Genomic DNA, 288,358 nt, shown 5'->3' with positions numbered 1-288,358 from the left:
CATCACCAACAATGCCTGCCCAAACGTTCACAGAAAATCTGTGTTGATGATGTGATTGCACAGTTGCGTGCGGATTCTCGTCAGCCCACACATGTTGATTGTGAAAATTTACAATTTGATCACGTTGGATTGAAGAATCATCCGTAAAGAGAACATTTGCACTGAAATGAGGATTGACACACTGTTGGATGAACCATTCGCAGAAGTGTACCTGTGGAGGCCAATCAGCTGCTCATAGTGCCTGCACACGCTGTACATGGTACGGAAACAACTGGTTCTCCCGTAGCACTCTCAATACAGTGACGTGGTCAAAGTTACCTTGTACAGCAGCAACTTCTCTGACGCTGACATTAGGGTTATCGTCATCTGCACGAAGAACTGTCTCGTCCATTGCAGGTGTCCTCGTCGTTCTAGGTCTTCCCCAGTCGTGAGTCATAGGCTGGAATGTTCCGTGCTCCCTAAGACGCCGATCAATTGCTTCGAACGTCTTCCTGTCGGGACACCTTCGTTCTGGAAATCTGTCTCGATACAAACGTACCGCGCCACGGCTATTGCCCCGTGCTAATCCGTACTCTGGGTTCCTGTTTGTTAAACTGCCCAGTTGGTTCTTTGCTTAACAATTGACGTTGAGTATACTGGTGACACACACGTGGCTTCTAATTTTGTTGTTGCTTAGAGGGCAATTTAAAGACGTTTGTCTTAAGGTTAATTAAATCCTGCTGCACACTTTTACATACAAATGCTGCTTGGCGTCACTGATACATACGGTACCATATGGCGAGAAACTGTTTGCTAAACAAAGTGAAACAAATGTGAGTGTATGCTTTCCCGGCGTATACAGCTGGCGAAGAGTTCTCGGGCTTCCAGCCGGGTGGCGGTGTCTTCAAACAGCGACGTTTCGACGAGTGACATACTCATCATCTTCTGGCGAAGTGCCGAGACCTTGCGGATGCCGGTCCCTTTATACCTGCTGTGTGCCCCCCACCACCTGGCCGCGGGAGGCTGGGTCCAGAGGAGCCGGCGGGCGAGGTGGAGGGGGAAGCGGGTGCGCCGTTCGTGTCTCCGTCAGAGCATTCTGATTGCGTCTCGTGAGCTGGACGGTTCTTGTTGCGTTCCTGGCGTATTGCGGCTAATGCTGGATTCCAGGCCGCGCTCAGTTGATAGCCTTCGTCCCTGTTCACAAGGTTCTCGTGGACCCGTATTTCTATTGATTCTTTAATGACGCTATCCCAATAGCTCCCGGCTCGGCATAGCACCCTGGTGTTTTCGAAGTCAAAGGTGTGGTTTTCTTTGATGCTATGTTCAGCTATAGCAGATTTCTCTATCTGTCCAAGTCGAACATGCCTGATGTGTTCCTCGCACCTTTTTGAGATGCAGCGCTGCGTTTGACCAATGTACTGCACACCACATTCGCAGGCAATGTTGTATATACCAGGTGTGTTTAGTTTTAGTGGGTCTTTAGCTGAGCCCAGCAGCTCTTTCGTCTTCGGCGGTGGTCGGAAGACGGTATTTATGTTAGATTTTCTTAATAGCCTCCCGATTTTGGCTGATGTGGGCCCCAAATATGGAAGAAAGGCGAGTCTCTTGTTAACTTCCTCTTCCTGAACTTTGTCAGCCTGTCTCCTCTTGAAGGCCCTGCCAATCTGTGTTTCACTGTACCCGTTTTTCCGAAATACCTCTCTTAGGTGGTGTAATTCGTCTGAGAGGCTTTCTTTGTCACAAATGACGTGCGCCCTATGCACCGAGGTGGTCAGTACTGACTGGCGTTGCGCCGGATGGTGGCAGCTGGTTGCATGGAGGTACGGTCTGTGTGTGTCTTTTTTCTATATACTGAATGGCCCAGCGTGCCATCCGCTTTCTTCCTGATCAGTATGTCCAGGAATGGAATACAGCCATTCTCTTCTACTTCCATCGTGAAGGTTATATTCTCATGTATGCCGTTTAGGTGGTCCATAAACTCCTCCAGTGCCTGCCTGCCATGCTGCCAAATCACGAAAGTGTCGTCCACATAGCGGAAGAAGTGCCTGGGTTTACGGTGAGCAGTTTGTAGTGCCACCTCCTCAAAGTGTTCCATATAAAGATTCGCGATCCCTGGAGCAAGGGGAGATCCCATGGCCACTCCATCGAGTTGATAGTGTCCAGAATCGGCCGTAGAGGCACCCCATCTTTGTGAATCTTGGGCAACCCGTGCAGGCGCGGTGTCGTTGGCGCTCTGGGATACTCGCACAGTTATGGACTGGCCAAATACCTGGCGACACTATTGAAACCACTGGTGGGACACTGCAGTCATCACGTGAAAAACTCCGCGGATTTCGTTAGAATACTGAAGGACATCCGAATACAGAGTGATGACCTACTCGTGAGCTTCGACGTCACCTCCTTGTTCCCAAAAGTACCGCTACAAGACGCCTTGGCGCTCCTTAATCGGCACTTCGAGCCTGAAACAGTGAAGCTCTTTGAATATGCACTTACGACCACCTACTTCAAGTGCAATGGAGAGCATTATGAACAAGTGGATGGAGTGGCCATGGGATCTCCCCTTGCTCCAGGGATCGCGAATCTTTATATGGAACACTTTGAGGAGGTGGCACTACAAACTGCTCACCGTAAACCCAGGCACTTCTTCCGCTATGTGGACGACACTTTCGTGATTTGGCAGCATGGCAGGCAGGCACTGGAGGAGTTTATGGACCACCTAAACGGCATACATGAGAATATAACCTTCACGATGGAAGTAGAAGAGAATGGCTGTATTCCATTCCTGGAAATACTGATCAGGAAGAAAGCGGATGGCACGCTGGGCCATTCAGTATATAGAAAAAAGACGCACGCAGACCTGTACCTCCATGCAACCAGCTGCCACCATCCGGCGCAACGCCAGTCAGTACTGACCACCTCGGTGCATAGGGCGCACGTCATTTGTGACAAAGAAAGCCTCTCAGACGAATTACACCACCTAAGAGAGGTATTTCGGAAAAACGGGTACAGTGAAACACAGATTGGCAGGGCCTTCAAGAGGAGACAGGCTGACAAAGTTCAGGAAGAGGAAGTTAACAAGAGACTCGCCTTTCTTCCATATTTGGGGCCCACATCAGCCAAAATCGGGAGGCTATTAAGAAAATCTAACATAAATACCGTCTTCCGACCACCGCCGAAGACGAAAGAGCTGCTGGGCTCAGCTAAAGACCCACTAAAACTAAACACACCTGGTATATACAACATTGCCTGCGAATGTGGTGTGCAGTACATTGGTCAAACGCAGCGCTGCATCTCAAAAAGGTGCGAGGAACACATCAGGCATGTTCGACTTGGACAGATAGAGAAATCTGCTATAGCTGAACATAGCATCAAAGAAAACCACACCTTTGACTTCGAAAACACCAGGGTGCTATGCCGAGCCGGGAGCTATTGGGATAGCGTCATTAAAGAATCAATAGAAATACGGGTCCACGAGAACCTTGTGAACAGGGACGAAGGCTATCAACTGAGCGCGGCCTGGAATCCAGCATTAGCCGCAATACGCCAGGAACGCAACAAGAACCGTCCAGCTCACGAGACGCAATCAGAATGCTCTGACGGAGACACGAACGGCGCACCCGCTTCCCCCTCCACCTCGCCCGCCGGCTCCTCTGGACCCAGCCTCCCGCGGCCAGGTGGTGGGGGGCACACCGCAGGTATAAAGGGACCAGCATCCGCAAAGTCTCGGCACTTCGCCAGAAGATGATGAGTATGTCACTCGTCGAAACGTCGCTGTTTGAAGACACCGCCACCCGGCTGGAAGCCCGAGAACTCTTCGCCAAAGTGAAACAAGTATTTACTTTAGAGTTAAATATCAAAGTATTAATTTTATCGCAATTAATTTTATACCGACTTACTACCAGGCACTTAAATGTGATTTGCAGAGTATCCATGGGGATGAAGATGTAGACTTAATGGGATCAAAATTGACAGAATAAAACTTTGCAGCTTCCAACCATCTGGTAAGGACGGGCTGAAGGAGTAGCAGTAGCTCACGTAGACTCTTTTTGTAAGCAGCTACACGTGCAGGGACTTTCGAAAACATCTGTATAAAAAAAATTCAATTTAAAATGACTGATTTATTTTCTTCAGCTTTGGGATCATTGAACCTGATTTAAACCTAAATTTTGCACATTCCTTTTTAGTCGAGGTTATCAGATTATTGACATGTTGTAACCTCCCCACAAAATTTAATAAATAATAATATGAATAATGAATGTGATTCTAATTTTAGCGTAACCTCCCCACAAAAAATTGAAATAAATAAATATTATTTGGTTAATGATTCTAATTTTTGTGTAACCTCAGAACAAAATCGGTTCCCATTTATAACCTCCCTACAGAAATTCATTCACATTTAGCCTCCACACAAATTTTGTTTCCCACTTAATGTACCCACAAAAATTTTTTTCTCATTTAGTGTAAGCTCGAAACAGAAAAATTCCTATACCTCGTAATAAAAATAAATAAATTCAGTAACCTGGTAAATTTTGGACGACAGCAGTGCTGCGTCATGACCCTGTAAGATCATTCTGAATAAAAAGCAAAAATTCTTACCTCAATAAAGTCGCCAACTACTGCTCTTACAATAGCTTTTTCCGGCACAGCTCTGTGCAATGCTGGCCTATAGATTTGTCATTTATGAAAGGAAGCAACTGATTTTTCTTTTGCAACAATCGGAATGATCATGGATTGGAGAAATTAGTAAATTCTTTAAATTGAAATGAATGATTGTTAGAAATTACTTTATATGACAAAGATTATTATTAGGACATTTTTAAAAGATTTACATGGGAGTTCACATAACATTACTAGATATGTGCAAGGCTGCTTTTACCTTATACTATAACGCTCAGGCTCCGCCATCGCTGCACCACGACCGGCCCAGCCAACACGATACACCAGACTGCTCGCTAGCAACAACCCACTGCTACAGTTACACAGTTCCTACTGCAGTCAACACTGCTCTTTGGTCTCAGATTCTCTTATAGCTTACATATTGCAGGCAGCGCATACCTCTTACATAACCCTCCACTGGTGGGGGGCAAAAATTTGGCAGCGATGGGGAGTCAATTAGACTTGGCATGAGCAACAAATTTTTCTATAATCTACTTAATTAACTAAGTCTACAGTCACAGAGTATATACATTGTTGATAAATGCAGAACATATTAAGAAAGACAAAATGTATGTGCAATGAATACAAAATATATTAACAAATGACATCAAGTGCACACGCACAGTAAAATTCTTTTCCATTTTTACAACTAATAAGCATATCAAGGAGTGAAATAAGTGCACACGCACTGTAGAAGTCTTTAGCATTTTTAGGACAACTGATCTTGCTGACAAATGAAATGAAGTGCACACGCACTGTATTAGGTCAGAAGGTGAACGACATTAAGTCTTATGCTAGTCATCATTGAGAATTACACTAGTCTATCAACCGATTTGAGTAATTGGTGGCACTCATCGCCTACTTACTAAACATTTCTGTACTCTGTATGAAGTATTACAGAATATTGTTCATAAGTCATCTGATTACAGTGAACATTGGCACTCATTGGCCAGTTACAAACCATTTTTATGCATTATTCAAAAGTGATCATTCAAAACAAGAGTTAATTAATGGCGTACCATTTACATAATTCATCTAGTTATAGTAATCATTAGCACTCATTGGCCAGTTACAAACCATCAGAAGTCATCATTCAAAACAGGAGCTAATGAGTGTAGCATCAAGCTACTGGTATTCATATATAGTAGCATGTAAGTGACATAATACAAATTTAAAATATAAGAAAAAGTGGCATTCATTGGCCAGTTACTAAAGATATAGCAAGTATTGAATATTACAAAACATTTCTCATCATTCAAGTGACATATGACATATTTATAATAATTATTGGCACTAATTGGCCAGTTACAAACCATCAGAAGTCATCATTCAAAATGAGAGTTAATTATTAGCATAGCATTTATAGAGTATAACAAAAATATTATTTACAGAAATTATTGGCATAGCATGTACGCATTATTACAAAATATCATTCACTATTACTCAGGACTCATCATTCAAGTGACATAGGACATATTTAAAATGTAACACACTGTAACTATAACTCAAGGTCTGTGGTTAGAAAACATCATTCAGTATTACTCAGAACTCTCTTAAACTGGTAGCATTATTTGGGACTGGTAATACATTTTTTTTTGGTGCTAGCAATGCATTGCGTTGGGATCGATAATTAATTGCCGGGGCATGAAAATATTTGCTTTTGACTTATTGCTGCAAATAACGATTAGTAACGTCATTCGTCATGAGTCAGCTGTAGCAAGGTTATGAAACAAGTGGAGTATATGTGATCACATTAATGAATGACACACACAAATGGGTAAATAAAAAAAAAAGCAAGTACTAGAACAGATTTAATGACTAACTGCTTATAGCACATTAATTTCATGAATAGCTTCTCCTGGAAAAAATACAAAATGGATTATTCAGATGAAAGAAGAAACGCATATTATGCTGAAAAGTAGAGAACTTCGAATTAACAGGTAATGAAACATGTACTCAATATGTATGTACTCTAGCTGTCCTTTCCAAAACATTCAGTCATTATACCATGCGACATAAGACATATTGTCAAAACGAACTGCAACAAATACTTAAATAACTACATAGCATTTCTTAACTAACAGTAAATATATAAACTTCATCATTATCCTCATCTGCAAAGAAAAACTTCATTATTCATATTACCATAACTTCATTACTATCATCACATGCAAAGAAAAACTTCATTATTCATATTAGCATATTCTTCATATAAGAATTCATCACCATTCATTATCATCTGCAAAAAAGACACTTCATTATTCATATTACCATTTACTTCATACAACTATTCATAGTATAGGGTTTCTTATTACTAGCATATTTCATCAGTAAGACTAAGATATATAGTTCTTGTCTGACAGCCTGCATCAATCGCCTCGTTTCTGAAAGAAAAAATTAGTTAAGACTGCTATCATACGATGTGTATAGTATATTCTTGTTAGTGTTTGTTAATTCTGATCCATTTACTCTTCGTGACGAGGTATTGCATCTTCTTTCGTTCATTCCGAAGGTGAAATTCCCATTTCATAGTAATCCACTGTGGTTTGTTTAATTTATTTCTTTTACACGTTATTGCTTTCTGAAAATATTGAATAAGGATTAAAATCTTGCATTTAAATCTTATACCCATTAAATAAAAACTGGTTTCTAGTGATATAATTAAGCATACAGCATAGCATGACAGAAAACGTATTATGTCAAAAACATAGACAGTTTTCAAGTGCAAAAAATGTACACACAGTATCATAATGTAGTAGTAAAAAAATGTAAAATAGTCACGATGTTAAGATATCATAAGGCAAAATGTCAAAGTCAACTGGTGTTTGTTACATCTTAAACATTTCATAGTGCATACAAACAAAACAGGAAAACAATCATACATACACGAAAAATGTAAAATGTGCACGGTCTGATATATAATGACAAGAAATGACTTTCTTTGTGTTCAGCTTGTATGTTGTGTAGTTGATAGAGGCGAGAGTTGAAGTCTTTAATGGAGAAAGAATTTGATAAAATAGTAATGGAGAAAGAATTTGATAAAATAGTAGGAACTGTGTAGCAGTAAGTTGTTGCTAGCGAGCAGTCTGGTGTATCGTGTTGGCTGGGCCGGTCGTGGTGCAGCGATGGCGGAGCCTGAGCGTTATAGTATAAGGTAAAAGCAGCCTTGTGCATATCTAGTAATGTTATGTGAACTCCCATGTAAATCTTTTAAAAATGTCCTAATAATAATCTTTGTCATATAAAGTAATTTCTAACAATCATTCATTTCAATTTAAAGAATTTATTAATTTCTCCAATCCATGATCATTCCGATTGTTGCAAAAGAAAAATCAGTTGCTTCCTTTCATAAATGACAAATCTATAGGCCAGCATTGCACAGAGCTGTGCCGGAAAAAGCTATTGTAAGAGCAGATAGTTGGCGACTTTATTGAGGTAAGAATTTTCGCTTTTTATTCAGAACGATCTTACAGGGCCATGACGCAGCACTGCTGTCGTCCAAAATTTACCAGGTTACTGAATTTTTTTTTTATTGCGAGGTTTAGGAATTTTTCTGTTTCGAGCTTACATTAAATGAGAAAAGAATTTTTGTGGGTACATTAAATGGACAACAAATTTCGTGTGGAGGTTAAATGTGAATGAATTTCTGTAGGGAGGTTATAAATGGGAACCGATTTTGTTCTGAGGTTACACAAAAATTAGAATCATTAACCAAATAATATTTATTTATTTTAATTTTTTTGTGGGGAGGTTACACTTGGCGACAACCGGCCAGGATCGTATTTCTTGGTGAATCTCTGAGAAGTAGTCATATATCTGCTCTTATTTACTTAAATGTAGTTTGCATCTGGAGCAACGCATTTACTAATTTGTCACCCTTTCTTTCACAGATCATCGGCAACTTATTGCTCTTTGTTGTAATTGTGTTTGTTCCATTTTTGCTTTGCCTTTGTTTCATTTTTGTGCTTAACTTTGATTTGTGAAAAATGCCGTGAAAAACTCTTAACAGTACATCGCGATGTGCAATGAGTGAAATAGCCGACTCAAATAATTTGACCGATAATAATGGCGACACACAGTGTAATAGTGATAGTCCTCTAATTACAGATAATCAGTGCCTACCGATCACTAGTATTGAGTCAAATCCTAATGATGAGCGAACAAATGCAATTATGTCCAGAGTAAATGCAACAATTGATGACATGGCACGTTCCGATACAATGAACGCTGCCCGGTTTGTCACACCCGGTTTGCAAAATTTGAATTGTGAACAGATAAATTTTTCTCACGAAGATGAACAATTTAGTCAAAATACGTCAGATTTATTTGGTTCCGAGGTAGTGACCGACAGTGCACACCCAATTGGCAAACCTTTTCGAGAACCACAGAATGACCAAATGATTACACAAAACGTGACAATTGCAGGTACGCCTTCAAACAGCACAGAGAATAGAGTAGGTAATATTGGCATGGATCAAGTTATGGCATTATTGCTACAACTTAATGAAAAACTAGACAACCATTCCAAACAGTCGAATGATAAGCAAGATAACAATTTCAAACAACTTAATGAACAGAACAAACAACTTAGTAAATAGATTACAGCCGTTGCCGCGCAGTGTCATGATACTAAAGAACAATTACGTGAGGAAATTAAGGCTTGTGCTAGGAACAGTAGTGAAGAAATTAGATCTGTGGCTCAAGAATTTAGTAATACACATACAACCACAGCTAAACTACTTAGAGATGAAATTAGTGCAGTCGCTAAACAATGCTCTGAAAACGCAACACAGTTACGCGACGAGTTTAAATTAATGTCAGCAGAACTTTCACGTACACTGGACGCGAAAGTAGATGCGAAATTTGACCAACAGAACAGCCAAATTGACGAACGTTTTAATCACCACCTACAAAAAAGTGAAACGCGTTACCGTAAATTTATACAGGAACAGAATAAAGTAAAGCGACAAGTCATGGAAACAATTTCTGCACAGAGACAGGAAGATAAGCGTAAATTGTTTACGAAAGCAAAATCATACGTAGACAACAATATTGCTACAGTATCAGACGAAATTAATACTATCAAACAGTTGAACACCGAATTACATGATGAAATCTTTGATCTTAAAACAAAAACAGACACACACACACACACAGTAGACTTTCAGACAGTGACCGACAAACTTGAACAATTAGAACTAATACAGGATCCCGATGTCATCAAAGCAGATGTTAAAAAATTGAACAAAACCACACGTAAAATACAAAAACAAATTAATGCTCGTGATAATAAAAACGATGATCAGGTAAAACCACTGACTGACAAAAATGATGAATTGGCCAGTCGTATTGACGTTATTGAAAGTAATAATGACACCAAATCAGACGATACGTCACCTGTTTTGTTTAATCAAACACCCGAATTCCAAAATTTACAGTAGACGATCAGTGAGATAGGTTCGTCCAATAATACATTACGTAGAAAATTCTCAACTTTACATCAAGAAGTGACACAGATGAAAAATGTTTCAGCCTTTAACACATCACAGCATACGCCACTTTGCGAACATTTGTCAGACTCACACAGCCAGTATAATTTAGGTAATTTACAGAGAGCACGTGACTTTGATTCCGAACAGTCACAGACAAATAGATTATCATACAATCCTGAACCTGTTCAGACGTACAGAGACGATAATTTTGATTTCAAGCACTTTCAATCCGTGAGAAAATTTAAAGTATTTAAAAATGACAGAACACAGATTCACCCCGTGAGTGAGCGGGCGCGGACCGCAGGGGGAAAGCTTGGTATCCCAGACCATAGATGAAACACCCAGGAACGGACGGAAAACGGAGCAGCAACGCTCCAGCAGGTCGCAGGGAATGGGCGCGGACCACAGAGGAAGCACCTGCAGCCGTTGGTGGAGGGGGAAGGCCATAGGCATAAATACTGGACCAGGTCCACTCGAGGAGCAGTCTCAGGTCGCACCTGATGAAGGTTACGAGCTACGTGACCGAAATATCGTGCAAGTATGACACTGATATCCGGCAGAACACCCGACAACCCAAGATGTCATTAGATCGCCGGGAAAGCCTGAAGAGTTACACTCTCTATGTTTTTGACATAATACGTTTTCTGTCATGCTATGCTGTATGCTTAATTATATCACTAGAAACCAGTTTTTATTTAATGGGTATAAGATTTAAATGCAAGATTTTAATCCTTATTCAATATTTTCAGAAAGCAATAACGTGTAAAAGAAATAAATTAAACAAACCACAGTGGATTACTATGAAATGGGAATTTCACCTTTGGAATGAACGAAAGAAGATGCAATACCTCGTCACGAAGAGTAAATGGATCAGAATTAACAAACACTAACAAGAATATACTATACACATCGTATGATAGCAGTCTTAACTAATTTTTTCTTTCAGAAACGAGGCGATTGATGCAGGCTGTCAGACAAGAACTACACATCTTAGTCTTACTGATGAAATATGCTAGTAATAAGAAACTCTATACTATGAATAGTTGTATGAAGTAAATGGTAATATGAATAATGAAGTGTCTTTTTTGCAGATGATAATAAATGATGATGAATACTTATATGAAGAATATGCTAATATGAATAATGAAGTCTTTCTGTACAGGTGATGATAGTAATGAAGTTATGGTAATATGAATAATGAAGTTTTTCTTTGAAGATGAGGATAATGATGAAGTTTATATATTTACTGTTAGTTAAGAAATGCTATGTAGTTATTTAAGTATTTGTTGCAGTTCGTTTTGACAATATGTCTTATGTCGCATGGTATAATGACTGAATGTTTTGGAAAGGACAGCTAGAGTACATACATATTGAGTACCTGTTTCATTACCTGTTAATTCGAAGTTCACTACTTTTCAGCATAATATGCATTTCTTCTTTCATCTGAATAATCCATTTTGTATTTTTTCCAGGAGAAGCTATTCATGAAATTAATGTGCTATAAGTAGTTAGTCATTAAATCTGTTCTAGTACTTGCTTTTTTTTATTTACCCATTTGTGTGTGTCATTCATTAATGTGATCACATATACTCCACTTGTTTCATAACCTTGCTACAACTGACTCATGACGAATGACGTTACTAATCGTTATTTGCAGCAATAAGTCAAAAGCAAATATTTTCATGCCCCGGCAATTAATTATCGATCCCAACGCAATGCATTGCTAGCACCAAAAAAAAATGTATTACCAGTCCCAAGTAATGCTACCAGTTTAAGAGAGTTCTGAGTAATACTGAATGATGTTTTCTAACCACAGACCTTGAGTTATAGTTACAGTGTGTTACATTTTAAATATGTCCTATGTCACTTGAATGATGAGTCCTGAGTAATAGTGAATGATATTTTGTAATAATGCGTACATGCTATGCCAATAATTTCTGTAAATAATATTTTTGTTATACTCTATAAATGCTATGCTAATAATTAACTCTCATTTTGATTGATGACTTCTGATGGTTTGTAACTGGCCAATTAGTGCCAATAATTATTATAAATATGTCATATGTCACTTGAATGATGAGAAATGTTTTGTAATATTCAATACTTGCTATATCTTTAGTAACTGGCCAATGAATGCCACTTTTTCTTATATTTTAAATTTGTATTATGTCACTTACATGCTACTATATATGAATACCAGTAGCTTGATGCTACACTCATTAGCTCCTGTTTTGAATGATGACTTCTGATGGTTTGTAACTGGCCAATGAGTGCTAATGATTACTATAACTAGATGAATTATGTAAATGGTACGCCATTAATTAACTCTTGTTTTGAATGATCACTTTTGAATAATGCATAAAAATGGTTTGTAACTGGCCAATGAGTGCCAATGTTCACTGTAATCAGATGACTTATGAACAGTATTCTGTAATACTTCATACAGAGTACAGAAATGTTTAGTAACTAGGCGATGAGTGCCACCAATTACTCAAATCGGTTGATAGACTAGTGTAATTCTCAATGATGACTAGCATAAGACTTAATGTCGTTCACCTTCTGACCTAATACAGTGCGTGTGCACTTCATTTCATTTGTCAGCAAGATCAGTTGTCCTAAAAATGCTAAAGACTTCTACAGTGCGTGTGCACTTATTTCACTCCTTGATATGTTTATTAGTTGTAAAAATGGAAAAGAATTTTACCGTGCGTGTGCACTTTATGTCATTTGTTAATATATTTTGTATTCATTGCACATACATTTTGTCTTTCTTAATATGTTCTGCATTTATCAACAATGTATATACTCTGTGACTGTAGACTTAGTTAATTAAGTAGATTATAGAAAAATTTGTTGCTCATGGCAAGTCTAATTGACTCACCATCGCTGCCAAATTTTTGCCCCCGCCAGTGGAGGGTTATGTAAGAGGTATGCGCTGCCTGCAATATGTAAGCTATAAGAGAATCTGAGACCAAAGAGCAGTGTTGACTGCAGTAGGAACTGTGTAGCTGTAGCAGTGAGTTGTTGCTAGCGAGCAGTCTGGTGTATCGTGTTGGCTGGGCCGGTCGTGGTGCAGCGATGGCGGAGCCTGAGCGTTATAGTATAAGGTAAAAGCAGCCTTGTGCATATCTAGTAATGTTATGTGAACTCCCATGTAAATCTTTTAAAAATGTCCTAATAATAATCTTTGTCATATAAAGTAATTTCTAACAATCATTCATTTCAATTTAAAGAATTTACTAATTTCTCCAATCCATGATCATTCCGATTGTTGCAAAAGAAAAATCAGTTGCTTCCTTTCATAAATGACAAATCTATAGGCCAGCATTGCACAGAGCTGTGCCGGAAAAAGCTACTGTAAGAGCAGATAGTTGACGACTTTATTGAGGTAAGAATTTTTGCTTTTTATTCAGAATGATCGTACAGGGCCATGACGCAGCACTGCTGTCGTCCAAAATTAGAATCATTACTGAATTTATTTTTTTTTATTACGAGGTATAGGAATTTTTCTGTTTCGAGCTTACATTAAATGAGAAAAGAATTTTGTGGGTACATTAAACAGGAAACAAATTTTGTGTGGAGGTTAAATGTGAATGAATTTCTGTAGCGAGGTTTTAAATGGGAACCAATTTTGTTCTGAGGTTACACTAAAATTAGAATCATTAACCAAATAATATTTATATATTTTAATTTTTTGTGGGGGGGTTACACGGTGCCTTAGGTGCGCAAGTAATGCTGCAAATTTCTTTTGGTTTTTCGCATTCTTGCAATATGTGACGCAGGATCAACATGCTGTTTGAGTTTTATGAAATGGATAGTACTAAGTTTGAGCTATGTCCACTTGTGAGTCAATCTACGCGTGGTGGTGGGGGGGGGGGGGGGAGGGGCAGAGAATCCGAACACCGTGTAGATACGAAGATACGAGTACGGATTTCAAAACAAAACGCGACCAGCGCAAACGACAGAACACCAGCACTTGGGAACAGAACACGGTGCGAGGCAAGGGCCAAGTCCGAGGTAATTGATGTTAGCGTATTATAAGAACTGAAGGCCCCTTTCCTTTTGCGAGGTAAACACGTAGGTCAATGGCCCTGCTCGAACGATGGTCGCGCGCTCCGTGTGTGACGGTTTCCAGCACTACTTTGCCGTGGTGAAGCTCGCGCCGGTTCAACTGTGTCCATATCGATATCCGCTGGCGGGATACTAAAACAATAAATGGTGTACTATTAAAGAAATAAATTGGTGGACAATAATGATGATTTCATGTTACAGTTAAAATATAATCACTGATGATAAAGTGAATGATGCTACGGTGTAATGGGTGATCATGAAAATGAACTGGTCGTGACGGATATGGAAAGAAGAGTATTGCTGTATGGTCCTGTGGAACTGCATGGGGCGACTAAAAGTCAGGACGGTGGAGAGCAGGTTGAAATTCCAGCGGTAAAGGATGAATAAGATGCATAAGTTCAAAAATGGTTCAAATGGCTCTGAGCACTATGCGACTTAACTTCTCGGGTCATCAGTCGCCTAGAACTTAGAACTACTTAAACCTAACTAACCTAAGGACATCACCCACATCCATCCCGAGGCAGGATTCGAACCTGCGAACGTAGCGGTCGCTCGGTTCCAGACTGTAGCGCCTAGAACCGCACGGTCTCTCCCGCCGGCGATGCATAACTATTCGGTCAGATGTTGGCAGAAGATTGACAAGTTGCTTGAAATGTTCAGAAATGTAAAATCGTGCATTTCACAAAACGAAATAACGTAGTAACGTATGACCCTAGTATCAAAGAGTCACAAATGGAGCCCGTCAACTTACAGAAGTACCTGGGTGTAACACTTTGTATTTCAGTGAAAAGTGACGCTCTCATGGACCCAATCGTAGGTAAAGCATTTGGCAGACTTCGATTCACTGGCATAACACAACATTGAGGCACGTATACACATGGCGTTAGTACCGCGTACACAAGGTATAAATGGACAGTGCATTGGCGGAGCTGTCATATGTACTGAGGTGATTCATGTAAAAAGCTTCCGACGTGTTTACGGGCGCACAACGAGAATCAACAGACTTTGAACGCGGAATGGTAGTTGGAGCTACACTACTGGCCATTAAAATTGCTGCACCACGAAGATGACGTGCTACCGACGCGAAATTTAACCGACAGGAAGAAGATGCTGTGGAATGCAAATGATTAACTTTTCAGAGCATTCACACAAGGTTGGCGCCGGTGGCGACACCTACGACGTGCTGACATGAGGAAAGTTTCCAACCGATTTCTCATACACAAACAGCAGTTGACCGGCGTTGCCTGGTGAAACGTTATTGTGATGCCTCGTGTAAGGAGGAGAAATGCGTACCATAACGTTTCCGACTTTGATAAAGGTCGGATTGTAGCCTATCACGATTGCGGTTTATCGTATCGCGACTTTTGCTGCTCGCGTTGGTCGAAATCCAATGACTGTAAGCAGAATATGGTATCGGTGGGTTCGGGAGGGTAATACGGAACGCCGTGCTGGATCCCAACGGCCTCGTACCACTAGCAGTCGAGATGACAGGCATCTTATCCGCATGGCTGTAACGGATCGTGCAGCCACGTTTCGATCCCTGAGTCAACAGATGGGGACGTTTGCAAGACAACAACCATCTGCACGAACGGTTCGACGACGTTTGCAGCAGCATGGACTATCAACTCGGAGACCATGGCTGCGGTTATCCTTGACGCTGCATCACAGACAAGAGCGCCTGCGACGGTGTACTCAACGACGAACCTGGGTGCACGAATGGCAAAACGTCATTTTTTCTGATGAATCCAGGTTCTGTTTACAGCATCATGATGGTCACATCCGTGTTTGGCGACATCGTGGTGAACGCATATTGGAAGTGTGTATTCGTCATCGCCATACTGGCGTATCACCCGGCGTGATGGTATGGAGTGCCGTTGGTTACACGTCTCGGTCACCTCTTGTTCGCATTGACGGCACTTTGAACAGTGGCCGTTACATTTCAGAGGTGTTACGACCCGTGGCTCTTCCCCTCATTCCATCCCTGCGAAACCCTACATTTCAGCAGGATAATGCACGACAGCATGTTGCAGGTTCTGTACGGGCCTTTCTGGATACAGAAAATGTTCGACTGCTGCCCTGGCCAGCATATTCTCCAGATTTCTCACCAATTGAAAACGTCTGGTCAATGGTGGCCGAGCAATTGGTTCGTCACAATGCGCCAGTCACTACTCTTGATGAACTGTGGTATCATATTGAAGCTGCGTGGGCAGCTGTACTTGTACACGCCATCCAAGCTGTGTTTGACTCAATGCCCAGGCGTAACAAGGCCGTTATTGCGGCCAGAGGTGGATGTTCTGGGTACTCATTTATCATGATCTATGCACCCAAATTGCGTGAAAATGTAATCACATGTCAGTTCGAGTATAATATATTTGTCCAATGAATACCCGTTTATCATTTGCATTTCTTCTTGGTGTAGCAATTTTAATTGCCAGTAGTGTAGATGCATGGGACATTCCCTTCCGAAAGTCGTTAGAGAATGAAGTATTCCGATATCGAAGGTCTCAATAGTGTGCCGAGAATAGCAAATGTCTGGTATACTCTCACCACGGACAACGCAGTGGCCGACGGCCTTCACGTAATGACTGAGAGCAGCGGCGTTAACATAGAGTTGTCAGTGCTAACAGACAAGCAACACTGTGTGAAGCAATCGCAGAAATCAATATGGGACGTGCGACGAATGTACCCGTTAGAACAGTGTGGCGAAATCTGGCGTTGTGGGATTTGGCAGCAGGCGACCGGCTCGATTGGGTTTTTAACAGCACATCAGCTATAGCGCCTCTCCTGGGCTCGTGACCATGTCGGTTGCACCCCTGACGAATGGTCAGATGAGTCCCGATTTGAGCTGATACGAGCTGATGCTAGAGTTCGAGAGCCGGCCGGTGTGGCCGTGCGGTTCTTGGCGCTTAAGTCTGGAACCGCGTGACCGCTATGGTCGCAGGTTCAAATCCTGCCTCGGGCATGGATGTGTGTGATGTCCTTAGATTAGTTAGGTATAAGTAGTTCTAAGTTCTAGGGGACTGATGACCGCAGATGTTAAGTTCCATAGTGCTCAGAGCCATTTGAACCATTTTTAGAGTTCGAGTGTGGCACATACCCTACGAAGCCTTGGACACAAGTTGTCAACAAGGCACAATGCAAACCGGCGATGGCTCCATAATGGTGTGGGCTGTGTTTACATGGATTGCACAGCATCCTCTGATCCAACTGAATCGACCATTGACTGGAAATGGTTACGTTCCGCTACTTTGACCATTTTCGGCCATTCATTGACTTCATGTTCCGAAACAACGACGTGGCGTGTCACTGGGCCACAACTTTAGAAGAACATTCTGGACAATTCGAACGATTGATTTGGTCACTCAAGTCGCCTGGCGTGGTTCCCATCGAACATTTATGGGACATAACCAAGAGGCCAGTTAGTGCACAACATCCTGCACCGGCAACACTTTTGCAATTATGGACGGCTATAAAGAGAGCATAGCTCACTACTTCTTCTGTGGACTTCCAACGACTTGTTGAATCCATGCATTAAGCCGGGGAAAGGGAAGTCCGACACGATATTAGGAGGTATCCCCTGACTCTTGTCACCTCAGTGAACTGAGGAAACGCAATCAGTCTACAAAGGAGATTGTTTACAAATCACTAGAAATCACTCGTGCGACCCATTCTGGAGTATTGCTTAAGAGAGTGGGACCCTTTCCAAGTAAGACTAAAAGGGGATATCGAGCGTACACAAAGAAGGATAGCATGAATGGTCACAGCTCTGTCTGACCTGTGGTAGAGTATCCCGGAAATGCTACAGAAACCGAACTGCCAAACACTTGAAGAGAGACGAAAAATAACCACAGAAAGCCTACTTATAAAGTTTCCGGGAGCAACCTTAAATGACGAGTCTAGGAACATATTGCAACTCCCTAAGTATCGCTCCCGTAGAGATCCGATGAAAACATTAATTACAGCACTCATAGAGTCATTTAAACAGTCATTCTTCCTGCGTTCCATAGGTGAATGGAACAGGAAGAAGCACTTATAATTGGTACTATGGGAATTACGTCGGCAACGCACTTCGAAGTGGTTTTCACAGTATGGACGTAGATGTAAGCAGCATCCACAAGTCACAGCAAAATAGACTTACTTTAAGCCTCGAAGGCTCTCTGCAAGTTTTGGGTAAATCTTACAGGTGTTCAATGTGGTAGTCCTTCATGACGCGACAAATTGCAGTTCTAATCTTTGCCACTTGCCTCTCAACTTCCTATAATCGCCACCAGTGACTACCGATCTGTTTACACAGCAGTTCCAGATAACGTAACACTGGAGGTACAACATACACTTTCTTTTGTGTGAGTCAACATAGAAAAAAAAAAATCAGATGGTTTTTGATGAGGTGCCACAGAGTTTATGCGAAAAAACTGACGCCTCTTCTAGCATCTGTATATCGCAGAGAACTGCACCAAAGAAGGGTACCATGGAATAGGTTTATCAAGAAGGTTCGTCGGACAAATGCGCGTAAGTATAGGCCATATCACTGGCGTCAGTCTATCGTAGAATAACGGAATATGTTTTATGCTTACATACAGGATGATTCCTGGACGATGTTACAGTCTGCGTGGGCTGATAGAGCTGGGTTGTATCAACTTGAGGTAAGGGATCCTAGTCCTGAAACAACCGAGTCGATAGGTATAACGAAAATCTACTCGAGTTTAGCCTCAGCCTGGTGCAGCGCTCAAACTAAGGGCCCCAATTTCCGAATACTTATCACGACGTACAGAAAATGGCTCTGAGCACTATGGGACTTAACATCTATGGTCATCAGTCCCCTAGAACTTAGAACTACTTAAATCTAACTAACCTAAGGACATCACATAACACCCAGTGATCACGAGGCAGAGAAAATCCCTGAACGACGTACAGAATTCCCACTGAATACTCCCCAGTAACCTAAGATAACTTCCTCTGTCGATGCACTAGTAATGTAGGTGTCAGCATACAGAAAATTCTCTAGTGTCTAGGGTAAAGTAGTGATGAATTACGTTCACCTGCACAAGCTTCACAAGCTGCTACATTTACAACAGTTGATCAAGTTGGCGCCCAGCAGCGTTCAATGGAGGCATGGCGTCATCGCACGAACTTCTGTGGTACCCGTTCTAATATGCCTGATACGGTTTGAACAGCGTCGCAGGCAGCGATATTTCTCGCCAGGAGATCTTCAGTCTCGACAGGAGTCTCATATGGAAGACTGTTCACATGGCCCCACAATAAGAAGCCAACTGGGGTGAGATCAGGCGAACGCACCGGTCATGAAACTGCCTATCCACTTTTCAGGGAATGTCTGATCCAGGCGTTCACGAATCCTCAGTCCAAAGTAAGTTATTATCCCAACCTCTACACCTAAGTGATCGTTGGGATTGCCTTCTCTGAAATATTAGCAACGATAGTACCTGCACAGGTGTTACACTGTCAGGGGTTGTTGTCGTCGTTGTTGTGGTCTTCAGTCCGATGACTACACTGTGCAAGCTCCTACATCTCCGAATAATTACTGAATCTGCTTACTGTATTCATTTCTTGGTCTCTCTCTACCATTGACCCCCCCCCCCTATTTTCTCCAATACTAAATCAGTGATCCCTTGATGTCTCAGAATGCGTTCTATCAACAGACCCCTCCTTTTAGTCAAGTTGTGCCACAAATTTCACGTCCCTCAATTATATTTAGTACTCTCGCATTAGTTAGGTGATCTACCTATCTAATCTTTAGCATTCCTCCATGGCACGACATTTCCAAAGTTTCTCAGCAATAAACTTTTTTTAATGTGAGGTTACCTGTTTGTAAACCTAGACCATAGTGGTAGATGGTGGCTGTGAACAAAGCAGGCGCTACACCTCCACGAACGCTAGCTGCAGTTTATTGGGGTTGTGACTGATGATATTCATTCTTAAAAATATACCGCTGTACTCCAGAGAAACTTGTTGTCAATAATTACTTTTTATTTTGGTGGCACGATAGCAAAACTCATCTACTACTTTAAGTCAAATTAGAGTAAATAAAGAATAAGTTGCTGACAATCTAGCCAAGAAAGCATCCAGTGCTGTACACGGATGGGTACCTAAGGTTAATGCATCGGATTAGCAGTACTATTTCTATTCTACTGACTAAAATTTTATTTCTTGTAACTGGCGGTCAACAGCTCACAGAAATCATTCCGAGATATTCACCGCCAGTCACAGTCGGTAATGGTACTGACAGAGCGCTCCTCCATCCCATAAACTGTTTATCATCCAAGTTTCACTTCCATACATGACTATACTCCAGAAAATCACTTTCAGAAAGGACTTCCTACCACTTAAATCTATATTCGATGTTAACAAATTTCTCTTCTTCAGAAACGCTTTCCTTGCCACGTCCTGTCTACATTTTACATCATCTCTACTTTAGCCATAATCAGTTATTTTGCTTAAAAATGAATATGAACAGTCACAACAGCAATAAACTTTTTTTAATGTGAGGTTACCTGTTTGTAGACCTAGACCATAATGGTAGATGGTGGCTGTGAACAAAGCAGGCGCTACACCTCCACGAACGCTAGCTGCAGTTTATTGGGGTTGTGACTGATGATATTCATTCTTAAGTAATAAATGTACCGCTGTACTCCAGAGAAACTTGTTGTCAAAAATTACTTTTTATTTTGGTGGCACGATAGCAAAACTCATCTACTACTTTAAGTCAAATTAGAGTAAATAAAGAATAAGTTGCTGACAATCTAGCCAAGAAATCATCCAGTGTTGTACACGGATGAGTACCTAAGCTTAATGCATAGGATTAGCAGTACTATTTCTATTCTACTGACAAAATTTTTTTTTCTTGCAACTGGCGGTCAACAGCTCAGAGAAATCATCCCGAGATATTCACCGCCAGTCACAGTCGGTAATGGCACTAACAGAACTCTCCTCCATCCCACCATCCTTTTACTTTCTTCTTAAAACAACAAAATTTTATTTATACTTCAACAGTATTGGGGCTACGGGGGCATCACCTCAAAGTACCATTATCAAAGATGGCGGCGATAACGTCATTCAATATGGTGGCCGTGACGTCATCCAAGATGGTGGTTGTGACGTCCTCAGAGAAGGCAACTGTGACGTCATCCAAGATGGCGGCTTGGGGCGGGAAGTTAGAATTTTGGCAGGAAGATAGGTCAATTGGGCTCCCTCTACTAACCTCCCGCCCCCTCCTCACCCCGAGAAAAATGGCGGTAAGTTCAAATTCCAACAAGATTATGCATCACAACATTGTTACCTCTACTAACCTAAGAAAATCGCGGGTTGATAGGTCACTTGGGCTACCCCCACTAACCTAAGTCACACGACCGCCACCTCTTCCTAGGAACTGGCGCTAAGGTTGAATTTTAGTGGTAAAGATAGGTCAATTGGGCTATCTCTACTAACCTAACAAAATCGTGGAAAGATAGGTCACTTAGGCTGCCTCCACAAACCTAAGTCTCGCGACCGCCACCTCCTCCTAGGAACTGGCGCCAAGTTGGAATTTTGCTTGTAGAGAAAGGTCAGTTGGGCTATCTCTACTAACCTAAGAAAAACGCAGGAAGATAGGTCACTTGGGCTGCCACCACTAACCTAGGTCACTCGACTGCCACCTCCTCCTAGGAACTGGTGCCAAGTTTGAATTTTGGCAGTAAAGAAAGGTCACTTGGAGTTTCTCTACCAACCTATAAAAAATGCCAGAAATAAAGCTCACCTCCAGTAACCCAAGTCAACCGGCTGCCACCTCTTCCTAGGGATTGTTGGTAAAAGGATTCAGCCTGCACTGGGCTGGTGGAGAGAGGAAGAAGTGTACTTTATTTATTTTGGAACAGTTTATTGTCACATACAGACCTGCAAACTACTCCTAAATAACGTATGTATAATGCTCTGCACATGCCCTTGCTAATTGTAAACTGTCGAAATAACGCATTGCACAGCCTACAGACCTACAAACCACTCGTAAATGATGCAATACATTTACGTCCAGTTAGCCAAACAACTCATAGAATATTAAAATAATAATCCACCTAAAAGACTACACAAGCAAGCTCGCTAATTGTCAACTGTCGAAATCATGCACCAGTCTTTATTTAAACAGTTAGAGACAGCACCACCATCAGGTGTGTTCGTAAGATCAGCACTCCAACTGACCTAGTACACAGTACCACCACCAGAGGGCACTGTCATCCATTCTGTGACGTAATCCAAGATGGCAGCCATGACGTCAGTGGATGACACAAGTACCGATATCCAAGATGGCGGCAAACAGTGTGTTCATCATGAGGTGTAGACCAATTACACAATACCACCACCAGAGAGCTCTGTTGTTCATTCCGTGACATAATCCAAGATGGTGGGGTGAAATGGCTGGAAAAGGACTCTGCCTGTGATAGACATTAGTCATTATTTTGCAGGCAGCCTCACCACCACGAGATTTAGAGTCCAACCGACCTAGTACACAGTACTGCCACCAGAGGGTACTGTCATCCCCCCTGTAACATAATCCAAGATGGTGGTCCGAAGGGGAAAAATGGCGTGAAAATGACTCAGCCTCCACTGGGCTGCTGGGGAGAGTAAGGAAGAAGTGTGCTCTATTTATTTTGGAACATTTTATTTATGGATGGAGATGCTGCTGCAGGGCAGGTTGGTCAATGACAGTGTGAGGAGGGTCTTTCACACTCTAATTTTACCCCAAGATAGCGAGAATGCTCTGTGACTCTCCTACACAGAGAGGTAGATTGTAAATTAAGCACTCTGCTTGAGGTGTTAGAAATGTATAGACCGCTGTCTGGTATACTTTGATGATTTATGTGTTCGAGTATTAACACTGAATGGATGTACTGAGCAGTCATCTATCTACATTCGCAATGATACTCTCAAAGTAGAGAAGGGGCGGTTTAGCTATGATACTGAAGCTGGCGAACCATGCTGTCACATCATTACTGTAAAATTGTAAAATTGTTTGCACTATTAATGTTTTGCTTATTATTACAGTAGATTGGTAGTGTCTTTTCCATCCCATCCGTGCACTGGTGCGCTGTTGGTTACCATATAATGACTGACTGACAATGCTTGTTTGGTTGGGGAATGAGTTTTGTGGATGGGTGATAACTTCTGGGCATTGCTAGCAGTGAAACAGTGATCGCATACATGGGTGTAATATGAGGAAGCAGTTGAAAGGGAATGAAGAGCCATCATCTATTCCCATCACTGTGACAGATGAGTTTAAATGTAGAGGTCATCAATAACTTTTGGACATTGGTTTGGAAACTCTCTACAATGCAGCCAAACTCTTCTAGTTTCCTTATGTTGTAACTGTCTAACTGAACTCTGTAATGGATCAAAAGCTGTATTTTTAATAGGATTGTCTGCATAGGCAGCAGCAGCAGTTTGACAGGTAAATTCGATGAGGGGTGTGGTGACCTGTTGGGAATGCTATTCTGGGGAGCATTGCGAAATCTCTTTCTCTTCACTGGATCGCACCGCAGCTATGCGTCATTGCGCCAGCATTGCTGCCTAGGTGACTTCCGTAGCGGATGAAGTTAGTGGAGCTTTTATAGTTCGTAATTTTTTTCTGTTGGGGGGTAGAGAATAACTATGATAGCATGTTGAGCTGATTGATTTGAATGGACATGGATCTGCTTTGGACTGTAGTATCTGTATCTAATTTGGAGACATACCGCATTGCTCGCATTTCCATCAAATGGTCAAAACACGGTCCTGTTGCACTAACTGAGAACGTTCTGTTTCTAAACAGGTTGCAGAAGGTCGTGGATATGTCTTTCTCCGACATCTGCTCAGTTCTGACCTAAACTGGAATGACCACATGCGGAAAGCTGTAGAAATTGGATCAGTTGCAATATGCGTAGGGGGTGACTAAAACCATGTTGGAATTTTACTGTAGCAGCTAGGTTCGGGGAAGGTGACTCGTTTCGAGATATGTGAGTGCCAGAAATATGATTGTGTAGTGGTTGAAATCATTAAAGGAATTGTCAATAGGATTCAATGCAGGTATGTGCTTGAGTGGAAAGACCTGTATCCAAATCCCAGACATCATTTCTAGCGGATAGCATAACACTAGAGATCTGAGAAGCTAGTGTACATTTTCTTACGATATCAATCAACACACTATCTACTACTGTTTGTGATCCTTCTCAACCAAACAATCGCCTATAGCTCAGTGGCTATATCACCGAACCTCTGACAAGGGATTGAGAGAGAATGCGCTACAAATACTGTAGAAATATCTAGCTGTGGTGGCGTGATGGATTAGCAAATACCGATTTCATACCATATTCCATAGCAGAATCACTTTCTAAATGGGGTAATTTTATTACGAGGTTGCACTTTCGGCGACGTGTTGGTCTGATAATTTATACTCTTGCGGTCGCTGTCATGGTGTTTGTCTGGGCAAAAAAAAAAAAAAAAAAAAAAAAAAAAAAAAAAAAAAAAAAAAAAAAAAAAAAAAAAAACACCTCATTTAGAGGTAATGTTGTACCCTGATTTGTGAAGTGGGTATAGCTTTTAACATTGATACTTGTATGCATCTGTAGAACCATGACTGCTTGTGATAGCAAAGGGAAGAGTATGTCAAATCATAAGAATGGTTAAAAAAAAAGTTCAAATGCGTGTGAAATCTTATGGGACTTAACTGCTAAGGTCACCAGTCCCTAAGCTTACACACTACTTAACCTAAATTATCCTAAGGACAAACACACACACACACCCATTCCCGAGGGAGGACTTGAACCTCTGCCGGGACCAGCTGCACAGTCCATGACTGCAGCACCTTAGACTCCTCGGCTAATCCCTCGCGGCCATAAGAATGGTACTGATATTTCTATTTCCAGAGCCATAGCCATCAACAGGCTGTATTTTCGATTCTTCGCTCATTTTCGAATGTCATTCAACTGAGACTGTGATTGTAACATTTAGTTGTAAGTACAGGGATGAAATATATATGTGACTGATTTCTTAGGATGATTGATTCTACCTGTGCATGCTCAGCCTGCGGCGCCAATGACCTGTGAGGGGGTGGTTCACGTTTCTCTTTAACGATAGGAGCTGTCAGAATGGAGAGGCCTGCTGGAGTGTAGGAATGTAGATGAATTAACGTGTTGTCCTCTAGACTACCAAATAGCGAACTAATACTTAGTATGTATTGGATAGCTTTCGTGAGTGTGTGGGAATTTGAGAATGAATATGGAGGTGTGTTTGTGCTGGACCATTATTCCCTCTCATGTAAATTGTTCTGTTGACTGCTTCTGCACATTTCGCGCCTTTATTTAGTTGAGAGAAGATCGATTATGGGGTGTGCATCTAGCATGTGGAAGACACGTTTGCCAGTTCTCTAGACTTGAGAAACACCTTAGTTGACCTTGTAAATTATAGGGATGATTTCGAACTGGTTACATCACCAAGATCGGTATTCATGGGTGGAAATTTCATTTTTCGTCTGTTTGTTTCTAGTTACTCAGTGGTCTAGAGCACGCTCCACCTAGCTAAACTTTCGGGTTTGTGTAGAAATAATTCTCATTCTATATCTTCAGAATTATGTTGTGTGAGCGATTGGTAGGATACTGCTGTGTGCAAACCATGTGAAATTAGACATGTTCTTGTAATCCCAGAGTCTGTAAATGGGTGTAGAAATGCGAGCAAGCAGGCACATCTGGACCAGAAACAGTATAGCGTTTGTACCGAGGGTAAGGGGGGGGGGGGGGAACGAGTAAGTCTTTGCATAACAGTTCTGAGTGACTTCGATCCACTGACGGCTTTCTTATGTAAAAGGGATGAATTTGTATGGTGGAGGATGTGAATTGTTTGTTTACTACATCGACACGGTATGCGGTGATATATTGCTGGGTTGGAGATCAGTTTCACGCTTTAATATTCTAGCTCCTGTCCTCAGTGGGAGAGCAGTGTAATTGAGTAAGAGTCTTTCTGTATTTGACGATATGTATGGCACTTTGCGAGGTTTAGTTGTCGATGCAATATGGTGATCAGTGTAAAATAGTTTATTGCTGCTGAATGTTACATCTGTAGAAAGAAAGAAAAGGTAGACTGTTCTTTCCTAGGGCTGAGGAGCATCATGGCATATAGCTGGTGTGAGTGTGAGCATACCATAATTTTTTCAGGTGCTATACAGATATAAAAGATAACTGCACTGTTTGTGTAAAATATGTATATATTGTATTGTAAAGTTACTGTGGCTTATGTTGTGTAAAATGTGTATATATTGCATTGTAAAGTTACTATGCTTTATGTTAAGGCATGACTAGAGAGGATGACTGTGTTTCCTATTTTGAGGGACATATAGATTCAGCACATCGATAACTGCGATGTATGAGAGAGATTTTTTACGTGGAAAATTATGTCTGCTATAGATACTGAAATTTGTTCCAGAAGCACAGTCGTTAAGAGAAGACGTTACCTGTACTTCGATCGGTGTCAGACTGTAGCAGCAATCGTAATATTTAATTGTAGTTACACTGGTAAATATATTCCTGGCTTCCAATATTCTTGTGAGTATTGTATGTATTTGATGATCTGTAGACAACTTTGCAGGTTTAACTGTCAGTGCAATTTAGCTATCTGTGCAAAATAATTTTACTGCTGAAAGTCCCATCTGCAGAAAGAAAGAAAAGGTGGATGGTGCTTCGACACTGGCGGCATCAGTAATTCGGCGGGTAAATTCGATAAGAGCCAATCATAATGCTCGGTTCATTCACATCCTTTGTGCTGGGATATAGGAGCCTCTACATAGCGGTGGGAATGTTTGTGGGTGTGGTAACACAGGAAGGGTAACACGTGATGGACTGGGTACCACGTTAGGTCCGCGAGGAAGACTGCATTCGACGTTATTCTGCGCTATTTTCGTAAACAGGTTACGTTATGGCAGGAATTTCCGTGCATACAAGCTGAGACATCAAGAAAGCGAGCGTTAACTATTTCTGGGACACTATACAATTTCCGCAAGGTCGACTCTGTTATTATTTTAGATAGCCATGTGAGTTCAGTATAACATTGGGAACGTTGCTAGATGCGCATGCGATGGTATGTAGCTACGTATGGCATTGCATCAGTCTTGCTGGGAAGTTAAGTATGGTTAGACGCATCTCTCATGTCACGCTAGGAACAATGCGCCCTGTGCTACTCTGTCATCAATGGTAAAGACACATGCTGCCTGGAGGTGTCTCGCATATGGTAGCTACGTGAGTGATCCTTGGAGTTATGTGATGTCAGTATAACATTGAGTGTATACCCGAAAATGGAGACAACTTTCACCTGCGTCTGGCGGTGGCTCGTGGCTGTGATTGCGCGTGCGCCCCTGGAGCGTCTGCGCCCCCATCTGGTCGCGTCAGCAACGGTGCCTAGGTGAATTTCTCAGGTATCCAGTATGAAAGGGACATCGCCGCCTCATGCTTGGGGGCACCTGTGTGTAGTTTGACAGCTAACGGCTACGTCACTTTGTTTGGGGCTGCCAATAGCCTCCTGTGCGGTCTAATCTACAGGGGGTGGCGGAGGGTACTTCCACACGTTGATTATGTGTCTGTTGGATTATTTTGCAACCAGGTCTGTAGTCTGTCCTGTGCGTTATTTGGACGTTTTACGAGTTGACTTCGTGTCTGCACGTCAGTGTACTGCATTATTTAGGAGGAGTTTGCATGTCTGTGCTGAAATTATTTCGGTAAATTAGGAGTTGTTTACGTGTCTGGAGAGTGTTATTTATAAGTAGTTTATAGGTCTGCAGACTGCGTTTTGTGCCCCCAAGGACATCAGGGCGAGTGTTTTGTTGATGTTTGGTTTGTGGGGCACTCAACTGTGCAGTTATCAGAGCCTGGGCAAATTCCCAACCTTTGCTCAGTCCAGACTCGCAACTTTTCAGGAATGATGATGAAATGATGAGGACAACACAAACACTCAGTCATGTTGAGGCAGGTGAAAATCCCTGACCCAACCAGGAATCGAACCTGGGACCCTGTGCCTGGGAAGCGAGAATGCGAATGTGAGACCATGAGCTGCGGACGCAAGTGTTTTGTGTCATTGTGATAAATATACTCCATCCCTAAATAAAATGTTCCAAAATTAATAGAGCACACTCCTTCCTTACTCTCCCCAGCAGCCCAGCGGAGGCTGAGTCATTTTCACGCTCTTTTTCCCCTCCGGACCACCATCTTGGATTATGTTACAGGAGGGATGACAGTACTCTCTGGTGGCAGTACTGTGTACTAGGTCAGTTGGACTCTAGATCTCGTGGTGGAGAGGCTGCCTGCAAAATAATGACTCATGTCCATCACAGGCAGAGTCCTTTTCCTGCCATTTCACCCCATCAGCTTGGATTATGTCACGGATTGGACGACAGTGCCCTCTGGTGGTGGTACTGTGTACTACGTCAGTTGAAGTGCGAACCTCCTTGCGAACACACCTGATGGTGGTGTTGTCTCTAACTGTTTAAATAAAGACTGGTGCATGATCTCGACAGTTGACAATTAGCAAGCATGTTTGCAGAGTCTTTTAGGTAGATTATTATTTTAATAATCTACGAGTTGTTTGGCTCTCTGGACGTAAATGTATTGCATTATTTATGAGTGGTTTGCAGGTCTGTAGGCTGTGCAATGCGTTATTTTGACAGTTTACAATTAGCAAGGGCATGTGCAGAGCATTATATGTGAGTTATTTAGTAGTAATTTGTAGGTCTGTATGCTGTGTGGCATGTCAGAGCGTGTGTTCTGCATCACTGTGATAATAAATTGTTCCAAAATAAATAAAGTACACTCCTTCCTCTCTTCACCAGCCCAGTGCAGCCTGAGTCCTTTTACCAGCAATCCCTAGGAAGAGGTGGCAGCCGGTTGACTTGGGTTACTGGAGGTGAGCTTTATTTCTGGCATTTTTTATAGGTTGGTAGAGAAACCCCAAGTGACCTTTCTTTACTGCCAAAATTCAAACTTGGCGCCAGTTCCTAGGAGGAGGTGATGATCGGGTGACATAGGTTAGTGGAGGCAGCCCAAGTGACCTATCTTCCTGCGATTTTCTTAGGTTAGTAGAGATAGCCCAATTGACCTTTCTTCACCATCAAAATTCAAACTTGGCACCAGTTCCTAGGAGGAGGTGGCGGTCGGCTGACTTCGGTTAGTGGAGGCAGCCCATGTGACCTATCTTCCCGCGATACTCATAGGTTAGTAGAGGTAACCGTGGTGTGATGCATTATCCTGTTGGAATTTTTCTGGAGGTGGGCAGTGGAGGGGGGTGTTAGGTTAGTGGAGGTAGCCCAATTGACCTACCTTCCCGCCAAAATTCAAACTTCCCGCTAAAACCCGCCATCTTGGATGACGGTACGTCCACCATCTTGGAAGACGTCATGGCCACCATCTTGAATGACGTCACTGCAGCCATTTTGGATAACGGTACTTTGGGGTGATGTCCCCTTGCCCCAATACTTTCAACCTCAAGTTATTGTTATTTTTTTGAAAAAGTGTTATTCCTTGTCAAATGTTGCAGATAAAAACAAATCAAAAAAATAACTTGAAAAAAGATTAGAAATGGAAACTGTTAAGATGTATGAGTTGTTTAAAACATCAGGTAATAAGTCTCTAAATGTGCAATAAATAACTAAACAATAATACCATGGAGGGTCCCTCCCATTGTGACTTGTTCTACTGGGTACACATCTATCCAGTAAATGGTCAATTATTTTTTTAAACTTGAGCCACAATTCCTCTACATGCTCCAGCCCAGTGCCGAAAGTTTCACGTTCTTCGTTGAGGTATTACACTACTGATTTTTTATATGGTTTGCTGAACATATATATCTTTCTGCTTGTTTTAGTTGTACTTTGGTAATCATTGTTGCCACAACGTCATCATGGTCACTGATATGCACGTCCTCAAGAGGTCAGATCTCTTTGTTGCCATTCGATCCAATGTATTTCCATCATGATTGCGGTTTCGAACTATCTGTTCTAGGTTGCTTTCAGAGAAGGCATTATACTTCACAGGATGTCTTATCACACCCACCACTAACGGAACTGTGATTTTCCCAATTGATTGTTGGAGGATTAAAGTCTCCACTGATGATTACAGTATTATTAGGGAACTTACGTACAAGTATACCACAACAGGATAGTACCACATGATGGCAGCAAATGCAATCAGGCGACGTTCGCTCTTCTTGGAGTCTTCTCACAACGATGTATCCATTTTACATGCTGCATGCAGAACCAGAACTTACACTACTGGCCATTGAAATTGCTACACCACGAAGAAGACGTGCTACAGACACGAAATTTAACCGACAGGAAGAAGATGCTGTGATATGCAAATGATTAACTTTTCAGAGCATTCACACAAGGTTGGCGCCGGTGGCGTCACCTACAACGTGCTGACATGAGGAAAGTTTCCAACCAATTTCTCATACACAAACAGCAGTTGACCGGCGTTGAATCACCCATCTGCACGAACAGTTCGACAACGTTTGCAGCAGCATGGAATATCAGCTCGGAACCACTTCTGCGGTTACCCTTGACGCTGCATCACAGACAGGAGCGCGTGCGATGGTGTACTCAACGACGAACTTGGGTGCACGAATGGCAAAATGTCATTTTTTCGGATGAATCTAGGTTCTGTTTACAGCTTCATGATGGTCGCATCCGTGTTTGGTGACATCGCGATGAACGCACATTGGAAGCGATGGTATGGGGTGCCATTGGTTACACATCACCGTCACCTCTTGTTCACATTGACGGCACTTTGAACTGTGGATGTTACTTTTCAGATGTGTTACGATCCGTAGCTCTACCCTTCATTCGATCCCTGCAAAACCCTACATTTTAGCAGGATAACGCCCGACCGCATGTTGCAGGTCTGTAAGGTGTCAGGCAAATCCAACACCTTCCATGAAAACCCTGACATGATAAGCAAATCCAGTAGTATGTCACATAGCTCCGAATAAATCGTGGCATTAAATTAACCAAAGTAATACGAGTGACGAGTGAGCAAATGGAATACCACAGACTAACACAAGAATGCCTAAATGCATGTCATACCTTCCCATCGTGAGGCAGACGCAGTTCCGAGGGGAGAAACGAGAACAGAAGCCGAGAGCAGAACGGTGTTAAGCTGAAGGCCCTACGTTAAGGGACGGACACTCACGTCTCCAGCTAACCGCTAGGACCACCCCCCAGCCCGTGTTAAAAGCTAGAGCCTCCAGAAGCACAGTATAGATCTTACGATAACACTAAAAGGACCACACCAGCTGCAAGTTTTAGCGTGAGACTTTTTCGCGTCTCTGTTACGTTGTAAACTCTAAAAACATTGCCCCACCACGAAAAGTATAACGTTTCTCATTGGATAGACAGAATTTTTGTAGGCGGAGCTTAAGGTTAACATTGAGACCCTGATTGGTCAGATGAAAACACAGCCAGATAGTTTTTTTAAACCAACTTCGGTAATTTGTAGTAAGGAGAAGTTGGGAGAGAGTTGCTTCCGAGACGGCGAGGTGAGCGGAGCTGTTCTGCCTGCCGCCCCCTGACGAACACCGACAAGGTAATGAACGCACGCGATGCCGCATAACAGAGCATAAAGCTTCACTCAGAACTGCAGAAGTCTCATCTGTTACACCCCCTTTTTGCGTAATACTAGTGTCGATCGTCAATTAAAGCTCATGGTGTTCACATTTGCCACTTGAAGTAAAAATCTGAAACGCGATGATTTTTCTGTTATATAGTTATTGAGAAGCCACATCAGCCACTGTAATTTACGACAAGTTAGATAAGTAGTTAAAGGTAATTGAGGGTCACTGTAGACCATTTTGATAGTTTTCTCTTTTGTGAAACTTAATTTAAATCTAGATTATAGATGTGATATGGCATAGGTCATCCTTCGATCCATTGTAGAACTTGGAAACCCACTCAGGGAATATTCGTTCACATTTTTGTTGAACGCAGTTGGTTTTTATCATCCTGTATTAAAATATTTCCTTTTATCAATAGTGCAATTTATAAACAATGTTTTGTGAGTAGAATAAAATTTCCAGTGGTAAACTTAACTGCTTTTTCGACGTTATTTTACCAGCTAACTTAAAATAGGAAAGCCTTGAACCCCTTACACTAAATTTAGTTAGTATTAAGATTCTCTTACAGGGAATGCAGTGGAGCTGACGCTGAAATCATTAAGTATTTGGTTATATCATCGCTAGTCTCACTGAACTCTTCTGAACTCTACATGTCATGTGTGGTCCCAGGTTCAAACTAGTCAATTCCCTAAAACACACGCTCAGAGCGTCGTTGCGCGAAAGTGGTAGGGAGACACGATATAGAACAAACAGACACCACGCAGAATGTTAGAGGTCCTGTACGGGCCTTTCTGGCTCTAAATGGTTCAAATGGCTCTGAGCACTATGGGACTTAACGTCTATGGTCATCAGTCCCCTAGAACTTAGAACTACTTAAACCTAACTAACCTAAGGACATCACACAACACCCAGTCATCACGAGGCAGAGAAAATCCCTGATCCCGCCGGGAATCGAACCCGGTAACCCGGGCGTGGGAAGCGAGAACGCTACCGCACAACCACGAGCTGCGGACGGGGCCTCTCTGGATACAGAAAATGTTCGACTGCTGCCCTGGCCAGCACACTCTCCAGATCTCTCATCAATTGGAAACGTCTGGTCAATGGTGGCCGAGCACCTGGCTCGTCACAATACGCCAGTCACTACTCTTGGTGAACTGTTGTATCGTATTGAAGTTGTATGGGCAGCTGTACCTGTACACGCCATCCAAGCTCTGTTTGACTCAATGCCCAGGCCTATCAAGGCCGTCATTACGGCCAGAGGTGGTTGTTCTGGGTACTGATTTCTCAGGATCTATGCACCCAAATTGCGTGAAAATGTAATCACATGTCAGTTCTAGTATAATATATTTGTCCAATGAATACCCGTTTATCATCTGCATTTCTTCTTGGTGTAGCAATTTTAATGGCCGGTTGTGTAATAGTGGATACAGTATGATCCTCCGTACCCAATGAGGTACAAAAAACACAGTAGGTAGGCTCCCCCAGAGTGCGCATTAATTCCAGTCTGTACGTTTGAAGCCCAGGTTTGTCTTAACAGAGCCGGTACGTAGGGGAGACAAGGACACATTGGCCACTGGGGCACCAGAGCCAATTGTAATTATTCCGTTAAAGTGCCGTTAGAACACGCCACCGACCAAAGACGATGCTGGTAACAATACCTTCGTGTTTTCACAAACGCGTCAGTGAAGTTAGATTCTCGATAGAGGATGGGCACGCATTTTACGTTTTCTTGTTAGTGGAGGAAACCTCTGCCTGCTTAAGATATATTGTCGTGTACCCAAAGGCAACGCTATTACGAAACGAATAAGTACAACGATTAACGTCCATAGATTAAGGATTATTGTTACACTGTATACGGCAATAATGTCTAAGACGTTTTAGCAAACGAACTAAAATAATTCCAATATGGCGATGGGGCACAATGCCCACTTAAAAAGTGGCATGTCGGCCCAAACGGTAAACCTGGGCCGCTGTCTTCTTGTAAGTAAGTACGCTTATTAAATTTAACAGGTCCAACGTAGTCAGAGTCCAGATCTTGTCCTCCCAAGCACTGTCAAAGCTGCTGTACCAAACGCAGTAACGCCCAGAGATTTGTGTAATGGTTGGATTCAAAGTGACAGGCATCTCCCCCTTAAAAGGCAACATTTTCGCCGACAGCGAATTTCTGCCTTCGCAGATAACAGGCAAACACGATCGTAATGCTGAAGGTTGTGGAATAATTGCTGAAGCTCACTGTTCACCTGCTCAAGAAAAGAGTGGTAGGCATGTATTGTCATATCAGTAACAACGCCTGTTAAGTTAAAAGTCACATCACTTGATTTAGCGTGCTTCCTAACACCTGAAGAAGTCACGTCACTTGAGAAATCGCAAAAGAAGCAAACAAACGGAAAAGTACGTCAGCAATGCTAATAGACACTCGAGTGAAAGATACTTTACAAACCAAACAACAAACTTATATAGAAGGATAAGAACACTTTTCAAACTTGGTTGGTAGGTACTCAGAGAGCGCACAGGATAAAGTGACGATTGTGGATGGGGCCGTAAACAGTTCCTGTGAGTTGCACTAGCAAACACACAACTTTATTTGTCTAAGAACCACTTATTTACACATTTCTTTAAAAGATCACAATTAGACAATACGGCTGAAGGCCTAGTTAAACTTGAGATACTTTCTGGGCTGAAGGCCCAAAACCACACCAAAAACAAGAACGGCTGAAGGCCTGGCTTAGAAATCAAAAGCAAATAAAAATAGAAGCTAAATTATAAAAAAAAACATGCAATTGAAAACAATTAGCGGATGAAGGCCTACACTACACGTCTGAAGGACAACTATAAATAAAACACATTAATAAACAGTTTTCCTAACCAAGAAATTTCTTTTTAAACTTACAGCAGAACAGCCGAAAGCCCAATTAACTTATTGCATGGCAGAAGGCCACAAACAAATTTGAAAGAACGGCTGACTGCCTGAACAACAAATCAGACAAGCAAACCCCTTCCTTCTTATAAAAAAAAATTCCTTTAAATAATACACACAGGTGAAGGCCTTATTAAAAGGGCTTCACGTAGCTCCTCGGCTGAAGGCTGCACATAACACATCGAACAACTAACGGCTTAGAGCCTGGATTACAAACAATTTCAGACAGAACAAATTTTAAGGAATTTTTTCTTAAATAAATCAATCATCAAAATTTTAATTTAACACGGCTGAAGGCCTTTACATAAAATTTAAAAAAGAACTGAAGTAATACATGGCCGAAGGCCTCACACAATACTTCAAAGTAAAATGAAAATCACAATCTAAAACAAACAGAACAAGTGGTGCTCAGAAATGTTCCAAGGGTCGGCCTGAGAAGGTAGATCAAAAGTAAGGTGAGGTGAGACAGGCAGCCAAGAGTTGAAGTTAAATAATCAGACGGCAACCCAAACTAGGGACAGCCCAAGGACCGACCAACAATTTAACCAATTCCCTTCCGTCCGACCAACGGCACAACGAAGGAAAATATTGGCCGGGGACGAGGATACGAACAGTGCTAGGTCTTCAGAAATTGGCGTTTAAAAACAGCCAAGGGAACAATAACCACTCTAAGCAAATATGAGCCAAACAACTTAAAAGGCTGTTGAGCTACACGCCGTGCCGGACAGCATTAACACGATGAGGAAAGGCACACTGCCGGAAAAGTACGCCAACAACCAGGGAAGGTAACTGGGGCGTTAACGGCCACAGGGCAGAACATATCGCTGGTGCACTTCACTGGTAAGTAACAATCAATTTACTAATTAATCACAATGTAGGAAGATGGCTGCAAGATTTCGCCAACTCCAACACATCATACGTTGCTGTTAGCCCGAATGTCCCAGGGAGCAGCAACCCGCAAATGAACGAAGAGATGTCACAATAGTTGAGGCTTCATAACAGGTTAACTGATCACTCATCTTCAGCGTCCAGGTTCGGGGGGCAACGAACTTTGTTGCTCTCGCAGCTAGTGCCTCACGATCCGACAGTGCGTGCCCAACGCCAGCGGTCCCGGCCTGGCCTCGCACTATGGAGAGTTCCTTGCTGCTCCGTCCCAACCGACTGACTACATGCAGCATGCAGACAGCAATAAAATACACTCCTGGAAATGGAAAAAAGAACACATTGACACCGGTGTGTCAGACCCACCATACTTGCTCCGGACACTGCGAGAGGGCTGTACAAGCAATGATCACACGCACGGCACAGCGGACACACCAGGAACCGCGGTGTTGGCCGTCGAATGGCGCTAGCTGCGCAGCATTTGTGCACCGCCGCCGTCAGTGTCAGCCAGTTTGCCGTGGCATACGGAGCTCCATCGCAGCCTTTAACACTGGTAGCATGCCGCGACAGCGTGGACGTGAACCGTGTGTGCAGTTGACGGACTTTGAGCGAGGGCGTATAGTGGGCATGCGGGAGGCCGGGTGGACGTACCGCCGAATTGCTCAACACGTGGGGCGTGAGGTCTCCACAGTACATCGATGTTGTCGCCAGTGGTCGGCGGAAGGTGCACGTGCCTGTCGACCTGGGACCGGACCGCAGCGACGCACGGATGCACGCCAAGACCGTAGGATCCTACGCAGTGCCGTAGGGGACCGCACCGCCACTTTCCAGCAAATTAGGGACACTGTTGCTCCTGGGGTATCGGCGAGGACCATTCGCAACCGTCTCCATGAAGCTGGGCTACGGTCCCGCACACCGTTAGGCCGTCTTCCGCTCACGCCCCAACATCGTGCAGCCCGCCTCCAGTGGTGTCGCGACAGTCGTGAATGGAGGGACGAATGGAGACGTGTCGTCTTCAGCGATGAGAGTCGCTTCTGCCTTGGTGCCAATGATGGTCGTATGCGTGTTTGGCGCCGTGCAGGTGAGCGCCACAATCAGGACTGCATACGACCGAGGCACACAGGGCCAACACCCGGCATCATGGTGTGGGGAGCGATCTCCTACACTGGCCGTACACCTCTGGTGATCGTCGAGGGGACACTGAATAGTGCACGGTACATCCAAACCGTCATCGAACCCATCGTTCTACCATTCCTAGACCGGCAAGGGAACTTGCTGTTCCAACAGTACAGTGCACGTCCGCATGTATCCCGTGCCACCCAACGTGCTCTAGAAGGTGTAAGTCAACTACCCTGGCCAGCAAGATCTCCGGATCTGTCCCCCATTGAGCATGTTTGGGACTGGATGAAGCGTCGTCTCACGCGGTCTGCACGTCCAGCACGAACGCTGGTCCAACTGAGGCGCCAGGTGGAAATGGCATGGCAAGCCGTTCCACAGGACTACATCCAGCATCTCTACGATCGTCTCCATGGGAGAATAGCAGCCTGCATTGCTGCGAAAGGTGGATATACACTGTACTAGTGCCGACGTTGTGCATGCTCTGTTGCCTGTGTCTATGTGCCTGTGGTTCTGTCAGTGTAATCATGTGATGTATCTGACCCCAGGAATGTGTCAATAAAGTTTCCCCTTCCTGGGACAATGAACTCACGGTGTTCTTATTTCAATTTCCAGGAGTGTAGCTGCTCAGTCAAAACCACACAAGCTACACACAGTTCCACGAAAACACTTCCTCAAAGAACTAAAGCCAGTGACTGTGGAACGACAAGGACGAATCACAAGTCGACACACACCGAGAACCCAGAAACGGTCGGCGACCAAATACACGTCGTCCGATGAGATGACCGACCGAACGACCAACCAAGGTCGTCCCCACTCCAGTCATGTGTGTCAGCAACGATCGGGCGAGTCATGACTGTCTGGACCTCACTGCTGCTCCGTCCCGACTCAACTCTCGACATATGACGACCTGGAAATACTAGCAGTCGCTCCAAAGATCGTACGACAGTGCTCTTATCGATAAGCGCTGCTGCTGCCTCTCACGGGCAGGCAAGCCAGCAACTTAGTGACGCCAGTAAATCGAATAAGAAACGGGACGGCAGTACCGCAGAGACAAGATGTGAAGCAATAAAAGGCATGAACACTACCCGTGTACGGCTCACGACTCACGGTCAACAGACATATGGATGTTCTGCGTAAAAAACCTATTTTACATTAAAAAAGTGACCGTGCTCAAGCTAAATCGCATGACAAAACTCCTCAAACAAAGCGCAGAAAGAAAATAGGCATTCCTAAGGAGATCCATTTAGGTGAAGAAGATAAGGATGCCCTATGTTTTAGGCGACTTAAACCGTTTTCTCACAGCAGCCCAAGTGATGAATGGATTCAATGTTGGGGTGGACACGTCTGTCATGTGTTAAAAATTATATGAAAGGTACTTTTTTATGAATGTTTGAACTGTGAATATCCTATCAGCCAAACATTCAGTGGATGAAGATCGGGGGAGTGTGGAGGCCAGAACAATGCACCTACACGACAAATTCATTTTCCAGGAAACGCTTCATTAGAACAGTAACGCACTTCATTCCAAAATGTGGAGGTACACCGTTATGCTGAAACCATAGCTGTCGCTGAACACTAAGTGGAACGTTTTTTAATGCGTCAGGCAAAGTATTGCAATGAAACACGCGATACGGGGGCGCATTCAACTTGTTCGGCAATAGGTAACGAGCCCAAAAGCATTCCTCCCGCGATTCCAGCCCACAGGTCAATGCCAAGGCGTGCCTGAAAGACACGGCTGACAAGTGGGTTGTGTTCCAACCAATAAAAGCTGTTGTGGAGATTGAAAATACCTTCACGAGCGAAGCTAGATCCGTCAGTCCATACCAGGTTACTTAGAAAACGTTCTTTATCTTACATACGGTGAAAAAGCCATTCACAAAACTGTAGTGGTTGGTGAAAGATTTCAGGAGACGTGTCCACTGTTTGTGGTGTACGTCTAGTCCATGGACGACCTCTGTCCATTACTTTTGGGCGAAGATTACCGGTTTCCCGAAGGCTTTGCTTCAGGCGACAAAAAACATTCTTATCGGGACGGTGCAGCGTACGCACAAGCAGCAGCTTCGTTACAGCACCTAAAGCGTATCAAGGTATTCATAGTATAGTTTCCACAATGAAACCTTGTCTCAAAATATGGTAGATAACCCAAAAATATTCTGGTCGTATGTATAGTATGCCAGTGGCAAAATACAGTCGATACCGTCACTGCGTGATAGCGATGGAAATGTTACCGATTATGGTGCCACTAAAGCGGAGTTACTAAATACAGTTTTCCGTAATTCCTTCACGAAAGAAGACGAAGTTAATATTCCACAATTCGAAGCCAGAACAGCTGTTAGCATGAGTGACATAAAAATAGATATCTTAGGTGTTGCGAAACAGCTCACATCACTTAAGAAAGGCAAGCATTCCGGTCCAGATGGTATACCAATCAGGTTCCGTGCAGAGTATGCAGACACAATACCGCCTTTATTAGCAATCATATACAACCCCTCACTTGACGAAAGTTCTGTTCCTAAACACTGGAAAGTAGCACAGGCCACACCAATATTCAAGAAATGAAATAAGAGTAACCCATTGAATTACAGACCCATATGACTGACCTCAATTTGCAGTAGGATTTTGGAGCATATACTGTACTCGAGCATTACGAATCACCTAGGAGAAAATGACCTATTGATAATCAGAAAATATCGTTCTTGTGCAACACAGCTAGCTCTTTATTCCCATAAAGTAATGAGTGCTGTCGACAAGGGATCTCAGATCGATTCCATATTCCTAGATTTCCAGAAGGCTTTTGATACCGTTCCTCACAAGCGACTATTAATCAAATTGCGTGCATATGGAGTATCGTCTCAATTGTGTGACTGGATTCGTGATTTCCTCTCAGAGAGGTCACAGTTCGTAGTGATAAACGGTAAATCATCGAGTAGAACACAAGTGATATCTGGCGTTCTGCAAGGTAGTATCATAGGCCCTCTGCTGTTGCTGATTTATATAAATGATCTAGGTAATAATCTGAGCAGCCCCTTAGATTGTTTGCAGATGACGCTGTAATTTACCGTCTAGTAAAATCATCAGACGATCAGTTCCAATTACAAAATGATCTAGGGAGAATTTCTGTATGGTGCGAAAAGTGGCATTTGGCACTTAACAAAGAAAAGTGCCAGGTCATCCACATGTGTACTAAAAGAAATCCGATAATTTTTGGGGCCGCGTGGGATTAGCCGAGCGGTCTAAAGGCGCTGCAGTCATGGGCTGTGCGGCTAGTCCCGGCGGAGGTTCGAGTCCTCCCTCGTGCATGGGTGTGTGTGTTTGTCCTTAGGATAATTTAGGTTAAGTAGCGTGTAACCTTAGGGACTGATGACCTTAGCAGTTAAGTCCCATAAGGTTACACACATGTGAACATTTTTGATAAATTTTGGGTATACGATAAATCGCACAAATCTAAGGGCTATCAATTCGACTAGATACCGAGGAATTACAATTACGAGCAACTTAAATTGGAAAGATCACATAGATAATATCGTGGGAGAGGCGAAACAAAGACTGCGCTTTGTTGGCAGACCACTTAGAAGATGCGACAAACCCACTAAAGAGACAGCCTACATTACACTTGTCCGTTATCTGCTGGAACATTGCTGCGCGGTATGGGATCCTTACCAGGTAGGATTGACGGAGGACATCGAAAAAGTGCAAAGAAGGGCAGATCGTTCCGTGTTATCGCGCAATAGGAGTGAAAGTGTCACTGATATGATACGAGAGTTGGGGTGGCAGTCACTGAAACAAAGGCAATTTTCTTTGCGGCGAAATCTATTTACGAAATTTCAGTCGCCAACTTTCTCTTCCGAATGCCAAAATATTTTGTTGACACCCACCTACGCAGATTTAGGTGTTCCTTTTTCCCACGCGCCATTCGAGAGTAGAATGGTAGAGAAGTAGTATGAAAATGGTTCGATGAACCCTCTGCCAGGATCTTAAGTGTGAATTGCAGAGTAACGATGTAGATGTAGATCGTTTGTGTACACCATCGGGAAGCCGCCTTACATGAACTTGACAGGAGCAGTTATGGTTGTGCACTGTCCGGTTAGTAGACTCATGCATGCGGTTTAATAGATCATGTGATCGGCTATTGTAATCCAGAACGAAATTTTCACTCTGCAGCGGAGTATGTACTGATATGAAACTTCTACATCTACATTTATACTCCGCAAGCCACCCAACGGTGTGTGGCGGAGGGCACTTTACGTGCCACTGTCATTACCTCCCTTTCCTGTTCCAGTCGCGTATGGTTCGCGGGAAGAACGACTGTCTGAAAGCCTCCGTGCGCGCTCTAATCTCTCTAATTTTACATTCGTGATCTCCTCTGGAGGTATAAGTAGGGGGAAGCAATATATTCGATACCTCATCCAGAAACGCACCCTCTCGAAACCTGGCGAGAAAGCTACACCGCGATGCAGAGCGCCTCTCTTGCAGAGTCTGCCACTTGAGTTTGTTAAACATCTCCGTAACGCTATCACGGTTACCAAATAACCCTGTGACGAAACGCGCCGCTCTTCTTTGGATCTTCTCTATCTCCTCCGTCAACCCGATCTGGTACGGATCCCACACTGATGAGCAATACTCAAGTATAGGTCGAACGAGTGTTTTGTAAGCCACCTCCTTTGTTGATGGACTAGATTTTCTAAGGACTCTCCCAATGAATCTCAACCTGGTACCCGCCTTACCAACAATTCATTTTATATGATCATTCCACTTCAAATCGTTCCGCACGCATACTCCCAGATATTTTACAGAAGTAACTGCTACCAGTGTTTGTTCTGCTATCATATAATCATACAATAAAGGATCCTTCTTTCTATGTATTCGCAATACATTACATTTGTCTGTGTTAAGAGTCAGTTGCCACTCCCTGCACCAAGTGCCTATCCGCTGCAGATCTTCCTGCATTTCGCTACAATTTTCTAATGCTGCAACTTGTCTGTGTACTACAGCATCATCCGCGAAAAGCCGCATGGGACTTCCGACACTATCTGGCAGATTAAAACTGTGAGCAGAACCGAGACTCGACCTCAAGACCTTTGCTTTTCGCGGGTAAGTGCTCTACCACCTGAGCTACCTAAGCACGACTAACGACCCCTCCTCACAGGCAACTAAAGGCAAAGGTCCCGAGTTCGAGTCTCGGTCCGATCCCCCGGGCTGTGGCTAAGACATGTCTCCGCAATATCCTTTCTTCAAGAGGTGCTAGACTTGCAAGGTTCGCAGGAGAGCTTATGTGAAGTTTGGGAGGTAGGAGACGAGGTTCTGACGGAAGTACAGCTGTGAGGACGGGTTGTCAGCCGTGCTTGGATAGCTCAGTTGGCAGAGCACTTGCCTGCGAAAGGCAAAGGTCTCGAGCCGGCAAACAGTTTTACTCTGCCAGGAAGCTTCGGCTGTTGTCAAGTGTCAAAACTATGTTCCGCTGATAAACGAAGAGAGCTAGTGAACCGACGTCGAAATTGAAAAAAAAAAAAAGGTGACAAGTGTCGGTACCATAGCTCTATGGTCGATATGAGTTTTTATGTCCCAGCAGTCTACTCGGCGAGCTACGATGACTGGTGTGGTAGAGCAGGCTGAATCTCTATACATTCAGATGCGGTAGTGTTAACCAACTCCTCGTTTTCATATATGCGTTTTCAAAATGCAGCCAATCAGATTTTGCTAGATAAACTTTTGGCTTGTATCTGGATGAGGAATCGCATGTCGACCAGCAAATGTGGCAATTTTTCTTCTCCTTGTATACGAAGCTCCATCAGGCTGTTCGCAGATGATACTGTTGTCTATTGGAAGGCTCCAACACCAGGAGACTGTAGCGAAACGCGGTAAGACTTGTGGGGCTTGGATGATTGGTGTAGAGACTGACACTTGGCCATGAACTTAAATGAGTGTAACGTCTAGTTCATAGACAGGAAAAGAGATCTATTACTGTTCGATTACGCTATTGGCGAAAAATCACTCGAAACAACTGTAAAACGTCTAGGAGTAACCGTCCAGTACTGTCCTAAACTAGAATAACCACTTGAAACTAATAGTAGGAACAGCAGATGCCACACTATAATACAAAGGAAGAATCTTATGGAAACGTAAATCTTCTATGAAAGAAGTGGCTTATAAAACATTTACTCAACCAATTCCTGAGTATTGTTCACCAGTCGAATGGAGCGATACCATTTTGCAAAATTTACTCGTTCTGTCTTCCTTTAACCATGACCTGAGCTATGGTTGCAGCATGTCTATACCATGGTCGGCCGGAGTGGCCGAGCGGTTCTAGGCGCTACAGTCTGGAACCGAGCATCCACTACGGTCGCAGGTTCGAATCCTGCCTCGGGCATGGATGTGTGTGATGTCCTCAGGTTGGTTAGGTTTAAGTAGTTCTGAGTTCTAGGGGACTGATGACCTCAGCAGTTTAAGTCCCATACTGCTCAGAGCCATTTGAACCATTTTTTTGTCAATACCATGTGCGACATCAGAACCATGAAAGTTAAGTCATTTTCTTACAATTCCTTGTAAGTGGCCTCTGATCTTTACATTTTTGTAAAAGAAATTCTGTAGCTTTGGTTGTACATTAGAATAATGTTTCCACAGTTAAATAAAATATTTTAATACAGTGACTGTGCCTTATATTTATGATGGTCAGCCTTTTTCTTGTGCTCTATTTGGTATTTCTACGGTGTACGGTCATGGGATACCGAGAAATTATTCCAAGAGGGAGCAAGATTCAAAACTTGCCATTTTTGTATAACTCATTCGGTGATTTGGAAAATGCCTTGTGCCTCAAAAACTAAATTTGACAAGAAGTACACAAAATGTAGTGTATCTCAAAAGATTGATAGTTACCTACTTAGTATTTTAAAGGCAGAACCGTAATGGAAATTTCTGGATGGAGCAATGGTAAAATAAGGGAAAGGCAGGTCGATGCGTGGAGCACAGTGTCAGGTAACAGAAAACAACATTCACACTATCTTTAGAATACTAGCTCTTTTACCAGCAATAGCACACCTATTCAGACTCACAACCGCACAGACACCCAAACACTCAGTGCCATGGCCATGGCAAGGCTGTTTAGTCTGGGCAGTACAAGCGACTATATGCTGAGACCGCCACTCAGGCTGTCCTTGGTGTTTCTGTTGACTGTTTTGCCTTCGTGCCATTTCGACAACCGACTACAGGGGTACGCAGTACATCTAAAGTGCTGAGGCTACGACAGAAGTCCAGAGCCACGTTTTCCTGCGGAGACGCACGGCTACCGCACCCTCCCACGGGCCGCGTCATTGACCACGGCAATGCCAGCGCCTGCGCTCAGCAATTCCATCGCCGGGCACTGACGTGACACCTCACGCTCTTAAGCAACGGGGACAGCACGGTCGCTGCTAGGCAGCCTCGGGAAGAAGTCGGAGAGATTATGAAACTCTCGCCATTAAATGACTGTTAATTGAGCCTCCTGGCGCTCACAGGATCTCTCACCCCCCCTCTTCGATCGAGCCCCTGATAACAGCGTGACTCCACTCAGGTCGTAACAGATGCAACTGAAAATACAAATTTATTATCGATACAGAAACGTAGAGTCCAAGTGAACCTACGAAAGATGATTTAGATGCTATTCTAACAAGGGAAACTCCCCATCGCAACCCCCCCCCCCCTCTCAGATTTAGTAGTAAGGTGACCCAGTGGATAGCCCGTCCAAAACTGAACACAGATCAAGCATGAAAACAGGGAAAAGGTGTACTGAACTGTGAAAAAAAAAGCAAAATAGAAGCAATGGACGGCCCAAAACCAGGAACTGCAATAAAGAGCATGCTAAACCAGCAATGGCGTCGTGGGTAAGTAAGTGGTCATGGTGTTGGACAGCCGTGTTCAAAACTCCCTCGTACCATTTACTTGTATCCTTCCTCACAGCATTATGAACTGTCCGTCCGGTCATTGAAATACACACATCAAAAAAAAGTTTCGCATCACCTCGGTTCCGAGAGTTCCGGAACCTGTGCAGAAAACTGGAAGAGATCAACATAAAAATCATTTCCACCCTTTTTATTGCTCATAAAAGCCACACATTGCATGTTATACCACCATACAGCGAGACCTTCATTGGTGGTGGTCCAGATTTCTGTACACACCGCTACCTCTAATACCCAGCAGCACGTCCTCCTGCAATAATGCATGCCTGTATTCGTCGTGGCATACTATCCACAAGTTCATCAAGGCACTGTTGGACCAGGTTGTCCCACTCCTCAACGGCGTAGATCCCTCAGAGTGGTTGGTGGGTCACGTCGTCCAAAAACAGCCCTTTTCAATCTATCCCGGGCATGTTCGATATGGTTCATGTCTGGAGAACGTGCTGGCCACTCTAGTCGAGCGATGTCGTTATCCTGAAGGAAGCTGTTCACAAGATGTGTACGATGGGGGCGCGAATTGTCGTCCATGAAGACGAATGACTCGCCAATATGCTGCCGATATGGTTGCACTATCGGTCGGAGGATGGCATTCACGTATCGTACAGCCGTTACGGCGCCTTACATGACCACCAGCAGCGTACATCGGCTCCACATAACGCCACTCCAAAACAGTAGGGAACCTCCACCTTGCTGCACTCGCTCGACAGTGTGTCCAAGGCGTTCAGCCTGGCCGGGTTGCCTCCAAACACGTCTCCGACGATTGTCTGGTTGAAGGCATATGCGACATTCATCGGTGAAGAGAACGTGATGCCAATCCTGAGCGGTCCATTCGGCATGTTGTTGGACCTAACTGTACCGCACTGCGTGGTGTCGTGGTCGTCCTCGCCATGGACGTCGGGAGTGAAGTTGCGCATCATGCAGCCTATTGCGCACAGTTTGAGTCGTGACACGACGTCCTGTGGCTGCACGAAAAGCATTATTCAACACGGTGCTGTCAGGGTTCCTCCGAGCCATAATCCTAGGTAGCGGTCATCCACTGCAGTAGTAGCCCATGGGCGGATTGAGCGAGGCACGTCATCGACGGTTCCTGTCTCTCTCTATCTCCTCCGTGTCCGAACAACATCACTTCGGTTCACTCCGAGACGCCTGGACACTTCCCTTGTTGAGCGCTCTTCCTGGCACAAAGTAACAATGCGTACGCGATCGAACCGCGGTAATGATCGTCTAGGCATGGTTGAACTACAGACAACACGAGCCGTGTACCTCCTTCCTGGTGGAATGACTGGAACTGATCGGCTGTCGGTCCCCCTCGGTCTAATAGGCGCTGCTCATGCATGAAGGTTTACATCTTTGGGAGGGTTTAGTTACATCTCTGAACAGTCAAAGGGACTGTGTTTATGATAAATATCCACAGTCGACGTCTATCTTCAGGAGTTCTGGGAACCGGAGTGATGCAAAACCTTTTTTGATGTGCCGATTTGTTATCTTTCGTAGTCTTTGCAGTTGTCATACTCTGCATTGGTTTCAGAATATGAGTCATGAGGTAAGACTACATTACCATTGCAAGTAAATGTGATGAATAGTGAGAGCAGGCGAGATAAAACATAGACGTCGCAGAAATGAAAACAACAAATAAACGGGTGCGAACAATGTTGCAACAAAGGAATGCAGTGCACCGAGCTAGGTGGCGCAGTGGTTAGCACACTGGACTCGCATTCGGGAGGACGACGGTTCAATCCCGTCTCCAGCCATCCTGATTTAGGTTTTCCGTGATTTCCCTAAATCGTTTCAGGCAAATGCCGGGATGGTTCCTTTGAAAGGGCACGGCCGATTTCCTTCCCAATCCTTCCCAAACCCGAGCTTGCGCTCCGTCTCTAATGACCTCGTTGTCGACGGGACGTTAAACACTAACCACCACCACCAACGGAATGCAAGAGTCAAGACTTCCAAAACGGGATGCAACTTCAGAAACTTTAAAAACATATGTTTTGACATGGTGCAGAGAAACTGTGTGATTGCGAAATTGTTGCGTTCAATCGTTGCAGCTTATGCGACAAACTATTATATTTTCGTCGTTTCCTTGAGAGTGACCACATCCACATTCATACGAACTCCTACATCGGGCAAGGTGGCATATCTCACTCACTTACCAGTCGTACATATTAGGTCCGTCGATAAGAGATTGATATCATGTGACACACACTGTCAATAATGCCGTGTATGACACACCAGACGTGTTTTCTGGTGGAGAATTCGGTTGACTTATCGCCTTGTCATCAAAGGTTTGCGGTGCCCATTCGATAGCCGCTTGCTTTCGTCTGATAATAGAGTAGTTCTACATGGATACTCTGCAAATCACATTTAAGTGCCTGGCAGAGGATTCATCGAATCGCCTTCACAACAATTCTCTATTACTCCAATCTCGTACAGCGCGCGGTAAAACACGAACACCATCTTACAGTGTGAGCTCTGGTTTCCCTTATTTTATTATTATGTGCAGAATCAACTGCCATTATAGGTCCCTACCGTACACCTCGCTGTAGCAATGGACGTTACACCATGACACAGGCACAAATTTGAATAAAGCGAACAGCAAAACTAAAAAAAATAAAAATTGGCAGAGGGAGGTTTGAACACAGCTAAAAATTGGCGCGGGGGAGGTTTAAACACGGCTCGCCTGCTTCATATTCCTACGCTGTAACCACTTACGCATGACGCCATCTCTCTTCCGCTGCTGCTCTCTATTACACTTCTTGTTCTGGGATCGTTCACTGTTTCTGTTTTCCCCTTTTTTTTTCATGGTCCAGTACACCTTCTTCCAGTTTTCATGCTTGATCAGAGTTTAGTTTTTGAAGAGGTGTCCACTGTATCCTATTACCACTAAATCTGAGGGGGTCCGATGGAGAATTTCCCTGATATGCAAACATTGCATCTTTTCAACTCTAATTTACAAGTTTTGCTGCAAACTTTATGGGATTGTAGGTTTTCAAATTAGAATAGGATTCACTCCTTCAAAAGCTCGACGTCACGAATCTTGATCGAATAAACATAATTTTCTAGTATTCTTTCGACTGAAGAATCCATGGATGTGATATCTGGAGATCGTTGAGGTCATTCGTTACTACCCTGCCTGCCAAACAATTAATCGAAGTTTTTTGTTTAAGAAGCGCCTCAAAATGACTCCATAATATGCAGGTGTTGCATCTTGTTGCCATATCAACTTTTCCTGAACCAAATGAAGATATTCAAAAAGTGGACTATTTTCCAGTTCTAGCCACCCTTTTTGAAGCGCATCTAGGTACTTTTCTTAATTGTCAGTACCGTTAAAAAGTAAGGTCTGATTAGCCAACCTTGGAAAATTCATGCCCATACACCCACACCATGTGAGCTGAACTCTTGTCTCCATCACTGTAGAACCCCAACAGACACAGCTGTCTCTGTCCGCTCTGCCATGCATCTTAAAAGCCGCTCCAAAGAATGTCTTTGTTAAACTTGGGCTCGGCTTCTTTTCATATTATGTACAACTCGCGGAATTCCATATACCTGTCCGGACCATCTTCTTTTAAGCCTTAAAGCAAAGTAGGCCCATATAGTCCCAATTTCATCCTTTTCTAACTCCTTCGTAGGCTTCCCTTGCTGTCCCATACTCCTTGAACGCTTTTCTTTGGGTGTTAGACTGTATAAACCATTGCGTCGCAACATTAAAATTCTCTTCTGCAGTAACAGACTTCGGCCTACCTGAATGAGGAAACTCCGCTGCCGACACAGTCTCTTCAAATCTTAATTTCGATTTGCGAATACGACTTCCAGATAGAGGTGGTATGTTTGGAAAACGTCCCACAAACAAATCACAAACATCACTGTAAAGACAGCCATGTTTCACAAAACAAATACCTGTTGTTCTGTAATTAACTTTCTATTCATTGTTTCTCAGGTAACAACAAAAACATACCCTCAAACTGCTAGTGTAAACTGACATATGGGTACCATGCACAAGTTCACATTTAACTACCACTATGCTACGCGAATCAAAGTCTAAGAATGTGGGGGTTGGGCAGCTTTGAACGGAGTTTCCCCTTGCGGCGTCCAACATAAACCTGTTTGACGATACAGAAGTGTCCTGGAGACAGGCATTTCGGGTAGAGTATGCTGTTGGTGGTAACAACACAGCATGCACGTGCACCCCAAACCTGTTTGTGTTTCTTGAGCGTGCAGTGAGAGGCGAGAAGTGTCCTTCAAAGAAATTATCCTAGCCGTACAAGAAAGGCCAGAAATTTGGTAATATAATCATTCTCAGTATAGAAATGGCAATGTAGAAATAGCAGTGGAGCTTAATATTGATGGTAAGTAAGAATTTTTACTGTGTCATTCTGTTCTGACAAATCTAATTCACAAACATGTCGCTTACATTTCATTCCACTAGGGCTGAACTATTATTCATTCTACTGAGATCACTGTTTTTACAGTTTCTGTGCTATTTTCAATCATATTGTAAATGGGTCTCTATTTCCATCACATTCTCTTATGATTTTGTGTGAAAGACATGCTGTTTTGGTTATAAAACATACATGTTATACATTCGTCTGTAAAGGTTTTCATACACTACTGGCCATTAAAATTTGCTACACCACGAAGATGACGTGCTACAGACGCGAAATTTAATCCACAGGAAGAAGATGCTGTGATATGCAAATGATTAGCTTTTCAGAGCATTCACACAAGGTTGGCGCCGGTGGCGACACCTACAACGTGGCCGGCCTCGGTGGCCGCGCGGCTCTAGGCGCTACAGTCCGGAACCGTGGGACTGCTACGGTCGCAGGTTCGAATCCTGCCTCGGGCATGGATGTGTGTGATGTCTTTAGGTTAGTTAGGTTTAAGTAGTTCTAAGTTCTAGGGGACTGATGACCTAAGATGTTAAGTCCCATAGTGCTCAGAGCCATTTGAACCACTTTGAACCTACAACGTGCTGACATGAGGAAAGTTTCCAACCGATTTCTCATACACAAACAGCAGTTGACCGCCGTTGCCTGGTGAAACGTTGTTGTGATGCCTCGTTTATGGAGGAGAAATGTCGGATTGTAGCCCATCGCGATTGCGGTTTATCGTATTGCGACATTGCTGCTAACGTTGGTCGAGATCCAATTACTGTGAGCAGAATATGGAATCGGTGGGTACAGGAGGGTAATACGGAACGCCGTGCTGGATCCCAACGGCCTCGTATCACTAGCAGTGGAGGTGACAGGCATCTTATCCTCATGGCTCGACCCCTGAGTCAACAGCTGGGGACGTTTGCAAGACAACAACCATCTGCACGAACAGTTCGACGACGTTTGCAGCATCATGGACTATGAGCTCGCAGACCGTGTCTGCAGTTACCCTTGACGCTGCATCTCAGACAGGAGCGCCTGCGATGGTGTACTCAACGACGAACCTGGGTGCACGAATGGCAAAACGTCATTTTTGCGGATGAATCTAGATTCTTTTTACAGCATCATGATGGTCGCATCCGTGTTTGGCGGCATCGCGGTGAACGCACATTGTAAGCGTGTATTCGTCATCGCCATACTGGCGTATCACCCGGTGTGATGGTATGGGGTGCCATTGGTTACACGTCTCGGTCATCTCTTGTTCGCATTGACGGCAGTTTGAACAGTGGACGTTACATTTCAGATGTGTTACGACCAATGGCAAAATGGTTCAAATGGCTCTGAGCACTATGGGACTTAACTTCTAAGGTCATCAGTCCCCTAGAACTTAGAACTACTTAAACCTAACTAACCTAAGGACATCACACACATCGATGCCCCAGGCAGGATTCGAACCTGCGACCGTAGCGGTGCGCGGCTTAAGACTGTAGCGCCTAGAACCGCTCCGCCACCCTGGCCGGCGACCAGTGGCTCTACCCTTCATTCGATCCCTGCGAAACCCTACATTTCAGCAGGATAATGCACGACCGCATGTTGCAGGTCCTGTAGGGCCTTTCTGGATACAGAAAATGTTCGACTGCTGCCATGGCCAGCACATTCTCCAGATCTCTCACCAATTGAAATGTCTGGTCAATGGTGGCCGAGCAACTGGCTCGTCACAATACGCCAGTCACTACTCTTGATGAACTGTGGTATCGTGTTGAAGTTGCATGGGCAGCTGTACCTGTACACGCCATCCAAGCTCTGTTTGACTAAATGCCCAGGCGTATCAAGGCCGTTATTACGGCCAGGAGTGGTTGTTCGGGGTACTGATTTCTCAGGATCTATGCACCCAAATTGCGTGAAAATGTAATCACATATCAGTTCTAGTATAATATATTTGTCCAATGAATACCCGTTTATCATCTGCATTTCTTCTTGGTGTAGCAGTTTTAATGGCCAGTAGTGTAGTATGTGCCATTTTGCACAAACATTCCAAATGCACATACAGTGCACTTTTGACTATGAGAAAGGTGTTGACTGAAATACCTTCTTTCGTCATTCAGAGTTCTTTCTGGGAATTAAATCATTAAGTTTGGCTTCAATGGTTATGCCGCATTTGCTGGAAGATCATTTATTTTGATACTTGACTTGTGGTTAGACGCATTATTTCTGGCGGTGGTATACTGAGATATCCACTTCCAGTTAATTTATTTAGCAGTAAGTGATCGAAAGTTCCTGCATCACTATGCCTCTTCAACTTTTTATTCACATTGACGATAGCTTGTGAAACAACAGAGAAGCAATTCTTATAATCACAAAATGCTATTCCTGATTGGTCCAGACTAATGATTTCCCAGTGACTTCCTGCAAGTGCTCCCAATGCAATGGGTAAACTGCCATAGCCTAGAATAATCATCTGCAATTTTCTTCATTTCGTCCCGAGAGGCACGTGCCATGTGTGAGTTAACAAGTTCGGACCATATTGGTGCACACATGTCATTCACTATTGTTGCTTTTTTTTCACACGGAAGTTAAAGGCCATAGCTCCGAACGCTACTCCTGTCGCAAGATTTCTGAAACAAGAGAGAACACAGCAGTGTATATTTTCGTTTATTTTTAAATTTTTCTTTTCTTTCAGATGTGACACTGGAAGGATCTGAAAGATCAGTGCAGAAAAGAAGGTACGAAACGATCAGTGTATAGGTTTGGATCAGGGGCCCCTTCAACAATGCATCGTCACGACAGTACTTTCCTTTAATATACCATCGAGACAACGGGCAATATAAATGCAGAAATGGGTACACAGGACGCCGAAAGTTCCCTGTCAGACTTCACAGGAACATCTGAACACAAAGAGATTGGAGAGCTGTCTCAATGCACAACTCACCCATTAACTTCCACAAAAAGGAAACGATATACTAATGCTTCGAGTGAAAACATGCTGGCACTGTAAAAACAGAAAAGAGAAAATATTAAGTGAAAATGAAAAATTATGTTTCTCATGAGCGTTTTGCCTTCTATGAAGTTGTCTACCATTCAGAAAGTGAGTTTTCGGAGAAAAATCAATTAGTCGTTGAGTGAAGCTGTGACTGAGAATTCGACTGGTTATTCTTCTCTCTAGAACAATATCAATATCAAGCAAATGATTATTTGTAATTTACACATCACACATTTCTCGAATCACCTCCATTGTGCTCGACTTTAAAGCAGTAGATATTAATGCAACTGTTGAAATTGTGTAATACTATTTTACTTTAAAATAAAATAAAAAAAATGTTCTTGAGTTTAGTTTTGTTTACTTCAAGGTAACTAGAAATTTTCTTATGTCGATATCGTAAAATAGAAATTGGTGCAGGGTTGGCCTTACTCTCAGGCATGCATCAATCTTTATCAAAATATAATAAAATGTAGACACAGACCTTCTCATGTATTCACGGAATTTGTCAGGATCTAATCGTAAACACTCATACAAAGTATTAAACTCTCGAAACAATTCTCTCTGTTTCACTGGAATACTTGATCTTTCTTTAAACTGAATAAATCGACTTTCGGAAAAGCATTTTCAGCCAGCATCAAATCGGTCAGCAATGCGTCCGACTCCATTGTTTGTTTAATCTCTGGAGAGCTCTTATACACGCCGCTGAACGCCACTGGAACCTAGAGTTGCGACTCGCCTTCTGACGTCATCAAGAGTTCTGCCCGTTCCCCACCGCGCTCCACACGCACTGCGCCGTATCCTGTGGATTGTGACAATTGACTTACAGCTCATCCTATATAGCGTGGTTTTGTTCGTCCGAGAGTACTACAACAGTTCTGTCTTGTGAGACGGAATACAGATTTAGCAGTCCATTTTGGGTTTTCTTTTTCCACAGGTGAATGGTAGCAACTAATGAGATTTCACTGTGCACCAAGGGGATGGAATATCCTTACGGGAATAGGGGACGGATGACTGGCACTGTACCATCGAGTTAGACACACATCTTTCTGTAGCTCGGTTAGAGCTGAACGAAAACGCGACAGAAAAAGATTAAAGTCACTATTTCTGCACGGTTCTGTAAAGGTCCATACAAGTAAGGCCCCACGCCACGGCAGTCACCTCACAGAACGTCAGAAGCTACCGCAATGCAGCACCCACACTGGCCGCACGTCACATCGGCACCGCCAGAGTTTCTTGGTTACAAAGTATTGACGGATGACGTCATCATCCGTTGTTGATCACGTCATACCCAGACTCATATTCTCTGGAAACACAGTCATGTTCTCATTCCCCCCCCCCCCCCTCCCCCCCCACACACACACACTTCCTTTCGTCTTGCTTTCGTTGGGTCATGTTTGGTAGCACTTGTTATTCTACGTGTGTTTTTTTCTTGTTTTACAGTGAAAACAGTTGAAAGCCAGGCAAGTTACGATCACGCGACTTCAATTGACGTGACATGACGGACAGTGGAAATACAGCCTGACGTGATGGTGGCGTGACGTGAGGCTGCCATAACGGCGAGTATGAATTGGCTTTAAGACTTCGTATCCACCCAAGCACGCCCGTAGTTTGTAAGGGGGGGGGGGGGTACGACCTAGGTGTATTGACTATTTTTAATATTTTGGAAGACGAATGACGAACTGTAAAGTAGTCATAAAAAAGTTATAGTTCCAACCCTGTTAAAAATATGCGTAATACCGACTTTTAGATAATTTTCTCAAGGAAAAGCGCCTGACTTCACAATATTTTTTCCTTTCACTGAGAGCTAGGGGTGGCGGGGCCACCACCTTGCTCCCCTCCCCCCCCCCCCCCCCCCCCGACGGGTTTGCCCTGGGTATGTGCACTCTTGTATCCATTTAGATTAGACTGCAGATTAGCACCGGAACCACGGCCTCACCAAGCAATCAGCATAATTTTCCGTGAACGGAGTGCTAAGGCTGCAGTATTTTTCGTCACTGTCGACAATGTTAAATCTGCGTTTTAGTGGAGTCGCAGACAATGACTGCTAGAAATTCTAGAGAATTCTGTGATGAATAAAAAGACTTTACCCAAATTCCAGGCGGCGCCAAGTGTCCGCTCTATATGTATGACAAAGAGTAAGTTAGAAATGCATCCACCAAGTTTTCTACATTTCTATGTCTTACTACTACTATTAGTATTACCAGTTGTTATTACAAGTTCTGCGTCACTGATGTGTTACGACTTGGCGGACTACATAAGAATTGCGTTACTGTAAGATAATAATACACTAAAATGAACAATATAATTACATTAAAAGCACACTATCAGTGCAGTTACTAGTCTCATAGCGTTGGGTTGCTAAAATGAATTTAGTTCGTCTCGGAATGGAAAAATTTAAACCTCTTGCAAAATTAAAGAGGAATAATGCTCTTATTACTGTCTTTCGAAGAGCTGTAAAAGGTAGCATTAGTTTCTATTTGATTTCAGATGGAAACTGTAAATATTAAACGGATTTTTAGTTATTTTAGCATTATATGTTTCTTATATTTCTATCATTTCTGTTTCAGCGCAAGAGAGCAGACTGCAATATTCGACTATCGAGAGAATATCGAAACAGCTTATCGAGAATCGTAACTATAAACTCTATGCAGCGTTAGCAATCGTTTAGTGTAGCGCAAGCGATCTGCAGAGAATGGTGTGCTAGCTCTGAGTATGGAAGTGCGTATCTTTGTGCACGTATTAGAGCGCAGTCCAGCCTTTATTGGCGAAAAACCACTCTGTTGTCAACGTAAGTGCAAGCTACGATTCTTTTTGTGTGTTTAAATGGAAGTTTGTTGTTAATTTTTATAATCGTAAAGTGTCTTTTTTTCCATTTGTGTTAATTTTGATTTAGAGTTGGATTATTTCAGTGGCACTTAATTTCTAATAGCCGAGCCTTTCAATTATCTAGGGGGAAAAAATTATTGTTTATTTTCATATTATTGCTGTAAATATATTGAAGTATACTTTCAGTGTGTTAATTTATGATAACAAGTATACTTTACATTAACATTCGTAATTACGAATTTGAGCTGCAATCATAAATTATGCCTTTGCTTATCTTTGTTTTTTTTGCTAAGGCCGCCAACTGTAATGTTGGCAATACCTGTTGTTTTGAAGTGTTCGCCAAAGATCTTTGCTGTTCATGATGCAATGGCGAGTATGAAAGCATTTGTAAATGTTTTGAATGTTAGTGCTCACTAAAGTTAATACCCTAATAAGAAACTAGGTACCGGTAGGAAAAATGATGGCTAGTGCTGCAGCGAGAACTGGAGAAAGCAGCAGTACTAGCTCGGTTATGAATATTAAAGAGAAAGAAAAATACATTGAAGAATTTGATTTTCCATACTGTGATGAGGCAACGAAATACGAAAAGGTCGCCAAAATAGGCCAGGGAACATTCGGGTATGTTTTGTGTTGTGAATCTAGACCTAGTTCAAGATTTTCGTACTTATCAACAATCCAGTAAGATAGGCCTTACATGCACCATTTTTGGTTAAATACTTTCGCACACGTTATTAAACGTTGATTTGTTTGTTTCCCAGGGAAGTGTTTAAGGCACGTGATAAGAAAAACTCGAAGAAGTTTGTCGCGATGAAGAAAGTTTTGATGGACAACGAAAAAGAGGGAGTATGTTTAATCCGATTTCATAACAATACATTTTTGCACACTTGTGATTACTGCATATTTCTAACGAAATTTTTGTTTCAGTTTCCAATTACGGCATTGAGGGAAATAAGAATATTGCAACTTCTCAAACATGAAAACGTCGTGAATCTGATAGAAATTTGCCGGACCAAAGGTAGTGTTTCGCAAAGGCGAATAATTTTAACCTATGGAGATTGCAGAATTGTTCTATGCGTAGTGTTTTACATGTAGCGCCGGATAGTTTATTTCATTGACCCCTGGTAAAAGTGTCAACAATGCAATGTGATCAGAATGCGGGAGTATTCTCAGAGCGCTGGGGAGTATTGAAAAACAAGAAAAAATTGTGTTCGTTGATATTTTATTTATTAAATGTAGTGAAAGTGTATTTTGCAACGGAAAAAAATCGTGAAAACAGTGCTTGCTTTTAATTTGCCTTACAGTAGGTGTTTCATTTTCCATGGAAATTTATGACCTAGACATGAAAACTGTAGCGGAATGAGTACACCATCAACCCGGTTATTATGATGGTGAAAGGTAGTACAGCAGTGTAAAAGCAACATTGTGACACCTTGTTAAATTGGTAGTTTACTTAAGTTTGTAGTGCATATATTTGTATCTTGCTATCCTACATGGATAAACTGATCCAAATGCTAAGGTTGCTTGAAACAGTGCAGTGCTTTCCTAAGTGTGGTTCTGTTGGAGATGGTATGCTGTTACTATTCTCTCCTCTGACCTTTGAATCTGCTTACCAGCAAGCTATATGACGACTACATTTTAACTTGGACTCTGGACCTCAGTTCTGCTTGGCACATTTCAGATTCACAAATAATTGTCAGGAGTGAGAAATGTCAGAAAAACGAAGTGGTTAGTGACTGAACTGGGACTATGTTTAATCTGACACTTACTGAGCAATTTAGAAATATTGTGGTTTCTGACAGTTGTAGCTCATTTATTTTAGTAGCTGTAGGATGTGATTCATATTATATGAAATTACTTGTATGGAGTATTACCAATAGTGCCATGTTGTATAATATGTTTGAGCTACTGAGAACCGTAAGAGCTCAAGGCACAGAACAGTGTCCATATGAAGTGAATATCAGCGAAACCGGTGAAAAAGCTTTCCCTGTATGCCCGTATACACGATGTGGGCCTACATAAAACACAGATAAAGCTGGTTCACAATAAGATGAACATATGTGAGGAGCATGCATAAATGCTACAATCTCAAAATTGATGGTGCTATGCTTTAGGTCCTTAAGGTTCTCATTTACATTAAGTGAAGTTTTTGAACATTTTCAAGAGGAGCTTTGGCTCTTTTAATGTTGTTGAAAGTTTAACCCTTTCATACCTGGCGGCCACAATTGTGTACATAAAGTTTGTTCACTAGTATTTCGCTGACAAGAAATGTCAGGTGCATCCAAACCCACAGTGCACATTCATATGTGTTTCTTTTAGCCATGCTCCAGCAGCTGCTGCTCTCTTGTGTGCAGTCTGTGAACCACATAGTAACATATACCCTCTGGTGTTGTCTCTCTGTGGGAAGCCATTACTCGTTGACTTTATTGCTGTAACAGTCACGTTCTGGGTTTTGTTTATGAATGTTTCGTGTGGTTTCCTTCTTTTGGAAACATTAGACATTCTTTCAGTGGAGTTTTCACCAGGTTCATTCAGTTCATATTTGTGTTATGTATCAGGTAATTTTAATGTACACATTTGTGTACAACAGGTACTTCATGGTGTAAAATAGGAACAATAGCCTAAAATGTCTCAGCTGTATTTGCATGGCTATGGTAGCTGTGTGTAGTAATTTTTCTATTAATTTCAGTATCGGCAGCAAGGAAGAGAATAATTAACCTGTACATATAATTTTATTTTATATTGCTGGCTTTTGACTTACAAATATAGATAAGGCATATCTTTCTGTGGAGAAGGATTGGTACTAGATTATGGATATAATTGAAAATGGTGACATTTCTGGCATTAGTTTGAATGGAGATACCAACTATTGAAAGGCAAGCTCCACAAATAGTGAAACGTGTTGGAGCAGATAAAGTGGGCGTGAAAGATCTGTGGAGAGACAGACACCATATCTGAAGATGAGGATGATGGAGAGGTGGTGGATGCTGAAATGAACTTTTTATGCAATGAAAACAACCCCTAATTGAATAACCTGTGTGACAACATAATGGTGGCACCTAAAGAATCCATAAAATGGAAACACAAGCCTCTAAGTACCATTGCAAAAACATACAAAGCTCGAAATTTTGAAAAATATGTCTCGTGTTTTCCAATACAATACTTTAAAATATACGTACTAGATGATTTGTTCACTAGCATCGCAGCACATACTAATACTTATGCATTACAAGAAGGCAAATCCTCATTCAAGCAGACAACTCCTCAAGAACTAGCGGTGCTATATGGTTTGCATATGCTGACTGGAACCTTGAAATTTCCCAGATTACGAATGTATTGGGATACAAGTCTGAAGGTAAATGTGTTTTGGGAAAACATGTCACGAATCAGATTTTTAGAATTATGAACAAATTTACACTTGGTGAACAATCTGGAGAAGCCACTTGAAAATAAAGATAAATTTTACAAAGTTAGGCCAATTTACTCAGCCATTCGAAAACGCTGCAGTGAACTTCCTACTGAAGAAAATGTTTGTGTCAATGAAGGAAATATTCCTTTCACTGGAAAGTTTTCTGCAAAGCAGTATGTCAAGGGGAAACCAAGTCCATGGAGAATCAGACTTAATGTTGTGTGGAAAGAGTGGAATGGTGCATGATTTCCTTTTATATCTAGGTGCTGCAACTGAACTAAATACTGCATACTGTAAAAAATCTGGATTAGGTACTGCTGTTGTTTTAGGATTTTCTGTTCCACTCTCAAAAGGTAAAGGTTATAAATTATACTTTGACAGCTTCTTATCATCTTTTCAAGTTTTGAAATCTCAAGGCATCAATGCAGCAGGCACTGTCAATCAAAACAGATTTGGAAAGAACTTGCCTTTTTCAGATGATAAAAAATAATGAAACAATCCAGAGGTTTTTGTGAATAAATCCTTAGTGCTGAGTACATTACCATGTGTTAGTGGTTAGACAATAGGCCAGTTGTATTGTGTTCGAACTTCGTTGGTGAAGGCTCTGTGGATGAAGTTGAATATTGGGACAAAAACACCATAAATATATGAAAGTAGAAAGTCCTGAAATAGTGAAAAGATATAATCTTGCAATGGGTTGTGTTGATCTATTTGATCAATTGATAAGCTACTACAGAGTTTTCATCAGATCTCAAAAATGGCCTTTGCGTATGATTTTACATGCAGTAGACTTTGCCATTGTGCAAAGTTGGTTGGAATACAGACGAGATGCAGACAACCTGTCTATCCCAAAGAAGAAGCAAATGGACCTTCTTTCCTTTCGTATCAGGGTAGCAGATGGATTGATACTGTGCCAGAAGAAAGTGACTGAAAAGAAGAGGGGGCGTCAGTCTGATGAAGGACTAGCTTCAGACATGAGTCATACCAAGAAAAAGAGGAGAATTACGACCAGCTACAGAGATACAGTTTGATTCCATTGACCATTTGCCTTTGCATGAGGTAGGAGCTCCAAGTCGCTGCAAATTTCCGAAATGTAAAGGGCGTTCTAGAATTCAGTGCAGAAAATGTAAAGTACATTTGTGTCTTCAAAAGGACAGACATTGTTATTGCAGTTTCATACGAAACCTTAAAATCAGTGTGTTGACCATTGTTGTTTAAATAAGAACTGTAATTTGGAATTATTTTTATTGTTTCTTCTGTTTTAAAGTAAAATAAAGAGTGGCATGCTTGATCCATAGTGTTAACCTCCTTAATGTATGACATGAAGCTCAAGACCTGATGAACACAATTGTGTACATTAAGCACCTAGAAAACTAGAGATCATATGGAATTTTTTCTTACAAAAATGTTGTCAGGAGATTAACCTGAATGTACAAATGTCAGATATTTTTTTAATAAGTAAATAAAAAAATCAGGTCTGAAAGGGTTATCTGCTCTGATCATATGTTAAGTTGATTGATAATGTGGAGGTAATGTTTTCTACACAGATGTGTGTAATAGGTGCTCCATCTGTATTGTGTTCTCGACTGTTTACAATGTGTGTTCCATGGAAGTATGTTCCAGGATCTTTTAAACTGCAGTAGAAGTGATTTCATATGTTCTGTACAAGTGTTCAGTTTGCTAGTTTATTTCTGAGGAATCAGCTGTTGATTTTTTCATGAATTTGTAGGTGACTCAGCTTGTAGGCCTAGAAGAGGAGCACTAAATACCGTTATTATTCTTTAAATTCTGCAAAATTGAGGTAGGCCTACTTGGGTTTAGTTTTCCCGGTTATTATGCCTAAAAATAACAGTTCCTGAAAGGGGTTTGAAACTTACGCCATGGCAGCTTTTTGCCTTATTTGGCAGAAGAGAGCAATTTCTTTTTCCTTTGGTTTCTGTTAGCAGATGGTTATAAAAAAGTTTAACTTTGTGTATTACAACAGATCTGTGATACATTATAAGATACGACGATGATGATGATGATGTGGCCAATTTACACAAGGCAGTGCTTTGTCTGAGCAGCAGTTTCCATTCACACTATGAATGTGGCATTTATGTGACTGTTTTGATACTAAGATTAAGGTAAACATTTCAAAACTGGTGATACAAATCGGAGGAGATTGTTAAAAGTACGGCTATAATTCTTTGTGTACCGCTGTGTAGTTCTCGTGACCAAAAAAAAAAAAAAAAAAAATTTTGATTGTATTTTGTTATCACTGGGGTAGGCCAAGATTGCCATGCTGGATGATGAAGACATTATTTTTGTCTGAAAGCCAAATAAATTTAAAATGTGAAAATAAGTCTTTTGCAGAACATGGCATCTTTATTTCGCCCATACGTACAGTTAAGGTCCTATGTGGGAGGGGGGGGGGGGGGGGGAGGGGAATCTGCAGATGCTAAGTTACAAAGGTTTAGTTCACTTGCACAATGTCTGGATCATGAACTAACACAAAAGAAACAAACAAAAAGGTTATATTTATGTGAGGTGTGTATGGCTCTCACTGCAGAATGTGTGCCTTAGGCTTCCTATGAGTATCCAGAGAGATGGTGCAGGGTAAAAAACTCATTCTAGAAGGCTTTTGTGATATCTACAGAAAATTGCTTTTGGCCATTCAGCTTGACATTGCCACTAGATCTGTGTTGTATAAAGACCTTACAGTTAAGGAGTTCGCGATGAAATGAGGGGGAAAAACAAGGAAGACCATAAAAATTGTTCAGTATGAGAATGTTTTATATTTTGTGGTAATGTATATATGCCCAGAATGTGCTAAACACCACAAGAAATTTTGTTCCATCCATTAACTGGTAGTACTTCTTGGGCAATGATATGTCTGTATTGTTGAGATTTCAGATGAATTACTTTACAAACTCTAAAGGTCTTTCAGTGTGTTGGTTTATTTAACCTGGGAAACAATTGTCAGGATAGGAAACTAATATAAATAGCAATTTGTGAGGGAAAATTGAATAGGCCATCAGATATGTCCACTTTCTGGTAGAGGTTTCAATTGTACAGCAGTGAAGCAAAAGTACCAACAGCGTTAGACGATATGATGGCCAAAGAAACTGACCACCGAGGACTGAAATGTTACAGTATAATAATACAATAATGGAGACTGCTGAGGGGTATGGAAACATTGATCTGAAAGATTACCATTCAGTATACGGAGGAAAAAAATTTGTAAGACTTGGATTATCAGGTGTGGGAGAAACAGCTAGCTGTATTACTTATAAATTTTAATGGTCTTCATGGCAGTGTACTATAATTAAAACTATGTGATAATGGTTTCACTTTATTGGCAACGAACCTTGGACCACTATAGTTGCTACTCAGGTACAAAGTTAACCACATAACCAATTGTAACTAATATATAGCTTAAACTCTTCACAAAAAGGTGGGGTTTTATGCTGGAATTTTTCCATTAAATTTAAATCCCGTACTGGAGAAAGAGGGGGGGGGGGGTGGTTTCAGTCTTAGTCCTGTTAAAAACTGAATGCTGTGCAGTTAATAAATGTGCCTATTATTTAGTGTCATTACAATACATGTAACTGTGTAACATATACAGAAATTAGCAAATGTTTACCTGCTTACTGAAAAATATATATTTGACATTGTGTTCTCTTAACTTATGACATGAAAACACTTTTAAGTTGCTGGTTTTTTCCTCCCCATGTGCAGCGTCCCAGCACAACCGTTACCGGTCCACATTTTATCTGGTGTTCGACTTCTGTGAACATGATTTAGCTGGCTTGCTGTCTAATGTTAATGTGAAATTTAGCTTGGGAGAGATTAAAAAAGTAATGCAGCAACTGCTAAATGGCTTGTATTATATCCACAGCAACAAGGTATGTTCTTATTTCACAAAGAAACAAACAAACAAGTAATAGTGGGATGTTACAAATATGAATGTTTATTTTGAAATTAAGTTTGCAGCCGAACTCTACATACATTAACTAAATTTTGTTCATACTTTCAGATACTACATAGAGATATGAAGGCTGCTAATGTCCTTATTACAAAAAATGGCATCTTAAAGTTAGCTGACTTTGGTCTGGCAAGAGCATTTAGTGCAAATAAAAATGGTCAAGGGAACAGGTAATTCTAATTTAAGTTCCCTTTAAAGTTTTTGCTTGTTCTTTGGCCTCTCATTGTATCATGGACAAAAGACAGGTGAGAGTAAGTTAAAAATTTATGATTAGTTTATAGTGACAGTAATATCTGAAACATATACTCTTGTGACAGGCTGTCTTACTTTCATCTCTTGGATTATACATTTTGCATCTGAAATGCATACATAGACTCAATCTTCATAAACAGAACGGTCTATAACTTAGATGTGGAATGGTTTTAATGATATTTTTAACAGCACCAAATTTACTAATTAAACAGTCCAAATAAAACAATCATTATGCATGAATCTTTAGTGGGTGTCTGTATAAATTATATGAAATGCCTGCTACCTTACCTGTGGTAATAAGCACACAACTTTTTGAATTATTTTATTGTGAGGCTCTTATCTCTGTTTTTAACACATTTACTTCATTGACCATCGACCATTTCTCTAATAACCACAACCGTTTTCCACCTTAATGTTGCCTATGTTAGGTTCAAACAAGTGAAGGCTACTGTAGCCATTGTGATGTCAGTTAGACTCTGTACTAGTTATTGAGATTTTTGACCTTTCTATCAGAATTTTTATTTGCCTTTAGCAGTCCCATGGAATTAGTAAAAGTTCCATGACATTGGAACCGAACAATTTCTCTGTAAGAATGAAAGTGGATACCGCAAGTGCATGTCGTGTGAAACATATCTTGCTCTTTCCATTCATGATACCCAGAAATTTCTCTGTTAGTACAGTCATACTATGATGCTTGTTTTCAGTGCATTTTCACAATATCGCCTGATAAACTATAGGTTTATGGGATGTCAAACCAGATATGGATTGGATTCAAGACTTATTGTGGAGGGACAGTCATTAGTCATATATATAATCTGTTAGATAACATTGTCATTTCTTGTGGTCTTTTCATGGATAACAAATTTGAATACGAGGCATCAAACATCGATAATGTAGGAAAAGATTGCTACTTACCGTAAAGAAGATGGGTCAAGTTGCAGACAGGCACAATTAAAACACTCGTGTATATAGCGAGCGCGCGCGCACACACACACACACACACACACACACACACACACACACACACACACACACACACACACACACACAGGTGTGTGTTTGATACCAGTAGACTTCTCTTGGCCATAATTGTCATCTTTGCCTGTGCTAGTATGTTTTTTATGTCCTCTTGATCATGTTGAGTATGACAGATGACACTAATATTAATCCCCCAGGGGGGTCCACAACTCTTTTTGTGGATATATGTGTGGCAAACACACGACTTCGAGCTTGCAAAAAAGAGCCTACTCGCGAAGATTCTTTACGTACCCCGACTTCACAACCCTCAATTCCTCCCTCATCTCATCGTCCTGTTTCCAAGAAGGCTCATAAGAAACGAAGTTCCTCCCCACTGCCATGGCATGTCTCACCTACAGTGCCACTTGGTGGTGACCGCCCTCGGCCGTCTTCCGTGTCGCCAAGGACCACTACTGGCGACCGATCCACCAGCCGATTGTTGGTGGCATTAGCTGCCACCGAACAACACATGGATCAGGATCTTTCTGCCTTTGGCTGAATGCCGTTCCACGCTGTCTGCTGCCGGCTCTCAACAGTCATTGAGTTGAGAGCAACTGTGGTAAGATTCTTCCCTTTCCTGTCCACCCTATGTCAATTATCCATTGGAATATCCGTGGCATTAGAGCCAATCGGGATGAATTGTTGATCCTTTTATGATGCTACTCGTCGGTCATCTTCTGTCTTCAGGAAACAAAGCTCCGTCCCCACGATTGCTTTGTTTTCCCTCATTTTCAGTCGGTCCGGTTTGATTTCCCCTCTATTGATGGCACTCCAGCACATGGGGGACTTAAGATTCTTCTCCATGATACTGTCCATTATCACCCAATCCCCTTAAACAGTTCGTTCCAAACTGTTGCTGTCCGTCTTTCCCTTTCTGGATACACCTTCTCTCTTTGTACCGTATACATTCCATCATCCACACTGATGGCGCAAGCAGATCTCCTTGGTCAGCTCCCGCCCCCCTATTTGCTTGTAGGGGACTTCAGTGCCCACCACCCGCTTTAGGGATCTCCACGTCCTTGTCCGCTAGGCTCCTTATGTATTGATTCATGTCCTCCATCAATCGGATCTTGTTTGCCTCAACACTGGGGAACCTACATTTTTGTCTGCCTCCATGATGAATTTCTCTCATTTGGACCTTTTGGTTGGTACTGTTCAGCTATCTCGGCACTTTGAATGGTTCACTCTTGCTGATACACACTCGAGTGACCATTTTCCATGTGTCCTTAGATTGCAGCCACAACCGCCGTCTATGTGCCCGAGACACTGGAAGTTTGCCCAAGCCGATTGGACACTTTTTACGTCTCTATCTACATTCGATGATCGTCACTTTCCTAGTGTCGACAATCAGGTCACTCCTGTTATGGAAGTTATTCCTACAGCTGCGGAGCGTTCAGTACCTTGCACCTCCGATTTGCCCAGGCGCCCCCCAGTTCCTTGGTGGAAAGAGGCGTGCTGTGACGCAATACATGAGTGGCGACATGCTCTTCGCGTTTTCCGCCACCATCCTACTTTGGCCAACTGTCTCCGCTATAAGCAGTTATGTGCGCGATGCCGTTGCATCATCCACGATAGCAAGAAGGCGAGCTGGGACTTCTTTACTAGATCTTTCAACACCTTCACTCCATTCTCAGAAGTTTGGAGTCTAATGCGACGGTTATCTGGCGTGCCTAGTTTCTCCCTGATCTCTGGGTTCACTGTCGCGCATGATACCTTAGTGGACCCTGTCGCAATTTCTAACTTGTTGGGTCAACAATTTGCTGAGATTTTGAGCTATTCAAATTACCCACCAGCCTTTCTCCCTAAGAAACGTGCAGCAGAAGTGCAACCTCTTGCTTTGTCCTCTCAAAATAGCGAGAGCTATAATACTGTTTTCTCCATGCGGGAACTCCAACACATACTCTCTTCTTCTCGCTCTTCCGCCTGATGGTATCCACATTCAATTGTTGCTGCATTTACCATAACATAGTCTGCGTTATCCTTCTTCGCCTTTATAATCGTATTTGGACCGACAGTGCTTTTCCCAGAAGATGGCAGGACGCTATCGTCGTTCATGTTCCAAAACCTGGAAAGGACAAACATATCCCCTCTAGCTATCGCCACATTTCTCTCACGAGTAGTGTATGTAAGGTTTTGGAGCGTATGGTGAATTGCCGTTTAGCCTGGTGGCTCGAGTCCCGAAGTCTTTTAACACCTACCCAATGCGGTTTCGGAAAGCATCGTTCTGCAGTTGACCATCTTGTTGCTCTCTCCACTTATATCATGAACAATTGTCTCAGGAAATGCTAAACTGTAGCAATATTTTTTGGTCTGGAGAGAGCATACGATGCCTGTTGGAGGACAGGCATTCTCCGCACACTGTTCTCTTGGGACTTCCGAGGTCGGCTGCCCCTTTTTATTTGTGAATTTATGGCAGAGCGCTCATTAAAGTGCGGGTGAACACTATTCTCTCCCGTACTTTCTCCCAAGAAAATGGGGTACCCCAGGGCTCCGTGCTAAGTGTTGTACTGTTTGCCATCGCCATAAATCCAATTATGGATTTTCTCCTTCCCGATATCTCGGGCTCCCTTTTTGTGGACGATTTTGCTATCTACTACAGCTCTCAATGGACCAGCCTTCTTGAACATTGTCTTAAAGGATGTCTCGATTGCCTCCAATCTTGGAGCATCGAAACCGGTTTCCGCTTTTCTCCCAGTAAGACCGTTTGTGTCCATTTTTTAGCGTCATATGGAGTTTCTTCCGCCTTGCCTACATCTAGGCCCTGTCAACCTTCCCTTTGCAGACATCATTAAATTCTTGGGTCTTATGTTTGACAGAAAACTGTGCTGGTCCTCCCACGCTTACTATCTTTCAGCTCGCTGTCTGCAATCCCTCAACACCCTCCATGTTCTCAATGGTACCTCCTGGGGAGTGGACCAAGTGGTCCTTCTGTGTCTATTGCACCTTAGTGCGCTCTAAATTGGGCTATGGAAGCATAGTTTACTCCTGTGCTCGGCCGTCTATTCTTTGGCATCTCGACTCTGTCCACCACCATGGATTGCGTTTAGCGTCTGGAGCTCTTTACACCAGCCCTGTGGAGAGCCTTTATGCAGAGACTGCTGACCCTCCGCTGTCCAATAGGTGAGCTGTCCTTCTGAGTCGTTATGCTAGCCATCTGTCTTCCATGCTTGCTAATCCAACCCATTACCTTTTTTCGATGCCTCCTTGGATTTAGGGTGTGCAGGCCGCCCTTCCTCTCTACTACCACCGGGAGTCAGCGTCCATCAACTGCTATGTTCTCTTTCCTTCCACTTTCTTGACAACTGGGGGTACAGCACCGCCTTGGCTTCGGCCCCGGACATGCCTGCTCCTTGACCTTTGTCAGCTTCCCAAGGATGGTACCCCTTCTTTCGTTTGTCGGGCATTTGCTGCTCTATGCACACAAATGAAGGATGCCACATTTATTTACACTGACGGCTCAAAACATCATTTGGCGTTGGGAGTGCCTATATTGTTGGTGACACCCCTAATTGATTTCGGCTTCCCGATCAGTGTTCGGTTTTTACTGCGGGGCTTTATGCTGTTATCCAGGCTATCAAATACATCCGTCGCCATCAGCGGCTACAGTATATTATATGCTCAGATTTGCTCAGCTCTCTCCCCAGTCTCCAAGCTCTTTACCCTGTCCACCCTCTGGTCCACCGGATTCAGGACTGCCTCCACTTGCTCGGCATCTCTGTGGCGTTCCTCTGGATCCCAGGACACGTTGGTATCCGTGGAAATGAGGCGGCCGATATAGCGGCCAAGGCCGCAGTCTCTCTTCAGCCTGCTGTTCGCATGGTTCCCTTCGCCGATCGACAGAATGCTTTGTCATTGTGTTACTCTTTTATGGCACGCACATTGGTCTACATTTCCCAATAATAAATTGCGGAACGTGAAAGCCCTTCCCTGGGCTTGGACTTCTTCCTCCCGAACTCGTTGACGGGAGAAGTTAATTTTAACTAGACTCCTAATAGGGCACTGTCGTTTTAGCAACTAACATCTTTTAAGTGGCGATCCTACCCCACTTTGTCCCCACTGCTCTCAACTGTGGACGGTGAGACACCTTTTACTCGAGTGCCCATATTTTACTCCACTACGTGCCCGTCTACAGCTGTCGCCTGATATATCTTCCATTTTAGCTGATGACACACTCAGTCGATCACGTCCTCAAGTTTATTAGTGTCAGTGAGAGGGCGACGGTCACTTGAAGCTCTTTTTGGGAAAACAACCCCCCCCTCCCCCTCCTTCTATAGTAGTTTTATATATATATAAAATAGAGGGAGACATTCCACGTGGGAAAAATATATATAAAAAACCAAGATGCTGTGACTTACCAAACAAGAAAGCGCTGGTAGTTAGACAAAATAAAAAATACACACAAACATATTTCAAGCTTTAGCAACCCAAGGTTGCTTCATAAGGAAAGAGGGAAGGAAAGGGAAAGACGAAAGGATGTGGGTTTTAAGGGAGAGGGTAAGGAGTCATTTCAGTCCCGGGAGCAAAAAGTCACAGACCGGGCGCTAATGACTGTAGCAGTTCTGTGCCCTAAAACCATGTTGTTGTTGTCTTCAGTCCAGAAACTGGTTTGCTGCAGCTCTCCATGCCACTCTATCCTGTGCAAGCTTCTTCATCTCCCAGTACGTACTGCAGCCTACATCCGTCTGAATCTGCTTAGTGTATTCATCTCTTGGTCTCCCTCTTCGATTTTTACCCTCCATGCTGTCCTCCAATACTAAATTGGTGATCCCTTGATGCCTCAGAACATTTCCTGCCAACCGATCCCTTCTAGTCAAGTTGTGCCATGAACTTTTCTTCTCCCCAATCCTATTCAATACCTCCTCATTAGTTACATGATCTACCCATCTAATCTTCAGCATTCTTCTGTTGCACCACATTTCGAAAGCTTCTATTCTCTTCCTGTCCAAACTATTTATCGTCCATGTTTCACTTCCATACATGGCTACACTCCATACAAATACTTTCAGAAACGACTTCCTGACACTTAAATCTATACTCAGTGTTAACAAATTTCTCTTCTTCAGAAACGCTTTCCTTGCCATTGCCAGTCTACTTTTTATGTCCTCTCTACTTTGACCATCATTTGTTATTTTGCTCCCCAAATAGCAAAACTCCTGTACTACTTTAAGTGTCTCATTTCCTAATCTAATTCCCTTAGCATCACCCAAGTTAACTTGACTACACTCCGTTATCCTCATTTTGCTTTTGTTGATGTTCATCTTATATCCTCCTTTCAAGACACTGTCCATTCCGTTCAGCTGCTCTTCCAGGTCCTTTGCCATCTCTGACAGTATTGCAATGTCATCGGCGAACCTCAAAGTTTTTATTTCTTCTCCATGGATTTTAATACCTGCTCCTAATTTTTCTTTTGTTTCCTTTCGTGCTTGCTCGATATACAGATTGAATAACATCGGGGAGAGGCTACAACCCTGTCTTACTCCCTTCCCAACCACTGCTTCCCTTTCATGCCCCTCGACTCTTATAACTACCATCTGGTTTCTGTACAAATTGTAAATAGCCTTTCGCTCCCTGTATTTTACCCCTGCCACCTTAAGAATTTGAAAGGGAGTATTCCAGTCATCATTGTCAAAAGCTTTCTCTAAGTCTACAAATGCTAGAAACGTATGTTTCCCTTTCCTTACGTTATCTTCTAAGATAAGTCGTAGGGTCAGTATTGCCTCGCGTGTTCCAATAATTCTACGGAATCCAAACTGATCTTCCCCGAGGTTGGTTTGTACCAGTTTTTCCATTCGTCTGTAAAGAACTTGCGTTAGTACTTGTCAGCTGTGACTTATTAAACTGATAGTTAGGTGATTTTCACATCTGTCAACACCTGCTTTCTTTGGGATTGGAATTATTATATTCTTCTTGAACTCTGATGGTATTTCGCCTGTCTCGTACATCTTGCTCACCGGATGGTAGAGTTTTGTCAGGACTGGCTCTCCCAAAGCTGTCAGCAGTTATAATTGAATGTTGTCTACTCCCGGGGTCTTGTTTCTACTCAGGTCTTTCAGTGCTCTATCAAACTCTTCACGCAGTATCATCTCTCCCATTTCATCTTCATCTACATCCCCTTCCATTTCGATAATATTGTCCTCAAGTACATCGCCCTTGTATAAACCCTCTATATACTCCTTCCACCTTTCTGCCTTCCCTTCTTTGCTTAGAACTGGGTTTCCATCTGAGCTCTTGATATTCATACAAGTGGTTCTCTTTTCTCCAAAGGTCTCTTTAATTTTCCTGTAGGCAGTATCTATCTTACCCCTAGTGATATGCGCCTCTACATCCTTAAATTTGTGCTCTAGCCATCCCTGCTTAGCCATTTTGCAGTTCCTGTCGATCTCATTTTTGAGACTTTTGTATTCCTTTTTGCCTGCTTCATTTACTGCATTTTCATATTTTCGTCAATTAAATTCAATATTTCTTTTGTTACCCAAGGATTTCTACTAGGTCCCGTCTCTTTAAATTCCCACCTTTTTGCAGTTCATAAGCAATAGATTGTGGTCAGAATCCACATCTGCCCCTGGAAATGTCTTACAATTTAAAACCTGGTTCCTAAATCTCTGTCTTACCATTATATAATCTGTCTGATACCTTTTAGTATCTCCAGGCTTCTTCCGTGTATACAACCTTCTTTCATGATTCTTGAACCAAGTGTTAGCTATGATTAAGTTATGCTCTGTGCAAAATTCTACCAGGTGGCTTCCTCTTTCATTTCTTACCCGCAGTCCATATTCACCTACTACATTTCCTTCTCTTCCTTTTCCTACTATAGAGTTAGTCACCCATGACAATTAAGTTTTCGTCTCCCTGCACTATCTGAATAATTTCTTTATCTCGTCAGTCATTTCATCAATCTCTTCATCATCTGTGGAGGTAGTTGGCGTATAAACTTGTACTACTGTGGCAGGCGTGGTCTTTGTATCTATCTTGGCCACAAAATGTGTTCACTATGCTGTTGGTAGTAGCTTACCCGCACTCCTATTTTTTTATTCAGTATTAAACCTACTCCTGCATTACCCCTATTTGATTTTGTATTTATAACCCTGTATTCACCTGACCAGAAGTCTTGTTCCTCCTGCCACCGAACTTCACTAATTCCCACTATATCTAACTTTAACCTATCCATTTAACTTTTTAAATTTTCTAACCTACCTGCCCGATTAAGGGATCTGACATTTCACGATCAGATCCGTAGAACGCCAATTTTCTTTCTCCTGATAATGACGTCCTCTTGAGTAGTCCCCGCCCGGAGATCTGAATGGGGGACTATTTTACCTCCAGAATATTTTACCCAAGAGGATGCCATCATCATTTAACCATACAGTAAAGCTGAATGCCCTCGGGAAAAATTACGGCTGTAGTTTCCCCTTGCTTTCAGCCGTTCGCAGTACCAGCACAGCAAGGCCGTTTTGGTTAGTGTTACAAGGCCAGGTCAGTCAATCATCCAGACTGTTGCCCCTACAACTACTGAAAAGGCGCCTAAAACCATAAAAAAAATTAATATTAATGATTAATGAAAACCATCTCAGCTGTATAATTACAAATATATTTTTTATTTTTTAAGACTGCTTTCATTCTTTAAACATCCTCAGGCTGCTGTTTGTCCACTAAACTGCTGGGTTGCACATTTTACGTTGTCGGGCAGGCAGGAAATAATGTCGATTGTATCCTTCTTGCTTTGTGCATCAGGAGTTATTTTGATTCCAAGGCAGCAGAATTCCTTAACTCTTTTCGGCCTGGCCTCCAGCATGGAATACATAATAATCTGACATTTTATGATGAACTATTCCAGGAAAGCTACAAATAGCTCAATTAGTAGTGCTTACTCCTTACTACAGGTTTGTTTCAGCTATAGCATCTTTGTCAAGTGAACCTGTAGATGTTAAAGTTAGTGAGTCTACTTATGGGTTAGTTGGAATAAGTGGCCATATTGCATCAGTGAGTAAACTGTTGGCTGTCTATTTATTGCTAGATTTTTATAAGTTGTGTAATTTTCATTTTTGTAGAAATTTTCTGTGATGTGCTTTTGAAGGCTAGGTTGACAATTTATTCTTGTTGATGCTTTATGTTTACAGCATTTCATTGCTGTTGTAATGTTATCTATAATATAATTATTATAAGCTTTCTCAATCTAAAAATCAACATCATTAACAATTATCAGTTGTTTGGAACCTACAGGCAACATAATTGATGGAAGTCCTTGTCACCTAAAATCCTCAAAAATACTCCTACTTTAACTTGATGATCAATTGAATAATCAGTTTACCACTTGAATATGAGCTTACAGTACTCCAATATAGCTCAACAAAATAATTTCAACCCAGATATAGTGCACGAACTGTGTGGAAAACACATGAAACCTAAAAACAAAACCATACATAAGGACATAAAAATTAACAAAAGAAAACCAAACAGAACAAAAAGCAACTTATGTACAGACAATATATGCAGGACAAATATTGACTAAAATTGTCCAAATCTTAAACAAAAGAAACATAAAACTAGCATTCCAAATAATGTCAATCCAAAGACAAAAATTTGATCTGGAAAAGCCAAAATTAATGATTTTTACCTACCCAGACATACACAAAATTGTGTGCAACAAATGCGCTAAATTTTGTATCGGTCAAATGGCATGAACCTTCAGCATTAAAGTACGTGCAAGAAATTATGGCAGCAATCAGTTCAGCTTTCACCTACACCTAAAAACCCAAAATCTTATTAAAATTTCTACACAAAACAAAAAGACACACTATGAACATTCTGGCAGAGTTAGAAATATATATGCACAAGAAAAATCATCTAGAAAATTTTGTTTCCATTTGGAAATTGGGGTGGATAAAAATACACAGTAAATGAAAACAAAACTTAACTAAAGATAGATTCATAACAAAATTATAATAGCAGTGAAACACAACTAACATCTCTGACTAGCGAAGGTTACTTTGTAAAGATAAAGCATCAGTGAGAATAAACTGTCAGTTTAGCTGTCTATATATATACATATTGTCCAAGCACTTTGTTCTTAGTGTTTCCGTGTTATTGATGGAAAGTCATCAAGCATTATAGGCCCTTTGCTGTTACTTATCTAAGTAAACGATTTGAGGGACAATCTGAGCAGCCGTCTTAGGTTGTTTGCAGATGATGCTGTCGTCTGTCGACTAATAAAATCATCAGAATATCAAAACAAATTCCAAAAAGATTTAGAAAAGATATCTGGATGGTGCAAAAATTGGCAGTTGACCCTAAATAACAGAAAGTGTGAAGTCATCCACATGAGTGCTAAAAGGAATCCGTTAAACTTCGGTTACATGATAAATCAGTCAAATATAAAGGCCATAAATTCAATTACATACCGAGGAATTACAATTACGAACAACTTAAATTGGAAGGAACACACAAAAAATGTTGTGGGGAAGGCTAACAAGACTGTTTTATTGGCAGGACACTTAGAAAACGTAATTGATCTACTAATGAGACTGCCTACACTACGCTTGTCCACCCTCTTTTAGAATACTGCTGCGTGGTGTGGGATCCTTACCAGATAAAACACATCGAAAAAGTTCAAAGAAGGGCAGCACGTTTTGTATTATCGTGAAATATGGGAGAGGGTGTCACTGAAATGAGATAGGATTTGGGCTGGACATCATTAAAAGAAAGGTGTTTATCATTGCGACAGAATCTTCTCAAGAGATTCCAATCTCCAACTTTCTCCTCTGAATGTGAAAATATTTTGTTGACACCGGCGTACATAAGGAGAAACGATCACCATGAAAAATATGGGAAATCAGAGCTCGTACGGAAATATATAGATGTTCGTTCTTTCTGCGCGCTATACGAGATTGGAATAATAGAGAATTGTCAAGGTGGTTCAATGAACCCTCTGCCAGGCACTTAAATGTGATTTGCATAGTACCCATGTAGATGTTATTGTTCCCAACTGCTTCTTTTAGATATTGTGTGTCACCCACCCTTCTGTATAGCTTACCCCTATTTTGTTGATGATTTTGAAGTATTTGAATGATTTTACATCTACAGGTGTAGTTGAAAATGGCATTATGGCTGAAACAATCTCATAAGAGTAAGCACTACTAATTAAACTATTTGCAGCTTGGCTGGAATGTCGTTTTCAGGTTTATTCTCAATTTGTATTCTGCACTTGTTAAGACTGTTCCCATTCAACAGGTCCTGTAATTCTTCTTCACCTTGACTGATGGTACCAGTGTCATAACAAAGTGGTATCGTTGATATTCCTTCATCCTGTATTTTAATTTACTCTTGAAATATTCTTTTATTTTCGGCATTGCTTATTCGGTGTGTAGAACAAACAGTAGGGGCAAAAGACTGCATCTTACACTATTTTTAATTGGACTACTTTGTTCTTGGTGTTCTGTCTTTGTGTTCCCTACTGCTTCTTGTATGTATTGTCGCCCATTTTTCCATATAGCTTTCTCCAGATTTATTGATAATTTTGAACTATTTGAACAATTGTACATTGTCGACAAGTCCCATGAGCGTGACTTCTTATGCCGTAAGTCTTCAGCCGCCTTTGTTGATGATTTTTATTCAAAATTTAAGCAGTGGTTTTGTTTGAACCCAGGATGTTTTTGTTACTAGTCAAAGGTGCTACTCCTAGACCATGGGCATACCTTTGATTCACACAAAGTAGAGAGACTCTGGCATACAGTGAAATGTGCCAGAAATAATATTTCACTTGTACCATCCTTGAATGAAATGGAAGAGAATAAAATTCAGTTGGAACACTGTGTACCTTTAGCCGAATGATGTATAGTGATTTACAAATTACAAAAGTATATCTAAATCACCTACTGTTCTCTCTCTCTCTCTCTCTCTCTCTCTCTCTCTCTCTCTCTCTCTCTCTCTCTCTCTCTTCCCCCCCCCCTCCCCCCCTCTCTCTCTCTCTCTCTCCCCCTCTCCCTCTCCTATTTAACAGGATTTGATTTTCATTGGACAGGTACACAAATAGAGTAGTGACGTTGTGGTACCGTCCACCAGAGCTTCTGCTTGGTGACCGCAACTATGGTCCTCCTGTTGACCTCTGGGGTGCTGGTTGCATTATGGCTGAGATGTGGACACGAAGCCCTATTATGCAAGGCAACACTGAGCAGCAACAGCTGACGCTTATCTCACAGCTGTGCGGTTCCATCACTCCTGAAGTTTGGCCTGGTGTAGAATCACTGGAGTTATACACCAGGATGGAGCTGCCTCGTGGACAGAAACGCAAGGTGAGTGCTCCAAATTGCGTGTTTCTGTGACTACTGCACATTGCAAGCTGACTCCCTCACTTCTTTTCTATGATCAGTCCAGTGATGTCTGCACTGTCAACAAAATTGTCGTGAGACAATCAAATTATGTCTTTAGATATGGGAAATGAGAACACATGTTAAGATAGTTGAGAATGTAAGCATGTTTATGACAGTGCTCGGAGAGTCTTTAAAATAACAATTTGACTCTTATTGAATGGGCAGGATACAGTGATGATCAGTAAATTGTCAGAATATATTAACTGGAATACTAGAATATCATCAGCTGTTTCAGAGTGCAAGATGACCAAAGTGGAACCACAAACATGCAAATAATGATTCCCAGGTAGTACAGTACAGTAACCACTTTAGTCAGATACTGCACAATTAATAATTAATTGCCCTCTGCAGACCCAAGTCCAAGCAAGTCTGGATGATATACAATAAATAGTTTTTGAATAAATTCCACAAAATTGCTAGTCACTGGTGAAGAAAAGCCTACAGGTGGAGATGAAGAATTTCAAAGCCCTGCAGGGTGTTAGTCACCGACTAATGGCAATCTGTTCGTGCAGATTCCAAGTTCAACCAGTGGTATATGTCCCTGAATGGCCAAGTCTAAACGATACTGTGGTTGTTGGAGAGTGATGTCATCCTTGGTGACTGCTCGGCGGCTTGTAATTGGTGCTTCAGTGTCGAACATCTGGAACTGGTGCTGCGGCTGGAAATGCCTTCTCTGGTGAAGGGTGGTTACATAAGAACAGGCCTGCCAGATTTACACCTGCCTTATGTTAGGTAAAGTAGCACCTGCTGCAAGCCCCACAGGTGGTGATTCTGGTGCCACAAATTCCAGTGGATTCCAACGTAGGCCATCTTGTAAACATATTGGCTTATATCTGTTGGCCAACATATTTATTGTCAAGCTGTCCCTTGTGTGAAGTTATGTGGTGGACCTGTAGTACTGCAACCCATCAGTTGCAGCTGCATTACAGGTAGTGATAGTCACAGGTAATATCAGAATGTTGTACAGAAACCACATAATAGTATTTGTGGCAGTACCTGTATCCTTAGTAACTATCTTCTGTTGGAACATAACGGCTTTTCATTTATGCCTGTACTCCATGAGCAAGCATACAGTGTGTGGCAGAGGGTACTTCATGTACCTCTGTTTCCAGTCCTCGTGTGTGCTATTAGTATATAAATGTGTCATGTGCCCATTGTTTTTTCAATGAAACTACATTCAATTCGGGTGCAATTTATTATTCACCTCCAGACAAGCACTGACTCGTCTTCAGGCTTTGTGGTGGGATTTACTGTATATGTATGGGCTGCATCTCCTTATGAGATAGGTGTAAAGTTAAATACATAATGATTATTGATGAACTAATAATATATTTTATAGATTAAAATATTTGTTTTAATTAAGAATTCCATAAATTATTAATGACATTAAATATTTTCACATTTTCTGCTGCATAAGGATTTTATTAACTCGTTATTTTCCTAAACAACCAGTCTTATTATGCCAGTTTGCTATTTTCAGTTAAGATGGCTTACATCTGTTTCTTGTAGGTATTTACATTTTTTAGTGTCACTATACAGTGTTTTGGAGTGTGTATTGATATTGACTCTGTTTCCATGCCATTGAGACTTGTTAAAATTTTAGGATTGTGTGCACTATTTTTGTTAGCCCACAGCATAATCCACTCTGTATTTTCACAATGAATATCATCCCACATCCATGGAATAAATAATAAATGGTAGGATTCTTAGGACAAACAATATTTGCACATTACGTGAAAGCATAGAACAATATGATCTTTGTATGTCACTATCTCTGAAATTCTGCAAATGTGAAATGAAAATTCATTATAAACATATGTCAGTGGAGTAAACTGTGCATCAAAGTAACATAAGTGCAATTTTTTTAAGAAAATGCACATGGTTCTAACAAGCTTAAACAGCTGGGGTCTGAACTGCCGAAGTTGGCAGTCATTTTTGCGTGACGTGTGCTTACTTGTGTGGCACTTCATACTTCGCCTTAGTGGGTAAATGTCTAAAAAAGGGTTCCTATCTCTCCTAGAAATTCTAAATAGAATAATAATTCATACAGTGGAGATTTTTCAGTGATGAATAAATGTCAGAATGATTCTTAAAATATTATTTATTTAATTAAATGTTCTTCAGTACAAAAATTCACTTGCACAATGGAAAAATTGTGCTGTACTTTGTGGGTCGCAAATTAAATGTATTTAATAATCATCTAAATATAGTTTGTTGGTAATGTCATTGTAAACAGGCAAAATAGTGATATGATAGTCAATTTTGCAATACTGTTGATCCTAAATAAATTTCGAACTGAAGAGAAAAAAGGAGAAACTTCACACCTTAGATCAATATTGTCCAAGATTTGGGGGAAGCAAAGTGCAAAAATTCTGAAATATTAGTTCTCTTGTCCATTCATAGTTTTTTTAAAAACTCCACAACTGCCCCCATGTGTTTTGCCTGCTCATTTGCTCTCTCAGAAGTTGTAAGAATATGTTTCTGTTGCTTATCAGTCTCTTTCTGCTGAACTGATCTTTATAAAAATTTTACAATTTCATCAGGATCTGTATAATGTCATAGAGTAAATTGTTCAGATTATTTAAAGAAATTCATTGACTCGTTCAATCAGCTCTGCGAGTGATGCAATCAATTAGTCGAAAATTTTCAAAAACTCGTGTGATTTCCTGGAAAGGTAGGTGTTTTGTATTTGACATTTTTCTTACACCCTTGACTGAGACGTTTTGAATTTTTCATGCTGACATGAAAGTTTAGGTTTGTCAAGATCAAGGTCAGCAGCAGTTTGAACACATTTATACCAAATTTCTTCACCTTTGAAATTATAAGAAGCACTCTCAAATAATAAGTAACTGGTTCTGTTTTTCTATATTTTTCAATTAGACTTCTGTAATTCTACGTTTAGAATTTCTGCTCGATGAAGAAGTGCTGTAAGTATTATTAAATTAAAATAGTGCTTGAGCCTTTGCAAATATTTTAGTGCTTAGCTCGATACCAAACTACCAGTTCTCTTGCCAACAGAATCATCATCCAAATTTGCGTCAGTTGTTTATAATATGCCCTGATAGCCTTTAGAGATTTTATTCATACTAGTCATCTGCAAAATTGAAATATGTATAAATATAAAACATCCACCATAGGTTAATAAAAATTTTAAACGTTATATATGCTAGTCCCTCATAATGTTTAATAAATCTTTCATTCCAACAAATTATCTTGCTGACAGCTTTTTCAGTTCCATCCTGCACATCGAGATTAAGATTGTAATACAATGTAGAAACAATGCTAGAGACTCTTCTTTGCATATTTGTGACTGCAGACCTGAAACTTCATCACATAACATTTGATGCCCCATCCACTAGCCTTTGCATTTTCCGTCGATGGCAGACAGATGTGTTCAGTTTGGGACATGTCACAATTTTCATCAAGTTTTCATGTTGTCCATAATTCTTTAATGAGTGTAGTTGCTGTCAGCACTAGAATTTCATTTTGATTAACGTGGTGAAGCCATTTATAAACATCTTTTTGTAACAATATTTGATGGTGCCACATCTTCTGCACAAGGCTTTAAGTGGCATAAAGTTGGAATTTTCATCATTGTCAGGAAAACATGTCTTACCACTGTCTTTTAATGTGCTGAATAGTTTCTATACCATGTTACGGTTTGCTGTCATTCGTTTAAACTAAAATGATGTTGATTGAATGACATTCAGAGTTTACATGTTTTTTAATACTAGATACAATTAAAATGAAAGGTATTCGTCAGGTGAGACCTTATCCCCTTTTGTCCATGGTTCCAGTTCGAAAATCCATCGCCAGCTCGAGCTTCTTTCAATTCTATGGGCTGTGTGTCGGAAGTGACTATTAACGTTAGCTCACATACTTCAGTACAGGGTTGACAGGTTCCCATTTTTGTCTTTCTTGCACTGAACTCGTGGATTATGCTGCATCCAGTTTTTAAAAACTGAAGGCAGTGATAAGTTCTCTGTAACTGAATCTAAAAACCAAAATATATATTTATGTTGTGCACACAAATGTAAATAAATACATAAAAATAGTACGAATGCTGCGGATGTTCTGTCTTACTATGCCTTTTCTCATTTGTATTTCAGATACATAATATATTTCGAAAGTTCAACGTCGTGTATATAGAAGAGAACAAACTGTTTATTAAAATGCCTGAAATGATTTTTGTAAACTATGGAAATTTAAATTACATGCTTTGGAGTGTAAATTTGCAACATTAAACACTTGGAATTATAGGCGAGTTCATAATTTTGTGTGTATAAGAATAATATTTACACGATTATTTGAAATGCAAAAGAAACTTGATTTTGTAGTACATTTACGACTTTCACTGTCAACTGCCGCAAGAAAAAAGCTCATGACCATTAGGTCCAAAACACATTGTTTACTGCTTTCAAGGATGGAACAGGGGTCTCTTCCATTTTCTGCAGCCTAACTGTTGTCTTCGTTTTACTGTTGCTTGTTACCAAAAATATGTCAATATTTAAAACAAATTTCCACATAGTGACTTTTTACTAGTTACAGCACTGTTCTGTGCTTTTGCCTATTATAGACACTCACTTAGTTTCTTATTATATTACTATGTATTTGGGTGTGTTTCACTTGGCTTTACAACTTGAGTATTGAAAGAAAGATGCATGTTTGCTGCTATTTGTATGCTATAATCACACCGGAAAGTCAGCTAATGGGGGTTAAACAAAAAACTGCCTGACAAAAAATAATTGTAATATATTTTTATAAATGAATGTGTTAGTGTACTGAGAGAACAGTGGCATAACTGCTGTCCTACTGATTGCTATACCTCGCTATGATTGGGCAGCAATTACATTGCTTGAGTAAGCTATCCTCTTATTTAGGACTGCAACTACACCAGTTTCTTGGAGCAATAACGTCGCCACATGTTGTTCATGATGCTGCTGCCTCACTTTGGAATGGCTGCACTACCTTGTGGGAGAGCATGTCACCCAAAGGAGATATTGCTGCTGTCCAGTGTATTGGTGGAGCAGACAGGCTGTTATCTGGGAAGGCAGATCTCCTAAAAGGAGGACAAACTTGTGCTAAGATGTCAGTACATCATTTTAATTGCAGTTAGCACAGCTGCTCTGCAAACGTTCTAGGCACAACAAAAAGACTCAAATAATAGCTTTCGGCCAGTAAGGCCTTCATCAGAATTAGACGGCAAAACACACACACACACACACACACACACACACACACACACACACACACACGTGCAGAGTCGGTGCAACTACCCACTACACCCATACCAACCACAGATCCTGCTGGTGACTGTTTTGTGTGCATGACAACCTCTTGAAGAGGCAGAGACAGTGACAGCTAGTTGATATGTGGCGTAATCCAATACTGGCACTCATAGAAAGTCGTTTCTGCAATAACAGCACATTGATTTGCATATCTGATCAAGGGGAGACATCACAATTCAATCCTTGTTGAATTGCTTTGAGATTTAAGATATTTTTTGGAACACTGCTTCAGGCTTTCTCCACGTTTGGGATTCCTACTGCCACCAAGGAATATAGATCTGATGATGAACTCTGTAGTAGATTGAAACCAGTCATCCACAAATTAAAGTAACAAGTTTTATGTGACCATGACTGTATTTACTAAATAATTATAACTTAAGATTCTTGAGAATCTGCCTATTTTGCTCAAGACTCGTTAAGGGACACAGATTCCCATCCGTTTGACAGTGTTTAGAGGGACCAATTTTGGGAAACCGGTTTCAGATGCCCTGAGGAAGGATCATGTGAGTTGGCAAAACAACTAGTTTTGTTTTAGAATTCTGATTTTGCAATGTAGTGTGAACTGGCATCTGAAATGATATTACTCAAAAAATAACAAATTAAATTTTATTGTAATCAAAATAAATTATAAAGTAATTGTATAAAATTAAGAAACTCATTTCATTTAGCATGAGGGTTATTTCATCTCACATCATACAGGTCATGTTAACTAGTGGTCATGAATTTCTCTGGGAAAAATATATATTAGACCTCTGTATCATAAGTGTTAAGAAATAAAAGTATTTTTGTTTTATATTAATTTTTATAAATGATAAGACCCTTTGAAAAAGGTATATTTTGTAAATAACTTTTAGAACAGTAGAAAACAAAAACACCAAAAGTACTGGAGACCTGGCAGATATTTTGTGTTAAAGCTCCCTCCTAGGGTGTTGAAATTTTGTTGGCACCCTCATGCTTACGAGCTTTCTTTAAGTTAGTAATTTAAGACGAAAATACAAAATTAACTTAAATTTTTCCACTTTTTTGTAATTTGGAAAATCACAGAACGTTATCTTTTTTTCCTCATATTACCAAATACTACTGATGTGATTATAAAAAGTATATTCTGTGTCCCAGCTGTCTGCATTATGTAAATATTTATTACTAAAAATGTAAAATACTATGAATTGTTTACTCGAAAACACCCAACTGAAAACTTTCGAGAATTAAACAAAATATTGTTTGGTTAATATATTAGCAGCCAGTGCAAACACAGTGGGGAGTATTTTTCTGTATTAAAATTTCTTCAACATTCTACATATTTCACATCACTGAATTTCCAGTGTAAAATATGCATGTTGGCAACACTGTTTCCAGCACTCTTCTGTTTATAACAAAGGAATGAGAACTTGCACATAAACCATTCTGCATCAAGATTTGTGTTTGGCTTGAACTTTTTGTTAGATATGATGTGAGTGAGGAAATACTGTAGTGAAAGAGTGAGGTATGTACACTATGGAAAAAGACTCAGGCAGGTGGTTTTTAAGAAAAGTGGAAAAACCCTTCACAGTTGTTTGACATCTGTCAGATGTATTGCAGAAATATCTTGGTCCTCAAGTAACAGTATTAGCACCACATCCATTGTGCAGAAATTGATACTCACTACAAGAAGAAATTCAGTGACAACCCACCTGAACATTCACCATCACATGAATGTGAGACTGAAGAAGACAGTGTAGATGTTTATATTCTTGAGTGTGAAGTTGTTGATGGAGTGAATGTTACTTTTGCTGTAGCCCCTACTGTGTCCCCCCTTAAACGTCCAGGAATGGTAAGAAGCACACAAAGAAGTAAACAGAATTTGGGAACAAGTTTTACACAAGCAACATCTTCAAAACTTTTTGAAGTGTAAACGCAGATGTACTTGGCGCAGAACCTGTGGATAATGATGTATGCAGGAAATGTTATGTGGTTTCAAAACCTAAATACTGCTCTCTCAACAGCCACCTATACTGAGAAGGTACAGTTACTGACATTGATACCATGTAGTTACTGTAAGCAGCAGATACAGAAGTACATACCCGCTTCCTCGCATTGTTGTTTCAAAAACTTGTAAAATAAAGAATGAGAAAGGTATTTGGGCATGCCCAGATTCTTACTGTGGGTGTCCATTGCAAGATGATACACTTACTGTTGCTCTGGAATATTACCTAAGTGATGACAAAGATTGCAGCAGGAAAAGTCCTAACCTGGCTGGTGTTATGTCTGTTAGTGAAAATGGTGAAAACGCTAAAAATGTAAAAAGATAAAACGCCAATAAGACACACACACACCTCCTACTGAAAATGGAGAACCCGAATTTAAAAATTGTTCTCACAAAATTCTACCCTTACAACCAAAATGGATAAAATGCCAGTCAATGAAGGATATATGCTCATGTATTTCCTGCACTAATTTAAAACTTGTTTGTTTTGCCGTAAGCAGTGTCACAGGAAAGGAGTAAGCAGAGATGGACATGATGCTTTTGTGTATATGTCATGAGCAGCAAGATAAATGTTGGTTGTGGGAGTGTGCAATGTGTCGTGGTGCTGAAGTCATGTCAAAGCATTACACCCTCAGGATATCGATAATGATGTAACCTATGCATTGTGGGAGGGAGAAGAGTTAGTGAAGAACACATTGGAGTTGGAGAAGTTTGTTACAGAGGTTAGGGAGGCATTGGGTCATGAAAGGAATAGCTCACAATCATATCTGTAGGATTCACAGACAGGCCATAGCAGAAGTAAAATCAGCCACATCCCAAAACACTTACACATTAGTTCATTTCAACTCTGCTGAGAACTGGTTAGTTGCTTTGCAGAATGAAATTCAAAGTTACCACTGGCACACATCACCAGTTCAATATTCACAGTTGTTGCTCACTTCCTTGGAAGATCACGCTATTTTGCTATTGTCAGTGTTGATCTCATTCATGTCAGTGCGTGTGCATGCTACACTGTCAGCAGTGTAATTGATGACATAGAATCTGGAGGCCATGCATTTCCTAAATATGTGTATGTGACTGATGGTGCAGCATCTCATTTTAAAAACCGCTTTCAGCTTTGAGCTTGGTCAACACTGTAGTACAGGAATTCTAATACTGGGTTGTATCGCGGAGTGGCACATACATTGCAAAAATGGTTCTCCATGAAATGCAGCCGGTTACTGTGTGTGAGATGCAGAGACCACAGTATACATTAGAATAATTTGTATTGAGCCACTTCATTTCTTGTGTGTATGTCAATCTGTGCTGGGTGGGAAAGATGATATAAGTCTCTCTTAATGAGCTGCAAGGTATAACCGTCTCCCTTATGACACCTCATGGTCCTGCTAATGCTTTAAAGTGGCCATTGTCAACATATCAGTGTGCAGTTCCCATCTCCCAAGTGCTGCTGTTGTTGGATCATCCTTGTCTGTGTGTAAATTCAGCTTGACTATACAACTTCAATGAGAAGCAGATGAGGAAAAAAAGTGAAATCTTTTCAACAGTGCAGTGTTGATTGTTGCATTGTAGGCAATTTTAAATTGTGGGAAGTCATGAGGAATTAAAATCATGACGGAAGACAATAATAATTTGTGAATAATATCATGAAAAGAAAAATTAGTATAAATATTCTGTATCCTATTTTTGTTAAAAGATGCTTTTGAACAAAATTATGAATTGTGTTTAAACTCACATATAATATTGTAAAGTAATTATTTTGATTCAGAAAGGCCCATTTTGCATGACATTTACCTAAAATCAGCGATCAAATTAAGTATTTAAGTGTCCATGATTTTTTTTTGACCTTGAAAGGAGAGCTAAGTCTACCTAAAAAATTTCTGACGTTTTGTATAGGCAAGTATTGCCCACTCTGATTGTATGTTCTGTAAGTAAAATGGCCAACTAAAGTACCATGAAATTTTTGGAATATTTAGGATGAGGTTTTGGAGAAAATAATTTCTAAATAATCAAAAAAATTCAGATTCTTTCATCTTTATGTGCAAATATTTTGGCAGTTTGAATTTCATGCAGTAATGTCATAGCTGACAGTTAGCAGTCTTGCCACTTTATCATTTTTGAAGACATTTGACATCCTGTGACTATTCATATTTTGAAATTCACAAAAGAGTTTATTTTTGAAAAAACAGAGAGAGAGAGAGAGCGCACGCTAGCTCAGAAATGTGTACATATTAATCATGTCTCATATCGGGGAACAAAGTGTTTATTGAAAATAAATTCATCTCTCTATCAGTTTTGGCTTCTTTATTACAATTTTCCCTTTTGTTAAGACATTTTCACAAATACTCTCATTTAGAGAGGTCTGTAGCATTTTAACAAATCAGGAAATCAAAATATTGCAGTTTTGGAGAAGTATCATATGGAACTTCAACATATATTTTTTTCGGCAAACTTTGAAATAGTGATGTGACACATTCACTCTTGACCTGTATGATTTGAGATGAAATCGCCCATAAGGTAAAACTAGGGAAAATGTAAATTGTGTAAAACAGAAAATCGGATACAGAACAAACACATGAAAATATTAACAAATAATTAGAAAACTATAGTAGCAATGGACATTTATTAGACCATCCGTGTTCAGGGAGTGTAACCAAGCAATAGCCTTGGGAGAGGCTTTCATGAAGTCTTCCAGTATCCTTCAAATTATTTTATTGCAGAGTCACAAATATTGTGGTGTACTGTTTGCCCACATTCAGGCCCATGCATGTTCTGTTCTGATGCTGTTGAGGCTGCTCTAGATTTTTTATGCTAGTCAGTCTGATTCACCAGACATTGTCCAGCAAACAATATGCTGTCAGATCACTGGCTTTCTTCTAAATGACAAGGAGCAGGTTGCTGAAGACTGGCAACTAAGCTTTGTAAATTTAAGGCTGGTATCTGTAAGGTGACAAACTTCGTTAATTTAAGACTTTCTTTGGTATATTGTATACATTGCTCCAGGCTGTTCAAATGCTACCTCATAGGGAATGTGTTCCTGTGAGCGAATTTGCTCATTCTTGGGAGTTGCAAATAGTGTGTGGCTACCTACCACGTGGCCCAAGTGCATGCTTTCTGCATACGTTTGACCTGCTTGGACACCCCTGTCAGCATCTGTGCATTAAGTGTAGCACAATTACATATGCTACGGCCCAGCTGCAAGACTGCGCACATTTCAGCCGTTTGCCTGCCCTAGCTCACTTATGCCCGCCTTGCTGCACTTGGGCAGCCACACGAGGTGGAACAGCCTTTTGTACTCCATCGTTGGTCCACTGCCTGTTGTCTGAGATCTGATGGTGGTAAAGCAGAAAGAAGCCAGGAAACTGGTGTTGATTTTTGTCTCCTGGTGACCATTTTTATTGTGTCGTTAAGCTGGACATTGATCTGACTCGACTGTTTCAAACCCACACAGGAGTGTAGTATTTAGGAACAGAAAACTGAGTTGATTGTGCGACTTTATGTAAAGTATCTGTATGGGCTTCTCTTCCTGTTCCATCCAGGTTACTAGTAATATTTCTCATTTCAACTTCCTTATCCAGACATCTCAAGATGTTTCAGAAATGTCAGAGGTTAATATTATGAAAAAGATAGATTGCTGCCATTTATCATACAGTGGAGATGTTGAGTTGCAGACAGGCACAACAAAAATACTGATAAAAAGTAAGCTTTCCGCCTAAAGGCCTTTTTGTGAATTGGACAACAGACACACACACACACACACACACACACACACACACACACACACACAGTCACTGCCAGTCTGGCCACATCAGCCAGAGACAGTAGTTATAGGTATGCGAGTTGCTTTTGCTTGGAAAAATACCGGGTGATCAAAAAGTCAGTATAAATTTGAAAACTTAATAAACCACGGAATAATGTAGATGCAGGGGTAAAAATTGACACACATGCCTGGAATGACATGGGGTTTTATTAGAACAAAAAAAACTCATATTGCTAGATGCGTGAAAGATCTATTACGCACGTCGTTTGGTGATGACCGTGTGCTCCGCCACCACTTTCGTCATGCTTGGCCTCCCAGGTCCCCAGACCTCAGTCCGTGCGATTATTGGCTTTGGGGTTACCTGAAGTCGCAAGTGTATCGTGATCGACCGACATCTCTAGGGATGCTGAAAGACAACATCCGACATCAATGCCTCACCATAACTCCGGACACGCTTTACAGTGTTGTTCACAACATTATTCCTCGACTACAGCTGTTGTTGAGGAATGATGGTGGACATATTGAGAATTTCCTGTAAATGCTTTCTTATGCTAATTATTGCTATTCTGATCAGATGAAGCGCCATCTGTCGGACATTTTTTGAAAGTTTGTACTTTTTTTTGTTCTAATAAAACCCCATGTCATTCCAAGCATGTGTGTCAATTTGTACCCCTCTATCTACATTATTCTGTGATTTATTCAGTTTTCATCTCCCTGTTTCTAGTTCACAAACAGTTCCTTTCACCTATTAAACAACCATTTCGGCTGGTTCTAATAACTTATCGCTTTATTTCCATTTCCGTTTTTCCCACATCACCGATCATTTTTAGCTGCTTCCCACAGGTTTTAACGTCATTATTTCTTCGTCAGACAATTGTTAGCCTCATTTTCATAATCTGCCGCCACAAAACCACTCCTTTTAATACATTTACACGCAGTTTTTTCGAAATTTTCCTGAATTTCTCCACCCTTTAATGTGTTTTGGTGCAACACAACCACCTAACCTTTGTGCACATCGTTGTCTACCAACCCAAGTTCCAAAGGTGTGTGTGTGTGTGTGTGTGTGTGTGTGTGTGTGTGTGTGTGTGTGTGTCAGTAACATCATCTGGTGTGTGGTGAATAGCAATCTGTCCTTTTAATAATATTGTTGTTATTCTATCCTGAATATTCCATTGATACATTTAGGGTATGTAGGTCCTTTTGAGACAGTTTCTTCTTCTTACTGTATTTACTCGAATCTAAGCCGCACTTTTTTCCAGTTTTTGTAATCCATAAAACCGCCTGCAGCTTAGAATCGAGTGCAAAGTAATCAGAAGTTCTGAAAAATGTTGGTAGGTGCTGCCACAACTAACTTCTGTCTTCGAATATATATAGCGCTACGCAGGCATACTTTGCAGGCACAAAGATAAATACTGGCACCAAAACCTCTGCGTCAATAAATAAATTAAAAAAAAAAAGGTGGAAGACGAGTTTTTTTCTCCGCCTCGAGTTTCGACCACTGCATTTTCATACATAATCCAACGAAGTAAATACAAATTCCGTATTGTTCATCTTTGAATGTAGCAGCATTGCAATGTACTACGAAAATCCGACTGGCGAGACTGTTTGGGATGTTTGTCAATATGGCCAACTCTGCGTTCTGAATTTTTTTCTACCTGTGAGAAGAGATGGTTGCTATTAGGAACTTTTATGAATTGTGAATCACATGCAGTATTCTCTTCACCGTAAGAATAATACGAATATAAACATTTTGCCATGTGTTCTTTCGTGTTTGCTGCTATCTCATTTAAATCCTGTCTGCCTAATAAACTACGAAACTAGAGTGAGACAACAGCAAACATGGAAGAATATACATATCATGTCATGTTTATATTCGTATTATTCTTATGCCTAATAGTGATACAGTCAGAAATGAAGCACGGCAATTGACTAGATTTTTAAATCTAAGATGACTCTAATTTCTGTGCAGAATGTAATGTACTAAAGAGGCGTCTGCAAAGATTTTCAAACGGAGAAAATTTTTCGCTAAACTCTCGTTCACATCTTCTATCATACGCAGTCTATTATTTGCTTCTTGTTGATCATTATAAAAAAAGCAGCAGTGCCATGCCGTGAACGGCGACAGGCCGTAAACACTCATTATCAGACTGCGACAAACATTGCATAACACAGTACAGTAATGCATTTTCAGCTTTGAGTGACGCAAATATCTATAACAAAGAGAACGGCACTTATCAGATCGAAGAAAAATAAGCAATCAATTCAAACAGACGAAGCACGTGAAAAAGGAAGGGTACCCGTATAAATACGAATGGAGCGCCTGACGCATAGCAATGGCTACCTGGTAAGGCTTAACTGCTAAGCTTACGACTCGAACCAAACTACTGTAGCTGTGTTGTCATTCATTCGACCTAAATTGTGTCTCATATTACAGTGGACCAACTTTGTTTTGATTTGGAGGCGTGGCCTAAAACTTTTCTCTCCCCTTGAATTTCGAGTCTCAAATTTCAGGTGCGGCTTAGATTTGGGAAATTATTTTTTTTTCCTCGATTTTGCGTCTCATTTTTCAGGTGCGGCTTAGATTCGAGGGCGGCTTAGATTCGAGTAAATACGTTATTCAAAATGTTTACTTTGTGTTCGTAGAGAGACATCATCTGCATAGCAAAACTTTTTATATGCTATTTTCAGCGTGTCGCTTGTATATGTTAATAAAGGAACAGCTAACACTACTTTGTCTTACCATCTTAAATGATTTATTTGAACATTTTCCTACAGTGTTTTTGAATGGGCGATTTTATTTATTTACTTTTTAAACACAGCATAGTTTCCAGTTGTTGGGTGAGCTTAGCACATCTTATGGTTCATTTCAGCTAAAGCAGTAGTCTCTTTAGCCATGCAGTATCATAGGTTGCATTTAAATCAGCAAAAGCAGTACATGTTTCCTGGTGTCTTTTGAAGCCAATTTCAATAAACAAAGTTCGAGCAAAGAAATGCTCACAACTACTTCAGTTTGTTGGAATAGTCTGCTCTGGGGTTCCTGTGACATCAGTAAATGTATGTACTCTGTTGTAAGTTAACCTTTTTTATAGTTCATAACATATACTGAGCAGAGTGAAACGGAAATAATGTGCTGTGTTGGTGGTAGGTTTTCTAGTTTGAGCTGTTAGTGGTTGAACTATTTTAAATTGCTGTGGGATTCTTGTGGCATTAAAAAGATGAAACTAGATTTTGTGAGCCCCCTTCTAGCTCGCAGGCCCAGATTAGTAATAAATTCGGGACAAATTTCATCATTTCCTACAGCCTTTTTCAGTTGGAGTGTTTTTATTTCTATATTCATCTCATCTCTAGCGAAGGAACAGTGAAGATCTTGGTCTTCGTTTAGCTCTTTGTCAACATCCTCCATTCTTCATGATACTCTGTTGGGTCTGCAGCCAGATGGTACAACATCTAGACACATTTCTGTGGTCCATCTGGCCACCATCTTCACATGAAAGTGTTGTTTGCTAATTTTGCCAGAACTTATTCATACTGTGAATGGTGACCTTTGTAAATGTTGCAGAAGTCCAACATGCATGCATTGGAAATTGCTGCTGCTGCACTGGAACACAAGCAAAAGTACAATGCTCCAGTGCTGAAAACTGGAAAAACCAAGGAATCAGTATAGAGTGCCTCTGTCGGGAATTTTTAATACCAGATAAAGTGGGGTTCCAAATTTTATGATGGTCATCCAGAAACTAAAGGAACACCCAGCCCTGATCCCCAACCACTGTCATCGCAAGTGTGCCAGTTAGCTCCTACCCCCATCTCAAGCCGGCCAGAGTGGCCGTGCAGTTCTAGGCGCTACAATCTGGAACTGAGCGACCGCTACGGTCGCAGGTTCGAATCCTGGCTCGGGCATGGCTGTGTGTGATGTTTTTAGGTTAGTTAGGTTTAATTAGTTCTAAGTTCTAGGTGACTGATGGCCTCAGAAGTTGAGTCGCATAGTGCTCAGAGCCATTTGAACTCCATCTCAGTGTGAGCCAAGCTTTGTTTCCGAGCATTCAGGCCCCTTTTTTCTCCCTAACCTTTCGAAATAATGGCGCCCATTAAACAGCTTGCCAGATGTGGGAAGTATATGATGTCATTACTCTTCTGAATGCACAAAATGTTTGGCCTTTCAAAATTTATAGGCAAGTAAAGATGATTTATGGTGACAGTGCAATGACTGGGTCTTCAGTGATGTGGAATGTTGGCAAAAGTGTTTCTTGATTCATGACAATGCAGGATCTTGTGCATCAGCTCAAACACAGCAAGAACTTAAATTTCTTAGCGGGAAATTTCCGGGCATCCTCCTTGCAGCCCTGATTTGGTACTACTGATTTTCACTTACTCCTGAAACTAAAGGAATTTTTGGGTGGGAAACAGTTAACAAATGATCAAGACCTCAAGCAAGCAGTGGCATTCTGGATCGAATCTTTGCAGCTTGAGTAGTACAGCATGAGAATTGAAAAATTGGTGCCTTGTTACAATAAATGCCGTTACAGTTACGATGACGACACTGAAAAATGGCGAGGTATTCTAACTTTGTAAATAAAGTTTTGTATTGATATGTCTTTAATTTAATTCTTTATTTTATGGATGACTCTCATACTTGAACAGGTAACCAGTGTCTGTTTTAATGTCCGCCAGTCTAATTTAATTTGTTTCCTTTTAAAACACAATCTTAAGAGCGAGGCACATTGGCAACTATTTGTCTCATCATTCAACATTGTTTGTTCCTCAGAAAGGCAGTTCTTTGCCATCACAGATTTCTCAGACTGCAACAGTCACATGTCATTACAGTGCTCAACACTTCTGTTGTGAATGGTGTGCATGGTTTGGTTAGTTTCCCACAATGGCAAGGGATTTTGTAAATGCTGGGCTTCCTCATTCCTAGATAATCTTTTAACAAGCCATGGGGTGCTCTAATATTGGCTAGCAGCCAAAATAACATTTTTGATTTTATCTTTCTAAAATCCTTTCTATCTTTCAAGGTACTCTCCCAGCATACGGCAAAAAGCCACCAATGTACATGCAGTGTTTATTTGTTCTGGCAAAGGTCCAAACTCAGACATACCTTTTTGTCGGAATAGTTGTTCAGCTCAAGATGTTCCAGCTCTTGTCACGCTTTCTGTGTGCGATTAGCATAAATGCTCTTTGTCAATGCCCACAGGATTCCCTTGCTTTTGTATTGACAAGTTGTAGCATGTAGGTACCAGTCTGAGTGTGTCTTTCAATTAACGTTGTGTCCAAGATTCCCATTGTCCTTTATGTGAGCCATACTTTTGGAAATGGAAGCTTTCCGTCCTTCAGACTTCCATTGTGAACTTGCTACAGTGATGAAGGCAATTACAGTGATCCACTTAACGGTTCAGAGCAGTTATTCCATGTGGCCACACCATAAACATATCATCAGCATACCTCTAAAAAAACAGGTAAGATTTAAAAATACCACCCTCATCTCCCTGTCTCCAGAATCTTACATAAACAAATTGGTAATGGGTGGGGGGAGGGGGTAGTGGACTTCTCATAGCCACTCTGTCAGTTTGTTTAAAATATTTGTCATTGAATAAAAAATATCTTGATGTCAGCATAAGGTGGCAAAATTTTGTCATTTCCGTGTTTAGTTTTTCACTAATTAACATAAAGGGTTTTTAAAGAGAAACCCAGGTAAAAGGAGACACCACATCAAAGCTCGCAAGCAAATCCGAGGGACCAAGAGACAAAGACTTCAACAGTTGGATAAAAATTGCAGAATTAGAAATATGGTGCTCACATGCACCTGCACTTGGAGGTTTCTTCATGTATGTCAGCATTATATTGGGAATGGATAGATTGTTGCTCTTGGACACTGTCAGACTTGGCACACAGGAGTGCAGTCACTAGGTACTCTTCAGAAATTCAACTTCTTTGCCACTGACCTACAATATTCGATGAAGATACCTGTGATGGATCATGATTAACCTCGTGAGTAAAGAATAGGATGACATCATGCCGTCAGTTTTGCTCTATGCCTAGGAGTCTTCCCACCACTGAATTTATTTGCTCAGTGGAGCTAGTAGTGTTCAGCTTTCCTGAGGACTGAGCAGAAATTGAGATCAGGCAAGAGGTTTTGCTTACACCAAATTGGGCTTTGTCCCTGTGGCGTAATCTCCCCTCTGTTGAAACATTGCTGAATGAATTAAACAGAAGACAGTTTCACCCTCAAAGAAGAGTTTGTTGTCAAGTGATGGGTTTAAAAAAAAATCTTTGCCCTGATGCTGTTGTTCCACTGAGTTATACTGTTTGCTGATAGTTCATAAAGGAGGGGTTCGACTACATCCCATTGTAACTTGATGCACCCACTTGAACCCACATGCAAAAAAGTGATGGTAGGCAATGAAATTTGGTGGAAATGTGTAGGATGCTGAAGAGAAATAACAAATAAACCACTGGAAGAAACATTTTAATTTCAGTGTGAGAGGATAACTGTTGCTAATTCCGTATGCTGTTTACAATCCAGCTATCAAATATCACACGCTGTCTTGAGCAACCGCATCTGCAACAGCCTGGAACTGCACTAGAGACACAATTCCATAATTGTTCAAGCACTTGTTGAAAAATGGATCACGGAATGTTCTGTTGTGATGACAAAGCTCGTGCACTGCTTGAAGATCATACATTGTATCCAACATTCTCAGCTAAGGCAACAGTAACTTCAACAATTTGTGGTGAGATTGCCTGTTGGTCTTTCCCAGCAGCAGTTCTGAATTGTGTTCTTCAGCCCCAAGCTCTCTGTATTCGTTTTATGCGTCAATACTTGCGAAGATGAGCAGGACTATTGCTGTTGTTTTGATAAAACAGCTTTTCGAGTAAAGCCCTGTCAGCTTGCCCAGACCCATATTGACTGACTGCAACTGTAATGCATACTGATGCTTGTTTCAACCCTACGTCACTGTACCAATGCCGGCGCATAGCTCAGTCATACACTAACACTACTAACAACACAGTCCAGCAGTGCACAGCCTGAACATCATTCCTGTGAAGTTTTATAACTGTACAGTAAATAGTTTTCTGTCTGCACTGGGTGAAGTAGGGAAAGTTTAATTATACCACCCCATATTTTTGTCGTTTGACATGAAAAACCAAATGGAATTCTTATTGTATCCAGTTCACTAGATTTTCCCATTTTTCATTATTTATTGCAAATCCCAAGATACTGTGCTGACTGTTGAAATCTCCAATATAAGTCCTGGACAGTTAAGAGCTAGTAGGAGAGGGCTCTGGAGTGTTATAGTTCGTGGTTTGTGTACGGACATTATTGCAACTTACCTATTTCAATTCTGACAATTTCAGTAGTTAGTTACTTTATATTCCTCTTTTGTGACTAGCATAAATTAGAGGGCCATGTATACAGGGTTATTCATAATAATTCCAGGGCCTTAGAAGACAGGTATGCAAAAACTAAGACATACAGAATAATGACAAACATCAATGGATAGGTTATCTCTCCGAGTTTAAATTTGTAGGGTGCACTGTGATGTAGTTGCAGAGCAGACCACTAGCGGCAGGCACTTCAGAGCATAGCCTATAATGGAGCAGTGTGTGGAAGGGACGATCTAATACCAGATGATTGGGTAAAAGCTTTGACAGACAGAAGAATCCATTCCATGAGACTGGCTCCTCATTTGGTGTGAAGGAAACACGTGAACTGGGACAGTGGGGCAGTCAGTGCTCTCTCTCTCTCTCTCTCTCTCTCTCTGTGTGTGTGTCTGTGTGTGTGTGTGTGTGTGTGTGAGAGAGAGAGAGAGAGAGGTGGAGAGAGAGAGAGATATCATGTGCCCAAAGAAATTGACAACGACCATACCAGCGTACTGACAACTTGGGACAGTGTGCTTTGTTCTGATTTTTGTAATGACTTGCAGCAGCAGCTGTTGCTGGTGAATATGGTTTTGTACAGAGGTTGGTTTTGATGTTTCTACATTTCATGTGTACTCTGAAAATGTAAATCATTATAATGTGCATGTTTGGGGCACAGAACATCCATAAGAGACTGTGGAACATATTTGTGATACATCTGAAGTTAACATTTTCTCTCTCTTCCATGTCCTCTGCAAAAAGTTTATAGACCAAATTTCTTTTTGGAGAAAATGACTGGTTGTGTGTACATGGACGTTCTACAGCAGCGGCTTGTGCCACAATTACAGCAAGATAGTAGAGACTTCATTTTGCAAGAAGATGGTACTCCAGCACACTTTCAAATGTTTGTGAGTTTGTGATTACCTCAATGTTGAACTGCCTGTATTGGATTGGACATGCTTCTCATCATGACTCTCCTCCTCTGCAGTGGCTCCCATAGTCACTGTGTGCCCTGCCTCAACTGTCACTTAATTTGTAAGAGTTACAAAGAAGAATAATCAATGCGATCTTTGACATGGCATGTTGAGATGTTTATGGCAAGAGTATTAATGTTTGCCATGTTACAGATTGTATCCACATAGAGCACCTGCAACATGAGCTAAAAACTTGGAGAGAAGCTCTGTCCTGTAATGTGGTGTATTTTCTGTATGACTTGTAGTTTTTGTGCAATTTTCCTCTGAAATCTCGGAGGTACTCATGAGTAACCCTGTATTGGATACAATGTAAGCTGTGAGATTGTATTGTGCAGGGTGTATACGGCCTGAGACAACTGGGAAAGACCTGGAAATTTTTTAAATTGTCATAGTTTTGAGTTAAATTTTTGTAATTTTGACTGGTAAAAAATGATACTCTAACAAAGAATTTTACTTTAGACTACTACTCCAGAATAATAATGGAGCAGTGAAACATAAACGAGAGAATAACACCAAAAGGAAACTTCAGTCGCAAAGAAAATGCACCGTTCACAACAGCAACAGACAGTGCCTACACAAGTGTCTGCCAACAGCAAAATATGTCAGACAGTGAAATACTTCATTACAACAAACTGCTTTCAATGTTCATGTCGCCATAGCAGTTTACATTTCTAACAGGTCGTGGGAAAATGTTGTGAATAGTGATTTGAGAAGCACTACTTTGAAAGTAAATTTACGTTTACACAAGAGGAATTACATTACACGTGAGAATGTGCAATGAATTTCTTAAATCAAAACTTAACACTTCAAGGACGAGCCACTTAGAAAAATTTAGAGCCCAGAAGACCAGCCATTTATGCCATTATTTAAAAGCTTACTGGCGCACTTGTGTTTGATATATCTCAAAGGATAACAAATGCTAAAAAAGAGAGTTCCAAGGTTAGCTGTCCATATTTATTTTAGTTCTTTCATAGATACAAATTATGTAAAAACGACGACAAAAAGTATAATTATCCTTCAAAAAACAGTGCGAAGTAAGTTCTTGAGTAGTTTCACCCATAATTGGCTTTTCTATGGAAAACGAAACGTATATTCAGCCATGTAACCCATGATTTTTCCGTGCAGGGTAGTGAAATTTATAATTGTGCTTGTCAGAAATATTCAGCTGCTGCAGTTCAAACTGTTTTCCTAGGATCCTGCCTAACCACACAAAAAAAAGCAAAAAATTGTTTATAGTGTAGGAAGTTCTATGCTGGTGTATAAAACCTTCACCAGTCAAGGAATTGGCTAGTTTTACAGTTCCAATGGAACATATATTGTCATTTAATTCGGAAAAAGCACTTTTTTCCTGTCTGCATGTACACCCTTTCATGGAACTTTTGCTTTGACAGTGAGTTGTTATAGTGCTACATGTGATTCTGTGATAAATTCTGTGCTGTGATCCATGGGTAACTGCTCAAATGTTAACTCTTGCTTTTGTTCATTCCTTCAATGTTCAATTGTACAAGACTATTTTCTTTGTGGGGAGCACCAAATATTAGTGTAATGGTGGCTGCTATTCTCATGTCTCCCCCCTCCCCCAGCTCTCAGGCTAAGGGGAAAATATAGTGTAGTCTGATGTTTTTCTTTCAAGAAAATGATTTAAAAGTCTAATAGCATAGGCACATAGGGAACACACACGACACAGATCTGTAAGTCCATGGTATTGGTGATCAGTTGAGAAAACTGTCCTGAAACACGTGCTACAAAACGCCACTGTTTCCTGCGCATGTACCCTGACGTCAATACGGGATATGAATGATCACCATGCACATGTACACAGGTTGCACAACGGGTTGACATATTCCGGATCAGGTGGTCGAGCAGCTGCTGGGGTATAGCCTCCCATTCTTGCACCAGTGCCTGTCGGAGCTCCTGAAGTGTCCTAAGAGGTGTGAAGATGTGCAGCGATACGTTGACCAACAGCATCCCAGACGTGCTTGATGGGGTTTAGGTCTGGAGAACAGGCAGGCCACTCCATTTGCCTGGTATCTTCTGTTTCAAGGTACACCTCCTCAATGGCAGCTCGGTGGGGCAGTGTGCTATCATCCATCAGGAGGAAGATGGGACACACTGCACCCCTGAAAAGGCGGACATACTGGTGCAAAATGACGTCCTGATACACCCGACCTGTTACAGTTCCTCTGTCAAAGACATGCAGGGGTGTACGTGCACCAATCATAATCCCACACCACACCATCAAACCATGACCTCCATACAGGTCCCTTTCAAGGACATTAAGGGGTTGGTATCTGGTTCATGCCAGATCTAACACGGTGAGAATCACTGTTCAGACTCTACTTGGACTCATCTGTGAGCATAACCTGGGACCACTGTTCCAATGACCGTGCACTGTGTTCTTGACACCAGGCTTTACGGGCTCTCCTGTGACCAGGGGTAAGTGTAATGTACCTTGCAGGTCTCCAGGGCGAATAAACCATGTCTGTTTAGTTGTCTGTTAACTGTGTGTCTGGAGACAGCTGTTCCAGTGGCTGCGGTAAGGTCCCAAGCAAGGCTACCTGCAGTACTCCATGACCGTATGCGGGCACTGAAAGTGAGAAATCGGTCTTCTTGTGGTGTTGTACACTGTGGACATCCCTTACTGTAGTGCCTGGACACGTTTCCTGTCTGCTGGAATTGTTGCCATAATCTTAAGATCACACTTTGTGGCACACGGAGGGCCTGTGCTATGACCTGCTGTGTTTGACCAGCCTCCAGTCGCCCTATTATTCTACCCTTCATAACATCATCAATATGTGTTCTTTGAGTCATTTTCAACACACAGTCAGCATTAGCACGTCTGAAAACATCTGCACACTTACTCAATGCACCGTACTCTGACATGCACCAACACACCTCTGCGTAAGTGAACTGCTGCCAGTGCCACTGTGTGATGATGACCGGAGGTCAAATACACCACATGGTCATATCTTGAGGTGATTTAAACCCGCAAACCGCCCATTAGAGCATTGTTTCACCATGTATCAGCATTATTATTAATTTATAAGCATGAATGTATATATTTTGCGTGCAGGCTGTAGCTGTTTTAAATGTACCATGTGTGTTACAGGTGAAGGAACGACTAAGGCCGTATGTAAAGGACCCATATGCGTGTGACCTCCTGGATAAACTGTTAGTGCTTGATCCATCTAAGAGGTACGATTCAGACTCGGCCCTCAACCACGATTTCTTCTGGACTGATCCAATGCCGTGTGATCTTTCCAAAATGTTGGCACAACATACACAGAGCATGTTTGAGTACTTGGCACCACCACGACGGCAGGGGCACATGCGGCCGCACCATCATCATCAAGGTGTCACGGGAGCAGCAGGAATGGCTGCAAAGTCTTCGGCATCTATGGACAGTGGATATCAAGATCGTGTGTTTTGAAGGACACATTTTCACTGTGCTGTAGTCCTCAATTTGTTTTCCATTATAATGGCAATTTTGTTGCGCTGTATAAACTGTGTACAGTGCTTCTTGTGTTCAGTTGTATAGAATTTCTATATGGCTATGCCATTACTGTATGTGATGTGACAGTGTCTCAAAAACATTAGACTCAACTATTCAGACTTTGTTAAGTTGCATCGTTCCAGCTTAAGGCCATATGCCTTTTCGGAAACAACTAAAATGCAATTTAACTAGAATGCTCTTGTAGATATAATCAAAGGTGCTCTGTGGTATCACAGTTGTACATAAAATTCCTATAATTTTTGTAGGTTAGGTACAGTGTAGCAAGGATACAATAATACATTCCTTGTAAGTTGCATTCTTTGACTATCCATTCATTGGATTGATAAACGAGCTTTTTCACTCTGTGACTGAAGTTAGTTTGTAATTTATGCTATCACGGACTATATTCCCTATTAATCAGTGATATCACAGTGATGTCGTTACTGAGTGGTATTGGTGATGAAGGGGTCAGGTGAGGCAAATTACACATCAGAAGTACAAGAATTGTAATTTTTGTATCAACAAAAAGCAGTGAGATCTCAGAGATCCTTGTGTAGTAGACTATTTATTCAAATGTACATAACTGACAAAAACTATGTAAGAGGTTCTAATCATTTGCCACTACACATATTCTTAAATGTGTATGATTACTGTTATGCAGGTGACATATGCAAGGAATATTGAAGGGGGGAAAAAACCACATTGGAAGTCCACCAATTTCAGGGAATGGAGAAATATTGTAAATACATAGAACAACATTTTCTTCATATCATTGGATAACCTCATCTTGTGTGCCTTTTCTTATTTGTTATTGTTTATCTGTTTTGTTACTGAAATTGCTCATGAGTGAGATACGGCACTTGCCATTAATTGGTAAGAATTTACTGAGTTCCATGAACTTAACTGCCATGAAGTTTATAAATATGTATGAAATGATATTAAATGAATGTTTAAAAAATTGTATTTTGTTCTAATGTTCTTTCTCCCTTTTTAGTATGTAAGTAAACCATAAATCTCCATGACCCCACCATTGCAGTAGAAATGTGTGGAGTATGCATTTTGTGTTACTGAATACATAACTGTGAGTTGCAACTTCACTGCTGGAAATAGGAGAAATGCTGGTTATGCAGTATCAGTATTATCTCCCCCCCTTCCCCAATGATTTACTGATTTCAATGAATGTCATCTGCTCCAGGGGTTTTGTTTGACTTGAGTCTTTCAGTACTCCATCCAATTCTTCTTGTATTATCACATATCCCACCTCACCTCTTTCTATAATATAGCATTAAAGTTTTTTCACTTGCATAGCTCTCAGATCTATTCCACCCATCTTTGTCTTCTCTGCACTTTGTTTATTAGTGGGTTGCTATCTGAGGTCTTCTCTATAAAGATTTCTTTAATACATGCATACATTCATATATATATATATATATATATATATATATATATATATATATATGCAGATAGCATCAATCTTTTCTAGAGTCGTGCATGCTTCTAAAGCTTTGCATTTCATCTGTAGCCATTTGTGATTAGCTATTTTCTGTCAGTCTCATTTTTTATACATCTGCATCTCCTATAGCCTCCTTAACTGCTACATTCTTATATTTTCTTCTTTATGTATCTACCATGTTATCCAAGGATTTGAACTGGGCTGTTTTTCAGCCTATTCATTTCTTTGCTGCCTTCTCCTTCTCTTGTACATGGTCCAGGCATATTGTGACCACTGCCTATGTTCGATGTCAATGTACAATGACCATTCAGATGGTAGGTGGCAGTGGAGGATACGTAAAGTGTGTTGGGGGACACGGAAAACAATGCAGTTGCTATAATGTGGAAACAGAGCACTTTATCTTAAATACAAAGGGATGTGATCTAGGGCTTTAGGGCCAAGGGTAGAAGCATTTCCAGAACAGATAAGTTTCTAAACTGTTCCTGTGTTGTCATGCATGGCAAAATGATGCTATCCAAAAGTGGCGCCAAGGCAACTATGATGTGCTATGGGCCATAGATGACAGGCAAAATACAGCTGTGGAGATGTGTAAAAGTGAATAGACTTGCGACTATTGAGCAACTAACCAGAGATGAACCAAGGGGTTACTAACAAGGTCTCCTCAACAACTGTTCAGCTAATATTGCCACAGGTATAATGTTGCACGTTCATCGTCAATAAAGGCGGGACTGTGCTTACTAATACTGCACTTAGTGGAAGCAGGTGGCCTTTTCAGGTGAATCACGTTTTTTGGGTGCTCTAGTCATTCTGGAAGGCACAATGGATCAACACAAGTATGCACCTATCCTTGGCGACCATGTCTGTCCCTACAAGCAGTTTTTCGTTGGCATGATGGTATCTACCAGCAGGACAATGAAGTGTGTTGCACAGCTCGCAGTTTGCGTATATGGTTCGAAGAACAAGATGATGAGTTTACTGTACTCCCCTGGCCACCACATTCTTCAGATCTGTACCAAATTGAGAATCTGGGACTACCTCAATTGGGCTGTTCACATTGTGGATCCACTACTGAGAAACCTACCACAGCTGGTCATGGCATTAGAGTTGGAATGGCTCCTCCACATCTCTGTTGGTACCTTCCTGAACCTCATTGACACTCTTCCTGCACATCCTGCAAAATGTGAAGATTTTGGCTTTTGACAGGAGGTCACAGTAATGTGACAGGACAGTGTGTTTCTTTTCCCTCCTCCAGTCAATCCAAAACTTCCAGCATCATTTAGTTCTTTAAAGATATTCAGATCTCATCTTCTTAATTTCCTACCTTTTTTGCCATTTCTTCAGTTTTAATCTGCTGATTGTAACCAATAAATCGTGGTCGGTCCACATCTACCATTGGAAATGTTTGCATTTTGGAATCTGGTTTTAAAATCAATGTAATCCACCTGAAACTTCCTGTGTTTTTAGGTCTTTTCAACATATACACTCTACATTAATCAAGACATATTACTTCCTGCCACATACATAACCCTAATGATTACAACTGTATAAAATTATCAAAATCATTATTAAACGTAAATCTGTCAAAAGACAAATTTCAGCTGAACAGTTGTCCACCAGTGCCTGTTCTATTATTCCTTTAGTTTTTTGTAGGATATTCTTTCCCTTGAATTGGTTATCATGTCACATATTCTACTTTATCACAAGTTCTGGGAATATCAGGGAATTTCAGACTTGTCAGGGAAATTTGAAAGAGACACTGGAAAAATTTCGTTCTTGTCTCAGCACATGAAATGGTTTGTTTACTGTCTTGCATCGTTGCTGGCTGGGTGCAGCTGAGTACATGCGCCACTTCCCTACTCTTTCATTCTTACTGCTTCTCCCATTTCTACCACTCCCCTCAGCTTGCAGTTAGTGCTGCCACCACTTCTTGCCGCTAGCCCAGCAGCTGCCGACGAGAGGCAGGGAGGTGTGAGTAGTGGTTTGTTTGAATCTGATTCTCAGAGACCGTAGATGCAGTGGCCGGAGACGGTGGTCATGTGTGTGCGAGTTGTCTGAATGATTGTGTGAATGTGATGTGCTCTTGTTTCCTGACAAAGGCTATGGCCAAAAATTTAGTCGTGAGAGTACAATTGTCTTTTCTATATGCCTGTCTGTGGCTCAGTGATTACCTTTATGGTGAGTTGCTACCTGTCCTCATTAGTGATTCTCAGAGTTTCGCGCAAGTTATCTGTTGCATGGATTGATCACCGTGGCCTCATTTCATCAACATTGGTGTCTGTGACCTGTGAATAGCTGGCCACACTAGGGACTTCCATGACGGGCCAAAACCGCAGGCCATTTCTGTGGCTATCTCTAACAGATCAGGCCTTTGCTCCGAAGCCCATAGTTTCCCACTAATGTGCAGGCCCTGCTTGTCAGATCTAGTCTCACCAATTCACCAACTATTATGTTTACACAATGATGTCTTTCCATGTTTCGTGTAGGCTGTCATGAGTGTTGAAACAGGTGCTCTTGAAACATTCAGTAAGTTGACTGTTTTGGTTACTGATGCTCCAGCTAATTGGTCCCCCACAATCTGCCCTTTTTGGAACTCAGATCTTTCATTGCATGTCAACCTTATCCTCAGAATACAAATACGAAGTGTGCACTACTTGTAAACAACCTGCCCTGATGCCTAGTTTGTACTGAACACGCACAGTCCAGCACATGTGCCTCACCTGCGTTGTTGACCATCAAATACAACCATCCCATTACTACCATTGTTCACATTATTTTGCCTATCCCCTATATGTATACCCCTCTAATCTTTCCATTACGCGAATTCACTTGATATAAAGTTAGAAAATGTAATTTTTATCACAATTATTGGTCTAGCTAAAAAAAAAAAAAAAAAAAAGCACTGCACTGACCTTCAAGCTACACAAATTATAAATATGAAGTAATGTAATACACATTCTTTATAAGTTTTTTATGAAATAAATAACCATAACTACTCATTTACAAGATGATGTGTAGCAAACTGGTCATAATTTTAACCTGGGATGGTCTGGAGCATACACCACTAGTGGGTTATCTCTTGTGGTAAGTTTTTTAACAGTTTCTCTAATAATAATAATTTGTTGTTGTTGTCTCAGTAATCTGGTGCAAATCTTTCAAATGGATGCTGCTTCAGCTACTTCCAACTTATAGTTTACTGTGAAAACTGATGTTGAGAGGTGAAGGCTAGGTTAAAATGAAGACTAAGACTGAAAAAATCTGTGGTCCAACCAGGATTTGATTCTGCACCCTTTCAGTTTGCAGGCAGAGACTATGTCTCATGAGACATAAATGAACACGGCTTTCTGTGCAGTAAGCAATTTTATGCACTCTTGCACCAAGGCATTCTGCAGTATCACAAAGTCTCTGGCAAAGGCAATGCTACAGTCTTCCTTTCTGATTGGCTTGGATGTGGTGATAGGTGGTGTTTTTTGTTGGGTGTCAGGATACTGCATATACAAAGTCTTCACTCTATTCTCTTCCCCCCAGAGGTACTTTGCTTCTGCTGACGAAGAGTAGACTACTGGCGTCTTGTTATACCATTGACAACAGAAATCTGCACATCTCATTGTGCGAACTGACCTGTTCAGCTCCACCGTGACATGTTTCTCATTTCATTGTCAGATTGGTACTTACTCTCATTAGGAATTCTGATCAGTTGAACTGTTCCACTTTCCTGAGAATCTCACTCAGCTCCAGTTCAGTGTAAGTCCAATATCTATGCATGTAAATAATACAGGGTTATTACAAATGATTGAAGCGATTTCATAAATTCACTGTAGCTCCATTCATTGACATATGGTCACGACACACTACAGATACGTAGAAAAACTCAAAGTTTTGTTCGGCTGAAGCCGCACTTCAGGTTTCTGCCGCCAGAGCGCTCGAGAGCGCAGTGAGACAAAATGGCGACAGGAGCCGAGAAAGCGTATGTCGTGCTTGAAAGGCACTCACATCAGTCAGTCATAACAGTGCACTGACACTTCAGGACGAAGTTCAACAAAGATCCACCAACAGCTAACTCCATTCGGCGATGGTATGCGCAGTTTACAGCTTCTGGATGCCTCTGTAAGGGGAAATCAACGGGTCGGCCTGCAGTGAGCAAAGAAACGGTTGAACGCGTGCGGGCAAGTTTCATGCGTAGCCCGCGGAAGTCGACGAATAAAGCAAGCAGGGAGCTAAACGTACCACAGCCGACGGTTTGGAAAATCTTACGGAAAAGGCTAAAGCAGAAGCATTTCTTAAACAGGAGATTGGAAAACCGATGGATCGGTCGTGGTGGAGATCATGATCAACAATTCATGTCATGGCCTCCACGCTCTCCCGACTTAACCCCATGCGATTTCTTTCTGTGGGGTTATGTGAAAGATTCATTGTTTAAACCTCCTCTACCACGAAACGTGCCACAACTGCAAGCTCGCATCAACGATGCTTTCGAACTCATTGATGGGGACATACTGCGCCGAGTGTGGGAGGAACTTGATTATCGGCTTGATGTCTGCCGAATCACTAAAGGGGCACATATCGAACATTTGTGAATGCCTAAAAAAACTTTTTGAGTTTTTGTATGTGTGTGCAAAGCACTGTGAAAATATCTCAAATAATAAAGTTATTGTAGAGCTGTGAAATCGCTTCAATCATTTGTAATAACCCTGTATAGCCGCTAATAATGTACTCACTAATTTCAGTACAACTTTTCATCTAATATTTAGAAAGTTGGAACCTTTGAGTGTGATGAAGCCTGTTCCCAAATACACACACAGATCCTATGGGAGTCCATCTAGTAAGTCAAATGGATTTGGTTTGCCACAGATACAGTGCTTCATCATAATTTCTGACAGGAATGGAACAATCTGTTCATCTATGGATACTATGTAAGTTCTTAGATTCTGACTCTTGTACCAGAACATGCATTAGGTGCATTAATATCCAATAATTTTTTTCCTACGTGTTTTCGCTGATATACCATGGCAGCCAGAGCCCGGTACAGAGTTTAACGACTTGACAGTTCACCATAAATGACATTTGCTTCATACATATGACATCAGCTCAAAAATCTCTGGTGTGAAGTATTTGATAAAGTACTGATGTAGTGGATTGTCTTCCTTCTTCAAGAGCTGGGGCAGTTGGCAAGAGCTCAAACATGTTTGACACTAAGAAGAATTAGTTCCATTAGTTCAGCATTGTTGCAGAGGTAACTGGGGATCTATTATGTTTAACTCATCATTAAATGACAAATATAGTTACTGCACCTGTAGATGGAAAAAAGGGGTCACATCACCCTCCTGATGCCTCCTGGAAATGGTATGATCTCTTACTTTTTTTCGGCACGACTGATTAACACGCTGACTGCCGTGTGTCCGACGACGGCAAAAGCAGAACCTGACGCAGTATGCATGGCCTGGCCAGCAGTGAAACATCCATCGCCAAGTGTGTGGCAGTCAGTGTGTTAATAGTGTGCTTCCAGGTGTTCTGCTGAGTTTTTGTTTTTCCATTTTATGCACAATATTTTAACAACTGACTCGGCCATTTTCTCAAAGTTCTGCAAGTTTTGCTGTTATGTGTAGTCATTGCCTGGACTCGAACCAGATTGTGAACATTGTTTGTCTAACTCCACTATTTATAGGAGAATTAGACTCCTGACCCTAGTTGGGTACATTGCTGGTGTTCCTTGCATCTCTCCTCGACTGTTCTGATTGTCTGTCCCCAAGTAAGATGTTGTATTCACATGGAATGCGGTACACACCCAACTTTCTGAGATCTAAATCATCTTTTGACATTACGAATAATACTTATTTCAGCTGAAGGTAGCAAAAAATGCTGGATGTCATGTTTCTGTAGGAGGCTACCAATCTTTCGGAATATTGGGCCAGCATAAGGTAAATGAGTGATTTTTGGCTTTTCTTCCTTGGTCTCTGTGTCAACCTCTTTCTCAGGCGTTCTTGATTTTGATTACACCACCCATTCAGTTTGATGGTCTGAGTACCCATTCCTTCAGAACACTATTCATAGGTGATGTAATTCTTTGACAAAGCACTCCTCCTCTGAAAGGATTCGAGCTCTATGGACCAGAGTCTTTAGCACCAAATTTCTTTGTGATGGCTAAGTTTTAGAGGTCAGTGTGCATATGTTTCCTATATATTCCGTGACACAGGGATCTGTCCATTGATCTTTTAACCAACATGTGTAGGAAAGGTAGTTTGCAACCTTTTTCAAGTTCCATCATGGATTCTTCCGCTCACTGAGGATATCAGCTTCTGTCATTAAGGAAAGAGAGATTTATCTATTTCACTTTTAGCAAAAATCATCACCACCACCACCACTATCTGTTTTCACTTAAGATCACACGGCAGTGGAATGTGCCAAAACTGATATCAAATCACACAAAAATTTTTGAATACATAATAGTTTTTATAAGGTAAAAATCCACTGCCATATGATAAATTTACCCTACAAAACAGTGGTAAGAGCCGCCCAAATGCTACAAGTGTCTAATATTCTAGTAACGATCTGCAGTCAATATGGTTTAACAAGCATTTAGTCTCTCAGCACTGTTTAATGGTGCTTCCACTGGATTCATTTGGGAAAGAATGGTCTACTGTGGCAACCGACAATACAGAATACTCTGATTTCCTGCAGTAATAGGCATTGGAGGACAAAGTTCAGCTGAAACCTGTCTATTTACATAGGATGATTTTCCCAATTTTAAAGCCGTCATCATTATGGCATATATGAGGAAGTAATTATGTTTCTTGATTTATCCTGCAGCATTTCCCACTTAATTTTGTAGTGAATGCAACATTTGCGTCCACTGAGTAAACCAGTGACACATCAAGCAGTAGTTATGTTTCATTTCTCAACATGGTAAAGATTCTGCACTGGTCAACACCACTCAAGGATTAGTCGAGTTCTGTAGGTGACTATCTTTTGAGTATGAATTACTCACTTAGGCTTTTTCCAATGACTGACTCTAGCAGCAACATTCATGACAAATTTAAGTGATTCTTTGACTTTAAATAGTTCTAACTAGATTTCCCGGGGTATTTGAAAGTAGTAGTTGATTGATTCCTATTACAGAATGTGTTGCAAGATCATTAGAGCTTAACTGCAATGAAGACAGTGAAAACAGCAAAATGTTTGTTGAGTCATCAATGTTTGACACACATTCCTGACAAATGGAGTCGCTGTTTCACAACATAGCAGAATAAAGTTTTCTTATCAAGTCACTGAAATTTACTAAGGAGAAATGAGGAAATTTCAACATAAAAACTATTCAGTTCAAAACTATCTTTTATTTTGTAGTGTAAAACAGACACAACATATGTTACAAACAAATCAGAAGGCACGGAAAAAACATTATTTTTTATATATATATAAATAACACCTCTATAACAACTGTTGTGATTATTAAAATAAATTATTTACGTCCAGCTAGAACATATGGAGCTTATATTTCCGGTCAGTCACATGAAAAATACAAATAAATATTCCTTCTATTATAAAATATTACTTTTCTGATGCACAGGATCATCCATAAAAGAAAATATTCACCACAGTACTGGGGGTGGGGGGTTAATCTGTTACCTTTCAAAAGTCAACCTGAAAATTACACTTGTGACAGAAGAGCATTTACTTACTGGAAAAAGGAACAACTGATTTAGGTCCCCCCTCCATACGCACGCACGCACGCGCACACACACACACACACACACACAAGTTGTTGAGTCTCTAGTTTCCTACCTCAACTGTTCATTTCATTTGAAGGAATTAAAAAGAAAAGTCTTAGCTCGATTAGAAAACACACACACACACACACATAAAAAACCGTTAATGGTAAGATGATGCTGACCATCATCAGAGAGGGAGAAAAACAAACCACCATGAAAGGTGAAAATATTTACAGAAAAAATTACAGTGATGGCACCTAAAATTTAACATTCCCTGTCTGCCCCTTCTGACAAAGGAAACATTTGAAAGAAGATAATTCATCACTTATGTAGTGGTAGTGTGTGTAGGGGGGGGGGGGGGGGGGAGAGGGAGAGAGAGCGCACAATTTTAACATTCCCTGTCTGCCCCTTCTGACAAAGGAAACATTTGAAAGAAGATAATTCATCACTTATGTAGTGGTAGTGTGTGTAGGGGGGGGGGGGGGGGGGGAGGGAGAGGGAGAGAGAGCGCACACAGGGGGGTTGGGGGGAATATATATTATCCGGTTTAATTGATTTCAAATACTGGGACCTTTGTGCTCCAGTGCTGATACCATTCATTTAATATAATAATTTTCTTTCTTTGGAAACATTATCTTGAAAAACAGCAACTTACATTATCACAGCTATTAACAGAATAATATACATAGAGGTTGGTTCCCCTTGCACACTGAAATGTCCTTATTTCGCACATTTCCAATGTATTATGCAACAAAATACCGTCCTGTTTTGTGCTGAAGCTTTCCTAGACTGTGCAGCACAGATGCTTAGGTTTTTTCCTTATACGTCCACTAGTTTTATTCTGCTTACACACATTGGTATCAGTTTTTTGTACAACAACAACTGGTTTGCATAAATACAGATTATTTACCAGGTTCAAAACTTCGACAGCTGCTTCGCTAGTTTCCATTTTCATATTTACATGCTCTGGAGTTTTTTGATTGTCGAAAGGAACATAATTCCCCAATTCTGTCCGCTCAAAAAGCTCACCACAATTGAGGCATAATTCTACAGTAGTATCCAAACCACAATAGCTGCATTTACATTTCTGCAACGGTAAGTTTACATAAAATGATATACTATGCTTGTGTCCCGGTAACCATATGTCGCGCAGAAGTATCTCAATGCTTCTTGATGAGGTATATTGATGGCTGTGAAATTTAGAAAGAGCTGAGCAGTATTTTTCTACTGTTGAGTAAAACCCTTCAACTGATTCTTCTTCATCAACATGAAAATAAAAGCAGTGCTGTCTGTCACAAATATTGCTTCTATCCTTTACATCTGATTTAATGTTATGAATTATGTCAATTAACTGTCTACGAGGAGTTATTCTTTTTGCTTGAGAGCTCATCACAGTATAGGAAGCAGATACACCCTGGAATTTAACCGAAGGAGGGCACTTACAGTGAGAAAACGCAGATGAAATGGATTCTGTTGTTTCTGGGGAAAGACATGTACATTTTAAAAAGTTGTATGCATGAGAAAGTGTCATTTTATTTGAATTAACAACACATTCACTAGGGGAAGTTGCATGCAGTTTGTCTCTTTCAGAAATTTTGAATCTCAGAGACTGATTTGCCATACTAGGTTGATTGCTGAAACTTGGGCAGGCTTTCTGAGCTGCATTAAATGCCATTAATTGAAGGAAAGATTTAATCAAATCACCTTCTCCATTTGATGATGCCTGTGAGTTTGGTGACATATTGTGTAATTTACAGTCAGTTAATCTTGGCAGACAATCAGCATTAACATAAAGTTCTGTTGTGAAGAATACTTGTATTTTGGAACACGATAACAATTTCCCAACATTCACTCTCACAGGATTAGCAATTACATATGTCTTACTGTGAACTGATGGTACAACAGGGTCTGGAGGCACGATCTTTTCAGATGACATTTTCCAGTGAAAATTTTGAGGTCTACAGTTCTGAGACCTGTTTACATTGTTACAGTCATTCTTACCTAAACCTTCAAATACTGATGAATAACTTTCTGTCAAAGATCCAGCAGTGCTTGTATTAGAACAATTTTCAAATCTGTCTAATGTGTTGCAGCTATCTGAAGTAGTTGTGACTGTTCTTGATATCGATTTTAGTGGGATTTCATGTAAAGAAAAATCCTGTGAGCAAGTAGAAATATAACACTCAGGATACACTGAAGATGACAATTTTGTTTGCTCTATGGCCTTGTCAACTCCTTGCTGTATCAAAGTTGTACGAAGTGCACGGATTGAAGGAATGGTTTGAAGTTCTTTCAAAGATGCCAATTTCATGGCAGCATTCAACAAGACCTCTTTCGGTGATACATCAGCAGTCTTGCTGGTAATGGGTTTTGCTAAAGAATGCTGAGCAACTTTCAATTCACTGTTAATTTGTAAATGACTGCGACAACCAGAGGCAGTATCTAGTGCATTATCCCTCTCAAACAGACCAGGGCCACTGCTGCAACCAATATTGTCCTTTTGCTTTACTGAATTCGTAGCACTAAAATGTGGTGATCTATAATACGAAACACTGGGTATACAAATTTCATCATAGTGAACTTGGACAGGTCTCTTTACCCTTCCTAAATGCATTTCTTCTTCCATAGAAGAGCACCTTGGTTTGACAATGCCAGAAAAATCATCTCCAAAACTTAATATGTGTACTACACCATTAGTTTCTACTTCGTATTTGTCCTTGTCTTTTAGTAAGTTTTCACTTGTTGCTGTGCATTTGTACATGCCATTATCTCCTTTCACCATATATCTTAATTTTTCAGCATTTTCTGCATCCAAAGGTTGATAATTTCTGTTATCAATCGATCCAACCTGTTGGGAAAAGAAGCAGTGTGTTACACATATCTAAATAAAATGTCTATATATAACTTCTGTATACTACTTCCACATAAAACTTATAATTATATGGCTTGAAGATACAGTGTGTTGTTACAAAATACAATGTACAATTCTACATCTACATCTACATTTATACTCTGCAAGCCACCCAACGGTGTGTAGCGGAGGGCACTTTATGTGCCACTGTCATTACCTCCCTTTCCTGTTCCAGTCGCGTACGGTTCGCGGGAAGAACGACTGCCGGAAAGCTTCCGTGCGCGCTCGAATCCCTCTAATTCTACATTTGTGATCTCCTCGGGAGGTATAAGTAGGGGGAAGCAATATATTCGATACCTCATCCAGAAACGCACCCTCTCGAAACCTGGCGAGCAAGCTACACCGCGATGCAGAGTGCCTCTCTTGCAGAGTCTGCCACTTGAGTTTGCTAAACATCTCCGTAACGCTATCCGGTTAACAAATAACCCTGTGACGAAACGCGCCGCTCTTCTTTGGATCTTCTCTATCTCCTCCGTCAACCCGATCTGGTACGGATCCCACACTGATGAGCAATACTCAAGTATAGGTCGAACGAGTGTTTTATAAGCCACCTCCTTTGTTGATGGACTACATTTTCTAAGGACTCTCCCAATGAATCTCAACCTGGTACCCGCCTTACCAACAATTAATTTTATATGATCATTCTACTTCAAATCGTTCCGCACGCATACTCCCAGATATTTTACAGAAGTAACTGCTGCCAGTGTTTGTTCCGCTATCATATAATCATACAATAAAGGATCCTTCTTTCTATGTATTCGCAATACATTACATTTGTCTATGTTAAGAGTCAGTTGCCACTCCCTGCACCAAGTGCCTATCCGCTGCAGATCTTCCTGCATTTCGCTACAATTTTCTAATGCTGCAACTCCTCTGTATACTACAGCATCATCCGCGAAAAGCCGCATGGAACTTCCGACACTATCTACTAGGTCATTTATATATATTGTGAAAAGTAATGGTCCCATAACACTCCCCTGTGGCACGCCAGAGGTTACTTTAACATCTGTAGATGTCTCTCCATTGATAACAACATGCTGTGTTCTGTTTGCTAAAAATTCTTCAATCCAGCCACACAGCTGGTCTGATATTCAGTAGGTTCTTACTTTGTTTATCAGGCGACAGTGCGGAACTGTATCGAACGCCTTCTGGAAGTCAAGGAAAATAGCATCTACCTGGGAGCCTGTATCTAATATTTTCTGGGTCTCATGAACAAATAAAGCGAGTTGGGTCTCACATGATCGCTGTTTCCAGAACCCATGTTGATTCCTACAGAGTAGATTCTGGCTTTCCAAAAACGACATGATTCTCGAGCAAAAAACATGTTCTAAAATTCTACACCAGATCGATGTCAGAGATATAGGTCTATAGTTTTGCGCATCTGCTCGACGACCCTTCTTGAAGACTGGGACTACCTGTGCTCTTTTCCAATCATATGGAACCTTCCGCTCCTCTAGAGACTTGTGGTACACGGCTGTTAGAAGGGGGGCAAGTTCTTTCGCGTACTCTGTGTAGAATCGAATTGGTATCCCGTCAGGTCCAGTGGACTTTCCTCTGTTGAGTGATTCCAGTTGCTTTTCTATTCCTTGGACACTTATTTCGATGTCAGCCATTTTTCCGTTTGTGCGAGGATTTAGAGAAGGAACTGCAGTGCGGTCTTCCTCTGTGAAACAGCTTTAGAAAAAGGTGTTTAGTATTTCAGCTTTACGCGTGTCATCCTCTGTTTCAATGCCATCATCATCCCGGAGTGTCTGGATATGCTGTTTCGAGGCACTTACTGATTTAACGTAAGACCAGAACTTCCTAGGATTTTCTGTCAAGTCGGTACATAGAATTTTACTTTCGAATTCACTGAACACTTCACGCATAGTCCTCCTTACACTAACTTTGACATCGTTTAGCTTCTGTTTGTCTGAGAGGTTTTGGCTACGTTTAAACTTGCAGTGAAGCTCTCTTTGCTTTCGCAGTAGTTTCCTAACTTTGTTGTTGAACCACTGTGGGTTTTTCCCATCCCTCACACTTTTACTCGGCACGTACCTGTCTAAAAAGCATTTTACGATTGCCTTGAACTTTTTCCATAAACACTTAACATTGTCAGTGTCGGAACAGAAATTTTCGTTTTGATCTGTTAGGTAGTTTGAAATCTGCCTTCTATTACTCTTGCTAAACAGATAAACCTTCCTCCCTTTTTTTTATATTCCTATTAACTTCCATATTCAGAGATGCTGCAACGGCCTTGTGATCACTGATTCCCTGTTCTGCACTTACAGAGTCGAAAAGTTCGGGTCTGTTTGTTATCAGTAGGTCCAAGATGTTATCTCCACGAGTCGGTTCTCTGTTTAATTGCACGAGGTAATTTTCGGATAGTGCACTCAGTACAATGTCACTCAATGCTCTGTCCCTACCATCCGTCCTAAACATCTGAGTTTCCCAGTCTATATCTGGTAAATTGAAATCTCCACCTACGACTACAACATGCTGAGAAAATTTATGTGAAATGTATTCCAAATTTTCTCTCAGTTGTTCTGCCACTAATGCTGCTGAGTCGGGAGATCGGTAAAAGGAGCCAATTATTAACCTAGCTCGGTTGTTGAGTATAACTTCCATCCATAATAATTCACAGGAACTATCCACTTCTACTTCACTACAGGATAAACTACTACTAACAGCGACAAACATGCCACCACTGGTCGCATGCAATCTATCCTTTCTAAACACCGCCTGTGCCTTTGTAAAAATTTCGGCAGAATGTATCCTCTGGCTTCAGCCAGCTTTCTGTACCTATAACAATTTCAGATTCGGTGCTTTCTATCAGCACTTGAAGTTCCGGTACTTTACCAATGCAGCTTCGACAGTTTACAATTACAATAACGATTGCTGCTTGGTCCCAGCATTTCCTGACTTTGTCCCGCACCCTTTGAGGCTGTTACCCTTTCTGTACTTGCCCGAGGCCATCTAACCTAAAAAACCGCCCAGTCCACGCCACACAACCCCTGCTACCTGTGTAGCCGCTTGCTGCATGTAGTGGACTCCTGACCTATCCAGCGGAACCCGACACCCCACCACCCTATGGCGCAAGTCGAGGAATCTGCAGCCCACACGGTCGCAGAACCGTCTCAGTCTCTGATTCAGACACTCCACTCGGCACCAAAGGTCCGCAGTCAGTCCTGTCAACGATGCTGCAGATGGTGAGCTCTGCTTTCATCCCGCTAGCGAGACTGGCAGTCTTCACCAAATCAGACAGCTGCTGGAAGCCAGAGAGGATTTCTTCTGATCCATAGCGACACACATCATTGGTGCCGACATGAGCGACCACCTGCAGATGGGTGCACCCTGTACCCTTCATGGCATCCGGAAGGACCCTTCCCACATCTGGAATGACTCCCCCCGGTATGTACACGGAGTGCACATTGGTTTTCTTCCCCTCTCTTGTTGCCATATTCCTAAGGGGCCCCATTACGCGCCTGACGTTGGAGCTCCCAACTACCAGTAAGCACACCCTCTGCGACCGCCCGGATCTTTGCATATTTACAAACATATACAGGTTTAGACCTCAATCTATGAGTAACATCAGTATTATTACAGGTGTATGTCCAGTGTACTTAACCACTCCACAGATTCCTCACTGGCCTGATCGATATCCTCCAATGAACCACTGAACCTTTGAAGTGGTCAGTCCATAACAATGTGGCTGATGGTCTGAGGCACGTCTGCACAGTTGCAGAAAGGGCTATCAGCAATCTTCCACTTGAGCTTCCAAAACTGACATCTGCCATGTTGGGTTCTTATTCAGTTAAGTGAAGTCCAGATTTTCCTGGGTTGGTTGAAACCCGTAGGTTGCTTGGTTCGGAGATTTCAGCCTAAGATCTTCATGTACACAGTCTTCATGTATTGGCAAGACAGAGTTGTCACAGTGCTTATGATTCTTTCTTCAGTGCTAATGCTCTTCGGAGATGAGGAAGTGGAATGTTAGGAAGTACTGGTAGCCACTTTAGAGCAGTAAACTGGATATACGAGGTGCAACTAGAAATAAACCGGACTGATGCTGGAAAAAACATTTATTTACAATTATTTACAATTTCATGTTATCTCCTTCAATGTACTCTCCTCCTCGGTCTCTACACCGCTCCATACGAATTTTCCACTGTTCATAGCAATGCTGCAGATCATTTTCGGTAAGTCCATACATTACTTCCGTCGCTTTTTCTTTTACTGCTTCAACAGTCTCAAATCTAGTTCCTTTCAAAGCTGACTTGACTTTAGGGAAAAGAAAAAAGTCACAGGGGGCCAAATCAGGTGAGTAGGGTGGATGATCTAAGATGGGAATGTTGTGTTTTGCCAAAAACGTCTTCACTGACAACGCACTGTGGGCTGGGGCATTGTCTTGGTGAAGGATTCATGACTTTTTTCTCCACAAATCGTTCCGTTTTCTCCGTACTCGCTCACGTAGGGTAGCCAGGACGCTAATGTAGTAATGCTGATTCACTGTTTGTCCCTCTGGTACCCAATCAATGTGCACAATCCCTTTGATGTCAAAAAAAAAACAATCATCATTGCCTTGAATTTCGATTTTGACATTCGTGCTTTTTTTTGTCGTGGAGAACCAGGAGTTTTCCAATGCATCGATTGGCGTTTAGTTTCGGGATCGTAAGTAAAAAACAACGATTCATCGCAAGTAATAACATTTTGTAAGAAGGTGGGATCACTTTCAATGTTTTTCAGGCTGTCAGAACAAATCATTCTTCGGCGTTCCTTCTGTTCAATTGTGAGACACTTTGGAACCATTTTTGAACACACTTTGTTGATGTTGAAACTTTCATGAAGAATCTGCCTAACACTTTCCTTGTCAACTCCTGTTAACTCAGACACTGCTCCGATTGTTAAACGGCGATCTTGTCGAACAAGTTTACTGATTTTTTCAATGTTTGCATCAGTTTTTGTTGACAATGGTCTGCCAGTGCGAGTGTCATCACTGGTGTCTTCGCGGCCATCTTTAAATCGTTTAAACCACTCAAACACTTGTGTTCGCGATAAACAATCATCGACGTTCACTTGTTGTAACATTACAAACGTTTCACTTGCAGATTTTCCTAGTTTGAAACAAAATTTGATGTTAACACGCTGTTCTTTCTGTACACTCAACATTTTCCGACGCACAGACAAAACGTCAACTACTTAAAACAGACGCCACGGGCAGACTGAGTGCAGGAGGCAGATGAAACTCGAGCAGTAGGCGGAGCGAGAGTCACGTGACAGGCCACGCGACTTTCAGCCTTATTGCATTCGTTTTATTGTTTCACCAGTACTAGTCCGGTTTTTTTCTAGCCACACCTCGTAATCCTCATAGTGTCATTCAGCTGGACATCTACCTTCTTTATACCGGTACTGTTAAGCCATACTGGACTGCAGTATTCAGCTACTACCACTAGGCCAAGTGCTATAGTTCTGAGAGTAGATGCAGAGGGACCCCAGCCTGTTCCTGTTAGTTTGTGTAGGATATTGTTACGGCTTTTGATTTTAGCAGATGTTTTGCTTAGATGTGCACTGTAGGTCAAGGATTAATGCAAGATGACTCCTAGATATTTAGGGTGAGGATTGAACTTCAGCAGGTGGCCACGATATTGAACTTCAGGAATATAGTTGGCTTGTCTGTTGCTCAGATGGAAGCTGCTGACCTCTGTTTTCGTTGTGTTTGGTTTCAGTCTCCAAGTTTTGAAGAACTTGTCGAGTCTTTAAATATCTTCTGTGAGCGTAGTTTCTGATGCTGCGAAGTCACTGGATTGGGCTGTCAATGCAAGATTTTTTTTTTCTGTTTAGGGCGCTCAACTACTAAGGTCATTAGCACCCAGTCACAAATGTAAGTCTAATAGCGTAGAAAAAAACGCAATGGGGCAACACCAGAAAGTAATTACAAAGACGCAGATAAACAAAATAAAAGAGTTAGATTGTTTTGGACAAGCCCGTCAATGTAATAAAATGAAGGATACAAGCAGCTGCTCGAGCGTCATCAGCTAAAAGTTCCTGTAAGGTAGACGGCAGACACAGGACAACAAGAGAGTGGATAAAACGGGGACAGGGCAATAAAATATGGCGCACCGTCAATGGATGACCACAGGGGCACTGCGGGGCGGGGTCACCGGACAACAGGTAGCGGTGGCAAAATCGGCAATGCCCAATCTGCAACTCGGCCAAAACGACCTCCTCTCGCCGGGAAGGCCGTGAGGAGGTCGTCCAAGCCGTCAGGATCGGTTTGATGGCCCTAAGCTTATTTTCATGGAGAGAGGACCAAGCCTCATGCCACAATGATGAAACACACTGAAAAAGAACCCAACCAACATCACTGGATGGGACACAAAAGGAAGCTGCCCGAGGCAGGAGGACAGCAGCCTTGGCCGCAGCATCAGCAGCTTCATTCCCAGACACACTAACGTGGCCAGGAATCCACAAAAAAGGACACGAGTGCCGGTATCAGCTAGCGACTCAAGGGACCGTTGAATTCGTTGCACGAGAGGGTGGGTCGAATATGGGTCACGGAGACTCTGAATGGTGCTCAAAGAATCAGAGCAGATGGAATAGGGAGAATGGCGGCGGATATACTGAACAGCCTGATAGAGAGCAAAAAGCTCAGCTATAAAGCTTGAACACTGGTCAAGGAGCCGGTACTGAAAGGTATCATCCCTGACGACAAAGGCACACCCGACGCCAGCAGTAAACTTGGAGCAATCTGTGTAAATAAAGACTTTATTAGCGAGCCTCGAACGAAGTTCGACAAACCTTGAGCGGTATATTGAATCCGCGGTCCTCTCCTTTGGGAGCAACTGAGTTCAAGGTGAACGCGTACCTGAGCCTGGAGCCCAGGTGGTGTCATGCTCTCACCAACTCGAAAAGTCATAGGGAGGGTAAAATCAAGTTGCTGAAGCAGGCAACGAAAACGAACTCCAGGAGGTAACAGAGCAGAGACATACAGCGCGTATTGGTGGTTGAGAGAGTCATCAAAGAAGGAGAAATATGACGGGTGGTTGGGCATTGACATCAGCCGACAGGCGTACCGAAAAAGCAACAAATCGCGCCGCTAGTTTAGCGGTAATTCGGCAGCTTCGGCATACAGACTCTCAACAGGGCTGGTGCAGAATGCTCCAGTCACCAGACGTAACCTCCGATGGTGGATAGAGTTTAGACGATGTAAGATGGACGGCCGGGCAGAAGAGTAGACGAAGCTCCCATAGTCCAGCTTTGATCTGACAATGGACCGATATAAGTGAAGCAGGACCAATCAATCTGCTCCCCATGACGTACCGCTGAGAACGCGGAGGACATTTACGGAATGGGTACAACGAGCATCCAAGTAAGACACATGTGGAAACCAGCAAAGTTTCCTGTCAAATGTAAGACCTAAAAATTTTTTTGTCTCCATGAATGGGAGAGCAACGGGACCAAGATGTAAGGATGGTGGAAGAAACTGTTTGTAATGCCAGAAGATCATACAGATCGTTTTCTCACCAGAAAAACGGAAACCGTTAGCGACACTCCAGGAATATAGACGGTCGAGACAACGCTGAAGACAGCGCTCCAAGAGACACGTTCTCTGAGTGCTGCAGTAGATCGTAAAGTCGTCCACGAAAAGGGAGCCTGAAACGTCAGCTGGAAGGCAATCCATTATTGGATTGATAGCTATGGCAGAAAGGGCCATGCTCAAAACGGAGCCCTGGGGCACCCCATTCTCCTGGCGAAAGGCATCTGACAAAACAGAACCCACACGTATCCGGAACATTCGATCCATTAAAAATGCATTAATAAAAAGAGGGAGGTGACCACGAAGGCCCCAAGTATGCATGGTGCGGAGAATGACCGCCCTCCAACAGGTGTCTAAGCCTTCTCCAGATCGAAGAACACAGCCACCGTCTGGCGCTTACGCAAAAAGTTGTTCATAATGAAAGTCGACAAGGTAACTATGTGGTCAACAGCAGTGCAGCGCCTACGAAAGCCACATTGGACATCGTTAAGGAGGCATCAAGATTAAAGGAGCCAAACCAATCGAGAATTTACCATGCGCTCCATCACCTTGCAGATGCAGCTGGTAAGGGAGATGGGGCGATAACTGGAAGGAAGGTGTTTGTCATTTCCTGGTTTGGGTATGGGAACAACAATTGCTTCACACTAGCGTGTGCGAACGTGACCTTCAGTCTAGATGCAATTATAGGCGCGAAGAAGTAAGCCTTTACCTGCAGGAGAGAGGTTCTTCAGCATCTGACTATGGATACCACTGGGCCCCGGAGCAGAAGGGATTCGGACCGGGCGAGTGCATTTTCGAGTTCCCGCACGGTGAAGGCGGCATTGTAACTTTCACGATGCAAAGACCGGAAAGAAGATGGCCGTGCCTCCTCTGCTTGTTTTCGGGGGAGGAAGGCAGGGTGGTAATGGGCAGAGCTCGAAACCACTGCGAAAAAGCGGCCGAAGGCATTCGAGACATCCTCAGGATCCACAAGGACTTCATTCTCTACAGTCAAGCCAGAAATCGGGTAGTGGACCTTGGTGCCAGATAGCCGGCACAGGCCACCCCAGACAACTGAAGAAGGAGTAAAACTGTTGAATGACCTGGTGAAAGCCACCCAGCCAGCCTTTTTGCTTTCTTTGATAACCCGACGACATTGTGCACGGAGTCGTTTGTAACTGGTACAGTTCGCCATCATAGGGTGGCGTTGGAAGGTGCGTAGAGCACGTCGCCGAGCACGAATACGTTGCTTCATGCTGTAGTCCACCAGGGGACTGGGACTCGACGTCGAGAAGAGGAAGTACGAGGGATGGAATATTCAGCAGCACTGAGAATAATGTCCGTGAGGTATGCGACCTGACTATCGCAGCTGGAGAAGTTTTGATCATGGACAGCCACCAGGGAGGTGAAAAGCCCCCAGTCGGCTTTGGAGATGTTCCAGCTAGTGGAACATGGAGAAGGGGTGTGATGCAGGAGATGGATTACGCAGAGGAAATGGTCGCTCGAGTATGTGTCAGACAGAGCATACCACTTGAACCGACGTGCAAGTTGGATAGTGGATATTGAGAGGTCCAAGTGGGAATAGGTATGCATTGTGTCAAAAGAAAGGTAGGTGCACCAGTATTTAAGCAGACTAGATTGAAGTGGTTGAAAAGGTCTGCCAAGAGGGAGCCTCTCGCGCAGGATGCTGGAGAGCCCCAAAGGGGATGGTGGTCATTAAAGTCTCCAATCAACAAAAATTGTGTAGGAAGCTGAGCAATCAGTTGTATCATGTCTGCCCTAGTAAAGGCAGATGATGATGGAGTGTAAACAGTACAAATGGAAAATGTGAAAGTGGGAGAGTAATTTGGATGGTAACTGCCTGCAGATCTGTGTGCAATGTGATTGGATCGTAGTAGACATCATTCCGAACCAGCAACATGACCCCTCCATGAGCCGGAATACCTGCCACAGGGGGTAGGTCAAAAGGCATGGAGGTATAGTGTGCCAGGTCAATACGATCGCATGGGCGTCACTTCGTTTCTTGGAGACCTACGACAAGCGGGCAGTGCATTCGAAGGAGCAATTTTAGTTCCTCTCAATTGGACTGAATGCTGCAAATATTACATTGAAGAAGTGCCACTAAAAAAGAAGAAACAAGAAAGGGTCACCTCAATGGCCGCTGAGGGCCTGGCTTCAAGGGAGCACTGCTGCTGTAATCGAGAGGTGGTGAGTTATGGTCCATCAACTCAACAGTTGCATCTTCCACCTTTCTGAGCTGGTCAGGAGGGGCTGCTTCCTCCTCCGGTGAAAGGCCAGTGATCAGCTACCAGCGGTGCGGCCTGGCGAAACTGAAGATGGCCGGGGACGACAACCGCCGGGTGGCACAGGAGAAGAAACGTGCCTCGGCGGAGATGGAGAACTCTTTTTTTCTATGAGCCTTCTTTGAAGAATTACGTTTTGTCAAAAGAACAGTTGATGGCTGTGAAGTTTGTGTACACAAGAAATCTTCGCGTGTCGGTTCTTTTTTGAAGGTCCAAGCATCTGATTTAGAGGTCCTCGTCTTAGCAGTAGCAGATGATGAGGTTTGTGCCTTAGGGTTGGCGGGAGGAAGAGGAGACGTTGATCGGGCTATCTTAGCACTGGCTGATCTGATGACCGAATCGCTAAATGTTAGATCACATGTCTGTGTAGCTACCTCCCTGGTAGGCTGAGGAGAGGCGAGAACAGTACTGTATTGACCTGCCGGAAGCACAGTGGGCTTTCTGCTATTGAATAACTTGCGAGCAGCCGAGGTCGACACCTTCTGTTTCACTCAAATTTCCTGTATACTTTTCTCATCTTTGTAGACGGGGCAGTCGCGAGAGGAGGCAGCATGGTCGCCCATACAGTTAATGCAACAAGGGGACGGATGTGGACAGTCACCCTCATGGGCGTCCCTGCCACAGGTAACGCATTTAGCCGCACTTGAACAAGACTGCCGTTTATGGTTAAACAGCTGACATTGGTAACACTTTGTAGGGCTGGGTAAATACAGCCGAACAGAAATGATCTCATAACCCGCTTTAATTCGTGAAGGCAATTGCACATTGTCGAATGTCAGGGTTCGGGTCGGTATGAGCTCCTTGTTGACCCTTTTCATGACCCGATGGACGGCTGGTCACTTCCTGATCAGAGAGGAAAGACAGAATCTCCTCATCAGTTAGTCCGTCGAGTGACATAGTATACACCACGCCACATGACGAATTCAAGGTGCGGTGGGCCTCCACCTGTACAGGAAATGTGTGTAAGAGAGTGGCTTGAAGTAATTTTTGGGCCTGGAAGGTGCTTTCTGTCTCCAACAGCAAGGTACCGTTGCGCAATTTATCGAGTACAAGATTTCACTGGTCCTGCAATCGCATCTACGCCCTTCTGAATGACGAATGGGTTGACTGTTGAGAAATTGTGACCTTCAGTTCTGGTGACAACAAGAAACTTCGGTGCTGGTGGTAGGATTTTTGGAACAGGAGTTTCATTTTGGGCAGAAGACAGGGAAGAAGAAGAAGAAGAAGAAGAAGAAGAAGAAGAAAAATCCATTGCAGATGAATCCTCCACGATTGCCAGCGTCTCCGATGGCGTGCTCCTTTCTTGTGGGGCCCTCTCAGAGGGCACTCCCTCCTCAGGTGATTGTCCACACCTCAGGTCACACCTCCCGAGAAACGGACGGAGGGACCAATCGGCACGTTCGGTAGGTAACAGCTCAGGCAATCACCCCTCCCTGGGCCTGCTCTTTACCAGGAGGTATATGCGTGCCTTACTTGTCTACCCAGGGCGGGGAATTATGCGTTACCCCATCACTGGCTACGCATGCGAACGCGTGGGTCGGCCTTCAGACACGCACAGGGAGGAAAGAAGAGAGGAAAGAGAGAGAGGGATAGAAGAAAGAATCTCAAACGCCAAAGTGGAGGATAAGACACGGAAAAGAAGACAAGGAGAACAGGGCAAGGAGAATGAGGCAGAGACAGAAGTAAGGGAATGAAAGCAAGGAGAAGAGTGAACGTAGGGAAAGACCAATAGAGGAAGAAAGCGTGAGGATGGAAAAAAACAAAGGAAACGGATCCAGGAGTTTTCAAATGTCCGTCTCCGGATGAAGGCTCGATACATTACTCCCAAGAAGAGGGAGTGTGAAGGGGTGGTAAGGGGGGGGGATTGGGGACGAGGAGGGATAGGGAAGGGGGTAGGGCAGCCCAGAAAGGGAGAACTGCACTAGCTCGGGGCCCCATGCTCGCCAAGCACATATCCACAAAAGAGTTGTGGACCCCCTGGGGGTAATGCAAGATCGTCAGTGTACATAAACTTTCTAGCAGTAGTAGCTGGTAAATCCGCAGTGTATATGTTGAACAGCAATGGGGCAAGGACCGATCCTTGTGGTAGTCCATCATTCAGTTTGTAAGGTCTGCTTACGTTGCCATTTAGGTGCACTTCAACTACTCTGCTGGCCAACATGTTGTTCAACAAGTGTTTTGCAGGGGATTATTTTAAGGAATTTTATGATCATCGCTTTTTGCTAAATTGTGTCGTATGCTGATGTCAGGTCCACAAACACAGCTACAGTCTTCTTGCAGTCCTGAAACACTCTATGTGACTTGTTAGGGCCAGCACCTGGTCAGTACAACTGCGCTTTGGTCTAAAGCCAGCTTGCTCTATTGGTATGTTATCTACGGTTGTAGCCGAGATTCTATTATATATTATTCTTTCCAGCAGCTTATAGCAGACACTCAGGAGGGCAATAGGCCTACAATCTTCTGCATTATCTACATTTTTTCCAGGTTTCAGTATTGCGACAATTATAGCTCTTTTGAGTATTGGTGGTAGCTGTCCATTGCGTAAGATGTTGATGTAAAATTTAGCAAAGCCATTCAGTTGTTCTAGGACCACAGAGTGATAGGAATTCTGGTTAAATATCATCTAGTCCAGCTGCTTTTCCTGATTTTACTTCCTTTAGTGCAGATGAAACCTCAACAGCCGTGATATCAAGTGAAAACTGAGAAACTGCTGCAGTCTGGGACATTTTTGATTTTAATTCTGAACGAATTCTTTTTGCCTCTTTCTCGTCACTGTCGGCACGTTTTTTTGTCAGACTAACTAATCTGTTTGCTATTGCATCTGGTTGTATCTTGGAGTGCTTAGCACTGAATTTAGGAGTACTGCTACCAAGTTTCTGTAAAAGAGACCACACTTTTTGGCTGGAGTGCTGAAAATTTGTATTTTCCATGGGGTTGATCCATTTTTCTCTTCTAGCTGAGTCTTGAGAATTTAGTAACTCATCTGCGATTTCAGGGTCACCGCTAATTTTATATTCTTCACATAGCTCGTTACATTTAAGATTCCAACCAGGGACATAAGCCTTCCTGTATCCTCTTGGGATATGTTTCTTTGCGATGGCACATACTAATCCTGTAAAGCACTTATAATTTTCCTATTGTAGATGGGATTCACTGTATATTATGTTCTAGTTCGCTAGTGAATTTTGACCAGTTGGCTTCTAACAATGTACACAATATATAATTACACAATATGGCAGTCTGGCCTTGGCAGCCAGAAAAACTGTTGTCACGTGTATATGAATTTTTATTTGCACGTGTGTGTGTGTGTGTGTGTGTGTGTGTGTGTGTGTGTGTTGTCCAATTATGATGATGGCCTTTTGTGTTATATTTAAATTAGAAGAAATATATAGACAGTTGTGGAGAAAAATTAAGCACAGTACTATAAAGTTATGAAAGTGTTACCTTGACATTTTGGACATTTGAACTCTCAGTTTCACCAATGTGTTCTACTGCAGGCTCACACATTTTTGACTTATGAAGGTTGTCTTGTAATGAATTATTTTCTTCTACAGTTTGTTGCTTAATGCTAACAGTTGAGTTGAATGCTCTCAGCTCTTGACTCTGACTTGATACACATGTTTGTTGACTACCACTAGAGCACACGTGTGACTCAGACTGTGAATTGAGAGAGAAAAATAATTAATTTTAGCCTTAATTTCAGCTTATACAGGAAAAACTGTAATTACCAATAGAAGTATAACACAAAATTATACAGAAAAAACTTAATCAAACAATGGAAAATAAGTGATGTGGAAAGTCTTTTTGTTCTGCCTGTCTGTGACTCAACATCTCCACTATATAGGAAGCAGCAATCTATCCTCAAAGAAAAATTTAATAAATTTCAGAGTTCTAGAAGTTTGTTCTCCTCAATCATATTTTGGATGAAGTAACACATTGAAAACATACAGCTAAAAGCAAATGCAGGCTTTCTAAGTTAACTGTACTGGTGAATCTCACAAAATCAGGTGAATAATATGTTTGTTTTGGAGCAACGTTTCAACAAGTTTCTTACTGCTCACCTTCTGGTGAAGTACCTGGGTGCTACTGGATGCTGTTATTTATCAACTCTATGTAATTTTTATCTTCTGGACTCACACCAGTAGCTAGGAACTGAGAATCCCAAGCAGTGGGGGTAAAGGTGGCGGATGGGTGTCTGCGTGCAACCACCAGCATGTTCCACTCATACAGATGGAAGCCACTGTCTCTGTTCATTAGATTTGCACTCTTATTTCTACTGCTTCCTTGAATATAGAATCCCAGAAATGCCTGGTACAACAGGCACTTGTGTGTCTTCAAAGCTACATGAGTCCCTGGATGATACAGTGCCCTGCTATCAATGACTTGTCTGTGTAGCCAAGGTGGATGCTCCTCATACATTCTACATAGATCTGTGGAACACAGAGTTGTGTTTAGCTGACATATTGATGGCCACTCCCACACAGGTTGCCCTACAAGCCAGCATGTTCCTAATTCTTCATGCACAGCGGAAAACAGTATTCACGTTGTCCTTGACCAGGATCTTTGCAATATTGGCTGCCACAATATGACAAGAAATAAAGAAACTTGTCATCAAAACATATTATTCAGCTGATTTCCTGAGAAGAATTCATTAAGTGTAGCTAACACACAAAGAGCCAAGAGTCACAAGAAACAAAAAAGTGTAAGGAAGGACAGAGTTTAACGCCCAATAATGTTTAGGTAAGAGTTTGGAAAGAGTGTAATATGGATCCACAGCCTTTAAATTTTTTTGTAAGTGATGTCCTCTTGCTTTTAGTGTTTTATTTACCAACACATGAGTTTTTGACGTGTAGGTTTACATTAGGAAGGTATAACAGTGCAACAGTAATATTACTTCATTTACAAAAAAATGACTATAACATTCAAAGAGTTACCTCAGTATCAACTACACCAAGATTTAAGAAAACTATAGAAATCTTAACTCCCTTGAATACTGCCAGGTAGGCATTTGAGACATTTGGAGATGTGTTTATGGAATTACGGAGCAAGATGGAAGGAGAAGACTTGCTGAAGGAAATGAGCAGTGAGTAAGGTAAGTTGCACCAGTCATATGAACAATTGCGAGGGCAAATGCAGCAGATAGTGGAAGTAGTGCCACACACGGTGCTGGTGACATCCAGAAACTGAATGGTGTGATAGAGACAGAGTGCATGATATTCCTCATTGCTACAAGGCCATCATGGGATAGCACGCTACACAGTTAACCAGTCTGGAAAATTATGCAAATGAATGTTATACTTGTTTTGAAGTATTATTATGTATTATTTACACTACTGGCATAGTATTCTGCATATGTTGTTTCCAAAGTTGATGCTACAATTTTAGAGAATACTGCTATGCAAAGGAATTTTATACTTGTTTTGAAGGTGACATTGTAATTTACATACTAGACAGTGCACAACTTATTTTTGAACCAAATTTACTGATGCTTACACCTAAATGTTATGTAACAAAGTTGTATTATGTTGCTCATTACAAGATTAATGAAACATGAATATTGAATGTTACTTTCACAAAACACATGTGTATTACTCTACAGTTTATGTAATTATAACATGACTAAAGCTAAAATGTTACATAAGAATACAGTATATAATATCTGCTTACTGATGCAGATAGCTTTACAGGGTTTTGAAACAAGTATAGAGACAGACGGAAGAGCATGTGTGTGTGTGTGTGTGTGTGTGTGTGTGTGAGAGAGAGAGAGAGACACACACACACACACACACACACACACACACACACACAAGCCACTAATACACTTTACAAACACCCTCGTCCAGCTTTCTGTGCTTACTTTCAGAAGGCCAAGTTCTGGTGTAGCTGCTATACATGTTTTAAAGTATAACCTGGCTTTGTGAACTATTAGTTTCTCCATTGGGTAGCAAGGGAGGATTTAGGAGGACAGTTAGAGAGGAGTGACAGGTCACTCAGGCCCTAGGATACGAGGGACCCACCTGTTTTGAACATGAAGGAAAACAAACATCCTGTCCCACATCTTGTACATGTGAACTGTGTTATCATCTATGAAAAACTTTACTGTCCAGTCGCATCAGGATCCTCTTTGATAAAACTGTAGGCAGAGTAGTATGTCAACAGAGTAAATAACATGAAAAAGAAAGTTGATTGCAATCTCTTACGCAAAGAATCATCAATAAACACAGCTTCATGATTACATTTAAAATACTGCAAAATTATTTTGGCACTTCTTCACTGAATATTCAGTAAGACCTCCAAAAGATAACTGTTTTGCGTTACATTGATAAAACAAAGCTTTAGTTCTTAAGATGAAGCTGTGTTTTGAAAGGTTAACCTGTAATAAAACAAGCTACGGTTAAGACAATCGGCAGACTTTATTATTAATCTTTGGGATGCCATACCTCAGTCGGTAAAAGCAGAACCCTTATAGGATCACTTTGTTGTCTGCCTGTCTGTTAAAAATCCCTTTTCTCAGGAGTGAATCAAACAATGGAAAATCCAGGATGGAATGTAACAATACGAGAGAAGGAAAGCTGCTGCTCACCCTATAGCGGAGATGTTGAGTCGTGATAGGCACAACTGTGTGAATCTTTTTATTGTGCCTATCACGACTCAGCATCTCCACTATTTTCTAAGGAATGGATAGGCATATCAAGTTGTAATTTATGTCACATATTAAGGGTATTTTCCCAGATAGACTGAAGTATGCCATTGTTAAACTACTGCATAAAAAAGGGGACATGTCTGATGTCAACAACTACCGCCCAATCTCTCTTCTGACTGCCTTATCCAAAATTCTTGAAAAAGTAATGTATTCTAGAGTAGCTTCACACCTTTGTAAAAATAAAGTTTTAACAAAATGTCAGTTTGGTTTCCAGAAAGGTTTTTCAATGGAAAATGCTATATACACTTTCACTAATGAAACATTAAATGCTCTGAGTAACCGGAAGTCACCCGCTGGGATTTTTTGTGGTCTCTCAAAGGCTTTTGTCTGTGTAAATCATGGATTACTTCTAGATAAGCTCAAGTACTGTGGTATGAATGGGACAGCACTCAAATGGTTTAACTGGAAAAGTGCAGAAAGTTGAAATAAGTAGTTCACATAATATGCAAAAAACTGGTGATTTCTCGAACTGGGGAACAATCAAGAATAGGGTGCCGCAAAGTTTGGTCTTGGGTCCTCTGCTGTTCTTAATATATATTAATGACTTGCCATTCTATATTCATGATGATGCAAAGCTGGTACTTTTTGCTGATGATACAACTATAGCTATCACACCCAACAGACAAGAATTAACTGGTGAAATCGTAAACGATGTTTTTCAGAAAATCATTAAGTGGTTCTCTGCAAATGGGCTCTTATTGAACTTAGACAAAACACAGTACATACAGATCCACACAGTAAATGGAATGACACCATTAATAAATATAGACTTTGATCAGAAATCGGTAGCTAAGGTAGAATATTCAAAATTTCTAGGTGTATGCATTGATGAGGGGTTGAACCGGAAATAACGCATTGAAGATCTGCTGAAACGTTTGAGTTCAGCTACTTATGCTATTGGGGTCATTGCAAATTTTGGTGATATACATCTCAGTAAATTAGCTTACCAAGCCTATTTTCATTCTCTGCTTTCGTACGGCATCATATTCTGGGGTAACTCATCATTGAGTAAAAGAGTGTTCATTGCACAAAAGCGTGTAATCAGAATAATTGCTGGAGCTCATACAAGATCATCCTCCAGACACTTATTTAAAGACCTAGAGATCTTCACTGTAGCCTCACAATATATATATTCACTTATGAAATTTGTTATTAACAATCCAAACGAACTCAAAAATAATAGCAGTGTACATGGCTACAACATTAGAGAAAGGATGACCTTCACTACTCAAGGTTAAATCTAACTTTGGTTCAGAAGGGGGTAAATTATGCGGCCACAAGAGTCTTTGGTCACTTACCTAATAGCATCATTAATAGTCTGAAAGATAGCCATATAGCATTTAAAAGGAAATTAAAAGAACTTCTTAATGGAAACTCCTTCTACTCATTAGATGAATTTTTGGATATAGAAAGTGGGTAATTTCCCTACCCCCCCCCCCCCCCCCCCCTCCAAAAAAAAGTGTCGTGAAATATTTTGTGTAATGTAATATCTTGTATAGACACCTTTTATTAAACTGACACATTCCACATCATTACGAAGTGTCGTATTCATGATCTATGGAACAAGTACTAATCTAATCTAATAGGTCTACGGTCACTTGATGGTGCAAAAATGTGAAGTGTGTAAGTCAATGCAATCAAAAGATATGGCTATTTACATCACATATTTTGATCTCAAGTAGTAAATTGCACAGCAGTCAGTCACAAATGATGTTTATTGCATATGTAAATTTCAGTCACTGTGTGGCTAGGGTCAGTGCTAGAGAACATGTGAAGAACCAGTTACAATAAAGTAACATGTGTGCCTTATTAACTGTACAATATAATGGAAGGAAACATTCCACGTGGGAAAAATTATATATAAAAACAAAGATGAGGTGACTTACCGAACAAAAGCGCTGGCAGGTCGATAGACACACAAACAAACACAAACATACACACAAAATTCAAGCTTTCGCAACAAACTGTTGCCTCATCAGGAAAGAGGGAAGGAGAGGGGGAGACGAAAGGAAGTGGGTTTTAAGGGAGAGGGTAAGGAGTCATTCCAATCCCGGGAGCGGAAAGACTTACCTTAGGGGGAAAAAAGGACAGGTATACACTCGCACACACGCACATATCCATCCACACATACAGACACAAGCAGACATATTTAAATATGTCTGCTTGTGTCTGTATGTGTGGATGGATATGTGTGTGTGTGCGAGTGTATACCTGTCCTTTTTTCCCCCTAAGGTAAGTCTTTCCGCTCCCGGGATTGGAATGACTCCTTACCCTCTCCCTTAAAACCCACTTCCTTTCGTCTCCCCCTCTCCTTCCCTCTTTCCTGATGAGGCAACAGTTTGTTGCGAAAGCTTGAATTTTGTGTGTATGTTTGTGTTTGTTTGTGTGTCTATCGACCTGCCAGCGCTTTTGTTCGGTAAGTCACCTCATCTTTGTTTTTATATATTATTAACTGTACAGTTGCATAAGCTTTTAAATGTTAGTCAGTCCCCTATGGAATCAAACGTTATCAAACATATTTCGACTCTTGCAAACTCACCCATCAAGGCCTATATGGGGCTTCTGACTGACTTAGAATCATGAAATTTGTCAAGGAGTAATGTTTCACAGTACACCTAAAGGAAAAAATCTGAATATTGTTAATTTGCAATTATTACACATGGAAAAAAAAATCCAAATGTTTGGTCACTTGTTAGCTGGCTGGCTGCCTGTCTGTCTGTGCCCACCCACTTGTCTGTTAAGACCATTTTTCTAACAAGTACACTATACATATCAAGTTCAACTTTATGTCATATTTGGGTGTATATCAAATGGGAAATGGAGGTGGAATTTTTGTGACAGTACACAAGAAACTCAAATCCACCGAGATAGAAATTGAAGCTGCATGTGAGATTGTTTGGGTAAGACTCAAGATTAGGGGTGGCAAAATATGATAATTGGATCCTTCTATTGTCCACCACACACATCTCCTGTGTAACTGAAAACTTAAGAAAAAACCTCTGTTCACTTGCACATAAGTTCCCCAGTCGTACTGTAATCATCGGTGGAGACTTTTTTCATCCAGCAGTTAATTGGGAAAATTACAGTTTTGTTAGTGGTGGGCACGATAAGATACCCTGTGAAACCATACTAAATGCTTCTCTGAAAACTACCTAGTATAGGTAGTTAGGAACACCACCCATGATAAGAATATATTGGATCTAATGGTAGCAAATACCTGACCTCTTTGAGGATGTCCATATCGAAAACGATATCAGTAACCATGATGCAGTTGTAGCAACAATGATTAACACAGTACAAAGGAAACTAAAATAACCAGAAAGATATATATGTTCAGTTAAAAAAAAAAAAAAAAAAAAAAGAGCACTAGTGCCGTATCTCAGTGAGGGACTTTCAGCTCAGGACAGGAGCATGTAGAGGAACTAAGGCTCAAGTTTAAAAGAATAGTTGGCTATGTTTTGGATAGATAGAGAATAGTCCACAATGGGGGGACCCTCCTTGGTATACAGTCACTGTAAAGAAACTTCTGAAGAAATGGAGATTACTGCATAATAGGTGTGAAACAGAGCTAAAGATGCAGAAAAGCTGAATGAAACATATTTTGCTTTCAAGAGAACAGTGCATTGATGCCTTCAGACAGAATATTGTCAAATGATATTTCACAAAACCCAAACAAATTCTGGTCATATATAAAGACTATTAGTGGCATCAAAGTTGGCGTCCAGTCCCTAGTGATTGAGACAGGAACTGAAATTTAGGGTAGCAAAGCAAAGGCTGAAATGCTTAATTCTGTTTTCAAATGCTCCTTTACAAGTGAAAACCCAGGAGAAGTGCCCCAATTTAATCCTTGTACAGTTGAAAAGAAGAATGAAATAAGTACTAGTGTCACTGGTTTTGAGAAACAGCTGAAATCGTTAAAATTGACAAAGCTTCAGGGTGCAATGGAATCCCTATCATATTCTCTACCGAATTTCCAGCTGAGTTACCAACTTTTCTAACTGTAATCTAGCGTAGATTCTGTGAACAAGAAACTGTGCCCAGTCCTTAGAAAAAAGCACAGGTCACACCCATCTACAAGAAGGGTAGTGGGTAGTAGAAATGACCCTCAAAATGACCATCCAGTATCCTTGACATCAGTGTGTTGTGGAGTCTTAGTACTTATTCTGAGCTCAACATAATGATGTACCTTGAGAGGGAAGGAAGATTGGGTTTAACATCCTGTCAACATTGAGGTCACTAGAGAATGAGGTATCTTGAACAGAATGACCTCCTCAGTGCCAACCTGTGGATTCCGATAACATCAATCATGTGAAATCCTATTCTCATTTATTTCACATGACATACAGAAAGGTTTGGATCAAGGCAGTCAGGTAGGTGCAGGATTTCTTGATTTCTGAAAAGCATTTGACTCAGTACCACACCTACACATATTGTCAAAAGTATTATCATATGGAGTACCAAGTGAAATTTGTGACTGGATTGAGGACTTTTTGATAGGGAGGATGGAGCATGTTATCTTGGATGGAGAGTCATTGTCAGATGTAGAAATATCTTCAGATGTGTTCTACGAATGTGTGTTGGGAGCCTTGCTGTTCCTGTTATATATTAATGACCATGCAGAAAATATTAATAGTAACCTCAGACTTTTTGCGGATCACGTAGTTATCTACTATGAAGTACTGTCTGTAAGAAACTGCATAATATTCAGTCAGAGCTTGGTAGATTACAAAGTGGTGCCAAGATTGACAACTTGCTTTAAATGTTCAGAAATGTAAAATCATACACTTCACAAAATGAACAAATGTAGTATCCTGTGACTACAATATCAGTGAGTTACTGCTGGAATCAACCAACTCTTACAAATAAGTGGGTATAACACTTTATAGGGATATGAAATGGAAGGATCATAAAGGCCCAGTTGTGGGTAAAGCAGGTGGTAGACTTCAGTTTATTGGTAGAATACTGGGCAAGTGCAGTTGGTCTGCGAAGCAGATTGCTTAGAAATCACTTGTGTGACTGATTGTAGAATATTGTTCAATTGTGTGGGATCCATACCAAATAGGGCTGACAGGGGATATTGAACGTATATGGAGAAGGGCAACACAAATGTTCACAAGCTTGATTGATCCATGGGAGAGTGTCACACAGATGCTGAAGGAACTAAACTGGCAGCCTTTTGAAGAGATTCTTGTTTCCTGGGATGGATGAACTATCTGCACACATAATTAAGTTTGTACAGAACCCTTAGTGTGCAAGCTTTAATCACACTTATAAGGATTTATTCTAAAACACAACTGTTTGTTATTGTGATCTTTAGTCCAAATACTAGTTTAGTGCAGCTGTCCACATTATAGTGTATCCTGTGCGGCCTCTTCAGCTCTGCATAACTACTGCAACCTACATCCATTTGAACCTGCTTACTGTTGTCAAGTCTTGGTCTTCCTCTACAATTTTCATCCCCAAACTTTCCTTCCATTACCAAACTGATGATTCTGTGATGCTTCAGAATGTGTTTTATCAACCAAACTCCACCTTTAATGAAGTTGTACCCTATATTTCTTCTTTCCCCAATTTGATTCAGTACCACCTCACCCATTATCTGATTTACCTATCTAATCTTCAACATTCACCTATAGCACCATATTTTAAAAGCTTCTGTTCTCTTCTTCCCTTTCATGTACTTCAACTCTTACAACTGCAGTCTAGTTTCTGCACAAATTGTGAATAACCATTTGCTTCAGAATTTCAAAGATTGTAGTATTATGCTCAAAATAACGTTGTCAAATGCCTTCTCTAAAGCCACAAATGCTGAAAACAAAGGTTTGCCGTTGCTTCAGAACCACAACTGAGCTTCCCTGAGGTGAGCTGCTATAGGTCTTTTTTTTTACATTTTTTTGTCAGCATTATTTTGCAACCATGAGTTATCAGACTGATAGTTGGGTAATATACGCACCTGTCAACAACTATCTTCTTTGGAAGAATTTATAATAAACTGTAGAATTTTAGAAAATGTAAAATAATACTTCAGAATACTTTCAAGAGATGAAACAATATGAATAGTGGCAAAAGAAAAGAAAATAGTAGACCAGAGAATAAAATTTCAGACAAAGTAATGTAAATTGCAATGGGAGACAAGTAAATTTTATGAAATGTGGCAGAGAATGATATGTATGTGATTCTGAACATAACCAATAAAGTTGCTATATTTTTGCTTGGTTTCAGAGCTCTCTCTCAACAAGTGCCTGGTTTGACATTTACATTCATGTTAAGAAAGCTTCAGACTTGAAGTTTTTTAATTGCCTTAATCGCATGTAGGTACGCTGGATTACTAGTTTCAACGGGACTAAGCCTTTGTCTTGAGATCCACAGTGAACAGGCTACGAAATCATGTTGTGTGATAAACTGCACATTTGTTTTCTACCATCATAATGGACTCATAATAAAGAGAGTAGAACATTAAAAAATATAACTGTGTTATACATGTTTGCAAAATATTGTTGAAAAATAAATAAATAAAAAAATAGACGCTGACCTCAAGGAAGCTCAGTTTTGTCATAAGTCCACTGCGATGGTAATAAAACAAATGTGCAGTTTATTGCATAGTATGATTTCATAATCTGTATGCTGTTGATCCAAAGATGGCAACTTAGTCCTGTTGAAGCTTATAATCCAGTGTACCTATATGCGATCAAGCCAATAACAAACTTCACAAATTATAGGAAGCGTCCTTGCATTGAATTCACTGATCACTCAAAATCCAAAAATGTCAGGTATTTAGTTATATCTGCAGTCTGCAAACCACTGTGAATTGCATGGCAGAGGGTACTTCCAATTGCACCACATATTAAAATTTCTTCTCCATAGAATCAAGTACGGTGTATGTAAGAAAGACAGCTTAAATCCATCTGTACGTGCTATAATGAGTAAATTTTCATCTCGGTTCATATGGGAGCAGTACACAAAGGATTGTAATATAATCCTAAATTCTTCAGTTAATGGTGGTTCTTGAAACTTTGTAAGTAGGCTGTCACAAAGTAATTAGCGCATCTATTTTCAATCATATGTTGATTCAAGTCTTTCAGCATCTCCGTGGTGCTACCCCTGGATCGAACAAACCTATAATCATTCATGCTGCCCTTCTTTGTCACATGAGTGTTTTATAAGCAATCTCCTTTGTAGACTGATTGCACTTACCCAATGAACTGAAGTCTGCCACCTGTTCCTAAGAGTCTGAGGCTACATGAACTACTAGGGCCCAGTATGCTTCCCTGGAACACGGGTGAAGCTACTTTTACATCTGAACTCTCCATCCATGCTGTGTCCTCCGTACGAAGAAATCCTCAATACAGTTACAAATTTTATTTGATATTACTTATGGCTGTAATTTTGTTAATATGCTTTGATGTGATACCGAGTGAAATGCTTTTTGTAAGTCAAGAAATTCTGTATCTACTGGCTGCCTTGTTCCATGGTTTCAGGATGTAATGTGAGAAAAGTAAGAGTTTGGTTACGCATGACCAGTGTTACTGGTGCATGCTGACTGGTAGGGAGAAGGTCATTACTTTCAAGGCACCTCATTATGTCTGGGCTAAGGATATGTTTTAAGGCCCCTCACAAGGTCTAACACCTCAATCCATAGAACTTCTCACTCCACTCAAACCATGCACCCCATCTTTTACCTTCTTCCTAAGACCCACAAACCCCATCATCCTGGCTGTCCTATAGTTGCTGGCTTCAAAGCACCCACCGAACGTATATCTGCCTTAGTTGATCAACACCTGGAACCCATAGTACAAAGACTCCCCTCCTACATCAAAGATAGCAACCATTTCCTAGATCCAGAATGAGATTTTCACTCTGCAGTGGAGTGTGCGCTGATATGAAACTTCCTGGCAGATTAAAACTATGTGCTGGACCGAGACTCGAACTTTGAACCTTTGCCTTTTGCAGGCAAGTGATCTCATCCGACCTGTCCTCACAGCTTCAGTTCTGTCAGTAGCTCATCTCCTACCTTCCAAACTTCACAGAAGCTCTTCTGTGAACCTTGCAGAACTAGCACTCCTGGAAGAAAGCATATTGCGGAGACATAGCTTAGCCACAGGTTTGCAGAAGAGCATCTGTGAAGTTTGGAAGGTAGGAGATGAGGTATTGGCACAACTGAAGCTGTGAGGACAGGTCGTGAGTCGTGCTTGGGTAGCTCAGATGGTAGAGCACTTACCTGCGAAAGGCAAAGGTCCCGAGTTCGAGTCTCAGTCTGGCACACAGTTTTAATCTGCCAGGAAATTTCATTTCCTAGATATCGTCTGAAATCTGTGCCCATCCCACTTCCATCACACACCTTGCTTGTCACCAGTGATGCCACCTCCTTCTATACCAACATCCCCCACGTACATGGTCGGTCTGCTGCTGAACATTTCCTCAGTCAGCACATACCTGACTCCAAATCTATGATATCCTTCCTACTCACCTTAATTAACTTTACATTTGCTAACAACTACTTCACCTTTGAGGGGCAGACATACAAACAGATCAGGGGTACAGCCATGGGAACCAGGACGGCTCCTTCCTACGCCAAACTTTTCATGTGTCGCTGGCAAACTTTCCAAGGGTGGCGTGGAGGGGGCTTTCCTGGGATCCATACATCTTCAGGCTCTGGTTTGATTTTGGTACATTGATGACATCTTTACCATATGGACTCTTGGTGAGGCTGAGCTGCTAAAATTCTTGGAATCTTTGAATACCTTACCAAAATTAAATTTCACAGGGTCCTATTCTGAATCCCATACCACTTTCCTTGATGTTGATCTTGTCCTCACCGAAGGCCAGCTACACACTTCCGTCCACATTAAACCTACCAACAAACCACAGTACTTACATTTTGATAGTTGCCATCTTTTCCATGTCAAACGTTCCCTCCCGTACAGCCTTGGTATCTGAGGCAAATGCATTTGCTTGGATGCAGACTCTTTGCAGCAATACACCACCACACTCACTTCAGCCAATACACCACTACTCTCACTTCAGCCTTCACTGCTCATAATTACCCCATCAGCCTAATTAAAAAGCAGATTTCCTGGGCCATCACATCCAACCCTGGTACTGCTAATCCCTCCAGCTTTGGAGCACACCAGGTGGTGACTCAGTATTATCCTGGTCTGGAGTGTGTCAATCAACTACTTCGACAGGGCCATGACTTCCTAAATACCCTGAAATGAGATCCGTTCTGTCTGAAATTTTGCCCACCACACCTAGAATAGCTATCCATCACCTTCCCAATCACCGCAATATTCTTGTCAGACCCTATTCTCCTTCTGCACCCATCTGCGTACCCTATGGCTCCTATCCCTGTGATCATGCCCACTGCAAGACTTGCTCTATACATCCTCCTACCACCTATAATAGCCTTGTAACTGTCAAAACATATACTATCAAAGGTATAGCCATCTGCAAAATAACACGTCATATACCAGCTATTCTCTAAACATTGTTCAGCCTTCTACATCAGCACGACTACCACCAAAGGTGAATGAGCAGAGGCAGAGGGTGTATACCGGCAACTTGCAATATCTTGTTGCAGAGTGTGCCCTACAACATGGCATTTGTGACCTCGGCGCCTGTTTTATCACACACACCACCTGGATTTTTCCCCTGGACACCAGTTTCTCAGAACTCTGTAGGTGGGAACTAGCACTACAATGTGTCCTTGGTTCTCACCCCCCACCTGGCCTAAATTTACATTAATTTCTTAAGTCTCATCTTTTCTTCACTGTAACTACTCTTTGCTTCACTCTGTTTTAGTTTTCTACATATTTAATTGTCTTTACCATCTAATTTTCACCGGCCCCCTCCCACCTCTGTTATGTAAAATGCGCCTAGATTCCCACTCTTATTAACTTGTGCAAGATGTTTCAGTAGTAATCTCTGTCTTGCTATTACCCTATCTTCCAACTTTTTTTAAGCTCTCAGGTTTTCAAATCTTGTCCAATGCAGTCCCCAACAATCAGACATTCCTTCTCATACTGTACAGTAAGTCTCCCTTGACCCGCAGTTCTGGGTGACTTTCCCAAAATCTACCCCTTTCCTAGACCTCTCCAGTCCTTTTCCTTCACCCTTCTTCCTTTCCCTTCAACCTTTCTGCCTGAAGAAATAGCCACTGGCTCCGAAAGCTTGCCAGTCACAACAGTCTTTTATGTGTGTGTTCTGCAGCCGCTTGGTGAGTAGATTTTCTGTCTATCCAATTCAATGATTACGTACTTTTTATTCATTTGGCCTTCACTTCTAAGATGTGCTTCATTTATCTCCCAACTTTGAATTCACACAAATATTCCCTAACTATAGCTTTGCAGTGAAGTGCAATAGTTACAGCAGGTGACATTTTACAAAAGTTGTGATGCAAAATTGTCAATAGCACATTTTTTTCCCCATGCAATCCACTCTTCTCTGTGTCCCCCAACTCTGGAGGGATTTTATCTCTATCACTGTATGTTTTCTATGACATTTGTCTTGTTATATTTTTGATATATTTTCTTCATTTACTTGCTACTTATATATATATATATATATATATATATATATATATATATATATATATATATATATATAAGTAGCAAGTAAATGAAGAAAATATATATACACCTAAAAACAAAGATTATGTGACTTACCAAACGAAAGCGCTGGCACATCGATAGACACACAAACACAAACATACACACAAAATTCAAGCTCTCGCAACAAACTGTTGCCTCATCAGGAAAGAGGGAAGGAGAGGGAAAAACGAAAGGATGTGGGTTTTAAGGGAGAGGGTAAGGAGTCATTCCAATCCCGGGAGCGGAAAGAGTTACCTTAGGGGGAAAAAAGGACAGGTATACACTCGCACACACACTCATATCCATCCGCACATACACAGACACAAGCAGAGAAAATGTTTGCTTGTGTCTGTGTATGTGCGGATGGATATGAGTGTGTGTGCGAGTGTATACCTGTCCTTTTTTCCCCCTAAGGTAAGTCTTTCCGCTCCCGGGATTGGAATGACTCCTTACCCTCTCCCTTAAAACCCACATCCTTTCGTCTTTCCCTCTCCTTCCCTCTTTCCTGATGAGGCAACAGTTTGTTGCGAAAGCTTGAATTTTGTGTGTATGTTTGTGTTTCTATCGACCTGCCAGTGCTTTCGTATGGTAAGTCACATCATCTTTGTTTATATATATATAAAAGCCTTTCCTCAGCCTCTAAATTAATAACATAGGCCTATGTGAATTAACCAATGGTATGGGTAGCAGTCATCACTAACACATGTATGTCGGATCAAAACACATCATTTCAATAACATTAGGGTGAAGCTGTGAACAATGCATTTTCCAAGGCAATAATTCCAGTACATGTAGAGTAAGCACTATTCTGTCCATCATTGTTCACAAAACCATTACTGTGTTTTTCCCACAAATTGTGGCAACTAAATTTAAGAACATAGACATTCATAAATTTTGCCTAGAACAGCATATGGAAGCATGTGCAACAGAATTAGATTTTCACAAAAAATCTTTCATAATATTAAGTGTATATCGAGCACCTGCAGGTAACTTTAATCTGTTTGTAAACCACCTTGAAGCTGTACTGGCCCATTTAACAACCAAAAACAAAGAAATAGTGGTTGCTGGTGATTTCAATGTAGATTTCCTTAAAGACTCTCCCAATAAGAACCTATTTGAGTTAGTAACACTATCATTCAACTTAATTCCCACAGTAAAGTTCCCCACTAGGATAACCACTTGCTCACAAACAGCCATTGATAATATCTTTATAGAAAAGTCAAATGAACAAAATTATATTACAAAACCAATAGTCAATGGCCTCTCAGACCATGACATGCAGTTCCTTCTGTTAAATGTTAATACTGAACAGGATATAAAATCTGTTAAATCTGAGCTCAAGAGGGTAATCAGTAAGCCAAAAATTGATTATTTTAGGACACTCCTCAGAGACATTCACTGGACTGATGTTTACAGTGCTCATGGCATGAATGAAAAATATAACATTTTTGCTAATAAAGTGCTTACCTTATTTGAACACTGCTTTCCCCCAAAACTTACCAAGGTTAGAGCAAAATCTACAAAGAAGCCATGGATCACTCGAGGAATAGGGGTATCTTGTAAAACAAAAAGAAAACTGTATCTGTCAATCCGAAACATTTCCAATGTTGATGCTATAGCACATTATAAGAAATACTGCAAAATATTAAAGACTGTAATACGGATGTCAAAGCAAATATATTACAAGGAAAAGATAGTCATATCAGATAACAAAATAAAGACAATATGGGATATAGTGAAGGAGGAGACCGGTAGAACCAGACATGAAGAGGAACAAATAGCATTAAGAGTAAATGATGCATTGGTGACAGATGTGTATAGTGTTGCAGAACTTTTTAACAAACATTTTATAACTGTTACTGAGAAGATGGGGTTGTCAGGTTCGGTAGATGCTGCTATGGATTACCTTAGACCAGACATTTCAAGTAACTTCCATAATATGAATTTGACCCTCACTACCCCAACAGAAATAATGTCCATCATAAAATCTTTAAAATCAAAAACATCTAGTGGGTATGATGAAATATCAACAAAGTTAATTAAAGAATGTGATTCTGAGCTAAGTAACATATTAAGCTATCTGTGTAACCAGTCGTTTATCAGTGGAATATTTCCCGAATGGCTGAAATATGCTGAAGTTAAGCCACTGTTTAAGAAGGGAGATAAAGAAATAGCATCAAATTTCCGTCCAATTTCACTGTTGCCAGCATTCTCAAAAATTTTCGAAAAAGTAATGTACAGTCGTCTTTATAACCATCTTATCTCAAATAACATACTGTCAAAGTCACAGTTTGGATTTCTAAAAGGTTCTGATATTGAGAAGGCTATCTACACTTACAGTGAAAATGTACTTAATTCATTAGACAAAAAATTGCAGGCAACTGGTATATTTTGTGATCTGTCAAAGGCATTTGACTGTGTAAATCACAATATCCTTTTAAGTAAACTAGAATATTATAGTGTAACAGGAAATGCTGCAAAATGGTTCAAATCTTATATCTCTGGCAGGAAACAAAGGGTGTTATTAGGAAAGAGACATGTATCAAGCTATCAGGCATCATCCAACTGGGAACTAATTACATGTGGGGTCCCACAAGGTTCCATTTTGGGGCCCTTACTTTTTCTTGTGTATATCAATGACCTTTCATCAGTAACATTACCAGATGCCAAGTTTGTTTTGTTTGCTGATGATACAAACATTGCAATAAATAGCAAATCAAGTGTAGTCTTAGAAAGATCAGCCAATAAAATATTTGTAGACATTAATCACTGGTTCCTAGCCAATTCTTTGTCACTAAACTTTGAAAAAACACACTACATGCAGTTCAGAACTTGTAAGGGGTGTCCCAAGAGTATATGTCTAACATATGATGACAAGAAGATAGAAGAAGTGGACGGTGTTAAATTCTTGGGATTACAGCTTGATAATAAATTCAACTGGGAGGAGCACACCACAGAACTGCTGAAGCGTCTTAACAAATCTCTGTTTGCAATGCGAATTTTGTCAGACATAGGGGATATAAAAATGAAAAAGCTGGCATACTATGCTTACTTTCATTCCATAATGTCATATGGGATTATTTTCTGGGGTAATTCATCAAGCCAAGCTAAAGTTTTCCGGGCACAAAAACGTGCAGTAAGAATTATATGTGGTGTGAACTCAAGAACATCCTGCAGAAGCCTGTTTAGGGAACTAGGGATACTAACTACAGCTTCCCAATATATTTATTCCTTAATGAAATTTGTCATTAAAAATATATCACTTTTTCAAACCAACAGCTCAATTCATGGAATCAATACTAGAAATAAGAATAATCTTCACAAGGATTTAAAGTCACTTAGTCTTGTACAAAAAGGTGTGCATTATTCAGGAACACACATTTTCAATAACTTGCCAGCAGCCATAAAAAGCTTAACAACCAATGAAATTCAGTTTAAGAGAAGCCTAAAGGATTTATTGGTGGCCAACTCCTTCTACTCCATTGATGAATTTCTGAGGAAAACCAACTGATTTGTATATAAGTACAACATAACTTCTGCACAATTTCAGTGCAGTAATGTGTTCACTGAAAATTTGTGTGTGTGTGTGTGTGTGTGTGTGTGTGTGTGTGTGTGTGTGTGTGTGTGTAAGTATAATCTAACTTCTGCACCATTTCAGTGCAGTAATGTGTTCATTGTAAATAAGTATTACAGGAGTTGTATTACATGTTTCTTACCTTATAAATAAATATAAAACTTTTTTATTTTAAATTCAGTGCAATAGTATTTGTAAAATGACTCTTAGTGTTCATTAAAAAATGACGATCATTCCACTTGGGACCTGTGGAATGGTACATTAGCTTATTTGTTTTAGTTTAAATATTTGTCATGTATTGTTGTTTTTCTGACATGTTCCACATCCTGGAGGACCTCCTCACTACGGATCAATTGGAATGAAAGTAAATCTAATCTAATCTAATCTAATACTGTGCTCCTTGTTTTTTCTATTTACATGATTACAAGAACCATAGTTTAATACATACCACAACAAATAGTTTCATTATATTGGTTTTTGTTTCCAGAACGTGTATACCTTAAAATATTGAAAAAACTGAATAATTTGCAGATGATTTAATCACACTACAACTTACCTTTAATCTAATTGCCTAGCACAGATGTACCACAAATATCTACAGGGGCAAGAAGAATGATTTCACACCCTGGATGTTGATAACAATGAAATATTATTTTTGTAAACTTTTTGAAATTCACACATATCAGTGGAATAGTATTGTTTTTAAGGCTTTTTAATGCAGTTGTGTTGTGTGTTTTATTTGTTCAAATGGATTAACTGGAATATCATGCTCTTACATAAAAGTCCTTGTTTCTGAAAATTTGTTGCCAATGGATATTCATCCAAAGTTGGCTAAAGTTTAAAAAGGTTTACTTAATTAAAATGTGTACATATTTGTCTTGATGATCCACAGGGATGTGCTATAACAGCAGTCACAAATGAAACTATCACAAGAGTGCACAATATGGTATAGAAGATCAATTATTAGAGTTTTAGAAAATCACTGATCTCACAGGCATAAGAAGAAAGAATCTGGTATCTTTTACATTAATAATTAAGTATGAGAAAACTTTATGGAAGAGGAGTGCTGCTAAGTGCTTCTGCGAATGCCAAAAGTCTCTCAAAAATGTACAGGTCATTTTACGAAGAATCCAACTAATCTTTTGCCCTTATTTGTTACTGTTCAAGATCAGAAACAAAAACCCAACCAAAGCTGCATATGTTAGTTCATCATGCTGTCCCAAAAAGGAATGTTGGGTAGATGGGTATTTTGAAGACCTTGTAGAATCACAAGTCAAAGATATCTATTTACTGGAAACATACGGGATAAAGAGCACTGAGCTAAAATGGATTATGTCGAAAAACAAGAATATCTTTTACCTAAAAAAGAATTATTTCTCTGCCAGGTTGAGAAGGTTTTTTCTTGCCCCTGTATGTTAATGTTACATGTAGGATAAAGCTTTATGTTTTATACCTTCATTTGTACTGCTGATGAATTTTTGTAGCATCTTCCTCCAATTTTACCAAGAGTGCTCCGCCAAGATTCTTTGGATAAATCTTGCATTATAATTTCATTTTCTTCAGACCTCATAATAAGGGCTCTTTTAGTGTGACGGTCAGAATGTGTATCACAAATCCGCAAATCCGGAGAAGAACATGAAAGTTTTTCATTTTGTTGGGAAAATGCCATATTTGCATTTCTGTTTCTTAAATATCGTATTATATATCTACGTATCTCTCTCAATTTTTTGTCACTATTAACCCCAGGCACAGCCCTTAATCTTGAAAGACTACTTTGATACGTAAGCCAATTCTCCAAATTTTCACCAAGATCTGTAAGATTTGATTCTACTTTGTTTCTGCCTTCAGCTCCACCAAGAATATTTTGAAATGTTTTCAAGGCATTGAATACTGACATCACACCTTCATGATAAGGGCTGAATTCTTGGAAACTTGGAGGTCCCAAAATTACTGGGGCTATACCTGCACTTGTCACTCTTCTCTTCTTTGGTAACTCACAAATTTCGCTTTCATTTTGATTGTGCCGCCTTTTACGTTTGATCGCAACATTTGCAGTTACTTTACTACACACACTCATTTTATCAGGCAACTTGTAATTCTGTCTTACGGTGCAAGTATCATGAGTGAGTGCACTGTAAGAGCTAACTGTCAATGGTAACTCACATGCCTGAGGTTTTGCCACAGCATTTTTTTCCTTGTAGTCTACAGGCACCTTATGTGCATGGATATTACAAGCTGAACACTGCCTGTGGATTGCAGCTTTACTTATATCAAATGTGTCTAAGTTTCTGTTCGTAGAAACTTTGATGTTACCAAATTTCCAGTGAGTAGTGACAACCTGCAGATGAGCTGCAGCCAGTTTGTTAGTTGAAGATGGATGTTTAACATATCTGTCATATGTTAATATGGTTTCATTTTGGCAGTGTGTTCCTGCATCTATAATTGGAAAGGAGGAGTTTTTCCTAGCATTAACAGAGCTCCCAATCTCTTTGGGTTCATATTCTAAATCATGATGTAACTTTATTGTGGGACTAGTTGCCCCACTGTTATTTATAATTTCTGTTTTCATGCTGGCTGCTGCTACTCCTGAGGCATCTTGTTCTTTGTTATAACCAACAATCATAGCTTGATTCTGAAACAGAATAAAGCATAATTTATCAAATATTAGTAGAGACTATGAAAATAGAGTCATCAGTTTGTTGTTTCTAAAGGTAACTTGGTAGAATGGATGTGCTTGCTCACATTAAATGTATGCTAATGAAAGTACTGGTCATTAAGTGTACAGGAGCTCAGAATTACAATCTTTAGTTGTAGTCACTGAATAAAGACACATCTGCATCGATACTCTGCAAAACATTTAAGTGCCTGGCGGAGGGTTCATTGAACTATGTTCACAATAATTCCCCATTATTCCAATCTCGAATAGAGCGCACAAAAAACAAACACATATATCTTTCCGTGCAACCTCTGATTTCCCTTATTTTATTATGATGATCATTTCTCCCTATGTAGGTCAGCATCAACAAAATATTTTCGCATTCAGAGGAGAAAGTTGACGATGACAATTTTGTGAGAAGATTCTGCCGCAGTGAGAAACACCTGTGTTTTAATGATGTCTACCCCAAATCCTTTATCATGCCTGTGACACTATCTCCCCTTTTCACGATAATACAAAACGTGCTGCTCCTTGTTGAACTTTCTCAATGTATTCTGTTAATCCTACCTGGTATGGATCCCAGACCGTGCAGCAGTGCTCTAAAAGAGGATGGACAAGCATAATGTCTGTCTCTGCAGTAGATCTGTTACATTTTCTACATGTTCTACCAATAAAATACAGTCTTTGATTTGCCATCCACACATTTTCTGTGTGTTCTTTCCAATTTAAGTTGTTCATGATTCTAGCTATTTAGTTGAATTTATGGCCTTTAGATTTGACTGATTTATTGTGTAACCAAAGATTAATGGATTCCTTTTAGCACTCATCTGGATGACCTTACACTTTTCATTATTTGGGGTCGATTGCCAATTTTTGCACCATACACATATCTTTTCAAAATCTTTTGCAATTTGATTTGATCTTCTGATGAGTTTACTAGACGATGAACGACAGCACTGCAAACAACCCAAGACATCTGGACAGATTGTCTCCTAAATTGCTTATATAGATACGAAACAGCAGATGGCCTATAATACTACCATGGGGAACACCAGAAATAACTTCTGTTTTACTCTAGGACTTTCTGTCAGCTACTACGAACTGTGACCTCTCTGACAGCAAATCATGATTCCAGTCACATAACCGAGATGACATTCCATAAACACACAATTTCACTACAATCTGCTTGTATTGTATAGTGTCAAAAACTTTCTGGAACTCGAGAAATACAGAATCAATTTGAAACCCCTTGCCAATATCACACAATACTTCATGACTTTAAAGAGCTAATTGTGCACCACAAGAATGACGTTTTCTAAATCCATATTGACTGTGTGTCAATAGACCATTCTCTTTGAAGAAATTCATAATGTTTGGACACAATACATATTCCAAAATCCTGCTGCATATCAACGCCAATGATATGGGCATGTAATTTAGTGGATTGCTCTTACTACCTTTCTTGAATATTGATGTGACACACAACTTTCCAGTCTTTGGGTACTGACCTTTCGTCGAGTGAGTGATTGTATATGATTATTAAGTGTGGAGCTATTGCATCAGCATACCTAACTGGTATACATTCTGGACCCAAAGACTTGCTTTTATTAAGTGATTTAAGTGGCTTCACTACTCCGAGGCTATCTCTTTCTAAGTCACTCATGTTGGCAATAGTTCTTGATTCAAATTCTGAAATATTTACTTTGTCTTCTTTGATGAAGCAACTTGGAAGGGTGTATTCAGTAACTCTGCTTTGACAGACAGCATTGCTGCCGATAGTATTTCTTTGATTGTGTTTTGCCGCTAGCATACTTTACATATGACCAGAATTTGTCTAGATTTTCTGCCAGGTTTTGAGACAAAGTTTCACTATGTAAACTATTATAACATGCATTGAAGTCCGCACTGAATTTCAAGCTTCTGTAAATAATTGCCAATCTTGGAGATTTTGCATTTGTTTAAATTTGGCGTGCTTTTTTCATTGTCTCTGCAACACTGTTCTGACCCGTTTTGTGTCCCAATGGGGATCAGATCCATCATTTGTTAATTTATTTGGTACAAATCTCTCAATTGCTTTAGATACTATTTCTCTGATGAATTTCTATCTGCTTTTCTGAAAAAGTATATTTTTGTATACCTAAAAACAAAGATGATGTGACTTACCAAACGAAAGCACTGGCACGTCGATAGACACACAAACAAACACAAACATACACACAAAATTCAAGCTTTTGCAACAAACTGTTGCCTCATCAGGAAAGAGGGAAGGAGAGGGAAAGACGAAAGGATGTGGGTTTTAAGGGAGAGGGTAAGGAGTCATTCCACACTCATATGAGTGTGTGTGGGAGTGTATACCTGTCCTTTTTCCCCCCTAAGGTAAGTCTTTCCGCTCCCGGGATTGGAATGACTCCTTACCCTCTCCCTTAAAACCCACATCCTTTCGTCTTTCCCTCTCCTTCCCTCTTTCCTGATGAGGCAACAGTTTGTTGCGAAAGCTTGAATTTTGTGTGTATGTTTGTGTTTGTTTGTGTGTCTATCGACGTGCCAGCGCTTTCGTTTGGTAAGTCACATCATCTTTGTTTTTAGGTATATTTTTCCCATGTGGAATGTTTCCCTCTATTAATTCAAAGTATATTTTTGTTTATTTTTGGAGGATTTGGGTGTCATTCTATGACAAATTTGTATTCACTAATCCCTGTATCCATTTTGATGCTTGTTGTTAGCTCAGGATTATTTGTTGCTAAGAGCTCAAGTGTGTTTTCACAACCATTTACTATTTGTGTCGGCTCATGAACTAACTACTCGAAATAATTTTCAGAGATTGTGGTTAGCACAATTTCGGATGATTTTTTATGCATTCCTCTGGATTTAAATATGTATTTTTGCCAATATATAAAGGGTAAATTAAAGTCATCTGTGTTGGGAGGTCGGTAAAAGGATCCAACTATTATTTTATTCTGGTTGCCAAGAATGACTTCTGCCCATACCAACTCATTGGCGCTATCTATTTCAATTTTGCTACGAAATAAACTACTTCCAACGACAACAAATGTGCCACCGCTAACTGCGTTTAGCCTATCCTTTCTGAACACTGTTAAGTTCTTCACAAAAATTTGGCTGAACTTATCTCCAGCTTTAGCCAGCTTCCAGTGCCTATAATGATTTGAGCATCAGTGCATTATATCAGCACTTGCAGCTCTGTTACATTCCCAACACACCTATGACAATTTACAACTGTGATACCAATGGTTCCTGGATCTATGTTCTTCCTGTGCTCAACCTGCACCCTTTGAAACTGAAGCTCTTTCTGTGTTTAGCCGAGACCCTCCTACCTAAAAAAAACTGCCCAGTCCATGCCACACAGCCTCTGCTACTTGCAAAACAAAGATATGCTAGCATAAATGATGATGTTGAGGTATCTACCCAGTTTTTGACATTGGATTAATCAAAAAATAGATGATGGTTTTAGTGCTTCAGTTGTTCTTCATAGTCTCCCCTCAATTGCATGCAGCACATAGAAGATTCATACATCCCAATGAAACGGTTGAAAAAGGCTTTCTTCAGGATGTACTCCAAACTGCATGTTACAATGTCTTGAATGTTGGTTTTGTCATCAAAACATTGACCATTCATGTGAACTTTTGCACTCTGACGTTTTATGGTAGGATTGTATTCATAACAGTTGCCTCATCCCTGTGATTACTTTTTTCTGAAAAATACTGACTGCATTTTGCATTTCTATCAAGTCACGGCAGGCGTCCATGCATTGTTATTGTTCAGGACTTTAGGTGTGCGAGACAAACTTTGCGCACACTTTTCTTTTCTTAAAAACATTCCAGAGAATGTCTTTAACATTTGATTTAGAGATGATGCTCTGTTACAATTTGTGACACAACACAGAGACACTATGGCCACATGACCATTACTTAACACTGTCTGCTCATAAATGACTGGTCAAATCACATCTGTTGCTTAGTTGTAAGTTCATAAGTTCACACTGCCACTATAGTTACTGTGCTGACGTGGGTTATACCCTAGGAATAAAATCAGTGTCAAAACCTTTTGGACAGATGGTGTTTGTAGAAATCCAAAAGAAAGGTATCACAAAATTCATGATGATACACAGTTGTGATGCCAGCTGATAGATAAGAATTAGCAATGAATATCAATGAGGATGGATTGCAGCTAAAAATGTAGATGACCTTCAGTAGGAGCTCATTTTTACCACCAAGTTGTAAGTCTCCTGTGGGACATCCAAATCCCCTTACGAGCCAAGAAAAACCATTATCAGCCATATTTTTTACGTCTAGAGAATCTGCAACCACATTTAGCACTAATAAATTGCTAGTCTTGGTTACCAATATTCCTTTTAATTTTTTACTCTTTATGACGCGTTTTGCCCCCAGCATCATCAGATCTTTGGTACAAAATATAGCATGAGCAATGTGGGAAAACAATTATGGGTACAATGATGCAATACGGCAAATGTAATAAAAGGCTAGGTGAAGAAGTAATTGTACATGACACAATGAGTTGAGTTCATACCTTAATGGATACATAGTATCTAGTCAAATGTTAACATTCTTCCTTAATGTCAGTGGCCAAAACTGCTCATTACATTCAGCACAACACAGTAAACAGCTTAGAGGCAACATTTATACCAGATCACAAAATATCTGACACACATGAATGCTTAATTACAATTAATTTATAAGCTGTTATGTTGTATTCTATGCTTAAATAATGGATCACGTTTTTCAAAGATGGCGACAGACATGTACATATGAATCAATACAAATTATGTAGCTAACATTAAGTGTAATTAAGCATTCATGTGCAACAGATATTTTGTGATCTGGTATAGATAGTGCTTATTACAGCAGTTCATGGTAAAAGATGTTTACTTGGTAATATGCATAATTGCAGGAGTGAGTTTGACAACTCCTGTTAAGAAAGAACATTTACAACTGACTAGATACTATATATTCACAAAAAGATATGTATCTCAACTCATTGCGTTATGTACAGATATTTGTTTCTCCACTTCATCTTATGTTACTTTTTGTATTTTGTGTCACTGTACAGAAAACTGTTTTCCACTTTTCTCATGTTATATTTTCTAGCACAGAAGTTATGATCCTAAGAATAAAACACATCATAAAATATAAAAAGAAAAAGAAATTTTGGCAACCAAGACAGGAGTAATTTATTGCAACTATTTATGCCCCTGAAAACCGAACTATCAGTAATAGCAAACACAGTGGTACTCTCCAGGCTGTAGAAGTGAAGTTCTTGAGGTCGATGTTCTATAACACCAGAAAATATCCGTCAAGATGCAAAGCAGTCACTACAAAGGATAGATGAAACTAGAACACGGAGCAAATGACTTGAAAAGGAATGTGAAAGTGAGACCTAGAGGCTGTCCCGGGAGACAGTTGATCACTCAAACAAAATAGGATCTGGAAGGAAGATGAAAGTAATGGCACAATGTTGGGAAAAGTGCTCTTATATGACACCTGGGCAGCTGGAGATGGTTAATCAATGACTACACTGAGATGTCCCTGAGAAGAAAGAGGCATTAAAGCACAGGACAGATTAAGGTCATCATGAAGAGTGTAAGGAAGTGGATGTAGTCCGCAACAATCCTTTGCTTCGCAATTTGACGTTAACTGTACATTAGTCGAAAGGGATAAGTAATTCCAGTTACAGCAACTACATTGCAAAACCAATCTACATGAAAAGGAAAACAAGTAGGTAAAGGACATAAATAGAAGATTTGGTTTGCTAAGCACATAAATTGCAGATGAGCCAGCCACCCTGCATCACACCAAGCTTCTAGTCTAAAAGCTTGGGCTGGAAGCCAGAAAGTAAACAAACATTTTAAAGTTTTACCACACTTGTTCCTGTCAGCTAAAACAGTAAGTAGGTCCCCCACTTCAAACTGCTTCTGCCCTCTAATCAAAATATAAAATGCTGTTAATATGCAGTGACACATACATCACAGATGGATGGAGCAGGAGGACATGGAGTACGATCTGTGCGTAAAAGGAAAGTAACCGATTTGAAGGCAGATGAAAAAGTAATTCAACTGGTCATAATGATCGATCTGTATGCTATTGCCAGACTGCTATCTTCTGTCCTCTACTGCCTGCCAGTCTCCCTCCTACTGTCAAATGACTCTCCATCTCTGAAGTGATGCTGCAGCCTGTTAGGGAACTGGCACATTGTGTCATATGATGACCTCTGCAGAGGCCTTGTAGCCACAAGAGTGATATAGATTTTTCCTGTTGTTAAAGCTGCTGAGGAATACCTTGTGTTTTTGTCACTTCCTCTGCAAGTTACATGTGTTGTATTGCTTGTATACACTAAGAGAATCAGTTTAGATGATAAATTTTTCACTACGATGATAACTCATCTATATCAATCTTTTCAGGAACAAATATAGTTCTGGACTATACACAATAAGAGTTGTTGGGGGGCAAATCCTAAATATACAGTTGATAAAATTGACTGAAAAACCAAGGGAGTTCCTTCACTTCGAAACATCAGTGTATATTAAAATACAGTTATGCTAACTGAGCCTTCCATTAGTAATTGGTAGAACAACTTTAAATTTATAAATGAAAATGTACAGCAGAACAGCCACAATTTTGGGCTTTTCATTTTTTTAAAATGTACATTTGTGATGCCTGCATAAAATGCTGCAAAATGAATACTTCAAAATTACATGAAGACAGCATTTTGTTTTGAAATTTGCAGATTTCAAATAATTTAGCTCCCCTTAAGAAGTCAAGGCAATGATCAGCCAAAATGCTTCTGTAAAATATTGATAGAAGCTATAAGCATAAAGTAATCTCATCTTCTACAATATTTGAACATTTAAGCTGCATGCCATTGCTTGTAATTTGATTTGAGACATTGTCGCCAGAGGTGGTCATTGTCACCAGCATGAACAAGAGGCAGTCAGTGTGTGTCGGGAACCACATGAACAACTAGACAGTGCCATACTGTAATATAAATCACGTTGTGCAGAAAGTGGTAATATTCCTATTTTATTCCAATGTGGTTTGAATTATTCTGAACAAACTTGTAAAATTGTGAACAATTGCGAATTAGTTACGGCCACATAAGTGGTTATTTTCAATGAAGGATTTCCAGAATATAGGTGAGTGTTTTCCTAGTTTGTGGTACAGAGCTCTGAACTAGCCTTACTACCTATGTAGCTAACACTGTCAGGTATCATCTGTTGCAGTGTGGACAATGAATAGTTTCAGACTATGTACCATCGGAAGATGGCTGATTAATATAAACTTTGTTGTGCTCTGCTTGAATGTGAGTGTACATACACACTACGTACATTTCATTTCATAATGCTCCCTGTACAGATATATGAAACTCTGTCAAATACAGTATCAATATACCAGTCAATTTTGAGAGGGCACTTTCAAAACTACATTCATATCTGAAAGGCAATTTCGGTGGTTTCTAAAGTGATTTTTAAAGTCATTCCACTTACGAATGACATAGAGAGGGAGTTTTAAACCAGTTGTGCCTTATGGAGTGCTGTTTCTAGATGTATTTCTCATAGGTTTGTTCAACATGTGACTATTATGGAAATGTTCCATGAGCTCAAATGAGAATCCCCAGAGAGAAGACATTATTTTTGTAAAACACTACTGAGAAAGTTCAGAGAACTGGCATTTATGACTGACTGCAGAATGATTCTACTGTCACCAATGTACATATTGCATAAAGACTGAAAAGATAAAGTAAGAGAAATTAGGGCTCATAGAGAGGCATATAGACAGTTGTTTTTCCCTCACTCCATTAGCAAGTGGAACACGAAAGGGAATGAATAGCAGTGGTACAAGGTACCCTCTGCTATGCACAGCATGATGGCTTGTGGAGTATGTATGTGGATGTGGATGTAGACATATATGTAGAGTTGCCATTTGTTGTTAAGCTGTGTCTCATGAGTCTTAATGCAGTGGCTGAAAACAGGGGTGGTTTTAGAAGCTGCAGAGGCCATCCTAATTATCTCATGATGCACCACATCTAACATTTTTATATAGAACGGACTAGCAAGTATGCAGGCCATTCATCTGAGGTTGCACAAAAATTCTGAGAAACTGGAGTACATGGATTCCATTTGACATTCATTACATATTGTGAAGTCACAGGAGTAAGAAGTGCTTGGAGTGAAAACTCCACGTGACTATAAGATGAGAATTACAAACATGATATTTAATCAGTTAGTAATTTGAGTGAAAGCACAAAAGAGAGAGAAACCTTCACAAGAAAATGACTCAAAAGAGCAACAAGAAAGGCAACTTGCACTAAGGAATGGGTGGGGGCTCTGGATGAAGAGTTCAGTGAAAGCCTTTCTGTCTAAACCTTCATGAGGGGGCACGTAGAAAACTTAAGCAAATGCTTTGATACAGTGACTGCTTGTAAGCTGTTTGGGAGAAGGAGAAGCAATAGGGGAAGTATTCTTTTCTTGCAAAGATACCTATACCTGTCTTCTCTCTCTCACTAGAGTTATACTTTTTCTGAGCTTTTAAATGCTTAGCATAGATGTGTGAGAAAGCTATGACAATTGCACAACATTTAGATATGACTTAAGTTCAAAAGTGTGTGACTGCAATGATTCTATATGAATATTTGGGATGGAGGGTGATTAATGAGCTGAATTCTACACATTCAGTACCAGCAAAAAAGAAAAGCATTCTTGCAAAATAATGCTGTACATCATCTCTGGTACCTACCGATATGAAAGAGCACATGAAATAGAAGTCTTTTAAATACCCTGACCAGAAATGGAACTTTAAGGGACAGATTTAACAATCACAATGCTTACCTTGATAATGGTTACTAAAGACAAAAATTTTTGTGTTGGTATAGTTACTAAAATCTACTTAAAAGACAAATGAATATACTTTGCTCAAATATAAAATATAAATTTCTTGATCTACATAAAGTTGTTAAACAGATAAAAAGAAAAGCATTCTTGCAAAATAATACTGTACATCAGCTCATCATTACGTAGATCAAGAAAATAAATTTCTTAATTTACATAATGTTGTTAAACAGACATAAAGTCATCCCTATGACAGTAGCTGAAATGTAAGTGAAGGTTTCCTTGTCTTATTGGTGCAATAAAACCTTCTCAGCTTAATACCTTTACCAGAAGGTGGGAAGATAGAATACAGTTGCAAAATGTCACAGATGCCTGCGAATCGCCATGGTCAGTATGTAGAAACTCCTGATAGAAACATTAGCAGGTAGCTGTGTAAAGCAAGTAAATGCTATTAATGTTCACTTTATTGGAAACATCAACATACATAGAAAACATGTATGCTATACGATGGTAAGCATGAACTGACAGAGTCAAAGATATTCTCCCTGTGAAAGTCTCAACTCACTGCCAAAGAGTTTTGTATTCACCTGCTTACATTATTGTTGATGAGGTCCTGGCATTGTAAGCTCCACTGGTTGGTTCTCCCTGGGTCTGAGATGGTGTCGATCAGGAAGTATTGATTTGCTTAGTGCCCTAACACATACAGCCTACTGCTGACACTCAGAAACGGGCCAAAACCAATTTGGTTTACATGCCTGAGCTGTAGGCAGCTTTGCTGAGTGCTGCAATCCAAATTGCGACATGTGTGTGGTGGTTTCCTAGCATAGGGCATTTGTGCGCTTGGTCACATAAGAGAGTGCGAAACTAACACAGCCATGGTCACATTGTCTCACCTATGTGAGGAACATTAATGATGGCCATGGGTATGGTTGGTGATGCTGGCCATATATCAGCATCCTCATGGCAGAGGCTAGCGACATCATTATCGTGAGTGCATGGAATTGCTCAGATCATGTTGGCTGCTAGCAACTGTGGGCAGGGTGTTGCACTAGAAACGTATAGGTACCAGTGATCGTTGTTTGGTACATCCATGCAAAGTCATTGCTGCAAGATTGCAAAAAGTTTCTCAGCCAGGACTAACATGCATTCCATTGCTTTGTTTTTGTGCAATATCATTGACACCAGTACCCATGGTGGCAGTTTGATGGGCCAAAGCATTCAAAGCAAGATGACTGGCATGAGAGACAACTGAAGTATGTAGATACCTCCAGAGCTGAGAGAGTGTTCTGTTGCCCTCTAGGTCCTCTTAAATCACGTGTCCCAACCATTGCTCTGGTGTTCTTGCGAGTCAGTGGAGCAATGCCCCTTTCTTGGTGGTGAATTTGCTATCTGTCAGAGGTGCTAGTAAGATGTCACTGATAATGTGGTATGCTCCTATGTTGAGTAATAGGATGACAAATTTGGAAGTGTCATCAAAGATACCCTGGTTCTAGAGGACGAAATCAATGGTCACAAGCCAAGTTGCCATGACTACCCCAGTTGGAATGGGTGTATTCTTTTGTTTCTGCAGTGGGTTGTGTGGTCTGAGGGAGGTGGCAGTGGTGGATAGTGGACGAGATCCCTGGGACCATAAGTGGTGCAGATGGCAAATCAATAATCTTCTCACATGTTCCAGCCAGCTGGACCCAGTATGAGGTTATGAGTGGATTTGGCTGGGTTGTAACCGACACTGACGGACCAACTGAATCAAATGATGTGCTGTTCTGTATTCTTGAAATAGTCTGTGGAACACTGTCTTGTAGGCGGGAAGACAGACTGAGCTCAAGGTCAAAAGTCATTATACGTTGTTTGTGCATGTGAGAATCATTGTTGCCGACATGGTAGAACGTCACTTTTACATTCCACACATAATTTAGGCTGATCTGGATGGTGAAAAATATTAGCGAGTCTCTGCAGGAGACATCGTTTTGCTTAAATTGTTCATAAAGGCAGCAATTGTGCGACAGTTCCTCTGTCAAAGGAAACACAATCTGGTGAAGTGCACTTATGTATTATGTTGAACTACTGTTGCTTGTTGCGGGGTCACCAATCCAGGAATTCCTAGTGGGAATGCTTGCAAGTAGTTGCAGAAAGCAGATAAATGCTATTAACAAGAGTTTATTGCTAACAAGGACATACGTAGAAAACACTTGTACATGATACAATGGCAAACACTGAATTAGTCTCGTTTTCTTGTGCTTGCATTATTATTGTGGGGTCTTCTAAGTAATCCTAGAAGACTATCGCATCAACATTCTGCAGACCCTTCAAGTGGAAAAATGATCAAATGTTTTTATTAAATTGCAATTGCACACCCATCTGCACTAATTAATTCGCTCATTGCATTCTGAAGAGCCCAGGATGAAGGTGAACCTTCAGGGAATTGGAATGAGTCAAATAACGTATTAATAAAGAGAAGTAGCTCCTCAAAAAACATTAACAATTACCTATAATTAAACTGCTGTGCACAATTAGCACTAACAAAAGCAAATTTAATGCAATAGCAAAACTATTATGAGTGCTGCTATTTTCTAATATTTATCTTGAATTAATACGTATTTCAGCTTTATGTAGTTTGTCGGGAGATTATAATTCATTTTTACAGAAGAACGAGAAATTACTCCCTGAGACCTAGACGGGAAGTGAACATGCATTGTGGAGATTTAAATCAGAGGTCAAGCGGAATTATGTATGCATACACCATGCTGTACTGGTCTGCTCTGATAAAAAATGAAAGTTCAAAGTAGAGTTACAGTGTTCAACATCAAGTTTGTGTGTTTACCCACTGCTTAATAACTCCCCTATCTTGGATGTTTATCTTTTTATATCAACAGTCATCCTTTCTTTGCTTTCCATTTCAGTCATTCTAAATAACAATTCTGCATTTGATTAGTGTAAAAAATGAGATTAACGATTATGGAAAGGTTAGACTGTTGCTAATCATAAAGATGACATGAGGAGTTGCAAAGAGGCACAATGAAAAGACTATTACACATTACGCTTATGGCCAAAGCCACCTCACACACATGACCACTACCTCTGGCTGCTCAGGCCTGACTGAAACTGAAAAGCATCAAATTGGAGCAACAATCTGTAGTGGAGTGGGGAAGGGAGGCTAGCAGAGTACAGGTGGGGCAGAGGGGGGGGGGGGGGGGGGGGGGGGGGGGGGGGAGGAGATGAGGCAACAGTGCTGCTTGATGGAACATGCAGAGATTAGAGGTGGCAGACAACGCTATCTGGTGCTGTGTTGCAAGGTTTGGGGATGGAGGGAGGGGGGAAAACAGGGAGTGGAAAAGAGAAGAGCAGAGGAGGGAAAACAATTGGTGGTTGCACTGGCAGAGAGCAGTGCCCAGTGAGGGTGAGGGGACATGAGTTGGGAGAGGAGGCAGAAATTGTTGGGTGGAGGTTGTGGGGACAGTTGGTTACCATAGGTTGAGGGCGGGATGATTCTGGGTACAGAGAATGAGTTTTACAGATAACTCCCAGCTGTATAGTTTAAAAAAGCTGGTGTTGGAGGGGTGGTTCCCAATTGTATCGGTTGTGAAGCAGCCATTCATTCAAATCAAGCATGTCCTATTCAGCTGCATGTTGTGCAACAGGGTGGTCCACTTTGGTCCACTTTCCTCTTGGCCACCCCTTAGTGGTGGCCATTTGTCCTGGTTGACAGCTGTTTGGTAGGTATATCAGTATGAAAAGCTGTGCAATGATTGCAGCAGAGCTGGTACACGACACGGCTGCTTTCACAGGTGGCCCGACCTCTGATTGGGTAGGATAAACCTGTGACAGGAATGGAATATGAAGGGATGGGTGGAATGATTGCTCAGGTCTTGCAGCTGGGTCTTCCAAGGGATATGATGTCTGTGGCAAGGGCTTGGGATTGGGACTGGCATAGGGATGGACTAGGATATTGTAGAGGTTGGGTGGGTTACGGAAGACCACTTTATGGAGGGTGAAAAGGATCTTGGGCAGGATGTCCCTCATATCACAATATGACAATAATCAGAGCTGGGATGAAGAATGTGGAGCAGTTGGAACAGTCCAAGAGATGGTAGTGAGTGACGAAAGGGGCACTCCTTTGTAGCTGGTTCTAGGGGAGGGGGGTTGGTGGAAGGATTTTGGGTATATGGCATGGGATATCTGTTTGCAGACTAGGTCTCGGGGTTAGTGCCTGTCTCTGAAGACCTCTGTGAGTCCTTCAGCATACTGGGCAATGCAACTGCTGTCAGTGCAGCTATGCCATTCCTGGTTGGCTAGGCTGTTTAGGAGGGAATTTTTGGTGTGGAACAGATGGCAGCTGTCCAAATGCAGGTGCTGTTGGTGGCTAGGGGTTTGATGTGTACAGAGGTGTGGCTGGAGCACTCAGAGGAATAGGTCAACATCCAGGATGGTGGCATGCTGGGTTGAGGAGAACCAAGTGAAGTGGATGGGAGAGAAGGTATTGGAAGTTGTGAAGGAATGACAGGGGGTCCCTGGCCCTGAGTCCAGATCATGAAGATATCATCACTAAACCTGAACCAGTTCAGGGATTTGGGGTTTTGCGAGGCTAGGAAGGTTTCCTCTAGATGGCGTAGGAGGGAGCCAATTGGGTGCTCATGGCTGTACCATGGGTTTGTTTCTATACCTTCTTTTCAAAGGAGAAGTAGTTGTGTGTTAAGGATGTAGTTAGTAAGGTGTATGAGAAATGAGGTAGTAAGGTGTATGAGACATGACGTAGTAGGTTTGGAGTCTGAAGGACGTTGCAAGAGAGAGTGTTCAATAATGTCAAGACCATGGACTTAAGGGATGTTGGTGCACAGGGAAATGGCATCAACAGTGATGAGCAGGGATTCAGGAGATAAAGGGGTGAGGATGGTGGAGAACCGGTGAAGGGAATGGTTGTATCTTTGAAGTGGGAGGGCTAGATATTGTGCAACAGGTTGGAGGTGTTGGTCAATGAGAGCCAAAATTCTTTCAGTGGGAGCACAATAACCAGTTACAATGGGGCATCCAGATAGTTGGGTTTGTGGATTTTAGGGATCATGTAGGAGGTGGCAGAAGGTCACAGTGCAAGTGTCATAGGAGTGAGGAAGGAAATGGGTTCAGGAGAGAGCCAGGAAGGGCCTAAAGCTGTAAGCAGGGACTAGAGGTTATGTTGGACATCAGGGATGGGATCACTCTGGCACAGTTTACAGGCGGAGGAGTCAGTAGCCGTACCATGTACCAGCTCTGTTGCTATCATTGCACAGATTTTTATATTGGCATGACTACAAACCAGCTATCTACCAGGATGAATGGCCACTGCCAAACTGTGAGCAAGAGCAAGTGGACCACCCTGTTGCTCAACATGCAGCTGAACATGCTTTCTTTGAAAGGCTGCTTCACAAGCTGGGCCATATGGATCTTTCCCTCCACCACCAGCTTTTCTGAACTGCGCAGATGGGAGTTATCCTTACAACACATTCTCCGTTCCCGAAATCGTCTCGGCCTCAACCTATTGTAACCTACTTTCCCCCATACCTTCCACTCAACAGTTTCCGTCCCCTCTGCCCTATCACCTCCTCCCAAATCATGTCTCCTCACCACCACTGCACACTGCTCTCTACCAATTCAAACAGTGATCTTTTACTCTTCTCTGCTTTCTGTTCCCTTTTTTCTCTCCTTCACTTACAACCCCATCCTCCCAACACTGCACCAGGTAGCCTTGTCTGCCACCTCTAATCACAGCATGCCCTGCTAGCCAGCACTGTTTCCTATTCCCCCATCTGTATCCTACCACCCTCCCCCTTCCACAATGGATTGTTGCTTCCATTTGATATGTTTCAGTTTCAGTCTGGCCTGAGAAGGCAATGATTGCAGTTATATGTGTGTGTGTGTGAGGTGTGCTTGCTTGTGTGAATGCGGGTGTGTTTTTCTTTTCTGATGAAAGCTTTGGCTGGAAGCTTAATGTGTAACAGTCTTTTCATTGTGCCTGTCTGTAACTCAACATATCATCTTTAGGGTGAGTAGCAATCTATTCTTTCCATAACTGTTGATATGCCAACCTGTACTTACCCATCGTTTGGAAGATTTGGATTAGCTATACTTACCTGTAAAAACTATGACTATTTTAGAGGATAAGGAACAGTAGCAGACATGCATGCACCTTATCCTCACACACGTGGACTGAATAATTCAGAAATTTCTTGGCTAGAACAATCTGAAAATATTATTTTTACCTGATGGACTTTGGCAGCCATACAAGCTCTCTCCACCAGTTTTTCCAATTTTTCAATTCTTGAAACAAAATCTTGTTCGGTTTCATTGGTTCTTGCAAAATGTTGTTCTCCATCATATCTGTCTGCTATTACTTCAACTGAATCTTTTGTATTTGCTTGATTCTGACACATATGTTTACCATCATGCATCATAGCACCTAGTGGAACAGAAGAAACTAGATTTACATGTAAGCAACAAAGTAGTAATAAACAGAAAACAGATTGAACACTAACTCAAGTGACAAAAGTTTGAAGGAATATCTTCCGACTATTTTGGTATAAGCAGCTCATGGCGTCCAGTGGATCTTTACAGTGTAATACTGCAATTATAATTTATTCACTGAGGTGTCAGCGGGTATATTGATAGTCCACAGTGTCCAATGGGCACAATATTTCAGTGATCAGACATGTTGCCATCGTCAGGTGTGTTGATGAACTGAGCTCTGACAGCAATCAGTTCGTCAACTTGCCTGACGATGGCGACATGTCTGCTTGCGAAAATATTATGACTGCTGGACACTGTGGACTGGCAGTACACCCATGGACTGTTCGATCAACATACACGATAGGAGAAACTGAATAATCACATGATTTATTCAGTTTATTAACCCAACTATTTTTGTTTCTGTAAAAATACTTTCACATTAAAATGTACAACACAAAATGCAGAGTAATATAACAGCCCAACAACAAAAAACATACACTTTTATCACCGTGTGTATAATCTGTTCTCTCTATATACAGTGCAGAATTTAACACATGCAGAACTGTTCCTGTAAAGCTACTGTTTGAACTGTCCACAACCGTGATCACAGTAGAGTCACGCATCATCGACTTTCCTTACAAGCTCAAGAATCCCAGGAGTTTGGTGTACTACTTCTGTGGCTGCCACAGTTCTACCAGCCAGTTCCATGTATGTATTGACCAAACGTGCATACAGGCCAACTCTCCTTCAGAAAAACTATTCATACTGCTATATATCAATGTTAATATGCAACTAACATGTCTGGAAACACAAATCTGAGACATAACTGAGCAGTACTGAATGCAAGCTTGAGGGTGAAACTGAAGAGAGTATTACTGTTGGTGACAGCAAGTAATGAGAGTGAATGGAACATGCATGTTCATAAAAAAGACACAGTCCACATATTGCTGACATTTGAATTATTGTGCAAGGTACTTTCATTGCAATACAGATACACAGATAACTAGTGATAAGAAATCAAATTAATCTAATCTGTAATGAGCCACTGGAGGCCATGGGTCCCCAATACCACAATACTCAAAAAATATCTCTTAACAAACTCTGAAATTTTGTTGGAGGAGATCGGGTTTACCCTGTAGATGCAGAAAGTATTAAAAATCAGTACATAAAAACAATTTTAAATATTCAACATTGAACAGCACTGCAAGTGAACATAATCACTTCTGAGGTGAAAAAGCACTGTAGATTAAAACCAAAACTGTCTTAATATCCCAAAGGTCACAAAATATTTCAAAAATATACGTACTCCGAAAATACCAAGTTTGTATAGTGCTTATGTATTTGGCTTCTAAATAATATGAAAGTTTTACTGAAAAATTAAAGGGCTTACACAAGACTGAGAGCTAATTTACATTGATTTTATTTTATACCCAGGTGGAGATGCTGTAACTGCTTGGAAAGATGTTAGAGGTCTTGACTGTTCTATAGTATGTACAAAAAAATATGGAAGTTGATATCATTTCCATAACCAAACAAAAGTACTGTTCTGACACTTCAAGCTTTCCCGGTGGATATGTTGTAAATAGTCTTCAAATATTTGCCGCTAGATCACGTTGTGTGAATTCCACAGTATTTCCTTGGAGCAACTGTCCGACATCTTCAGGTCGTTCAACCTTGTTGGTGGCTGGGTACCCAGCTACCAGCACGGCTGAACTACCTGAAGTTGTCAGACAGTTGCTCCGAGCAGATATTGTGGAATTTGCACAACGTAATCCGGTGGCAAACCCATGAAGAGTATTTACAAAAAGTACTGTTATCTGATGGTTAATGTCTACTTATTTTTTATTTACTCCTGTTTTCCCTTTATTTTTCTTCCTTGCTGGAGAAATAGGTGTGTACCTGGATGAGGACAGGGTAGTTTTCTATGTAGTTTCTAGCATGAAGCTGTGCTGTGAGACAAACTTGTTCGTTCTCACACACCCTCGTAACTGAGTATGTTAATGCGCCACTTGCAGGATATCGGGAAGTGAGCCTGATGCAGATCAAATCTGACTCATAAATAAATGAGAAGGGCAAGTTAGCCAGCCAGCCTGGACTTGGTTTTCAGATAGTCTCCCACATCCCACAGGTAAATATCGGGCTGGTTGGTACCCACGTCCCACTTCAGATACATGTTATGCAAATCTTAGAAAATGTTCTCACACTTGCACATGAGATTTACTTTAGACACACACAAATGGTTCACACAGATTACATCCTAGGGAGTGAATTAGTGACTGATAACCTTAGATGTTTAGTCCCTACAACTCATAAATCATCATCACTATAGTTCTCACTAGTCATGGCTTTTGAATCATGCAATTGGTAAAAATTGGCACTCTTACAGGGGTGTCAATTTTTGAACTTTTTCTTTCTGTAATACAGTGTAAGAAGATGCAAAAAGTAACAGGCTCAATTATTTGTAATTTTTTTTAAGTCTCAGAATAAAACAGAAGATCTCAAAAATTTTTTGAGCATTCTGGAAAGCTAGATAGTCTATACTCCAAGCTGGATGACTTTTGAACCACTTTTCCATTAGCTCAAGTGGAGAACAATGGAGGAAGGATTCAACCAGTGATGTGGAGGGTAACCTAAAATCTGCTTGAAGTGATTTAAGAAAACCATGAAAAACCTACATCAGAATAGTCAAAAGAGGATCTGAAACTGACTCTCTACAGTGCTTCTTTGCTTAATCAGACCTATAAAGATGAGTGCAGAGCCCTTGATCAATTGCAGTCATCCAAATATTCCCCAAACATGTGCAATATACGCTGAGATGACAAAAGTCATGGGTACCTCCTAATATCATGTCAGACCTCCTTTTGCTCGGCGTAGTGCAGCAACTTAACGTGGCACGGACTCAACAAGTTGTTGGAAGTCCCCTGCAGAAATATTGAGCCGTCAATAATGGTGGAAGTATTGCCAGTGCAGGAATTGGGGCACAAACTACTGACCTCTCGATTATGTCCCTTAAATGTTCAATGGGATTTATGTCAGGCAATCAAGTGGCCGATTCATTTGCTTGAACTGTCCTGAACGTTCTTCAAACCAATTGCGAACAATTGTGTGGCCCAGTGACGTGGCGCATGGTCATATATAAAAATTGCATTGTTGTTTGGCAACATGGAGTCCATGAATGGTTGCAAATGATCTCCAAGTAGCTGAGCATAACCATTTCCAGTCAAGGGATAGTTTATACTACATCACACCATTTTGGAGCCACCACCAGCTTGCACAGCGCCTTCTTGACAACTTGGGTCCATGGCCTCATGGGGTGTGTGCCACACTTTAATGGCATCTGTGCCATGCTTTAACCCTACTATAAACCTTACCAACTGAAATTGGGACTCATCTGACCAGGCCATGGTATTTCTGTCATCTAGGATCCAACAGATAAGGTTACGAGTCCAGGAGAAGTGCTGCAGGCAATGTTGTGCTTCTGCTGCCATAGTTCATTAACGCCAAATTTTGCCACAATGTCCTAAAGGATACGTTCATCATAAGTCCCACCATGATCTCTATGGTTATTTCTCACAGTGTTGCTCGTCTGTCAGCACTGTCAACTGTATACAAATGCTGTTGCTCTCAAACATTAAGTGAAGGCTGTCGGCCACTGCTTTGTCCATGGTGAGAGGTAATGTCTGAAACTGGGTATACTCAGCACACACTGACACTATGGATCTCAGAATATTGAATTCCCTAACGATTTCTGAAATGGAATGTCCCATGCACCTAGCTCCAACTACCATTCTGCATTCAAAGCCAGTTAATTCCTGTCATGCATCCATAGACATGTCGGAAAGCTTTTCACGTGTATCACGTGAACACAAATTATTGCTCCACCAATGCACTGTCCTTTTATACCTTGTGTACGTGACACTGCTGTCATCTGTATATGTGCATATCGCTATCCCATGACTTATGTCACCTCACTGTAAATACCAATGTTACCAGGCTGTGTTTTTGATACTTAAAACAATCATTATGTATTTTTTGAACTAATGATTAATTTTGCATTTCACACACTACACCATCCTCCCACTATCTTCTGTGCTCTTGAAAACATGACAATACCCCCACCAAAGTTCATATTATTGAACTACCACAAAAACCGTGAATAATTCAATCTTCATAAGGTTGCTTGCCTGGATAAAAAAAGCTTATGAGTATTCAATTACAAAGACTTAGCCTCCTTTTTAGACATGCCAGCTTCTTGGGTACGGCTGCGAGCAGTGCTTGTGGTTGAGGAATTCTCCATTCTCAGAAGACTGTTACAGCTGTAGGACAGGATGTCTAAGAATCAATTACCCCTCAAGTAGTGTGGAACAGTGTGTAAAGTTTACACACAATCCATCAATACATGTTTGTTGCATCTGTATTAGTAATATATTACTTTTAATAATTAACATCTGTATTCCATGTATTGTTAATGTACTTAAGATGAAAAGAAACACCGCTGCGTGTGTCTATGTATTGCATCATCCATAATTCATAAGGTAAACTGTGGAAGGGTGAGTATAACTTTGTGAAATACCCTGTAGTTCTTGAGCAAAATAGAGTGCAGCAGGCTCGTAAGAACAACTTTAAGGTTAAGTTGATAGGAAATTCAAACTGAAAGAAAAGAGTTCTGCTGCTAGGTACCTGTCATGGGAGGGGCGTTGGCCAAATGCTACCGGAAAAGCTACGAGGTGCATTCAAGTTCTAAGGCCTCCGATTTTTTTTCTCCGGACTGGAAAGAGATAGAAACATGTGCATTGTTTTAAAATGAGGCCGTGTTCATTGTCAATACGTCCCAGAGATGGCAGCACCGTACGGCAGATGGAATTTTAACACCAGCGGTGAGAATGAGAACTGTTTTAAATACTTAAAATGGCGACATTTTCCTTACTTGAACAGCGTGCAATAATTCGTTTTCTGAATTTACGTGGTGTGAAACCAATTGAAATTCATCGACAGTTGAAGGAGACATGTGGTGATGGAGTTATGGATGTGTCGAAAGTGCGTTCGTGGGTGCGACAGTTTAATGAAGGCAGAACATCATGTGACAACAAACCGAAACAACCTTGGGCTCGCACAAGCCGGTCTGACGACATGATCGAGAAAGTGGAGAGAATTGTTTTGGGGGATCGCCGAATGACTGTTGAACAGATCGCCTCCAGAGTTGGCATTTCTGTGGGTTCTGTGCACACAATCCTCCATGACGACCTGAAAATGCGAAAAGTGTCATCCAGGTGGGTACCACGAATGCTGACGGACAAACACATGGCTGCCCGTGTGGCATGTTGCCAAGCAATGTTGACGCGCAACGACAGCACGAATGGGACTTTCTTTTCGTTGGTTGTGACAATGGATGAGACGTGGATGCCATTTTTCAATCCAGAAACAACGCGCCAATCAGCTCAATGGAAGCACACAGATTCACCGCCACCAAAAAAATTTCGGGTAACCGCCAGTGCTGAAAAAATTGATGGTGTCCATGTTCTGGGACAGCAAGGGCGTAATCCTTACCCATTGCGTTCCAAAGGGCACTACGGTAACAGGTGCATCCTACGAAAATGTTTTGAAGAACAAATTCCTTCCTGCACTGCAACAAAAACGTCCAGGAAGGGCTGCGCGTGTGCTGTTTCACCAAGACAACGCACCCGCACATCAAGCTAACGTTACGCAACAGTTTCTTTGTGATAGCAACTTTGAAGTGATTCCTCATGCTCCCTACTCACCTGACCTGGCTCCTAGTGACTTTTGGCTTTTTCCAACAATGAAAGACACACTCTGTGGCCGCACATTCACCAGCCGTGCTGCTATTGCCTCAGCGATTCTCCAGTGGTCAAGACAGACTCCTAAAGAAGCCTTCGCCGCTGCCATGGAATCATGGCGTCAGCGTTGTGAAAAATGTGTACGTCTGCAGGGCGATTACGTCGAGAAGTAACGCCAGTTTCATCGATTTCGGGTGAGTAGTTAATTAGAAAAAAAATCGGAGGCCTTAGAACTTGAATGCACCTCGTATTTCTACCAGGTCACAAGCACCATGAAACCTAGTGACAGAGAACACAGAGGCTTGGTGCAGGGAATTTGATGAAGATAAATCAAGCAGTCATAGTAGGGGGAGCAGCAAACAATGTGGCTAGCAGCTTGGAGTTCGGCATTCAAGGTGACATGGAGGAAATAGGAGCAGCAACAGCACACATTTGTCTTGGGTTTGTGTAGTTTTTGCAATGCCATGACTAGCCCTGGCTTAACACAGCTGTGTAAACAAAGAGCTGAGTTGATTTCTTTTGACTGAAATAAAGTCTCTTATCTGTGCTGTACCAGTTGTTGCAATTGGGAGATGGGGATACAGAAATTATTGCCTGCGCCTGTTTAGAAAGGGGGAAGGACAGATTAGCTGAGCATCTTACAGACAGAGTAAAAAGGGGGGTTGGTTTGTTTCATCGGCACATTACGCGGCCGAAAAAACAAAGCTTCTTATATGTCTATATGTGGAGGATTCTGAAGTGATAGATATTCTGTATGTCTCTGACTACCGTGTAACCAGAGGAATAGAGAAGTTAAATATAGAAGATTACAGACCAGTATCATCATCATCATCATGTAGAGCAAATGTGGAGAAAGGAGGAGTTGTAACATATTTAAAAGTTGAGCACAAAGTCAAAAATATTGATACAAGAAATTTTTGTGTGGATCAGAACCTAGAACCATGTGCTTGCAAGTTGTTACTGCAGATACTTCTCTTGTAACTGTAACAGCCTGCAGATCCCCTCTAGAAATCTCACTGCATTATTGAGCCACCGTTCAGACAAGAAGAAACAGTTAGTAGTTGGTGGAGATTTCAGTGTAGATTTCTTTAGAGATTCTGACAGGAAAACGAACTGGAGTAATTAGTCGTCTGTTGTTGGTAAATTTCCCAACTTGCATACAGCAAGATAGCAGGACTCTTTCTGACAAAACTTTTATAAGCAGTGCTCAGGCTGAAACAATTAATGTGAACTCAATAATTACTGGACTCTCTGATTGTGATTCACTATTAAAGGAAATAAACAAAGTAGTAGCTTGCAACTGTGAGGTATGTTCATATGAAGCAGTGAGGCTTTTTAATGAGAACAGGGTACAATGTTTTAAGAATATATGTAAAGAGGTAGTGCGGGATGAGATGCATAAAAGTATGCTAATGCAAATTCCAACATGTTCCATAGTACATTTGTGTCAATATTTGAAAATAGCTTTCCAAAAAGTTACGCAGAATGTCCAATAAGAAAATAGTAGAGAAAATTTTAGTGACTGGGGAGAAATCACAAAATCAGTCCCACAAACTTCAATTTTGGGTGTACTCTTATTCTTATACATCTCACTGACTTCTACTTAACATTCATCAAGCAGAATTGGTACTTTTTCCAGGTGACACTAGTCTTACAATACATTCCATTAGAGAGAAAGCTATAGAATACATTATTAATGTTTTTCATAGAATTATTAAGTGGTTCTTTGGAAATGGGCTCTCTCTTAATTTCAAGCACACACACTATTTTCCGTTCCATACAACAAATAGAGACATACCAACAACGGATGTAGCACATGAACAGGAATCAGTAAAAGGGGTAGGACGCTCCAAAACTTTGGGTTTACACACTGATGAAAACTTGAACTGGAGGAAGCATATTACTGAACTGCTCAAACAATTCAGTTCAGCTATTTTTGCTCTTCGTGTAATTGCTAGTCTTGGATACAGACGAATCAATCTCCCGACATATTCCATATTTCCACTCAATAATGTCTTATGGAATAATTTTATGGGATAACTCATCAATTAGAAAGAGAGCATTGACCGCACAAGAGTGAGCAGTAAGTATATGTGCAGTGATCACCCAAAGTCATTATGGTAGGAGCCTTTTCAAGGAGTTACGGCATTTTAACTGCACAATCACAATCCACATATTCCCTGATGAAATTGATCATAAATACCCCATCAGAATTCGAGATGAACAGCAATGTCCATACCTACAACGCTAGAGGAAAATAATGACTTTTATTACCCAATAATAAAGCTTTTATTGGCTCAGGAAGGAGTTCAATATGCAGCAATAAAAATTTTTAATCATTTGTCCAATACCATAAAATTTCTAACAGGTAGCAAACCAAACTTTAAATCCAACCAATAATCGTTTCTCCTGGACAAGTCGTCCTATTCCAGTGTTGAATTTGTATTTGAGAACAGGTAGCCAGCATAAAAAAAAGCTTGATTTTAGGTGTAGCTACATGATTTTGATTAAAAAAATTATATGTTTATTAATGTTAACATTCATCGCACGCGCACACACACACACACACACACACACACACACACACACACACTCACTACTGGCCATTAAAATTGCTACACCACGAAGATGACGTGCTACAGATGCGAAATTTAACCGACAGGAAGAAGATGCTGTGATATGCAAACGATTAGCTTTTCAGAGCATTCACACAAGGTTGGCGCCCGTGGTGACACCTACAACGTGCTGACATGAGGAAAGTTTCCAACCGATTTCTCATACACAAACAGCAGTTGACCGGCGTTGCCTAGTGAAACGTTGTTGTGATGCCTCGTGTATGGAGGAGAAATGCGTACCATCACATTTCCGACTAAGGTCGGATTGTAGCCTATCACGATTACGGGGTATTGTTTCGTGACACTGCTGCTTGCGTTGGTCGAGATCCAATGACTGTTAGCAGAATATGGAATCGGTGGGTTCAGGGGGGGTAATACAGAACGCCGTGCTGGATCCCAACGGCCTCGTATCACTAGCGGTCGAGATGACAGGCATCTTATCCGCATGGCTGTAACGGATCATGCAGCCATGTCTCGATCCCTGAGTCAACAGATGGGGACATTTGCAAGACAACAACCATCTGCACGAACAGTTCGACAACGTTTGCAGCAGCATTGACTATCAGCTCCGAGACCATAGCTGTGGTTACCCTTGACGCTGCATCACAGACAGGAGCGCCTGCGATCGTATAATCAACGACGAACCTGGGTGCACGAATGGCAAAACGTCATTTTTTCGGATGAATCCAGGTTCTGTTTACAGCATCATGATGATCGCATCTGTGTTGGCAACATCACAGAGAATGCACATTGGAAGCGTGTACTCGTCATCGCCATGCTGGCGTACCACCCAATGTGGTGGTATGGGGTGCCACTGGTTACACGTCTCGGTCACCTCTTGTTCGCATTGACGGCACTTTGAACAGTGGACATTACAACATCTGGTCAATGGTGGCTGAGCAACTGGCTCATGGCAATATGCCAGTCATTACTCTTGATGAACTGTGGTATCATGTTGAAGCTGCATGGGCAGCTGTACCTGTACACGCCATCCAAGCTCTGTTTGACTCAATGCCCAGGTGTATCAAGGCCGTTATTACGGCCAGAGGTGGTTGTTCTGGGTACTGATTTCTCAGGATCTACGCACCCAAACTGCATGAAAATGTAATCACATGTCAGTACTAGTATAATATATTTGTCCAATGAATACCTGTTTAACATCTGCATTTACTCTTGGTGTAGCAATTTTAATGGCCAGTAGTGTGTGTGTGTGTGTGTGTGTGTGTATATATATATATATAAACTAACTGGTTCTGTATCATCATTCATATGACCTATGGAACATGTAACTAACTGACGTTGGGGATTCAGTGAGTCTCCAGTTTGGAGATCTATGAAGAAGGGAAGTGCTGGACCATGTTCTGGTGACCTGCGTTCCTTCATGTGTCTACCCTGAACACCCCAGTCCAACCCACCACACCCTCAGAACAGAATTTATCCCTTAATATGGCTTTACCACACTTAGATGTGCTACACATTTAATATTTGTTCCTAATCCACTTCATTTACAAATAAATATTAATTTTATACCATTAAAACACTATTTTTAATAGACTGCCATTTTTCTATCCCCTGCAATACGAAAACTATTTGTCCTGCACAAATATTGAATAGGACCTTTTTTGTAGTTTAATTTTGCAGTGGGAAACATTTTCACTAGAAGGTGCAGTTTTAGTTATTTAAGAAAACATAAAAAAGTGCTTCTTCATCTAATTTACCAAACACACAAATATTTCTTTTTGTTTTAGTTGCTCTTTGCCTTTGGTAATCATTGCTGCTGCAACTGCCTCATGGCTATTGATAACAGTTTTGATGCAGGCATCCTGAAATAAGTCATGTCTATTTCTATGATAAGATCAAATTCATTTCTGTTATGAGTGTGGTTGTGAACCATACTTCCTAGGTAATTTTCAGAGAAGGCATTTAGTAATGTTTTACAAAATGTCTTGTGACACTAACCATTAACGAAACTGTAATTATTCCAATTGTTGGACGATTTAAGTCTCCTCTGATGATTACAGTATAACAGAGAACTTGCGTATGAACCAACTGAGGTATTCTATAAAGTTTTCAGTTACATCAGGTCATGATGTCTGGTGGTCAACAGAAGGTCCAGTCATAATTTTGTGTCCACCACTGATACTGAGTATTGCCCACACAATTTTGCAAGCAGCTTCAATTTCTATCTTGGTGGATTTGAGTTTGTCTACTGCGAAAAATACACCACCTCTTGTTCGCATTAGGCTGTTGCTGTTGTGGTGTTCAGCCTGAAGATGCAGCTCTCTTCCGTGTGAGCTCTTAATCTCTGAATAACTGCAACCTACATCCTTCTGAATCTGCTTACTATATTCATCTCTTGTTCTTCCTCTATGATTTTTATCCCCCACACTTCCCTCTAATACTAAAGTGGTGATCCTTTGATGTCTCATAATGTGTCCTATCAACAGAGCCCTTCTTCCGGTCAAGTTGTGCCACAACTTGTCTCCCCAAATCTCTTCAGTACCTCCTTATTAGTTATGTGATCTAACCACCTAATCTTCAACATTCTTGTGTAGCACCACATTTCAAAAGCGTCTATTCCCTTTTTGTCTAACTGTTTATCGTTCATGTGTCACTTCCATATGTGTGTACACTCCAGACAAATACTATCAGAAACACTTACATATATACTAGATTTTTGTTTTGTTTAGTATTGTTTTAGGCTGCAAAAAGAACTCAGGTCATAAGCACCTATGCTGTAACTTTAGAATACTAAAAAGTAAAAGAAGTTAAAAGTGACTATACATTAAGCCTAATCAACAGAAGGAAAGAGAGCTAAAAACAAGGGCTTCCCCTTGGAGAAAAGTCCACAAAATAAACCCAGTGTTCTGGAAGCTGATATCAAAAATGGTCAGTGCCAATGATGAAAGCACACCCAAAATCAGAGTTGTTCTTAGAGTCATCAGTGTACACAAAGATGGTATCAGTAAGTTGTGTGCAAAGGTTGACAAACATACAGCAATAGATCAAATCCGGAGTAGTATCATTGGGCAGCCACACGAAGCAAGGCAGTGAAGGGTCCACACCCATCAGGAACATGGTACGTAGTGTGAAGTTAAGCTGCCAGAGCAGTAGCCGAAAGTGAACTCCAGAAGGTAACAGAGAAGAAGGACACGGCCCATACTGGCAGTCATGGAAAAAGGAGGCACAGGATGGGTGGCTAGGGATGGCAATCAAATGGCATGCATATCTGCTGAGGAGGACATCACGCCAGTATGATAGTGGTAGTTTAGCAGCTTCTTCATAGGGACCCTTAGCTGCGTGGAATGTATTCCACGATGGTGGATTGTGTTAAGATGATGTAAGATGGACGGACATGCAGAGGAATACACGTAACACCCATAGTCTAGTTTTGAACAGACAAGGGATCAGTACAAATGGAGGAGAGTAGTCTGATCTGCTCCCCAGGAAGTGCCGCTTAGGACACATAGGACACTGAGGGACCAGATACAGCATGTGGCCAGGTAAGACACATGGGAAGACCAAGAAAATTTCCTACTGAGCATGAGCCCCAAGAAATTTGTAGTTTCAGTGAATGGAAGAGCAAAAGCCCTAGATGTAAAGGCAGTGGAAGAAACACATGGCCTGCCAGAAATTCATACAAATGGTTTTGCCAGTGGAAAAGTGAAAGCCATCGTGGGTGCACCACTAGTAAAGACAACCGAGACATCACTGAAGATGCCACCCAAGGAGATAAGTTCGTGGAGAACTGCAATAGATCACAAAGTCATTGATGAAAAGGGAGCCAGAGAGGCCTGGTGGGAGACTACCCATAATAGGTTAATGGCTAGAGCCAAGAGTATAACACTCAGGATGGAGCCTTGAGGCACCCTGTTCTCTGGATGAAGGTGGCTGGCACAGCCAATCCCATATCCTCCTCAAAAATTTGATCTTTCACAAATTCCTGAGGGAAAAGGGGCAGGTGGCCTCAGAAGTCCCTTGTGTATAGAGTATGGAGGATACCAATCCTCAGCTAGCTTTTTTGCTATCTTAAAGAACGCGATGACACTGCACACGTAACTATTTATAATGAATACAGTTTGCCACTGTAGGTTGATGGTTAAAAATGCATAGAGCATATCTCCTTGTGCGAATCGCATCGCGACACGCCTCAGTCCACTAGGGGACTGGAACATGGCGTGGTAAAGAAGATGTGCAAGGTATGGAACATTCTGCGGTGGTAAGGATAATGTTCATAAGGTACCCTACTTGGTCATCACAACTGGGGAAATATTCTTCGAAGGTCAACAGGAAGGAGTAAAGCCTCCAGTTGGCCTTAGGGAGTTGCCAACTGGGTTTACACGCAGGTGGGGTAGGAGTCAGCAAACACACAGCGCAAAGAAAATAGTTACTCGAGTGTTTATCAGAGTGAACGGATCACTCGAGATGACGGGGACACTGGGCAGTGTGGAATGAGATTCAAATGGGAGTCTGAAAGGAATGTGGGTGCTTCAGTGTTAAGACAGATGAGTCTGAGTTAATTGAGAAGACCAGCCAAGAGGAAACCTCTCGGATAGGACCTCAAAGAGCCCCAAAGAGGATGGTGGGCGTTTAAGTCACCGAGCAGCAAAAATGAGTGTGGGAGTTGACAATCAGCTGGAGTAGGTCTGCACTGGTGACAGCGAACGACGAAGGGATGTAGACGTTACAAAGAGAAAACGTGAAACAAAGAAGGAAAAATGCAGACTGCAATAGCTTGCAGCTGGATATCAATAAGATGGTTTTGCTATGGATGCCATACCGAATGGGCAGCATGAGATGGAATTCCATACACAGGAGGGGAGGGGTGTGGGAGTGGGGGGTGGGGGGGAGCTCAGAGTGGACTGGGAAGAAATGGGAGAGATCAATGTGGCCGCGAGGACGCAATTTCGTTTCCTGGAGGCAGCAAACAACCAGATGCTGGAATTCCAAGAGCAGCCATAGTTTCTCCTTGTTGGAACTAATGCAATGAATGTTCCACTGGTGAAAAGTCACAAAAGGGAATGGGGAGGAGGAAACACATGAAAGGCAGTCACCTCAGTGGCTGCCAAGTGCCAGCCTTCGAAGTCTCACAGCTACAGGGTGCAGAGACTGGAGGATCCTGTTCCATCAAATAGATGGAGGCATTGGCGATCTCCCTGGGTCCGTCTGTGAACTTCAGGGTAGAAAAATGATAGGCAGTGCGCAATGGCGAAACTGAGTTTGGCCAGATGAGGGTATCACCATTGAACAATATCTCACAGAGTTAGGGAAGGAGACGACCATTTGCCTCTGTTTGATTTCTTAGAGCCTTTATGGCTGGCAGATGAGGACTCATATGTTTGTTGGTTGGATGAATGAATGTAATATGTCTTCGTGGGACTGTCCTTACCAGCCTGCCAGATGTGTACCAGGTAATTTCCCTACTGGAAGCGACGATTTGGGGGCTTTTTGCGCAACTGTAGGAGGAGGAGATGGGGTTGCTACCAGGATACTGGAGGATATCACAACTGCAGTACTGAATAGGTCACAAGTCTGCATGGCCATATGTTTCATGGAGTGAGGCATAGCGAGAAGAGTACTATACTGCCAGATGGCAAAATGCAGGGCTTTTGACTAGCCAAATACTTGTGAGTGACAGGGTAGACTGCCTGCCCATCGAGATAAATGGGACAGTCGTGGGATTAGATGGCTGGCTGCCATTACAATAAATTGATACAGCAGAAAGAAGGAGGCACGAAATCACCTCCATTAGCACCTCTACCACAACTAAAACATTTGGGCATATTTCAACAGGACACATAAATGTGGTTATAACGTTGACATTGGTAGTAACACATTGGGTTTGAAATGTATGGTCGGATTGGGATGACTTCATATCCTGCCTCAATCTTTGATGGAAGCACTACTCAATCAAACGTGAGAAAAAGAGCACATGTAGGCATTAAGTTTGCATCAACCTTTTTCATTACACGATAGGTTGCACTGACACACAGATCAGAGAGATGATTTTGGATTTCCACCTTGCTCAGACCACCAAGCAGCAGAGGGCAAATAACACCAAACAAAGAATTCGGCGTACAATTGTCCTTGACACGAACAGGATAGCCATGGAGAAGCGAAGCTGTAAGCAATTGTTGGCCTTGAAAATCACAATTGGTCTCCAGAAGCAAAATCCCATTACATAAGCCAGAGCAGTATTTCACAGGGCCCGCAACTGCATCAACAGCTTTCTGAATAATAAATGGATCACTTGTAGCGAAAGACTGACTTCCTTGAGTAGCTGACACCATGAGACAGAGAGGTGCCACTGGGAGAGTAACTGAATCTTTAGTCTCATTCTGTGTAAGCTTAGTAGACTTTGAGTGACATGGAGATGGTTGGTTCATTGTGAAAAAATCTCTCACGATTGCCAGCATCTCCAATGGTACGTTCCTTCCAACTGGTGGCCCCCTCAGAGGGAGGGCTCACCTGCCTTAGGTGATTGTTCACACCACATGCCACACCTCCCGAACTTCAGACAAAGGGACCAATTGGCAACTGGGAAGATAACAGCTCAGCCACTCACCCCTCCCTGTAACTGGCTTGTACCGGAGGGTACATGCGAACCCTATCTGTTGACCCAGGGCTGGGAATTATGTGTTACCCAGTCACCTGTCATGTATCAAATGTGTGGGTCAGCCTTTAGGAGTGCACAGGGAGGAAGAAGAAACAAAGAGCAACCTGAAATGATAAGTGGGGGAAGGGGAGGAGATGAGGAATGAAGAAAGTAAGAAAAAACAGATGAGGGACTGTTCAGTTGCCAGGTCATCAAAACTTCAGAAGGTGTTCCTGAAAATATATAAGACTTGTTTCCCAAGGAAGGGGAAAAATAATAACAGAAGGATACACATGCAGCATGGACATGGAAGAGGTGCTGCAAATGCTGTGGCCACGTGGTGGCCAAGCACGAACTCACCACAGAGTGGTAAGCCCCTGGGGATCTATATTCAATGACAACAAATTTCCCTTCTTCAGAAATGCTTTTCTTGTCATTACCATACTACATTTTATATCCTCTCTACTTTGGCCATGATCAAATATTTTGCTGCCAAATAGCAAAACTCATCTGCTACTTGTGTCTCATTTCCTAATCTAATTCCCTTAGCATCATCTGATTTACTTCGACTACATTCCATTATTCTTGTTTTGCTTTTGATGATTTTCATCATACATCCTCCTTTCAAGACAATCTCCATTCTGTTCAACTACTCTTCACAGTCCTTTGCTGTCTCTGACAGAATTACAATGTCATCGGCAAACCTCATTTCTTTAATGCTTGTTCAATGTACAGACTGAATAACATCATCAGAGATATGCTACAACCCTGTCCCACTCCCTTCTCAACTTTCATGCCGCTCAACTGCTATTACTGTCGTCTGGTTTCTGTACAAGTTGCAAACAGCCTTTCACTTCCTGTGTTTTACCCCTGCTACCTTCAGAATTTCGAACAGTGTGTTCCAGTCAACATTGTCAGCAACCGCTTTCTTTGGAATTGTAATTATAATATTCTTTTTGCAGTCTGAGGTATTGTGACTGTCTCATACATCTCGAATACTAGATTTTTTTTTATGGCTGGCTCTCCCAAAGCTATTAGTAGTTCTGACGGAATTCTGTCTACTCCCAGGGCCTTGTTATGACTCAGGTCTTTCAGTGAACTGTTAAGTTCTTCTCGCAGTATAATATCTCCCATCTCTTCCTCATATACGTTCACCTCCCTTTCTATAACATAGCCTTCAAATTCATCTCCTTTGTACAGACCCTCTATATACTCCTTTTCTCTCTCAGCTTTCCCTTGCTTACTTAGGACTGATTTTCCCTCTGAGCTCTTGATATTCATACAGCTGCTTCTCTTTTTCCCAAAGGCCTCTTTAATTTTCATTTAGGCAGTATCACCCTTACCCCTAGTGAAATATGCTTCTAAATCCTTACATCTGTCTTCTAGCCATTCCTGCTTAGACATTTTACACTTTCTGCCAATCTCATGTTTAAATGTTTGTATTCCATTTCATCTGCTTCAATTTTATATTTTCTCCTTTCAGCAATCAAGTTCAGTATCTCTTGTGTTATCCACGGATTTCTATTAGGCTTGGTCTATTTACCCATTTGAGCCTCTGCTGCTTTCACTATTTCATCTCTTCAAGCTACCCATTTGTCTTCTACTGTATTCCTTTCCCCTAGTCTAGTCAACCATTGCCTAATGCAACTGCAGTCTCAGGCAAATGAAAGCACACTGCGAGCAGCAGCACCAGAGCATGATGGGAGAGGTGTCTGGGTGGGCATATGGAGGAGGCTGGGGTGGGGAAGGGGAGGTATAGTATGGTGGGGAGTGGCAGACAGTGAAGTGCTGCAGGTTAGACAGAGGGCAGGAGAGATGTGGGGTGGGAGGGAGGGAGGGGGGGGGGGGGGGAGTAGCGTGTGTGTATGTGTGTGTATTGTTGACGAAGGCCAGTGGATGAAAGCTTTAATTGTGAGTCTTTTTGTTGTGCCTATCTGTGACTCAGCACTCCGCTTTATGGTGAGTGGCAACTTTCCTTCTAATAATATTGTTACATTCCATCCTGGATTTTCCATTGTTTAATTTCTTTTATCTCCTCATACATTTCTTCAATTTCTTCATTGTCTGTAGAGCTAATTAGCAAATCAATTTGTACTATTGTGGTATGTGTGGGCTTTGTGACTATCTTCACAATGATAATGTGTTCACTATGCTGTTCATAATAGCTACCTGCATCTTTATTTTCTTATACATTATTAAACCCACTCCTGCATTACTCCTATCTGATTTTGTTTTTATAGCCCTATAATCACCTGACCATAAGTCCTGTTACTCCTGCCGAACTTCACGAATTCCCACTACATCTAACTTTTTTAACTATCCATGCCCCTATCTAAAGTTTCTAATCTACCTCTAATCTCCTCAATCTAGTTACTTCAACATCACTGTCAACACCTATCTGCCACATCCTGGTGCATAAAGCTTTTCAAGACCTCAGCATGCATTAAGGCCTGCAGTTATGAACATCTATGTTTCTCCAGTATATTTACTAATTATCTATAATCACCCTTTGTTAAATCATTTCAGTTTCCCATCTTCTGAAATAATGCAAAATACTTCATCAATCCATCAACCACCCATCTGACTGGCTATGTGTACTGGCCACCTCCATTTTATTTTCATTACATAATAATGTTTTCCTCTCCAGTTTCTTCCCCAACCTATATGATTGAACATATAGCGTATCAAGCAAAATTTGCAACAGGATTGAGGATTTTATGGCGAGGAGAACCCAGGGTTCTATCTCGGATAAAGAATCATCGACAGATGTAGAAGTATGTTCGGGTGTGCCTCAGGAAAGTATGCAGGGACCCTTGCTGTTCATGTTGTATGTTAATCACCTTGCAGACAACATAAACAGCAACCACAGTCTTTTTGCAAACAACACAGTTATCTATAATGAAACACTGTCTAAAAGAGGCTGCACAAATATTAAGTCAGATCTTGACAAGATTTTAATGTGGTGCAAAGATTGGCAACTTGCTTTAAATATTCAGAAACGTAAAATTGTGCACTTCACAAAATGGGAAAAAATGTAGCATCCTATGATTATAATATAAGTGAGTCACAGTTGGCCAACTCACACAAACACTTAGGTGTAAAATTTTGTAGGGATATGATATTGAATGATCACACAGGCTCAGTCATGGGTAAAGCAGGTGATAGACTTCGGTTTGTTGGTGGAAAACTGGGGAAATGCTGTCTACAAAGGAGATTCTTACAAAATATGCATGCAAACTATTCTAGAATATTGCTTAAATGCATGGGACCTGTAGCAAATAGGACTAACAGGGTATATTGAAGGTACACACAGGATGAATGGTCACAGATTTGTTTGACCTGTGGGACCGTGCCAACAGAAGAGATGCTAAAGAACCTGAAATGACAGACTCTTGAAGATAGACGTACACTGTATCGAGAAAGCCTACTTACTAAGTTCAAGAATGGACTTCTCTAGGAACATACAACTATCTCCTACATATCACTCACATAGCAATCATGAGAACAAGATTACATTAATTACAGCATGCACAAAGGAATTTAAGCAATCACTCTTCCCCGTGCTCCATACGTGAACGAAATGGGAAGAAACCCTAATAACTGTTATAATGTGACGTATCCTCTGCCATGGTACGCAAAGTACAGATGCAGATATATTTGTTTACCTCTCTCAAAGTAATTTCCATAAACAATGTATCTCTTTTGCTTGTTAAATACCAACAGTTCGTGAATGATTTTTGCATTAAAAATCCATGACCTATTGCCATAAGTACAAAACTTGTAACACAATTATTGCAAGCTTTTATTTTTAGATATATTGGAAGCTTAGTTTTGAAAATCCTATTTAATTTATATGAATGCATGGTATCTGTTCTTTTGGACATGTCCAAAAGGACAGACACTGCGTGCAATCCACAGCTGTGAAACATTATATGTAAACTGAAGGCGATCACTGCTGCCAGCTGTAGTGGGACATTATTTGGAATCAGTGGTGATGAGCGAAAATGGGTAATGGACCGGGATTCGAACCCAGGATCTCCTGTTTACTAGGCAGATACATTAACCACTATGCCATATGGGACACAGCGTTATTGCAACTTCTCAGACTATCTCTGTACGCCTCACGGCTGATCCACACTCCCACCAAGTGCCACCTGAAAATAAGCAAAGTAGACTAATTTTCATGTTGAACGATCACTCACTTCAGATACCAGTCGAATAGTAAAAATGGCAGCATTAAGTCTTTGAACAAGATCCTGAACGTGGGCTTTCCACGACAGTTTACCACCTAGAAATTTTACTGTTCAGTTTCACTAATCATATGCCCATTCTGTGAAATTAAAACGCCAGGTTTTGTAGAATTGTGTGTTAGAAACTCTAAAAACTGAATCTTACTGTGGTTTGGTATTAGTTTATTTTCTACAAGCCATGACCTTAGATCATGAACTGCACTATTTGAAACCGAGCCAATGTTGCGCACAACATCCTTTACTATCAAGAGGGCATATCATTTATATAAATAAGGAAAAGGAGTGGCCTCAACGCTGACCCCTGGGGCAGCCCCCACTTGGCCATACCCCACTCAGACCCCACTCACAACCATTCTCAACATTGTGAATAATGACCTTTTGCTGTCTGCTGCTAAAGTAAGAGGTGAACCAACTGTGAGCTACTCCCCATATTCTGTAATGGTCTAACAGTCATAATGAAATACCTATGAATTAAAGTCTGTATTTTTGAGTTCAACAGTTTCAAACTTTCCTACAGACTTTATTGGCTTCATTTTGATCATAAGATGTTATATTTCATACTCATCCAAACAAAAATCGAGTTAATATCAGTTCCCATCTGCACAATTCAGAAAAGCTGGTGGTGTTTGGGGGAAGGATCCATATGGCACAGGCTGTGAAGCAGTCATTGAGATGAGGGATATCATGTTTGGCAGCGTGTTCAGCAACAGGGTGGTCCACTTGTTTTTTGGCCACAGTTTGTCAGTGGCCATTCATGCGGACAGACAGCTTGTTGGTTGTCATGCCTACATAGAATGCAGCACACTGGTTGCAGCTTAGCTTACAAATCACATGACTGGTTTCACAGGTAGCCCTGCCTTTGATGGGATAGGTGATGTTAGTGACTGTAATGGAGCAGGTGGTGGTAGGAGGATGTATGGGACAGGTCTTGCATTTAGGTCTATTACAGTGGCATGAGCCATGAGGTAAGGGATTGAGATCAGGGGTTGTGTAAAGATGGACGAGTATATTGTGTAGGTTCAGTGGACGGCAGGATAATACTGTAGGACGGATGGGAAGGATATAGGGCAGGACATTTCTCATTTCAGGGCACAAGGAGAGGTAATCGAAAGCCTGGTGGAGAATGTAATTCAGTTGCTCAGTTCCAGATGGTACTGAGTAACAAGGGGAATGCTCCTCTGTGGCTGGACTTTGGGAGGTTGTGGGAGACTGGAAAGATAAGGCACGAGTGACTTGTTTTTGTACAAGGTTGAGGGGATAATTATGGCCAGTGAAAGCGTCAGTGAGACCCTCGGTATATTTTGAGAGGGACTGCTCATCATTGCAGATGCGATGACCACGGGTGGCTAGGCTGTACGGAAGGGACTTCTTGGTATGGAATGTGTGGCAGCCGTCGGAGTGGAGGTCGGAGAGCTTCACCCAGTCCTACTCAACCCAACAATCCACCTTCCTAGGTGTCGACCTTCACCTCAGAGATGGTTATATCAGCACCTCCATCCATATCAAACCTACTAACCACCAGCAATACCTCCACTTCGACAGCTGCCACCTATTCCATACCAAGAAGTCCCTTCCACACAGCCTAGCCACCCGTAGTCATCAAATCTGCAGTGACCAGTGGTCCCTCTCAAAATATACCAAGGGTCTCACTGCAGCCTTCACTGACCGTACTTATCCTCCCAACCTTGTACAAAAACAAATCTCCCGTGCCTTATCTTTCCAGTCTCCCACCACCTCCCAAAGTCCCATAGTCCGGCCACAGAGGAGCATTCCCCTCGTAACTCAGTACCATATGGGACTGGAGCAACTGAATTACATTCTCCACCAGGGTTTTGATTACCTCTCCTTGTGCCCTGAAATGAGAAAGTCCTGCCCACTATCCTTCCCACCCATCCTACAGTATTATTCTGCTGTCCACTGCATCGCTAAACTCAATGACCATCCCTCTTTCTTTTCTTTCCTGTGTTTCTCTTGTTGCCTTAAAAAACATACTGCATGCTCTACTTACGAGCCACACTGTATCAACCGTCCCGGCTGCATGACTGCCTCAAGACCATGCTGATTGTTGGTGTAGCATCTTATGTCCCATGTTACTCCCGCTGATATAATTAATCCTATACTTACAAACTGTTCACTCTCCCTGCGTCAGTTCCCATATTTTTGCGTGTTATCTCCTGCAATTTTCCGGTGCCACACAATCTTGTATCTCTACCTACAAACCCCTCCCCTTCCCCCACACATTCTCAGTTCTGTCCCTGTTCGCACCCACTAAATCCACCTCATCCAATCACATTTGCCATCCCCCTTCTTCACGCTTATCTGCCCTCAAACCTGCTACCCACAGTAATATACATATATTTATTAATTATTAGTTATTCTCTACTTTGATCCTTGTGACTTCTCACCAATTTTACTGAGTTTTCGCCTTCCGCTATCGTCGTCTTCCTCAGATTTCATCTCATTTTTTCCCCTTGTGCATTATTTGGGTGTATGTTTGTGTAATTTTTCAGACGTAATTCTATTTTATTACGTAATTTTTTGCACCACCATGGACTTTGCTCCTTCCATCCGTATCAATACAGAAAAGTTTCCTTATCACTAGCCAGATCCCAGTCCCACATACTGTTCCTGCATTGTTGCTTGGCTCGTGAAATCCCCCCTAATGGCCTTACCATCAAATTACCCATCTCTTGTTGCCACCCCTCCTTCCACAATGATCTCCACCTGTTCACATTCCACCAATCCTTAGCCCTCACCAACATAGTCCTGCAAGCCCAATTCTCCTTGCAATACCTTCTCTCCTTCTGCAAAATTCTCCTGCTATGTAATCCCAAATTCCTGGAACCCATAACACACATTGAAACTTTTGTCCTGCAGGAACTTGAGCAACATGCACAACGCCAACTCAAAAAGCTTTCCATCCTGCTCACTTCCTATTCCCGCCTCGGAGTACCACTGTCCACCATCTCTACAACAACCTCCAAGCCTCCCCCACGTCCCCTCATAGCTGACAAACCCTGTCTCGCAGACCTCCTACAGCCTCCAAAACTCACTCCCACGAACACACAGAACCCAGAACCTAAACAGACCTGCAACACAGTCATGAACCTTTCCTCCAGAAGCATTAGTCCCACAAAAATATCAGTCCTTTCCAAAGGTGTCACCTTTTCCCCCATTCCCAAATTCGATCATTTAGGATTAGTTTAAGACCTTCTCTCCTTCTCCTGATCCCTACGGCCCCTTTTTCGCCACCAACCCGACCAATCAGACTCAATCAAAGACCAATATTGAACCTTACCTAACTCAGTTCACTCCTATATCCAACCGTGATCCTCCCCCACTGCCTCCAAACCATCCCTTGTTAACTTTCCAGAATTTCTTAACCTCGAACCTTGCCTCTTCATCATTCCCCAAATCCCTCAACATGCAAGTTAACCTTATATCTGCAGAAAGAACCGCAGTCCACCATCTAAAAACTGATACCGACCTTATAATCCTACCTGCAGACAAAGGCTTCACCACCGTTGTTTTGAACCGCAAGGATTACGTGGTGGAAGTAATCCGTCAGCTGTCAGATACTTCCACCTACAAACCTTGCCACAGTGACCCCATTTCAGTAATCCAGCAGGATCTCCAGTCACTACTCAAATCCTTAGGCCCATCCCAGAACCTCTCCCCAGAGTCCATCTCTCTACTTACCCCTACCACTCCCCGCACTCCCACCTTCTACATGCTTCCCAAAGTCCATAAACCCAACCACCCACTGGCTGGTTACTGAGCCCCCACTGAGAGAATTTCTGCTCTCATCGACCAACACCTTCAACCTATTACCGGGAACCTATCCTCCTATATAAAACCATTTCCTCCACCGACTCTTCACAGTTTGTAATGGTTCTTTATTTACGTGACCATTACGGCACTCCAACCCAAGTTCTCGATACCAGTAATATCGTACTACTTTTCTGCGAAGTAACGGACATTTTTTGTGACAATATTCACATTTGGTTTTATTAATGTATATGTACTCCGATGTATCGATATATTACAGTGATATGGTTCTTGTGTGTATTCATTTCTGTGAGACTGTCATAATCTTTGACTTACTTGTAACCATTTTGGGGTGAATGTGCACAGAGCAGTCTTTGTTTCACTTTGCAGGAGTTAAGCTGTTATTTCGCTTTGTAAAAGAACAGTCAAGTCTTGTGTTCAGTTAAAGTGGAAATTAAATATATGAAGATTGATAGAAAACTGTTTTCTTGATGATGTGACAATTAAGAAGAAGTATATGTGAATTTACAAGAAGTTTAATAAAAATGTGGATCAGAACAATGGTATGGTAGAAATAATTTTTGAGTTGGTGTTCATGAACACCAAGTCAAAAATTATTTCTACCATACCACTGTTCTGATCTGGGATTGTATGATCATTAAGAATTTCCTGAAAAAACGCATTTGTTAGGTCTTCAAGTATTGCTAAAATATAGATCTGGACCTTCTAGCAGTCAAAGTGGAATCACCCTAGAATCAACAAGATGAGCCACAACAACTTCGATGAAATCTACGTGGGAATCGATTCAAGATAAGTGCCAAAATTAATGACTTTTTTACAGTGACTTCATTATTTCCATTCTGATGATACCATTCACAGTCAATAACTTTGTTGTTGCCTGATAAAGCGAACATATGCAGCGTGAGCAACATTATTAATCTGATTTCTAATCTACTTTGCAAGTGGTGGTATTGTTAGAAGTTCCTGACCCTTTACCACACGGTGCCCTGCTCGTCACTACTGATGCCACCTCCCTCTACACTAACATTCCTAATGCCCATGGCCTTACTGCTATCGAACACTACCTTTCCACACACCGTATGGATTCCAAACCAATAACCTCCTTCCTAGTCTCCAAGACCAACTATATCCTCACCCACAATTACTTCTCCTTTGAAGGCATTCCTACAAACAAATACGGGCTAACCCCCCCCCCCCCCTCCCCTCCAGGTGGCACCATTCTATGCCAACCTATTCATGGACCATCTAGAGGAATCCTTCCTGAGAACCCAGAAACGTAAACCTATCACTTGGTTCAGATTCATTGTGACATCTTTGCTATCTAGATTGAAGGTGAGGACACCTTACTCACATTCCTCCAGAACCTCAACTTCTCCGCAATTTGCTTCACCTGGTCCTACTCAACCCAACAAGCCACCTTCCTAGATGTTGACCTTCACCTCAGAGACGGCTACACCAGTACCTCCATCCATATCAAACCCACTAACCACCAGCAATACCTCCATTTCGACAGCTGCCACACATTCCATACCAAGAAGTCCCTTCCGTACAGCCTAGCCACCCGTGGTCGTCACATCTGCAGTGACGAGCAGTCCCTCTCAAAGCATACCGAGGGTCTCCCTGGGGCCTTCACTGACCATAATTATCCTCCCAACCTTGTACAAAAACAAATCTCCTGTGCCTTATCTTTCCAGTCTCCAACCACCTCCCAAAGTCCTGCAAAAGACGAGCATTCCCCTCGTAACTCAGTACCATATGGGACTGGAGCAACTGAATTACATTCTCCACCTGGGTTTTATTACCTCTCGTTGTGCCCTGAAATGAGAAATGTCCTGCCCACTATCCTTCCCACCCGTCCTACAGTGGTATTCCGCTGTCCACCGAACCTACACAATATACTCATTGAAATATGGTATCCCGGCTAAGACACAAAGTTGAAATATGCTCACTATTTTTATTTACTTAAATTTGGCATATTTCGTGACAGTACCTTTTCCGTTAAATGTTTACAAGGCGATATTTGTCTTGGCTTCAGTTGTCTAGTGGAAGTATGATTCCACAATGCAGTTTTGTCGGCTGCAGAAATGACCTGGTTCAATGTGTTTGCCTCATTTTTGGTGCTTCAAATACCATTTCTTCGAATGTAGTTTCTTCTTAAAGTTTATATAAAAAAATAGTAACATAATTCAAAATTATTTATGACGGCGACCTGCACATTCTTCTACCGTCAACACACACCAAGAGTTAACTGCCGACTGAGTACAGTCAAAGACGACTCCAGTGTCAAAGACATTTTACACAACACACAAGCTTCCACTTGTAATCAGTCTCTTTGTTATTCTTCGACACATTTACTAATAGTAATCAATATGCTTTCACTCTCAATAATATAAGCAAACTAGCATTTAATAAGGCAAATTATAATAAAAAATTCTGACAAAAAAATATAAGAAAACATTTACAATTTGGTATCGACAAATCTGGTAGAAAATAACACATCTCCCAGATCCATTACATCATCCATCCTTACACAACCCCTGCTGCCAATCCCTTACCTCATGGCTTATACCCCTGTAATAGACCTAGATGCAAGACCTGTCACACACATCCTCCTACCACAACCTACTCCAGCCCGGTCACTAACATCACCTATTCCATCAAAGGCAGGGCTACCTATGAAACCAGTCATGTGATTTACATGCTAAGCTGCAACCACTGTGCTGCATTCTCTGTAGGCATAACAACCAACAAGCTGTCTGTCCACATGAATGGCCACCGACAAACAGTGGCCAAAAAACAAGTGGTCCACCCTGTTGCTGAAAATGCTGCCAAACATGATATCCCTCATCTCAATGACTGCTCCACAGCCTGTGCCGTATGGATCCTTCCCCCCCACACCAGCTTTTCTGAATTGCACAGGTGGGAACATTCCCTGCAATGCAATAAATCCCACGTTCCCGTAACCCTCATGGCCTCAACCTTCATTAGTCACTGTCCTCACCCATCCAGTCCCCTCCCTGTTCCCATTCCAGGACTGCACAGCCATTATTTCACCACCACACCCAGTTTTTTAATTCCTCTCCTTCCCGCTACTTATCCCCACTGCCCTCCTCACCTTCTCTCCTGCCCTCCGTATTGCCTATTGCTGACGAAGGCCTTAATGGCTGAAAGCTATAATTGTGTGAATCTTTTTGCTGTGCCTATCGCGACTCAGCATCTCCACTATATGGCAAGTTAATTATGTGATGTTTCTACCGACCACCCTATTCTGCTGTGACAGTCCTAATGTAATTCAAAGGAAGTCTACGGTCAATATAATGGAAGGAAACATTCCACGTGGAAAAAATTATATTAATTAATTATATTAATTATATTAATTAATTATATTAATATATATATTAATATATATATTGGTCTTTAAATATGTCTGCTTGTGTCTGTATGTGTGGATGGATATGTGCGTGTGTGCGAGTGTATACCTGTCCTTTTTTCCCCCTAAGGTAAGTCTTTCCGCTCCCGGGATTGGAATGACTCCTTACCCTCTCCCTTAAAACCCACTTCCTTTCGTCTTCCCCTCTCCTTCCCTCTTTCCTGATGAGGCAACAGTTTGTTGCGAAAGCTTGAATTTTGTGTGTATGTTTGTGTTTGTTTGTGTGTCTATCGACCTGCCAGCGCTTTTGTTCGGGAAGTCTACGGTCAACAGCACATACATACCCAGATCTTGCAATACTAGTTGGTGATTTCAAACTACCGAGTATAGACTGGGATATCTATGGATTTATTGTGGGGGATACAGACAGACAGTCACGTGAAATACTTTTGAAAATGTTTTCTCTAAACTGTTTTGAGTGTCTAGCTCCTCGGCAGCCTGCATGCAATGGAAATATCTTAGACCTTGTAGCTACAAACAGGCCAGACCTTATTGACTTTGTCAGTACAGAAATGGTGAGTAGCATTCATGATATCATTGTAGCAACTATGGTTATTAAAGTAAATAAATCAGTCAAAAATGCTAGCAGAATGTTTCTGCTAGATAGAGCAGATAAGCAGTTATTAGCATCGCACTTAGACCATGAACTGGTATCACTTAGTTCCAGTAAGATGGATGTAGAGGAATTACGGGCAAAGTTTACACAGATTGTAAATCCTAGTCTGGAGAGTTATGTGCCTAGTAAGTGGATAAAGGATGGAAAAGATCCATCACATTTTAATAATGAAATTCGGAAGATGCTGAGGAATTAGAAGCTATTCCACTCTCGGTTCTGTCCCACCTGAGATAACTAACCCCAAACTTTACAAAAAATGAAAATTTTCAAATTTCAAACATTCATAAAAAAATAAGGAAACATTTGTAAGTGTTCTTGCTCTATATGAGGCTAGCAGTGTATGGTATCTCACTATAGGAAAAAAATAGACTCTCATAAATCACCCTTGTTTGTTATTTTTGGGCCTAAAAACTGGATTTTTGAAAATTTTGATACCAAACTTTGGAGGTAATTTTGACTGGTTATTTTTGAATTTAGGGTATTTTGTGTAATAGACAATGTTGTAGAGGACACTTTTCTAAAAACAATCATGTCAATTGCAATGTTGTAACTTAACCCAGTGCAGAGATATTCAAACTGTTGCTAACGTCTCTAAACTGAAACATCGTCACGTGCTTACAAACGAGAATGCCCACTATTCAGTAAAGGTGAAATGTAAATTTTTTTAAAAACTGGTTTGAACTTCTCAACTACAGGGTAATCACAAATGAAAAAATTAAAATATTTAAAAATGGTCAAGCAACCAACTTAATTTTTATTGGACCACTTCATTTGGATTGACCCATACGTAAGAATATCTATGTCGAAGCATTGAACAACTACCACAGTCATACCTTAGCAAAAGATCCGACAGAGAACCCGAGAAAATCCTGGTCTTACATAAAATCGCTAAGTGGGGCTACGGCTTCTATTCAGTCCCTCGTTGATCAGTCTGGTGTGGAAGTTGAAGATAGCAAAACGAAAGCCAAACTTTTAAATTTCATGTTCAAAAAATTGTTCACACAGGAGAATCATACAAAAAAACTGTCATTAGACTCTCGCATGGCACAAAGTCCCAAGAGACTGCAAAAAAAGAGCAGAGGACTCCAGTATATACAATAGGTAAAAGAACGGACATGCAAAATTACAGACCAATATCCTTAACTTCTGTTTGCTGCAGAATTCTTGAACACATGCTGAGTTCGAATATAATGAACTTATTTGAGACTGAGGAACTTATGTCCACAAATCAGCATGGTTTTAGAAAACATCGCTCATGAGAAACTCAGCTTTCCCTATTCTCACGATATACTGAGAACTATGAACGAAGGCCAACAGGCAGATTCCATATTTCTAGATTTCTGCAAAGTATTTGGCATGGTGCCCCATTGTAGCCTGTTGACGAAGGTACAAGCATATGAAATAAGTTCACAGATATGCGAGTGGCTCAAAGACTAATTAAATAATAGAACCAAGTATGTTGTCCTCGATGGTGAGTGTTCATCAGAGACAAGGGTATCTTCAGGAGTGCCACAGGGAAGTGTGATAGGAGCGCTGTTGTTCTCTATATACACAAACGATTTGGTGGACCGGGTGGGCTGCAATCTGCGGTTGTTTGGTGATGATACCGTCGTGTATGGTAAGGTGTCAAAGTTGAATGGCTGTAAGAAGACACAAGATGACTTAGACAAAATTTCCAGTTGGTATGATGAGTGGCAGCTAGTCCTAAATGAGCAAAAATGTAAACTGATGTGGAGGACTAGGAAGATCAAACCCGTAATATTCGAATACAGTATTACTAGTATCCTGTCTGACACAGTCACACTGTTTAAATATCTGGGCATAACGTTGCAAAGTGACATGAGATGGAATGAACATATGAGAACTGTGGTAGAGAAGGTGAATGGTTGACTTTGGTTTATATGGAGAATTTTAGAAAGAGTAGTTCACCTGTAAAGGAGACTGCATATAGGACACTGGTGTGACCTGTTCTTGAGTACTGCTCAAGTGTTTGGGATCCATACCAAGTCGGATTGAAGGATGACATTTAAACAATTTAGAGGAGGGCTGCTACATTTGTTACCGGTAGGTTCAAATAACACATAAGGGTTATAGAGATGCTTTGGGAACTCAAATGGGAATCCCTGGAGGGAAGGTGATGTTCTTTATGAAAAACACTATTGAGAAAATTGAGAGAACCAGCATTCGAAGCTGGCTGCTGAACGATTCTACTACCAGCAAAATATATTTTGCATAAGGACCACGAAGATCAGATATGAGAAATTAGAACTCATACGGGGGCATACAGACAGTCCTTTTTCCGTGGCCCTATTTGCGATTGGAACAGGAAAGGAAATGACTAGCAGTGGTATGCACCGTACAGTGGCTTGCAGAGTATCTATGTAGATGTAGACATAGACATAGACGTATGGAGGATGATCAATGACAGGAATCAAAGGTGTTGGATTGTTGCAGATGTCTCACTGCTCATGTGTGGCCTGGCAAGGTCATGCTGAAGGAGAGGGTGCTCCATGCTTGGATGAACTCTTCAAATTCAAAACTCGACTACAGTATGCTGTTTCTCATGCATGAAAATAGTTGTATTACACATTGTCTTGTAACATGCTAGAACTCAAGAGTCCTCTAGTGGCAGATGGATGCAAAGTGTAAACATGTTGATGTTGTTGTGGTCTTCAGTCCTGAGACTGGTTTGATGCAGCTCTCCATGCTACTCTATCCTGTGCAAGCCTCATCATCTCCCACTACCTTCTGAATCTGATTAGTGTATTCATCTCTTGGTCTCCCTCTACGGTTTTTACCCTCCACGCTGCCCTCCAGTACCAAATTGGTGATCCCTTGATGCCTCAGAACATGTCCTACCAACTGATCTCTCCTTCTAGTCAAGTTGTGCCACAAACTCCTCTTCTCCCCAATTCTATTCAAGACCTCCTCACTAGTTATGTGATCTACCCATCTAATCTTCAGCATTCTTCTGTAGCACCACATTTCGAAAGCTTCTATTCTCTTCTTGTCTAAACTATTTATTGTCCATGTTTCACTTCCATACATGGCTACACTCTATACAAATACTTTCAGAAACGACTTCCTGACACTTAAATCAATACTCGATGTTAACAAATTTCTCTTCTTCAGAAATGCTTTCCTTGCCATTGCCAGTCTACATTTTATATCCTCTCTACTTTGACCACCATCAGTTATTTTGCTCCCCAAATAGCAAAACTCCTTTACCACTTTAGGTGTCTCATTTCCTAATCTAATTCCCTCAGCATCACCCGATTTAATTCGACTATATTCCATTATCCTCGTTTTGCTTTTGTTGATGTTCATCTTACAGCCTCCTTTCAAGACACTGTCCATTCCGTTCAAAAAAAGTGTAAACATGCAGAATAAAAATATAGAACTTTAATAATATTTGTTTTATCTAAAAAGCATCAAGAGTTTTCAAATAAAAAATTTGGAGGCATTACTTTTCAGCATGTGCTCTTATCTAATCCTCCTATAAATGTTAATAGTTCATTTACACTAGACCAATCTTGATACCATATTCCTTTTCTCAATGGGATAATCAAGGGACCAACACTTATAACAAATGATACTTCTCTTTACGATTGTCTAAGTATTTAGATTTTGTCAGGTACCTCTCATAGTTTGTCTGCCTATTATTATGATGCCTCGGATCCAATAACTCAGGACTATCTTCTCTTGACTACTTGAAAACCAGTGTTTTTTTCTAAAAGTGTCTTAAAAGTCATTCAGAGAAGGATATTCTTCTGAATGAGCAGTTCCTCATTTGACAGCATCTTCTTCTAAGTAAGCAAGGACAAAATCAATTTTCTTGGAGTCCTCCCAACACTTAGGTAAGGATTTAGAAAATACCTTCAAAAAGTAAGTTTGATGAGCACTGCCTTCAAGTTTAAATTTAGGAAACTATTTTGAAAAGTTTGTCCCACTATCTAGATGTAATTTCTCTATTAATCCTACAGGAAACCCACAATTATCAATAATGAGCGTATGGCATTGGTGGCCGGGAGACCCCTCGCGGGGCGGTTCGGCCACCGCTCCACAAGTTCTTTAACACCACTACGGCGACTTGCGAGTGAAATGATGATGAAAGACACACAACACCCAGTCATCTCGAGGTAGAGAAAATCCCCGACCTCGCTGGGAATTGAACCCAGGACCCCATGCGCGGGATGCAAGAACGCTACCGCAAGACCACGAGCCATGGACCACAATTATCAATAAGTTTTCTTTTTACAAATCTCATCCAAAGTTTTAGCTAATTCATCCCAGAACTTCTGGAGCTTTGCTTCTGTTGTATCAGTGTTGGCTGTTGAATAACATGTACCAATAGATAACAACTTTTTCCTGAATCTTTCACTCAATTAGGTAATTATAACACTACTCCGATGTTGCAAGAGTAGTATGAGATTGCAGTTCCGTCACAATCTTTATTTTGCTCCAATACATTTAACCTGTTTTTAGTGTCCGAGATTTCTCAGTAAATTCCTGTTCAGTAAAATCTTTAATCTCTCTTAAACCTTTATTCAGTCTCTACATTGTTCATTAACTTTGCTTCTTATTAAGTCACACTGCTTCCCAATTGAATTTGAAATGACTGATCATAATTTAGATATTCTATTATTAATTTCTATTTCTCCTTGCAAGACTCTGTAATGTGCTCTGCAAATTTCTGTACCTGCCTATCTATTTTCTTTCTTAAATCAACACTACTGACCTCTAGTTATCACTTAATTTAGCGACTGTATATTTCTTTGTCTCTGCTAGAACACATTTGAGTCTAGCCCCTTGTTGTCTACATTCGCATTCAGCTCATCACCCCGACCCTTTATATTGGCATTAGCAGTATAAAGTCTAACACCTAGCTCAACACCTTGAAACTTTAAATTAGCTTTTAAACTTGCATTACCTTGTACCAACTACCCCAGCTAGCATTTATTTTAGATATGGTTTTGAAAAAAATCCTCCTTTTTCTGGGTTCTCACTGGCATACATTACAAATGGCAATAGATTTACAACTAATGTTCTTCTGCTAACAACCGCTATGGTGGGTAGTTAACCACTTTGCAAAAAATAGTCTCTTCTGTACAAACACACACACACACACACACACACACACACACACACACACACACACCAGGGTGTATGATGAATACATCAATATGCTGACTACTATCACTGTCAAAATAACAGCAAAAGACAACAGTGAGATGAGTAACTGACAGCTATCAAAGACTGAGACAATGGATAGACGGGGCAACAAATCACTCACCGTCTCAATGCTGAACACTAACCAGTGAGCCACTATACCATCCAGAATCACCACCTTACAGATATCTTTGCTGATATCATGCCACAAGTACACAGCTTAAAAAACATAATAACATTGTCCCTAGACACTGTCTTGAAGCATAGAAAAAGTAGCCTGTACTGATAAGTCATGGTACTTGTTAGTACATCATGACAGAATATGAGTATGTCAAAAATCACAGTTACCACCGCAATAGGGCATTTTTTAGGCAGGCGGTGGAATGATGGAAGAGATATTCTCATGTTAAGAATGTTTAGATGGGATGAAATGGGTCTCCTAATGCAAATATGAGGGGTGTTCAATAAGTAATGCAACACTCTTTTTTCTTTGGCCAATTTTGACTGAAAAAATGGGAAACTTGTTGTGGAGCATTGTGTAATACTCCTGCTTCAGCCCCTACAGTTTCACGAAGTTGCGATCTGTTCCAGCTGTATACTTGGCCTTCAAAATGGCTTACGTAACAGAGGTGCGTTCCAAGCAGACAGCTATCTCTGTTGGCATAAAACCGAGCATTGCAAATATTCACAAGCGCTTGCAGAACGTCTACGGAGACCTGACAGTGAACAAAAGCATGGTAAGTCATTGGGAAAGGCGTTTGTCATCATCGCAACAAGGTTGCGCAAGCCTGCCTGATCTCCTGCATGCTGATCGTATTGTGCTGCTGAGAATAAATTGGAGAACGACTTCAGCATGTTTGTTGCCACGTAAGTGCAAATGAACTTCTTCTCTGCAAGGCCTCACACTAGTCTGTGCACATGAGAGGTGCTCACAAAACTTCATTGGACTGTTGTTGCTCATCCACCCTACAGCCTGGATCTCGCACCTTCTGAGTTCCATCTCTTTGGCCCAATGAAGGATGCACTATGTGGGAAACCATACATGGATGTTGGGAGGTTATTGGCTAAGTATCACGTTGACTTCAATGTTAACCAGAACAGTGGTACCATGCTGGCACACAGGCCCTCCCACCGGTAAGGTGGCCAAGTCCATCACATTGAATGGAGATTATGTTGAAAAATAGGGCTTTGTAGCCAAAAGAGTGGTTGAATGCCCCTCCTACCTCTCTCACTAATGAGCAATACAGGAAACCACTATCCTACCATGTGCATCTGTTTGCTAACATGGTTCCAGGCTACACAACTCCAATCCTACTGAATACATATTGGAGGCCACTAAGCAGTGAGGACAATAATTTTCATGAGTTGTCAATGGTGGTTGAATGGTTACAGATCATGATGGCTCCCCTATTGCCTTCAGAATAGGAGGTACTGCACGCTACTACATCGATGTGTCGAATTCAGTTTTGTACTTGCATTCTATGCATATTTTTTATTTTTTTATTTTTTTTATTTTAAGAAATAACCTTTTCCAGTCACAAGAGATGTCCCATTGCAACAGCAATCTCCAGTCAATGCTGCTAGAAGTGATATCACATTCTTTGTGTAACCAATACAGAATCTAACTGACATATCACTGCATTCAGTTGTCTTGCTACTATTACAAGGCTTTAATTAGTTTCAAACTTTACAATTACTTACCTCTACATCTCAAAACGGAAACTCCAGGTAGGAATATCAACAATATAGGAGAAGATAGATTGCTACTTACCGTAAAGAAGAGACATTAAGTTGCAGACAGGTACAATTAAAAGACACTTACACAAAGCTTTCGGTCACAGCCTTTATCAGCAAAAGAGATACACACAATTCTGACCTAAGCTGAATGAGTTTGTGCTCATGTCTGCGTGAAGTGTGCTTACTTGTGTGTATGACTGATGTGTGTTTCTCTTTTGTTAATGAAGGCTATGGCCGAAAGCTTTGTGTAAGTGTCTTAATTGTGCCTGTGTGAAACTTAACATGTTTTCTTCACAGTAAGCCACAGTCTCTCTTTTCCTAAATTGTTGTTATCTCTATACCTGTCACCTCTGAATTCACACAACGCTCAGAAACTGGATCTGCTGTACAAACATTTTTTGTACAACAATGTCAGAAGACAGAATTCCCAACAGTCCATACAAATCAATGGATGTTTCAATAACTTTAGACTCACTTTACATTTGTAAGAAATTGCTAAAACACAGATTTCATCCAGAAAAGTTAAATACTAGAGGTAGGTCTGAGAAACTCCTACTATGCTATGAAAAAGATTTTGAAAGGGGGAGTGGATGATCGGCCACTTTACAACAAATTGTAGCAGTGCATGGCTAGCATATTTTCAGCACCAAAGCGATACATTGCATTGTGATGTAATCAAGCCTGATGTACATTCTGAAGACACTGATACCAATGGATATTGATAATTTCATTTATAAGTAGAAAATTAGTACAACACTACGTTATGTAAAATTTATTATTTTATGCATAACTATTTATATTTTATGCAATGAGGATGATTTTCGCAGTTTTAAGATGAAAATCTAAAAATCTATTTTACGAAGTTTTGTCAAATTATGTATCAGTTAATTGATGGCTGAGTGGTCAGCGTGATGGACTATCATGTCAAGGGGCCTGGGTTCGTTTCCCAGCTGGGTTGGAGATTTTCTCCACTCAGGGACTGGGTGTTGCGTTGTCATCATTATCATCATCATCATCATGTCATTCCCACTGACATGCAAGTCGCTGAAGTGGCGTCAACCCAAAAGACTTGCACCAGGTGACCGGTCTAACCAACGGGAGGCCCTAGCCATACGACATTTCATTTCAGTTAATTGAAACAATACCTTTGACAATGATGGAAATCATTTAAACCTCTTTGCCTCAAATGTCATCTTTGTACTCCTTCATGTTGGCACTTGGCACGAAGAGTGGTTTTATGATGGAGTGTTAAAAAGACGTTTGAATAACTGAGGAAAGAAGAGTCTTGTAGAGTCTTTCACGAGACGTATATTATGGACTTGTTGTCTATGAATTTATGAACACTGAAGAATCCATAAAGAAACTGTTTTATTTGACATTTAACAAACCATCAGCATGACAAACCTAGAAATGGTATATTCAGCCATACAGTCAAACTGGGAGAGCTAAGTTAAACCCTGAAAAGGAGATGATGTCAACTTCGGGACAATCAGCTGAGGAAAAAGTTATTTTAGTAACACTAACATGTCCTTTAATGACACTTCTTTCTGAATAATGGCAAACGTCCATTCAGTGGACTTGTGATTGTGTAGAAATTAGTGAAGTGGGGTGTTACAATGTTCGTAGGAATGCAGTTATTGAAATACATGAGGAATATTATATCTTACTAACCCTCAACTTTCTGAAAATAACATTCTCATGCTTCCTTTCACTCTCCGAACACAATCCAACACTATTTCATGTAAAATGCCCCATTTAAGGAATAACATCCCTAAGAGACAATTATTTTTGACATCGTAGCATATTTGCTTCTACAACAGAAAATTGTTTACAAGCCACTACCTGCTGAGAAACACCTGTTACATGTTGCTGCAATTGAACTGTCAAAGCAAATCTATGAAATGCATACTCAGATAATGCCCGTCTTATATTGGACAATGATATTCAGTTTTTTAAAATCTAGGAAGCATATCTTTATTAACATTAGAAGATTATACAATTATAATATATATTATACACAAATATGCTTATATTTTTATTGTACTCTCTTCTTTTCACCCATTTATCACTCAATGTATTTTTTTTTTTCATTTAAACATTTCTTTTTATGAGAAGGATGGCTTGAGAAAATCAAGTTACAATCAGATGTCTCACTCTCACAATAATTTTATGATGCTCTCAATTGCTCATATAAATGTTAGAGAATTATAGCAGTACAACTTCTCATTGTAATTGACTGAAGTATAAAGTTAAAATTTAATGACATCATACCTGCATCTTTGGTGTGCAACTGTATCCCATTCATTCGTACAAAATTAATGCCATTGGCAACAGTTTCAACAGCTTTCTTCTCTGGATGAAATGGTTGTAATTCATTTTTCCAACCAACTTCACTGTGCATGAAAGAAAAAGTACGCACATGTTCACAGTCTGCAAAGGAAAGCAGAAGAGAATGTTATTTCACAGAAAGAAATATATGCAGAATAGGTGGCAAAAAATGTGTGACTGTAAGAAAGAAATGCTACTTGCCTCCTCCAATAACAACTGTACTAAACCATAAACTGAACAGTACAGAGAAATAACAACGATAACATAACATTTAATTAAGTCTGTTACATAAGCACAGCAGACAAAAAATTAATACCACTAGGATACACTATGGTAATACTGTGCAGTAATACTGTGCAGCACCACCTCTGCCTTTGCTAATTGTATTAATTTCTCGAGTTTATTTAGGTATGCTATACACAAATGAAGCCTTTATTTCATGATCATAGGCTTTGGAGCTTCCAAATTTTGGAGATGTTCATTGCAATGATTCACCTGCTATTCCATACAGTTTCGAACATTTTCTGTGAGATTAAGATTGACAAGGAGAGGTCCCCAGTGGCGGGACCAACTTTTTGAAACCAAATATATGGTGTTGTAGGTTAAAATCCCAGGTACCACGCCCTGCACCCATTCATCCTGGTGGCCCTTCGTTTGCGAGTAATTGACGAAAAAAATTTCTCCGTTTTGCGTGACACTTAATAGTGTTAAAAAAGTTGTATTGCACAGACTAGTTGTGTGGTGTAAAGGATAAGCTTCACATGCAACAGGTTGCGGGTTTGAATCATGTCATTCTATTAACTGGTTGAAATGTAATTCTTTATTTCTATTCCTTTGTCACATCATTTTAATTGCCTTATGAACTTCCTCATTTGTTTCATTTTTTCTTTATGTCATTCTTTCTGCACTCAGAAGTTTTGTGAATATGAATTTAATTACATTTATTTACTACAATATTCAATTAATTGAAAATTCCAATCTATCTGTTAAAAAACAAAAGGCAAAATACTCTATTTATACTGACTGAGTAATGGTGAGAAAAATGTATTTTTCATTAAAAGATGGGAATTATTTTTTGCATGGTAATTTAAAACATAGCATAAAATCCTACTGCACAATGTCAAAAATAATGCAGATGAAGATTTAAACAAAAGAAGGGTTTACAAAACAAAACAAAATTCAAGCTAAATGAGGAACAGATATAATGAATGCAATAACCTGGACAAAAAATAGGATGATAAAAACAAAAGAAATTATATTGAAATTAGTATGTAAAATTAACTAAAAACACATGAAGAATGATTTCAAGAATGACAGGAAGAAAAATGAGAGCAAATGAAGAAGTTGATTTTAAGATTAAAATGATGTAACAAAGAAATAAAATAAAAAATACTTTTAAATCAATTAATTGAATAAAAATGATGATCAAAGTCATTCCGGCAAAGATACAAAAACTAAAAAATTAATGCACCTGACCAGATTGAAACCACAATCTTCTCCATAAAATGCCCTTAGCCTATCTATTACACCATACAACTAACCTACGTATTTTTTAACACTAATGAGGATCATACAAAATTCAGAAATTTTTTGTCATCATGGTGAATGGCTGCAAAGTGTGATACCTGGGATCTTAACTTACATAACCCTATACATGGTTTCACAAAGTTGATACCACCACTGTGGACCTCTCTTCCTGACTGATTAGTGAAACAGTCAAGGAGCAAATGGGTGCCAGGAATGTATGCACGCAGCCCTTTGAACTCAGTGTTGCTGTCTTGGAAGACAGGAGTGCCCATACTATACTCATTACGAAGACCCAGAAGAAGAGGCAACACTCGGTCGCCAGCAAAGTTGAAATAAACACAATGGTTCATGCTCATGATAACCTGAATGAGTTTGCTCAACTCGTGGCAAGACAAACATTCCATCATCTGCTATGAGGTTAAACAGCAAATAGTCAGATCACACAACAGGTTTCTAGCCAGCTACTACCAAGTTTCTGTGTTGCTTGCTCCAATGAAGATGTACAACATTATGTGTAGGTGTGAGCAATGGCCTGTTGTAGAGTACCCAACTCCAAAGATCTGTTGCAAGCAGTTCCCTACGCAATGTTCACTTGGAAATTGGTTCAGATGGACCTGCATTCACTGACAGCAACAATTACTGATGAGTGTAAAACTTACTGGCAGGAGTGACATTTGTCTTTGGTAGCTATTGGCTGGAATCTCATAATGACCATTGTTCTTATGCTGTGAGTGGGACACCATCCCTTTAGACACATTGGACAGCTCGTGTTGATATACCAACAAAATGGGCAACTGCATTCTAAAAACGATAGTCTCTTTCTGCCATCCTGCCTTGTCTCCATGTTAACCCATCTTTCTGTGCTAATTCTATATAACTGACTAGCACAGATCCACCACCTCATTGCCATGCCTCATGTCAGTAGTAGGATGTCACATGGCCAGCTGGTACCAATGGTACACCATCAACAGTGCTCCAGGTGGGCTTATATAGGTAATCACAAAACACAGGACTTCATGAACATGAACAAGGGAGTCAGAAATGATGAACCAATAGTCATGATATGAGATTGCCAGTCATCTAAGATCAAAGATACGGAGCCCTTCTTAGCAGCAGAGACTGTTTGAGCAGCAACTTGCAGAGATCATTAGTTACTGGTTTGAGAGGTTGCTGATGAAGTGAGACTCGGTATACTATCATGCCAGACAATTTAATTGAAGAAACTTCACACACAAGTCAGAAATTGCAAAATTTATCCCCCTGGCAATTGTGTGTCATTCAGTTAGGAGATAATTAAAAATGTAAAAAACCATGAAAACTTGCTGAAAAACACTGTGACTTGAGATGAGATATGGACATATGGCTATGATTAGATTAGAGATTAGATTAGATTAGTACTTGTTCCATAGATCATGATATTATTATTATTATTGTTGTTTTTTTGTGGAGGTTGGGAAATTACGCACTTACTGTATCCAAAAATTCATCTAATGAGTAGAAGGAGTTGCCATTAAGAAATTCTTTTAATTTCCTTTTAAATGCTATGTGGCTATCTGTCAGACTTTTGATGCTATTAGATAAGTGACCACAGACTTTTGTGGCAGCATAATTTACAGGAATGATTTTGTGGTATTTCAATGAAGTTATAATTGGTGATCTGCAATTGAAACTTTTGGTAATACTTGTACAAGTGGTGTTCCTTTTTCACAACAAGTAGAGAAAAATTACTGTTTCACTGATAGTTTTGGACTTTGAACTGTATTCAACAATTTGTGCATTTGAGATTGAGATAATATTTACTAGATCAAAAATCTACTCACCAAGCAGCAGCAAAACACACACATAAAAGACACTTGTAATAGGCAAGTTTTGGAGCCATTGGCTCCATTCTTCAGACAGAAGGGTTGAAGAGGAAGGAAGATGGGTGAAGGAAAAGGACTGGAGAGGTCTAGGAAAAGGGGTAGATTTCGGAAAGTCACATAGAACCTTGGGTCAGGGGAGACATACTGGGAAGAAAAGGCTTCCTTTCATCCTGTACAGCAAGTCTCCGCTGACCCGCAGTTCTGGATGACTTTCTGAAAATTACCCCTTTTTCTAGACCTCTCCATTCCTTTTCCTTCACCCTTCTTCCTTCCCCTTCAACCTTTCTGCCTGAAGGAGCCACTGGCTCCAAAAGCTTGCCAATTACAAGTCTTTTATGTGTGTGTGTTCGCTGCCACTTGGTGAGTAGATTTTTTATCTATCCAATTAAATAATTATGTCAATATTTGATTGTTTTCATTGTTCTAGAGAATATTTATTGAAACCTGCAGAAGTAAATAGTTCCACGTTTGAATCTTTAGATGCAATTGCTTAGGAAAGGGTTATCATGAAGAGAAAATTAAGGCTACAGTTTTAGAACTGGCATGGAATGCAAGGTGTACCTTCGACTCTCCTCATTTTCACACCAGGTGATCCCCTCTCAGTCTGGCACTCAATTACATTCCACTCCTTCCCAACCTCCCTAAAGCTATACTTTTTTCCTCCCTGGTATTTTGAAGCAACTAACAGTTCTGAAAGATAGAACTAGATTTTTTAAATGTATTTTAAAGTAACTATCAGCTGTAGCTCTACTGGAAATTTGCCTTCTGGAGGTAAGTACTGGCCAGCTATTTTGTCCCTTTGTAATTTTACACTGTGTAATGTTTGAATGTTGTGTGGTAATGAAAATATAAGGTGACTGAGGGGCACGCTAAAATCATATTTACTTCACATTAGTCACATAAATATAAGAGGATAAACGTGTTTGTTCAAGTTGTTGTATCGCCACATAAAGTCTGTTTACATCGTTTTGAGTAAGAAACAGCATAACACAGAGATTTTACAAGCAGAACAATAACCAAATTGTTTTTCTCAAGATTTAAATGAATAATGAGAGGACGTGTGTGGAAAATCATTATAAATATTTTAGCATATAACCACATAGCGGAAAAAAACACTCGAGATCATCAAAACGCAAAAACAAATAAAATTATTTGGACATGAAGTTCTTTTCTTACATTGCAAGTGAAAACATCAAATTCCCTGCTCTGCTTATCCATGTTACCGCACATCCTCCAAAGCATTGCTTCCACTAGATGCACCAGCTGCTTTTCCATGCACCACCAGTTTGTAATATACATAGGGTTATTCCACATCAAAAAATGCAACAATTCAAGGATCTGTACCCCTCTATCTCAGATTTTCACAAAGCTTTGCACATTTGCTTATACTTGTAATATAGGAACTTCTGCAAGATCTTTTCGGTCTCAGACTACAGCTTTATTTTATATCGAATTTTAAATGTAGTGATATTCTGATAACTGGGCTCTGCAAGAATGTCAATGCAAAATCACACTTATCTACATAAATGCCCATAACTCAAGTGTTTACGAAGATTTTGATTTGGAATTTTTTCAGAAATTAAGTAAGGCATATAGTTAACAGGTATGCAGTTATTAAAGCAAAATTTACAAAAAAACAATTAAAAAAATTAATAATTGTCGCTTTCCCATTTCCGGAAACAGTACACACAAATTGAAAAATGCTTATATCACATTTCTCCAACCTGGTGGGAACTCATAATTGGTCTTAAGAGTACACATTGCAATAAAATAAAATTATTAATGGGTTTTCTATGAACGGACACACAAATGAATCTGAAATCACAATACTTTGAGCCACGATGGGGGGCAGGGGTGGAGTCATACCACACAATATCCACCAGTACATCAATGCAATACATCTATATCCAAACGTATATATACAACTACAGAAACCCATAATTACTGATACATGTTCAATTACCCGAAAGTTCCTAAATGCAATATAACATATACCGTACAGTTAAAAGGAAGTCACGCTTGATCAAGGTCCGCGTCACTTTCCATTTATGACCAGACATAACGTCTGAGAAAAGAAAGAAATAATAATAATAACAGAAAGTATTTTGCTTTTGACACATTACTGCCATAGTTCCCCAGATGTCACAGAAGGGATGTATCTTTATTGGAAAAAAATTAATAACTATTCTTGACATATGGGAATATAGAAAATCAACTTAAGCTGGAGCAGTGAAGATCCCTGAAACTATCAATGAAACTTCTTAAGAACATCTCTGTTTTTAATCCACTGTGACAAATTATCTTCTGTTAACTATGTATTTTTTTCATTAAAGTAATACATTCTGCCTAATGACATTGATTTAGGTACACCAACAACACACAAAATGTTTTCCAAAGGCACAAATCAAGTCTTCCTTCCCAGTCCAAAAGAATGACACTGCTGGTTCAGGTGGGTCGACAAGTAGTAGTTCAATGTCTCCTCCTTAATCACAGACATTTCTGATGAAGGCAAAGTACCACCAGCCATCATATAGAGCTGCTGCAAAAGAATTTTGAGGATGAGTGCATGTCCATTGTGGGGCATTTTCATTGAATGAAAAGATCAAGGAAGGCTTTTCGGAAGAAGTTACTCTTCTGATCTCTAAAGAATCACAAGAAAGTAGTTTGTAATGGTGGAAGCTCCTGGTACCATACTGCTGAAAATCTCTTCTCAAGTTTCTTGCATAGAAAATCTACATTTACTTTCTCTAGGAAATGAAAAAAAAAAAAGTCAATATTAGCTTTGCAGAAATCGTTGACACCAGATGCACTTGTTATTTGTGTGTTGCCCGCTAGTTGAAGACTAGCTCTCCTCAATATATGTTTTACAGTTCCTCCCAAACCATCGTACATAAATTTACCATGTCACGGAATGCTCAGTATCAATAGAAAAACTGTCGTCGTGCTCACACAAATTTTTAAAACTTTTTCTATTCTTATACTGTGCAGCACATCCATCAGTAAAATAATGCACTTTCTTCACTTGTGGGTAATGCTCTGCCAAGCACTTAACCATTTCTTTCTGGACAGCATTTACAAATACTATATCATGTTCCATATCATCACTTATGAAGTAGTGGTTCACTATTACCAACTTCTTTCTTCATTTACCACATAAACACGCTTGGGATGGATTGTACAGCTGCTTATTGTCCAATGGTAACTCTGAATTTCCTTTTGAATTACAAAACTCTAGTTTTCAGAAAAGTCCATTAACTGAATTGCTTTTTCCAGGGTTAGATTTTCTTTGAATTTTTTCAATGATTTTGACTGACACTGAGATATAAATGAGTGTGGTTTAAGTGTTTGTAATTTTGTTACCAACAAGTCTACGTATTCATCAACAGTTGCAGACTATTTCAGCAATTTTGCCCAATGATCTGTGTTTATCCCTTGGTTGAACTCAATTTCATCATCAGCATCTTTGTAAGCTAATTTCTGTTTTAAATTTCTGTTTTAATAATTCTGGCAGCTTGTCATCACTAGGACAATTATCACAGCGATTAAGCATGCAGTCGTGGTTTTGAAAGTCACATACAAGAAATTTCATAAGTAATTTGTATATTTCTTCAATTTGTTCTGCATCCAAAAGCATTTTTATATTTTGGTGGATAACACCCCCCCCCCCCCCCCACCCCACACACACACACACACACACACACACACACTCACAAACACTGAATGAGTGCCGGCAGCACCAGCTAAAATACCCCAACCCCATTTCGGTCTTAGCAAGCAAAATTTAGAAAGACCAATGTTAATGTTTGGACTCTCCCATTTAAAGCAAGAGTACAGTTCTCTTAAGTTGCTAGGGATGAATCATTTTTGCATATAATCATTCTTCTGAATGCTAACTTTGTCTTTTGCTCCTGGTAACATTTGAGTATATCCATCATTTTGGTAGAGATCAGTGACCACTTCATCAGCAATAGCTTCCCCCTTTTTGGTTCAGGAATTGATAAACTACCCATTTCTGTTTTCAGTTTCCCTGCTTGGCGAAGCACATACCCACTAACATTCAATTCTGACATTATGTTTTCTTTTGACCAAGACGGTGGAGATGAGGTCAAAATTTGAATTTTTTTCAGGTACTCTTACACTAGCCACTTTTTCTTTCATTAACAATATCATGGCATCAAAATCTTTGGCTTTCTTAACACTTTCATCATCAAATTTTCTTCTCTACGGTCAGGATCTTCAATACTGCAACCTAATGCTTGGCACACTTTTCTTTCCAAAACATGCTTCACTTTTTCTAGCTTCTTTTTGCCATATCATGCCTTGCTGTGATTTGGAATGGAGTGAAGATTTAAGGGAGAGCACTCCAAATCATGTAAAGTTTAATTTACATCCTCAATACCTTGACTTTTTAGTATTGATTCACGAAATGTCACTTCCAGGTCATCTACTTCACTTTCTTTTCTATCACTGATGTCAGTTTTATGTTCACAAATATTACGACGTGTTGTGCCAGTTTTTGGCCTGGTTTTACATAGATTATTTTAGCACTTAATGTTTTAGACAAAGGCAAGCAAACTGATCTGAAATTTTTTTTAACTGTTTATCTGTGTTTTTTTTAAAGGAACACACCAAGTTTTATGATGACTTTCAAAAACTTTTAAATAATAGCATTTGTGATGTCCACATATAGTAGCACTTTCTTGATCTTGTGGCAAGGTTATATTAGATCGCAGCAATATCAAATCTTGTTGGTCTTCATTCAGCTCTTCTGTTTTTTTTAGAGCTTTTACTAAGGGATATGTTGTCAAATGACATGGAGTTTTTGGTAATTTTCCAACAGAGCACTAATTCACTTACAGCATACTTTATACAAGAGGAATGATGGGGCCGCATGACAAAAAGATATGACCTGTCTCACAAAAGACAAAGAGCAACTGAGACCAAATAAATTAATTGTTGCATTCCAGTTACTCTCAACAATGAATTTCAGCAATGGTTGCGTTGTTTTCATCCTATAAAGGTTTCAAATAAGCTACTGCTAAGAACACTTTTTTATCACTGTGAGCAGGTGACTGGCTGAACACATATAACATATACATTACAGTCTTTAAAAAATTACTGAATTAATCAAATGAAAGGAAATAAATTTTGACACTTAAAGTTAACTTTCCTGCCCGGAATGAGTTATACTTAAAATTTGCTAATTTGGTACACTTGCATGTGAAGCACTTAATGGATGAACTTACTTAAAAAGTATTTTGATTTCAGAAGTGTGTGTTAATTAGCAGAAGACCTATTAATTTTTTTATTTTATTAGAAAGCTTACAATCTAGGAGATTATTTAAGATCAAAATTAGGTTCCCAGCAGGTTGGAGAAATGTAATATAAGCATTTTTATACATCATCGCAATTTTTCTGAAAATCGAAGATTGACATAAATTAATATTTTTAAAAAGTTTTCTTTGTAGCTTTACTGCTTCAATAACTGGGTACCTATAACTATATGCCTTACTTAATTTCTGGAAAAAAAAAGTTTCATAAAAACCTGAGTTATGGGCATTTATGTAGACAAGTACCATTTTGCATCGACATTCTTGCAGAGCCCAATTACCAAAATATCACTACATTTAAAATTCGATATAAAATAAAGTTGTAGTCTGAGACCGAAAAGATCTTGAAGAAGTTTCTATGTTATAAATATAAGCAAATGTGCAAAGTTTTGTGAAAACCTGAGACAGAGGGTTACAAATCCTTGAATTATTGCGTGTTTTGACGTCGAATGACCCAAACACAGATCTGACAGACTGCACTGCAGTGGCCACGGAAGTGTGGATTTGGATGTCTGTGTGTGTGTGTGTGTGTGTGTGTGTGTGTGTGTGTGTGTGTGTACTACTGCTGGAGAATGAGCTAGTGGTTGAAACCTAGTGTGACTGCTGTCTTCTGTTATTATGTGCATCAATCTGCTATAGATGAGAGGTTGTATTTCCCTTATTTTATTTACTGCTCCACCCAGCAATCTCCATTGTAATTATGTATATCAATAGCTTATCTGTGTGTTTTAATGACTGTGTTTGCAAGTATCAAAATATGTGACATAAATGTTCATATCTTTTGATTGCATTGACTTAGAAGTTTAAATTTTTTACACTGGCAATGGACCATAGATTTAAGTATTGATATAAATTTCAGCTTGATAACTCAACATGTTCCTGACAAAGGGGGTCTTAAAAGATGGATAGATAGACAGACAACCAAGTTATCCCATATGGTTCCATTTTTACCAACTGAGGTACAGAACACTGCTAATAAATTTGAAAGTATTTCTTAGGAAACACTACTGTTGTATAAAATAAGACTAAACAAAATTACTGTAAAATGAAAGCAAAGGCCTTAAGCTATGAAATATATATAACAGTTGCCCAGTAGGACTACAGAAATATGGATGGTTGATGTGAAAGAAATGGGCGATCCAACAACATGGCCGAAGTTAGACACAGAAATCAACAATTAGAGCTCAAATTAAACGGCAAGAGTTTATCAGTTTTACATTTCTTGTTTGCATTGGGTTGGTGCATAGCTTTGTAGTGTTTCTCAACAAGTTTAATACACACAACAGATACACATAACAGAGACTTCCGTCACAAATAACATATTCACGTTCACTATTTACAACAGTCTGCCAATACTGGAGTAACTTTTCAGTCCCATGACTACAGGAATCACATAGTTTTGAGGTAAAGAACTTGTCAAGCCATGTTTAGGGCACATTTTTGTCCAGAAAGGAAATTTCTGAGAGTGCTGTTTCAGGTAAATAGGGAGGGTGCAGAATAACTTCCTAAACCAACTCCTGTGTAGTTCACTTAGTCTTCCTAGTTGTTGTTCTTGGACTGCGTCTGCTGGATGTCTCATTTGTTGACAATAAATGTCAGCAGTAATGGTTACACCTCGGGGAAACAATTCTGCTGTTCTGCCAGTTGCATAACATTCTCTTCTGTGGATGCATGCACGGCTTTGTTCAGTGAGTTGCTGCTTTGGTTTGGGCTCAACCATTCCTTTCTTTTGCTCACATTAGTATATAGAAACCATTTCTCACCACCAGTAATGATAAGAGGATAGGAATGGTGAGTGTTGTTCACAAGTCAACTGCACACATGGTCATCAGCTGATTTTTGTAATTTTGGCTTACAGTGTGTGGTACCCATACACACGATTTTTGAACCTTCCCCATTGCCTGCAACTGTCTCACAATGTTAGAATGATCACAGTTCATCACATTTGTCAGTTATTGAGTATACTGGTGTGGATGACAGTGGATTAATGCATTTAAATGATCTTAATCAAACCCTGAAGGTCTTCCTGACTGTGGAGAATCAATAATGCAAGACGATCCTTATTAAAATCAGAAACCATTTTCTTGATGTGCTCTGTCCAACGGCATTGTCCCTATACAGAGGGCAAATGTTTCTGGCTGTCTCTGCCACTGTCACTCGTCTACTGAACTCAAACAGAAGACTATGTCGGAAATGTTCCAATTTCTCCACTTGGCTATGCATTTTCTAGCATCCACAGCTCCACTCACTATCTCCAAATAACAAAATGTCAATACATATTAACTCAAATAGCAATAGTAAACTACAAATAAAAAATGACAATCAGTAAATAAACTCTTAGCAACTGGGACAGAAACTTACGCAGCAACATATAAAATTTCTGAATTCAATGAAATATTTCTGCAACGTAGCAAACAAAGGATATGACATTATGTTTACCAGTTTCAAAATAGCATATCACAACAGACTCTCTCTTTCGAATACAAGCTACATCTGGATTACATCAAAAGACAATAGATATCATACAGGAAACACTACCAGAGACAAAATCAAAAGTAAAATCTATGGGAGAACTGACCAAAGAATGTAAAATAGAGACAGGAGGATGACAAGGGGAACAGACTATTCCCATTACAGTTCAATTGTGCCCCTGAATAAATTGTAAGAGAATGGACAAGACAAGGTGCACCAACTCACTGTCTAGAACCTAAATCCAAAGATGTAAAAACTAGACTGTCTACCATATACAGATGATACAGGATTGACTACAAAATTCATCAATTATGCAGAAAAACAACAAATTGAAATATTGTGGGAAAAAGCAAGGAGAATGTGACTACTAATTTCATCTGAAGGGTGGAAGGAATCATGGTTGGGGGGAAAAAAAGCACTGTAACTCAGTGAGGTCAAACTTGGCAATAACTTATTATTCCATGTTAAAGAATTACACGGTTTACTTATGCAGATCACCAAACACAATGACAAAAAGAAGGCCATAAGTCCAGACTTCAGAAAAAATTATTCACATTGAGTTAATAAACGATATTTGTAACAAAACATGCCTACCTTGCAACTGTAAAATCTAACACTATACAACAGTGATCAAACAAGTAGCACTCTAAGGATCAGAGATATTTATCCTCCAATACAAAACATTAGAAGTAAGGTAATGTAATTATGAGAAAAATATAAAGACCACGCATAAAAAATGGTTGGTTGATTTATTTGGGGGGGGGGACTAAAATGTTGATTTATTTGGGGGGGGGACTAAACAGCGAAGTTGTTGGTCCCATGATCTAAGATGACAGAAATAAAGGGAGAAACAACACAAACACAGTCCACGGGCAAAGGAAAATGGGCAAACAAAGAGGCAAAACGAATGTTGGGGTGGCAGGAAGAGTAAAGAACAGGAGGGGGGGGGGGGGGGAGGGAGGAAAAGATGAGAGCAGGGGCACCCAAAAGTCACTAGACATAATGGGGCGCCAGTACCAGCACTGACCCTTCCCAATCCCCACAACATACCATCATCGCGACGCAAAGAAGACAATATCAGTGGAAGAAGACACAAGAAAGAGGAAACAAAAAGGCACAAAAGACCAGAAAAAATGTATGGAGGGAAGGCTGAAGGCCTCCCATACAATGGCAACGCAAATCCAGAGACTCCAGTGCTGGAAGGAAATTCAGGTACTTAAATCTGGAAGGATAAACCACTTTTGCAAAGAAATCCAACAGCAGACATAACCATATGAGGGTTGTCTGCTAACACGTGCAACAAGAAAGGTGGGAGGGCATACTTAGTGGAAAGGGTCATAAGGCAAGGTCAGTCCAGCAACATATGGATCACTGTGAGGGGTGGGTCCACAACTACAAGGGGGTGGAGGTGACCTCATTACAGAGTAAAAAACCAAGGGTCAACATGGTTTAGCCAATATAAAGACAGTGCAGGATGGTAGATTCCAGCTAGGAGAAGCGGTGGGATGATTGCCCTTGATCACATGAAGTTTATTAGTCAGAGGGGTGGCCCCCATGAGTCCAAAGGAATTTGATGTGAAGCCACAAATCTGCCACAGATGGGATCATGGAGAATGGGGGTAGGTGGCTGGCCCCCCCACCCCCCTCCTACCCCCATCAGATGATCAGAAGCTCATTACCTCGGTTACCCACATGGTCGAGAACCCAAAGGAAATCAATGGAACAAGCAGTACAGTCAGCGAAATGATCGTGAATGGCAGAGACCAGCAGGTGATATTGGAGGTCACTCATCAAGCCCGCACATAATGAAACTCAGTTGAGAGAAGCAAACTTAATAAAGCAGAGCACATGTTAGATGGCTATCAGTTATGCACTAAACTCCCCGCACATAGCAGGCAAGAAATGGTGTTCCATGCCAACAGATGACATGAAGGCATAGCCCAAGTGATCGGCGGATTTAGAGCCACTGACATAAACAATAGCATCCTGAACCTTCTGTAAGAGCGGTTGGAACAAACAATGGAACACCACTGGAGCAATGGACACTTGGACCTCAGAAAAGATCCATCTGAATCCGGGGACAAGGAACTAACCAAGGGCATATGTTCAGGAGAGAGTGTGGGGAACAGGACAAAAAGGAAAGGTGAAAATCACAGTGGAGAGAAGCGAAGCAGAGCCCAACCAGTGAAACCACCCAAGGGCAGACAGCCGGTGTCCCAAATCCGTGAATAGTACAAAATAGGAGGAGTGAGCACAGAAAGAGCAGATAGTGATGGCATAGGAAACGATGCACTGGGAATGCCAAACTGAAAGGGAAGAGACGCCAGTGTCAACCAGAAGTCTATCAACAGGGCTAGTGGGAAAGGTACTGGTGGCCAAATGGATATCACGATTGTGGACTGTGCCCAAGATGAGCAGTGTGGAAGAGGCAGGTGAGCTATAAACTTGACAACAGTAGTCCAGAAGGGACAGAACTAAGGCCTGATAAAGCTGTAGAATAGTCTAACGATCTGCACCCCATGAGGTCTAGGCATGGAAGTGAAGGGCATCAAGTTCATGGAGGCAGTGTGCATGTGGCAACCAAGTAAACTTGTTGTCAAAAAGAAGACCCACGAAAGGAACTGAGGGACCATGGTCAGGTGTTGGACGTTGAGGTAGAGCTCTGGATCAGGATGGACTGTAGTACAGTGACAGAAATTCACCATTCGTGATGTAGGGGTGGAAAACTGAAAACCTGTGAACACGCGGAAGCACACTGGATGGCACCATGGAGATGTCACTCCACAGAGGCCACCGAGTGGGAAATAGCCCAGATACAGAAATCATCAACATGCAAAGCAGGGGTGACCAATGGTCCGACGAAGCTTCTGATCAATAGCAAACCTGACAGCATCTCAATTCCACACACGAACTCATGAAAGAGCTGTGAACCCCATCTGGGGATAAACAGTGGAAACATCTCCTAAAACTTAATGCACCTAAAACTCAATGCAGAAATCTAGAAGGCAATCCATACAATCATGGTAACAATATCTGTTTGCAAAATCCACCTCACATGAATCATAGCAAGAAAATGGCTCAAACAGGCTAACTCAAAAGAGTCATACATTCTTCGGAAGAACATACTACACCCAACTGATACAAACAAACAAGAAATAGCATTAAGGAATTCACATTATGGGTATTTTGTTGACAAGAAATAATTCTCATACAAAAATTATGGACATGAAAACTACTCAGTATGTTCTTTTTATCACATGCACATGCACACACTTACAAGAAACAAGGAAAAGTAAAGAAGACCTAATACAATTATCTACGGATAATAAAGACTCTCTGTCAAACCAGTGATTCATCTTTTTATCTCTTGCACAGGAACTGATGTCGTCAAACCAGCCACTCCCTTCCCCTTCTTAAAGCCGAGCTCTTCAGAAATATTGAGGTACTGGTGCTAAGCCTGACAGACAGCCCTTGCAACAATCAGCCAAGAGAGGAGGGGGGTTGGGTGGTGGTGGTTTGTCTCATGGTAGCAGCTGACAAAATAGTGTGGGCATCTGAAGTCTCCAGGGGGGATGCAGTGTCACTCAGAATTGTAGGTTTGATGCCAAAAGGATGGTGCTCTTTTCCTCTTTGTAGAGGTAGGCAGGCTCTGGCCACTCTATGGAGACTGTTTTGTGTCTGCCATTCGGGTGAATCTTGAAAGTGTTCTCCTCTTTCAAAAGCAACCGATACATTAAGTGTAACAGTGGGCACACAGATCATCTCTGAGCATGTCCCCTTGTTACTTGGCTACTATCTCAGACCATGGCACTGCCTATAGGCTGGTGCTATTTTGTGACAGGCAATCTACGACAATGTTGTTTCTACCTGAAATGTGATGTACGTCAGTCATAATTAGGCTATATATTCTGCTTGTGTACACTGCTGTAGTGAGCCATGATCTGTTGCACATTGGAAGAAACAAGCTAGTGAGTTGTGGTCAGTAAAAATTGTAATACGTCTTCCTTTCACAGACGACTGAAAATGTTTAGTGGATCCATAGACCACCAGCAATTTGTGATCGACAGTGTGTCATTTTCATCTGCTGCAGCATTAGGTTCTGCATGTAAAAGGTGAGTGGTTGCCACCGACCATCCACACACTGTTGCAGTATATTGTGCCTATTGCATTTAGGCTCACATCCACCATGAAAGCCAATGGGGCTACTAATGCAATGGTGAGCCAGCCGTGTCACTTGCACCAAACACTGTTAGACTTTATGAAATGTCACTTCACTCGCTGGGGTCCAAGGTATCTTCCAAATACCAGATGTACGCTTGCCTGAAAGCAGTGTGATAAGCAGTTCCTGCTGACTTGCCAGCTCTGGAAGGTGACGCAGTGAGTAATTTATCATTCCCAAAAATTTGCGCAATACCCCATAAATTGTTGGCAAAGGCATACCTTGCACACACGGCCGAAAAGTGATGACACTGGTTGATGACACCACATTCAGTAAAAATGGCACCCCTCATTTGCTGACAATACTCTTTGCATTAATAATGACTGCCAAAGTCCTACAGGCATTCAAAAAGCAGCCACGAGTGGGTCACATGCTTCTCAACAGTAGGTGAAAATATGAGGACATCATCCCAATAACAGAATGGGAATGGCACCTGCACAATACTTCATGCATAAAATGTTGCTACATCTGTGCAATGATTCTCAATCCAAAAGCCACGAAGCTATACTGGAAAAGCCCAAAAGGCGTTATTACAGCAGTTTTCTGTACATCATCTGGCACAGTCGAACACACTGAATTCCTAAACATGAGTGATGGTGCTGTTAAAAGTCACTCACTTTAGGCACAGGGTAATGACAGGGAATTGTGAGGGCATTAAGTGCCCTAAAATCCCTGCGTAATTGCCAGAAGCTAACTTGTTTGCACTCCATGTGTAGAGAGGATGCCCTTGAACTATTTGATCTAGTTACAATAGCTGCTTTCAACAGCTCCTTGAATCCCGCTTATGTTGCTAAGAACTTGTCTGGTGGAAGCCTTATCAGATAAGCAGAAATGGGCTGCCCGTGCGACGTGAGGATATGGCGCACTGTCGAGTGGTGGCAGGACTGCTGAGAGCTGGAAATCCTAGCAGCATGCAGCTGAAAAGATAGCCATCATTTACTGTAGTAGTGGTTTCATTGGCCAAAAACTTGGGGGCCTATGGACAGTATCAAGTGACACACCATGCCAATGTTTCCTCATTTACCAGTACAGATGACAAGGTTGATGGACTGGTACTATGGCTCACTGTAATTGAATAACAGGTGACTAAATATAGCATCAGATGAAAATGTGACAAAAAATTTACACTGATGGTGGTGGTGGTGGTTAGTGTTTAACGTCCCGTCGACAACGAGGTCATTAGAGACGGAGCGCAAGCTCGGGGTAGGAAAGGATTGGGAAGGAAATCGGCCGTGCCCTTTCAAAGGAATTTACACTGAATACTGGGCTGGCGACACTGGCCATAATAAACATCCAGGTAGGCTCATACTGAAGATCCAAATCCATTGTCATTCTCTATTCACCTTAAGTTTCAGTACATGAATCATTCGCTGCAGTGAGTATATGCTGCATTGGTAAGACAATTACAATACTAAATCCTTTGGGGTAAACACTCTCCTCAATGTTGCATTTGCATGCTGACTGTCATCCTATAGCTGGGGATGCACACATGCTGATCACGAATGTCGATGTTCTCTGATGTTCGTTTATGGCATTTGAGTAAGAGCGAGGCTGGTGCATTGGTGTGCTGCATCTCGAAAACTCCTGCGATGCCAGGACCATTGGCCAGTAGTCATATCAAATCTACACCCATCATCTTTCTGGCACCCCGTCTGCTGCTCAGGAATATGCTTGTAGCCACATCAGAATGTGTGTGCTGTGCCACTAGCTTGAAGTTCAGGTGTATGATTTGATCCACCAATGAGAGCTCCTGCACTGGTGAATCTGCACTCATCATATGCATTTTGGTGCTAGTGGGACCGCTTGCTGCTATGTGTGTTCCTTGACCGCTGTCAGTCATCCTCTCAACTTTAACGCATACTGAAACTTCAGACAGGATGTTCATTACAGTGTCCGCCTTCTCTAGAAATGCCTGCAGTGACAGATATTGAAGGGCTGCCACAACCGAATAGTAACTTATACAGCAATAGTGCATGTAATGACTGTTCAGGCACCAGCTCAGTACCAGCTAAAGCACATAAAGCCCCCAGGTAGGGGTCTGTTGCATAGCTGATTATAAAAGCTTTCTGCAGCCGTAGCTCCAGCGAAATGTGTGTAGTGTTCTGTGTGTGTGTGTGTGTGTGTGTGTGTGTGTGTGTGTGTGTGAAGCACGTCAGTGGGAAATTGGGCCAGAATGGCAGAAGTCTGATACAACCAAAATGGGCCATGGAATACACATCTTGCTGATTTATGCTTGTGCCTGCAGATTGCTTTGTAGGTGGAGACATGGTGTGTTCCATTTTAAATTTAACCTTGGGGTTGCTGATAGCATGTCTATCGTTATTGAAACAAGAAATTTAATTCTGAATCTCCTATTCAAGGAATCACGCCAGGGTTACCACTATAGGTGTTATTTATTTATTTATTTTTTTGCAAGAAACAATTCTCATATAAAAACTGTGAACATGACAATTATTTAGTTGGTTATTTTCTTACATAAACACTCACACTAAGTCATAACAAAGAAGAAAAAACAAAGAAATATCTAACAAAACATACTATCTATAATAAAGACTAAACCACCGATTCATTATCTATCTCTTGTATTGGCTACTTGAAAAGGAACTGATGTCGCCAAAGTTTCACCAAATTTATAGGACTGAGAAGCAATGAAGAAAATCACACAAAAATGGGGTTTCAAGGAAGAACAGAAAAGGAGCGAACAATGGACATGGATGGACCAATGGAAACATATTCACTCATTGTGTGTGAAGAGATTCTGGGCCATAAGGAAGATTAACAAATATTGATTTCACAAGGTCCTAAGTGTCTCGCCTACGAAAAGGTAATGGACGCAGAACAATCTGACTTCAGAAAAACATACACCTGAAAAGCAATATTGACCCTGCGTTAGTAATGAAAACTGGAATAAACAAAAACAAGGATACTTCCGGGGCTTTAATGGACTTCAGAAAACTCTGGATATTACGTTCAAAATTCTGAAATAGAGTGAGAGAATTTTCATAGAGACAGTGTCAAATAATCAACAAAAAGCAAATGCCAGAAATAAAGGCTGGAAATCAAGGCACCCAAGTTTACATTAAAAAGATACAAGTTTGCATTTCAGCTGTTATGCTGTTGTTTAATGTGTATAGTATTCAATGTAGAATTCTTTTTAAAGGAATTAAGAAAAACATTTTTTTCATGCACATTACATGAACTGTAACCCTTTGATCTCATGTAGAAGGGGTTCCAGAGGGTGGAAATAAGTCGAGAATGTAATAGAATGACTTAATTTAACAAAACACTGCTGTGTGTGCAAATGGATGATTTCAGATGTACTGATACTATTACTCTTTGGTTTTGTGGACTTGCAAGCTATTTTAAGCTGTTATTGGAGAAGTTTATTTGTGTTTTAATAAAGTGAGAATTATAAGCTCATACATTAATTTTATTAATGACTGTGAAATTACTCTTCAAAGGAATGGAAAGCGTGTAAGACGATGTTTGTTAATTCATTTTTAACCCCACCACTGTATTACCCACAAGACATTTAACTTTCCGTCTATGGTTCGTGTATTAAAATCGTGTGTTCTAGAATTTTTTGAGAAAACAGAAATATTGTTAACTACAAGACTGTAATGATTATCTGCATTGTGAAACAGCAGTGAAAATGGCAAGCATTTTCAAAAGACCTCTGTAGACTGCTCTAGAATTAACACCTTATACAATGCTTGTAATGCAATTCTGTCTTCGGAAAATGTCGAGTTGAACAGAAAACATCCTGTAACTCACTGGTGAATGGAAATAAGAAAAACAAATTACTTTCATCTTTCACAGATCATCAATATTTATAACAATGCATATGGCAAATGTAGCTGAAGAAAGGTGCTCCATTAGTTATAAGATGAAAGGTTTTCCCAATTTAGATTATGACCAATCTGTAGCCCCCTGAATAATGGAAAAAGCTCAAATATGAAAGCTTTTGGACAAAGTCTTCTCTTGCATGAGTGAAACACATACACACATTCACACAAGCACAACTCTCAAACACACGGGCACTGTCTCAGGGCAGAAGAGACAGACTGCAGTTGCATCTGACAGACAGCAGCTATCTGCTGGGACTGGTGGTGAGGATAAAGAAGTGGCATGAAGCAGGAAGGGGAAAGGGGAAAAAAGGGGGGGGGAGGAGAGAGAGAATACAAGGTATATGTGGGAGAAGATGCTAAAGGTGTTGGCAGCATGTGCAGGGATTTGGTGGGGCAGGACAGGGCTGTAAGGCTTAGTGTCAGGAATCTGTGTGCTGGATGGAAGGGAATGAAGGTGGAGACAAGAAGTGTAGTACTGGGGTGGGAACAGGAAAGAGGACAGGTATGTGGGAGGCAGGGAGCAGTGCAGGTATAGACCATAGAGGTTACAGGAGCGAAGGATATGTTGCAGGGAGAGTTCTCACCTGTGCACTTCAGGAAAGCTGGTGTTAGTGGTAAGAATCCAGACAGCATGTGCTGTGAAGCAGTCAAAGTGAAGCACATTATACTGGGCAGCACATTCAGAAACTGGATGGTCCAGCTGTCTCTTGGTAACAGTTTGGTGGTAACCATTCATAGGGACAGATAGCTTGTTAGCTGTCATGCCCATGTAGAAACTGGCACAATAGTAACAGCTTACTTGGTAGATCATATGGCTGTTTCCATTGCCTTTAATGGGGGTAGGAGATGCCTGTGACAGGGATGGAGTACATGGAAGAGGATGTATGGAATATATCTCCAACTAGGTCTATTGCAGGGATATGAGTAATGAGGCAAGTGGTTGGTAGCAGGGGTGGAGTTGGGACAGACAAGGACACTGGATAAGTTCGGTGGGTGGCGGACTGCCACTGTAGGAGGAGTGGGAGGATATTCCTAATTTCAGGGCGCAATGAAACTTAGTCGATACACTGGCAGCGAATGCAATTCAGTTGCTCCAGTCCTGGGTGGTACTGAGTCATGAGAGGAGTGCTCCTTTGTGGCAGGACAGTGGGCAGGTGGTAGGTGACTGGAGAGACAAGGCATGGGACATCTGTTTCTGGACAAGGTCTGGAGGGAAATTCCTGTCTGTGATGGCCTCCATGAGACCCTTGGAATTCTTGGAGAGGGACTGCTCGTCACTATAGATGCAATGACCACGGGTGGCTAGGCTGTATGGAATGGGTGGCTGCTGTCAAAGTGGAGTTATTGTTAGCAACTGGTCAGTTTGACGTAGACGGAGGTACTGATTTAACCATTCTTGAGGTGGAGATCAACATCGGATGAGGACAACCATGTGAAGCAAATGACGGAGAACATGTTGAGTTTTGAGAGGATTGTGGAGATGAAGTCCTCACCCTCGGTTTATATAATGAAGATGTCATTGGCGAACCTCAACCAGGTGAGGTGTTTGGGATTTTTCATGGTTAGGAAGGATTCCTCTAGATGGCCCTAGATTAGGTTGGCATAGGATGCTGCCATGTGGGTGCCCATCATCGTATCATGAATCTATTTGTAGGTGCTGCCTCCAGAGAGGTAATTGTGGGTGAGGATATAGTTGGTCATGATGACCAAGTAGGAAGTAGCAGGTTTGGAGTCAGCCAGGCGTTAGAAAAAGCAGTGTTTTATAGTGGTCAGGCCATGGGCATTGGGGATGTTAGTATATAGAGAGAGATAACTTCGATATCTACATATACATTTATACTCTGAAAATTACCTTGAAGTGCATGGCAGAGGGTACATCCCATTGTACCAATTAATTATTAGGGTTCCTTGCTGTTCCTTTCACATATGACGTGTGGGAAGAATGAATGTGCAAATGCCTCTGTGCATGCAGGAATTAGGAATTATTCTAATCTTATCTTCACGATCCCTTGGTGAGTGAAACATGCAGGGTTGTAATATATTCCTAGTGCAATCATTTGAAGCTGGTTCTTGAAACTTTGTTAATAGACCTTCTCGGGATAGTTTACATCTATCTTGATGAGTCTTTCAGTTCAGTTCTTTCTGTATCTCTGTAACACTCTCTCATGGATTAAACACACCTATGACCAGTCGTGCTGCTCTTCTCTGTATATGTTCAACATCCCCTGTTAGTTCTATCTGATATGGATCCCACACACTAAAGGAATAATCTAAAACTGGTCACATGAGTGATTTGTAAGCAATCTCTTCTGCAGACTGAGTGCACTTCCCAGTATTCTACCAATAAACTGAAGTCTATCACCTGCTTTACCCACAACTGGACATATGTGGTCATTCCATTTCATATCCTTTTGGCTGATTCCAACTGTGATTCATTGATATTATAGTCATAGGATATTATGTTTTTTCAGTTAATGACAATCAAAGAGCCATGTGGTAAATAAACAGGAACTGCGGAGTGTCGATGGACGAAATATATATCTAACGGGAATAGGCTGAAGGTACTGGTACACAAGAGTCGGGATTCTTTTTGTAGGGTGTAGCAGCCAGCCACAACAGGGCGATTAGGCTTATGAACTTTAGCAAGAATGTAGAACATAGGAGTGTGGGGAATAGCGGGGGTGAGCAGACACAGGTACTCGGAAGAGGGGTTCTGGGATGGACCTAGGGATTTTAGGAGTGACTGGAGATCCTGCTGGCAGGTAGGGTTACACAGTTGGAGTCAGTTCTTACGGTAGTGCATTGTTGTCCTTCCTCTGGATCTAAGGTTGATTTCCATGTTGAAGGATTTGGAGAATGACAGTGAGACAAGGTTTGATGTTAGGAAATTCCATAAAGTTAACAGGGGGGTTAATTGTGGGCAGTGGGAATGGATCACAGTTTGATGGAGGACTAGAGTAAGTCAGGCAGGGTTCAACACTGGTTTTGGATTGATTAGTAGGGTTGGTGGTGAAAAAATGTTTCCACTGCAGTGCTTAGGTGAAGTTCTTTATCAAGATCGGCATGACAAAATTTGGGATTGGGGTGAAAGGTAAGGACTTCAGAAAAGACTGCGACTATGGGACTGAGGCTGGCTTTTGGAGCCAGCAACATGACCATGTTGCAGGCCTGTTTAGGTTCTCGATTCTGTATGATAGTCGGAGAGAGTTTTCCGGGGGAGTGATCTATGTCACCATCTGCAAGGCAGGGGTGGACGCTATGAGGGGAGGTTTGATGGAGGCTCTTGTATACATGGTGAGGTGAACAGATTTGAGAGTTTTTTGAGGTGGCGTTGTGCATCCTGTTGTAGTTCCTGGACCAAAAGGGTTTTAATCTGGGAGATGGGATGCACGAATCTGGGATAGCACAGCATGAGAATTCCATAGATGGAGAGATGGTATTGCAAGGAGGTTTGGGCATGATTTGATTTTTCACAACTAGATTGGTGAGCACTTTGGTCTGATAAAATTTGAGCAGATGGAGGTCACTGTGGAAGGAAGGGTAACAACCATAGATCGGTAATTTGATGGTAAGGTCATCTGGGGGGATTCCGTGAACTAGGCAACAACACAAGAGCAGTATTTGGGACTGGACTCTGGCTACTGATAGATAAAATGATGCAGATGCAGATGGCAGGAGCAAGTGGGTGGGAAAAAAAGGTGGAAAAAAACCACAAAAAGTATGAAATGATTTCTGAGACACTGAGGTTCAATCAATCACGCTGAGCTTGTTAAAGACTTCTCTCCTTCTCCTGAACCCTACTGTGAAAAACACTTTTTTGCCACCAACCCTACCAATGAGACTTTATCCAAAACCAACACTAAACCATGCCTGACTCAGTTTACTCCTCCATCCATTTGTGATCCACCCCCATTGCCGCATATCTCCCACTGTCAGCTGAACTCTCTTATCTAACCAGGAACCTTGCCTCAACAACATTCCCCAAACACCTGAAGATGGAAACCAACATTACATCTGCAGAAAGAACCACAATCCACTACCTAAGATCTGACATGGACTTTATAATCGTATTTACCGAAAAAGGCACAGATTACCAGACGGAAAGACTCTGCCAGCTGTCAGATATGTCCACCAACAAACACTGCCACAGTGATCCCATTACACAACTCCAGCAATATCTCCAGTTGCTCCTCAAGCTCTTGGGTCCATCTCAGACCCGTCCTGAGTCTCTCGCTCTCTCCTAACTCCACCACGCCCTGCACTCCTATGTTCTGCATGCTTGCTGCCCCATTTTGTTTGGTTACTTGCCCTCACAGAAATATTCTGTGTTCTTGTAGACCAGTGCTTTCCGCCCTTATCCATAACCTACCCTCCTTACATAAAAGACACCAACCATTTCCTCTGCTTGCTCTCCACAGTATCTGTTACTTTACCATCCAACCAGTGCTTCTAACTATTGATGGTTCCTCCCTCTACATTAACATCCTCAATGCCCTTGGCCTTGCCACTTTTGAACATTACCTTTTCCAATGCCTGATTGGCTCCAAATCTACACCTTCCTTCCTGGTCACCATGACCAAATGTATCCCCACAATTACTTCTTCTTACAAACAAATGTGTGGCACAACAATGGGCACCCACGTGGCAACATCCTATGCCAACCTATATCCAAGGGCCACCCAGAGAAATCCTTCCTACTACACAGAGTCCCGAACCCCTTGCCTGGTTTGAATTCACTGATGACATCCTTGTCATCTGCACCAAGGGTTTGGCCACCCTATCCACATTCTTCCAGAACTTCAACATCATCTTTTCCATTCACTTCAACTGGTCATCCTCAATCCAACTTCTTCAATGTGTCCTGACAAATCACTACCTAGAACAACCACCTCCGGCCACAATAGCGGCCTTGATATGCCTGGGCATTGAGTCAAACAGAGCTTGGATGGTGTGTACAGGTACTACTGCCCATGTAGTTTCAACTTGATACCACAGTTCATCAAGAGTAGTGACTGGTGTATTGTGACGAGCCAGTTGCTTGGCCACCATTGACCAGACGTTTTCAATTGGTGAGAGATCTGGAGGATGTGCTGGCCAGAGCAGCAGTTGAACATTTTCTGTATCCAGAAAGGCCCATACGGGACCTGCAACATGCAGTCGTGCATTATCCTGCTGAAATGTAGGGTTTCGTAGGGATCAAATGACAGGTAGAGCCATGGGTCATTAACACATCTGAAATGTAACATCCATTGTTCAAAGTGCCGTCAATGCGAACAAGAGGTGACAGAGATGTGTAACCAATGGCACCCCACACCATCACGCCGGGTGATATGCCAGTAAGGCGATGACGAATACACGCTTCCAATGTGCGTTCTCCACGATGTTACCAAACACGGATGTGACCATTGTGATGCTGTAAACAGAACCTGGATTCATCTGATGCAGATGGTTGTTGTCTTGCAAATGTCCCCATCTGTTGACTCAGGGATCAAGACGTGGCTGCACGATCTGTTACAGCCATGCGGATAAGATGCCTGTCATCTCGACCGCTAGTGATATGAGGCTGTTGGGATCCAGCACGGCGTTCCGTATTACCTTCCTGAACCCACTGATTCCATATTCTGCTAACAGTCATTGGATCTTGACCAACGCGAGCAGCAATGTCACGATACGATAAACCACAATCATGAGAGGCTACAATCCGACCTTTATCAAAGTCGGAAATGTGATGGTATGCATTTCTCCCCCTTACACGAGGCATTACAAGAGCATTTCACCAGGCAATGCCGGTCAACTGCTGTTTGTGTATGAGAAATGGGTTGGAAACTTTCCTCATGTCAGCACGTTGTAGGTGTCGCCACTGGCGCCAACCTTGTGTGAATGCTCTGAAAAGCTGATCATTTGCATATCACAGCATCTTCTTCCTGTCGGTTAAATTTCGCATCTGTAACACATCATCTTCGAGGTGTAGCAATTTTAATGGCCAATAGTGTATAATGTTATTATTGCACCCATGCACTCATAATAATTTTCTTTAGAGTAATACCTATTGTAATTTGTGGATTTGGTAATTGACTTGTACCATTAATAATTGGGGCACCAGATATACCATTCCCTCGAATAAATAATATACGTTTTTGACTATTACTACCTTCATAACTCCTTCTTCTTACATCTCCTATAGTAGGTAATGGTACTGGTACAGGTTGGGCAGTTTATCCCCCACTATCAGGTGCTATTGCACATGGAGATGCATCAGTGCATCTCGCCATTTTCTCATTACACATAGCAGTGGTGTCATCTATTCTTGGAGTAGTAAACTTCATCACAACAGCAATTAATAAACAATCAGAAAATATAACCCTAGATCAAACACCTTTGTTTGTTTGATCTATTGCTATTACAGCCTCCCTTCTTCTTATCTCACTTCCTGTATTAGCAAGAGCTATTACTATATTATTAACAGACCAAAACCTAAATACATCATTCTTTGAGCCTGCAGGAGGGGGGAGGGGCTTTTCTATACAACACTTATTTTGATTCTTTGGACAGACAGAGATTTACATTTTAATGTTACCAGGATTTGGTATTATCTCACATATTGTATGTCACGAAAGAGGGAAAAATCAAATCATTTGGAACATTAGGTATAATTTATGCCATATTATCAAGTGGATTAATAGGATTTACTGCATGAGCACACCATATATTTACAGTGGGAATGGATGTTGATACATGGGCATACTTCACATCAGCAACAATGATTATTGCTGTACCAACAGGTATTAAGGTGTTCAGACGATTAGCTACATTATAGGGAACTAAGTTCAAGTTCAATCTCCATTACCATGACCTCTAGGAATAATTTTCTTATTCACACATGTTGGATTAAAAGGACTTGTATTAGCGTAAGTTCTCTGCATTTTCATCATACAATGCTAGGACTGGAAAAGATGGAAACAACTCCTTAAGTACAAGGAAAGATCTTTTTTGCATCTCGTTCCAGGAAAATTTGGTATTTTCTTGCAGTAGCTCTTGCAAGGGGCGTGCTCTGATACAGAAGTCATTTACGAATCGATGGTAGTACAAGCACATTCCGAGGAAACTTCTCACATCAACAATAAGCTGAGGAGTTAGAAAATCTATAACTGCTCTTATTTTCTCTGTACTGGGTCTATTCAATAGCGTCACAAAATTTTTATATTTTGGGCAGTAATAAGGCAGTTTTTTGGATTCAGGTGGAGGCCTGCAGTCTGAACACACTTCAACATGGTGATCTTAAATGTTGTTCAAAGATCTTTGAGGAAATGACACTGTCATCCACATAGCAAACACATGTTGACCATATAAGGTGTCATTATACATTCAATGGTTGCTAGTGTGTTACACAGTCCAAACAGCAAAATTTTGAATTCGTCAAGGATGTCAGGAGGTACGGACACCACCTTTTCCCAGCCAGCCTAGTCAGTCTTGAGTTGCCAGTAGCCAATCTGCATGTTCAAAGTTAAGACATATTTTGCTCCTTTCAAGGAGTTTAGGGTGAAATCAGTACGCGGCAATGGGCAGACACCTTTCTTCATGATTTTATTCAGTTGGTAGTTGACACAGAAACACAATGTGCCACCCTTCTTCTTCACGACTACAAGAGGTGACAGAGGACACTCAAGAAAGTTCAAGATGTCATCTTGCAGCACCTTCATCTCTTTCCTCCTGGATTATCCGTTATTCAGCTGGAAACAGACTATATGAGCACTTGCTAATTGGTGGATTCTACCTAGTGTTAATACAGTGTTTGTACCATGGGCCACTTGGTCTACTTTCTCTTCACACCACATCTGAAAGCATCCAAAGATTGACACAGGATCAAGCTGGATCCTACTGGCAATTTGTTAGTGGCTTCCTCCTCTGTATTGTCTGTAGTGGTAGCAATATAAGTGGTGTTAAGCTGGTCTTCCCTTTATGGATGACTTGTGCCAGATTGTAATGATTAGTGATCCAAAGTTCTCCTTGATCATCTACAACACTTACGATCATCACTGTCATCCAAATTTCTTTTCTGCATTTGAGTAGCATTTTGCAACTGACAATAGTTTCCCAGTTTAACGGAGCATTTACACTGATGGTGAACTCGTTTCATGGGATAGCAATATCATCAATGATAAGCAACTGCCTAGGGCAATCTTTGTGTGTGCTTCTTAAAATAGCTTCATCATTTTGGAGCTCTGATCTTCCACAGCCTATGAGTGCTTGTGATGCCTGCAAGAAGTCCCATCCCAGAATAACATTATCACTACAGTTTCATAAAATGACTAATTCAAAGGCTTGTATTCTGTCACTGATAGTTATTCTTGCAATATGTGTTCCCATTGACTGGATGTATTTCCCATTTGGGACTTTCAGCGCCATCACTTTTGCATCATGGAAAATATTTTTCTTGAGCTGGCAACAATAAGCATTCAAAATTTCAAAAAAGGAAACCCCCAAGTCAACTAGCACCTGGATAGATAGGTCACTGAAGATGATGTCAATGACATTTTGGTGACTGCTGTTCCTGGAGGACTTTCATCTGTGGTGGCTTCACCTCCATAGGTGTCTGCCTTGCATTTCCTGAATTTGGTGGTTAGGCTTGTGGCTGGAATCTCTGAAAGGTGACGTGAAATGGTTACATCATGTTGCATAGCTGACTTGTCCAGGGTACAGTGATGACCTTTGTCTCACTGGTCAACTATAATCAACTGTAGCTGACTGGTGTGAGTAGAACTGTTGTGATGGAAGACTTCTAGTGATGTAGCAGTTGTTGAAAACTTTTCTTTCTCTGCAATAGCATACATGTCCAGGATGTCCACAGTGGAGACATACTGGCATGTTGCTCCCCATCATCCAAATGTCCATTCTTCTGTGGGGCCTTAAACTTGATGGAGCAGTTGGTGATACCTTCACAGGTCTGGTGCTGGGTTGTCATTTGATGGCTGTGGCTTGAAACCAAGTCTAAAGTCCATTCCTCTTGGTGTATTCAACTGGTGGCGGAAATTGGTGCTAAAGATCGATACAGCTCTTCAATGTTCTCTATTACATCCCGATATACGGGGTCAATATTCATGGCTACTATCTCTTGCTTACTCAGTGTGACAATTATGGCTGCCATAAAATGCTGTATCTCCTCTTACAAACCACTGTATGAGAGGCATGAAGGTCACAGTGATCTTTCACAACTGCCATATGGACCGCATTTGGGTGAAGGTCACACCTCTATTACATTTCCTCAATGTGTTGGCACTGCTTGATAAATTCCTCTATTGAGACATCCTTTACCCGAAGAGCTTGGTACACATTTTCTGAGACTTCTTTCATTAAGTGTAAGATTTTGTCAGCTTCTGTCATACTGGGATCCACAGTGTTGTGTATGGCCAAAACTTTCTTTACGTAGCACGGTCATTTCACCATGACAGTGGGCCCTATTGGTCCACATTCCAGGCCAGACTGAAGAAAACATTTGGCAACAATCAACAGCAAAACCACTAAGTGGAACAAGCTTTCAAGCTTTTCTTTGTTGTTCTCAAACTACATCTAGGCTATCCTGCCAAGTAAAAATGCAGCATGCAAAAACGACATTTTCTTTGAAACAACTGCAATTTATATACAGCTGCTGCAAAAATGGCCACTACAAGAAACATGTTAAAAATACCCATTTGCCAAACACGTAATTTCATCCATTTGTTGTGTATGGTGATTCAGTCAAATCCTTTCAGCCATTTCGTAGGGTTTTGACAAGCACCTCTGCAAACGCTGATGTATGCATGACGGGCAGACAAATTACTACTATTTTGAAATCCACAGATCTCAATCATCACTAGAGAATGTAGATGTGTCATGCTGAGCAAAACATCGAACTTTTATTTCATGCAAGAAGTCCTCACAAAAAAGGCAAGACTCTGTTACACGGGAGGATGTTTATCAACTTGCTATACTTGTATCAGTTAACTGGATATACAGTAGCAGCTGTGGTTAAGGAGGAACTTGCCAGTAGCTTCTGTCTCAGCTCTGTATTGACTTTGTGCACGGTGAGTAATTTGTAAGATTTGATCACTTGTCACTTGTAAAGAGGGCATCAATGTCACATCAATAGTTGGCTGCTTTCTCTGAATCAAGTATTTCAAAGTACAACAGAGAGAAAACTCTGGCTCTGGACCGCACCTCTATCAGCAATCCTGGGAATACTCATCGATCAGGATGATAAGATGAAGGCTGTGATGATCATTTCGCTTTTGCAACATGACTTCAGTATTTGTAATGGCAACAATTACTTCAAATGATAAACATATGCAACTGATATGAATTTAACTTTACTGGGTAACAATGTGCCATTTCTCTGCACTTCCAGAACTTACTAATTTCTTACTGATTATGAAGCAGAGGCAGCTCTACATCCAGGCGCCGCTCCGGTACAGGTGAGCACCAAAGGCTGAGTCCATGATCAATTATTAAGGTAATAATTTGTACTCAAAGCTACTGTATTAGTAATTTTGTTTTACACATAAACATGGTAATGGATCCAATTTATATGAGTGATAAGTTTTTAAACGTTTGTAACTCACATGTTTAACTGGGCCCTTCTTTAACTAATACTGATGCTGCACTGGTTGTAGCCTCCAGTTTTGTATGGAGATGGTAGTTAATGCTGTTTGGGGCTGGCCAGCCAAAACCCATGCCGCGCAAAAATCCCAGACAGCACTGCACTGTTTCCGGCTCATATCAGTGTCACTGGCCAGCTTAGTTCCGCCATTACCCTGAGCCAATTGTGTGGTAGAACTGGAGTGAGAGGAAATTTCTGCATCTCTTACTATCTGGGTGATGAAGGAGCGAAGATGGCATTTGTGTATGAATGGCTACAGATAACAAATGTCACATTTGTAAATTAGGCTAAAGTTGATGCACAGCTATTGTGCAGATCTCTGACACAAACGTGTGTTATCTTTTCACTAGATCAGTAATTTCTCTGCTGTTTTAACCAATACTTGGCAAAATGACATCTTATCATATTCATCATCCAGCATCGGCTGTTTAGGAACTTTGTCACACATTGAACCAGCAGGCAATACCATCTCCTAAAATGCACATTCTATTTTACCTTTTATTTCAGTCCATTTAGTCAATTACCACTCTTCATCACGTACCCCGCACTGCAGAACATATTTTCGAGTAGAGCATTTTTTTACATAGCTCAATGTGTTCACAGAAAGAAACTTTCAGATACATAGAGCAGAAAAAGAAAACTGGAGAAAGAAGAAAATTTGAGAAAGGTTATTAGTTCAAAACCAAGGTTTCTTTGTGTTGTGACTAGCCGATTTTTCAAAATGCCGCCGCGCAGTTACGAGCGTCCTCTACATGCGGCACTGTCTGCCAGCCATGCAGCAGCAGTGCCACCTAAGCGGACAGCCAGCCAGCGGCCGCTAGACTTGGACTCAATTATGATTTGACTGTTTACTTGACCTGTGACTTTCATGTATTGCGTCTTCCTTGAAATAGATTTGTTCAACTTGAAGTTATAACAATTGGCGATGAGAATGGGATTTTTCTTTTCTATTGTTGACCCACATGTTTCCATGGCTACTTTAGAGCAACTATTGCAAGGTCTCATAGAACACCAAACGCTTCTCACAAATGCGATTCGTGATTTCGTCGCGGCATCAAATAGGAGCGTCTCTCGTCGTCGTCTCTACCTACTTTTCATCCTTACGACGAGATGGCGGAAGACTGGTCTGATTACGAAAAACGTCTTCGACAACACTTCTTGGCATTTAATGCCGCAGATGTACAAACATGTAAGTATCTGTTCCTTTCATGGATTTCACCTCAAATGTATCGGTTGTTGTCGCAATTGGCTCCTTTGAAAGATCCTGCGTCTTTGTCCTTTGCTGAAATGTGCTCACTTCTGTCCGTCTATTTTCAAAAGCAAACGCATGTGGTAGCCTCTCGTGTTGCCTTTTATCATTGTTTAAAACAACCAAATCAATCCTATCGCACTTGGGCTGCTGAACTTCATGGCCTCAGTATAAAGTGTCAATTTGTTACTGAAGTTCACAAAGAATCCTACGCCGATTTCATGGCACGGGATGCTATTATCCAATCGGCGCCCGACAAAGAAGTTAGGCAACATGCCCTTCAGTTGGTAAATCCGACTCTAGATGAAATCCTATCCATCGCTCAGTCTTTTGAAATTTCTTGCGCCACTGGAGCGCAAATAGAGGCATGGGGCGACGTCGCGGAAATACAACCTCTGTGCGATGTTGACGAAGCGTGTGGCGTGTCCCCACCGGCCAACGTGGCCGCAGTATGCTCCCAAGCACAGCCTCGGTCTAACCGTAAACAAACCTCTAAGAAACTGCAGCAAAATCCACGGCAACTTCCTTCATGCCCGCAGTGTTTTACGAAACATCCACGAGAAGATTATCCACAACGTTGGGCCATGTGTCACAAAAAAAAAGGGGGGTCATGTGTCATCCGTTTGCAAATCCGACCGCATAAATGATGTTCATGAACATGGCGCTGATTCTGATTCTGTGTTGTCTGTCACTTGTACTTCTTCCCTTTCAGGGAAGTTATTCCTCACTGTCCAAATACTTGGTCACGACGCTTTGCATGCAGGTGGATACTGGTTCTGCTGCCACTATCATCAATTCTCAGATGTATCTTCAGTTGGATTCTCCAATCCTGTCACCTGTCACTAGGCAATTACGGACTTACAATAAACAGAAGATTTCTCTCTTGGGACAATTTGATGCTGAGGTATCTTACAAATCTGTCATTCGCACTGTTCCCATATTTGTGGTCGACCATAGTAACGTGCAGAATCTTTTTGGTTTTGATGCCTTTCGCGTTTTTGGGTTCTCCATAGATGACTCTGTCAATATCGTCTCTGATGTTATTCCTTATGCTCAATTGGATTCCTTGTCAACGACATTTTCATCCCTTCTTTCTCCTGGGTTAGGCCGTGCAAACGACTTTGAAGCTCATATCATGCTCAAACCCACTGCTTGGCCTAAGTTTTTTCGGGCTCGGCCCATTCCTGTGGCCCTTCGTGATCGGGTCAAATGGGAGCTGGATCATCTCACTGCTTCAGGCATCTTGCTTCCTGTCACTTCCAGTGAGTGGCCCTCTCCTGTCATTGTCGTTGCTAAGCCAAATGGTTATATTCGTCTCTGTGGCGATTTCAAAGCCACTGTAAATGCTCAATGCCTTATCGGCACTTACCCTATGCTTCGACCTGAAGAATTGTTCACTAAACTTGCTGGAGGCCAGTATTTTTCTAAACTTGACCTGTCAGAAGCTTCTCATCAACTTCCTCTCAACGCTGCTTCCCAGCAGTTTCTGGTCCTTAACACGCCTTTTGGCCTCTATCAATATCAACGATTGCCATGTGGGATTGCCAGCGCCCCTGCTCTCTTTCAGCGATTCTTGGAACTATTATTGCTCACTGTCCCTGGGTGTATAAATTACCAGGACGACATTGTTGTCACTGGCTCCACCACTGATGAACATCTTCAAAATCTCCACACACTTTTTCATGTCTGTAACTGCCGGTCTTAAGTGTAATCTTCAGAAATCAAAATTTTTTCAGGCATCTATCACGTACTTGGGGTTTCAACTCTCTTGGGATGGTATTCGTCTGCTTCAGCAAACTGTCGCTGCAATCGATGCCCTTCCTCGCCCTACATCTGTTAAGGAACTGCAGGCCTTCTTGGGGAAAATAGCATACTATCACAAGTTTTTACCGTCTGCTGCTTCAGTGGCTCAGCCGTTGCATCACCTATTGCATAAAAACATGCCTTTTCACTGGTCCATGTCATGCGATGCGGCTTCCCAGAAATTGAAGACTATGCTGAAACAGACCCTGTGCCTGGCTACTTATCGACCTGACCAACATCTTGTTCTTGACACGGATGCCTCTCATAAGCGGTCGGTGCAGTCCTTGCGCACCGTTCTGAACAACGGTTCTGAACAACCCATTGCTTATGTCTCCAAAACGCTCACAGATGTCCAACAAAAGTATTCTCAAATTGAAAAAGAAGCTTTGGCCATTATTTATGCTCTTCATAAGTTTGGTGTTTTTCTCTATGGATCCAAATTTCATCTTGTTATGGATCACAAACCACTTGTTTCCTTGTTTCATCCATTGACATCACTTCCCGCCAAGGCTGCACACCGCCTCCAGCGTTGGGCTCTTGTCTCGTTTCAATTATGAGATTCATTTCCGGGCGACAGCTCAACATGCGAATGCTGATGCACTGTCTCGCCTTCCCATGGGTCCTGATCTGGCATTCAATAGGGACGAACTTTTGTGTTTCCACCTGGATGTTGCCGAGCAGCGGGTTGTGGACGCGTTCCCCATCACCGGGGACCAGCTGGCGGCTGCTACGGGTTCTGACCCTACCCTCTCCCGGGTTTTACGCTGTATTCAGAAGGGTTGACCAGATTGTCCGTCCGCTAAGACTTCTGATCCATTGCGGAACTACTACGCTTTGCGTTACCGCCTCACAGCTAAGGAAGGTGTTATCCTCCTTTCCACCGAAAATGCTTCGCCGCCTGTTGTGGTACCTGCGTCTTTGCGTGCTTCGGTCTTGGGCCTCCTTCACCAAGGGCACTGGGGTGTGTCTCGCACAAAATCTCTGGTGTGCCGTCATGTGTACTGGCCCGGCATCGACTCTGAAATCGCACACATGGTCGCTGCCTGCGGCCCTTGTGCATCACAGGCCGCCGCCCATAAGTCATCTTTGTCACTGTGGCCTTCGCCTGAGAAGCCCTGAGAAGCCCTGGGAGCATATTCATGTTGACTTCGCGGGACCTTTTTTAGGTACTTATTGGCTTCTCGTTATTGGCGCCTACTCTAACTTTCCTTTCATGGTCCGTTGCATGTCACCTACCAACGCGGCAACCACCGATGCTCTACCTCGCATTTTCTCTTTGGAAGGCCTTCCCTCTACTATTGTTACTGATAATGGTCTGCAATTTACCTATTCCGATTTTGCGGATTTTTGTGCCTGTCACGGCATCATGCATGTCACGGCACCTCCGTTCCATCCACAGTCAAACGGTGAGGCTGAACGACTGGTCCGCACATTTAAGGCTCAGATGAGGAAACTCCTGACTTCTTCTGCTGCTGCTGCTGATGCGCTTCTCCAATTTCTGGTTTCTTACCGTTTCACCCCCATGGGCAACCACAGCCCAGCTGAGCTCTTACATGGCCGACAGCCCCGCACTCTACTTCATCTTCTGCGGCCTTCCACCTCACGGCCGCGGGTGCCTTCGCTTGGCCGGTTCACCGCAGACGACCTTGTATGGATACGGGGAGATGGCAGGCGGCCAAAATGGAGTCCTGGCCCTATCTTACAACACTGTGGCCAACGCCTGTATGAAATCCAGACGGACACAGGTGTTGCAGTGCGTCATTTGGACCAGCTTCGGCCTCGTGTGCTGGCAACACCTGTTCTGGATGCCACTACACCACCTTCGGCTCTACCTGACCCTCGGAATACTGGAATCTCTCATTACTCACAACACAGTCCACCAGGAGACGTGCCCATGCAGGAACCAGATGACCATCATCTGTCGGAGCAACTCCACTCGCCTCCTTCTCCTACGGACGCAGACACATCACCCATGTCGCCTGTTATAACAACCGGACTTGCCGCAAAGTGGATGGACCTCGGTGCAATCAACACACATGGGTGGTGCAGTGCATCAAAAACGTGGATTGTGGGCTTGGCACCACGTCTTTCACATGTTGCCTGACTGTTACAACATATACTGATGTGACAAATGTGTTCGCATTTGAAGCACCACATTGGATTCGGGACATTAATCTTATGTCTGCTGCAATATACTCAGGCAGATACTCGCCAGATTGAATGTCAGGATAAAAAATGCTGACTTTTGAAGCTGTCCATCAACCCTTTTCACAATGTTCTAGACTTCAGTCACCCTTGTACTTTCTCATTCCTATTGCAGTATTTTTGTACCATTATTTGTAATGTCCCAGCATGTTGCAACTCCTTCAACGCTTCATAGTCTCGAGCAGGATGGTACAACTGCGCAACCTCTTGATAGATATGAGTTGCTCTGCAAGCACCTTTAGAGTGTTATGGATATAGAACTGTGACAATTCTTCAAAAGAACTATTCACACATTTTACGACAGCAAAGACATTACCTACCACTGAATGTGGTCCGTTACTTTGAATACTTACATTTCAGAGATGACCCAGGTGAATTAGTCACCTGAAGCCTCTTAAGATTTTGGATGTTAATATTGTCCAATGCTCCACCCAAACTGCTGGGAGTAGAAACGTGAGATCTAGACTTCATAGTGACCCCATGAGCATCTAGGGAAGGATGTCCACCAGAGACTGCCCTGCTTGCCTGGGTAACCCTTATATTACTGAGGTGCAGCACATTACACAGGTTGCCTGATAGCACCTGTTCTTCCTCAAAAGCCATGCATCTCATCAGCATGCAGCACACCTTGAGAATGAGGGCTTTTTGTAGAGGTTTTGCCATCCTTGCAATCCAGGCAGTTAAGCAGACATCCCCATTCCCTGTGATGCACGACATTCCACTGACACATGCCCAGAGCTTATGATAACAATGGATTAATGGTGCTCACCAGTCCCCAGCTTTGCAAACTCCAGGTCACCATGCCCATACCCAGCACAGAAATACTGAGCCCTGAGGGCATGTGAAGTAAGTACGTAAGAGAGCTGACCAGCTGTCTGTAGGTATTTTATTCATTGCTGTTGTGGGTAAATGAAGTGAATATCCAAGTTGCGCGAAACAATGCATTGATTTACATATTGGGGAAGCAGAAGGATATTAATGGAGTTTCGTGTGCCTCTGACATCTGAGAAGAATGTCAGCTAGTACAGTGTGTTTAAAAGTTGAACCAACATGCTAAAGTGGAATAGCTCACCATCCACATAAACCAGGGGCAACAAAAAATGTATCTATATGCACAGACTGCACTTGGGGATGGCCTGTGTCAAGGATGGGAGAGGAGTGAATTGTGAGTGCTGAAATGGTGGTTTCAAATGAAAGAGAGATAATTAAAGGAAACTCATGGTACAGTCCAAAACTACAGAATACAGCAGGCCTCATTCAGGTTGGACTGTAGTGGGCATTTGCCAGTTTGAGTGTTAGCAAAATATGAAAAATGGAAGGAGAAAGAAAGATGGTTCATGCTTAAACTAGCTGGTGCCTAGTCAAAAAGAGCAGAAATGGACGCAGATGGCACGAGACAGTCCGCTCCCCCTGAAAGGTAGAAACCGCGAATTTCTCCCCTGTACAATGACGGGACCCCTTTCTCATGCCTCTCTATTGGATTGTTGGTGGCATGGGCACTTTTACCCCATTGAGCAGAGGGCTGAAAGTATACCCCATCAGCGGCTTTTATCAGAAAGAACCGTTTCTGTCCTGAAGAAAACAGGCTGGCTGGTCATGTAGACACTGCAAGAACTTATGCTAGGCGCCAAGCCTTTGGTACAGCTGCAAGCATGAAAGGAAACTTTTAATTCTCAATAATTTATGCATGAATTACTCCTGATAACCCAAACTAACTAGGCACCCTGTAAATTTCATAATAGTTCAGAAAACCTGCTGCAAATTGCGCTCTGTGGCAGATAAACAGTGTCTGCATTCATGCTAATGATGGAGAATTAACAGAAAAGATAGAGAATAAAAAAAAAAAAAAAAAAAAAAAAAAAAAAAAAAAAAAAAAAAAAAAAAAAAACCTTAAATTTATTCAACAGTATTGAAGCTGGACTGGTGCTTCATAGGAGAAAAGGAAGCTTACAAGGTGGTAGAGACAGCATTACACAACAGCGAATGCTTTCATGGCATTCTGTATGACCAGCTTCTACATGGAAGTCACTCTTGTGTAATTAGCTTATGAATCCATCCTTGGAGAATTATGTTTGGTCTGTCTTTCATGAGGAGGAAGAGCTCTATTAGAAAAAAGTTACAGTGCCTTGTCACCCAATTAGAAGTGTTCACAAATGGCTGGTACAGGGTGTATACGTGGACAAGAAAAAAAAATTCCCGGATTTCTCGGTTAAAATTACACTTTCTCCCGGGTGAAGATACACTTTTTCTGTGTTCAGTGACAGTATACTTTTCCTTGGAACTGTAAAACTTATCAGCCCTTTGAATAGTTATGGTTTTATACACTGGTTTAGTACTTCTCGGTTCTTTAGAAAACCAAACTCAGTAAAAAAAAAAAAAGCTAAGCTTTCACATACAATGTTGATCTTTTTTGCACGTGTTACACTTTCAGATACATCCCACAAATGTGCCAGTAAAATTTTTAATAAAGACATAAATGCCTTGATCTTCTGCGCTCGAAATTTTTCTAAATTTGTACTCAAAGACTTGATTTTTAAATGAGAGTCAAACGCTCTGTGATTTAAGAAATTCATTGTACATTTTCGCATGTAGTTCATCTTACATAAAAGGAAATTTACTTTGAAAATAACGCTTTTCAAATAACCATTCGCAACATTTTCCCGTGACCTGTTAGAAATAGGTTTGTTTCAGCAGTTGTCAGAGAGCGCCAGATAACAGGCGTCACCGCGCTTGCGCAGCTACTAGGATACTGGAAGCGCGTATGTTCGTAGGTGTAAGACATTAAAAGATCTTACATTATGTCATAAAAGAAACAATTCATCAGAGGATACTTCAAGAGCATCAGAATTCTGTGCACCATACTAAAACGTGTAATTCGGCTTAAAGTGCACATTCGTATGTGCAGATTCAGATGTAAATTTTCTTGGAGTACCAGTACTGTATTATCTAATGTTTGGTTCTTCATTATGGCATAGTGTCACACGTGCTAGAAGATGAAAACATGCACTTTTGAAATGCACCAAACAGTTGAAACTAGCCAATAGTGTGGAATGAAACACTTCGTTTCAAATAAATTGACTGCCTCATCGAAAAAGATTAATAAAAGCCAAATTTCTTTAGCAAATTGACAAAATAACTTCATTGTTCTGCAAGGTGATTAATACTTGGTTGCCAGAAAGGTGAAAATAAAATAAAATAAAATCTGAAACTAATAACATATTTTCGCCTTTCGTACTCATGTCAGTGTATTTTAATACACTTGATAGCTCCCGGCCACAGAAATCCATTTTGTTTTCACTTGACGTGACAGCAATAAATGAAGAGGAAACAGCAAAACCACTAAACGTAAATGTCGGTCACGTGGAGATTATCCACTTTCCAACCCTAACTCAGACTGCTCTGTGCATCAGAAGAAAAAAAAACAAACCTCTCAATCAATATTGGATGGGATAATTTGTAACCGGGAGAACAAGAACTCTTCAGAAAATTTGCATCCTTTATTGCCTATAGCTAATAACTTGCTTTTTTGTGTGACATAAAATTAAATATAAGATAAATGAAACCAGTAGAAGAGACAAGCAAGACAGTACACATTTCTTCAGTCCATAAGTCCTAGCATTTTTTCTATCCAACCTTGTTACAGCTTTACATGGCGTGTTTTCCTTTCTGGGAAAGGATCTATTACCTCATCAAAGGTCGTCACGTTTTGCCACATGAAAAAAAGAAATGTTTAATACTGAAAAAGCTGTTAATACAATACAAACAGTACCCAAGACTTGTGTGGTTTCTCAATCTGATTACGTGTATTTTGTCACTGTCTGCTAGATAAAATGAAATAGGCCTGTCTAATATTGCAGCTTCTGTAAAACACACCAAATAAACAAGACTATTTTGGCACAAATGGTCATTTTTATAACACGAGAAAATATAATTCAGAAAGTACCAATATTAAATGCCTATTAGGCCTACTACAAGCAAAAAGTTTTATGTTCCGAAATAATTTCACATTTCATTCATACACTTCAGCTTCTCAAGCATGAGATTGAAAAGTAGTAGTATGAAATTTTCATATAAATTTGGAATCGTGTTATTCTTCCATAATTTGTGTGAAGTCCCCGTTTCTTCTCCTTCCTCATTCTACCAAACAATTGCATCATCACTAATTCTGTAACTTATTCTCCGGTTAACTTCGCTAGCCCTTCCACAATCAACAGTTTAATTATCCCATGTTTATTCTCTGGTTAGGCATTATTACGTGTTCATAAAACGCGTTTTCCGCGCTACTCAGGTGGCTGCTACCGGGGACAGTACAACTGGTCCTTACTAGTGTAGCGGTCTGGCCAAAAATTTTCTATCAAAATTTAATTTTCTTGGATACACCAAGAAGAAAATACGTAATCTTTCTTCCCTATGATTCCACTCTGGTAGTCTGAATCTATGGATTTCACTAGTAATTATAACAACGCTGATAATTCGCAAACACAGTCAACCACATAAACAAACAGCGATTGCCATTCACCCGTTCAGCTTTATTCCGCTCAGCTCGTATAGCCCCGTCCCCTTCTGTCTAAGGAAAGTTTATTTATAGATGCGACGGGATTCCACTGGCAGATACATGACATACACTACACACGCATTCAAAATTCAACTTATGATTCATTCAGAAATAAACTTAGAATATGTTCTAAAATGTTCAAAAACCAACAGGGATGCATTTCAAAATCATATGAATAATCAACAGACCAACATGCGCTGGATACTAGGCACTTTGTGAAACAAGGTTTTTTTTCCTGAAGAATATGAATTTGGTGGCCCCATTCCATTCTGCTGAAATTGCCGCCCGGGGTAGATACCCCAGTTTGTCCCACTGAATGTGACAACGTGCACGCGCCAGTAAATTTTCTTCCGGGTAGCATTTTGCTGCAGCAGCAGCTGCTGCTGCTTATAAAGCTAACAGTCACACTTCTGTAGCCAGAAGTGGGAGAAGGTACTACACATGCGCGACTCAACTGCGCTTGAGCATGAGCCCGCCCTGCTCAAACGAATCTAAAGTAAACAGTTGTGATGTCACACTCATTGGAGACGCAGGCAATTTGTTGTTATGAAGCACTGAACAGTCTTCCCAAGGCCTTTAGTTGTTGTATATAGCGCATTTCCTTTGCAACTTAAGTTTTATTTTATTTCATTTATTTATTTTTTTCCCTCTCGTTCATGTTTTATTGTTGCAGTATTATTCTGCAGTAGTGGGATACATAATATCCTTTGTTAGAATATTGTTTCTTACCAGTGAAAATTACAAAAATTTAACTGAAAGCTAAAACAAAAACAAAAAAATTCCCAGAATTCCAAAAAACTCCCGGTTTTATCCTGGATGAAAAAATTCCCGGGTTTCTCCCGGGTCGTAGACACCCTGTAGTAGTATATGACCAAGACTTTGGAACATTTCATTGAACCAAAATTCTTTTGATCTTAACCTACACGAACATCTGTCTTGTTTTCTGTGTGAACACCACACTATACACATCCTTTATGTCTATGGAAACCTATCAGCATCTGAATGATTCATTTTTAATCTGCCCAGGTGCTACGTTCTGCAAATAATGATTACTTTGAATACTAACAGCCAGTCACAATAATACAACTTTAGACCACATGAAGCTACTTGATAGTGCCGTTTTCATGTATAAAATTCATCCTGTCTCCAAAAGCTTAAAGTTAACATCAATGCAAGAAAAAATTCCTGAAGAATTTGACTATCAGTATGATCTTAAAGAGAAGGATGAATTATATAATTAGTTCAATAAAAATAAATTATGAGGAAGGAAATTTGGGAACTAAATGCCTTCTAAGCAAACAGTGGACAGTTTTCAAGATGAAACTTCAGAGCTTATGATAATCTTTCAGATAAATGTTTCCCAAAGAGTTTATAAAATACAACCAATAGAATTTTTAAATATAACTTAAGGGGAGATTCTGGTTCAGAGGCACGAAAAATCTTTTTACAATCTTTTTCAGATAGGGTTGCTTTTATTAAAAGGGAGGTTGTACCACATTATTATACATACAATGGTATATGTTTTTTTTTCCCATAACAAATTAAAAACGGCAGCTGCAGCCCTTGTCAAAGTACGCGTCTCGCAGTGCATCCTGGTTTGCATGAAGTGTTGTACAGACTCGTGGCTATTTCTGAAACCCATAAAAATAGAAAATTCTTAAATCAAAATGAATTTGGAGGTACATCATGATGGGATTTTGAAAAAGACCTTAGAGAAACAAAAGGCAGCTGTTTGAGAAACATGTCAATTTCTTGGCATGTTTTCCTAAGTCCAAATGTTTAGAAAAAAATATTTAAAATTCAAACACAAAAAAGCTCTCCCTATCACCCCCTAAATTTAATTACCTTTCAATTAAAAAATGAAATTAATCAGTTAATCTGTTGAGGTCCTGGGTGCTTCATCAGCTGAAAAAATGTGGTTTCAACAAACGTGTATTTTCACTTTGGAATAACAAAAAACATTGTTGTTTCAAAACCTATGGTTAATCTGCGATACTAGGACCATAGAGGTGTCCTTGTTCTTTCTCAAACGTACTCTGGTTCTGAATCTAGTGGTGTCCTTTTTTTGCAATTTGGGCTGTTTTAATGAACTGAGACATTTCTTGCACCATGGCAGGCATGCATTTCCTCTCAGATAATTCCACAAACTTTTTGCCCCACAATGAAGATGCTTCAGTACCACTCTCCAATGCATACATTGCATATTGACAACAGTGCACATTTTATGCAAATCCTCACTGGACAGAAATTTGTATACTGGTTGAATCTTTTCTTGAACTAATTCATCAGGCACTTACAGCTGCCTATACTTCTATCAGCACACAGTTCCATTTGACATGATGTTACTTCTAAAATATTTTCACAACCAAAAAATCCTTTTGTAGACATAATATGTAAACTGCAGGGGATGAAAATTACACAAAAAATCCATTTTTTTTATCCGCCTTGACCAGAACCTCCCCTTAATAATAATTCTGCATAGTTGTAAGGGCACACACACACACATATATATATATATAGGTGAGGCAGGGTAACAGCCGATACTGAAAATTTAATAATGACAGAATGGCACTCAGAAATAGTGCTGAATACTTACCTTGTTGTTCTTTGCTGTCAGCAAGAGAAACCCTCAAAACATATGAATGTTTATGTGCTGAAAGATGCCCTTGCTTCTCAGACCTAAACTGACGTAAGGAGAGTGCTTTGGATCTAGGACTCCAGAAAGATATTTCTAGTTGCAAATGTAAGAAACAATGACACAGACTGCCTAGTGTAAATGCAATACACAATTAATGATCTGGATGAATTTCTTATTCTTTACATGTACTACTACGTAAATACTCCACAAGCACATGCATGACAGACATTATTAAACTAAGATTACACAATACTTTTTCCTTTTTTATGCATGATAACATGCAAGGGGCATCTGCAGTATCATACAAAATGAAGTGTTTATGTGGAAAAGCTTTTCTACATTCCAGAAACCAATCAAATAGACACAGAAAAATTTGTAACTTGGAGGTGGAGGCAGACACAGACAAAAAATAACATGTGCAAGTACATAGTCATGCACCTACAGTAAACCCTTCTTTTATTCTATTTAAGGGACTATAAAAATTGATACAAATAATGGGAAAATGTAATTGGTTTTTAAACATATAATTAATAAAACTGCAATTAGCCATTTTATTAATTGTTGTGCCCTTTAATTTGAAACCTCTGGGCTTAAAACGGTTTGACACCTAATACCACATTGATTGTTGTTATTTCTTTATCAAAAAATCCATAGCTATCATTTGTTTCAACTTCTGGTAAAAATTTTTTCAATAAAGTTTTCTATTTCATAAACAGATATGGAAGTTTTGATTCCTACACTTGTATCACGAATGTATTTGTTTACTGTATTTACATCTGCAATGTGAGGCACAACACTTATCTTCAAATCATTCTCACTATTTTCACTTTTTGTATTGTCAGCTTTTCCCCCAATATGGGACTCTGCCATATCTTACACAGACTCCCTTTCAAGTGTAACAATATTGTTTATCAAGTGCAACAAATCTTGCAACAGGTGCTCGAACTGCAACTTTTCCTACACTGAAGTGAGGAGACTTTTACAGTCATCATTGTTACTGTCCAGGTCCCCTTCCTTCACTTGGAAGAGTCTGACTTTTAGGAAAAAATGAAATGTCGTGCGGCTAGGGCCTCCCGTCGGGTAGACCGTTTGCCTGGTGCAGGTCTTTTGAGTTGACGCCACTTCGGCGACCTGCGCGTCGATGGGGATGAAATGATGATGATTAGGACAATACAACACCCAGTCCCTGAGCGGAGAAAATCTCCGATCCAGCCGGGAATCGAACCCGGGCCCTTTGCATTGACATTCCGTCACGCAGACCACTCAGCTACCGGGGGCGGACGACTTTTAGGAAGCAGAGTGGGATATAATACTTCTTATGCTCTATCTATGCCTTAGTTACACAATAAAAATAGGAAACATGAAGGGACTGATAAAAAATGCCTAAAACATTGAGAAAATGTCAATTCTGGAAGTATGATAGTGGGTGTATACTGATGCAGCAGGTATGGAGTGAAAAAAATGCCTTACATGACAAAGGACTAAGTACCAGGGTATGTTGACACATGGGCTGTTCCATCATACAATATCCATCTGTCTACTGACACTACAGGTACTTCATGTAGTTATCCCTCATTCTTACACATACTTCAACCAACTTTCTCAAAGAATCATGACCACCTCTGATACATTCTTGTCAGATCATATGACATTTCCAATTATCTCTGCCCCATGGTTTCCGATCCCTAGAATATTCCAACAATAAAGCCTAATCCATGCACCAACCAACTGCCACTTACCCTGGCACCATCACTGGTAAGCCTTGTAACGAAAGTGGCAAAATAACATGTGAAACCACACAGTTTACCAACTATAATGTGCTCACTACATGGCTTTTTATACTGAATGACCACCACTAAATTAGCTGAGCGCACAAACGGACACACACGATCTGTATGCCTTGGGGCCATCCAGTATCCATCTGCTGAGTATGCTCTACAGTGTGACTGAAGGGACCCCTACACCAAACCTGCAGGAAAGCAGCGGTACAGTGCATCTTTGTTTTAATGTGAGTGATTTTTATCTTTGTATTTATGTTCATAGAAATTTCTTGCTAAATTGTTTTTATGGTAATAAACTGTGACTGACTAAATGTGCTGGTTCAAGTGCAGACTGTTGTTTCCTTAGTGTCATTTCTCATTTGCCATTCACTGGTGGCAATTTCTACTGACAAAATCTGTGCATTGGGAAGTTTGTGAACTATAACTGGATAATGCACTTCTACCCTCTTGCCACTTGCAGGAGATAAGAGTATCTGCCACATCACAAATTGTATGTCATATGATCACATACTGCAGATCAAACCTTGCAGAGAAGTCAATTATAATGGCCTGCTGCACTTTCTTTTATTGTTGACGAGACGTTCTGGAATGTTTCCCGATATTCAGATCGAGCAATCTCTGTTTTCTTAACCTTAATCAAGGTCACATGTTAGAGACTGTTTGAGGAATGGAAAAGATACTCACATGTTACGTTTTGGATGCTGGCAGTCAGTCCACCTTCATCTTTGTCATTAGATGAATTTAAATCTTCATCAACATTCACGTTTTGGAGACTTCTGTTTCTCAGCCTAAGAAGCACATGGAATACTGTATATGTCATGCTCACTACATCCGAGCATTTACATTATTTCTTGAAACATTCTTCTGTGTCCCGAGATATCACAATGACTCAACACACCAAAAACTTAGAGCTGGCATACTCCACTAAAGGAAAATCTGGTCTTTCTAAAGAGTTCCTTATTGGAGCATATCATTAGTGAGAAAGAGTGGGTGACAGATCACCAAAACATATTTCTCAGTCTGTTGCACACTAAGCTCATCCCGATTACCAGGGGAAGTCACACAAGACCTTCAGCAGAGTACACCACCACTAATCTCATGAGCTTTTGAAGAACCAAAATGACAACAATGTAGCTTCTGGGACTTTAGGAAGCAAATTGAATCAGTAAAGGTCCAAGAAAGAGCAATGAGTGGCTAAAAATACGCAATATTTGAACAGTTTCTTGTCTGAAGACCACTGGTGAGTAGTTTGCCTCCTACAAAAATACACTGGTGCTATACAATCAATAACTTTCATGATACTGAGAGGTGTTTCAATGCCTCAGGAAGAAGACTACTAAGAAATGAGAGCTGACTGACATATTTGTCATAACATAATGTTGCAGTATATTAAAGAAGAGCATGTAGAGTTTACTACCAATATGAAGCCATGGACTTGTTTCTTGTTTCATCTGCCTCATCATATAATCGAGAAAGAAATAGAGAGAGAGAGAGAGAGAGAGAGAGAGAGAGAGAGAGAGAGAGAGAGAGAGGGGGGGGGGGCAATATCACTAAATGAGAAACAGTATTTGATTGTTCATCCCATGAAAAGGGTGTCTCCACTGTCAATGAAACTTTGTAAATCATGCCTAACATACTACTTGAGGTGACTGAAGTGCTTTAGAAGATTCCTTTTCTGACACATTGTAATCATTGTATCACTCATGTCTTTCTGCAGCTCACTATAAACTCTAGCAGCAGAGATTTTACTCAATTCTCCTGGAACACGTTAGATGCCAATAAGGTTGAGGAAGAAATTAAGGCTCGCCAAAGAGCAGTTTGCTGACTAAAACATATGTTAGGCTTGCATGTAACCAGTTTTACTTTCAACCACCTTCCAAGAACTAACAACCATTTATCACCAGTTCCCTACCGCTGCAGGATTACTGCATGAAAACACATATATGGATGGCTTAACTATAGGAACTGAAACGGAAGACAGCCTGATATCACTGTATGATGAGATGTCTTTGCTAATGGAGCAAATAACAACTGCCAGAGACTATCCGCAATCTGCAAGGCAGAAGGACGAGATCTCCAAGCAAATGTCACGGTAGACGAGGATAGGCTTTCAGTAAATCAGCTAGAAGTCACTGAACAAGTTTTGAAAATCATAGCACCTAGAAGAAATTTATTACGAGTTACTGCAGGTGATTACAGCCCTCTGAAATTAATGAGACTAACATCCCCCATCAAGACATTTGGCTGCTCAGAATAGGTTGGTATGAAGATCTGCCACACAATCTACTGTCAGATGGTGACAACACTTTCTCAGTTATTTAGTATAATTGATTAAAGATGGGTCCAAACAACAGGGAAAGAGCACTCCTATGTTCACACTTTGTCACATTGGAGTGAACATATGGTGCTGGCTTATACATAGCTTCGGATAAGTGTCCCCAACTAACGTGTAGTATGAGCTGATTAGCATCTGTTGAGATGGTAACATTCCCATGACTTGAGATCTGCTAACAGCACTGACTTGTACGAGAATGCTATGCCACTACTGCAAGTCCTCTGACCACAGTAGAGCAGCAGTATGGACTGAATCTATCAACACTTTAATCAAAGGTCTACCACTACCCTGCACACTGAAGGTAAAGTGTGTCAACCCATATTTGATGATGGTTTTCTGCATTTGGGAACTCACTTTCAATACATCTATTGTGTCATCAAAGCAATCCTATGTTGCTGTCTTCCCCAAACAATTGCACACAGCACTGCCTGCCAGCAGACAGAAGTGCCATTGGTTGTTGATTAAGTGAAGCCTCACAATCTGTTGGAAGTTTCTGGAATAGATTTTGTTGGACCCATGTAACCACAAATAAATAGAGTTACAAAAGAGGGTTATGGTATCTTTACCAGCTGAGCTGTAGCTACATCTGTCCATCTGAAACTATACCTCAACCCAACAATGGACAGATTTTCATTAGTTCTTCAAATATTTATCAGATGGCATGGCATTTACAGTGATAAAGCCTACACGTTTCACACAGCTAACTGAGAGATACCAGAGCACTGGATAGTTTACAGCACAACTTGCGGCTTGATGGGGAGGATGGTGGGAATGTATCATAAGCACCATTAAATTATGCCTTCACAAAGAGCTTGGGCACTACAGCATGAATGAGGAAGGCCTGCAAACTATACCTGTAAATACACAAGCTCTCCACAATTTAAGAGCCTCCACACAAACAGAGAACAAACTTGTAGAAGTACAATATCTTCAGTGGTCTGCACACCTGACGTAATGGACTACCATGGCTTTCACGTCCTAGGCTATGGCCAAGTAGTCACCTCCTACCAAATGCATCTACACCCTTGCTGGAAGCAAGAAGGCAAATCCTGCTTTTGTTATTCAGGCTACATAACTACCACAAATGCCAATACATTCAGCTCCTAGTCATCCCAGATGGAAAAGTTACTAGGGCTATCCAGCTGGTTGCACCACTGGAGTTCAACCAGGATAAAGAGGAAGTAGAAGAGCAGCGGCTGGAAGGAAAAACTCCTTCTGAATTAATTTCCTTGTGAAGTGGAGAATATACGTGGTAGTCCATAACAATTTACAGTAGGATCTGGTCTCTTTTTGTGTCTTGTGGAAGTTGTGTAGCCTGAATAATGAAAGCATGATTTACCTCCTTGCAAAAGCCAAGGCCTAGGTGCAGTTTGTGTGAAATAGCTACTTGGCCAGAGCTTAGGATACTGTAAAAGCCACAGTTGTCCATTACACCAGGTGTGCAGACCACTGACGATCTCACCCTCTGACAAAAGTACATCCTTTCACAGCACCTGTGGTTGAATATCAGGGTAAAATAATCATGAACAAATTGAGATGGAATACTCCAAACCGACATACTAGTCACCTGGATGTAAAGGACGTTACCAGGCCTGTCCAGCCGAACATGCCACTGGAGTTCAACCAGGATAAGGTGGAAGTAGAAGAGCAGTGGCACTCTACATACTTGCTTTAATATGAATGATTTTTATCGTTGTATTTATGTTTGCAGAATATCTTCTGTTGAGCTCCTGTTATGGGATTAGCCAAACACTCTGGTTCAAGTGTGTGTCTTTTACATCCTACAATTCAAAAGTCACTGATGACAACACAGGTGATCTATATTCTCCTGCCCAGTACTAGCTTCCCTGAACATAGGAGATGGGAACTTCATCTCCACCATATTATCACATTCAGCCACCCTCCTGGACCTAACTTCCTTCCACAATTGTCCCCCCCCCCCCCCCCCCAATTTAATTATTTTTTGTTTACATTGGTAGTTTAGCCTTATTTACTCAGTTTCGCTCTATTTCTCTCTTTTTTCCTATTTTCCTTCTGCTTCTTTTAACTCCCTTTTCCATCCAGCTTCCTTTATAGATATTTCGCCACCTCCTTTTCTGCATTCCTCTTGATCTTAATTTCAGTATTAATGCAATTTCTCCATTTCTCAATTTTCTTCCTTTTAATCCATTAATCCATCTTTACTTCTCACTCTGTTCTTCAGTCATCTCTGGGCTACAACTGCCACTGTGCTTTCCAATATTCTACCTTTGACTTCCTATTCTCTATGACACTGTCTCCTTTGCCTTCATCTCCACTCTCATCTTCACAATGGATGTTTCCTCCCTCTAGAGGGAACTAATTGTTCCAAAATCTAGGTGCAGTTTTTTTTCCTTTTTTTTTTATGTGCAATGGCAGTGATGGAATTTTGCCTCATGAAAATACTGAACAAGCCTCATGAAAGTACTGAACAATCATTCTGTCTCTCTAACATTTTTAATGTATATAGCTGTGTGTGTGTGTGTGTGTGTGGGGAGGGGGGGGGGGGGGGGGGGCGTGTGTGTGTGTGCACTTCTTTTTTAAGAAAGGAAGAAAGGGAACCAAACATGGAAAAAACTAACTGCAGCAATCATCATGGATCATGTTGGAAGACTGCTTAACTATCTTGAGTGTCTCTTGTACTGTAGTGACCTTGATAGACAGTGTGGAGACAAGTCAAATGCAGACATTAAAATAATAATTCATCTGTGACATCAAGATATACACAGAATTTTCTTTGTATTTTATGTTCTTTGGTACTCGTGTGTGGTCCACGTTTTGTTGTGTGGACGAAGTAAAGTACTGTGTGCAAAGAATATTTATACAAATAAAGTGTTAATCACTTATAAGCCACATACATATTTGAAGTAGAATCAATTCCCACAGTCATGACCCTATACTGAACGGTTGGCAAACTGATTTTCTGTGTACGCGCAGGGAACAATGGGCCTACTCACTAACATGGGCTGAAAGAGTAGCACCAGAGTTTACCGAGAGCTAGCAATGGTATGCCATCACCATCAGCTACACTGAACAACACCAACAACAACAACAACAATCATACAGGCAATGGCAACAGGACAATAACATCATAAATCTGTCTTTTTGGCCCACAAAGTCTCAGCTATGGCTAATGGCCATCTTTCATTTGTGTGGACTGGTGTCAGACAAGTACTGTATTTTACGGATTACAAGATGAACTTAACTTTTAAGCAATTATAAAAAAATAACATTTTTATTATTAGTTTGTAAAGCCAGATTTTAAAAAATTCTTAGTTTATAAAACTGCATTGACCTTTAAAATCCCTGAAAATCACCATCTGAACTTTCTTCTTCTTCTTCTTCTTCTTCTTCTTCTCCCTCCTCCTCTTTGTCATCACCATTATTCTCTTCATATACAAGATGGTCTTTATTACCATCGAGGGCATTACTTTTGTCACACTTCTTGAAAGATTTAACAATAATGTCTTCTCTCAGTCTAGACCATGACTGTTTTAACCACTGACACATTTGTTCGATCACAGATTGTTTTAAAGCTCCCTTCGGTGTAAATTCATGTCAGGTTTCATCCATCATCCATTTGTTCCATTCCTCTTTCATATACACTTCAAATGGTTTATTTATCGAGACGTCAAAAGGTTGCAATTGTGAAATAAGTCCTCCCGGAATAACAGCAATGTCTGTGTTTCCCTGTCTCAATTTCTCTTTCACAAAATTTTTCAGATGACTACTAAACTGATCTAGCACAAGAAAAGAACTCTTCTTCAATAAAACACCTTTCCTTCTATCCCACACTCTGTTAATCCGAAATTTCATACTAGGCTCATCCATCCAACCCTTGTCATGTACATGAAAAACAACACTTGGCGGTATTTCAGAAGGCTTCAGCATTGTTTTGCGCATGAAAATGATCACTGGATTATGTTTAGTACCATCAGCACAACATGACAGGACAAAAGTGTTGAGCATTTTTCTTGTCCACTTGTTTTTACAGTTACAGATTTACACCTTTCATGGCAACAGTTCTATTACTTGGGACTTCAAACGTCACAGGAGTTTCATCCATATTCACTATTTGGGCTTAGCTCCACACTGCTTTTCTTTTGATGTTGAATAATAAAGTGATGGAAAGGAAATATTTTCTCTTAAAGCTCTGGTGGCATTTTCCAAAATATTTTGGTTTTAGTTCGTATGCAAAGTCCATGACGCTTAATAAACCTGTAGCACCAGCCAACTCCACCCTTCTGTTAAGTTCCAATGTAGCACTAGCTTATGAGCATGTATTTGAATCATTTCTTTGTATTAATTCCAATGCCATTTTCATGGTGTCCTTGAATCCATTTTAATACATCATCTTATAGTTTTGGTCATTTTGAATTCAGACCTCTATTTGCACATTTAGTCCCCCTCATTTTTTTCAGTTCTTGTTTAGTAGTCTGCCAACCAAAAATGGTTTTTTCTGTTGGTGTAGGGCTAAAATGCTGCTCAGTTGCTCTGTTTCCATGTTCTTCTGCATGCGGTATTACTTTCAATTTACAGCCCACATCATATGAATACTTTTTATTTATTTCTATTGCAAAACTAGCTACTAAAAGAATATTACACTGTCGCCAATAACACAAATCACTTTCAATTCAAGTTCCTTTGCAATGTAGACTGCAGTGACGCATCGCAGGCCAGACAGTGTTCTGGGTTTGTGATGGCGGGGCAGGAGTGAGACAGTGTTAGCAAGCTTATGAATCCTTGCAGCTTGTGTTCGTTGCATCGATGCATGCTGCTGCTCATTGAATCCAATGTTGCCAGATAGAGATAGGCTTCTGCTACACGCCCTTTTTTAAGACTGTTGGGAATTCTAAATCAAACAGAGGACATTTTTATATTAATTTTGAGTATAAGATGCACCTGGATTTTGGAGGCAATTTTTCGGAGAAAAAAGTGCGTCTTATACTATGTAAATTGTGGTAACAATTCACATTGGTTATAGCACAGCTGGATGGATATACTTCGTATTACCACCTGAGTCACGGATACATGGAAAATCAGCAAAAGTGTTGCTTGTTCCAGTGGTTCCCCTTCACAAGTACTTCATTCACAGTATATGCTGGGGCAGGGACGGGGAACGGGGGCACGAGAGGGGCAGGGGGGGGGGGGGGGGGCAGGGGAAGGGGGAGAGGTAATGATCTCCTGTCTGAGCAATGTCTGAAGGGTTTTTGGCAATGTAGATTGCTGTGAAATAGGACTATTCGATTTGGCAAGCGAGGTGGATGCTATCATAACTGACAATAATTTGTGGGCAGCAAAAAAAAAGAGGTTCAAATGGCTCTGAGCACTACGGGACTTAACATCTGTGGTCATCAGTCCCCTAGAACTTAGATCTACTTAAACCTAACTAACCTAAGGACATCACACACATCCATGCCTGAGGCAGGATTCGAACCTGCGACCGTAGCAGTCACGCGGTTCCAGACTGAAGCGCCTAGAACCGCACGGCCACACCGGCCGGCTTGTGGACGGCATTTGAAGACGTTATAGTGGGAGGTTCCGAATCATGCATTCAGACTTTTGCAGCGGCAGGGAGCACAGACTCGCACACTGCTTCACCACAAACGCAAGCACCACAGACAGAGCCATCTAGTCAACTAATTAGCTAGGCTGAATGCTTGATTACAGAGACAGGAAGGTAACAACGTTTTTGGATCCCAAACAGTATCTGACAAAATTTGAAATGGTGATGGTAGCATAGATGCTTCTGTGAAGCAGCAAGACACAGCAAGAGCCCACGTCTCTACCCAAACTCAAATGACGAGTGCCAGTATGCACACCCACCCATCCCGAACATTTAACACACCTCAAGTGCACAGAAAGAAATGGAGTCAGTAGTTACAGGCTCAAATACACTATTTGTAAAGGAAAGGAAGTTCAGTGACCTATTCTTAATCAACACTGGATTCTAGATAAGTGTATATCCAAAGTGGCTGAATGATCCCCACTCATCTACAACAGTTCCATTTCTCACAGCTGCTAACAATTCGGCAATTGAGACATTCAGGAAGAAGAGGTTGACTTTAGATTTGGATGATGGATTTTGCCGTACTTGAACACTCATTATTGTGGGTGTGAGTGGTCCGGTTTTGAGGGTCCAAGTTTCTCTGTAATTTTTCCGTGATGCCAGACCTGTCAAACTGTTGCTTGATCAAAGCACCTCTATCATCTAAGGCCTCGTGCTGCACGGTGCTGCTGATCTGGCCTCACACAATGGTTTTAGCACTGTCTACGTCTTCCGCACCTGGTATAATATACTAGATGTCGCGACTGCCTAAATGCAGAACACACACGTGTATTATGGGAGAAGATCTCGCATTCTACATCACATGAACTTGTGGAGTTAAAAAGACATGCAAGGTGTGGCATTTGAGATGATGATTACTGACTAACATGTGACAAGATATCACAGTGAGGGGACATCACCTCTGCAGGTGGTAAAAAAGAAGACTGGCTCATGGAGAATGCATTGTGATTATGGGGGCTTAAATGCTCGCACTATTCTGGACAGATATCCGGTTCCCAGTGCTGCAGAGTTTAACAGCAGTGTGATGAACACTTGTTTTTTTTTTTTTTTTTTTTTTCAGTGTAGTAGATTGTACGAAGGCTTTCTCACAAATCCCCATGGCTAGGCAGAAAACTCTAGTGAGTAACCCCTTCAGGCTCTGCGAACACAACATAATGCCTTTTGACTATGAAATTCTCCCAGACTTGGTAGCATTTCATGCATGAAGTACTACAAGAGTTTTCATTCACATTCTGTATGGCTGGAGCACAGTCACAGTCAATCTGAAAGAAAAAAAAATTTCTTTGACAAGGAGGAGGTACAGTTTCTAGACTATGCAGTCTCTTGCACAGGCAGTTCACTTCTTCCAGAGAAATGTCTCAACCTCTTAACATTTAATGGCTCTAGAAGACTACTCAAAAAGTTAAACTATTACAGGTGACACTCAATTTATCTGAAGTACAAGAACCAATAAATAAACTACTTACATGCAAAAAAACATTTGGCAGCAAAAATATTCCTTGGACTCGTGAAGCTCAAAATGCATTTCAAGACCTAATAACTGCATTAACTAATGATATCATGTTGACATACCCTGTTTCTGGCACCCCCATTTCTTTGAGTGTTGATACAAGCTCAACTGCTGTGGGCACTATATTTCAAAAGTACGTCTCTGCAGATTGGCACCTTCTGGCTTTCTTTTCAAAGAGCCTGTCTAATCAGCAACAGTGGAACGCATTTGACAGGGAGCTTCTTGCAATATATGTGACTGTAAAGCATTTCCGGCCATGGCTACAGGGAGAAGTCATTAAAATTTTTACTGATGATGAGCCACTAACGTCCAGATACCAGCATATGATGGAACTTAATTCATCATGAAAGTGTAGACACGCTGGGTTCATTGCTCAGTTCTCAAAGGACATCCAGCACATTGTGGATCAATATAATACTGTGGCTGACTGCTTGTCTTGAAAGTGCGAGGCTATCACTGATACTGACAGATTAGCAGAACCAGAGAAAGATGTTTTCCGTCTACACTGTCATGCGAATCCTACATTGATGGGCTTACGTCTTGAGCACGTGCCAATACATGGTACCAATCAACAGATATGGTGCAACACTCCAAGGTACAAGAATTGCCTCTTCATTCCTGCGAGATGGTGATGCCCTGTCTTCAATGCATATCACAATGTTCCACTATCTGGCATCAACGCTTCTGCAAAAATGTTGGTGGACAAAGGGGTTTGGCCAGGAGCAAAAAGACTGCTGGCACTGGCACAGTGTTGCAGGAAATGACAAAATTGCAAGGTTTCCAGAAATGCTTGAGCCTCTTCTCCCCCCCCCCCCCCCCCCCAATGGATTTTGTCTTTTGGTGACTATTGTAGATGGATTCACTAGGTAGCCTGAGGCCACGGCGGTAGCTGATGTTTCTGCAATCTCTGTCACCCAGGCCCAACTAAATTGCTTGTTTGCGAGATTCAGCACTCCACAAGTTATCATCATGGGGAGGGGTAGGCAATTTGAGTGCCTATTGTTCGAAGAGATTATGAGAATGTGCAGGTGAAACATATTTCAGTGATGAGCTACCATTCTGCCAGTAACCCGATAATAGAGCTTATTTACTGCACACTGAAAGCAACCTTGGACTGCTGTACAGATGCACGGTCGGTTGGACATACTACCTTTAGTACTGTTCGGGCTATGCACTGTGCTGAAAGTGGACTTGGGTTGCTAATTTGTTGACGGATGCCCGGTCGGGAACATTACCTTTCGTACTGTTAGGGCTACACACTGTCCTGAAAGAGGACTTGGGTTGCTAAGCTGCTGAACTGGTCTATGATCAGCAATTAAGGGTTCCATGTGAATTTTTCTCACCCACACCTAAGCCTTGGCTACCAGTAAGAGGGTCCAATACATTTTTGTGCAATTGCACTCGGTCATGCATCACCTCTTTCCAAAGAATCCATTTCGACATAGTGATAAACCCATTTTCTTTCACAAAGACTTATTCAGATGGTGTTTTGTGTGGCTGAGAGATGACACTATTAAACCACTACTCTTTCCAGGCCCCTTTACAGTCATAGACCATAGTAATGAAACAAATGTGACTGACTTCCCTGGGAAATGGTATTCTGTATCTGCCAGCATCTCAAGCCTTCTTACACAGAAGACAATCTCTCTACGGCTTTGAGTGACCCAATCAGACCTCTACCTCAGCCACAAAAATGCAGTCTGACGCGCAGGTAACTAGCAGATACCTGCTAGTTAGATTAGCTCCTGTGTTTTCTAATTCTGTTCAGGTTTGCACTGGCCAGATTTGTGATTTGATGCAAGACCTTCCGAGCCACAGCTCTCCAAAAAGGGAGGTGCTGATGTGGAGATCTCAACAGACAAGGAATCAACAGAAGTCAAATGCAAACATTAAGACAAAAATTCATCTGTGATATCAAGATATATACAGAACTGCCTTTGTATGTTATGTTCTTTGGTACTTGTGTGTGGTTCACATTTTGCTGTGCACTTGGTACAACTGAATCATGTCCTTCATCAGGGTTTTGATTATCTATTATCATGCCCTGAAATGAGGAACATTCTATACTTCCAACCCCTCCCAAAGTGGTGTTCTCCAGCCCACCCAGCCCCTACAACATCCTAGTTCATCCCTATGCCACACCCACTTCCACCCTGCCACAGCGATCGTACCACCGTGGAAGACCCAGATGCAAGACCTGCCCAGTCCACCCACCCAGCACCATCTATTCAAGTCCTGTCACAGGCTTATCATGCCCCATCAGAGGCTGGGCCACCTGTGAAAGCATCCATGTTATATACCAGCTCTGCTGCAGCCACGACATAGAGCTTTACATTGATATGACAACGAAACAGCTTTCAACTAGAATGAATGGCCACTGCCAAACTGTTGCCAAAAACATGGTGGACCACTCAGTGGCACAACATGCAGCAGCGTACAATAAGCGAGATTTCAATGGCTGCTTCACAACCCGTACCATCTGGATCCTCCCCACTACCACATCTTTCACTTCCATAATCTTCCTGGCCTAAACCTAAGGTCACTCACTGCCCCCCCCCCCCTCCCACAAAACCCAATAGTGTGTGTGTGTGTGTGTGTGTGTGTGTGTGTACACACCATCCCCTGCCCCAGTAACCCTGTCAAATTTGCATCCTACATCAACTACTTGTGTGCTGTTATCTCATGCCCTAGCCTATGAAATTGCATGGTCAGTTTGTTTGCCACCTGGCCCTTTACCTGCCCCCCCCCCCCCTCCCCCAAGCTAGCCCACACCACACTCAGCTCCTCACTCTCCCATGAGCTGCTAGATGCTTTATGCTTTCCCCTAACCACCTCCCTCCCTCATGCTCTCTCCATCCCTCACTTCATTGCTCCATACACCCTCACCTCACCACAGTACAGTACAGTACAGAACACTCACTGCAGGCCAATAAAGAGCTGGCAGTCAACTGAGCACAATGTAGGGAGGCAAGTGTGTGTGTGTGTGTGTGTGTGTGTGTGTGTGTGTGTGTGTGTGTGTGTGTGGGGGGGGGCGCGCGCATGCATGCGTGTTTTTCCCACAGCTAGAAAAAGAAAGTGCATTCCGAAAGCTAGCCAAGCTCCGTACCTTTTGTTTGTGTGCCTATTAACGATGCAGCACCCTACCTTTTGGTGCGCCATCATCTTTATTCCTAAATAATTCATAAAACCAGAAGTTTCTGTACATTATTTAATTTTACTCTGTATTTCATAACCAATAAATCATGGTTGCGGATTACACCCGCCCTTGGAAATGTTTTGCAGTTTAAAATTTGTTTTTAAAACTCTGCCTTACCATCATATAATCTACTTGAAATCTTCTAGTGTTTCCAGGTCTCTGCCACATGTGCAGCTTCCTTTCACGATCCTTAATATAGTATTAGCAATGATTAAACTATGCTATTCACAAAATTCTATCAAATGACTTCTCTTTGATTCCTTTCCCCCCTGTACATGTTCTACTATTTTTCATTCTCTTCCTTTTGTTACTGTCTAATTTCAGTCAACTGTCACCAGTTTTTGTCTTCTTTAACAATATGAATAACTGTGACTATGAAGGCTTTCCCGGCGTAATAATTGATAACATTCTTCTCAGGTGTGCAGCCGGATCATAACGTCATCTTGACACAATATTTCAACGGTCCACCTGGCCACCATCTTCAGGTGAGAGTGCTTGTATACCACTATGATAGGTGTTGACTTCCTGTCTCTCTTGCCTAGGATAATGCATTTACTAGTAGCATAGTAGCTTACCCTCACCCCTGTTCATGATTAGACCTAATCTTGCATTATCTGTATTTTGTTTAGGTAACTGTGCACTACCCTGACTGTCCGCAGTTTGTGGTCTACTGGCTAGTGTTGCTGCCTCTGGAATAAGGGGTCCCGGGTTCAATTCCCAGCCGGGTTGAGGATTTTCTCCACCCAGGAACCGGGTGCTTGTGTGGTCCTCATCATATCATCATCATTCAAGACGTGGCAAGACTGGAAATGGAAAGATTGGGAACTTGTATGGGCGCTGATGACCACAATGTTGAGTGCCCACAAACCAACATCATTGTCACTACTCTGACTTAAAAGTTCTGTCTCACCACTTGACTAAATCCTATTACATCTAACTTCAACCCATTGATTTTCCTTTTTAAATTCTCTAACCTACCTACTTGATTAAGGGATCCAACATTCCAAACACCGAAATGCAACAAAATGAATAACGCCATCTCTAACCCATCAACCTAAGGGACCCAACATTCTACACTATCTGTAGAACACAAGGTTGGTTTTTCTCGATGACACCCTCCTGAGGAGTCTGCACTCAGAGGTTCAAATTTTACCTTCTTAATATATTACCCAAGAGGATGGCTTCATCACTAAACCATAGCAGAGCTGCATGTCCTCATGAAACACAAGTGATGTAGTTTCCCCTTGCTTTCAGTTGTTTACATGGCGAGATCAGTCAATTATCCAGACAGTTGCTCCAGAAGCTACTGAAAAAAGGCTTTAGTAACAACGTTAGTCCGACCTCTCTACAGACATCTCTGATGCTGTGACACCTGCAGCACTGCTATCTGTATCACTGAGGAACACAAAATATCCCACTGCATCATGGTTCACACTTTGTGGCTGGCATATTGCCCACCAGATGCCAAATATTTCTTGTCAGATGTTTCATCACGATTTATGTTGGTGAGGTAATACTATTACTGTTAGCCTTAGTTGACAGGTCTCTGAGTATCTTTGGGTCAATGTACTTAAAACTTATGGGGAATCACTCTTGAAGTGTCAAAAACTGTTCTAATTTCCTGAGTAACCATTGTATTTTCCTGGTGATCTTGTCTGCTGAATGAAGATATCCTTGCATTTGTTTTTCATTTCTATAATGACTCACTATTTTATTTCAGCTACTTGTGTGTGTGTAAGTGTGTGTGTGTGTGTGTGTGTGTGTGTGTGTGTGTTTATTGTTAGTCTGTCTTCACCTTAGTCAGCAGCTGATGTCCTAGCAGAGCTTAACAGACTGAATGTTGGCTTCCTTTAGCATGCATTTAGGTGTCAACAGCACAAGAACCATGGAAAAAATGTTGTTGATAAGAACAACAACAACAATAAATTTAAATGAAACACATTCATACAGTGAAAGTAGTTTGAATGCTAGTTTGGCAGTCGTGACCTTCAGAAGGTAAGTACAAGAAACGATTGGCAGCCTGGCAATATGAAATACAATGATGGCTACAAACTTCCATCATCTCGGCTGCCAGTAGTAGCAAGACTATGGACATACTGCACTTATGTATTTGTAGAAATAATGAATACCAACAGGCATACTTTTTATAAAATATATTAATTACACAACTAGTTTCAACAGTGCATTAGTGTATCTTCAGATCCCTGTGCAAACTGAATGGCGATATCCTACCATCGGTACATTGTTACCATGTATATTCACAGGTGTCAGATTTTTTCTTACGCTGTGTGTGCATCCAGCAATCTAACAACAACCGTCCATGACTGAACATGGTTTGGATTCAATTTTAAACTAGAGGTACCCTTTCCACAGTATGATTACTGAGATAGGTTACAGACATGCGTGTCACCGAAACAGCACCCTACTGAAAGACTTGCAACAGGTCATTGAGCTACACAAAATTATTATTAGACTGTAAATGTGGCAGTGCTTCATCAAGCACAGTAATAAACACTTCCAAGCTACGCACAGAAGGCACTAAGCCATTGTAACAGCCACTGATCATTGCAAAAACAATAATACACCACAAAAAACAAATACCTTTTAGTTTGCCAAGGTCAAACAATTAAATTCCAATATAAATGAAGGTCAATCACGAACCTCAGCTCTCCTCTTCCTACAAACATTCAATCATGCAACAAAGTTAACTACGTTCTTGCTAACAAGGAACCCCCTTGAGTGCGATGTCGCAAGTCCAGTCTTTAGTAAGGCTCATTTGAAAGTGTTGTGTTGACAATTATGACATAAAAAATATTAGCTGCTAATGACTCACCAAAGTGCATGAGGCGGGCAACACAAAATAAGTGTCTGGGAAGTGAAGAGGTCAACCTCCTAAAGTACATATTACACCTCTGACACTCAAGAAACGTTAAAAAAATGCCCATTAACTTGCACCATAAACACCAAATCAAAAATAGCATGCCACAGTGATCACAAAGGTTCACACCATCAAGATTGAAAGTGAACTCCATAGGAGTTACGTACCATGCAGGATGTTCATCTAGGTATACATTCTTAAAGAATGCATATTGTGTCATGGAAGTTATCACAAAACTAGCTATCCTTTATGGTGCAGCTGCAGATAGTGTGATAACATGTTTTATAGGCAAGGAAAAAACAAACATCCAGAGGTTGAATTTGCCCATGGTTCCTGGTGGTATGAACTCCCCGTTCCACACTTTTCAGGAGGAATAGTTTGTTCTGAAGGAGTCAATTTCTATACGCAAACCAGGAATCAAGCAAAAGCAAGCTATTTTGACCAGCTATTGGCCAAAAGCAGTGCTCATATCATAGTGTAGTTCTCTTATGCCCATTTTCCCACTCTTGTTCATTTTGATGTAAATATTCCATACTGCCCTTGTAAGATCATGCATATGAGAAAGAATTGTAGAAAGCAGAACACCTCTAACTTCTCACAGTACAATAAATAACTTTCCAGCCAATTTACCATCGAGATTAACAATAGCATAATCACATATGAACATGTTAAGGCATCAATGTTAGTTGATCTTGATACAACTCTCTTGGTACTCCTAATTTCCAGGGCTCCTTTCATACTCACTTCCTCCTCAAATCCTTAGTCGGAATTGGAAACACATTCCATACTGAATGATGGGGTATCTCACCTACAAGTTTTCGGGCCAATTCTGCAATTTGCTGCGCATTGTCAAGCTGACACTTCGTTAGAAATTTTTTTATCTTATGTCTTCCAATTCTGCAGCACTGTTTGAAGTTTAGCAACTATCCACTACTTCCCTTGAAATCACTGAAATCTACGTCAAGTGTTATTTTATGTGCATAATGTAATAGGTCACTGTCATACGCATCCTGTAAACTGTGTCAAGCATCCCTGAAATGCATAAACACCAGTTACTGTAACAAGTGTGCCTTGTCCTCTCTTGCACAGCCAAAGATTTTTTTATACACTACATGGTCACATTGCCACAGGCACGAAATCCATTCATCATTTTTTTTCTTACTATGCTGCAGATGATCTTTCATGTACGTAATTATGTTTAGTATCTGCTCCTTGAACAACAATTGTCCGTTACTATATTTCACTGGAGATGAGATTTTCTCTCCGACAAGGATGATGAACTACATAGCTTGACATCTGTTTCAATACGACTTTCACTTGTTAAGCATGTATCGTCATCATTGTACTCCTCACGTACATTCTCCACACAGTCAAGTACATATGACGCCACACATTTGACTCATCTGGCATAAATGCTAAGATTTCATCTGCCACTTCTTTCTCACTATGCAATATTCCTTGAGTTCCTTCCTGATCAAATGTCAATCAGGCAACAGTTGGTGCAGACATAATACAATGTTTGCTTTGCTTATCATTGCCATTGCTCTGCTTTGTAACTGTATGACAAGCACTGTAGCGCTGTTGAAGAGTTACTTAACCAATAAGCAGTTCAACTACGCTCCATAGACTCATGCTGTGCTCACCGTTGGATACCTCCAGTCCCACCCCACAGCAATTAGTAACTAGTCTTGTGGCAACATGGTAAACAATATGTGGGGTGTCAAATAACACAAAAATCATTGGTCTTTTATGGCCTCTCACTCAAGGGATTCCTTGTAGGATATTATAGCGGCAGAAAATAAGTTAGTATATTATGACTTGGGTAGTACTGAAAAAGTGGTATTACATACCTTGACAAAGATCACTTGCAACTGAGGGCAAAAATCAGACTACGCACATATGCAGATCGTCCATGGCAGAGTTGCATGCTAGTGGATGGGACTGACAAGAGAAGTGGGTAAAACAGTATCAGGCATGCAGACATTCATGCACAACATTACATCCCAAGCTGCAGTACTTTTGGTTTGCAGCTTGGAACTGAGAACCATGAAGTTCGAGCAAACTACGAATGAGAACAGGAAATTTGCTGGCAGTCGTGGTGGAATTTAATCACAGTTGGTATTGGAATGAAAACTGACTAACATGGCAGAACTATTACAATAATGCAGTTGATGATCAAGTGAAATAGTATTTTTGTATTTTACACCTCCTCTTAGATTAAGCAGTATGCCACTATAAGTTTCACAGATATGTCTTCATACATATAAACTGCAGTCTCTCAAAGTGTTGATGATATGAGCATGAGTTTAAAGTAATGTTTTCTGGCTGGACCAAGAAACATTGTATTTGCTTCAGACAAAGCTACAACAATGGATTGGGACAAAAATCCAGTTAGTGAATTTGCAAGGAGGGAGGGGAGAGGGGCACCAACATGGGGTATCATGTACTGACATGCAAGTGCATTCTTTCTCCACTCCAATTCTTATTGGCTGGCTCTGAGCACTATGCGACTTAACTTCTGAGGTCATCAGTCGCCTAGAACTAATTAAACCTAACTAACCTAAGGACAACACACACATCCATGCCCGAGGCAGGATTCGAACCTGCGACCGTAGCAGTCCCGCGGTTCCGGACTGAGCGCCTAGTCCAGTTCTTATTGTTTATAGATACTGATGTTATTGCAACTGTTAGCAATAAACTTAAGTTCACTGTGGGGAAACTATCAAAAGACAGGCCCTAAGATTTTGATTCTGGGATGTGTATTTTCATACACAATGAGTGAGTGAACAACTCTCGGGCTCTTTATTCACAGCAATACTTCTACTCCCCTAAACAATATGATTATTGGAGCATGGAATTCTTTGTTAACAAATAATAAACAAACACCATTCACAATTTTTTTTGTAAAGTTTTTAGTGTTAGCATTCACACACACTTTGGTTATCCATCACCACCACACACTATCATGAAAGGATACTGGTAGTAATTTTCAGCTGACCCGTTGTTATTCTTTCTGGAAGATTATTTGTTTTGACAATGTCTTCAGTTACTCGCATCACTTCACGTCTTTGCTCCATAGTGGGTGTACTGTAAAAAGAAGAAGAAGAAGAAGTTAGCAGCAGCATATTTCTGGTTACATTTAGGAAAACTTATCTGACAAACCTCTTTGAGCGCCATTTTATCCTGAATTTGTGGATGCGATTGCCATTACATAACAAGTAAGTTCCCGACACACGCAAGTCCTTCCGAATCATCTTAGAGTTCTTAAGAATCTGATATTATTTTCTGAATGCTTTTATACATAAATTCCAGAAGTTCAAGTGGTGGTCTCGTATTCTGAAACAAAACGCACTTAATGCAACAAACATTTGCAGAGATATACTACTGGTTCTTAATACAAAGGTAGCAACTAAATATTAAAGTAATTTAGGAGTTACGGTAATAATTCACTGAATAGTAGTGGAACTGAGAGCTGCCAAAGGCGCGCGTGTTCACTCGTGCATGCACACACGCATGCCCCCCTCCCCCTCTCTTCACTAAACACACTGTTTTTGAATTAAATGACTGGTTCCCCCCCTTCCCTCTCAGGCCATTATCCAATGGTATCTACGAAAGTATGGAACTATAAAGTACAACAGAATTAGTGAAAGACAAGACTAGCAATAGGTGTAACACACAAGTACTGCGAAACAAATCTGACGGCATGTATTATAAAAACAAAAACGATAAATGTTATGTGAACTCATCTACCATTAAAAACATATATACATCACATAAACTAAATAATGTTCAAAAATAACTTGTCAATAAACATTAAAACATTATATAAACTTGTTTACAATCCAAGAAATCAAAATATGCTAACATTATTTTACATGTTAGCCATCCTGAGAGGACACAGAATGACTAATGAGATGTGCTAACAGGTGGCACAGGGGAGAGGCAAGTTACAGGGAGCGGCTGTAGACGGCACGTAGGTAAACGTGGAGAGGCAAGTGATAAAAATACTGTAAAACTAAAATAAAGTCTGGAACAATACATATTTAAAAGGCTGACATATGAAATAATAATAATAATAATAATAATAATAATAATGCCACAAATATAGAATACATCACATACATTCAGCAACTGAAAGATTCACATTAAGCAGAAAGGAAGGAGGAAGGGGATTTATCGACATAAAAAACCTACATTATGGACAGGTAGACAATTTAAGAAAATTCTTTATAGAACGAGCAGAAACTAGCAAAATACACAAAGCAATCACTCATATAAATACATCGGCTACACCACTGCAATTTCATAACCACTTCTACAACCCTTTAGATCACATAACATCAACAGATACGAAGAAAGTAAATTGGAAAAAGAAAACACTACATGGCAAGCACCCGAATCATCTAACACAGCCACACATCGATCAAGACGCATCCAACACATGGCTAAGAAAAGGCAATATATACAGTGAGATGGAAGGATTCATGATTGCAATACAGGATCAAACAATAAACACCAGATATTACAGCAAGCATATTATTAAAGATCCCAATACCACAACAGATAAATGGAGACTTTGCGAACAACAAATAGAAACAGTAGATCACATCACAAGTGGATGTACAATACTAGCAAATACAGAATACCCCAGAAGACATGACAATGTAGCAAAAATAATACATCAACAGCTTGCCTTACAACATAAACTTATAAAACAACATGTTCCCACATATAAGTATGCACCACAAAATGTACTGGAGAACGATGAAAACAAATAATACTGGAACAGAACCACTATAACAGATAAAACACCACCACATAACAAACCTGACATCATACTCACCAATAAAAAGAAGAAATTAACACAACTAATCGAAATATCCATACCCAATACAACAAATATACAAAAGAAAACAGGAGAAAAAATTGAAAAATACATCCAACTGGCTGAGGAAGTCAAGAACATGTGGCATCAGGATAAAGTTGACATTATACCAATTATACTATCAACTACAGGAGTCATACCACACAATATCCACCAGTACATCAATGCAATACAGCTACATCCAAACTTATATATACAACTACAGAAATCTGTAATTATTCATACATGTTCAATTACCCAAAAGTTCCTAAATGCAATATAACACATACCATACAGTTAAAAGGAAGTGACGCTTGATCAAGGTCCGCGTCACTTTCCATTTTTAACCAGACTTATCGTCTGAGAAAGTAAAGAAAGAATGAATAATAACAATAACAGAAAAAGAGATGTAAAAGGTATCATTACAAAAAGAGATCATACGATGAATAAGAAGTCAATACACGAAAACAGCAAAGGCAAAGTCTCTCACACAAATGCAGCTCACACATGACCACAGTCTCTGACTGCTGAAGCCAAAATGTGAGCAGCAACACATGATGCGAGAGGCAACCAGGTGCAGGTAAGAAGAGGCTGGTGTGGGGAGGGGGAGGAATAGCAGGGTAGGGGTGAGTGACGGTAAAGAGCTATTTGTAGCAGTGTGTGGGGAATAGATGGTGGAGGGTAGAGCAGCTAGGTGCACTCAGGAGTTTAGATGGAGGGCGGGAGGGGTGGCAGGGCTAGTGGAAAAGGAGGAAGTAAAATGAATGAGGGTGCAATGGTTGAATGAGGGCTGTGTAGTGCTGGAATGGGAACAGGGAAGGGGCTAGATGCATAATGACAAAGATTAAGGAAGGTTGAGACCAGGAGAGTTACGGGAATGTAGGGATTTTTTTTTTTTGGTAGGGTTTAAGGGCGCTCAACTGCTGAGGTCGTTAGCGCCCAGTCACTGGTGTTAGAGCAAATGGAATCTGCTAAAACTCAAGGGGATGGGGGGACACCAGAAGTACCTGACAAAGATGCAGATAAAATAAGTAAAAAGGTTAAATGTCTTTGGACAAGCCAGTTAAAGTTATAAAACGCAGAATACGAGCAGCTGCTCGAGCGTCATCAGCTAAAACATCCGGTAAAGTAGATGGCAGGGACAGGATAACACGAAATTGATTAAAACGGGGACACGACAATAAAACATGGCGCACTGTTAATGCCTGACCACAAGGGCACTGCGGGGCTGGATCACCGAAGAGCAGGTAGCGGTGGCTAAACCGGCAATGCCCAATCCGCAACCTGGTCAGAAGGACCCCCTCGCGCCGAGATGGTCGGGAGGATGTTGTCCAAGCAGTTGGGAGCGGTTTTACTGCCCGGAGCTTGTTTCCTTGGAGGGATGACCAAGCATCCCACCACAATGACACAAGCCTCTTACATACATCCCCACGAACGTCAGATGACGGGACACAATGGGAGGCTGGCCGAGGCAGGAGGACTGCAGCCTTGGCTGCAACATCCGCAGCCTCATTCCCAGGCACTCCTACATGTCCGGGAACCCACAGAAAGCTGACAGAACCACCATTATTAGCGAAAGAATGGAGGGACTGCTGTATCCGTTGAATCAAGGGATGGACCGGATAGGGAGCTCCAAGGCTCTGAAGAGCACTGAGCGAGTCAGAGCAGAGTACATACGATGAATGGCGGTGGCGGCGGGCATACTGAACGGCCTGACGGAGAGCAAAAAGCTCGGCCGTAAAGCTGGAACATTGGTCGAGGAGCCGGTATTTAAAGGTGGCGGCCCCGACGACAAAGGCACAGCCGACACCATCGTCAGTTTTGGAGCCATCGGTGTAAATAAAGGTGTGACCGGCAAGTCGAGCACGAATTTCGACAAACCGTCAGCAATACACTGCAGCCGGAGTACCCTCCTTCGGGAGTGAGCTGAGGTCGAGATAAATAGGAACCGGAGCCTGGAGCCAAGGTGGTGTCGGGCTCTCACCCTCTCTGAAGGTGGTAGGGAGGGCAAAATCCAATTGTCGAAGCAGGCGACGGAAGCGGACTCCGGGTGGCAGCAGGGCAGACACATACAACCCGTACTGACGGTCGAGAGAATCGGCGAAGAAGGACTCGTAAGAGGGGTGGTCGGGCATAGACTACAACCGGCAGGCATACCGACACAGCAGTACGTCGCGCCGGTAAGTCAATGGTAACTCGGCAGCTTCAGCATAAAGACTCTCCACAGGACTAGTGTAGAAGGCTCCGGTCGCAAGACGTATCCCCCGATGGTGGATGGAGTTGAGCCGGCGTAAGAGGGACGGCCGAGCGGACGAGTAGACGAAGCTCCCATAATCCAGCTTCGATCGGACTATGGACCGATACAAGCGAAGCAGGACAGTGCGATCCGCTCCCCAAGATGAACCGCTAAGAACTCTTAGGACATTAAGGGAACGTGTACAACGGGCCGCCAAATAAGAGACATGTGGAGACCAACACAGTTTCCTGTCCAACGTGAGCCCTAAAAACTTAGTTGTGTCCACGAATGGGAGAACAACGGGACCGAGATGTAAGGATGGCGGAAGGAACGCTTTATATCGCCAAAAGTTGATACAAACTGTCTTCTCTTCAGAGAACCGGAAGCCATTTGCCACGCTCCATGAGTAGAGGCTGTCTAGACAACGCTGAAGGCAGCGCTCCAGGAGGCATGTTCTCTGGGCACTGCAGTAGATCGCGAAGTCATCGACAAAGAGAGAGCCTGAGACATTAGGTGGAATGCAATCCATAATTGGATTGATCGCTATGGCAAAAAGGGCTACGCTCAAGACGGAGCCCTGAGGCACTCCGTTCTCCTGGAGGAAGACGTCGGACAATACGGAACCCACACGTACCCTAAACTTTCGATCCGTTAAAAAGGAATCAATAAAAAGGGGCAGGCGACCGCGTAGGCCCCACCTGTGCATAGTGCGGAGGATACCTCCTCTCCAACAGGTATCATAAGCCTTCTCCAAGTCGAAGAACACGGCTACCGTTTGGCGCCTTCGCAAAAAGTTGTTCATGATGAATGTCGACAGGGTTACAAGGTGGTCAACAGCGGAGCGGCGGCGACGAAACCCGCATTGGACATTAGTAAGTAGTCGTCGAGATCCAAGAATCCAGACTAACCGAGCATTAACCATGCGCTCCATCACCTTACAGACACAGCTTGTAAGAGAAATGGGGCGGTAACTAGAAGGAAGGTGTCTATCCTTCCCAGGTTTGGGTATAGGAACAACAACGGCGTCACGCAAACGCATGGGGACTTGACCTTCGGTCCAGATGCAATTGTAGGTACGAAGAAGGAAGCTTTTGCCCGCCGGAGAAAGGTGTGCCAGCATCTGAACGCGAATGGCATCTGGCCCCGGAGCAGAGGACCGGGACAGTGCGAGCGCACGTTCGAGTTCCCGCATAGTAAAGGGGGCATTATAAGTTTCCAGATTCAGAGAGTGGAAGGAAGGTCGCCGAGCCTCTTCTGCCTCTTTCCTGGGAAGGAAGGCAGGATGGTAATGGGCGGAGCTTGAAACCTCCGCGAAAAAGCGGCCAAAGGCGTTGGAGACAGCCACAGGATCAACAAGGACCTCATTACTTGAGGTCAGGCCAGGTACCGAGGAGTGGGCCTTAATGCCCGACAGCCGGCGCAGGCTACCCCAAACGACAGGAAAGGGAGTGAAACTGTTAAAGGAGCTGGTGAAAGAGGCCCAACAAGCTTTTTTGCTGTCTTTGATGACTCTACGGCATTGCGCTCGGAGTCGTTTGTATTCTATACAATTTGCCAACGTAGGATGGTGGCGAAAGTTGCGTAAAGCACGTCGTCGAGCACGGATAGCGTCCCTACAAGCCTCGTTCCACCAGGGGACGGAAACGCGACGTGAAGAAGAAGTAGTACGAGGAATGGAACGTTCGGCAGCATTGATGATAACAGCCGTGAGGTATTCGACCTGACTGTCACAACTGGGAAAATCGTGGTCCGGAAAGGTCGCCAGGGATGAGTACAGTCCCAAGTCAGCTTTCAGTATGTTCCAGCTCGAAGGACGTGGGGATGGGGTGTGGTGCAGGAGACGAACGACACAGGGGAAGTGGTCGCTCGAATAGGTGTCAGAAAGGACATACCACTCGAACCGACGGGCAAGAGTGGCAGAACAGATCGAGAGGTCCAAGTGGGAGTAGGTATGAGTTAGAGTCCGAAAGGAAAGTCGGGGCGCCGGTATTGAGGCAGACAAGATTGAGATGGTTGAAGACATCCGCCAAGAGTGAGCCTCTTGGACAGGACGCAGGAGAGCCCCAAAGGGGATGATGGGCATTGAAGTCGCCAAACAATAAAAACGGCGGGGGAAGCTGAACGATCAGGTGCATCATGTCAGCCCGACTAACAGCAGATGATGGTGGAGTGTAGATGGTACAAACTGAAAAAGTAAAAGCAGAAAGAGTAATGCGGACAGCTATTGCTTGGAGTGGGGTGGTCAATGGGATGGGATGGTAATAAACATCGTCCCGAACGAGCAACATGACCCCACCATGAGCTGGGATACCGTCCACAGGGGTGAGGTCATACCGCTCCGAGGTATAGTGGGTAAAGGCAATACGGTCAGTCGGGCGCAACTTGGTTTCCTGGAGACCAAGGACGAGCGGACAGTGCAGGCGGAGGAGCAGTAATTCCTCCCGATTAGATCGGATACCTCGTATGTTCCAATGAAACAACGCCATCGCTGGTCAGAAGGTTGGGGGAACGAGACGGGGGAAGAGCTGGTCACCTCGACGGCCGCGGAGGGCCAGGTTGCGAGGGAACTACGCTACAACCGACGGGAGGCGGATCCGGTTCCATCGACTCGTCGCCAGCTGCGGCCGCTGTCCCTGGTTGTGTAGGACGGGCCGCATCATTTGCCGACGAAAGGCCGGCGGAGCGCCTGGCAGCAGAGCGTCTCGGCGAAACTGAGGACGGCCGGGAGCAGCGACTCACGGATGGAGCGTCAGACGAAACGCGCCGGGGTGGAGAGGGGGATAGAGACTTCTTCTTGGAAGGCCGAGGCGGCACAGGGATGGTGGGCTGGACCCGAAGAAGGTCCTCACGCGCGGGGTCCGTTTTGGAACGCCGGACCTCGGAAGCTGGGGTCCGGAACGTTTCCCCGATGGACGCCTGAGAAGAGGATCGCTTCTCAGGTGGCGTGGGGGGAGGAGGAGGAGGAGGAGGAGGAAGGGTGGCCCCTGGGGCAGAGGGGGTGGGGGCCACGGGGGAGGAGGATTTGGAAGGGAGGGATTTGGGAGGCGGATGCAGAGCCCCCTGATGGGTGGAGGAGGTGGAGGGGGGACAGGATAGGGGTGAGGATACCGCGGAAGGAGTGGACACAACTGAGGCAAACGAGGTGGTCAATGGCACGGGATGGAGGCGGTCGTACTTCTTCCGGGCCTCGGAATAAGAGAGCCGATCCAAAGTTTTGATTTCTTATATCTTTTTCTCCTTCTGATTTGCGGGGCAGTCTGAGGATCTAGGCGAGTGGACGCCAGGACAATTAACGCACCGAGGTGGTGGGGTGCATGTATGTTCCTCACGAAGAGGACGTCCACAATCGCCACAAAGGGGCTCAGCCTCACACCGTGATGACATGTGCCCAAAGCGCAAACACCTAAAACAGCGCATAGGAGGCGGGACGTAAGGTCGCACGTCACACCGGTAGCACATCACATTCACCTTCTCCGGGAGAACGTCCCCCTCAAAGGCGAGGATAAAGGCCCCGGTGTCGATGCGACGGTCTTTGGGGCCGCGCTGGACTCGCCGGACGAAATGCACGCCTTGGCGCTCCAGGTTGGCCCTGAGCTCCTCATCAGATTGTAGCAGGAGGTCACGATGAAAAATAATCCCCTGCGTCCTATTTAGTGCCAGATGTGGGACAATGGATACTGGGATGTCCCCTAGGCGGTCGCACGCCTGGAGCGCCGCCGACTGTGTGGCGGAGGTGGTCTTGATAAGGACGGACCCTGATCGCATCTTGCTGAGAGCCTCGATTTCCCCGAAGACGTCCTCAATGTGCTGAACAAAGAACATGGGCTTGGAGGTGGCGAACGTCCCCCCATCGGTTCGAGAACAGACCAAATAGCGGGGGAAGTACTTCGCCCCAAGCCGGCGGGCCTGTCCCTCCTCCCATGGAGTGGCCAAGGGGGAAAGGGCAGGAGAACCAGAACTAGAAACGGTACCTTTTCTTTTGAAAGACTCGGCCGCAGAGCGACCAGATACATGTTGACGTTTCATTTGCGAAACGTCCGCCCCGATACCACCCACTCCGACCAGGGGCTCTCCCCACGGGCGCCACCCAGCCGCAGCAAGGGCCACCTGGCAGGATGACCATTGCCGGGAGTCCTGATGCCCCAAGGAGACGGGCATCTACTCCTTGGCCGACGTGGGGAGGGTGCAGCTCAGGTATCGGCAGTACGATCCCTGTGTTGTCAGGGGGCTACAACCTAGAGGGTACATGACGACCCCACCACAACGAGCTGGCTACCGTGCTGGATTTCTGGTGCCATGGAAAGTCCATCATGATCGCTGGTGCAGATGTAGATGCACTATGGGCGTAACTTAGACAACCCATCAGGCGTTGAGGCCCAATTTGAGGAATAGTGGGTAAGGTTACAACGCCGGTGCAATGCTGAGTGCCAAGGTCTTAGTGCACTTAGGACCAGTGGTACACCATGTAAGGTGTCCTTCCCCAAAAGGCTCGTACTTCTGTACAATTTTGAAAAATGGAGGTCAAACCCCAAGGGGGACCATTACATGGAAGGCCGAAACGGTTGAAACTCCTTTTAGTCGCCTCTTACAACAGGCAGGAATACCGCGGGCCAATTCTAACCCCCGAACCCCCAGGGGGAGGGAATGTAGGGAGAGCGTCTACCTGTGCAATTCAGAAAAACTGGTGTTGGTGGGATGGTTCAGGGAGAAATGAAGAACATTGTGTTGGATGACATGGACGGCAACAGGGTGGTTCAGCTGTTTCTTCGTTACAGTTTGTCAGTGTCCATTCATGCAGACAGACATGCTTGTCGGTTGTCATGCCCATGTAGAATGCAGCACAGTGGTTGCAGCTTAGCTTGGAGATCACATGACTGATTTCACAGGTAGCCCTGCCTTTGATGAGATAGGTGATGTTTTGTGACTGGACTGGATTGATGGCACTGAGAGGGTGTATGGGACAGTCTTGTATCTACATTTATTACAGGGATACGAAACATAAGGCAAGGGTCAATGTTTGGTCTACAAGAGCAGTGATTCTCTCAGTGGGACCACAGTAATGGCCTCAATGGGGCGTCCTGGGTGGCTGGGTTTATAGACTTTAGGAAGCATGTAGAAAATACGAGTGCAGGGAGTGGTAGGGGTGAGGGGAGAGATGACCTTTGAGGAGAGAGTCTGGGACGGGCCTAAGGATTTGATCCTGACCTTACAATCCTACCTGCTGACAAAGCCTCCACCATTGTAGTTTTGAACCACAAATATTACCTGGCAGAAGGATCCCACCAGCTGTTAGATTCACCCACCTACAACCTCTGCTACAGTGACCCCATTTCAGAAATCCAACAGGATCTCCAGTCTCTTCTCAAATCTTTAGGCCCATCCGAGAACCTCTCCCCGGGTACACTACCATCCCTAATGCCCATGGCCTTACCGCTATTGATCATTACCTTTTCCAATACCCGATGGATTCCAAATCAACAACCTCCTTCATAGTTGCCATGACCAACTATATCCTCACCCACAATTACTTCTTCTTCGAAGGCATTACCTACAAATAAATCCAGGGTGTGGATGTGGGCATCCATATGGCACCATCCTATGCCAATCTATTCATGGATCATCTAGAGAAATCCTTCCTAAACACCCAGAATCTCAAATCCCTCATCTGGTTCAGATTCACTGATGACATCTTTGTGATCTGGCTCAAGGGTGAGGACATCCTATCCACATTCCTCCAGAACCACAACAGCTTGTCCCCCATTCAGTTCACCTGGTTCTACTCAACCCAACAAACCTGCCACCCATTCCATACTGAGAAGTCCCTTCCATACAGCCTAGCTACCCATGGCCATTGCATCTAATAGTGACAAGTGGTAACATATACTGTAGATCTCACTCAATGACAGACTGTAATTACACTCCTAATATTTAACAAAAACAGATCTCCTGAGCCTTATCTCTCCAGTCACCCTCTACCTCCCAAAGTCCCACCATCCAGGAACAGAGGAGCATTACCCTTGTGATTCAGTAGCATTCAGGACTGGATCAACTGAATCTCATTCTCCGCCAGGGTTTCAACTACCTGTCATTATACTCTGAAATGAGGAATTTCCAACCCACTATCCTTCCCACGACTCGCACAGTCGTATTCCGCTGCCCACTGAACATACACAATATCCTTGTCCATCCCTACACAACACCTGCTCCCAACCCCTTGCCTCGTATCTCTGCAATAGACCTAGATGCAAGACATGTCCCATCACCACCTACTCCAGTCCAGTAACAAGCATCTCCTATCCCACTGAAGGCAGGGCTATCTCTGAAACCAGTCATGTGATCTAAAAGCTAAGCTGCAATCACTGTGCTGCTTTCTAAGTGGGCATGGCAACCAACAAACTGTGGCTAAGAAACAGCTGGTTCACCCCACTGCTGAGCATGCCATCCAACACAACATTCTTCATTTCAATGACTTCTTCACGATCTGTGCCATCTGGACACCAGTTTTTCTGAACTGTGCAGGTGGGAACTTTCTCTGCAATATATCCTATGTTCTTATAACAGTCCTGGCCTCAATCTTTGTTAGTAATTGTCCTTACACATCTAGCCCCTTCTGTTCCAGCTGCCCTACTTGCCTCCACCCCTACCGTGCTATCCCTACCCTTCCCCACCCCAGACTCCTCCTTACCCTCACCACATGGTTGCCTCTGCCATCATGCACAGCTGCTCGCAGTCTGGCTTCAACAGCCAGAGACTGTGGTCATGAGCATGTTAATTGCATTTGTGTGTGTGTGTGTGTGTGTGTGTGTGTGTGTGTGTGTGTGTGTGTGTGTGTGTGTTTGAGGAAGGCCTTGTTGGTCGAAGGCTCATTTCCTGTCAGTCTTTTTGTTGTGCCTATCTGCGTATCAGCATCTCTAGTATATGGCGAATTTTTCAGTAAACAGTTCACAGGGGGCATGGCAAATAATTTTTGCAAAATATATGTTGATGGCATTGTGTTGTTGCATCTAGGATCTAAAGATGACATCGATCTGTTAGCTGACAAGATCAATGTACTTCATATCCTAACACTCATTTTACGGGTGAACATCAGCAAAAGAATGCTGATTAATTTTCTGGATTTATGCATTATTAAACTCAAATGAACCCATTTGTTTGGCATTTATTGTAATGATGTCATTATATCTCAGAATTATTGTCACTCAGTGAAACATAGAAAAGCCTTCTTTCAAGCACTGATAAACAGAATACCTAAATTAAGCCTTAAGAGTTTAGAAGCTAAAAAAAAAGCACTTCATACAGTGCACAATGTTGCTTCCAAAAACAGTTATTAGTCCATAGTTGTTAAAATACATAATTCTAAACTCAAGGTTCTTCCGAATAAAGGCAACAAATTTAGTGACAATGCTGCAGAAACATTAAAAGTCATCTTGTTTCTCTTTTATGGGAATGTTTCTTATAAGCTACAATGCATTATTCTGCAGATTTAATGTTAGAATTGCCTTCAGAACCAATAACTCATTTGTTCAGCTACTTGTACACAACTTCAAATTACAACTGCTGGTGTTTATAAAATCTGCTGCACTGACTGAAAAGCCTTTTATATTGGACAAACAGGTAGAAACGTTAAAACTAGTTCAAAGAACATACATAACTAGGAAGGAAAAATGCAGAAGACAAATCGATCTTTGCTTCTCACTTAATTTCGAAAGTACACAGTGAACCAATACCAACAATAACCCCACAGTTTTGCATGAAATGGAAAAATGAACCTGAGTGGACATCTTGGTGGAAAGTGAAACATACAACCATTTAAACGACAATAAGAAGGGTATTCTTGACAAAAAAAAAAAAAAAAAAAAAAAAAAAAAAGCCTAATACACATTGTTTTCCTGGATGTCTTACAGAATGTGTGTGATAATATAATGTAAGTGGATAGATAAAAAATCTACTTACCAAGTGATGCCAGGAAAACACATATAGAAGAAGTATTAAAGTTTCCAAGCTTTCAGGGCCAGTGGCTCCTTCTGGGAGACAGGTTGAACAGGAAGGAACAGGGGTGTAGGGAAAGGATTGGGGAGATTTAATAAAAGGGGTACAGTTCAGGAAAGTCACCCAGAATCCTGGATCAGAGGAGACTTACCGAACAGGGTGAGAATGAAAAACTGATTGTTGGGGACTGCACCTGACGCGATTTTAAAGCTTGAGAGCTTAAAGGTGGAAATATGTAAGACAGAGATTACTGCTAAAACACTGTACATCAGTTTTTAAGAGTGAAAAGCTAGGTGCACTGTATGTAACAGAGGTGGGAGGGGGACGGCAAAATACAGACAGGTTACAAAATGAAAGACGTAGAAAACTAAAATGGATTGAAGAAAGGAGTCGTCACTGTGAAGAAATGCTGGGGTTGAAGAAATTAATGTCAATTAGGGCCAAACTGGTGGCAAGACCAAGGATGTGCTGTAGTGCCAGTTCCCACCTGTGGAGTTCTGAGGAAGAATCCAGATGGCACATGTGGTGAAATAGGCACTGACGTCATGTCCTGTTATGTCGCTGGTTCTCGCCAACCACCTGGCCTTAATTTATGTCAATTTCCTCAGGCTCAACATTTCTTCACAGTAACTAATCCTTTCTTCCCTCTCTTTTAGTTTTCTACGTGTTTTATTTTCTGACCCATCTATTTTTTACCACCTCTCCCTCCCGACCTCTATCACATACGATGCACTTAAGTTTTTTGCTCTTAATAACTCCCGCGTGACATTTTGGCAGTAATCTTGTTCTTATGTATTACTATATCTTCCACCTTCAAGCTCTCAGACATTTAAATCTCGTCTGGTGCAATCCCCAACTGTCAGTCTTTCCTTCTCATTCTGTCCAGTACGTCTCCCCTGACCTAGGGTTCTGGGTGACTTTTCCGAAATCTACCCTTTTTCCTAAACCTACCCAAGTCCTTTTCCTTCACCCCTCTTCCTTCCCCTTCAACCATTCAGGCAGAAGAAGGAGCCACTGGTTTCTAAGGCTTGCAAACTTTAATACTTTTGTGTTAGCAGAAGAGCCAACACCGTGTAACAAGTGGAGGCCGAAATGCACGCATTTTAGCTCACACAGGCTGGCGTGAGGAGGGAAGAAATATACTGACGTGAGGTCTGGAACATGACAAGGAATGAGAATTCAGAAAGCGGATAGTAACTGAATATGGCGCCTTGCTAGGTCGTAGCAAAGGGGGTAGCTGAAGGCTATGTTAAACTGTCGTCTCTGCAAATGAGAGCGTATGTAGACAGTGAACCATCGTTAGCAAAGTCGGCTGTACAACTGGGGCGAGTGCTAGGGAGTTTCTCTAGACTAGACCTGCTGTGTGGCAGCGCTTGGTCTGCAATCACTGATAGTGGCGACACGCGGGTCCGATGTATACTAACGGACCGCAGCCGATTTAAAGGTTACCACCTAGCAAGTGTGGTGTCTGCTGGCGACACCACAAATACCTTTTGTGTGTGTGTTCTCCTATCACCACTTGGTGAGCAGATTTGTTTATTCTACCCATTTACATTATATTTTCAAAAATTGAAAATGTGTTTGATGTATTATTGTTAAATTAATTTCATAACTTCGTTACCAAGTATGGTAGGACCAGTTATTATAAACAACAGACCACACTCATTTTTTCATAGGTGCATGTCATATAAATCAACTTTGTGTGCAGAGATACCCTTTGCTGTTTCCACCTGTTTGCCATCGCTGGTGTCCTAGATTGACTTTTTGTTCAGCTTAGTCTTGCTTTGTAATAATACCTTTTACATTTATTTCTTATGTATCTACATCAGTCTTTTAAATACCATGTTGTTCGATAATTTATTTTACTTTTAAACCATTTCATCAATTTTTTTTTCAGCACTTGTCTCTCCCTCCCCATCTATTTGATGTCTACAGGCCCTCCCTGTAGCTTCCTCTCACCTATTTAAGTGCCATCTCCTGGCATCTCTCATCAGTCATTCTATGTCCTCTCAGGATTTCTGACAAGTAAAGTACTGTTACATATTTAGACTTCTTAGATAGTAAATAAGTTTATAAAATGCTTTTATGGTGGTTACTGATGAGTTATTTTTCAACATTATTTAGTTTATGTAGTGATACATTTTTAATAGAAGACAAGTTCATGTAACATTTAACATTTTTGTTTTATGAAGTATGTGGTTGAATTGTTTCATGATAGCTATGTATTATACTTGCTGCTAAAGATGCGTACTGCTACATACTTATCTGTTTGACTAATTAAATTGCACTTTGTGGTTTGATACTAAGTAGATATGATTGGATAACAGTCTCAGGGGCTGAAATCAGTTGTGGTTTTTAAAATAAAAAGATAATTGCAACTGGTGCTGGAATTTTATTAAAAATCAAGACTGCAGTTGCGGAACCTGCAACACCAGGCTTTATATGCTGGACGAGAAATGAATGCACTGTGCTGGAACCGCACTTCTCCAACTTGAGAGACTGCAGGAGAGAATGTAGGTGCAGGATGAGTGAAGACAGGGTCCTGGGGCAGGGATGAAATGGGTGTGGGGGCAGGGCTTTAGCTGAGATTGAGGCCAGGGGAATTATGTGAAGCGCTGTCCCTGACTTCACTCATCATGACCCACAGTCTCTTCTACAGTCAACCTTTTCTCTGTTATGTCACTGTCTCTCAAACCACTGTTTCAAGTCATCTATTCTACAACTCCAAAATGTATGAGTGTCACATTAGACAGAGCACTTGCTCACAGGAAAAATTGCATGAACATGAAGTAGCTGCTGGAAACAACAATGCGCGCAAACTAGCAGGCACTACATGACGTGCACAACCCAGGGCAATAAGGACTACAGCTTTTGCCTTGTGTTTCTCTGCTGCAACTCCAGCCACGCCAGACAAATGGACATATCATTCAATAACTCATATCGCACCATCACAATGATGAAATGTGTGTATGGCATATTTGGGTAGGAGTTCTCTTCTGGGTAAATCAACTGCCTGGTGTAATTCTTCTTATTTGATGCCTTTTTGGTGACATGCGTATCAATGACGACAAAATTGTGATGAGAACAACAACAACCCCCCCCCTCCCCCCCCCCCCACACACACACCTGTCCTGAGCAGTGAAAGCCACTGACTCAATCAGGAATCAAACCCGGAGTCATTAGATTGGAAGTCAACAAAACTAATCAGAAGACCACGAGCTGCTGACATATCATCACAGGACATCTGAGACCCGCACCAACTGCCCAACTATAGTGCAAGCAGGTATCGATCCCCCTAGTATCTGACCTGAAGTGGCAGCCATGAAGGAAAAAAACAATCATTTACATCTAAGGGCCATCCCTTTCCATGGATACCAATCTGCCTGCTACTAATTTAAATCAAGAAGTTTCCAGCTCATAACAGAAAATCTCACTATATACTGCAACAAATCACTGTAGAAACTTGACGAGGAAATAAGTCCATCTGGGAGATTGGTCTATAGTAAAGGAAGAACTTCCTCAGAACACACAGAGCAGAGGAACATACGGAGATCTTTGCACAGACTACTTTTCGAAGTTGCAAGAAGCAGAATCAACATGAAGAGACAGGAATTATTAAATTAACCATTGGTGTATGACAGTGGGCAGGAGCAGACCACTACCCACCTCATCGAGGGTGAGTTATGCCCAAGCACCAGCACTGATGAGAAGCTCTTGGAGGTTACCCCAAATGTGCTAGAGGAAGCCAGTTTAGGTAGGAACCACTCGTTTAGGTCTTCGAGCAGTTAGGTTTGAATTGGTTTTTCTTGTAGTAGACAGCCACTTGTTAAAGATTTTTTTATAGTTTCCTTTTTATGGTCTCTTAAGTTATTTGATTAGGCCGTAACAGCTTGGTCATCTGTGTATATAAATTTCTCATCCGTGTAATATAACATGATTGTTTATACACAATTTCTAGTTCTACAAATTTTATCTTTATAAAATTTCATCCATTGTTTGTCATTATATACAGTGTTTGATGCTTCTGGTATGATTAAATAAATAAAACATCTTTATCTTAAGCAGCCTGTATCCCATGATGTTTTTGGGTCAAAACAAAACAAAATGTGTTTATTACTTTAACGCGAATTGTAACATACGTTAAATTCAAAAACATATGAGACTGCTTTTCATGACTAAACTTATCAGGGCTATGTTAAACTTCAGAAGGAAAGAAGAGAAATCAATGAAGAGGTCATCAAAAAGGGAGCACAAGCTTGGATTAGGGATGTACGTCTCAAAGGAACCAGCCCACCATTTAATGGAAAATCTGAATGATTATAGTCAAAAGAGATTTGAACTGCCCTCCTCCTGAAGCAAATCCAATGTCTTAACTACTGTGTAACTCATTTGGTTTGGGACGAAGTACGGGAGTATGGAAGAGCACGATTTAAGGTCCTGCTGATGACTGGGTCATTAGTGATGGGCCACAAATTCACTGGAAAAAAAATCTTTTACTAGTGATTAAATTGTGATTAAACTGGGGTCACATGTAATATATGTTTGGAAAGGATGCTAGAAAAAAGGAGGGAGGGGGGAAGAAACAGCAGCATTTCACATCCTGTCATCAATGTGGTTATTAAGAGAGGGCCCAAGTTGAGACTGGACTAATATGTGGAAGGAAATAGATTGTATCCGTTAAAAAGAACCAACCTGGAATTTGCCTAAAGTGTTTTAGGAACAACTGGCGAACAACCCATATCAAGACGATTGAGTAGTAAAATAAAGCTAGCATCTGCCAAATGCCTAACCAGTTCCTTAATTAGTTTCAACTCATTTGATGGGAAACAAGAAATTAGTGACAGGCCTATAAGTGGGGTACTGTGAGAATTGTAATAGATTTAGTTGAGGTTGTGGATCAAACCATCATAAGTATGGTTCAATGTTTAACCTAGTATTAAAAAGGTCTAGTTGAAATTCTGATTGCATTTATTGTTTCTGTCTTCCTTTTGCTTCACTATTTGATTGCAAAAGCATGAATATTATTCAAAAAATTCAAGTGTATCTTTTGTGTTTATGATATTAAGCATCTTAAGCTTGGTGAGTCTGGCTATATTTTGAGAACTTGGATGTCTTATAAGTTATTATCCATTAAAATAGTAACACAAGTACTGTATATAAATAAAGTGTAAAGGAAAGCATTACACTTTTGTGAAAAGTTGCACTCACTTGAAAAAGAGGTATTATTTCAGAAACCTCTGAGTCCTTAAGTGGTTTTGGCAGAATTGCAAGATAAAAAATGACCCTTTGCTGAAACACAAAAAAGTTAATAGTATCTTATTTACATAAATAAACTACTTTAAACAAACAGAAGAATGACTTACATGTCAAAGAAAGTGAATCAGGACATTAGTACCATATCTGTGAAAAATTATCTCAGAATATTTGTAGTGTGTGCATTATTCTACTAAAACAATATTACGAAAAGAATACTTCCTACTCACCATATAGTGGAGATCCTGAGTCGCAGATAAGCACAACAAAAAGACAGTCCAAAATTAAGCTTTTGGCCAACAAGGTCTTTGTCGAACACACACACACACACACACACACACACACTCACACACACACACACACACACACACACACAAATGAAGCTCTTGCACACATGACCACAGTCTCTGGCAGCTAGAGCCAGACTGCGAGCAGCAGCACCCAACGGGAGAGGCAACCAGATGGGGGAGGAAGAGCTAAGCTGCAACCACTGCCCTGCTTTCTACATGGGCATGACAACCAACAAGCTGTTTTGACTGTGTGAATAGCCACCAAAACGCTGTGGCCAAGAAACAGCAGGACCACCCAATTGCCTAGTACACCACCCAACATAACAGTCTTCATTTCAATGACTGCTTCACAGCTTGTGCCATCTGGGTTCTTCCCACCAACACCACCTTTTCTGAATTGCTGAGGGAGAGCTCTCCCTGCAATATATCTTATGTTCGCATAACCCTCTTGGCCTGAACCTTCGTTAGTCATTGTTTTTACCCATCTAGCCGCTTCCCTGTTCCCATTCCAGGACTACACAGCCCTCATTCAACCAATGCACCCAGTCTTTTTACTTCTCTCCTTTTCCACTATCTCCCCCCCCCCCCCAATTACTCCCACCCTCCATCTAACCTCCCAACTGCATCTAACCGCCTTACTCTCCACGTCATCCCTGATCCCTGCACACTCCCACTAACAGCACTTTACCATCCTCCACCCCTACCTTGCTATCCCTCCCCTTGTCCATCCCCGCCTCCTCCTTACCCCCACCTGATTGCCTCTCTCATCGTGCGCTGTTGCTCGCAGTCTGGTTCCAGCTGCCAGTGATTGTCGTCATGTGTGTATGAGTTCGTGTGTGTGTGTGTGTGTGTGTGTGTGTGTGTGTGTGTGTACATCGTCTATGTTCGACAAAGGCCTTCTTGGACCAAAGCTTACTTTCTGACAGTCTTTTTTTTGTTGTGCCTATCTGCGGCTCCGCATCTCCACTATATGGTGAGTGTAGCAACTACCCTTTTCATAATATTGTTACATTCCATTCTGGATTTTCCATTATTCTATTTAAATAATGATAAGGTAGTCTAAGGAAAGCTTAGAACGCATGGAAATGTATTACATGAGGTTAAATCTCTATTCACTGAATAAACTCAGGCACTGAGTAGCAGACAGGCATGTAAAAATGTAGGTTATCAACAAAGTTTGTGAAACTTCTTCATAAGAAAGCTAACAAATGAATACACAGACAGCACACACAGAAGCATTCATTCTATCACTGCTGCAGCTTTCATAAACACTTAAATTCCAATGTGTATTTCCGTAATACACAGACAACACACACAGAAGCATTCATTCTATCACTGCTGCAGCTTTCATAAACACTTAAATTCCAATGTGTATTTCCGTTTCCATATTTAAATCACATACAGTTCATTAAAGAGTGGCAACCAGTTAGTGTGGCAAGTTACATGTACATAACCAGCTACATTTTTAACACAGGCACTGACACTTAAGCTCTAACAGGACAAATATATAACGAATCTCATCTTTCAACATTGACAGTTAATACCGCACAATTATTTTCTATTTCTGACGTCACTGTTGTCATCACATTGACAATGACTGTGAAATGGAGCCGTAGTGATTACTTGTTATTAGAGCACTCAATAAGAATTTTACCAGTACTGCTTCATAGTTAAAACATCTAAACTTTGTACATTACCTGAAGAAAAACCATGTCAGGCAATCATGTATTCTCTCCAACTTTTACTCAAATCTAAATTTAAAACACGTATTAAAATATCACATTTTGATAACCAAACAGAAACTAAAACTATGAATCAGGACACTGCTGCTTGATGAACATTTGGCAGAAAATGATAGGCCAACCTAATAACTAACACAAAAGGTCAGACTCTACACACAATACAAATTTGTACACTTGTCTCACTGTTAGCAAAAATAGAGGTGTACAGAAATAAATAAAACAGAAACACTGCAAACTGGAGGTCCACTTTCTGGATAATGAGCCAAACTTATGCCAAGGTTAGTTACAACTACTTCCTCCCACTTCAGTGACTAGCAGGTGGAACAATAATACAGGCTCGTCCGCTTCACCAGCTTCACCTGGTATTCAAATGGATAAACTGGAATGCACCAGTATTACAAAATTATTGTTGTGGACATTCACCCATGGTTTATAAGATGTCTACTGTTCCATTTCCCACAGTTAAGAGATGGATGGCAAATTCAAGGATGCCACATCTCTCTTGAAAATGATCCACACAAAAGAAATCGGGAAACTCCAATCATATAGGAAAACAACTAAGAAGTGCTTCATATGATGCTTGTGACTAAAAGAGAAAAATAACTGAAGTCTTAAGTGTATCAGAAGAAAGAGTGTGATATGTTTTAATTTAAAATTTAGCTATGAGATAACTCAGTACAAGAGGCTGCTGTAGAAGACGGATGATGGAAAATTTGAAAACAAATTTCTCAGCCGTATATGGACAATTCTGAAGGGAATCGGATTGATTTTTCATGTCAGTTTGTTGCTATGGATGAGTTCTGGGTCACATAAGAGACAAAACAGCGGTGAGCAACTTCCAGCAACAAAAAAGCTGATACCAATTTCAGATGCCAGAAGTTTATAGCCAGTGTCTTCTGGGGTGAAAAGGTACACCACTAAATTAGATAAGAAGTATTTGAGAGGATGCCATGCTGGCACTAATGATTATACAATTGGCCTTGGCTGCAGCTTCTCATGATGTGTTTTGGGCTAACCCACCACCACCAGATCTGTGGCATAAGAATACAATATAATACAAAATAGAGACTTGTACATTACAATGAATCAGTCAAGCTCAGTAACAAACCTTTAATATCGATTCACAGTATCTTGTCACTTATAAACATTTCATGACATCTGGGCCTAAACTGGCTTAGGCAGTAATGCATGTTATAAGGCAAAGTCATTGCCTTTGGCAGCATCAGTGACAGTATAACAATGTTTATGGCAACAGGAATATCCAACACATCAACACTTCTTACAAGTACATGTATCATTTAACTTTAGTTACATAAAAAACTGGCACGAGAGCTGCAATATGTACGGATGGAAGAGTTACATTAACTACTTTTTTCCTTATAATATTTAAAGTAACTGATATATGGTGGATCAGATCACAAAAATTAACATAGGAGATGGCAGTAGGGGAACACTTCAATAGTGTGTAGCACTAGCCTGCATTATTAGCCTACTCTTCTGTTGTTTGTTGGCTGTTCCTGCTATTTTCAAAAAAATGGTTCAAATGGCTCTGAGCACTATGGGACTCAACAGCTGTGGTCATCAGTCCCCTAGAACTTAGAACTAATCAAACCTAACTAACCTAAGGACATCACACACAGCCATGCCCGAGGCAGGATTCGAACCAGCGACCGTAGCAGCAGCGCGGCTCCGGACTGGAGCGCCTAGAACCGCATGACCACCGCGGTCGGCCTGCTATTTTCATTTTGCAGTTCACACACTATGAGGTTCACTGCATGACTGTGCACTTTTTATCACTGTGGAGGTCTATTTACCCATGAGAGACTGATCAAAAGGAGGTAGAATGAGAACTGGATCTTCAAAAACTAAAAGACAGGATAAACGAAAGCTCAAAAAGTAATAAGACCTGATTATTTTATGACTGATTATTTTCCGTGCAATTTGTAACACTGGTGCGTGATGGGTTATTCGCGTGGGAAAGATTGCATAAATGCATGTTTTTATACTTTAATTTACCATCTGCAGTTATGACACGAGGAGACACGTTTCATTTTCATTACTGAAACTGGCATTATTTAAGTAATTTTGAGCTGCCTTGTAACCACAAAGAAGGCAGGCTAAAGTGTGGGAGTGAACTCTACCCAGCAAAAGCAAAAAATAAAGTTTATAGTGTTCTGAATGAAGTGGAACAAGACTGCAGATGCAGTTATGTAATGAAAGTTAAATCTCCAAAACCATGAAGAACTGGAAAGCATTATGCACGAGAGTGGAGTCAAAATTCCATTGCTGTGTTGTATTAGGTAGTTTGCAGTGTGTTTATAATACTGTTACTAAACTGTTAAACTGCTATGTTGTTTCTGAGACATCATCACCATCCCACCATAAATAGTTGAATAACTCGTTGTAGAACAATAAGCGTTACACATCTTATCCTTCTGTTGTAAGGAAAATTTAATATTATTGTACAGTACATCTAAGCTCACCAACAGATTTTAGCAAGAGGAATTGTTTTTTATTATTATTTATTTTATGGCCTTCATTGGATCACTCTAGTCAAAAATACAAAGTTGTAAACAAGTTGTTACACAGGGATACAATTTGGCTCAACAATAACTTAATATGATATTTAGGTAATATAATTATTAGAGTCTATTCTTATATGAAAGGTGTTTTGCTCTTCTGTCTGCCCAATATTTCTTCATTCTTTCAGATATTTTCTTTCTTGCTTCATCTGAGACCACTCTTCCTGTACTCCTTTTATTGATTTTCATTTGTAGTCTGGTTTGCGGGTCTTGCAGTATTCTTGTTTTCTCTGTCTTGTTTTTTAGGTCATCTACAGTAATTTGGAGTTCTTTTATATCTTCCTTAATTTCTGTGACCCATTTAATGTTGCTCTTGCTATTCCACAATTTTTCTATTCTTTTTTTACTAATTCTGTTTTCTGGAGTTCTCATCAGATGTCCAAAGAATGAGATGCGTTTCTTCCTGATCGTGCTCATGACTGGTTCTATTTTCTTATTTACTGTTTCATTTGATGCTCTTCTCCAATGTCCATTCATTTTATACTGTTTATTTATACATGTCCTAATTATTCTTCTTTCTATTTTTAGTATTCTGTCAATTTCTGCTGTATTCATTGTTTTGAAGATAGTTTCAGCTGCGTACATTATTTCTGGTTGTGTAACTGTTTTATAGTGTTTTAACTTTGCATCTATAGATAGGCTTTTTTGTTGTATGTAGTTTTGGTAAAGTCATTTGCGTAGTTCAGTTTTTTTATTCTATTCTGCCATGATGGCTTCTCATTTAGATTGCATGTTATTATTTCGCCTAAATATTTAAATTTATCAACAATTTTGATTTCCTGTTCTCCTATTGTAATTTTGTTTGCAAGTGGTGGATCAGTTAGCATAATTTCCATTTTTTCAAATGATATTCTAAGGCCTACTTTCTCTGCTATTTCTTGTGGTGATTTCACTTGTTGCCTGGCTTCTTGAACGGTGTTGGCTAGGAGAGCAAGATCATCAGCAAATCCCAAGCAGTTTAAGCTAATATCGTCTTTTGCACTTCCAATTCTTATCACCTTTGGATTGTCCTTGTACCATTCTCTCATTATGTATTCCAGTGCACAGTTGAACAGTAATGGTGATAGGCAGTCACCTTGCCTTAAGCCTGTTTTTTTAAGGAACGGTTCTGAAATTTCTCCTCTAAACTTCACTTTTGATTTGGTGTTAGAGTGAGTTGTATTATTTTAATTAGTTTTGGATGGAGTCTTAGATTTCTTAGCATTTTTAATGCTGAAGGTCTGTGGAGACAATCATATGCCTTCTTAAAATCTACAAATGATATTGCCAAAGGTTTGTTCCGTTTCTTGTAGTATGCCATAATCAATTTTAAACTAATTATCTGCTTTGCACAGCTTCTCCATGGTCTGAAACCTCCCAGATATTCCCCTAACTCCTGTTCTAATTGCTCCTTGACTCTTTCATATAGGATCTTGGATAGAATTTTGTATGTGCAATCTAGAAGAGAGATTCCTCTGCAGTTGTCTGGGTTGCTCTTATCTCCCTTTTTGTGTAGTGGGTGGATGATAGCTGTGGTCCAATGTTCGGGGAATCATTCCGTTACCAAAATTTTTGTTAGAGCCATGTGTAAGGAGGTCTTGACTGTGTCACTTGCATATTTCCACATTTCAACAAAAACCTGATCTTCTCCACATGCCTTATAATTTTTTTTGTTCTTTTAAGAATTTTTTCTGCTTCTTGGAAAGTTGGAGGGTCTAGTTTGTTAGGTTTGGTTTTTATTGGGGCTTTTATGTTGATTTGTGAGGGTTCTTTGGGTACCTCGCAATTCAGAAGTTTGTTAAATGCTTTTGCCCAGATTTCTGCATTTTCCTTGTTACTGTGTGTCCCATCTTCATCTTTCAGTATTAGTGTAGGGGCCTCATATTGTTGTAGTTGTTTCCCAAAGATTTTATAGTAGTTCCTGGAGTTGGTTTCATGATAATTACCTTCTATAGAGTTTATAATATCTTTATGGAATCCTCTCTTGATTCTTCTAATATTCTGTGTGAAGTTTTTTCTTTCATTTTTTAGGTTAATGGCATTATCTTCAGTTTTATGTGTTTGAAACTTTAACTATGCTTGGTGTCTATCTTCATGGAATTTGTCACATTCTGATGTCCACCATGCATGTTTCCTTCGGGGGTTCAAGGGAGCTAGATTCTCTGCTTCTTTTTTAAGATTAGGCACTAGTTGTTCTAGATCGTCTGTTAATTTGATGGTTTGTGTTATTTGTTGGTATTTATTATTTTTAATTAGCTGGTGTGCGTCAAATCTCCTTTTTATTTTATTAGTTTTTCAGGTCTCTTCTTTAACGGAGTGAATTTGATTTTAATTTTAACTATATAATGGTCTGAGCCTGTGTCTACTCCTCTCAGTACTTTAACATTGTGGACCTCCTTATGAAAATTTTTGTCCATGCAGACATGGTCTAGCTGCCACTCCCCTTTCCTCCAGTTTGGATGTTTCCATGTTTTAAGTTTACTTGGCTTCCTCTTAAAGTATGTTGATTTAGATATAAGGTTGTGTTCTCTGCAGAGTTCTACAAGTCTTTGATCATTTCTGTTCGTAAATTTATGTGGACTCCATTTTCCAATTATATCTTTATATTTCCTTTCTTTTCCCAACTGAGCATTGAAATCTCCCAATAATATTTTTACATTCTTTTTATTTACTCTGTTCACAGTTTGTTCTAGAAGGTGCCAAAATTTATCTACCTCATCCTTTGTTTTTGTTAGACAATTTTTTTCATTTGTTGGGGCATGAGCATTTATTATTGTATAGGTTTTATTCATTGTTTTAAAGCTTAGAGTCGCAATTATTGGTGATACTGCTTGGAAATCCGTTACTGAATCTATTATTTTTATGTTTACTAAAAACCCTGTTCCAAACTGGGGACATTGTTTCATTGCCCTCAGTCCTGGTTTCCCATTATAAATTCTGTATCCTTGTGATTCGAATGGGTCCTCTGTGGTGTTTCTCATTTCTTGGATCCCAGTTATTAAAATTTTTTGTTTATTTAGTTCATCTGTGAGCTCCTTGAGTTTTCCGATCTGACTGGGATTAATAACATATCAGAAGCTGTTGAGAATGGTGGCGGTATCTGAGAAAAGAGGCGGCAGCAGAAAAGTGCTCTGTTTGGTGCAAAAAGAGAAATCATGACTGCATTTATTTCTTGGTTACAAGAAAGGTAATCATGTTACAGAAGGAATAGAAGTTATAGGCTTTATCTTCCAGCAGAATTGAACATAAACATACTCTTCTAAAGTTCACACAAAGGATTTTCACAGACTTATGAAGGAGACAATGTCACAATGTCTCTCTCTCTCTATTTTGCTGCAGGTACAACCATGGCCTAAATCATCGACTGATGAAGCATCATATTTGCATCAAATATCATTTTACGCATTGTGTCTCCTGAACCAAAATTTTATGCTTGGAATGAGACTGAGGCTGGAAGAGATGCAAATCAGATGTCATCTGGCATTACCTCATTACTAGAAGAGGTAAATTTTGATAATTCAATCACTTGTACCAGGCTCTCTGCAGACTGATGGAAGGGCCAAAACAAGAACACTTGTTATTGATGATCTAGTTTATTGGATTCAAAACAAAGTACATGCTAACATTTCTATGATTATTGTATTCTTTCCTGTGAGTGGATATTCATTTTCACCCACAGACAGGGTTTTTGGCATTGCAGAAAAGTCTCTTCATAAGTTCTCAGACATCATCAGACTTGAGGAACACCAAGAGATTTATCAGGCTGCGGTAGCTGTTAAATTTCTAGGTAAATAATGGTTTGTATGAGACTACAAGACACTTGCCAAGAATTTTAAGAAACTGGATAGGGATTAAAGAAATTATCAGAGTGACTGAAGAAAGGTGACACTAAGAAACAATGTTGATAACCTGCTACACACAAGATTCACAGACAACTTGAAAGAGGTTGGTAGTTTGCAATTTTATGTTTCAGCACTCAACATGGAGGTGACATCAGATGAATCTGATAGGCCGAATCTTCAGATGATGACTATGATTATTTGAACAAGGAAGAAGGACTAAGTGCAAGAGTGTAACACATTTATCAACTGTCAACTTGTTAATAACTTTATTTTCTTATGTGATGGGCTGTGTCAAATAATAAAATCAACAAAAAATGGAAATGAACATTTCAAATCATGTTATGTGAGAAAACGATTGGATCAAAATGTATTTTGTTCAGTGAACTGGTTCAAAACGTATTAAGTGCAATTTAAAAATTAAAATGGTGCCTTAATTCATTGGGAAATGATTTCAATCATGACTCACTCTGGAACATAATCCAAATACCAAGCTGCTGCCGCCACTGAGAATTTTGGCATATGTCATTTGGTTAGGAAGCGAAACTTCCTGTAAAATTATGATCTGAGGACTTAATACGATTTGAAATGTTGCTCCTTTTTTTTTTTTTTTTTTTTTTTTTTTAAAAAAAAAAAGAGGAGCATTATACCAAACCCCTGTGGTCACTTCCTACATTAGAATCTGAGCAGCACTGAAATGTAACTGTTATGCCCATATATTTATGGGTACTTTACCATTTTTTTTGTATAATGAAAGTTAAGTGACACATTTACTTGTAATAAGCATTGCAAATGACAGTTAGCCTGTTATCATATGCATTTTGTGGTAGAGATGGTTTACCTTATAACATGTTGTACTGCCTGGGAATTGATGATGTAATTGAATCTACTGACATTAAAGGTGTGTTACTCAGCCTCACTACTTCGCCGTAATGCATGTGTCTCTATTTCATCTTACCCTGTATCTGATGATGGGGGAACCTAAATGTGCCACAAGAAGTTAAAAATAAAGAAAAAAATTTGGTAACCTAGACACGCATACAATAATTAATGAAAAGGTACACTTTTCATTACTGATTACCTTGCAATGCATAAAGTAATAACTGGAAAATTGTAGAAACATTTCCTGGGGTGGGGGTGGGAGGACTTCTTGAGAAGAAGCCTTGACCAATACAAGAGAATCTTGTCTCTCACCAAGAGGGGTATGCAAATGCATCTGCACTTTTTCGTGCTGAGAGGGAGGCAGTGGCAATGGGAAAGAGATGAAAAAGTATAAAGAGTGAAGTTAATATGCATTAGAGGCGGAAAAGTATAAAGGATGAAGGTAATATGCACTGGCAGTGGTATAGAAAGAGTGAAGGAGACAATTGCAGTCTGAGAGAAAGAGAGAGACATGGTGGGCAGTGGGACATAGTTGACAGTGACACAACAGTGCAAGAAAAAGAGCGAAGGAGACAATGCCAGTGGGAGAGGAATAAAGAGGAGAAAATAAAAGTGGGAGAGAGCAAGCAGTAATGAGAGACAGAATTTATGACAATAACAATGAGGAAGAGAGAAATAATGAAGTGAGAAGAAACACTAACAATGGGAAGGGATGAATACGGAGACAGTAGCAGTAAGAGAGAGAGCAAGAGAGAGACATTGATAGTGAGAGGGCACAGTATTAGTAGAACAGAACAAAGGGGATTGTGGCTGTAAGATGGGGCAGTGACAGAGACACACAAAGACATAATGACAATGGGATGGGCTGAGGCAGTGAGTGAGAATGGGCAAGTGGGAGTGGATGAGTATGAGTGACTTTTTCCAATACATTGGCCTAGATGAACCTTACACCGTGTATCACAGTCTTGCTAGGATTGGATAAAGGCCTTGTAGAACTGAAGCATGTATGTTATGTCTGCTTCTCATTATTGACAGCTAAGGCATTATAATTTGCTGAATGTGTTTTGGCCTTTAAATTATTCCAACAGCAACAACATAAGCTTGACATCAGAAGTGATTTTCACAAAGCTCACCATAAGTTTAAAACTGAGGACACTTTCCTTTATCTGCGATACAGATAGATTAAAAATAATCTAGGACACTTAAAACTCTTGTACACAGACTTCTATTGATGACTACTTAAAATCTGTGGTACTTGCTTCCCTACCCAATCACTATATTCTTTTCTGTAGCTCTCAAATTCTTGTTGGGCTTGGTAAAGCGCATGCCATGAAACCAAGAGGTTATGGGATCGAATCCTGGTTGGACCACAGTTTTTTCAATATGTGTTTTAACCTAGCCTTTGCCTCTCAATGATGTGGGGAGTCACCAGAAATAACATGGTTTGGATTAGATGTTAAACTGTAAGTCCCCTTTCTCCATTCGGACAACTGGGGAAGATTCGGGATACGCAAGTCACCGAAGTGGTGTTCAATTCAAAGACTTGCCCAGGCCATTGAGTCACTTAAAATTATTTATTATTATTAATGCAACATTGAAAGACAGCACACAATTCCTGGACAGTACTGGAGATCCTGTTGTGTACTATATTGCAGTAACTACAGCAGAATATTTCACTTAAAATAGATCCTTCAGGAGCACATTTTCTTATTCATGCCTTTCTTATCAGCAACTCAGCACCTAAAAAATAACCCGAAAAGGAGGAACCTTATCATAGGAGTAGTAGTGCCTAAAAGCCATATTTCTGAAACTGTTCAACAATATTTTGCAAAGCATATCTTTGAAATATCATAGAAAATAACCTGTATAGCATTATCCACTCATAAAAACCTGTCGTACCACCATTTCCAGTGGTATACAATGATATATGGGTGAGCAATATCCTGAATCTCACTGGAAGCAACTCAGACTTTGCCTGGATTCTAAGAGCGAGGTCAGGTATGTTGACTGTGTGTTACGATATTTTCCCCAGACAATCCTGTGGTATCAACTGTGCATTGTAGAGAGATTCCTTAGTTTAAGGAGGTTGGGGGCATGTCCTCAACTGTTCCACTTTTAGGTGGATGGTCATCAACCTGAAATGCCACACTACTATCAGCAGGGGTGCCAGGTCCCCCACCCCCAATAGTAACACAATCATAAATGCTTCAGTTTGTCCATGTAGTTATTTTCACTTTAGCAGCAAATGATAAGGCAAAGACATTGCTTACACTGGTTCCCCTCTTTTGTTGTATATATAACTCACAGAAGAAAAGAAACAAAGAGCAACTAAAGTAGAATAAATTACTCTGGCCTGAAACCTTAAAGAAAGAAGCCATGGTTTTCTGAAATCAGATCAATGCAGAATTCATAAACAAACAATAAATCCAGGTGGGTGAAATTTTATGTGATGAGCACATTATTTATTTTCATTCCAAGTCCAGTTACCATTCTAGACCTAGTCCTATACATTAAAATGCAACAGAGAGTATAAGCTGTGATACTGCTGTCTCTAGTAACAACAATTCATTCAAGTCCCTTGACCTTAATTTAGAAACAAACTGTCTTTCAATTCTTTACATATCTGTGGCATCTATAGCACCACTATGTTAGGTATGAAGAATATTCAAACCTTTTTCAACCTGAAAGCAGTTCATTTTTTTTTTTTTTTTTTTTTTTTTTTTAGTTTTTTAAGCGGAACTTTGATAGATGTTATTCATATTTCTTCAAGAACCCACTTGTTCGCATTCTTCAGAAACTCTTTCACAAGCAACAATATTAAATATTCCCTTCTTTTTATGTAGCCTATGCTTAATATTACAATTGGTTAGGATTTCACACACTATATTAGTATTTACGTATAGGTGTCCATGTGTCTTATAAGCAAGCTACTCTGCAGAAAAATGCATTTTTCCAGTGTCCATCCTCGTATTAGAATGTGTCCTTTGTGTTACTACACATGTGCTTGTGTGTCCTTTTCATATCTGACGTATTTTAGTGATACACATCCTTATGAGATAGCCAAATGCAATTGGCTCTTAGCACTATGGGACTTAACATAAGAGGTTGTCAGTCCCCTAGAACTTAGAGCTACTTAAACCTAACTAACCTAAGGACATCACACACATCCACACCTGAAGCAGGATTTGAACCTGCGACCGTAACGGTCGTGTGGTTCCAGACTGAAGCACCTAGAACCGCTCGGCCACAGCGGTCGGCCCAAATGCAATTGCCGAACTATTAAAGGCTATTAATATGGTAAGGAAAGTTCTGGCTGAATGTAAATAATTTAGGAGTAAAGGCGACAACTCATCAAATGCTGAAGGAGTAGCTGATGGCCAGGAGGGAGGCAGCAGGCATGAGAGATGAGAATGTGGGAGGGAGAGGCAGCAGATCCACAGGATAAGAATGTGACGCACTGTGCCCAATGAGTTCATGAGGTGCATGACAATGATGACACAAAGGAGTAGATTGGAAGGGGATGACTGGACAGACGGATGGGAGACTGCTAGGCAGAGGGTGTGGGTGCAGTGGGTTAGCAGAGATTGAGGCCAGGAGCATTCTTTGAGTAAAGGATATTTTGCAACAATAACTCCCATCTGTGTGGATCAGAAAATTTTGTGCTGCGGGAAGTATCTAGATGGCACTGTTCATCAAGCAGCTATTAAACTACGGAATGTTGTGCTCAGCAGCATGTCTTAAACTTCCTGCCACTGTACTTTGCTAGTTCACACTGTATCTAACTTCAACCAACCTATTTCCCCTTTTAAATTCTCTAACCTACCTACTTATACAATCACACAAACTAACAGTGCACACACTGCCCTATAGAATGAGAGTTTTCTTTTTATTGATGACAGCATCTGCCTGACTAGTCTCCACCTGGGGATCTCAACAGGGAATATTTTACACAAGAGGATACCATCATCATTTGAACCAAACAGTAGAGTTGCATATCCTCTGGAAAAATAACGGCTACAATTTCCCAATGCTATCAGCTGTTCATAATACCAACACAGCAAGGCCACATTTGCTAATGTGACAACGTGAGATCAATCAACCACCAATGTTAGTCTGTGTGATCGGTAGGTAGGTAGGTTAGAGAATTTAAAAGGGGAAATAGGTAGGTTGAAGTTAGATACAGTGTGAACTAGTAAAGTACAGTGGCAGGAAGTAGAGGACATGCTGCTGAGCACGACATTCTGCAACCACTGAGGAGGCTGATTACACCACTACTTGTGATAAATCACTAGAAATAGTAGTAACTGTAAAATATTTAAGAGTAACAACCTTAAGCAAAATCATTAAATATAACAAGTGGCAGAAAAAGCAAATGTCT

At 41.1% G+C, this 288,358-nt stretch overlaps 2 protein-coding genes and 1 non-coding gene across 4 annotated transcripts; 2 read left to right on the top strand and 1 right to left on the bottom strand.

Moving 5' to 3' along the window:
* Positions 1-46,326: 46,326 nt before the first annotated feature.
* On the top strand, positions 46,327-46,399 carry Trnaa-cgc (transfer RNA alanine (anticodon CGC)). Its single transcript has one exon. It is a non-coding gene; the product is annotated as a tRNA-Ala (tRNA).
* Positions 46,400-55,174: 8,775 nt separating this feature from the next.
* Positions 55,175-98,614, top strand: LOC126481299 (cyclin-dependent kinase 9). The gene is made up of 7 exons (XM_050104948.1): positions 55,175-55,439; positions 55,580-55,664; positions 55,746-55,836; positions 61,945-62,111; positions 62,243-62,361; positions 74,478-74,748; positions 97,274-98,614. The coding sequence occupies exons 1-7, from the start codon at positions 55,279-55,281 to the stop codon at positions 97,592-97,594; spliced, it is 1,215 nt and encodes a 404-aa protein (XP_049960905.1). The 5' UTR covers positions 55,175-55,278; the 3' UTR covers positions 97,595-98,614.
* An 8,700-nt stretch (positions 98,615-107,314) lies between these two features.
* Positions 107,315-274,702, bottom strand: LOC126481081 (uncharacterized). 2 transcript variants are annotated; one of them, XM_050104572.1, is made up of 9 exons: positions 274,622-274,702; positions 257,487-257,660; positions 257,302-257,411; positions 236,996-237,130; positions 194,640-194,798; positions 158,129-158,325; positions 141,836-143,014; positions 122,964-123,176; positions 107,315-109,661 (listed from the first exon to the last, which is right to left on the bottom strand). In XM_050104572.1, the coding sequence occupies exons 2-9, from the start codon at positions 257,576-257,578 to the stop codon at positions 107,598-107,600; spliced, it is 4,149 nt and encodes a 1,382-aa protein (XP_049960529.1). In that variant the 5' UTR covers positions 257,579-257,660; positions 274,622-274,702; the 3' UTR covers positions 107,315-107,597. The 2 variants fall into 2 exon arrangements, with proteins under 2 accessions (XP_049960529.1, XP_049960528.1); XM_050104571.1 differs by lacking the exon at positions 274,622-274,702 and adding an exon at positions 273,080-273,324.
* Positions 274,703-288,358: the final 13,656 nt, after the last annotated feature.

Source organism: Schistocerca serialis, chromosome 5, assembly GCF_023864345.2.
Source record: "Schistocerca serialis cubense isolate TAMUIC-IGC-003099 chromosome 5, iqSchSeri2.2, whole genome shotgun sequence".
Taxonomy (NCBI): Eukaryota; Metazoa; Arthropoda; class Insecta; order Orthoptera; family Acrididae; genus Schistocerca; species Schistocerca serialis.
The sequence above is the reverse complement of the archived record's forward strand: the minus strand, read 5'-3'. Positions and strand labels throughout refer to the sequence as shown.

What these genes read in the sequence shown, in the direction of transcription:
- LOC126481299 (XM_050104948.1), top strand. Translation starts at nt 55,279, where the DNA reads ATGATGGCTAGTGCTGCAGCGAGAACTGGAGAAAGCAGCAGTACTAGC. An exon ending in TGGACAACGAAAAAGAGGGA is followed by an intron (nt 55,665 to 55,745) that starts GTATGTTTAATC and finishes TTTTTGTTTCAG; the next exon opens with TTTCCAATTACGGCATTGAG. An exon ending in AGAAATTTGCCGGACCAAAG is followed by an intron (nt 55,837 to 61,944) that starts GTAGTGTTTCGC and finishes CCCCATGTGCAG; the next exon opens with CGTCCCAGCACAACCGTTAC.
- LOC126481081 (XM_050104572.1), bottom strand. Translation starts at nt 257,578, where the DNA reads ATGATTCGGAAGGACTTGCGTGTGTCGGGAACTTACTTGTTATGTAAT. An exon ending in ATAAAATGGCGCTCAAAGAG is followed by an intron (nt 257,412 to 257,486) that starts GTTTGTCAGATA and finishes TTCTTTTTACAG; the next exon opens with TACACCCACTATGGAGCAAA. An exon ending in CAAATGTCCAAAATGTCAAG is followed by an intron (nt 109,662 to 122,963) that starts GTAACACTTTCA and finishes TTTTCCCAACAG; the next exon opens with GTTGGATCGATTGATAACAG.